General features: G+C 41.3%; 17 protein-coding genes and 2 long non-coding RNA genes across 29 annotated transcripts; 9 read left to right on the top strand and 10 right to left on the bottom strand.

Annotated features, from left to right (window-relative positions):
* Positions 1-5415: 5415 nt before the first annotated feature.
* Positions 5416-10467, bottom strand: LOC105010681 (urokinase-type plasminogen activator). 4 transcript variants are annotated; one of them, XM_010870187.5, is made up of 12 exons: positions 10418-10467; positions 10205-10339; positions 9148-9263; positions 8914-8974; positions 8655-8796; positions 7944-8041; positions 7795-7863; positions 7422-7599; positions 7185-7339; positions 6780-6920; positions 6520-6668; positions 5416-6192 (listed from the first exon to the last, which is right to left on the bottom strand). In XM_010870187.5, exons 3-12 carry the CDS (start codon positions 9202-9204, stop codon positions 5998-6000), a joined length of 1245 nt encoding a protein of 414 aa, XP_010868489.2. In that variant the 5' UTR covers positions 9205-9263; positions 10205-10339; positions 10418-10467; the 3' UTR covers positions 5416-5997. The 4 variants fall into 4 exon arrangements, with proteins under 4 accessions (XP_010868489.2, XP_010868487.2, XP_010868488.2 ...); XM_010870185.5 differs by having other exon boundaries at positions 10205-10457; XM_010870186.5 differs by having other exon boundaries at positions 9148-9286; positions 10205-10457.
* Positions 10468-36810: 26343 nt separating this feature from the next.
* On the top strand, positions 36811-53539 carry LOC105010696 (inhibitor of nuclear factor kappa-B kinase subunit alpha). Of its 3 annotated transcripts, none has more exons than XM_010870206.3 (22): positions 36811-37764; positions 38004-38179; positions 38316-38410; positions 38944-39061; positions 39277-39346; positions 39589-39677; positions 39774-39863; positions 39937-40061; positions 40151-40258; positions 41033-41168; positions 41517-41711; positions 41959-42061; positions 42496-42619; positions 42703-42854; positions 43094-43155; positions 44348-44457; positions 44633-44682; positions 44782-44890; positions 45227-45374; positions 45805-45893; positions 51765-51864; positions 51940-53539. In XM_010870206.3, the coding sequence occupies exons 2-22, from the start codon at positions 38033-38035 to the stop codon at positions 51997-51999; spliced, it is 2280 nt and encodes a 759-aa protein (XP_010868508.1). In that variant the 5' UTR covers positions 36811-37764; positions 38004-38032; the 3' UTR covers positions 52000-53539. The 3 variants fall into 3 exon arrangements, with proteins under 3 accessions (XP_010868508.1, XP_010868509.1, XP_019902976.1); XM_010870207.3 differs by having other exon boundaries at positions 38007-38179; XM_020047417.3 differs by having other exon boundaries at positions 38024-38179.
* A 433-nt stretch (positions 53540-53972) lies between these two features.
* erlin1 (ER lipid raft associated 1) lies at positions 53973-63813 on the top strand. The gene is made up of 12 exons (XM_010870204.5): positions 53973-54108; positions 57425-57553; positions 58402-58483; positions 58741-58787; positions 59344-59405; positions 59804-59929; positions 60013-60086; positions 60284-60342; positions 60525-60616; positions 60709-60798; positions 61539-61618; positions 61704-63813. Exons 2-12 carry the CDS (start codon positions 57441-57443, stop codon positions 61869-61871), a joined length of 993 nt encoding a protein of 330 aa, XP_010868506.1. The 5' UTR covers positions 53973-54108; positions 57425-57440; the 3' UTR covers positions 61872-63813.
* Positions 63814-67536: 3723 nt separating this feature from the next.
* LOC117594593 (translation initiation factor IF-2-like) lies at positions 67537-68208 on the top strand. The gene has a single exon (XM_034292833.1). The coding sequence runs from the start codon at positions 67537-67539 to the stop codon at positions 68206-68208; it is 672 nt and encodes a 223-aa protein (XP_034148724.1).
* A 7535-nt stretch (positions 68209-75743) lies between these two features.
* On the bottom strand, positions 75744-80815 carry spef1 (sperm flagellar 1). Of its 3 annotated transcripts, XR_002196854.2 has the most exons (8): positions 80626-80815; positions 80250-80361; positions 79897-80047; positions 79574-79602; positions 79208-79253; positions 78624-78746; positions 78367-78491; positions 78112-78174 (listed from the first exon to the last, which is right to left on the bottom strand). XR_002196854.2 is itself a non-coding variant. In XM_010870203.3 (7 exons), exons 1-7 carry the CDS (start codon positions 80732-80734, stop codon positions 76705-76707), a joined length of 714 nt encoding a protein of 237 aa, XP_010868505.1. In that variant the 5' UTR covers positions 80735-80815; the 3' UTR covers positions 75744-76704. The 3 variants fall into 3 exon arrangements, 2 of the variants coding, with proteins under 2 accessions (XP_010868505.1, XP_034148764.1); XM_010870203.3 differs by lacking the exons at positions 78367-78491; positions 78624-78746; positions 79574-79602 and adding exons at positions 75744-76818; positions 77303-77393 and having other exon boundaries at positions 78084-78174; XM_034292873.1 differs by lacking the exons at positions 78367-78491; positions 78624-78746; positions 79574-79602 and adding an exon at positions 76828-77393 and having other exon boundaries at positions 78084-78174.
* A 159-nt stretch (positions 80816-80974) lies between these two features.
* adam8a (ADAM metallopeptidase domain 8a) lies at positions 80975-93329 on the bottom strand. The gene is made up of 23 exons (XM_010870201.3): positions 93254-93329; positions 92629-92732; positions 92227-92300; positions 90698-90776; positions 90280-90356; positions 88772-88958; positions 88545-88619; positions 88355-88423; positions 87827-87996; positions 87131-87212; positions 86868-87013; positions 86575-86752; positions 86356-86445; positions 86090-86285; positions 85922-85997; positions 85519-85696; positions 85277-85354; positions 84807-84888; positions 84302-84422; positions 83878-84097; positions 82981-83037; positions 82801-82851; positions 80975-81952 (listed from the first exon to the last, which is right to left on the bottom strand). Exons 1-23 carry the CDS (start codon positions 93303-93305, stop codon positions 81905-81907), a joined length of 2490 nt encoding a protein of 829 aa, XP_010868503.2. The 5' UTR covers positions 93306-93329; the 3' UTR covers positions 80975-81904.
* Positions 93330-95464: 2135 nt separating this feature from the next.
* Positions 95465-99758, top strand: znf511 (zinc finger protein 511). The gene is made up of 6 exons (XM_010870200.4): positions 95465-95826; positions 96077-96150; positions 96709-96910; positions 98282-98415; positions 98555-98803; positions 99222-99758. The coding sequence occupies exons 1-6, from the start codon at positions 95617-95619 to the stop codon at positions 99289-99291; spliced, it is 939 nt and encodes a 312-aa protein (XP_010868502.1). The 5' UTR covers positions 95465-95616; the 3' UTR covers positions 99292-99758.
* Positions 99759-99897: 139 nt separating this feature from the next.
* msx3 (muscle segment homeobox 3) lies at positions 99898-103786 on the bottom strand. The gene is made up of 2 exons (XM_010870208.3): positions 103011-103786; positions 99898-102486 (listed from the first exon to the last, which is right to left on the bottom strand). The coding sequence occupies exons 1-2, from the start codon at positions 103411-103413 to the stop codon at positions 102077-102079; spliced, it is 813 nt and encodes a 270-aa protein (XP_010868510.2). The 5' UTR covers positions 103414-103786; the 3' UTR covers positions 99898-102076.
* Positions 103787-112577: 8791 nt separating this feature from the next.
* On the top strand, positions 112578-115251 carry si:ch211-217g15.3 (uncharacterized protein LOC368914 homolog). Its single transcript, XM_010870197.5, has 4 exons — positions 112578-113175; positions 113465-113531; positions 114227-114264; positions 114431-115251. The coding sequence occupies exons 1-4, from the start codon at positions 113168-113170 to the stop codon at positions 114999-115001; spliced, it is 684 nt and encodes a 227-aa protein (XP_010868499.1). The 5' UTR covers positions 112578-113167; the 3' UTR covers positions 115002-115251.
* On the bottom strand, positions 115197-116792 carry fuom (fucose mutarotase). The gene is given in 6 exon segments (NM_001303636.1): positions 115197-115475; positions 115581-115654; positions 115745-115843; positions 115967-116037; positions 116214-116282; positions 116643-116792. Coding segments are annotated over 6 exon segments (465 nt in total). The 5' UTR covers positions 116728-116792; the 3' UTR covers positions 115197-115408.
* Positions 116793-123464: 6672 nt separating this feature from the next.
* On the bottom strand, positions 123465-127022 carry echs1 (enoyl CoA hydratase, short chain, 1, mitochondrial). 2 transcript variants are annotated; one of them, XM_020046978.3, is made up of 9 exons: positions 126760-127022; positions 125977-126174; positions 125635-125762; positions 125199-125298; positions 125009-125113; positions 124549-124668; positions 124286-124353; positions 124049-124151; positions 123465-123948 (listed from the first exon to the last, which is right to left on the bottom strand). In XM_020046978.3, exons 1-8 carry the CDS (start codon positions 126848-126850, stop codon positions 124086-124088), a joined length of 876 nt encoding a protein of 291 aa, XP_019902537.1. In that variant the 5' UTR covers positions 126851-127022; the 3' UTR covers positions 123465-123948; positions 124049-124085.
* A 6276-nt stretch (positions 127023-133298) lies between these two features.
* Positions 133299-137163, bottom strand: mtg1 (mitochondrial ribosome-associated GTPase 1). The gene is made up of 11 exons (XM_010870195.4): positions 136963-137163; positions 136334-136398; positions 136142-136246; positions 135804-135890; positions 135649-135705; positions 135349-135439; positions 135162-135223; positions 134967-135063; positions 134468-134549; positions 134225-134337; positions 133299-133851 (listed from the first exon to the last, which is right to left on the bottom strand). Exons 1-11 carry the CDS (start codon positions 137063-137065, stop codon positions 133754-133756), a joined length of 960 nt encoding a protein of 319 aa, XP_010868497.1. The 5' UTR covers positions 137066-137163; the 3' UTR covers positions 133299-133753.
* Positions 137164-137666: 503 nt separating this feature from the next.
* On the bottom strand, positions 137667-143190 carry si:dkey-275b16.2 (peroxisomal N(1)-acetyl-spermine/spermidine oxidase). Its single transcript, XM_010870194.5, has 10 exons — positions 142746-143190; positions 141920-142096; positions 141416-141546; positions 141153-141340; positions 140847-141037; positions 139977-140146; positions 138677-138762; positions 138466-138578; positions 138167-138315; positions 137667-138086 (listed from the first exon to the last, which is right to left on the bottom strand). The coding sequence occupies exons 1-10, from the start codon at positions 142903-142905 to the stop codon at positions 137934-137936; spliced, it is 1518 nt and encodes a 505-aa protein (XP_010868496.2). The 5' UTR covers positions 142906-143190; the 3' UTR covers positions 137667-137933.
* Positions 143191-144866: 1676 nt separating this feature from the next.
* Positions 144867-183746, bottom strand: rassf4a (Ras association domain family member 4a). 3 transcript variants are annotated; one of them, XM_034292685.1, is made up of 12 exons: positions 183630-183731; positions 167998-168100; positions 166304-166367; positions 166014-166089; positions 151218-151333; positions 149982-150064; positions 149356-149525; positions 148981-149082; positions 148822-148873; positions 148583-148704; positions 146722-146819; positions 144867-145458 (listed from the first exon to the last, which is right to left on the bottom strand). In XM_034292685.1, exons 3-12 carry the CDS (start codon positions 166345-166347, stop codon positions 145395-145397), a joined length of 927 nt encoding a protein of 308 aa, XP_034148576.1. In that variant the 5' UTR covers positions 166348-166367; positions 167998-168100; positions 183630-183731; the 3' UTR covers positions 144867-145394. The 3 variants fall into 3 exon arrangements, with proteins under 3 accessions (XP_034148576.1, XP_012989679.1, XP_012989680.1); XM_013134225.4 differs by lacking the exon at positions 167998-168100 and having other exon boundaries at positions 183630-183745; XM_013134226.3 differs by lacking the exons at positions 144867-145458; positions 146722-146819; positions 167998-168100 and adding an exon at positions 146826-148433 and having other exon boundaries at positions 183630-183746.
* On the top strand, positions 152787-154156 carry LOC117594580. The gene is made up of 2 exons (XR_004575804.1): positions 152787-152934; positions 153373-154156. It is a non-coding gene; the product is annotated as an uncharacterized LOC117594580 (long non-coding RNA).
* LOC109615871 lies at positions 161539-164991 on the top strand. Its single transcript, XR_003781879.2, has 2 exons — positions 161539-162228; positions 162765-164991. It is a non-coding gene; the product is annotated as an uncharacterized LOC109615871 (long non-coding RNA).
* On the top strand, positions 167586-169768 carry LOC105010684 (eotaxin). The gene is made up of 4 exons (XM_010870193.3): positions 167586-167683; positions 168365-168494; positions 168806-168886; positions 169204-169768. Exons 1-4 carry the CDS (start codon positions 167617-167619, stop codon positions 169349-169351), a joined length of 426 nt encoding a protein of 141 aa, XP_010868495.1. The 5' UTR covers positions 167586-167616; the 3' UTR covers positions 169352-169768.
* Positions 183747-188197: 4451 nt separating the features above from the next.
* tmem72 (transmembrane protein 72) lies at positions 188198-194832 on the bottom strand. The gene is made up of 5 exons (XM_010899234.5): positions 194489-194832; positions 191075-191141; positions 189756-189827; positions 189418-189557; positions 188198-189104 (listed from the first exon to the last, which is right to left on the bottom strand). Exons 1-5 carry the CDS (start codon positions 194562-194564, stop codon positions 188686-188688), a joined length of 774 nt encoding a protein of 257 aa, XP_010897536.1. The 5' UTR covers positions 194565-194832; the 3' UTR covers positions 188198-188685.
* A 45693-nt stretch (positions 194833-240525) lies between these two features.
* On the top strand, positions 240526-250114 carry cxcl12a (chemokine (C-X-C motif) ligand 12a (stromal cell-derived factor 1)). The gene is made up of 4 exons (XM_010899233.5): positions 240526-240690; positions 243365-243482; positions 247215-247298; positions 250007-250114. Exons 1-4 carry the CDS (start codon positions 240624-240626, stop codon positions 250032-250034), a joined length of 297 nt encoding a protein of 98 aa, XP_010897535.1. The 5' UTR covers positions 240526-240623; the 3' UTR covers positions 250035-250114.
* Positions 250115-287119: the final 37005 nt, after the last annotated feature.

Consider the following 287119-nt stretch of genomic DNA (forward strand, 5'->3'; position numbering starts at 1 on the left):
GGACAACCAGTAGTACTTGTGGTTAAAATCCCTAACCTTTCAATCACAGTCTAGACAACCGAGCCACCAGTTGAAAGGTTAGGGTTGTTAAATCCTCCTTGTCGAAATCAACCTTGGTTGAGTCATACTTTATATTGGAACAGATGCCTCTCTGCTTGGCGCTCAGCATTAAGGAAATTAACTAGCAACCTGCCCATGGATTTTGTACATCAAGCTTTCTCATGCTACATAAAAGGAAGCTACACAGTAAAGAAACCACAAATAAACACTATAGACTATACATCTATAAATCCATCATAGATACACGCTACAGAATCAGTAAGTACTCACTACAGAACATATGAACACTATAGATAAAAGTTATAGAAACCAAAGAGTTAAGATATATGCTACAAGAATAAACTAGAGATGAACAATTTAGATATACAGTACTGAAACAGAACATTCAGGCTATAGAAACATTCCAGCTCTGTCATGTCTGATATCCATGCTGGTTTTTCTCTCTATCCTTACAAAGCTTAGACACAGAGCTCAACCCTCAGAGACTCTCAGAGCCCTATAAGGCTAGTGCTCTCAAAGATGCTAACATAAACCAGATCATCGACTCATGTAAACTGCAATGGCTACTGTAAACCATATTACTCTGTTATTAGTGGTGTCCTTCTGAAAGTTGCCAGCCTCTGTCTCTTCAGTATTGAGATCTACGTGTGCATATTGAGATCTATGTGTGTGTGGTATGTATGTTTGACACCTACAGCATTTCTTACATTTTTGGAAAGGTTTGACGCAACGATGTCTGTTTTTGATGGTGAGGTTACAGCTGGGAGTGTATGGGTGTGGTTCTGGTGGGGGTAGCGATGGGGGGTGGGGTGTGGGGGGGTGAAGTAGTGTGAGTGTGTGAGGAATAAGGGTTATTAGTAATATGGGGCATTGGACAAGGAGGTGAGAGGGACATTATAACAGAAATAGCCACACACACACGGCCAGGAAAAAACATCATGTGTAGCTCTGCAACAAACGATCTGCTTCTTTTTCGATGAGTGACATTTAGTTTCACAGCTTTTGTTGCCAAATAGTAATTTGCTTCTAGAAGGCCTGTATTCCAATAGTTGGTCAATAGTTTTTTCTTTTGATGTGGGTTTGAGCCTGTCAGATAAACAAGTCTTGCATAGGACCCTCCCACTGCCAGCGCAGCTCAGCCAAACACAGCTAGTGTTTGAAAGGAAATAATATGTCTACTACACAGATACAGAGGATATAAAAAGTCTACACACCCCTATTAAAATGCCAAGTTCTTGTGATGTAAAAGAATGAGACAAAAAGAAATCATGTCAGAACTTTTTCCGCCTTTAATGTGACTTATAACGTGACCAATTCAGTTGAAAAACAAACAGAAATCTTTGAGCGAAAAAAAAAAACTCACAATAACCTGTTTGCATAAGTGTGCACACCATTAAACTAATACTTTGTTGAAGCACATTTTGATTTTATTACAGCACTCAGTCTTTTTGGATAGGAGTCTATTAGCATGGCACATCTTAACATATATTTGTCAAGTCAGATTGCGAGGACATCTCCTGTGCACACCCCTCTTCAGATCACCCCACAGATGTTCAATTTAATTCAGGTCTGGGCTCTGGTTGGGCCATTCAAAAACGTTAATCTTCTTCTGGTGAAGCCATGCTTTTGTGGATTTGGATGTGTGCTTTGGGTCGTTGTCGTGCTGAAAGATGAACTTCCTCTTCATCTTCAGCTTTCTAACGCACGCCTGAAGGTTTGGTGCCAAAATTGCCTGGTATTTGGAACTGTTCATAATACCCTCCACCCTGACTAAGGCCCCAGTTTCAGCTGAAGAAAAACAACCCCAAACCATGATGCTGCCACCACCATGCTTTACCGTGGGTATGGTGTTCTTTGAGTGATGTGCAGTGTTGTTTTTGCGCCAAACATACCTTTTTGAATTATGGCAAAAAACTTCAACCTTGGTTTCATCAGACCGTAACACATTTTCAAACGTGCTTTTGGGAGACTTGATGTTTGTTTTTGCAAACTTCAGCCGGGCATGGATGTTTTTCTTTGTAAGAAAAAGCTTCCGTCTTGCCACCCTACCCCATAGCCCATTCATATGAAGAATACGGGAGATTGTTGTCACATGTAGCACACAGCCTGTACTTACCAGACATTTCTGCAGTTCCTTTAATGTTGCTGTAGGCCTCTTGGAAGCCTCCCTGACCAGTTTTCTTCTCGTCTTTTCATCAGTTTTGGAGGGACATCCAGTTCTTGGTAATGTCTCTCTTGTGCAATATTTTCTCCACTTGATGAAGACTGTCTTCACTGTGGTCCATGGTATTTCTAATGCTTTGGAAATTATTTTGTACCCTTCCCCGGACTGATATCTTTCAACAATGTGATCCCTCTGATGCTGTGGAAGCTCATTGCGGACCATGGCTTTTGCTCTGAGATGCAACTAAATAAATATCAGGAAAATCCTACTAGAACAGCTGAATTTTATTTGTGATTAATCAGAGTCACTTTAAATGATGGTAGGTGTTACGACTTCTATTTAACATGAGTTTGAATGTGATTGGTTAATTATGAACACAGACACATCCCTAGTTATAAGAGGATGTGCACTCTTATGCAACCAGGTTATTGTAAGGTTTTCATTTTTCCCCCTAGAAGATTTCAGTTTGTTTTTCAATTGAATTGTTCACATTATAGGTCACATTAAAAGTGGAAAAAGTTCTAATATCATTTATCTTTGTCTCATTCTTTTACCTGGCATTTTAACAGGGGTGTGTAGACTTTTTATATCCACTGTATGTGCACTGCCTTGAACTATGGATTGATGCAGGGTCAAATGAAAAGGGTTTGATTGGGTGGTGGTTTATAAAGAGAGAGTGAGACAGTGAATACCCCATAAACCTCTCCTCTGCTATTTGCACTTGCTTTGATTGCCCTCCACGGTCCTGTTTTCTTTTCTTCACGAAACTCAGAGGGTAACTTCTGAAGAGGGGCGAGGAAATCAATAAATCTGTCAACTTCGGGACACACCCGTGACGTAACGTGGTGCTGCTGAAAATTGTGCACAGCCACTGCAGGTCATGTATAGGCTGATATGTATTCCATGTCAGCAAAACTACCGCTTTCAGTCTTGGAATGTCTTGGCTAACTGAGGTATGATATGTAAATAACTTAACATCCAGGCCAAAATGGGAGATTTCAATAATGATTCGTTATTCGCAAATGTGGTTTTAAAAGAAACAAACCACAAGAACTAAATGTTTAATTTGACAGGTATTTTTTTTAGTGTCCAGTCTCAAAATCAGATAAACAAGTGTAAGAGGGTATGTATATGTAAGAGTGTGGTGTTTGTGTGTGTGCTTTTTTGGGTGTGTGCATGAATGTGAAGGAGTGAATGAATCTGTTTTGCCACTCTATTAAAACATATGCTGGATCTGATTCTGTTTATGTCCTAGAATGGAGGGACTGTTAGAAGTCCTTTCTCCGTCATAGATACCATCAGACCCCTGCTTTACACATGGAGCTACAGTGTTTTTCTGTGTGTAAGAGGGCGTGTGTTCATGTTTTTTAGATGTTTGTTTTTGGGGGATTTACATAAGCCATAGTAACCCTTAGTCATACTGAGGTCTGATGTAGTGGACAAGAAATTAGAGGCAAAAAAAAAGTTACTATTTATCTATGTTTAATGAAAACATTTACATGCAGAAGTGTGTGTGTTTGTTTGTGTGCGTTGTTGGTGGTGTCTGTCTTCGTACCATGAGTAACAGGAGAGTGGTCCCACTCCACTGTGGTTTGCCTTGTATCTTGTACAAATAACCAATTAAATGATTATCTTAAAACTAGATCTTCTACTATACAGCAGTTTCTATCAATTTATTTTTACTGTGAAGTAATTTAGCAGAGTGACTTAAAGTGTATTCCTCTTAATTTAATTATGTGGGACAACCACACAAGCCAGTAGTAGCAATTGCATTTACTCAACATAGGAACTATCAGCAAAATCATTACTATGAAGAAACAATATATGTAACTGAGAAACAATAATTGCAATAAAAATGAAAAGCATCATATCACAAAAGCATTAGATTAGATTCAACTTTTTTGTAATTGAACAATACAAGTACTGCACAACGAAATGCCGTTACCAACTAACCAGAAGTGCAAATAGAAGAGGGCAGAACATTTACAAGTATTTACATATAAGTATTACATGTATACTATAAGTGGAATGTATAGATGTACAATGAAGGCAAATGCAGTACTAAATGTGTAATGAAGAAAAATACTGGAGGGCAGAAATTGTGCAAGTATTAAGTATTGTGTATGTTACAAGTGGGATAATAGTTGTGTGGGTAGAAATGGCATTCTAGATGTGCAATCCAGACAAATTGACAGAATAAGGAAGCATGTGCAACCAGGATGCAGATATAGCAGCAATGAGGTCCCTGAGGTAGACATGTAACAACTGTAAAAATTCAAGTACAATGCCAATTGTAGATGTGCAAAGAGGCAAATTGAATGTGCAAGGTGCATGTGCAACTGAGATGCAGGGATAGAAGCAGTGAGGTTCCTGAGGTAGACACCTACATGTAACAACTGAAAACCACCATGATCAGACTTTGCAAGGCTGTGTCAGAGTAGTACAAAAGGAGTAATGTAACAAGGCAACAAAGGAATTGGTTCACAAAAGGCAATGGGAGGGGGGGGGGGGTGTCTGTGAAGTCCTTTTAGATACTCTTTGAGTATGTTCAAGGGTTTTGTTGTCTTAGCTTCGAGGGAAAAGCAATCTCCACCGCTGGGATGCCAGGACAGAACAGTTCTGACGGAGCTGAGTGGGAGCTGCAGCCTGCAGGGTCTGGATGGCCAAGAGACCAGAGGTAGCAGAACAAAGAACTTAGGTAGGAATGAAGGGTTTGAATGTTGGTAGGGGCAGTTTCCCTTCAGCAATCAGCCATCTTGAAGTTGGACAGTTATCTAGCACCACCTGCTGGTTCAAGCCAGTGCTCATGGTGAATTGGTTGAATAGAGAACTTCTTTATCGGAGCAGAAGGGCAAACGGTTTGAAGAGTGCGAGCATCCAAGGCAGTGGAGGACCGGTTCTTCTGGATGACAACAATGATGTAACCCCATTTCACTGTGTTCTCTTTCATGTCCGGTTGCTGAAAAATTATATTCTGGGTGTGAATTGATCTCAAATAAGATTCAGAATTTATGCATTTTAAATTGAAGTTTTACCTCCCCCTCAGGAAGAAATGTCCCAAAGGCATTATGCTACCTTCATGCTATCCGGTTCTAGAAGCCTGAAGGTAGCATTATAAAATTTAGTACAACCCAGCTGTTCATTGCTATGCATGATGAAAACATGGTGGCTAACATGCATCAGAATACAATATTCAAGCTACAGAAACATTTTTTGTGGGAATTTGAGTTTATTAAGAATAAATAATCATAATTGAACACGAGTGATGGTACAGGAGAGCCTGCTCCCAGAACAACACTCAATCGTACATAAGAAAATGTTGCTGCATTTCCTTTTCTGTGCCAACAAAGAAATAGCTCCTATAAATATAAAATGTATAAAGTACAAAAATAAATCTTACAGTTGGAAAAAAAATAATTTAAAAACACTTCCCCAAAATATATAAAATAAATACATTTGAAATTGTAAAAAGTAACTTGTGCAGGTCAGCAGCATCTTAGTAGCAAAAACAGTGTGACATCAAAACTGAAGAATCTCTAAAAATTTAGTTCCACCTCTTCCTGATCAATCTTTTGGAGTTCGACATTATATCTGTTAAATAGACATATGTACATTTACGCATGTCTTGCTTAGCTTAGAATGTAGCTGAATGTGCCAGAAGCAGAGTTAGTGCCCTCGGCCCTCCTGAATGCCTGCACAACTCATTACTTTTCAGAAAGAGGTATTACGCCAAGTCCCTGCATTGTAGGGTCAGTGATTATAAGGTTAATGGGTTATTTCTGGGGGTACATAAGCCCTGCAGTATAGGCAGGAAGCCTTGTTTTCTGTGAGATCCAGGTGTTGTAGTTGGTGAGGCGGGTGTAAACCCCTGGTTTTTTGTTGCGAGCACAACCGTCTCCCCAGCTCACCACGCCAAAGACAAAGGCACGCCCCCCGACCTCACACACAAGAGGGCCGCCAGAGTCACCCTGTAGAGAGAAGAGAACTCTTTTAGACAGTGCGCGTGCACACAAATTTGTACAGCTACCCTCATGGGGACCAGAAAATAGAAATTGCATGCTCCCTTGCCCCCATCTTAACCCTAAACCTAACCTCAATAAAGTAACATTTATGCCTAAACTTTACCTAGATGTAACGCATAACCTTAAAGAAACCCCAATTCAACTATAAAATCAATTGTAAGTTTGACCCTAAACCCTGAGCTGGAAATTCACTTTTGCATCACGGGGACCGGCAAGGTTTTATTATACTCATTGGGACATTTGGTCCTCATGAACAAATACACACACACACACCTGGCAGGAGTCTGTTTTCCAGTCAGGACTCCCGGCACAGAACATGTTTTTTGTGATGAGCTTTCCATAGTATTCCCGGTCCTCACAAACACTCTGGGACAGCAGTGCCACCTTGGCTTGGCGGAGGTCATTTGAGTACTGCCACGCTCCTAAACACAAAACAGGCGTTTGACATTACGAAGGTCAGACGGGAGCTACAGGCTGATCCCGTCACACTCAATGCTCCCCCCCCCCCCCCATTTGATTGGCCAAGCTTGTACCTTGGCTCGTCTTGCCGTATCCTGCCACACTACAGATGGCCCCCGGGGGCAGCATGATGTGCGGAGGGGGCATACACACCGTCCGCACAGAGGGGCTTTGCAACGCACACACGCCGTGCTTGGCCCGAAGCTTCAGAAGGCCTGTAACCCACACAGACAGAATTACACATCCATCCATTACTGAGCCTTACAGGGAACTCTTTACTGTGGTCTTAATGGGGGGGGGGGGCATACAAACCATTATAGCAAAATAAGATATTTATTCAGTTTAAGAGGAAATGTTTATATCGTCCACATAATTGGATGACCAGCAGGAGCAAGAGTATTATAATAATAATCTCAACGTACATGTTATGCCTGAGCACCCTGATGGTGTGGAACACTGGTCTAAGCAGAGACCCGTACCTATATCGTTTTTGTAGTTCCCTTCATTATTACTGTAGTCCGGGTGTACAAAAAGCTGTTCCACTGAGAATTTCTGCTCTCTGATGCTGTCGTTCTTAACGATGCTGCTTCGCCCAAGGTACACGGTCATGAGTTGTGCTGACATCACTTCATCACTGCAAAGAAAAACAGAAAGTACATTATGTTAAGACAGCCCGAGACAGAGTCAGAAAGCCAGAGACAGAAAGCCCAACTTACTCATCCCCGATGAGACAGTGAGTCGCTGTGAGGACCCAGCAGGGGGCGATGAGACTGCCACCACACTGGTAACGATTGTCAATGAAAATTGCTGCCATCCATGGCTGCGCCTCTATGGACACCACATTGCCGCCCACCACCTTGAACCGCCTCTCCTCTTTCTCGCCACATGTGAACTCTACACCGACACACACAGACTCAGAATGCTGCCAAAAGGAGTTGATCCTCAATTCATTTTTCAGCAGTGCCAAACTACAAGATCCATCAGTTCATAGTTCACTTAATTTCAAATGTATATGTAATGTATAATACAAACTATGTATAGGGTCAGAGGTCAGGGTTTAAGTGTTAGGGGAAGGGCAAGAGAACTGACCTGTGTCCATCTGCGGGGGGAGAGGAGCTCTAGAAATTGAGGTGCCACCAGGGAGAACAGTAGGAGAACCTGGTTGAACAGTTCAACCATTGAGTACCACAGAACATGAAACCTACTAATTTGTGGGACAGCGCACAAATGTCTCTTACCAGTCTCTGGATCACATTCAGGAATGTCACATAGCTCTCTGACAATCCTTGTTCTTCGCTTCACTCTGCACCATGGCCGCAAACTCTTGTCAGGGTTCCTATGAATCCATCAAATGATATTCATGTTAGGAGGCTACTCAATCATCCTTTATTCATAACCAATAAACTTTTAAAATTGAAATCTACATTTTGGAAAAGACCCTATAAATAATCGTTTTACTCTCATGGGACTTGAGTAACGGGCTAATCAAGGTTAAGACCAGTTTTTCCGGGGCAACTGACAGCACAACAGAGCATGTAGAGATGGGTTTCAGGTTAGATCCTGTATCACTTCTCAGTTCAGACAATGATTGGAACTCAAAAGAAATCTCCCAATTGCAACACAGATGAACATGCACAATCACATCATGTGACTCAGGCTGAACAGCTGCAGTGGGACCAAAAAACATTTATAATAAAAAAAAAAATGGACAAAGCATATCACATTACAGTGAAGTTGGCTTGTTTGGGAACAGTAGATGGCAGATGGGCATAAAATGTAGACTCTGGTTTGAATGGTGGCCTGTTCAACCCTAGTCCATGTAACAATGCCTCAACTTAACCACATAACAGACATGCATGCCAATTGTGAAAGTATCAGAGACTGAAGAGAATCAAAATGGCTGAAGTGGATGAGATATCTTTCTGGCTTACAAGTATGCGTGTGTTTACCTGCAGTAGTTATGTTCTCCCAGTCCCAGAACGTCAGCTCCGATCATCTGGAAACGAGTCCACGGGAGACACCGGTGACCCCTTGCTGAGACCGCCTTCAAGCCCCTATAACTTTCCCCAGCTCCGACTAGACACTCTCTCTCTGAGTTCACGGCAGACCATAAGATAAAACAGGAGGGAAAATAGGATTTATTAAGAATATGATTCCATGGTCTTTGGCAAAAGGGATGGTTTTAATAGAAAAAAAAATAGTAACCACCTTTGTATGTTTCATCTGCAAGCTGGGACAGTTTTTCCCGGTGCCAACGCTTTGCTAACACCTGGACAGAGGCACACAAAGTAACTTGAAACCTGATCACCGCTTTCTGTGTTTAAGTGCAACTTATACTGAAGATTCTTTGTTGGCATGCTGGCAGGAACTAAACCCTACACACACCCATCTGCCAATCTGACCATACAATGAACACAGCAACACAAGGAAGGTCCCATTTACCGTTTCAGTGCAGGAGAGGACCGTTGCCACTAACGACAGGATGAGTGACAGGTTCATATTTGCTTCCTCTTATCCTTAATGTGCCGTTTCTCCTTTTATAGGCAGTGTTGGGTGATCTGTTTAAAATAATTTTGCAGAACTGTGTAAATAAACCACAGTGACAAAAACAAAAAAACATTAGTTCCTCAATTAGAAGATTTTGACTCAGCTTCCTCATTGTATCACTCTTTAACCATTACTAATCCCAACCACATGTGGTTCATGTTGTCAGTGGTATTGTTTACGTCACCCACATGTGTAGCCTGTCTGTGAAACATGAGCTGAATAAAAAAAGGAAACACAGCGGTCTCAACTGACAGTCAAGACCCAGGCCAAAGAAAAACACCTGTTGTTTCAAACCCGTGACAAGACTATGACCATCTCAGGGATCTCAAGACCATTGGGGAAAAGGCCCACTGCATTGAGAAAGTACATAATTACAATAAACACATTTACACTGTGAGAACACAACTTTCTGCCAGTCCATGAAACCACTGTATCACCAAAAAGTCCCAAAACATCTTATCAGTGTTTGTGGGAAAGTAGCTACTGTATCAAAAGAACAGTATCTAGTGTTCCTGTGAAAAGGACATTATTACTGACTGACTCTTCAACATGTCAAGAAACTATAATCCATAAACCATTATCAAATTAAGAGTAGGCAATTCCAGTCCTGGAGGTCAGAAACACTTCTGGTTTTCATCTTCTCCCAATCAAAGACTGAGACCAGTGACATCAGGTGAATGCAATTAACAGGTTGAAACAACGCTGCCAACAATCATAACTCCTTTCAGCAAATATGCTAACTAATTTACAGATAGGGCATAAAAAACCTTTTCCAGTTCCATTTGCAACAACACAGGTATATTGTTAATCTGACATTACTCAACTGGATCCAGGATTCACTAGCACCATTTAAAAAATATATTTCTTACACTAAACCCAAAGTACTCACTCTGCAAACCTCCTTTAGAGAACCCCAACATACACACGCAAAACAAGTAGATCTGGTCATTACCTTCAGAATGTTGTCTTATATATTATCTTTGTTGGCTCCCGTCAGTGCTGTCTAACCTCAGGATTTGGTTCTGTCTGCTCTTCTCAAGTCTCCCTTCTTTAAACACCAAGTGGGCGTGGCTGTGGTGTAGCTGGGCTGGGATATTCATGTGTTTTGATATAGGTAGTTGTTTCTTTAAATTATGGGAATAATGACTGTGAACCAGTGACTCACCCTGGCTGACTGCACTCAGACCGTCTTTTCACAGCTGTGGTTCCACAAGACAGGAAGTGGTCCTAATATAGCTATCGCCTCTTCAACTCTGAAATAATGAGGCCATGTACAGCTGTTTCTGAGAAAAACAGAACACAACTGCAGTGTAACACTTGGAGAAATCAAACAGTTGCGAATGTTGTACAAAATAACCTAAAGTGTTCACCCCTGACCCTTAGCAGAATAGAATATATAGAATAGAATATAACTTTATCAATCATCCAGGATGGACATTTTTCTTTGGCATCACCATACATTAAAGTCACAAACATGTACCATACATTCTTACACATTCCAACCATCAGTTCATCAGACAACCCAATCATACCATTCAGTTAAAACATGAAGGATATTAATATATTAATTTACGTCAGAACCATCAATTCATCAGACAAAACAATCAAACCATTCAGTTAAAAAAGGAAGGAAATAAATATGCATTGATCAAGAGTAAGTCAATAAACAGCAGCTCAGAGTGTTAATTTAAAAACATAAGATGCGTTTAGCAGCCCAACATGGCTGTTTAGTATTGCCTAAATGCTGTAAAACACCAACTAAAGCAACTTTAAACAGTGAATGTGTGGATGTGCCTGTGTGTGGGTGTTTATTTGTCCCAGGGGCATATGTGAAGACCAAAAACAGTATTATAATGATTCATCTAGATTCGAAGAATTAGCAACAATGGACAACAGAAAAGGTGGTTCCAGTACTCCTAGAACATAAAAGGATGTGATGTACCTGAGTGTGGTATGCCAGTTATCTAGAAATAGCCTAGGGATAATTGTAAGGCCATCCACTGCAATAGGATTGTATGTTTGCGCAACTTTTGGGCACCCATTTGTATTTTTTAAATGTTAGATGTTAGTTCCCTGGGGGGAGGGGGGGCTACCACACAGCCTGGTAAAAGTAAGCACATTATACTCAATAAGGTAGCTATGAGCGACGTTTGTGCTAGAAGAAAAAAAAAATAACAATAATAATTGCAAGCATTAGCTAACAAAGGCTAGCTTCATTGCAATAGCCCTTTCTTTGAGAGCCTAGTAACACCCTAACAAAGTGGTCAGAAACTCCTTGTTTACAGAACAATCTATCCTACAAGTCACATTATGTTGTGCAATTTCTATTGAAAGCCAACCATAGTAGTAAAGTTTATTTGTTGAGATAACCTAAATCATATAAACTGGAACAGCTACCTCAAACCTCAATAAAGGATGCAACTGCTAGCAGATTGGATTCATTTATCAAAAATATTCAGGCCTACAACAAAACAATGTATAAACAAAAACACAGGTTTTGGAAAAAAACATAATGAAAACCAACAGGAAATAAAGTGCAAAAATATGACAATGATGGATGTGGTTGTAATTTAACCGTTTTTCAACAAACTTGTTAAAATTCAGCATACCTTTTGAAGAAGCCAACATTAACACACTGGCTCAATATTTTGTCATATTGGATATCTTGCATCATGTTTTGCATAAGCATTTGATGTGGAGGGTGGTTTTTTTCATTACCATGTAAAGTGACATATTTCTCATTTACTAATAATTCACTGTTTGCTCTAAGACATTAAGCAACCATGTTCACGTTGACTTCGGGGAACATTGCAGTGAGTATACAGCGTGTTTAACCACAGGGGATTTATACAAAAAAAAATGGTGACATAATTATTTACACGTGTGATATCATCATGTTCAGAGTTTACCACTTCCTATGCTTTAATCTAGGGGTGGGGGAGTCCAGAGTTGCTGCAGCACCACCTTACATGCAGTAGCGCATGTAAGTGGGCACGGGGACAGGAGGCCATGGCCACCCTGATACCATCGCTGCCCCCCCCCCACAGTCCCCCCCTCGCATGTCGCATATGCATACTATGCTTCTATCTGATATTTAATAATAGGTATTATAGGTTTCAATCAATAATTTATATTTTTCACAGTAGTTAATTTGAGAGAAAATAATAAATGCATAGTCTATTTGAGGAAAAATGAATCCCCCTAACACGTACAGTTGTGCACAAAAGTTTGCATAACCTTGGAGAATTGGTAATATATGTACCATTTGCAAAGACAACATGAGTGAGCAGGCAAAACACATGTCTTTTATTTCTTGTGGGATTCACATTCAACTGTAACAGAATGGCACAATCATAAAACAAAACATCAATCAATCAAATGTATTTATAAAGCCTTTTTTACATCAGCAGTTGTCAAAAAGTGCTTTTACAAAACACACAGCCTTAAACCCCAGGGAGCAAACAACAGTACTGTTGAATTTCAGAGGCTAGGAAAAACTCCCTAAGAAGGCAGACATTTTGGAAGAAACCTAGAGAGGAACCAGGCTCAGAGGGGTGACTAGTGCTCTTCTGGCTGTGCCGGGTGAACATATTAAGACTACTAATTGTAATAAGTAATAAATGCATGTGGGCTTAGTCCAGAGTCTATTTAAACTCTAGACTACAGTACAGGTCGGAAGCATGACCAGATGGACAAGGACAGGGACAACCCTGGGGGGGTCAGCACAGTGGCAGCTGAAATCGTCAGGTATCGTCTTGATCTTCAACACAACTAGGAGGACTTTGGACAGGGACAGCAACAGGTCTTTCAAGCCTGATACTCCTCAGGTGTGGGCCAAGACCTCATGTCCTCCTAAGTTTAAAACGGCAGGAGACAGGGAACATTTTGAAAATGCATTGCTTAGATCTACAAGGATTTATGGAGAAGGAGAACTGACCCTACTCCCCCAGCACAATAATATAGCAGCGTAAGACCTTGGGGCTGAGACGGGGGGTCCGGTGACACTGTGGCCCTATCCGGGGGAAGCCCAGGAACAGGGCCCAACAGGCAGGAAATCAATCCACCCACATTGCCAAGCATCAACCAAAGGGACACCCACCAACCGCCACCACCCTGAATGAGGGCCGGGTATTGCCAGCAGAGTACAGATCAATAGCACAAGTGCGCAACAGAGAGACAACAACAACCCAGTAACTCTGCCCCCGAATGGCAGTGGAGGGAGGGGATCCCAGTGGTCGATGAGAGCCCACCTGGCAAGAGAGCAAGGGTGGCCAGTATCAAGCCTTTCTGGTCACCTTCACGCCCCCGGGTCAGACTACACTTAATCATAGACCATGCTGTAGAGATGACAATTGAAAGTTTGCACTGAGTTTGCATTTCTAACCTTAATTGGCAAATCATTCCACAGTAGTCGAGCTCTATGAGAGAAGGCCCTGCCTCTGGCTGTTTGTTTAGAAATTCTACGTAAAATTAAAAGGCCTGCATCTTGCGATCTAAGGTTACATGTAGCTATGTATGGCTGGATCATTTCAGCGAGGTAAGTAGGAACAAGTCCATGTGTTGATTTGTGGGTTAACAATAAAACCTTAAAATCAGCCCCAACCCTAACAGGCATCCAGTGTAAAGAGGCTAGTACTGGAGTAATGTCTTCACATTTGTTAGTTCTAGTTAGGATTCTAGCAGCCGTGTGCAGCACTAAATGAAGTTTATTTATCCGAAAGAAGAGCATTGCAGTAATCTAATCTAGAAGTGTCAAGGATGGATACGTTTTTCTGCATCAGATTTTTATAGAAAGTTTCAGATTTTTGCAATGTTTCGAAGATAAAAATAAGCATCTCTTTAGACATATTTGATATGTTCTTCAAAGAAGAGGTCAGGGTCAAGGGTAACGCTGTTTCTTACAGTGTTTTGGTATACGACCATGCAGCGTCGAGGTTCACAGTGAGATCTGCCACAGTGAGATCTGTTTCTTGGGTCCTAAAACAAGCATTTCTGTTTTTCTTGAGTTTAAAAATAAAAAGTTCTCTGTCATCCACTTACTAGTATCTGAAACGCATACTTCCAAAATGGCAAATTTTGGGGCTTCTCCATGCTTCATTTAAATATATAACTGTGTGTCATCAGCATAAAAGTGAAAATTGACATTGTGATTCTGAATTACATCCCCCAGAGGCAGCATATATGGTGAGAAAAATAATGGGCCCAGAACCGAGCCTTGAGGAACACCAAAACATACCTTTGATTTGTAAGAGGATATACCATCCATACATATGAACTGATATCTTTCAGATAAATAAGATTTAAACCAGGCTAGAACATGTCCACGTAACCCAATATGGGTTTCCAGTCTCTCTAAGAAAAGTGAGTGATCAATAGTGTCAAAAGCTGCACTAAGATCAAGAAGCAACAGGACGGATGCGGAACCTTTGTCTGAGGCCATTAGAAGGTAATTTGTTACCTTCACGAGTGCAGTCTCAGTACTATGATGGGATCTGAAACCGGACTAGAGCATTTCATAAATGTTATTTGTCTTTTTTCTCAGGACTACTGAGATTTTGGGGACTATAACTATTTGAGGAGTCAGTTATTTCTTTTCTAATGGTGATGATCTTTTCGTCAAAGAAGTTCATGTATTTATTACAGCTAAAGTGAAGAGCCACTTCACCATACCTTTTGAAGAAGCAAACATTAACACATTGGCTCAATATTTTGTCATATTGGATATCTTGCATCATGTTTTGCATAAGCATTTGATGTGGTGTTTTTTTTTTTTCATTACCATGTAAAGTGACATATTTCTCATTTACTAATAATTCACTGTTTGCTCTAAGACATTAAGCAACCATGTTCACGTTGACTTCGGGGAACATTGCAGTGAGTATACAGCGTGTTTAACCACAGGGGATTTATACAAAAAAAAATGGTGACATAATTATTTACACGTGTGATATCATCATGTTCAGAGTTTACCACTTCCTATGCTTTAATCTAGGGGTGGGGGAGTCCAGAGTTGCTGCAGCACCACCTTACATGCAGTAGCGCATGTAAGTGGGCACGGGGACAGGAGGCCATGGCCACCCTGATACCATCGCTGCCCCCCCCCACAGTCCCCCCCTCGCATGTCGCATATGCATACTATGCTTCTATCTGATATTTAATAATAGGTATTATAGGTTTCAATCAATAATTTATATTTTTCACAGTAGTTAATTTGAGAGAAAATAATAAATGCATAGTCTATTTGAGGAAAAATGAATCCCCCTAACACGTACAGTTGTGCACAAAAGTTTGCATAACCTTGGAGAATTGGTAATATATGTACCATTTGCAAAGACAACATGAGTGAGCAGGCAAAACACATGTCTTTTATTTCTTGTGGGATTCACATTCAACTGTAACAGAATGGCACAATCATAAAACAAAACATCAATCAATCAAATGTATTTATAAAGCCTTTTTTACATCAGCAGTTGTCAAAAGTGCTTTTACAAAACACACAGCCTTAAACCCCAGGGAGCAAACAACAGTACTGTTGAATTTCAGAGGCTAGGAAAAACTCCCTAAGAAGGCAGACATTTTGGAAGAAACCTAGAGAGGAACCAGGCTCAGAGGGGTGACTAGTGCTCTTCTGGCTGTGCCGGGTGAACATATTAAGACTACTAATTGTAATAAGTAATAAATGCATGTGGGCTTAGTCCAGAGTCTATTTAAACTCTAGACTACAGTACAGGTCGGAAGCATGACCAGATGGACAAGGACAGGGACAACCCTGGGGGGGGTCAGCACAGTGGCAGCTGAAATCGTCAGGTATCGTCTTGATCTTCAACACAACTAGGAGGACTTTGGACAGGGACAGCAACAGGTCTTTCAAGCCTGATACTCCTCAGGTGTGGGCCAAGACCTCATGTCCTCCTAAGTTTAAAACGGCAGGAGACAGGGAACATTTTGAAAATGCATTGCTTAGATCTACAAGGATTTATGGAGAAGGAGAACTGACCCTACTCCCCCAGCACAATAATATAGCAGCGTAAGACCTTGGGGCTGAGACGGGGGGTCCGGTGACACTGTGGCCCTATCCGGGGGAAGCCCAGGAACAGGGCCCAACAGGCAGGAAATCAATCCACCCACATTGCCAAGCATCAACCAAAGGGACACCCACCAACCGCCACCACCCTGAATGAGGGCCGGGTATTGCCAGCAGAGTACAGATCAATAGCACAAGTGCGCAACAGAGAGACAACAACAACCCAGTAACTCTGCCCCCGAATGGCAGTGGAGGGAGGGGATCCCAGTGGTCGATGAGAGCCCACCTGGCAAGAGAGCAAGGGTGGCCAGTATCAAGCCTTTCTGGTCACCTTCACGCCCCCGGGTCAGACTACACTTAATCATAGACCATGCTGTAGAGATGACAATTGAAAGTTTGCACTGAGTTTGCATTTCTAACCTTAATTGGCAAATCATTCCACAGTAGTCGAGCTCTATGAGAGAAGGCCCTGCCTCTGGCTGTTTGTTTAGAAATTCTACGTAAAATTAAAAGGCCTGCATCTTGCGATCTAAGGTTACATGTAGCTATGTATGGCTGGATCATTTCAGCGAGGTAAGTAGGAACAAGTCCATGTGTTGATTTGTGGGTTAACAATAAAACCTTAAAATCAGCCCCAACCCTAACAGGCATCCAGTGTAAAGAGGCTAGTACTGGAGTAATGTCTTCACATTTGTTAGTTCTAGTTAGGATTCTAGCAGCCGTGTGCAGCACTAAATGAAGTTTATTTATCCGAAAGAAGAGCATTGCAGTAATCTAATCTAGAAGTGTCAAGGATGGATACGTTTTTCTGCATCAGATTTTTATAGAAAGTTTCAGATTTTTGCAATGTTTCGAAGATAAAAATAAGCATCTCTTTAGACATATTTGATATGTTCTTCAAAGAAGAGGTCAGGGTCAAGGGTAACGCTGTTTCTTACAGTGTTTTGGTATACGACCATGCAGCGTCGAGGTTCACAGTGAGATCTGCCACAGTGAGATCTGTTTCTTGGGTCCTAAAACAAGCATTTCTGTTTTTCTTGAGTTTAAAAATAAAAAGTTCTCTGTCATCCACTTACTAGTATCTGAAACGCATACTTCCAAAATGGCAAATTTTGGGGCTTCTCCATGCTTCATTTAAATATATAACTGTGTGTCATCAGCATAAAAGTGAAAATTGACATTGTGATTCTGAATTACATCCCCCAGAGGCAGCATATATGGTGAGAAAAATAATGGGCCCAGAACCGAGCCTTGAGGAACACCAAAACATACCTTTGATTTGTAAGAGGATATACCATCCATACATATGAACTGATATCTTTCAGATAAATAAGATTTAAACCAGGCTAGAACATGTCCACGTAACCCAATATGGGTTTCCAGTCTCTCTAAGAAAAGTGAGTGATCAATAGTGTCAAAAGCTGCACTAAGATCAAGAAGCAACAGGACGGATGCGGAACCTTTGTCTGAGGCCATTAGAAGGTAATTTGTTACCTTCACGAGTGCAGTCTCAGTACTATGATGGGATCTGAAACCGGACTAGAGCATTTCATAAATGTTATTTGTCTTTTTTCTCAGGACTACTGAGATTTTGGGGACTATAACTATTTGAGGAGTCAGTTATTTCTTTTCTAATGGTGATGATCTTTTCGTCAAAGAAGTTCATGTATTTATTACAGCTAAAGTGAAGAGCCACTTCACCATACCTTTTGAAGAAGCAAACATTAACACATTGGCTCAATATTTTGTCATATTGGATATCTTGCATCATGTTTTGCATAAGCATTTGATGTGGTGTTTTTTTTTTTTCATTACCATGTAAAGTGACATATTTCTCATTTACTAATAATTCACTGTTTGCTCTAAGACATTAAGCAACCATGTTCACGTTGACTTCGGGGAACATTGCAGTGAGTATACAGCGTGTTTAACCACAGGGGATTTATACAAAAAAAAATGGTGACATAATTATTTACACGTGTGATATCATCATGTTCAGAGTTTACCACTTCCTATGCTTTAATCTAGGGGTGGGGGAGTCCAGAGTTGCTGCAGCACCACCTTACATGCAGTAGTGCATGTAAGTGGGCACGGGGACAGGAGGCCATGGCCACCCTGATACCATCGCTGCCCCCCCCCACAGTCCCCCCCTCGCATGTCGCATATGCATACTATGCTTCTATCTGATATTTAATAATAGGTATTATAGGTTTCAATCAATAATTTATATTTTTCACAGTAGTTAATTTGAGAGAAAATAATAAATGCATAGTCTATTTGAGGAAAAATGAATCCCCCTAACACGTACAGTTGTGCACAAAAGTTTGCATAACCTTGGAGAATTGGTAATATATGCACCATTTGCAAAGACAACATGAGTGAGCAGGCAAAACACATGTCTTTTATTTCTTATGGGATTCACATTCAACTGTAACAGAATGGCACAATCATAAAACAAAACATCAATCAATTTAATGTATTTATAAAGCCCTTTTTACATCAGCAGTTATCACAAAGTGCTTTTACAAAACACCCGCCCTTAAACCCCAGGGAGCAAACAACAGTACTGTTGAATTTCAGAGGCTAGGAAAAACTCCCTAAGAAGGCAGACATTTTGGAAGAAACCTAGAGAGGAACCAGGCTCAGAGGGGTGACTAGTGCTCTTCTGGCTGTGCCGGGTGAACATATTAAGACTACAAATTGTAATAAGTAATAAATGCATGTGGGCTTAGTCCAGAGTCTATTTAAACTCTGGACTACAGTACAGGTCGGAAGCATGACCAGATGGACAAGGACAGGGACAACCCTGGGGGGAGTCAGCACAGTGGCAGCTGGAATCATCAGGTATCGTCTTGATCTTCAACACAACTAGGAGGACTTTGGACAGGGACTGCAACAGGTCTTTCAAGCCTGATACTCCTCAGGTGTGGGCCAAGACATCATGTCCTCCTAAGTTTAAAACGGCAGGAGACGGAAAATTTTGAAAATGCATTCCTTAGATCTACAAGGATTTATAGTGGAGAAGGAGAACTGACCCTACTCCCCCAGCACAATAATATAGCAGCGTAAGACCTTGGGGCTGAGACGGGGGGTCCGGTGACACTGTGGCCCTATCCGGGGGAGGCCCAGGAACAGGGCCCAACAGGCAGGAAAACAATCCACCCACATTGCCAAGCATCAACCAAAGGGACACCCACCAACCGCAACCACCCTGAATGAGGGCCGGGTATTGCCAGCAGAGTACAGATCAATAGCACAAGTGCGCAACAGAGAGTCAACAACAACCCAGTAACTCTGCCCCCGAATGGCAGTGGAGGGAGGGGATCCCAGTGGTCGATGAGAGCCCACCTGGCAAGACAGCAAGGGTGGACAGTATCAAGCCTTTCTGGTCACCTTCACGCCCCCGGGCCAGACTACACTTAATCATAGACCATGCTGTAGAGATGACAATTGAAAGTTTGCACTGAGTTTGCATTTCTAACCTTAATTGGCAAATCATTCCACAGTAGTCGAGCTCTATGAGAGAAGGCCCTGCCTCCGGCTATTTGTTTAGAAATTCTACGTAAAATTAAAAGGCCTGCATCTTGCGATCTAAGGTTACATGTAGCTATGTATGGCTGGATCATTTCAGCGAGGTAAGTAGGAACAAGTCCATGTGTTGATTTATGGGTTAACAATAAAACCTTAAAATCAGCCCCAACCCTAACAGGCATCCAGTGTAAAGAGGCTAGTACTGGAGTAATGTCTTCACATTTGTTAGTTCTAGTTAGGATTCTAGCAGCCGTGTGCAGCACTAAATTAAGTTTATTTATCCGAAAGAAGAGCATTGCAGTAATCTAATCTAGAAGTAACAAGGATAGATTCATTTTTCTGCATCAGATTTTTATAGAAAGTTTCAGATTTTTGCAATGTTTCGAAGATGAAAATAAGCATCTCTTTAGACATATTTGATATGTTCTTCAAAGAAAAGGTCAGGGTCAAGGGTAACGCTGTTTCTTACAGTTTTTTGGTATACGACCATGCAGCGTCGAGGTTCACAGTGAGATCTGCCACAGTGAGATCTGTTTCTTGGGTCCTTAAAACGAGCATTTCTGTTTTTCTTGAGTTTAAAAATAAAAAGTTCTCTGTCATCCACTTACTAGTATCTGAAACGCATACTTCCAAAGTGGCTAATTTTGGGGCTTCTCCATGCTTCATTGAAATATATAACTGTGTGTCATCAGCATAAAAGTGAAAATTGACATTGTGATTCTGGATTACATCCCCCAGAGGCAGCATATATGGTGAGAAAAATAATGGGCCCAGAACCGAGCCTTGAAGAACACCAAAACATACCTTTGATTTGTAAGAGGATATACCATCCACGCATATGAACTGATATCTTTCAGATAAATAAGATTTAAACCAGGCTAGAACATGTCCCCGTAACCCAATATGGGTTTCCAGTCTCTCTAAGTGAGTGATCAATAGTGTCAAAAGCTGCACTAAGATCAAGAAGAAACAGGACGGATGCGGAACCTTTGTCTGAGGCCATTAGAAGGTAATTTGTTACCTTCACGAGTGCAGTCTCAGTACTATGATGGGATCTGAAACCGGACTAGAGCATTTCATAAATGTTATTTGGCCCGGTGAGTCTGTAAATAGTAGCTATGTAAAACGATCTATCAGCTTGGTTAACTTTCATGAGTAAAACTTCAAAATAATGAAAATCAGTCATGTGTTTAAGAGTACATTTATATTTACTGTCATAAATATTAGCAACACCCCCTCCTTTTCGGGATGCACAGGGATATGATCACTAGTATAACCAGGGGGAGAGGCCTCATTTAGGGCAGTAAATTCATCAGGCTTTAGTTTCACACAGGCCAATAACATCTAGTTTATGATCAGAGATTAATTAATTTACTGCAACTGCCTTTGGAGCAAGGGATCTAACATTTAGGAGTCCCATTTTGAGATGCGTGGTGATACAGTCATTTTTATTTGGGACTTAGGTGGAGGAAGGCTTTATCTTAATAAGGTTGCTATTGTTAGCACTACCTTGTTTAACTTTTCTCAGGCTGGAACAAGTCACAGTTGCAATAAGGAAAACTGTACTAACTACTCTGGCTATGCTATCGACAGACTCCAGTATGCTAGCAGGCTGGCTAACAGCCTGCGCCCTGACCTGAACCCTATCTCATGGTGAGGCTATAGGAGTGAGACTCCTATCAATGTTCCTAGATAAAAGAAGAGCACCACTCCAGCTAGGATAGAGTCCGTTGCTCTTCAGCAGATCAGGCCTGGCCCTATTTCTGGGAGAGCCTGTTATCTACAAACTCTACCTCCTGCGATGGGCAGAACTCAGTTTTCAGCCAGCGATTGAGTTGCGCAAGTGGATACCATTCCCTCTCGTCTTTTAAAATGTTTTTGATACGGTTTGGCCCAGTATTCTTATTCTGATTAATACTTGCCTTATTTCTGGGTGTGTTCCAGCTGCTTTTAAACATGCTGTAGTACAACCTCTTATTAAAAAGATAAACCTGGATCCTAATGTTCTTTCAAATTTTAGGCCTAAAGTGCTAGAGAGAGTAGTTCTTAACCAATTGATCATATTTTAAGAAAATTAAGTTTCAGTCTGGCTTCAAGCTAAGTCATAGTACTAAAACAGCACTCTTAAGAGTTTTTAATGATCTCCTTGAAACTGTTGACTCAGGAAGCCCCGCTATTCTGGTGCTTCTGGACCTGTCTGCAGCCTTTGACACGGTGGATCATAGGATTCTCTTGAAACGCCTTGAACAGTCCATTGGCATCAAAGGAACTGTACTGAAATGGTTCGAGTCATACCTGACTGATAGGAGTTTTTCGGTCCACCTAGCCAAATTTTCATCAACCACAGCACCTCTCACTTGTGGGGTCCCCCAAGGCTCCATTTTAGGCCCCAACCTTTTTTCACTATATATGTTGCCCTTGGGCTCCATTTTTAAGAAATACAATGTCTCCTTTCATTGCTTTGCCGATGATGTACACATTTACATGCCGATAAAAACAACATCTAAAGACTCTGTACAGCCTATCTTAGACTGCTTAAAGGACATCAAAATATGGTTGGCCCTAAACTTTCTTAATTTAAATGAAAGTAAGACAGAGATTTTTATGTGTGGACGAGGTAACTTGCTGGGTGATCCTCTTGGTACCCTAGGCCCTCTAGCCTCTTAAAGTAGACCTTTTGTTAAGAATCTCGGTTTTATCTTTGACAGCTCCTTCAAACCCGATAAGGAAATTTGCTAGTAGTGAAATATAGCTTATTTCAGGTAAGACTTTTGGCAAAGGTTAAGGTCTATCTTCCTCCGAGGGATTTTGAGAAAGTTATCCATGCATTTATTATGTTTCCGCTGGATTACTGTAATTCCTTGTACCTGGGGGTAGATCAGAGAAACATAAATTGGTTCCAGTTAGTAAAAAATGCTGCCATTTGACTTTTAACCAGTAAAAGAAAACGGTAGCACATAACACCAATTTTGGCCTCCCACCATTGGCTTCCTGTTCGTTTCAGGATTGATTTAAAGATTTTAATGCTTGTCTTTAAGGTTTTAAATGGATTGGCCCCTTAATATCTGTCTGAACTTTTACATCGTCATTCTCCAGCCGAGCACTGAGGTCAGCTAACCAGTTACTTCTATTTGTCCCAAAAGCCAGGCTAAAAACTAGAGGGGATCGAGCTTTCGTGGTGGGTGGTCCCATCCTCTGGAATAACCTACCACTGCATATTTCAAATGACCAGACTATACACACTTTTAAGTCATTGCTTTTTTACTCTGGCTTTTAATCTTAGCTGAGTTGGCATTAAATGTCTGTGCTGCTATTTTGTCTGTGTCTTATGTGTATCTACGTAATTCCTTACCTGTAAATTTCATATATTTTTTATACTTTGATATTTTGTCCTGTACAGCACTTTGAACAACGACAGTTGTTATAAATGTGCTTTATAAATTAAGTTGACATAGACATTGGCAAGCTTGGAGGGGGCCAGAGACAATTACTCCATGCCAACACATCTTTCTAGCTAGTTTACACGTTGATGCTATGTTCTGCTTCGTAACCTCTGACTGTTTCATCCTAAAGTCGTTGGTGCCAACGTGAATAACAATATTTCTGTACTCTCTATGCATGCCAGTTTTTGACTTCACTAGCACCAACCCCAGATTTGCAGCTACGTTGGTTGCTCTGCCCCCCGGTAAACAGTGGACGATTGCTGGCCGATTCTTTAGTCAAATACTGCAGGTAATGGAATCGCTGATGACTAAAGTTTTCGGTTTTTCCAGGCCATCGGTAGAAAATGCCTGCCGATCATTCCCCTCCGAACATGGCAACAAAGAAAAAAATGAACTGACCCCTGTTCAAAATTCTGCATACCCTTAGTACTTAATACTGTGTGTTGCTCACTTTAGCATCAATGATTCAGTCTTTTGTAATAGTTGTCTATGAGGCCCTGAATTCTTGCAGGTGGTATAGCTGCCCATTCGTCTTGTCAAAATGCCTCCAGGTCATGCAAAGTCTTTGGTCATCTTGCATGAACCGTAAATTTGAGATCTCCACAGAGTGGCTCGATGATATTAAGGTCAGGAGACTGTGATTGGCCACTCCAGAGCCTTCCCCTTTTTCTGCTGTAACCACTGGAGGGTCAACTTGGCCTTGTACTTAGGGTCATTGTCGTGCTGGAAAGTCCAAGGGTGTCCCAAGTGCAGCTTTCGTGCAGAACAATGCAAATTGTCTTCCAGTATATTCTGATAACATGCTGCATTCATCTTGTCATCAGTTTTGACAAGATTCCCCGCGCCTTTAGAACTCACACACCCCCAAATCCTCAGAGAGCCACCACCATGCTTCACAGTGGGGATGGTATTCTGTTCACTGTAGGCCTTGTTGACCCCTCTCCAAACATAGCGCGTATGTTTGTGACCATAAAGCTCTATTTTGATCTCGTCACTCCAAATTACAGTGTGCCAAGAGCTGTGAAGTGTGTAAATTCACCTTTAATTGCAATTTTCACCTGTGTGTCACCTTGTGTGACAAACATTCAAGGGTATGTAAACTTTTGATCAGGGCCATTAGGTTGATTTTTGTTATCATTATGATTTAAAAAGGAGCCAAACAACTATGTGGTAATAAATGGCTTCATATGATCACTATCCTTAAATGAAAAACAGTTTTTCTCACAATTTCTGCCAGGGTATGCAAACTTATGAGCACAACTGTATATACAGATACCTAACTCAAAATGTTATATGTAGCGAAATTAGTCTATGAACATCAGATAATTAGTAACATTAACTGTAAAATAAGAAACTGAAGTACATCAGTATTCATTAAATGTTATATTGACAGTTTTCAACTAGCCTATAGACAACAACAGCATAATAGTATTCCTGAAATTCAGTTATTGCGTTTAGTTTTGGTGTGGCACCTCAAGATTTTCTGTGGCCCCATCTGGCCACACCTATGAAAAATGTCTGTGGGTGCCACTGCTAACATGCAGATTAACATGCAAACTACAGCACGTCTAGATTATGTAATTATTGTAGTACTATGTAATTGAATTACTGTATCTAAACTGCTCTTGCGTGTCAGATGTTGCCAGGCAAGCCCATATGGTGGTTCAACCATTTCCATCAAACCTTCAACTCAAACCCTCATCAAACCTTCATCAAACCTTCAACATTTGAGGTTCATCATCCTTTCTCTCCCTTTTCACAGTCAATATATGAGGCTCACAGCGTCCTATCCAGGACGTTAAAAGGCCTGGAAGCTTAGAAACGCCTTGTGCCTGATAGTGAGAGGTACAAAGATTACAGGCAACACACTGTCTGCATATGAACATACGTCAGTGGAGCAGTGTATCAAACTCCTGTATCAAACTGCAGTATGACCATATCTATCTACATACATTCTTCCAAAAGCACACAAAAACACTGACCTGGCTCCACATAGTGTTTCAAAGGGATATTAAAACTCAATGACAACGCTGATGTAATTGATGGTTCATAACAAGTTCGTTTTGTAATGTAGACTGTGAGGTACTTTTGACACCACAATCCTGTTGATTTGGAATTAGGCATGTTACCTCTGTAGAATCACAATGACATTTGCTGTACATTCTGCTATAGTGACTTTGAGGCAGAGGTTGTTGTACCCAGGTTAGCTATTGTTTAGTTCAAAGTGTGATTTACCTTTACCATTCACACACACACACACACACACACACACACACACACACACACCCAAATACAGATATCACAAGCTTGTCTTTCACTACGTATAGTCATGTGAAAACACACCCCAGCAAATATGTATATTTTTTTTACATATTTAGACAGGGATATATAATTGTCACTTCAACACTATTGACAGATCAAGGTAACCTAATTTAGCAAATTACACTGAAAGATCATCATTCATTTATTATCAGCAAAATCAACAAAAATGCTATTTCATATAAAACCCTGTTTTCAAAGAAGTTGGAACACTACGTAAAATGTAAATATAAACAGAATGCAATGATATGCAAATCATTTAAACCCCATATTCAATAGAAAAAGCAAAAAAAGACAACATATCAAATGTAGAAACTGAGACGTTTTGTATTGTTTCATGAAAAATGTATGCCCGCATTGAATTTCATGCCAGCAACATTTTTCAAAAAAGTTGGGACAGAGGCAACAAAAGACTGGAAAAGATGTGTAATGCTAAAAAACTAAACCTGGTGGAATATCACACAACTAATTAGGTCAAATGGCAACAGGTCAGTAACATGATTGGGTATAAAATACAATTCCAGAGAGAAAGAGTCTTTCAGGAGTAAAGATGGAGAGGGGTTCACCACTCTGTGAAAGACTGTGCGGGCAAATAGTGCAACAATTTATGAATAACATTTCTCAATATAAAATTGCAAAGAGTTTGGGGATGTCATCATCTATGGTACATAATATCATTTAAAGATTCAGAGAATCTGGAGAAATCTTGGTATGCAAGGGACAAGACTGAACATCAATATTGGATGGCCGTTATCTTCGGTCCCTCGGGCATGCACTCCATCTGTGGTGGAAATCATTTCAAGGAGTCAGGAACACTTCTGAAAACCACTGTTTGTGAACACATTTAGTTGCTGCATCCACAAAAAATCCACAAGTTAAAGCTCTACTATGCAGAGAAGAAACCATATATAAACAAGATCCAGAACCGCCGTCGCCTTCTCTGGGCCTGAGCTCATTTAAGATGGACTGAGGCAAAGTGGAAAACTGTCCTGTGGTCTGTCAAATCAAACATTTTCAGGGAAGGCCTTGCTTATTTCAGCAAGGCAGTGTAAAACCACATTCTGCACGTATTACAACAGCATGGCGCTGTAGTAAAAGTCTGTGTGCTAAACTGGCCTGCCTGAAATCCAGACCTGTCACCCATTGAAAACATTTGGCGCATTATGAAACGAAAAATATGACAAAGGAGAACCCGAATTGTTGAGCATCTGCAATCCTATATCAACCAAGAATGGGAATACATTTCAGTTTCAAAACTATTGCAATTGGTCTATTAAGTTCCCAAATGCTTACAGAGTTTTGTTAAAAGGAGAGGTGATGCAACACGGTGCTAAACATGCCCCTGTCCCAACTTTTTTGAACTATCGTTGCACTCTATTTTTATTTGCATTTTATTTGCATTTTGGAAACAGAGTGGCCGTTCAGAAAAATTATATCTTTCAATGTAGCTAATTACATCAGCTACTTCATGTAACTGTTTCCTGTCACTTTCCATCTGTTTCTTCCATGAACTGGGAGGAATTCTTGCTAACTAGTTACTCATGCACTTCAACGTTGATTATGGTAAGAGAGGCCTGTAGGTCCAGTGATGTATCCCTGGGATCCTTAGAGACTTCTATGAACATCTGTCGGTCTGCTTGGGCAGAATTTGGTGGGATGACCTATACTGTGTGGATTGCCAGTGGTCTCGAATTTTTTGAATTCGTAGATGTTCTGACTGACATTTAAAAAGGCTTTGCAACTCGTCCCAGACTTTTCTTCTGAGGGCATCGCATAGGTCTTTCGATCCTGCTTGATGTGTTACCACGTATCCATATGGTTAAGACCAAACCAGACCATGCTGTTAATATTTATGGAAGGCTAGACCCTTCCAGGTTTACTCTGTAATGCTATTGTAATAACTTGCACCTGTGTTGGTGTGTCTGATTCTAAATGTAGAAATGTTATGTGATGGTAACGATAACCTTAACTCCAACCCTATAAACAAAACCCTTAGCCCTAAACCAATGCCTAAAATTGCTTTATGTATAAATGGTAAGGACCGGCCAAATTGTCATCACCATGATCACTGTTTCTTGGTTTTCTGTTGCTGTGAGGACAGAAGTTCTGTGATGTAAGTTGTAATGAGGAAGGAAGTCATAAAGGTAGCAAATGCATTTATGGTTCTTACTAATAGATTGTGTCAGAGGATTTAAAAGGAACAGCAATTTATGGTTGTCTGTTGTCATGTGACACACCTTTGACTAGTTTGTGGTTAATTGTAATGAGGAAGGAAGTCAGAGAGCTATCTGCTGAAGATCAGGTTCAAATGTTTGGTTGAGATTATGTGGGGGGTGGGGTCTACGCTGACTGGGGTGGGTGAGGCGTTCATTTGTGGTGATTCAATAACCAGAGAAGTGTCGGTTTACTCACCTAGAGTAAATGAACAACAATTTATCACTGTCATTGCAAGCAAAAAATTTTTTTACCAAGAATGTTGTTTAGTTTCAAGTGGGTTCTTGTCACATGTATTTTTATCATATACTGTATGACACTTTTCAAATGTCTCTTGTATTTTATTTTGATACATTTTTAGGGAAGATAGTCATTATATTTTGTAATGGTCAGTAGTAATTCCTGACGGGCAGACCCCAGGTGGTGCGGATGGGCAACACCACCTCCTCCTCATTGACTCTCAGTACTGGTTCCCCCCAGGGCTGTGTTGAGTCCACTCCTGTACTCTCTCTTCACCCACGACTGCATGGCAACCCACGTCTCCAACACTATCGCTAAGTTTGCTGACGACACCACCATCATAGGCCTGATCTCTGACAACGACAAGTCAGCCTATAGAGATGAGGTAAGGTCACTGACTTTGTGGTGTCAGGAAAACAACCTCCAGCTCAATATCAATCAATCAATCAATCAATCAAATTTTATTTGTAAAGCGCCTTACAACAGCCAAAAGGTGCACAAGGCACTTTCCATTAAAAGCTTCAGTAGACAACAGAATATAAAAAATATTAAAACATATAAAAATATAAGATAAATAAAGAAAAATGTATATGTACATATATATACACATACACCCGCATACGCATATACACACACATACACACACATACACATACATACACATAAAATATATAAAATGAGCAGTCGAGTCAGAGATTACGTGTTAAAAGCCTGTCTGAACAGATGTGTTTTCAACTGCGCTTTAAAAACACTGAACACGGTAATGTTACGCAGGGATGGTGGTAAAGCGTTCCACAGAGTTGGGCCCTAAACTGCAAATGATCGGCCTCCAAACTTTTTGTATTTGAATTTGGGAACGACCAGAGAGGTGTGTTCAGAGGAGCGGAGAGCTCTAGCAGGTTGGTAGACCGTTACTAATTCGGCGAGGTAGGCCGGGGCCAGACCATTGATGGCCTTGAATACAAACAGCAGGACCTTGTACTCCACCCTAAACCGCACCGGAAGCCAATGGAGCGAGCAGAGGACTGGGGTGATGTGTGAGCGTTTGGAGGTGTTTGAGAGGAGACGTGCTGCTGCATTTTGTACCAGTTGAAGCCGATTGAGGAGTGATTTATTAAGTCCAGTGTAGAGGGCATTACAGTAGTCAATCCTCGAGCTGATGAAGGCATGAATGGCTTTTTCAAGGTCAGCTTGGGACAAGAATGTTTTGACCTTACTAAGAAGCCTTAGCTGGTAAAAGCTCGCCTTAACAACCGCACTAATCTGTTTATCAAATTGCATACTTTTGTCAAAAATAACACCCAGGTTACGCACAGTGGGTGCAAACTGGGGTGTGAGAGGGCCAAAACTTGGAGAACTGCAGGGTGAATCCGGGCTAAACAGAATGTATTCAGTCTTACCTTCATTCAAGTGAAGGCAATTCTGAGAAAGCCACAGTTTAATGTCCTGAATTGAGTTATGGAGAGGGTCCAGCGCAGAACGATTGTTCAGAACCACAGGAAGGTAGATCTGAACGTTATGATTGGAGATGAGTTGACCAAGAGGCAGCATATAGAGTGAGAACAGAATAGGACAGAGAATGGAACCCTGAGGCACACCGGATGACAAAGGGGCAGCTGAGGAGGAAAAATCATTTAGCATAACTGAAAAAGTTCTATCAATAAGATATGAAGAGAACCAATTGAGCACTGCGCCCTGCAGACCGACAACATGTTGAAGACGGGAGATGAGGATGGCATGATCCACGGTGTCAAATGCAGCGGTAAGGTCCAGTAACACCAAAACCAAAAATAACAGCAAAACAAAGGAGATGATTGTGGATTACAAGAAGCAGCGGCGGGGAGACCACGCCCCCATACACATCAATGGGTCTGTAGAAGAGAGAGTTCACAACATCAGGTTCCTTGGTGTCAACATCAGTGATGACTTGACCTGGTCTCATCACTCTAACATCTTGGTGTAGGAAGCCAGGAAACGGCTCTTCTTCCTACGCCGATTAAGGAGATTAGGCATAGATTCCAGGAAAAGCTCCAACTTCTACAGATGCACTATTGAGAGTATCCTGTTCGGCTGTGTCACCGCCTGGTATGGCAGCTGCGCCACCCTCAACCGTAAAGCACTTCAGGATCTCTACACAAAGAGGTGGAGGAAATTAATCATTACAGATCCCAGCCACCCATGCCACGGACCAAGCTGCCGTGGCGTAGGAGTATTCCTCTTTCCTCAGGCTGTAAGGCTGCTCAATTCAGGAACCCTTCCTCCATTCCATCCATAGTTCCATGCAAACCTTTCACTTTATATCACGCTCATCTGCCAATCATATCATGCACACCTGTCACTTTTACATTGCACTACGGTTGTACAGCTGTATAGTTATTATTATTGATGCATGTTTTTTGTATAGTGTTATTTATCTTCTTATAGTTTGTGTAATATTCTTATTTTTATATTACAATTACTGTTACTTTTTTAACTTTTAACTGCACTGTCGGGTGTAGGAAAACCAAGCATTTCATTGCCATAACTTATTATTTCAAATGACAAATAAACCTTTTGAATTTTGAATTTGTGTCCATCTCTGGCTAAACAGGCTATTGGTTGACGGAACGGTACATCGTGGTTATGAAGCTGTTATCCAGACGGACTACTGGCACTTTTGGCACTGGCTCCCTGAGGAAATAAAACTCACAACCCAGGGACTACAAGTGCCATGCTCTTACCAACAACAGACATTTTCTCAACCTGGCCACCCTTAATTCAGATGCAAGTAAAATATTTACAGCAGTAAGCCTGTTTGTTCTTTATTTAAGATTGATATGTAGAAGAGAAACCTGATACTTATTTTAACTACATTTTAATATCTTTTGTTATTCTCATATTCTTTTAATATGATTTCACACCTAAAAGGGGAGCTTGAGTACTCCACAGTTGGAGTGATGGGAGAAAACTTGATCCACCGAATTGTACTAACATTAATTATTTAAATAAAAGTGAAAATAATACAAATGTATAGAATAAAAGGCAGTAAAGTAAATCAGTTAAAAAAACACGCATTAACAACATGCACCTTTCTGGCCTAATTCCAAATTCTTGTTGGGAATAAACGCTTTACTGACGAAATGCCTCATTTTCAGGCATGACGGTGGCTGCATCATGTGTACACTTGACATCAGCAAAGACTGGGGAGTTTTTTCAGAAATAGAGGAAGCAGATGAGCACAGGAAAAACGTAGAGGTGACAATGTTTAATAATACATTTCCATCACTTTGACTACCATAAATGTACTGGACATAAAAGATGAGAACACAGTGGCAAATGAATGACGTCTACATATAGTTTGACATGATGTCTTTGCTGTATATTAGCATGCTCACTATTGTTATTGATGGTTTTTACACTGTCATACTGTAATTTACCCTATATAGTCATATGTATATGGTCATGTACAGTGGGGAGAACAAGTATTTGATACAATGCCGATTTTGCAGGTTTTCCTACTTACAAAGCATGTAGAAGTCTGTAATTTTGATCATAGGTGAACTTCAACTGTGAGAGACGGAATCCAGAAAATCACATTGTATGATTTTTTAATAATTCATTTGCATTCTGTTGCATGACATAAGTATTTGATCATCTACCAACCAGTAAGAATTCTGGCTCTCACAGATCTGTTTTTCTTTAAGAAGCCCTCCTGTTCTCCACGCATTACCTGTATTAACTGCACCTGTTTGAACTCGTTACCTGTATAAAAGACACCTGTCCACACATTCAATCAAACAGACTCCAACCTCTCCACAATGGCCAAGACCAGAGAGCTGTGTAAGGACATCAGGGATAAAATTGTAGACCTGCACAAGGCTGGGATGGGCTACAGGACAATAGACAAGAAGCTTGGTGAGAAGGCAACAACTGTTGGCGCAATTATTAGAAAATGGAACAAGTTCAAGATGACGGTCAATCTCCCTCGGTCTGGGGCTCCATGCAAGATCTCACCTCGTGGGGCATCAATGATCATTTGGAAGGTGAGGGATCAGCCCAGAACTACACGGCAGGACCTGGTCAATGACCTGAAGAGAGCTGGGACCACAGTCGCAAAGAAAACCATTATTAACACACTACGCCGTCATGGATTAGAATCCTGCAGCGCACGCAAGGTCCCCCTGCTCAAGCCAGCGCATGTCCAGGCCCGTCTGAAGTTTGCCAATGACAATCTGGATGATCCAGAGGAAGAACGGGAGAAGATCATGTGGTCTGATGAGACAAAAATAGAACTTTTTGGTCTAAACTCCACTCGCCATGTTTGGAGGAAGAAGAAGGATGAGTACAACCCCAAGAAAACCACCCCAACCGTGAAGCATGGAGGTGGAAACATAATTCTTTGGGGACGCTTTTTCCAAAGGGGACAGGACGACTGCACCATATGGATAGGAGGATGGATAGGGCCATGTATCGCGAGATCTTGGCCAACAACCTCCTTCCCTCAGTAAGAGCATTGAAGATGTGTCGTGGCTGGGTCTTCCAGCATGACAACGACCCGAAACACACAGCCAGGGCAACTAAGGAGTGGCTCCGTAAGAAGCATCTCAAGGTCCTGGAGTGGCCTAGCCAGTCTCCAGACCTGAACCCAATAGAAAATCTTTGGAGGGAGCCCAGCCACAGCCCCGAAACCTGAAGGATCTGGAGAAGGTCGGTATGGAGGAGTGGGCCAAAATCCCTGCTGCAGTGTGTGAAAACCTGGTCAAGAACTAGAGGAAACATATGTTCTCTTTAATTGCAAACAAAGGTTTTTGTACCAAATATTAAGTTCTGCTTTTCTGATGTATCAAATACTTATGTCATGCAATAAAATGCATATTAATTACTTAAAAATTATACAATGTGATTTTCTTCATTTTTATTTTAGATTCCGTCACTCACAGTTGAAGAGTACCTATGATGAAAAATTATAGACTTCTACATACTTTGTAAGTGGGAAAACCTGAAAAATCGGCAGTGTATCAAATACTTGTTCTCCCCACTGTATATCACAGTTTTTGTTCATTTCCTCCACTGGTATCTAAATTAGATGTCTTAAAAAAAGTGGTAAGAAGTGTCAAGCAAAACATATGATTATGCCAATCACAGTAAATTGAAGCTTCTGGTTTTCAGAGAAACAGTAAAGATTGTACAGACGCCTTCATTTAGCTTCCATTTCCCCCTGAAATATGAATGCTGGATCTCCACCAAGGCATTTCTTTCACACCTGCTACAGTAGGTTACATTTATGGCAATATGAACAAAGTATCTCCTATTCATTCCATGGCAAAACCCAAGGCCAAACAGATGCACGTTTTTTTCCGAAAGCCTCCCTTCCCATACTGCCTTGCAACAGTGACTCAGGCCTTAATAAAACTATTTTCTTCTATGTTCAATCTTTCTGTTGTCACCAATGTTGTCTTAAGCAGGTCCCACTTATAATACTACTGGACACTCAGTTTTTGCACCAGGCAGAGAGACAAGACATTAGAAAATATCACCCAAGCACATATAATTGTGCCACTGTATATGCAGTGGCGCATTAATATGGAAAAAATTGTTGGGGCACAAACCATTTCAAAATATAGGATACATACCAGTAAAGTTACAAAACTCCCTCTTGCTACTGATGTGTTTATTTAACACATCAACAAACAGCGGGGCTCCACAAAACACTCAACGACAGAGTGGCTTGCTTCTACCAGGTGTTGTAGTACAAATACCGGAGAGAGAGAGACCTTCTTGTGTAATTGCTCTCCTTCTCTCTCACACCCAAATTACCACTGTCACATTTACAAACCTAAATTAGGAATGCAACCAAGCTCAAAACCAATGTGCCTACAGGGCCATACACGAACAGCAATGAGCTCCACACCATTGAAGGCCACAACGAAGCGGAAAGATAACTTTTTAGGGATATAGATCCATTCTATGACAACAACCTTAATAGATAAGCATGGACACACTGACACTCACCATCTATATCAATCGATCCAGCATAAAAATATGACCAATGCACGGACCAGCACCACAAAGGCAGGATGACAAAATATGCTATCACTCACAAAGGCTGAGGGCTCACTTCAAGAGAAAGGTGGCAAGGCGGTTCTTCCTCTTGGAAAAATTTTCGATGACTTTGGGAATCAAGTCATGTTACTACTGAATCAGCTGGCTTTCGATGGACAACATGGCCAATGCGTTGAGTCACGGCTGTCCCATGATATTGCAAGTGAAGGTTTTACGCTCTTCAAGGTGGAAGTGACAGTCTCAGCAAAAGCGTCCTCTGAGTTGTTCTCATGGATGGATCTTAACAGAGACAGGGCCGTCTTACCAGTGTGAAGCTCAGAGTGGTCAGCTCAGTCTTCAACTTTTCCTCGTTTCCATAGTTTCACCGCACAGTCAAGCTCAGATGTAGGGAATGACAGGACAAATTGTGGGAAGAGCGAGCTGTCAACCAGTTTGGCAGCGATCAGGTGGTCACTTTGTGAAAACCTCTGCTCCACCTGGGAGATGACTGTGTCGCATGCCTCCATCACCGGCGCTGTTGGTTACTCGTCGGCCTGGCTTCTCTGTTCTATCGTGGACAGTGGCAGCCCATTCATCAGTTTGCTTCCACATATTCTGGACATTCTCCTTGAAACGGGTGAGCGCACTGCTAACCCGGTTGCATCGATGCTCCTATTTTGCAGAGTGTTGTATAAAACATCAAGTTCTGGCATAAGTAAGAAAAAAAAATCCAGCAGCTGCAGAAAGGCTTGGTCCCGCGTTTTTTTTGACAGGCCGTATGCCTCACTTATGGTGGCCTCATCCCATCCTGGTTGTTATGCTGCTCAGTGGAGCGCCTGTATGCACTGTGAACTTGGGCTGGGACATTTACCCTTCCAAGTAATCCCAATTTCACAGCATTGTCCAGATGACTCCCGCTGCTCTCATGTTTTGCAATCCTCTCAGAAAGATGTTTAAAATATTTGTAACCTGTCCTGACCAAGTACCATCTCCACCAAATAGCAGACATGGAAAACAGAAGAGTGCATTATTTTGTGTGCGAACCGTTAGCCACTTTTTCTACAAAAACCACTCCACGTTAAACCCGCAGTTACTTTTACCAGCAGTTTGAGTGATGACAGTATCCCGTGGATGATGGGCACCAAGACGCTTCACTTCAAGTTTCTCCTCCAAATTAAAGGGTTTCAAACCGGTGCTTGAGTATGAAATCCACTTTATTCATTTTCTCAAGTTTTCTGGCATTTGTGAAGCTAACAAGCTAGCTAAGACAATCTACCCTCCTCGCTCTTCTTGCCAACAAATGTTGGCGCCAGACAGACAGACAGCCAATCAGGTCTGAAATACGAAATTATGCTGTAGTGGGGCTACCGGGTGTCAGCCCCACTTGGCATCAAATTTGTGTGATCTACATTGATGACACTAACATTCTGAGCATGTGTATTAATATTTTCACACATTGTACATTGCATTGTGAGAGAGGGGCTAGCCCCACATTCACGTTTAGCCTATGGTCTACTACTACGAACTTAAATCGGCAGAATGCAGTCTGAAGCAGCAAGGCAGGGACCAATGAACATGAAATAAAATCCTAACACAAATTATATTCAATTCAGGAAGATGCTATATTCATAGATAAATTATAGGAAGTAATATTTGAGAAATAAAAATAACAATTTTGTTGCAGTTCTTTTTGTTGACAACAGGTGGGGCTGTGCCTGCCCCTAATGACCAGTCGCCCCTGTGTATATGTATAACCCTTTATTAGGCAACAGTCACTGGGGACATTTCTGCTTTTGTTTTTATTGTGTGTAATTTTTTACACAATTCCATCTCTGTGAAAGAAGGCAATCATAACTCTTTTTCCTAAAAAATCATCTCCCAAAGAAAACAACCTATTCCAAACAAGGACTGTTGTTGTGAACTCCAGGAACACCATCAATGTTGCTGTGAACTCAACTGTAAGAAAGTGTCTTGAAGATACTGGTTTCTAAGCATCAGTCAGATTAAATGCACTTTCCGACTTGTAATCGTTTGTTTATCAATACAACCATTACAATGATGAAGCAGTATTTTCAACGTCATCCTGTAACATGCATATGTAGAACCCAGAGGCCTATGCTCAAGTGTTGTATTTGAATTACAATTCAGTGTTGGATAACTTGCCTCACATCCTCTTAAATGCAGATGTCAGTGAGATACAGACACAGAGATGTATGCAGTAATGTGATGACCACATCACAATATAAAGAAAGCTGTTTTTTGAACCATCACCTGTTGGTGACCACTCCATAATGTGAACTAGTCACTGAGAGATGTGTCTAGTATGTGCTGTACAACTGTTCTGAGAAAGGAAAAGTTACAGAGAGAGATGTGACCAGTAGGTTGTGTAGTACTATTTTAATAAAGGACTGTTTCCACTTTCCAAGGTACAAGACTGTGTACCTTTCAAAGAGTGAGTATGAGAATTAGCTACTTATCCCATCAAATATTGCGTTCTGTGGTGTCCAATCACCAACTAAATACAAGTCACATGGCCTGTCTAGCTTTTTGCGCTACCAATGTGCTTTATTCACGTCGATTTGTCAACCAGATCCATGACTCTCGCGCGCCCCAGTGTGTTCCAGGACCACCTAATGTACGAATTATATAAATGGTTTTGTTCCAGGTTGTAATCATCGCTAGGGAGTAATTGCAAATAGTTTTACTGGTTTCCCAACAATGAAGCTAAGAAGCACCGGTGGATCAGACTGATAAAGTAGTTAGGTACCTAACTAAATGTACAGTAACGTTATACTTCCGCGCTAGCTTTGACAATAGCTACGTACCTAACGTCAACTACTAGGCTACTAGCTGCTTGTAGCTGGCCATCCTCAACACCACCGGAAGAAATTAGTTAAATTAGCTACCACTTTGGTTAGCTCTGAAGATAATTAATAGCTAGGGCAGTGCCGCTAAGACTTAGTGTAGTTTTTGGGCTCTTAGAAAAACGTAAATGAAAGTTAAACACACATTTCTCATCACGGAGGTTGAAACATTTACAACCGATTGTCACTATATGGATTTGACTTCCGGAACCTCACTTTCAAGTCTGTAGCGCTTAAAAGTCGCATGCGCAGATTACACCTCTCCTCTCGTCACGAAATGTATCGGATTGCACACGTACAAAATAAACAAAAAGTCGATTTTAATTTATTTAGGATTAGGGGTGTAGGCATGAAGTTTACAGCTGGGTTAGGGTTTACTTTAAGTTTATTAATTATAAATTCAGATTTTAAGACGACATATTGTAGAAAGGTGTTTATGAGTTTGGGTACTATGTAAAGCTAGTGACGACCTACTTGCCTGATATGTCTGTTTTTTTTATAGCTACATTTGCTTTCACTTTAGCGAACCTTTCAAACTGTAATTCATCAATAATGACAAACTATCAACGGTGTGGAATGTTTACGCTATTACGTTTAGATCGATTGTTTATTTGTTGCATGCAGCGTTCGTTGCTTTTGAAATAGTTTTGATAGGACTATACAAACTAGCTAGCTATCTAGCTAGCTAAGTAACGCATTATTTATTTAAGTTTTGCTTTGCAAACTTCACGTGGGTAACTAGTTAAAGCACGGTGGAACTACTGTACCAAAATCATTAAAGATATGGTGGTCTTGCCATCATAACTGTGGGCAACTGTGGGCACAATTACATTGTTCTGACAACCTTTCTGCCGAGGTAAGTTCCAAATTATACCTTTTCATGTAGAGACAAATGACTTGACTTTACTCAACTAAAAGTCCAATACTGTTCTATTATTCTGACACTATTGCACCTGATTAAATGAATAAACTACAATAATAATTTATTTAGTTAGTTACCTCTGGTGTGGTTGTACATGACTTAGAATATGTTCTCACACAGCTGGCTATCCAATCCTGGCTTAAATTCTGTCACGTTTGATTTATGTCTACAAGTAGAAAGTTACTCTCCACAGCTGAGAGGGATGGAACGGGAGGGAGAGAAGGAGGTAGAGCGAGACAAGGGGGTGGAGAGAGTCCTGGTCAAGCAGAACCAGGTTTGTGGCCTGTGGGAGCTGAAGGAGCGGTTGGGGACCGGAGGCTTTGGACATGTTTTCCTGTACCAGCACCTGGTTAGTCCTGTTGACATCACCACACACCAGTGGTCTTAAAGCCACCCAGAGGGGTTTTTAACATTTTAAGAACCACTTTGGGAATGCAGCCTTAATACCCTCGTGTTATTACAAGTGTGTGCACATGTCTATGAAGGAGACATCAGAGAAGATTGCAGTGAAAATGTGTCGCTTGGAGCTGAACTCAAAGAACCGAGAACGCTGGAGTCGAGAGATACAGATCATGAAGAAGTGAGTGTCACACAGGGCCCATCTGGTAGATAACCTGGTCTTTGAACTGTTTGGTACGGTACTGAAAGGTTGCTGGTTTTGAATCCCTGATCTGACTAGGTGAAAAATCTCACCTATAACAAACCACTTAACCCTAATTGTTCACATAAGTCCCTCTGATTTAGCGGATCTCTATGTTTCTTCTTAGGTTCTTACACCACAAGGGAGTTTTTCCTAGCCACAATGCATTATTTAAGGTTGCTTGCTGTTCTGGTTTTTGGGTGCATTGGATTGTGCTGAAATTCATAGTGAAAACAAATACAGTATAGTTGTGTCACTGTCCAAAAACCCGAATGGAATACACTGTAAACTGTTACATTTGCCGGAAAGAAAAAAACACAGGTCAGATAACTAACTACACACACTAACTGTAGAAGCATAGGCCTAATGACACACTGTACCTGATCGCCAGCTACATCTGTCCTTTTGTCAGGTCTCCTATTTCCTTGTGTTGTTGTATGCTCTTCTTAATATCTATCCTATTTCCTCCTCAGGCTGAGCCATGATAATGTGGTGAGAGCCAGGGACGTCCCAGAGGAGATTAGTCTTATAGCTCTGAATGACCTGCCTCTGCTGGCAATGGAGTATTGCTGTAGAGGGGACCTACGCAAGGTGCACACATCTACACACAAATGTGACCTGACCTTAAACTCACCATAAACATAATTCTAGTCCTAATTGTAACATTCACCCTAAACTTTACTTAGCCAAGAAATTGACACATTGTCCTTAGGTAACCACCCATTATGTTCATTAATTGAACTTGAACGCACACAAACACACATGCACTGTGCTACTGCGTGTATGTGACCGTGTTGTTTCTACAGCTGCTGAATGAACCAGAAAACTGCTGTGGCCTGAAAGAGAGTCAAGTCCTGTCTCTACTCAGCCATGTTGGTAAGGTAGCCTGATACAGTGAAATACACCAGTACACATAGTTTGCCCGCCAGGGGTATTTGTTACACAAACAATGAAGCGGGTCGGTTTTGCAAGGTAAACGTTTTGCTATAAAGCTTGCATTTATCATCGAGCATTTAAGTCCCCTCCTGGCTTCCACTTTGCTTGTCTTGGTACTTGGCAAGCTAAGCTTGTGTGACGTTCTTCTCCTGTCTGGTAATGGTACAGTATTGAACACACAGGGTCTGGTATCCAGTATCTTCATGAGAATAAGATCATCCACAGAGACCTGAAGCCGGAGAACATCGTACTTCAGGAAATCAGTGGCAAGGTCAGAAAACACTGGCGCGCACATACATTCACACAGACAGACGGACGTTTGGCAGCTAAGCAGAACGATGATCTCCATTTCTCCACTCTTTATCAGTTGATCCATAAGATCATCGACCTGGGTTACGCCAAGGACTTGGACCAAGGCAGTCTCTGCACCTCCTTCGTTGGAACTCTGCAGTACCTGGTGAGACCAGCGTGTAAATACATTGACATAGAGGGTCTGCAGTGGAGCATGTTACTGATGGTGTGTGTCTTAGGCTCCAGAACTGTTTGAGAACAAGCCTTACACCGTGTCCGTGGACTACTGGAGTTTCGGCACCATGGTCTTTGAGTGTACCTGCGGCTTCCGGCCCTTCCTGCACAACATGCAGCCAGTTCAGTGGTAAGCTGTGTTGTGTCTGTCAAAATACGGACCACTGCAAACGTTCTTGATGACCGAGTCAGCTTTGTTGTGGTTGTGTTTGTGTTTAGGACCAGTAAGGTGCGTAATAAAGGTCCGAAGGACATCATGGCGTTGGAGGATATGAACGGTGAAGTGAGGTTTTCTACACGCCTACCATACCCCAACAATCTAAGCAGGTACACACAGAATTCACAGATCGTAGGTTTTAAGTAGCTCATTTGTTTGCTCTAACTTATTTTAGAGTTAGAATTGGGGTTTCTTTAAGGTCCAGGTGTTGTTGGTTAAGTTTAGGGTTAAGGTTAGGCATTACATCTATGTAAAATGTGGGCATAAATGTTACTTTATTGAGGTTAAAGTTATGGTTATAGTTAGGTTTAGGGTTAAGATTAGGGCAAGGGAGCATGCAATTTCTATTTTCTGTTCCCCATGAGGGTACCTGTACAAACGTGTGTGTGTGTGGGTGTGTGGGTGTGTGTGTGTGTGTGTGTGTGTGTGTGTGGGTGTGTGGGTGTGTGGGTGTGTGTGTGTGTGTGGGTGTGTGGGTGTGTGGGTGGGTGGGTGGGTGGGTGGGTTAGGTCTTACTGAACAAATGGGGACCAAATGTCCCCATGAGTATAGTAAAACCAGAAAAAATTGACCTCATTGGGACCTTTTGCCGGTCCCGTGAGGCAAAAGTCATTTTCCGGCTCAGGGTTTAGGGTCAAACTTACAATTTATTTTATAGTTAGAATTGGGGTTTCTTTAAGGTCCAAGCGTTGTTGGTTAAGTTTAGGGTTAAGGTTAGGCATTACATCTAGGTAAAGTTTAGGCATAAATGTTACTTTATTGAGGTTAAGGTTAGGTTTAGGGTTAGGTTAAGGTTAGGGTTAAGGTTAGGGCAAGGGAGCATGCAATTTCTATTTTTTGGTCCCCATGAGGGTAGCTGTACAAACTTGTGTGTGTGTGTGTAGGCCCCTGTTGGAGCCTGTGGAGTCTCTACTACAGATGTTGTTGCTTTGGGATCCTGCGGCACGAGGAGGGTGGATGGACCCTGAAACCCAAACACCACGCTGCTACACCGCCCTGCAGAACATACTCAACATGAAGGTACACACAGACGGGCCAGTTCAGATTTAGGGACGGTTTCGCAAACACACAGATTAAGCCTAGTCTAGGGCTAAATAAACAAGCTCATTGGAGTTTTCTATTGAACTTCATGTTTTTGTCCTAGACTAGGCTTAATCAGTGTCTGTGAAACCAACCTGTAGTTTATAGGATTAAATGCATAGAAATATAGAGAATAGAACGGATGTGTCATTGACTTGAATTGGAACTCCTGTTATGCCAAATCATCAGGTAGATAACGTTTGAATAAACTTTGTACGAGTGTGAAGAGAACCCTCGGGGTGATTTTTGTATTGTACAGAATTCTTCCTGTGCCCATGTTCATCCCAGGTATTGCATGTTCTGGACATGACGTCTGCCCAGCTCCACTCCCTGGTTCTGGGCAGTGAGGAGGGGCTTCACTCGTTGCAGCAGCGTGTGGAGGTGCAGACACACATCCCTCCCCTCAGCCAGGAGATGCTCCTGGAAACCGGAGTTTCCCTGGACCCACGCAGACCACCAGCACACTGCCTCCCGGAAGGACCGGTACGCTCAGAAAAAAAACACACCCACATGCCAACATTCAGCCACCCAGACACACGCTCATACACATGCCAGTGTTTTGTGTCTCTATTTCTGGTGAGCGTGCACACACACACACAACCCACCCACATACATCTGTCATGCACTAACCAGCACTCATACACACTCATCTCAATGAACACACATGGAACACGGACACACAGGTCACCTCTGTCCAACACAACCCCACTGACGTGTAGTCTCTCTCTAGCGTGGCTGGGACAGCTCCATCATCTACCTGTTTGATAAAAGTTTGACTAAATACTCCGGCCCCTTCACTGCCCGACCCCTGCCTGACAGCGTCAACTTCATAGGTAGGCAAGGCAACTACACAACTTCTTAAGCAGCCGTAATACTATGCGACCTAAAACGATATAACTTCATATGTTGCCGGAATGCCATACGAGTTCATATGCAGTGTTAACCTATACTATTTCATCTGTTACCATGGTAACTGACAGCTGGATATGTAGCCATGAAAATGAGACAACCTACTGTAGTCTGTCAATGCTATTACCATTTTCACTTTCCAATGTATGTATTCCTGAAAGCAAGGTAAAGATTAGGATTGGGTAATGGCTAGTCTGGAGATTTTGTTGTTTATGTAGTTTTCAGGTAATTGTGTGGGATGAAGGATACAATTCCATTCAAGTTGCAGCTGGGACTCACTTTGTTATACACAGTATAAAGTCCTATTCCTATAGTCTCGATTTGAACTGTTTTGTGTCTGTGTGTGTCTCTGTGTCAGTGAGGGAGACTAAGACCCAACTGCCACTTTCTGCTCTGAGGAAGGTTTGGGGAGAGGCCCTCAGCTACATCTGTGGCCTGAGAGAAGACTACAGCAGACTGTACCAGGGACAGAGAGCTGCCATGTAGGAGAACACGCACCTTCCTGCCATCTCTTTCTCTATCACAGTCTCTCTCACAGTCTCTCTGTCTTTCTGTTTGTGTTCAGGTTGAGTCTGCTGCGCTACAACACCAACCTGACACGCTTTAAGAACATGTTGTTCAGCCAGTCACAGCAGCTCAGAGCCAAACTGGCCTTTTTCTCAGCCAGCATACAGCAAGATCTCCAACACTACCAACAACAGAGTCAAAATGGAATATGTACGCTTTCTCTGTGTGTTTCAGGTTATGTTAAATATACAGGGACAGAAACATCTACAAACTGTGGAAAAATTATATTCCTTGGCATTAGTCTGGCATCTGTTGTGTGTGTGTGTGTGTGTGTGTGTGTGTGTGTGTGTGTGTGTGTGTGTGTGTGTGTGTGTGTGTGTGTGTGTGTGTGTGTGTGTGTGTGTGTGTGTTACTAACTGTAATGTCATCTGAACTCTGACCTATTTCAGCCTCTGAGAAGATGCTGAAGGCCTGGCAGGACAATGAACATAAAGCTGCCTCATTTACACAGGTGATGTGCTCCACCATTCTGTATTATAATCTACTCTATTCTACTATACTTTCATCTATTGTACTCTACTGTCATTTACTAGACAATTTTGTTATCTACTGTACTCTACCACACTACTATAATCTACTCTATTTTACTCTACTTTGATCTATTGTAATATACTATACTATAATCTACTACACAAGTCTGTAATCAGTACTATACTACAGTGTGGTTTACAGTACACTACCATTATTTATTGTAATCTACTGTTCTCCACTACCATACTGAACTCTGTAGTACTCTGTACTGTACTCTATTGTCATCGACACTACTGTACTGTACAATACGGCCCTGTGCTGCAGGGGTTTCAGCCGATGTGTCTCTCAGGTGTACCGTGAAACTTTTTCTACACATTCTGATATATTTCTCTGTATATTTTTAGGCATTTTTAAGATTTAATTTGATAGAAACGGTGGGGCCAGATTCAAACCCACACTACCACAGTGCATGTGCACCGAAGGCATCAGCTTAGAGCGCTGGAGCACCATTGGGCATAGAACATTTCCTCAATGTTGATACACTCTTCAGAACCATCCTATCGATGGCCTGTGGGATTCACATGGAATTTTTACAGAGACTCTCTGTCTTACTAGTTGTATCTCCAAACATTGTTGGCAGCCCTCCTTTCCTGTTTGTTGGATAAAATTGTTGTTTCAAGGCTAACATGCCTGCCTCAGGTTTTGGTCAGATTCATATCATTTGAGGGATGCGCACCACAAGCAAATTATTTTGTATCCTTTTACTTTGCATTTGAGGAGGAAAAGCACTGGCTAATCTGATGGGGCTTCACTTTACCAGAACGTGTGATCTAGAAACAGGGTGGCTTTGTGTTTGAGGTTATGTCATTACAGTTTATATGATGTATTATTTCTGGTGCAGAATCGCAGAACCCATGCAGTGGGGTACACACAAAACAAAAGAATCAATGTGGACATTTTAGGTGGGCTGCAAAATTTTACGGATTGAAATGTGTAAGTGTTCATGTTATGTTAGGTATGCCAGTTTAAACATTTTGGGAACAACTGTTCTGAACTATACTGTGACAACAGGGAGTGGGTGGTGTGTAATCTGTATACCACAGCCAAGGCACCACCCCCTCCCCCCTGGTGGCAACAGTCAGAAGCATTTACTGGCATAATGTGTTTCTTAGGTATCAGACGTGGGCTATTTGGATGAGGAGATTGTTTGTCTACACACTGAAATTGTTGAGTTGCAGAGGAGTCCGTTTGCCAGGAAACAAGCTGACGTCATGGAACAATTGTAGGTGTTTGAGGTGATTCCCTAGCTTCTAAACAATAACATTTCCATGAAAATGAACAAATGACTGGAAAGTGTGCACGTGTGTGTGTGTGTGTGTGTGTGTGTGTGTGTGTGTGTGTGTGTGTGTGTGTGTGTGTGCGCGTGCGCCCGTGCTTGCATGTGTGGTTGATTTCAGGGAGAAGAAAGCAATTGAACTATACAAGCAGCTGAAGGCCAAATGCAAAAGTAGGTAGAAACTGCACTTTGTGTCTTTTGTGTGTGCATTCTGATTGCATAATGCTTATTTGTGTTGGTAAGCATGTCTGAATTTGAGTGTGTACGTAGGTCCCGACCCTCCGCATGGTTACAGTGACAGTTCAGAGATGGTCAAGACTATCCTGCAGACGGTCCAGAATCAAGACCGGATTCTAAGAGATCTGTACACACACCTCAGGTACACACAGCTATGTCACCACTTACCGACTGAAATATAACATTTATCATTCAGAAAATGGAATTACCGCATTACAAACTTTTGCTCAGTATGGAAAATCATTGAAAATCTGTTGCATTATTTTCTTTTTGTTTTTTGTAATGTTTTGGAAAGTTAGCTAAAGAGCAGGGAAGGAATTCTGCCAATAATGGGTCCCATTCGCCTTGATGGTGGAATAGTGGGTCGACTGCTGAAACCCGGAAAAGCTGGCTTGCTAGGAACAAATCGCGTAAAATATTCCTAAAACATACAGACACCTGTACACCCTGGATCTTTTCTCCCTATTCCCTTCTCTAGTAAAATCTTGGAGTGCAAGCGTCGCATCGTGGCGTTGTTTCCTAAGCTGGAGGGCGCAGTAGAAAACATCAAGGGTGCAGAGTCCGCTATCATGGCCATGCAGATGAAGAGACAGAGAGAGTTCTGGCACCTCCTCAAGATTGCATGTGTGAGTAAGACACGCACACGTCGTGCCGAGATTCCACATGTCGTACCAGTATTTCCTCTGGAAAATGTTCTTGCTGTGGGGGGGAATGTTGTAGAGCAGGGGTGACAATTCTTCTATGTTGTTTGGAAGGATATTTGCAGTAGTTCAGCTCATTGATGGGGGGCAGTTGAGGGAGAGGCACATGCTGGTTGCTGGATGTCATCCTCCTTTTGCTCCATCTCTTCTTCCCTTTCTTCCTTTCATCTTCCTATCCCCTCCTCTCAATCTCTCCTTTACTTTTTCCCTCTCTCTTTCTATTTTTAACTATATTCTCTGCATGGCGGGACACCATGGTAAAATGAATGCAATGGAATCACATAGTCATACAGAGATTCTACACAAGTTTATTCTACTGTATGTTGCATTAACTGTTGTGTGTCTATGTGCGCAGGCCCAGAACAGCAGTCGCAGTACTCTGACTCCCAGCTTAGAAACCTCTAGCCCACCTCCCACTGAAGGTCCACCAGGACACACACACAGGTGTGAACCCTCCCCACTATTTATACAGACTAACAAATGACCAGATGCCCCATTTACTCTGTTTATGTTTCTGAGATCTGTGTTTACATGCTTCTATGGTGCAAATGTCCAAGTCAAGAGAAACAATACTCCAAATACAATATGTAATGTACAACCCCATTTCAAAAAAAGATGGGATGCTGCTTAAATGCAAATAAAAATATTTTTTAAAATTGAAAATACTACGAAGACAACATATCAAATGTTTAAACTGAGAAATGTTATTGTTTTTGGAAAAAGACATCCCCATTTTGAATTTGATGCAAGCAACACATGTTGGGACAGGGGCATGTTTACCACTGAGTTGCATCACCCCTTTCAACAATGCTCTGTTTGGGAACTGATGAGACCAGTTGCTGTACTTTTGAAAGTAAAATGTTTTCCCATTCTTGTTTGATATAGGATTTCAGCTGCTCAACTATTCGGGGTCTCCTTTGTTGTATTTTTCATTTCATAATGCGCCAAATGTTTTCAGTGGGTGACAGGTCTGGACTGCAGGCAGGCCAGTTTAGAACCTAGACTATTTTTCTATGGAGCCATGCTGTTGTAAATTGTGCAGAATGTGGTTTGGCTTTGTCTTGCTGAAATAAGCAAGGCCTTCCCTGAAAAAGATGTTGTCTGGATGGCAGCACCTGTATTGTTCAGCATTAATGGTGCCTTCACAGATATGCAAGTCATGCCATGTGCACTAATCCACCCCCATACCATCACGGATGCTGTCTTTTGAACTGTGCGTTGATAAGTCGGATGGTCCCTCTCCTCTTTAGTCTGGAGGACACAGTGTCCATGATTCCCAGAAATTCTCTCTAGGTTTCTTTCTTAATTTCTGTGCCTTTTAGGGAGTTTTTCTTAGCTACTGTGCATCAACACTGTCGTTGCTAGATCCTTGGGGTTTCAGGCTGGATGTTTTGTAAAAGCACTTTCTGGGAACTGCTGATGTAAAAAGCGTTTTATAAATACTTTTTGATTGATTGATTTGTCAGACCACAGGACAGTTTTCCACTTCACCTCAGTCCATCTTAAATGAGCTCTGTCCCAGAGGAGGCGGCAGCATTTCTGGATCTTGTTTGTATGTGGTTTCGTCTTTGCATGGTAGAGATTTACTGTGGTCACAGAAAATGGTTTTCGGAAGTGTTCCTGAGCCCATGCAGTGCTTTCCATTACAGAATTCTGTTTTTAATGCAGTGCCATCTGAGGGCCAAAACATCACGGCCATCCAGTACTGGTTTTCGGCCTTGTCCTTTGAATAGATATTTCTCCAGATTCTCTGAATCTTTTAATGATATTGGCCCTCATTTATCAAAAGTGCGTACACCAAATTTCCAGCGTACACCTGGCGTACACCCAAAACCACGGTGACTTTGAGATTTATCAATATGGACGTTGGCGTACGGCACTCTCAAATCCTACGCCAGCTCAGGAGGTGGTGTACGCACGTTTTGAGTTAGTGCGGAAATGTGCAGGAACAAAAATCCTAACACACTGACAAACTAAAAGATATGATATATTATGACCCACTGTAAAAAAAAATAACAACATAATAATTACAAACTTCAGTGTTTATTTTTGTGCAACATGGACTTCAATGTTTAATTTGTGTGACTTTACCAAAGCATTTGATTTATATGTATTCCTTCAGATGCGAGCCTGTGCGCTTTACATGACGTTTCAGGGTTAGGCCCGGCAGTTGCGCACGGACTGGGTTCAGTAATAAAAGGCTTTTGATGACCAAAATATAATTCAGACTGACAAAATAATAAAAATGACATTATTCTTCTTGTAAATAATAATAATAGAAATAATAATAATGACATTCTTCTTCTAAATAACAATAAATGTCATTAATAATAAATATCATAAAATAATAAGACGAATATTACAAATTGTCATGCAATTATTAATGTGAATGAATGGTACTCCACATCACATCATCATCTTTTATTCTGCTTTTTAAACTGCCAAATAAAACAATTTTATTTATTTCTACCTCCCTGGTGATCGTCTCAATCTCCACGTCAGAGAAGTTTCTCTTTTTTGCCGTCTTCCGTGTGTCCATGGCGTAAAATGAGGGCATGGGGGAAGCGGAGACTTGAATATATAGGGGCGTGTTATTCTAATGACGATCGTTTTCAGCCGCGGCATTTATCAAGGGCAGGTATTGTGTACACCTGGATTTTAAAGGTACGCACAGCTTCATAAATCAGGCGGTGAGAGGAGTGTAAGCAAAATCTTACGCCAAAATATACGCCCGTTTCTACGCAAGAATGATAAATGAGGGCGACTATGTACTGTAAGATGATGAGATCCTTAAACTATTTGCAATTTTACATTGAGAAACATTATTCTTAGATTGTTGCATTATTTGCCTGTGCAGTCTTTCACAGAGTGGTAATCCCCTAGCCATCTTTACTTGAAAGACTCATCTTCCCCTGGAATGCTCTTTTTTATACCCAATCATGGTCCTGACCTGTTGCCAATTAACCTGGTGGAACCAAAACGAATTAGTTTCTTTTTTAGCAACTTTTCCTGCCTTTTGTCGCCCCTGTCCCAGCTTTTATGAAACATGTTGCCGGCATGAAATTCAAAGAAACAATAACATTTCTCAGTGTCTACATTTGATATGTTGTCTTTCTACTATTTTCTATTGAATAAGGTTTAAATGATTTGCACATCATTGCATTCTGTTTGACCATAAGGGGCCGGTGCGAAGAGGATCGGGCGGCAGTCGAAGGCAGGGGCCTAGACAACCCGATCTCTGGACACGGAAACTGGCTCTAGGGACGTGGAATGTCACCTCGCTGGCGGGGAAGGAGCCTGAGTTGGTGCGTGAGGTTGAGAGGTTCCGATTAGAGGTAATCGGGATCACCTCTACACACGGCTTGGGCTCTGGAACCACACTCCTTGAGAGAGGATGGACTCTTCACCACTCTGGAGTTGCCCATGGTGAGAGGCGGCGGGCTGGTGTGGGTTTGCTCATAGCTCCCCAGCTCTGCCGCCATGTGTTGGAGTTTACCCCGGTGAACGAGAGGGTCGTTTCCCTGCGCCTACGGGTCGGGGATAGGTCTCTCACTGTTGTTTGTGCCTACGGGCCGAACGGCAGTGCAGAGTACCCGACCTTCTTGGAGTCTCTGGGAGGGGTGCTGGAAAGTGCTCCGACTGGGGACTCTATTGTTCTACTGGGGGACTTCAACGCCCACGTGGGCAACGACAGTGACACCTGGAGGGGCGTGATTGGGAGGAACGGCCCCCCGGATCTGAACCCGAGTGGTGTTCAATTATTGGACTTCTGTGCTAGTCACAGTTTGTCCATAACGAACACCATGTTCAAGCATAAGGGTGTCCATCAGTGCACGTGGCACCAGGACACCCTAGGCCGCAGGTCGATGATCGACTTTGTTGTCGTCTCATCTGACCTGCGGCCGTATGTCTTGGACACTCGGGTGAAGAGAGGGGCGGAGCTGTCAACTGATCACCACCTGGTGGTGAGTTGGATCCGATGGCGGGGGAGGAAGCTGGACAGACTCGGCAGGCCCAAGCGTACTGTAAGGGTCTGCTGGGAACGTCTGGCCGAGTCTCCTGTCAGAGAGATCTTTAACTCCCACCTCCGGCAGAGTTTCGACTGGATCCCGAGGGAGGTTGGAGATATTGAGTCCGAGTGGACCATGTTCTCCACCGCCATTGTCGAAGCGGCCGCTCGGAGCTGTGGCCGTAAGGTCTCCGGTGCCTGTCGAGGCGGCAATCCCCGAACCCGGTGGTGGACACCGGAAGTAAGGGATGCCGTCAAGCTGAAGAAGGAGTCCTATCAGGCCTGGTTGGCTTGTGGGACTCCTGAGGCAGCTGACGGGTACCGACAGGCCAAGCGGGCTGCAGCCCGGGTGGTTGTGGAGGCAAAAACTCGGGCCTGGGAGGAGTTCGGTGAGGCCATGGAGAAGGACTATCGGCTGGCCTCGAAGATATTCTGGCAAACCATCCGGCGCCTCAGGAGAGGGAAACAGTGCCCTACCAACGCTGTTTACAGTAGAGGTGGACAGCTGTTGACCTCAACTGAGGATGTCGTCGGGCGGTGGAAGGAGTACTTCGAGGATCTCCTCAATCCCGCTGACACGTCTTCCATTGAGGAAGCAGAGGATGAGGGCTCAGAGGTGGACTCGTCCATCACCCGGGCTGAAGTCACTGAGGTGGTCAAGAAACTCCTCGGTGGCAAGGCACCGGGGGTGGATGAGATCCGCCCTGAGTACCTCAAGTCTCTGGATGTTGTGGGGCTGTCTTGGTTGACACGCCTGTGCAACATCGCGTGGCGGTCGGGGACAGTGCCTCTTGGATGGCAGACCGGGGTGGTGGTCCCTCTTTTTAAGAAGGGGGACCGGAGGGTGTGTTCCAACTATAGGGGGATCACACTTCTCAGCCTCCCCGGGAAAGTCTATGCCAGGGTTCTGGAGAGGAGAATACGGCCGATAGTAGAACCTCGGATTCAGGAGGAACAGTGTGGTTTTCGTCCGGGCCGTGGAACACTGGACCAGCTCTATACCCTCTACGGGGTGTTGGAGGGTTCATGGGAGTTTGCCCAACCAATCCACATGTGTTTTGTGGATTTGGAGAAAGCATTCGACTGTGTCCCTCGCGGCATCTTGTGGAGGGTGCTTGGGGAATATGGGGTCCTGGGTCCTTTGCTAAGGGCTGTCAGGTCCCTGTACAACCGAAGCAGGAGCTTGGTCCGCATTGCCGGCAGTAAGTCAGACTTGTTCCCAGTGCATGTTGGACTCCGGCAGGGCTGCCCTTTGTCACCGGTTCTGTTCGTAATTTTTATGGACAGAATTTCTAGGCGCAGCCAGGGGCCGGAGGGTGTCAGGTTTGGGGACCACACAATTTCGTCTCTGCTCTTTGCAGATGATGTTGTCGTGTTGGCCCCTTCTAACCAGGACCTTCAGCATGCACTGGGACGGTTTGCAGCCGAGTGTGAAGCGGTGGGGATGAAAATCAGTACCTCCAAATCTGAGGCCATGGTCCTCAGTCGGAAAAGGGTGGCTTGCCCACTTCAGGTTGGTGGAGAGTGCCTGCCTCAAGTGGAGGAGTTTAAGTATCTAGGGGTCTTGTTCACGAGTGAGGGAAGGATGGAACGGGAGATTGACAGACGGATCGGTGCAGCTTCTGCAGTAATGCAGTCGATGTATCGGTCTGTCGTGGTGAAGAAAGAGCTGAGCCGCAAGGCGAAGCTCTCGATTTACCAGTCAATCTACGTTCCTACTCTCACCTATGGTCATGAGCTTTGGGTCATGACCGAAAGGACAAGATCCCGGATACAGGCGGCTGAAATGAGCTTTCTCCGCAGGGTGGCCGGGCGATCCCTTAGAGATAGGGTGAGAAGCTCGGTCACCCGGGAGGAGCTCAGAGTAGAGCCGCTGCTCCTCCACATCGAGAGGGGTCAGCTGAGGTGGCTTGGGCATCTTTTTCGGATGCCTCCGGAACGCCTTCCTGGGAAGGTGTTCCGGTCCCGTCCCACCGGGAAGAGACCCCGGGGAAGACCTAGGACACGCTGGAGGGACTATGTCTCCCGGCTGGCCTGGGAACGCCTCGGTGTCCCCCCGGAAGAGCTAGAGGAAGTGTCTGGGGAGAGGGAAGTCTGGGCATCCCTGCTTAGACTGCTGCCCCCGCGACCCGGCCCCGGATAAGCGGGAGAAGATGGATGGATGGATGCATTCTGTTTCATTTTTTAAACATTTTACACAGTAACACAACTGTTTTGGAATAGAGTTGTATATATTAAATCCAGGAATTCATATTTCAATTTTGGTATGCACACGGAGTGCTTTTTTTGCTTCTTTGTCTCAACAGTGAGTCAGTACGCCAACTACTGGATGAGAACCAGCGCTACCTGGGCCAGCTGACCTCTCTGCTGCAAGAGACTTCACAGGACAGTCAATTCAGTGTCATGGTGCGTCCAAGTTGTTTTGGGGTGGAGGCATCTTTCATTACATTCAGATTTAACCTTTGACTGTCTCTTCCATAGGACCAAGATTGGAGCTGGACCCAGTATGGATTTTTGCAAAAACAATTTCAGAAACTGTAGAGAGAGAGTGGGAGACACTCACGCCCCTCCTACACACCTATATGTGCCATCAGTAACTATTGGGAGAGTGAGCTTTTTCTTTTGGCTGTATACTCCCAAGACATTGAAATCAAACAACTACTGTGAGGTGTACTGATTGCTTTCACCTTTTTCAAATGACAAAACTTTATGTACCTATTTCAGGGATGTCTAAATGAAGCTATTATGTTTAGTATTTGGTGACATCCTTTGCCTGCAATAACTGCCTGAAGTCTGCAACCCATTGAAATGACTAGATGCTGGGTAACGTCTCTGATGCTCTGACAGAGCTGTACTGCAGCCATCTTCTGTTGTTTTTTTTTTTTAAGATCTAAATTTTTATCTGAAGTCACATCTTTTGCAAATGGAAGATTCAGTTGGATTTAAATCTAGACATTGAGTTGGTCAGCAAAGAACATTTCAGTTTTTAGCTCTGAATCACCGTAGTTGCAATGGCAGTACAAATGAGGTCATTGTCTTGCTGTCCAACAGGTTTGGAGGCATTTGCTTGTACTTTAGCAGATTGTTTCAGTGCACTTCATTGTGCTGCTTTTGTCAGCAGGTATATCTTTAATGAAGACAAGTATGTATGCCAGTTCCAGATGAGGTGGTTTTCTGCGGATATTGGGCAGTTCCTATTTTGTCCACAATTTCCTCATGCTGGTACATTTGCATCTTTGTCTGTTCGGTACACAGCTCTGCTTGTGGTGTTTTTGCACCTTGCAGTGTGGCCTATGGTTCTGCTGGTGATGTCTGTGGATGGTAACACACCTACCTCCTCGAGAGTCTTCCTGATCTGTCAGACGGTTATTTTTCTTGTCATATGCCAACAGGTCTGTCTTTGTCTCCAGAAAGTTAGAAAGCTATGTTTTTGTGCTATATAACAGCATTCTGCTATGACTACCAGAATGCTATTCTTTTCCTGTCACCTTTTTGGTCCTCATGTTGATAGACATCAATAGCAGACTTAGGAAAATGCAAAGCCTAGAACCAAGACAATGACAGTTCTTCAATGAATGTGCAAATCATGTGAGAGAATACACCTGACTACAATCTGAGCATCTGTTCTTTAACCTCATTGTTTGATTCCAAATTCAAAGAGTTTAAAGCCAAAGGAACATTCTTGCTCTGTCAATAACTACAGAGGACACTGTATATCTCTTCCATGGGCTGGTGTTTGTTTCTTGGAATTAGTCTGCCAAAGAATGTATAAACATTAAAAAAAAGTAACAATGTTAAGTAACTAGACTCCAAAGAATGTGTAACCCTGACAAACAAAAGAACAGTGTTTACTGGAATGCAAGCCTGGAGCACTGGTCATTTACCAGATCAAGTATTAATGTTGTTAATAGTATATACTTTAATATATTTGATATACATCCAATGTAAACATGCTTATAAACAGTCTTGTGTGACTGAGTGTTTTTTTCCAGAGTTGAGAAAATATACCTGAATGTAAAAAGAATGTCTCTGATAGTTGAATATAATATTTTGGCTATAAATGAATTGTAAATTTAACATTGATACGATTCAGCTCCTTTTGTTTTTATTTGCTTAACTACAAAGCATAAACTATGCTATGCATTGTGAATACTGACACAATTACTGTAGTCATATGTAACAAGTTAGCTTTTTTGTATTTCTGCTTTCATTATTATTTTTCTGTATGTTGCCAACATAGACTGTATAAATAAGGGTTGCCAAAGATCTTAGAAACGTTACCAGAGGTATGTTCAATTCACTTTAACGTTCACTACATCCAGAACAGTGCACTCAAGGATACGTTTCGGAACAGACTTGGTTGGTGTGATGAGACTTGAAAAATTGGCTGTTTGAGTGGACCCACAATTTCGTTTGCACATTTTGACTGATTGATCCTTGTCGTAATTTATGATGAAATTTGATTTGTAGATCTGTCGCCTCAAGTCGATGGGAGTGTCCCACTGCTAACCCGGAAGCGAAGCTGCGCAGTGAGTCAGTTAGAACATTATTAGCATTTAGGCTAGCAAGTGAACGCGTTGCTGGGTGGTGTGAGTGTGATGGGTGGTGTCAACTGGATAATAAGGAAAGATCTGTTTGTTCATTAAACTGGTAAGGTTGTCTTAGACTGGGTCTGAGTAGCTCATCTTGAACGAATAGCTAGCCGAACACGGGTTCTGTATTATATCAAGGCACTACGTGCTATGATAGCCAACTGGCCTAATGCCAGAAAGATCTGATGTAGCTTTCCTTTTTGGTAAACCAGCGTTGCTTGATAAAACTAATTACTTTTATTGTACTATTTCTTAACCCGTCAGCTTGCCTATGCTATTTATTACAGTGCTGATTTTCTGTTGGTGACTATATTGCAAGCAATGCAAAAAACGTTTCCCATACCAAAGAACTTGAGTAGACTTGTTAGCTGGGGAGCTAATACTAGTAGTACAGAGAGGCTGTCTGGCTTTAGCGAACGTTGACCGCAGTAGTTAGCTACTCTAGCTCGTCAGGTCGTTCAGAGCAGTTCAGTCTAGTTTGGATCTCTGTAACGTGGGTGTTGTACATGTGTGCTATATGACAAATTAAGTGTCTGCTGTGTGTGAATTGGAGGTGCTTTCATGCATACCCCATTTCTCCTGCTTCGTACCCTTGTCGTCCACGGTCGTTCAATTTAAATTCCCTTTGCCCAATGCAAATAATCAAAACGGTTTGTAACTTACCTATATATTTTCGCAGATACAACCACCCTAAACATTGTAACAGTGGTAATGTACTTTACAATTGTATTTACCTTTTCAGAGGTTCTTCCTGTGCATAATATTAACGGTAATGATGCTCTACGAAACATGATATTGCTAGGGCGAATGTATTTATAGTTCAACTAGGGAAAACAGAACCAAGCAACCAGCGTAGCAGCTCACGCATAGTTCCGGTAGAAATTGGCAGTGTTGAGCACAACGCGAGGTACATCGTCTTCACGTAAATCTCGTTCCGCTACTGGTTGCACGTTAATCATATGCAGCGCCTGTAGGAAAGCCCGAATGATACATTTTCGGAGACTGCAAATTGGCCTTAGCATTCAACATGCATGATATTGTTTCACAACTACTTAAATCAAACAAGCCTGGAAAGAAGCAATACTACTAACTTCCGGTTAAGTTGAGTCAGTACTTGGCGCAGTGGTTCCCAATACCGGCCTCGAGTACCCCCGACAGCACATGTTGTAGCACTGGATAAAGATACCTGATTCAAGTCAGTGAAGGCCAGATAATTACATAACAAATAGAATCAGCTGTGTTAGGCTGGGGCTAAAATTAAAATATGTACTGTTAGCGGTACTCGAGGGCTGGAGAACCACTGCAGCTATGGGGCCTTCCATTTCTAATCGGTTGTGGATGGTCTTCTCGGAAATGAATGACATCCGGCGCAACTTGGAGTGAAGAACTTAAGCCTTGTTCACATTTAATTTGTACAGTTTGTTAGTAGTTTGTATAAAATACACCTAAGCTGTACAAAAGTACCCTTTAAATCAGGACTGCCCAAGCCTGTTCCAGTAGGTCTACTGCCCTGAAGGTTTTCTCTTCAACCCCATTTTTGACTAGCCTGATTTAGCGTTTCGTCCAGCTGATTATTAGAATCAGGTGTGCTAAATTAGAGAGAGAACATACAGTACAGAACAGTAGATCTCCAGGAACAGGGTTGGGCAGCCCTGCTATAAATGTATGAAGGGTTGAGTATGCCCTGACCACGTGAAGTGAGTGGTATTGGAGCAATATAGAGCTTCAGCCTTCTGGCATGCTCAGATACCAGTCCATGCTCCAGTCAAATTGTGCCCTCTCAGCCTACTTACTTTGGCAGTTGGATACTATTTGGCATCACTCCATTTAAAGACGCCTTCTTATTTATTGCCACTTTTTGATGAAGTGGTGCTGTTGTGCTAAAGCTTGTCTTGAAAATGTGAATGTTTCAAAACAGTCCAGACCACATGTTTTATTACAGCAGGTAGGGTGTCTTAAAAAAATACACATTTGTTCTAAAATCGATAGGTCAAATGAACAGTCTTCCAGAGATAGGCTTAGTATTTTACATTACTCTTAAATGAAGACAAGTTACATTACATTAATGTTTGGTTGAGCAACAACTAAACCTCTTGACCGTGCTGCATATTTTATATATTCAGTTGCGGCCACATTATTAACTTTTTAGCCCTTTGCATTAATTGAGCATGTGTACCTAAAAGTGCCTGGTGAGTGTATATTGTATGCAACCACTCGTATCCCATCGTATTTTATGCTTGTGTAACACGTTCTACTCAGACTAGATCCCGGGTTCTCAGGATGGGAGTCGGGCGCTCTAGCTAGGAGGCTAAAACCCATGGGCTCTAGCGTCTCTCTCTAGAGTGCCTTCTAAGGCGTCAGGGCGTGAGGTTTTTCACACATTGTACAGCACTGTTCTGGCCCACCACCCAATTATATACACCCACTGTATATAATTTTTGGGGTATTCTGTGCCTATAGGTTGTTTACTACTAATAGCAATATTAAACCAAGTACAAGTCTGTGTAGGCTGAATTGGTAAATAAGGGCTGTTTTACACTATCAAGAGTACAACAACAAACATTTCTGATTTTACATAATTTACAAAGGGGTTGGGTCATGACCGAAAGGACAAGATTCCGGATACAGGCGGCCGAAATGAGCTTTCTCTGCAGGGTGGCTGGGCGATCCCTTAGGGTGAGAAGCTCGGTCACCCGGGAGGAGCTCAGGAGCCAGGAGCTCCTCCACATCGAGAGGGGTCAGCTGAGGTGGCTTGGGCATCTGTTTCGGATGCCTCCGGAACGCCTTCCTGGGAAGGTGTTCCGGTCCCATCCCACCGGGAGGAGACCCCGGGGAAGACCTAGGACACGCTGGAGGGACTATGTCTCCTGGCTGGCCTGGGAACCCCTCGGTGTCCCCCCGGAAGAGCTGGAGGAAGTGTCTAGGGAGAGGGAAGTCTGGGAATCTCTGCTTAGACTGCTGCCCCCACGACCCGGCCCCGGATAAGCGGAAGATGATGATGATGGTTCAAGTTACATTTCACAATCTGCAGTTAAAGTATATTAGTTTGGGGAGCCAAATTGATATTTGATCTGAGAAGCATTTTAGAGATGTTTGATTCACTTGAACTAACATTTTAAAATCCATAAAAAGTATTAGATTGCGCTATCCTGGAAGGTGGCAACTCAAACAAGATTTTTCACATGTTTAATCTACAAACTAACCTAGCGGCTTGAGTATTCGTTTTGAGTAGTCATGTCAGAGAACATATTTTGGGATAAATAGGCCCCTAACGTAATTCAATTTCTGTCTTACCCCAGGCAATCCCCAATCAGATTACACAATGTCATTAATAAGTTCCGATGAAGATTTGTCTTTTATTCCCTGTGTCATAGGTGAGTCCTGGTGAGGATGACAATGACTCATGTGGGGGCAGTAGTTGGCGCAGTAACAGCAGTGATGGCAATCCTGCTGCACGCCTCCATTCACAAGATAGAGGAAGGACACCTGGCGGTTTACTACAGGTAGAACCTCTGACTCTCTGCAAGTCTATGTCCTCCATTCACCATTCGTTCCACCAAATAAAGGTTTTAGTTGTTGTTTTGTCCGTTTCTATTAGAGAAATGTTGATTCCTTTGGGGGAAAACTCAGTTTTATGCCTGTGTGAATAAACAGTTACTCTGGAATATTGAACTCTCTGGTGTTTTTTTTTCACTACAGTTCCATCCCAGTTTTGTTCATTCTTCTGAATTTCTGTCTTCCGCCAAATAAAACATTTTCATTACAAAATCCACGAATGCCCCTGTCTGTTCCATCCTGTTCGACAAAACCTTTATTCTGGCTAAGATGTTGTTTGGCAGAGTGAATAAACCACAACCCATGTTTGTATTTTATTTAGTGGATTGGGTTGAAAAACATTTGGTGTATTGTAATCTCTCAGAAAGACTTTGTGAACATAAGCAACTCTAGTTCCGTCATGAAACAATAGTATTTTTTTGAGGAAATGAGGAGCATTAAATTGGGCCCTTTGAACAAATCCCAAAGTTACAGGTGTTAGCATCTTTCACATTTTGAAAAGGGGTGGGCCATTTGGTCTTTAAGACTAGCTGGTAAATGTCTAAGACAGTTTAGAAAGTTATCTTTTTTTATTTTATTTTTTCAAATCTGGACAAAACTGAATTGAGCATCTAATCAATTACACCACACATTTCCTTCTAAGATTAGGTCTGTTGCAAAATCTTTTGCACCTGAAACGGTTTACTCTTGGAACCAACTGGAATGGGAAAAAAAGCTAACAAAACTTTAATCTGTACATTTTCCACCGAACACAAACAAATACACCCAGTTAATTTGACTGTTGTCTGTGTTTTAGAGGAGGAGCTTTGCTAACCACTCCCAATGGCCCTGGATACCACATAATGCTGCCATTTATTACCACCTTTAGATCGGTACAGGTAATACCAATCTCATTGCTTAAACCATCTAAAACAGGCTAGAAACGATTTGGAAATTATAATGTATTTAAGGTAACTACCTTCCTAATTGACATAAAAATCTCTTTTAATCATATCTTCTAAATATCTGGCCCTCATGCCAAAAACTGTGCCCACCGTTGCTTTAACTAACATTTAATCTCTGATCCTGAATACCAAATCATGCTGTCCATTGTTGTACCTAATTATACAAACTCCAATCATTTACTATGTTCCAGACCACTCTTCAAACCGATGAGGTGAAGAATGTGCCCTGTGGAACCAGGTAAATCCAGAACGCTTACATTTTAAAGAGAATTTCCAATTTGTGTTAGATAGTTCCTCACTCCAGAAGTAGTCTCCAGGCCAAGTCTCTATGGGTCATCTTTTTTTCAACAGCCATTCAAACGTTAACCAAACAACTGTAGTAGGTAGGGGGAGGTGTGAACACAATAAAGGCCAAGTTGCTTTTAAGTAACATCAAATATAGACTCCCCTGTAGACTGCCAACAAGAGACTAGTTTCAGAGTCAGGAACCATTCTGTTCACATAGGCAGCTCTGTGCTTTTCTCAAACTGGACTTGTGACCGATCACATCAGATAATGTAACAGCAGCACATTTTCCACACATTGTTTCAGTAAAAAGGCCAGTTGGTGGGAAAAGGATGCAGATTGGACTACCTGTCTAAAGGCTGCCATAGTGATTCTAAACTGTATGTAAATAAGGCTGGGTGTATGTGGCACAGGGGGAGTAGTTCATGCTGTGTGTGTGTGTGTGTGTGTGTGTGTGTGTGTGTGTGCGTGCGCGTGCGTGCGTGTGCGTGTGTGTGTTCTCTCTACAGTGGAGGAGTGATGATCTACTTTGACCGTATAGAGGTGGTCAACATGCTGGTACCATCAGCTGGTAAGAACATCACCACATCGTGGACACCTCTGTTGTACTTTCTTCTGTCAGCCTCTTTGTCTCTCAATCACACACACACACACACACACACAATTGCCATGAGAAATATTTTTTTTACATTGCCAAAATATGAAATTACAAAAGGTCAATCAGAAATTCTTAATCAACATTAGTCACGTTTCTTTCTCCTTGTCTATTTTATGTCACTTCTTTTTCTCTTTCTCTTGGTTTCTCTCTCGGTTTGCCGAAACACCTGTTTATCTTACCTAAACATCTAAAGTAAACATTACACATACACATACACAAGGAAACCTTTCAAATGCATGAACACAAGTCCAGTGCTATATTAGCAGCTATCTACAGTCTTTTAAAGATTCTGTCTCACCCTCTCTCCACAGTGGTGGATACAGTGAAGAACTATACAGCAGATTATGACAAAACTCTAATTTTCAACAAGATTCACCATGAACTCAACCAATTCTGCAGCGTGCACACACTACAAGAGGTCTACATCGAACTGTTTGGTAAGCACAAGCACACCCGTGTCATTGTTCAGCAGTGTAGGAGCCGATTGTAACCCCAGTGTCTCATGGGTGTGGGCTGCCAGACATCATTGATGAGAACCTGAAGATCGCTCTGCAGAAAGACCTCAACGCCATGGCACCTGGACTAACGATACAGGTATACACACATCATACTTGGGGTACATTTTAAACACAACCCCTGATTAGTGACAAGCGCGTTCAGCAGGACACAATGTTCTCGATTGTTCAGATTCAATAAATGCTATGTAGAAATATCTCCTTGTCGACCCTTATAGACGACGTTTGACTGTTGAACATGACCATGGTTTGTGGACTTCATCTCTTACGTTCCAGGCTGTCCGTGTCACAAAGCCCAAAATCCCAGAAGCCATCAGGAGAAATTTTGAGCTCATGTAAGTGTTCTGTTTTTATCTCACTTTTGTTCCGTCATCCTCCTTATATCTTTTTTCCTGTCATACTCTCTTGTTTTCTTCTGTAATTCTCCCTGCATATCTCTTATCGTGTCTCTTTCTTGGTTCTGTCATTCTCTTTAGTTATCATTGTCTTTCCTCACATTCTCTGTGTGTCCTTGTAGGGAGGCTGAGAAGACTCGTCTGATGATAACAGTTCAAACTCAGAAGGTTGTGGAAAAAGAAGCAGAGACTGAGAGGAAGAAAGCCATCATCGGTAATCTCTTCTTTCTCTCTTTCTCTGTCTCTCTCTCTCTCTGTTTCATGTATCATCTTAACACCATCCTCTCTGTCTCTCCTTTCTGTCAGAGGCTCAGAAGGTAGCTGAGGTAGCACAGATTCATTTCCAGCAGAAGGTGATGGAAAAGGAGACTGACAAGAAGATCTCTGAGATAGAGGGTGAGTTAATGTGTGTAGCACAAATCAATTTAGAGTAAACCTCTCCGATATTAAAGGGGCCATATTTAAGATTTCCACTGTACTACTAACATAAATACAAACACAAATGATCAGAAGACATCTGCTGTTAAATTTCTGTTAATGTTGGAAATGTTTTTTCTACGAAATTGTTCAGAGTGGCATAGATATTCCGTATTTAAACTTTCTCGCTGATCTATGTTTCAGTTCGCATTAACCGGCATTATTTTCATATTGAGCTTTAGACACAGTACAGTTCCCTTTGTATAGTATTGTACTTTTGATTTCGTTTTGTGGAGTCTGTAAAGTCTATAGTACATGACTTGTGCACTTGTACAAGGCACAGTCGCAGTGACTACCAAAGCAATGTGCAGTGTTGCAGTAGTCAGTTCACATTACTACATGGTTGAAAACACTGGTCAAGAGAGAGCATTTCTGGTAGCACAGCTCTTTGTCAATGGTTAGATTTGACTTTCAGATTGTGTGTTAGTTAAACAGTACTTGATTTCCCCTCACAGTGTATCACTATGTCAACAGTAGCCAGCTTGGTGTAGTGTAATCACGTGGTCGAGGCACTACGCTGAATTACTAGTCAAAAGATCCTTCAAGGTCGACATGTCTACACGCAGAAGCTTGAGCCACAAGATGCCTTTCCTCTCAATTCACAGGTGAAACTGTATTTGTAGCTACTCAGATTGATAGTGGGCATGCTTCTCTTTCAGATACGGCGTTCCTTGCTAAAATGAAGGCTAGGGCTGATGCGGAGTATTACACAGCCGCTAAGATGGCAGAAGCTAACAGGGTAAGACACTTCTGTATGTATGTATGTGTATACATGTGTACACACACACAAACACACTGACATCATCTCTGCTCTCCCATTTCAGTTGAAGTTAACCCCCGAGTACCTCGAGTTGATGAAGTACCAGGCAATTGCAGCCAACAGTAAGATCTACTTCGGCCAGGACATCCCCAATATGTTTGTTGAGGGACACAACCCTTCCTCCGGCCAGGACCCAGAGACCCTGAAGGTCTCCCAGAAGGCCGGACACTAAGAATCCTAGACGTTCAGTTAAGGGGTTGGAGTGACAAGAAGGTGTATAATGCTTTAGTCTTAATTCTATACGTTGGGGGGAGGGGGCATTATTGGAGTGGTGTGGGGAGTGCTCCAGCGATGGATCTGGGCAGTGATGCCAATATATGGACTGGGTTGAGCGCTGGGCAGGTGGCTTTGTCTCCTTGCTCTGCGTGTGAAGCTTTGCATCATATACAACTCTTAGCTATGCTTGTTTGGAAATGTGTGTTTTGTGAGAAAAAAAAATCTGCTTTATGCAAGGTTGAGCATTAATTTGGGCCTTACTGTCTGGGAATTGTTTTTTGCTTAACTGGAATGTGAAGAAGGCGACACTAATTGTTGTGAACTAAATGGGTTTGATATGATAAAAAAAAAAGGGGGGGGGGTAGGTTCACTTGTATTTGGTCTCTTTCTAGTCATCCTGTGTGCATGCGTATGTACGTTAGCCAGGTTAGAGACACTACAAACACTCAGCATGTTGGGTTCTAATAAAACCTGTGAGGTTCTATTAGAACATCAGTAGAAATCAAGACAGAAATAAGGTAATGGTTCTGGAGTAGAACTAAGGGCTTTCAGAAGGCTGTCGTGTATCAGCACTCTTCGCTATACCCAGGGCTGCTGGGTAGCGTAGTCAGTGGAGTAGTTGTAGTTAGATGGGTTGTTGCTTAGTTTGATGCTGCAATCAAAAAAGTTACTTGGAATAATTTAGAACTGTATTATACAGTTTGGTTGGGCTTCATTTATTCTCCAGGATCTGCTTCAACTGGATGGCAGAAAGACACTATTTGTCTTTTTATGCCTCCAGGATAGAAAGCAGGACTACTAATCTAAGGGGCTGTTGTTAGCATGATAATCCAAACACTGCACCAGTTTTTCCCAACTATGGGTATTGGACCCCTGGGGGTATTTGGGCTACCCTCAGGGGGTACTTGAAAAGACAGGGGTAAATGTGAGAACTACAGAGCAAAATCCTGTAGTAGACTGAAAAAAGGTTGGGAACCACTACTTTGTAAGTCCTCCTCATGACTGGGTATCAATGTTGAGCGTAGTGCTAGTTGAACCCAGTGCTAGACCCCATCGATACATGTCAAGAGGAAGGCCAACCCCCCCCCCCCCCCCCCCCCCAACCGATATTTTCATATTTTCAACAGTTTCAGCATGGTTTCTGGCTCAGCAGCGATGTAAAACCAGCTTAGCTCCGCGTGGTTTGACAGTTTTAGCTCGGTAGTGTTAAAAGCCCTGGTGTTGGTAGGAATAGTTTTTTGAAGAGAGGTAACGTTAGCTTTAGTGTTAACTCTCAGGAAAGCTTCAGGTGACTACTAACTTAACAATACAGAGCCATACTGTAACTCATTTGTTTGTGTTTATATATATCAACCTCAACACAGGCTTACCGAGATACAGACTTCAGTTAAGCTACTAGGGCTTTTCAATAATTAACCACCAACAGTGAAACTACTCTGAAGGATTTCACAGAAGCGGGTTTACTGTGTTAGCCAGCAAACTTTTGATTAACGTTCAGGGTGTAGGCTAGTTAATAATTTTCGGCAATGTTCTGGAAAGTTCAGTAAGACGGTCATGTGCCAATCTTAAGTGTATACATTTGTGAACGTTATATCCATATTATTGGTAAGGTTAGCTGACTAACTCCTTGATTCCTGCCTTGTGACATCACGCTACCGTGCTGCTGTTTACTTGATCTCACCAATCATCTTTCTCTTACGGCATTGGTGGTGGGTTTAGAAAATGCAGGAAAGGGTGGAATAGAATTTGTCATGGAAATAATTAACAAGTTTGTGTTACTTTTGTACAATCTTTATAATTTCAACTGAATTATTGTAAACGATTTATATGCAAAAAGTTTTCATGACGTTTTGACAATGTTCGATTTAATATGTAAAATAAAACCTATTTTGATACCACAGTGTGTGAAACTATTGTTTCAAAAGCTTTTGTTTAAAGGACCCAAAACCCGAAGTGAAGAAGGTACAGTGACTTCCCATGTAGCAAGAGGCTCAATTATCTTGTCAACTTTGACTTGAATGATGCATTTAACGTTTTGCTTTGAAACAGTAAAAGAAGCAAGACATTCAAATAAACATCCCTCCTGTTGTTTTAGAATAGACCCCAATTAATCATTAAGGCCCAGTTTGGCTGACAACCCTAGGCCTGGAATAAAAGTATCAAGCAAGTCTTTTTTAGTGCAGAACTAGGCTTAATCTGTGAATGCGGTACTGGTTTTTAAAGTATAGTTCAAACAAAAAAGGTACATCAGTGTCCTAACCATTAGCAGTCTATTGACTAAGTACGTCAGGAATAGTTCCTTGGTTTTAGTTTCCTATTGGAGTCATTTTCTAAATTGGTAGCATTTTAGGCAAAAATCCCATCCAAGCCTAAAGTCCATATTATTATTTTTTTACACATCATATCCTAATTGTTCAAGTTATTGGAATGTTTTGTGAAGCTCAGCAAAGGCCCATAGAGATGACTACGATATGTATGTCATGGTACCATGATAACATGGCATTTGAGGGAAAAATATGCCATTCAAGTAATGGTAATATAAATGCATATTTTTCACTTCAATCTACACAAAAAGATCATATTCACAAAAGTACTCCAATCACTTCAGTCAGTCCTTTATTGAAGAACCTTTGGCAGAGATTACAGCCTTGTGCCTTCTTGGATATGATAATACAAGCTTAGCACATGTATTTGATTTTTTTCTCAGGTTGGATAATGTCGCTACACAGCCATTTTCAGGTCTCTTGCCCTTCCTCAGTCTAATGGTTTGAAGAGCACAGTTAATGTCTTTGCTAACTATAGCAATGTTTGTATTGTTAAATACAGTACATCATTAATTTCCAGTCAGAGATATAAAACTATTTTATGTCCCTTTTATTTGGCAATTTAAACATCCAGAGATTTTTATATTACAACACAATGCCACAGATCTTACGTTTATCGTGTGTAATTGGCATGCTGACTGCAAGACTATGGCTGTTGCCTGATAATAATGTGATTGACTTTGACAGTATGTACATCTGGCCTCAACCATAGACCAGGTGTTTCAGGCTAATATGTGATCAATATATTCACAATTACTGGAAGCTGAAAACATCCCAGTCGTTCCATTGTTCTTAAATGAACTGGTACTCAATACAATCTTTTAAATTGTTGCATTAGGGAGTGTGTGTGAGCCGTCCTTGTGTTGTGTATGCCAGAAGAGGAGTCCAATGAGGAAAAGGTCTTCATCCAGCAGCCTTTATATAAGTCATTGTACTTCATGCATGTTACAAAATGTAACATCTCTTGCCTTATATCATAAATTCACCACACCTACAAGAACAGAGGTAGAATGATTAAAATTAGTATGCTTTATTTACAATACCCCTTAAGACAACAAATGATACAGGTGAAGTGGTATTGGAACAGTTGGAAATGTGCCTTAAAGCAATCAAGTGTGCTCTAAAATTGTCATACCACAAAGTTTACAATGAACAATTGCAAATAACCCCCAAAAAATCTGACTACCGTTTGTTTCATGAGTTCCTCTATCAGATGATCTTCTGTAACATCTGTGATTTGGGAGTCTGCATTCTGGTTATGGACCTTGTATTGTGCCTAATCCAAGGAGCCCAGTGATGGTATGATGGTGGAACCTTATATGGATTGTGCCGAATGCCTTGGGAAATGCATTATGTCGTCAAATTAGGAATAAACAATTATAATTCAAATAAGAACAAGATTACTGTCATCTTAGTCACTATAGTGGGAAAAACAAAAAAACAAGATGAATTATTAAAAGAATAAAGCACAGAAATGGGGTATTGAATCCATGCTTACTTGATATTAAACCACGGCCAATCATCTCCATGGACACTGTGTCCCAAAACTCTTCAATGCCCATCAGTCCTTCGAAATCCTTTGGTGGCTCTTCAATTTCATTCACTGCAAGACATACAGAATTACATTGTTTTAGCTGGGCAATTGTGCGCACCAAATCTGACTGACTTTTTGTTAACATCTTGGTTACCATCCATTGACAATACTCCTTTTCTGTGTAGATCCATAATCACAATAGGTGGATGGCTTCCACATGAAGCACAAGAGAAGTTGTGTGCATTGTCACAAAGGGCCTCGAAGTGAAGGTAAGCACTGAGACATGTGTCTGAGGAGGGATACTTCACATTGTTCCGATTTTCCAGACTTTCCATTACTCTGCTTACTGCAGAATGGGTCTAAATGACAGTAGATTAAGAAATTATAGTATGAGTAGGAAGTCACTGAATAAACATACAGCCATTTTAAGAAGTAAATTCTTCATGTCAACATGTATTGACTGTTCAAATAAAAACACTACCTGAAGTGAACTCCTCAAGAAGAGACACAAATTGAGACTAAGCAGAACATGATCATTGAAGTTGTGTAGTTGATCTTTAAATTCTTGGTAGCGATAGATAAAGCCACACCTGCTACACTTCTTGAAGAATGTTGATACACCTGAAAAATACAGTTGATATTTAAGTCACTTTTCTGAAGACTAGCTACAACAAGGATTTTGTACAACAAAGAGATGGAAGTGGGGCAGACATGAGAGAAATACAAACCTTCTACGATGCCATTCATAGTAAGAAGTTTTGCTTTTGAAGTGATAAGAACTGGGTTAGTAAGTGGAGTTTTGTCTGGGCAGAATGCACAGAACATCTCATCTGGAATTATTATTTTGGGGAATGACTTTTCATGCACTTGATAGCTAAAATCGATTGGGAGAATGGCTGGTATCTTCTTGTGCTGATATAGATATGATATCATGCTTTTCAGCATTTTTCCTTCTGGGGGGTAATGTGCACCACTACCATGTAGAGCTTCGGCGTTGTCTGGGGCCATCTGGCCCAAATCAATGGAGATTTTTCTTGTCTTCCAGCTTTGAAAAAATTCAGGGTATTTTTGGAATAGGTGCCACTTGGCAATGTACTTGTGCGAGCAGGAATGTCTTGAATGGATACATTGGCAATGCCAAGAGTTTGTTTTAACGTTATACACCACCATCACTCTGTTTAAGGGAGAATAATGTGACACGGTTGGTTCAAACACAGAAACACAATGTTTGAAGTTAGGCACGCCAACTGTGGTCTCAACAGTCAAAGGGACAGATTGAGCTATGGCCTGACTTTGGAGATGCAGGCACTCCGACTTCTTGTTTCTTCTCAACAATTTTTGTTCAACCATCTCAGACAAAACATCTTCCCTCAGGGTATCACCTTCCGCTGTAGATGTACAATATTCGACTGACTTTACATGTATGCATGGAAAGGAAACAAGACTTGAGCATGGTGCCAGTTCGTAGATGGACCGGCATTGAGGTGATTCGCAGTACACTTGATGAATGTCACCCCAGACCTTCTTTTGTATGTGAACTGGCACACTTAAAGTATGCATCGTTTTGACCACAGCAAATACTCCATTCACTGGATCCAAGCACTGGCTGGGCAGGTTTGATGTTGAGGTGACTTCCCCATTATGAATACCTGAGTGCCTCCTTAACATGTGCATGGATAGATTTTTCTTGTTCATAGTCATGTTGCATCTGGGACATACTACGGTTTGCCGGTTTCGACTTTTTAAATGAAACACAGTAGGTGATGTTCCAGCCTCTTCCCCGGAGCTCGAGGTCCCGGCCTCTTCCCCGGAGCGCGTGGTCCCGGCCCCTTCCCCGGAGCGCGAGGTCCCGGCCCCTTCCCCGGAGCGCGAGGTCCCGGCCCCTTCCCCGGAGCGCGAGGTCCCGGCCCCTTCCCCGGAGCGCGAGGTCCCGGCCCCTTCCCCGGAGCGCGAGGTCCCGGCCCCTTCCCCGGAGCGCGATGTCCCGGCCCCTTCCCCGGAGCGCGAGGTCCCGGCCCCTTCCCCGGAACGCAATGTTCCGGCCCCTTCCCCAGAACGCAATGTTCCGGCCCCTTTCCCAGAGCGCGAGGTCCCGGCCCCTTCCCCGGAGCGCGAGGTCCCGGCCCCTTCCCCGGAGCGCAGGGTCCCGGCCCCTTCCCCGGAGCGCAGGGTCCCGGCCTCTTCCCCGGAGCGCAGGGTCCCGGCCTCTTCCCCAGAGCGCGGGGTTCCGGCCCCTTCACCGGAGCGCGGGGTTCCGGCCCCTTCACCGGAGCGCGGGGTTCCGGCCTCGTCACCGGAGCACGGGGTTCCGGCTCCTTCACCGGAGCGCAGGGTTCCGGCCCCTTCACCGGAGCGCGGGGTTCCGGCCTCATCACCGGAGCAGGGGGTTCCGGCCTCGTCACCGGAGCAGGGGGATCCGGCCTCTTCTCCAATAGGTGATGTCCCATGGCTTTTATTCAAATGACGGAGGAACTGATTCTTGTTCAAAAACATAGACTTGCAAAAACAATGAAAGTGAGCCTGCACCCTGCAGCCAAGGTTGCACTTGTAAATGCAATAGCCTGTGGAAATAAACACAAAACACATTAACTGAAAATCTAAATAAATGGAACAAATCTGTTAATCATAAAAAATGTACACACCTTTATATTTTATGGCTCTGCCAAAATGCGCCTTTAAATGCATGTTTAATTTGCTTCTGGAAGTGGGCTTAAAGATTGCAGAGGGGCACAGTGGACAATGATAGAGTTTGCAGCACTGCGTGCATCTCTGCACTGGGGGTGGCTGCATCCCATCCCGCACACTAATGTGATTTGACTTAAAGAAAATGGGTACAGGAAAAATTGGTCAGGTGTTAGCTATAGCAACACAAATATGAAACCGTACAGTACACTTTCAAAGGACTAAATGGCCATAATGGGGTCTGCAGTAAAAACGTCAGTACATTTCCAAGTGAGGAATGTGAACTGAATATGACCCTAATAAAATTTACTGATAAGATTTACAGTGGGGAGAACAAGTATTTGATACACTGCCGATTTAGCAGGTTTTCCCACTTACTTGCATGTAGAAGTCTGTAATTTTTATCATAGCTACTCTTCAACTGTGAGTGACGGAATCGAAAACAAAAATCCGGAAAAACACATTGTAAGATTTTTAAGTAATTAATTGGCATATTTTTGCATGACATAAGTATTTGATACATCAGAAAAGCAGAACTTAGTATTTGGTACAGAAACCTTTGTTTGCATTTACAGAGATCATACGTTTCCTGTAGTTCTTGACCAGGTTTGCGCACACTGCAGCAGGGATTTTGGCACACTCCATACAGACCTTCTAATGGTTTTCTTTGAGACTGTGGTCCCAGCTCTCTTCAGGTCATTGACCAGTGCCTGCCGTGTAGTTCTGGGCTGATCCCTCACCTTCCTCATGATCATTGATGCTCCACAAGGTGAGATCTTGCATGGAGCCCCAGACTGAGGGAGATTGACCGTCATCTTGAACTTCTTCCATTTTCTAAAAATTGCACCAACAGTTGTTGCCTTCTCATCAAGCTGCTTGCCTATTGTCCTGTAGCCCATCCCAGCCTTGTGCAGGTCTACAATTTTATCTCTGATGTCCTTACACAGCTCTCTGGTCTTGGCCATTGTGGAGAGTTTGGAGTCTGTTTGATTGAGTGTGTGGACAGGTGTCTTTTATATAGGTAACGAGTTCAAACAGGTACAGTTAATACAGGTAATGTGTGAAGAACAGGAGGGCTTCTTAAAGAAAAACTAACAGGTCTGTGAGAGCCGGAATTCTTACTGGTTGGTAGGTGATCAAATACTTATATCATGCAATAAAATGCTAATTAATTATTTAAAAATCATACAATATGATTTTCTGGATTTTTTTTTTGATTCCATCTCTCACAGTTGAAGTGTACCTATGATAAAAATGACAGACCTCTACATGCCTTGTAAGTAGGAAAACCTGCAAAATCGGCAGTGTATCAAATACTTGTTATCCTCACAGTACATGGGGGTGGACAAAATAATGGAAACATCCAATCTAATGCTCAAGTTCTAACTTTATTTATCAAATGCACCGAATAACAGTGTCATTCTGAACAACAAAATTATTGTGACACCACTTAAACAATACAGTAGCCACATAGCTTAATGTAGTGCAATAACATGAACGATGTCAAGCAAATAACTTTTCCTAATACAACCATGTTTCCAAAAATTTCGGAACACTGCGTAAAATGCAAATATAAAGAGAATGCAATGATGTGCAAATCATTTATCCATATATTTAATTGAAAATAGTACATACACAACATATCAAATGTTGAAAATGAGAAATTGATTGTATTGTTTTGGGGAAATACATGTCCATTTTGAATTTGATACCAGCAACACGTTTAAGAAAAGTTGGCATTGGGGCATGTTTACCACTGTGTTGCATCACCTTTTCTTTTAACAACACTCTGTGAGTGTCTGGGAACTGAGGAGACCAACTGCTGTAGTTCTGAAAGTGAAATGTATTCCTACTCTTGCTTGATATTGGATTTCAGCTGTTCAACAGTTCAGGGTCTCTTTTGCATAATGCGCCAAACATTTTCATTGCTTGACAGGTCTGGACTGCAGGCAGGCCAGTTGATCACTCAGACTCTTTTACTAAAGAGCCATGCTGTTGTAATACGTGCAGAATGTGGTTTGTCAAGTCCTCAAAAAACAAAAATATGTTGTCTGGAAGGCAGCATATGTTGCTCCAAAACCTTAATATTTTGTTCATCATTTATGGTGCATTCACAGATGCGCAGGTCACCCATGCCAAGCGCACTAATCCATACAATCACGGATGCTGGCTTCTAAACTGTGTGCTGATAAGTTGCCGGATGGTCCCTCTCTTAAGTCAGCAGGACCCAGCATCCATGATTCCCCAAAATAAAAAATTCATTTGTCAGAGCACAGGATGGTTTTCCACTTTGCCTCAGTCCGTCTTAAATGAGCTTGGGCCCAGAGAAGGCGGCAGCATTTCTGGTTCTTGTTTATATTTGGTTTCTCCTTTACATGGTAAGGTTTTAATTTGCATCTCTGGATGTAGCGACAAAGTGTTCACTGACAATATTTTCAGAATTCCTGAAATAATTTCCTGAGCCCATGCAGTGATGTCCACTACAGAAGTGTGTCGGTTTGTAATGCAGTGCTGTATGAGGGCACAAAGATCCCAGCCATTCAATACTGGTTTCCAGCCTTGTCCCTTGCATACAGAGATTTCTCCGGATTCCCTGAATCATTTAATAATATGTACAGTAGATAATGAGATTCCCAAACTCTTTGCAATTTCACGTTAAGAAACATTATTCTTAAATTGTTGCACTATTTGCCTGCACAGCCTATCACATAGTGGTAAACCCCACCCCAAATTTACTTCTGAAAGACTCATCCTTTCTGGGATGCTCTTGTTATACCCAATCATATACTGACCTGCTACCAATTAACATAATTAGTTGTGAGATGTTCCACCAGGTTTTTTTTTTTTTAGCATTAAACAACTTTTCCAGTCTTTTTTTGCCCCTGTCCCAGCTTTTTCGAAACACATTGCTGGCATCAAATTCAAAGTGGGCTTATATTTTTCAAGTAACAATAACACTTCTCAGCTTTATCATTTGATATGTTGTCTTTGTACTATTTTCTATTGAAAATATGATTTACACGTCATTGCATTCTGTTTTTCTTTACTTTTTACACAACATCCCAACTTTTTTGGAAACAGGGTTGTAAATGTATAATTATAAATGTATTTATTAAAGTATATAAATTATCTTTATGTAATGTGCATAATGCTATGTCTGGTTATAAATGCAGTCAAAAGGTGGTAGACTTCATCAATGTTTTCTAAAAAAAGTTGTTCTTGCTTGGTAATTATGGTGTATTGTGTGTAGAATGATGAGGAAAAAACTAATCAATTTTAGATTTGGCTGTCACGTAACACAGCCTTAATACTTTCTGAAGGCACTGTACATGACGTAGTACTCAAGTATCGGGGACCCGTAATGGTTCTACTGTGCCACTTTTACAATTAGAGGACAATCATACATGAATGCACATTTTAATGTGTATTTGACGTTAATTTTGACATGTAAAAACTCCAATCGGCCTGGATACATTAGTATGGATAACAACACTATGCTAAACGCACTGCACAACACCAATGGTTTTGCTTTCAACAGTTGGCTATGCAGCTAGTTTTGTTCGAAACGGAAGTATGAGTTTTAGCCAGCCGGTAGCGAGAAGGTAGTTTTAGCGAGAAGGTAGTCGAAGGCGCTGCAGCTGGATGACTCTCGGTTAACGTGATAAAACGTGTAGCTAATTAGATAACTAAAGCTAACAGTGGGCAGATTCAGACCTGACAGGCAACTAGATACTTTGAGAACTAAGTAGCCATAGCCATCTTGAAAGCTGGAAATTATTATCAATTCGAATGCATACATAATAAATCAACAAAAAGCTTAACGCTTCCCAAAAAAAAACTTACCATTGACATCTCCTTTACTTCCAAATAATATGTATAATGCTTGCGCGCTCAAAAACAAGAAGAGAATTACGTCATTCAGTATACTTTTTGCGCCGCTTTGCGCAGCCAAAAATAAGAAGGAAATGACGAAACGGAAGTATGATTTAGCTTGTGGCAAGGATTTTTCTACCTCGATATCCCAGTGATTTAGTCCGCGGTCAGTTTTAGTGAGCGTAGGGGCTGCAGCTGGATTCCTCTTAATGGAATCTCGCTGGATGCCTCTACTATTCAAAACGGCCAAAATGGACACAACACGACATTTGAAATGTGTAATACTCAACACAGCCAGGAGGGGCTGCTATGTCACCATAGTAAGCAAAATATATGTGTGGCAGATAGATTGGGACTGCGTGAATCACTTAATGTGGGATAACATTTAGATTTCTTATGCATTCTTTCACATACTCTATGTTCTGGTCCACATATGTGTCTGTCTGTGTCTGATGTGAATTATCAATGCTATTAAGAGTGTCTGAATCAGGCCGTTGCTGACGCGGTGAAAGGTTGATATGATCAGTGGGGCCCATGGCTTGGCTGGGGCCCATTACTGTTTTTACATGTCAGTAATATTTATTTGTCACTTGAATAAATATTTTAAACAAAAAATAATGCAGTTGCTGATAAATATTGAATTCACTTTCTCTAAATGTTGTGGTTAGATACCTATCCGGGCCCCCTCCAGCCCGCCCTAATACATTTTCTGCTCCAACTTTAGGTTCCCACCTGAAAAAAAAACATTGACATTGCAAACGAGTGCGACTCAATTTGACTGGAAGACAGGACAGGGGTTGAGTCAGTAACGGGAAGAGGGCAACATGTTGCACACTAAGTGTATATCTGCTGACCAGAAAATAATAAAAGGCTTGAGAAAACGAACAAAATGTTTGCAAACTACGGTTAACACGGTCACCACTAAATCCAAGGATTTGAAAGGTTAGCAGCACTGGCCTAGCATGGTGACGCTGTGCCAGCTGCAGGCCCCTCAGCGGTATGTACGCATGTAAAGCCGATCCTTCTGTAGATAAACCTACCTGCTGACATCTGACTGTATAACAGCATAGAAACACACAATATACAATAAACATACAATAATAATTTTATGATAAAGGCCAAGCACGGACCTGCCGGTCACCGTACCTCCTGCACCCGATAGCTACGCCAGTGATGAGCAGCAGCAGTACTGTAGCTATTATTATGTAGTGGCAAGGGCGTCCAATAGCAAGAACTACCGACATTAGCTGTAAGTCATAGCTAGTTATATGACCTCGCCTGTGTTGAAAACCATTTTTGAAAGTTTGCTAAACAATGTCTGACTTATGGGTAATTTATTGGTTGAAAATATTTAAATTATGTCCACAATATGTAGTAATTTGAAACATTGATTTATGGAATTGCATAATATGATAATAAGTGTGTTAAAGTTGTATTATGTATGTTTTATTTATTTTATAAACAACAGACATTTCCAATGAACAAAAATGCAACAATTTTAATGACTTTTCCTGAGTTACCATTCAGATAAAGACATTTGCGTTATGAAATACTTTCATGGATCCTAGTCTATACATTTCTTATTACTGGATATACAGATATACGTTATGAAACAGGGGGCCTACACTGTACCTGTTGTGTTCATTATAACTCAAGAAAATCTTAAAGTAGTTTTTTTTCAGTATAGTTGTGGATGAAAAAGCTTGGCATTGGTATTAAGTAACGGTTAGAGGGAGCTCTATAACACAATAGCACGCCAAAATCAGCACACTGATCATGGCAGACAATAACACGTTCTGATTTTGTACTAGTTTGAATGCCGTCTGTACTTGGAGGACAGGGGCCCAGGCATATATTTTCTCACTGGGGCCCAGGATTCTGGGCAACGGCCCTGGTCTGAATGCCAGAAACGGCAGAATATTAACACTGTGGGGATAAAAAAAATATCTGTCTTGAATTATCTGACTACACAAACACCAACCACGACCTTTGCAGTTAGGCCATCAGCAATTAAGTGAGGAAGGAAGAATGCGGGTTAGGGTAGGGTTAGGGTGTGTGTGGGTGTTAAACACACAGCCAACCACTGCACTTTCTTCTCTTGCGATAGCAGCACCAGCAAAATTCTGAGTGCCAGGGGGAGTAATGTGGATCATCACATTAGAGACACATATTTCCCACAGATCATACGCAAAAAAAATCTGAAAAGAAATCAAACATAGATAAACTCCCATATCTGTTAGTGAAAATACCACAGTGTTCAACAGTATGACCGAAGCAAGATTTGTGACCTGTTTCCAAGATTAAATGGCAAGCACAAAAATCACTGTAAATATAGCTAATAAATACATCCCTATTCATATTCTGTTCATACTTTTAACTATTAGCACATAATTTCAGCAATCTACATAGTTAATCATATAAAATGTAATGTGCCTTTATTCATTTTCATATTGCTTACTTATTGAGCATTTATTCCCACTTCTGCTTATTTTTTATTTCATCTTTTGTTCCACTTGCTTTAGCAATCTTAATGTTCACCATGCCAATATTGCACCTACAAAGTGAAATTAAAAAATGTGTTTAGGTTTTAATAATTCCAGTGATTGCAATATTTGAACAGTGTTAGTTTACTATATTCAACTTGTGCCAAGAGACACCACATTTTAGAGAATGAATAGAGTGAGGGTCGTTATTGTAGGTTTTTATTCAGCAGCCAATACCAATAAGATTATTTGTTTCAAATATGTGTTAATTAACACAACTAAATGGTCAATATACACACATAAGTGTTTTTTTTGTTATTTCTATCAAAGTATAATATAAGGCGTTAAAAAGGGTTGTTTATTTGAAATTTACCTGGTCTGTTACCTGGTTAAATACTGGTGAAAATCAAACTCAGAATGTCACAATGTTCTCTTACGCAGAGTTTTATTTCGGTTCCTCACACATTCCATTCCTGTGAGTGGTCAGCAAGGACTGAGATGTTCAACTCCCCTTATCACACACTCAGACCAGAGCATTTTTTCTGGAAGATGTAACCTCTCTGAAGTCTCACTTCCTAGCCTCCCCCTTCATAAGCTTTCAGTGGGTACCTTGATAACAGCCTACTGGCCCCCACTCCCCAGCCATGCAGTCTGTATCCCTCCCCCACCCAGCATGCCACTGTCAGATCCTACATTGTGTTCAAGAGACAGCCCTTGTCGGTGCTTTATCTGCAGACATGATGGGCACATCAACAACAGGGAAAAAACAACAGTGACAGACCCCGACATTAATACCACTGAGCAAATTACAGTTGCAATTTGTGTATGGCTGGGGTTACGGCTGAATCTGGTTAGAGATTTGCTAATTCTTGCGATGATTAAAGTTTTGTAAATCAACTTTAGGTTTCAAGTTTTTTAATGGTAGTATGCAAAGGATACAAAAGTGAACCACAAAATTGCTACTTGCTAGTTCCTGCTCAACAGTGCTATTGTGTTTAGAATGAGAAGTCAGTGACAACAATTTCTAGTCAATCATGCTGTTGTTTATCTCAAACTCAAGTGGCATTACAGAACAATCAATGATGGATCACAATACATCAGGGATACCTAGCCATAACAGCACTGGGTTCTGGAAGCTTCATAAGAGAGCTAGCACACCACCGGGAACCATTACTGAGGTAAAAGGTGGCTGTGCCGATATGGCTGCTAACTTGGAGAGGTGAGGACCCGTATGACATGATTTTCCTAGTGGAGGTGGGGTCCTGAACGTAGAACCAGTCCGAGGGACCAATGTTAGGGGCTTAGCCCTTGATTGTTTGAATGAGATATAAGGAGCAGAATTGGTGTCCTGCAGGTATTGTTTCAGATTGAAGAGTTTCCATCATAGAACTTAGTTCATCATCAATTGAATCCAATCTGATCCAGAGTGTGATCATTTTATGAGACATTTGGATGTGTGTCATACGACTGACATCATATCTATCCTTTTTTTTATTTTGCCTTTTCCTAGACAACTCACCCAACAGACAGCAGTGAAAAACAGAGGACCAACGTAGTGTCAGTGTTTTATTAAGACAGCTTCAGAGGTCAGAGGTTGCATGGGTTTTATATAAAGGCACACCAATAGGCACACACACACACACACACACACACAACAAAACTTATAGGAAAACCTTAGTCTAGTTACCACTCCACTACCACTCTTTTTGGAGGAATGTTCTTAGTTATAACATGGCATGAACCTATTATGAGAAACAGGTTCTTCAGCTTCAACTGTAGAATACATATCAGACCTTACTTGTTCATGTGTGTGTATGTCCTTTTACTATACTTGTAGGGACCCACAAAGATTTCAAAACCTTAAACGCATGTGTGTGTGTGTGTGTGTGTGTGTCAAGGCACATTGGCCCTAGTCTTGTATGTCTCCAGGTGACGTGTTAGATCTTCTATCCTCATGTCCTTGAGCTGAACCAGGTGCTCCAATCTGTTCACTTTGATCTGCAAGATCTTCACACGAACACACACACAGTCAGATCAATTCACAGGCAAACTTAATCACATCCTTGATTACCAAACGTTCATGCTTAAACCCAACCCATAAGCATTGTGAAATGTCTTTTTTATACCTGAAACAGGGAAACGGGTAGAGACACACAGACATGCCAATGCAAATAACAAAGTGTATGACTACCCACACAAATTGGACATCGAGCTTGGTCATCTATCTCCGATCAAAGAAGCCATGCGTGACACGGCGCTGAGAAGTATGTGGTGACAAGAAGACATGAGCGGAAAACCTCAGCTGACTCACTGCTTACATTACACACACACACACACACAGGAAGCATATTTGCTGACGGAGAGTGACACACTACCTCTTCCTGTCCGCTTGCGAGGATGTGTCACTCAAGAGGCCAGCTAACACCTGTAACCCTGCCGCAGAGAGCGTGCGCGTGTGTGTGTGTGTGTGTGTGGGTGTTTGTGTGTGTACCTCAACAGTCCCCTGCAGGGCCAGTAGAGCTTGCTCCTTCTCCTCCAGTATCAGACAAATGGTTGGGTCCACCTGATGGCCTAAAACAGTGCTACACACATGCGCACAAACACAAACGTAAAGTAATTTGAAGAAACTTGCGGCATTCTTGATTGCGTAATTTTTGCTGCGGTCATGTTACTTAAACACCAAAACGCAGGAGGCGGTTTGGTAGATAGAAATAAGGCACTGTATGATAATGAGATGAGGATTTCTGGAATATGTTGTTAGTCAAAACACAATGCAGAGTGCCTGGATACAGCATTTTGCTGGGAAATATTGGCAATATACCACAAACCCTTATTTCATAATTATACAGTGCCTTGTTTCTATTATGAACCAGTTACTAAAGCAACTTGAACAGTGCTGTTTTGTTATAACCACGGTTTCATATACCACGGTTTCATATACCACGGTTTCATATACCACGGTTTCATATACCACGGTTTCATATACCACGGTTTCATATACCACGGTTTCATATACCACGGTTTCATATACCACGGTTTCATATACCACGGTTTCATATACCACGGTTTCATATACCACGGTTTCATATACCACGGTTTCATATACCACGGTTTCTGGATAATCCGCATTCAGGTTTTGACCCACCTAGTGTCTTAACTTTCTATAAGTTCTATAAAAAAAAGAATATGGCTCCTCCGTGACATTTGATTGTTTGTGCAGCATGTCATTGGACAAGCATCCACGCCATTTAGAGACTGTGTAGTAGCAGTACCTAGTCTTCTCTGATTGTCTTTGTTTGTGTGACGGCTCCTCTTTCTTCACTCCCAATCCGGGTTTCATTTTGCCATTGCTGGGACGAGGCTCTGGGGGACACAGAAGGAGAGACCCTGAAAACTGAATGCCCCGACCGTTGGTCTGTCAGTACGCGTGTCTGTCCGTTCCTCATACATCAGCTCTGGCTCACGCTTCGCCTTGCAATCAGGCAATCATCATATTGTATACGTATCAAATCTTCCCGCTATACCAGAAACCCACTGAAATAGATTTATTTTCACCCTAAGTATTTCCATTCAGAAGACAGGATGAATGTGGGTTTCAGCCATTGAGGATCAAAATACTAGAAACGTCAAGCTCTTGGCAGAGAGGACAGCCTAGACATCCTATGGACAGAGGGAGGGCTCTGGGGTGGGGGAGGGTTAGAGGTTAGCTTACAGAAAAACAGAAAGAGTTACATGGATTCTTCAAATGGAGACTGTGATGTTGTTATTGGAAGCTCCCATACATTCTCAGCCGTTTAATGGACATTACTGACCATGTATGGCTCCAGGCCCACTTCTGTCTTTGTCCCTCTGTCTGCCTGACTGTCCTCAGCTTGACCATGCCCTGACTCAGTAGTCTCCCATAAATCAGACCTAACTAAAGGTGCTGCATACATCTGAATCAGCAGAGAAGTCAGGCTAGACAACTGTCTGTTAGTTTTCACTGCAGGGAGAGAAACATCAGCTCTTCCCCATGCTTGAGTTGGAGTTATATCAGGGGTTTGGTCAAAGATGGTTTAGTATGAATAATGAATTTGCTGCTCCAATATAAATCCCATATCACACTTGTGGGTGATGTTATGGCAACCCTAGCTAGCTAAACCCATGGTATCCAATCAAAGGCATTACTTCAATAAGAAGCTGTTTTTGCGGAACTTTCTTTTTTTAGGTTATCTCTTTCACATGGTTATATTACTGATAGTTTAATCTTGCTTTTAATCTAGGTTTTGCATTTAAATTTAACATTGTCTTGTGAAGCCCAAACCACATTCTGGTTTGTCGAGTCTGCTTAGCAAGCATTCAGAAAAGTCTTGATATGTTGCACCTCTAGGTCTAAAAACCTCTGTGGTTTAGGTACCTGTGGGAGGATTCTCTTGGTTCTTGGTGTTGTAGTAGCCCAGATCCTACAAGGCAAACCAACAGTTAGTGGGTTTAATTTTACAACTCATTTGGATGCTCCACAAAGGAACTGGATGTATGTGACAATGGAACGATTGATAATTAAAGACAGTTTGGAACACTTTGGTTATGGCATATTTGGAAACAGTTTGGTTATGTCATAGTTGTAAGGGTACACTATGGCTTTTGAAATGCCGGCATGAAACCTTCTCAGGAGATGGTTTCAAACAGCCACTTTTATTTCCTCAGTCTGAGAAGAAATACTGTGTCCTAGGTGACCAAAACTGTCAATCAAATAATTTGGAACTGCATTAGTGCAGCCTACCTGTCTGCCGCCTGGGTGCAGACCACACTCTATAAAAAAAGTACATTACGTTTTTTACAACATGACTTTACAAGATATTTAGTAGAAATAAAATGTATGCCACCATATTAACCAAATGGAGTAAAAACAATATGTAGCACATCAATCCGCAACAATGACCATTCTATCAAAGCAGAATTATCTAGTCTGAAATGGCCGCTTCTGATGCACCACTTTGTTTAATTGCCTAAGAAGTTATCAGTTGCTGCTGTCGACACTGTAGCACTGTCGTATGCAGTGTAATACTTCTGTGAAAGGTATTAGATAGTCACACACACACACACCAGTAATGCGTCTTCATTGCGTTGCCTTCTCTTCTCATCAATCCTTTCTCTGAGAGAACAGAGGACAGGTTCTACTGCCCCCGCTGTGCTCGTCACTATCCTCTTCACTGTCTCCTCTGGGACGTGGAGGTTCAGCTTGGTAAACACTTTCCTGTCAACATGAAAACACGCTGATTTTGAGTCCGCTTAAACATTTTATTCCCTGATGTTGACGGTTGGATTAGGGGAGGAAGAAATTGTACCTAGATCAGTGCCTTGGGAAAACTTTACTATAAAGCGAGAGTAGAATACATCTTATTAATGTATGCAAGTGTGTCTTATATGACAACTGTAGTCCAAACACAAACACTTGCCTATTGAGAGTGCCCCAATTGTTGAGTTTTTGCACTGTGGAGTTGGCTGGGCTGAAGTTATGAAGCTCCACCAGTTTGGGAAAGAAATACTTCACGACCTCAGCAGCCATCACTGGAACAAGAGCAGATATAAACAAAACTGCTAAGACGTGTTTCTGACCTGTTTAGTAAACTTTGTTAAGTTGAATACAGGAATACAACTGACAACAGAAAGATAGGAAATGACAAGAATTCAATATTTTTGTAAATTATAAAGACTAGCTGGATATATTCATAATGTATCCATGATTAGGCCAAAATGTGTCTACAATACAGTAGCTAATTTAGCCCAAAGGCGTCTAGGCCTAACTTGCCGCACTCGTCTCCCACTTCCTACCTCCATCACTGAAATCTCTTGCTATATTTCTCTTAGGTCTGGACAGGGGTATTTTGTCTAGCCAAGCAAACAAGTCTTGCAATATTTCTTCGTTTAATTCTTTGTCCATTTTATGGACAACGGAGAACTTAACACTTCGGTTTATAGCTACGAATCGTTAGCTTGCCAGCTAGCTTCCACTACAGGTTGTTGATCTCGTTGCTAGGTAACCAAGGAAGCACGTACAGGACGAGTGAGACCACAACATGTAGAATGATCGAGGGAGAAACAAGAACACGTTGAAAAGTATTAACATTTTATTTATTCTTACATAGCATGTCCATCTTTGTCAAGTTTTTATCAGGTAGAAAAATGTGCAAGGCAGAAAAGGCCAAAAATACAAAAAACATTTTAAAAACCAGAACGTTTCACAAAGACAAAAAAGTTCTCATCATTAATATCAACATCATCAAACCAACAATAATCATACACCAAGATTAAAATATCTTCTGAAATTACAGTAATGCCAAGATGAGCCACAGTGTACAAACTGCCCTCTGGAAGTCAATTCAAAACAACCTCAGGTAGTCCAAGTGAGAACATTTCATTTTATAAATATGACTTTGTTTTAGCGCTAGGCTATATTTCTTCTTAGCTCTTACTCTTGCCCATGAATTTCATCTATCAAATAGGAATAAATGGATAGAAATATAATTCATAGAACACAATGTACATTAAAGTAAATTATCCTTTAATTGGATTTCTATGCATTCAAATTCACTGTAACTGTCACAAGGTGTAAACTGATTGATCCAGTTAGATCATTTAAAAAAGTTTGGCACAGTATATCTAAAAGCCAGTATTATGGTGACATTCCCACACAACCAATCAGAAGGCAAGATTAAGCTATTAACATAACACAATAACAATATCTGGTCCTTTAAAATCTGCAGTAGGGCTGGGCATGAGTCCCTAGAGGTCGATTTGAGTTTAGTGACTCATACAACGGTTGAACCGCATCCATGTTTCAGTCCAGGTCACAAGGCAGCAGTGTGTCCTGGCTGTTGCCTGATTATAAAAACAGACAGCGTTGCTTTGTTTTAGCCACACCAAACAATGCAGTAATATGAGAATATAACATTTAACTGATGGAAAATGTTGGAGACAGTGCAAGTGCTTAAGGCAAAATTTCTCCTTGTCTCTCCAGAAGAGACATGACAAGGAGATTCAATTAGTCAATGATTCCTCTCCCATTCGGTAGAATGTAATCTCCTTGGAGTAGACGGTTATATCCTCGTCATCAGGGTCTGCTGGGGGCCTTCAGGGCAATATTCGGTCCCCTTGGTATCTACAGGGTAAATATAATAATATAAGTGTTAATCCACATACACGTGCACACATGCACCAGGAATCTTCTCCCACTCTCTCCTTTTCCACCTCTCTCTTTCTCCCTATTTCTCTCCTCCCGTCCTCACTCTTTCCTCCCTCTCCTCTCTTTCTCATCCCTCTCCCATTCTCCCTCTCCCTTTTCTCCCACTCTCCCTCTCCGTCTCCCCCCCCTCCCTCTTTCTCTTTACTCAGTCTCGCTGTCAAGCTGTTGTTGATGAGGAGTACAATGGTTGTTACTGGGTACTATGCCCTGACTTATTTACATCTCTCTTATTTATGTCTCCTAGAGCCACTCAATGCTTGTATCATCATTCATGAATAACTATCAGGTCATTATCCAGCAAGAAAGTATACAGGATTTATACATGTCTGGAACAATGGCAGGTTGGTCTAAATGTCATGGCTGTATGTAGTGCTTTTATATTAGGTGGCGGGTCGGCCTCTTACGGACACCAACAATGTGCTGGTAATATCACTGATCATTTTTCAAATCAGGAACATGTGATTGTTACCAGGGTTACCCACCAGCAGTGGCTGTTTCTATGAATCAATCATCAATAAAATGTATTTATAAAGCCCTTTTTACATCAGCAGATGTCACAAAGTGCTTTTACAAAACACTCAGCCTCAAACCCCAACGAGCCAACAACAGTAGTGTTGAATTTCAGAGTGGGCTATGTGGGCAGAACTTGGGAATTCACCTTGGCCACCTGACAACCCAATCACAGAAGAATAACATTATTAAAATAGCATCAACAAATGTGTGTGCGTGGTTGTTAAGGCGCCTATGGAAGGGTCCTGATGTACCTGTTTGTTGCTGAGAGGTGGTAAGGGTCTGGATGGAGGTTGTGGTTTAGCCTGAAGAAACAAGACAGCTTTAAATAAAGTCTACTTCTGTATAAAATATTGTGTAGTGGGCATAATACAGTAAGCATAATTTACTGTCTGAATAATTTTCTGAAAAACCACGAAGGTACCAATTCTCACCATTAAATGTGCTGCCTTGCTTGGGGCGACAGGTGGTGGCATGGGTGGCTTGACAATCTGGAGAGAAACATATACATTAAGTCATGTTAGATATGTAACAAATGCAAGACAAACAACAGCAAAGGGATTTGCTGCTTGTAGAAATTGGTAGGTTTTCTGTTTTGTGATTGGCTGAGGTAAAGCAGTGAGTATAGTCATTGGAGGCTGCAGGGAGGAGGAGAGACATGAAGGTCATAGCTAGAATCCTCAGTTGAAACAAAAACAATGTGGTCAACCAGCCTTTGTTTTTTGAAAGCCTGAGAGATAGGTCTGGAGAAATCGAACCTCTCTCAAATTCTATGCAACGGCTAACCATCCACAATAAACAAATTATAGTTTTAACGTTTTGAGGCTATTGAGTGTTTGTTTACATTTACGTAAATTGTTTAGAAGAAAGTTAGGAGTAAAATGAGCTTAAGTAAAATATTACTATGCCCATGAATTATTTAGAAGTCAGAAGACTAAAGAATGAACTGCTATATATATAATTCAAGTCCAGGAATTCACAAATTAACAATTCCATCTTAATAATTAGCATATGACACAGGGGTGACTTCCTTCTAACGAAACTCTTCCTATTTTAGTACTGTGACTCATTACCCATTTTCTCCTTCCAAAATTGTGAAGAGCAAGTAGTGGATTAACTGTCTGATGGTTAAGGCTTGAACTGGGGCACGGTAAACTGATCTTAGATCTTATGGTTAATTCAATTGTATATAATGGTTATGGTTTTTAAGAATGAGAGAGGTTGCTCCTTCTTGGTGCTTTTTCTGTAAATTAGTATTGAATAGTTCAGGTTATTAGGAATTAGAGGGATAATTGGTGAGGGACCTGTGTGGCTGATTGAGGGAAACTCACCCGAGGAGCTGATCTGTTAGGCAGCAAAGAGACATTGAGAGGCTGGAAGTCCTGGCTGGCAGTATGTGAGAGGGGCTGGGGGAGGGGTTTGCACTGTTGTGTTGCTGTCGACTCCATAAACGTGGGCAGGCTGATGTGTATGGGTCCAGATCGAGGGCTGCCCTGAACACTGCTTGACTGAAAGAGTGGGTTGGACTGGCCCGAAGTAGAGCCGAGGGGCCTTCAACAAACATATTATGCACAGCTGCAATCAATGTCATGGAAGCATCAACGTTCTATCTTAAAATGCTCTATTGACTAATGCCATTTAAGAAAAGGAAGGGAGTGAGATGGTAGAGCACGGCGCTTACAATGCCAAGGTTATGGGTTTGATTAACATGGAGAACCAGTATGAAAAAGTAAGAAGTGGTTGTGTTGTTCTTACACTTTAGACAGACTGTTCCTCTGCCTGTGCTTCCTGCTGTACAGAAGACGTCCAATGAACAGGCTGGTCAGCAGCAATGACACCACTACTAAAGACGCAGTGATGATGACACCATTTCTGCCTGCTCACAGACATGCACATACACGTGCGCGCACACACACACACACACACATTATGGGTTGATTAATGATCACTGCTAGCTGTTAAGCAATAATATCACAGCATCAACAGGAAACAGCTTTTCAGTCACAGCAGCTATATCGGTACAGTGTAAAAACTGACAACAGTGTACAGACTTACTACAGTGTACAGACTTGCTACATTGTACAGACTGACTATAGTGTACAGACTGACTATAGTGTACAGACTGACTACAGTGTACAGACTTTTTTCACCTGTTTAGATTACAGCAACGGACCACAACTGGCAATGATATCAACACTCTACCACTTGAGACTACAGTCACACACACACACAGTACAGAGCACACACACAGACACAGTACCTGCACGCTCCATCAGTTTGGTGTCACAATAGGGTGGTGCCCAGCCAGGGTCACAGTGGCACTGCCTCTCATGGTTACAGACCTATCATAGACCAGCTACTGTCAGCTACTGACCAATGACATACAACACTTAAATAGAAAAACACTAAACAGTGACTAAATACAACAACAGTGAGTAAAGAATATTGCCTCAATACAACATTTAGTAAAGAATATTACTTCAGTTAAAAAATCTGTATTTGACTGGCTCATCTTTGCCTCTTGATAAACCCCTCTGGGGGAATTTGTTCAAGGCTTGAAACATCCAATATGCGCAACTCAGTCTGGTAACTAATAATGTATTCCAGACCTAGTCTACTTTCAGGTATTTAGATACTAGTCTCATTTTTATAAACACATGTTCCTTAGATATAGTTATAATTCAGATTAAAGCCAGACTGTAAATTGAACAAAAAGATTTTTGGTCTCACTCCACGGTTGTTGCACTTGGCAGCGCAGTCTTGTGGTCCGTACACCTTGATGTCTTGGCAACGCTGCTCATAGCACACCTGAGGGGGTAAGGTCACAGGTGAGAGGTCGCAGGTGAGGGGTGATAGGTGATATGACAGGTAGCGTAATGGGTAAGGTCCTGGCTAAACAATGAATGAACACATCCAGATTGGTTGTTTATTTCATTGATTGGTTGATCAGTTGATTGACAGATTAATCTTACCATGTTGTTGCCACACTTGGTTCCACTAGGCACGTTTCCCAGGTCCTCCGATTGGGCCTTGGGGTCCATAGTCGCTACGTTACAAGTGACACCTTGTGACAAGGTGATGACAGACTTCCTCTGAGTGACAGGAAACTCCCGCCCTCCCAAGCAGAACAGCTTTCCACACATCATATCCCTGAGACATAACATCACAGCTCAGAATTTACAGCATAATAATTATTATATATAATGGTATACAAAATGATTTACAGCTTCAGAGTCAAATTGACCTTGCACTGTGATGCAGGATACCAATCTTTTATTGGGGTGGATACATTTCAAGTTTATTTCTATACCCAAAACCTCTCAATATTTAATATTTATAAGAATGCAAAATGTATGTTTATTTTTGTTGACCTACTGTGATGAACAGGTCATACCACACTGTCCGTCACGAAAGTTCTGGTAGAAACAGGAGTTGGCAGCCACCTCAGCATCTAAACACAACACACAGAGGATGTTTTGAGTGTTTGTGAGAGTTAATATCTTGGCGTGTGTGTGTGTGTGTGCTGGCGTTTGTTTGTTTTACCTGGTCCCCAAAGTCTTTTGCAGTGTTGTCTGTGTGAAGGACACTGGCCGTTGTAGCAGTACCCTTCTCCATTGTCACACGGCTGTCCGTTGAGCGTGTGAGCATCCGGGGGGCAGGCGGGGGACAGGCCAGAGCAGTGTTCGGTCAGGTCACAGTCTCCAGTGCTGGGCCTACACACAGCACCTACCTGTCTCAACTGTAGGGGGGAGGGCAAGGGTAAAACAACCATGTCTGTGTGTGTGCGTGTGTGTGTGTGTGTGTGTTACCTGGCAGTTGTGGCAGCAGTCTCCTTGTGCACACTGAGCCCCCATGTTCAGTCTACAGGTGCTGGCGTTACAGCAGGGGTTACTGCATTCCTGACAAACAAAGCAGACAGGCCAGATTTCCACTCAGTTTCTGGTAGGTTCCTAACTTACAGTTTTCCCCTAAAATGTTTCTATCCAGGGTTTTCTCGACTGGATTTCTATTATTATATTTTTTTTTACCTCTACCGTTCCACAATCGCACTCCTCTCCTGGCTCCAGGAAGGCGTTCCCACAATGCGGTCCGCCATAAATACGGTCAACCAGAGGCGTGTCCAACAGACAGGATGGGTTGACGTCTTCCAAAAATCTGCTGAGCTGCTCAACACTACAACTGCTGAACATACTGGGGTAGAGCCGGCTGGACCCAGAGAGGTGAGATAGAGAGTCAGGTTTTGCTAGTAAATCTTCAGTGCCATTTGTGTTGTTGTCGCTGTTGTTGTTGTTGTATTCCTAACGAGGGGTTTCAGACTGACCCAATGCTCTCAGCCATGACGCAGCTCCGGGCGGATGCCCTCGTTGAGCAGCTGCAGAGTGATGCGTCGTCGTGGGCCATTCCCAGGTTGTGTCCCATCTCGTGGGCGATGGTGGAGGCCACGCCCAGTGGGTGGGCACTGTGGTCCTGAGGGGAGGGGTGAGCAGAAGAGATTGGTAACTTGTCCCTGAAGGAGGGAACTTTAAGTCCACTCATTGTTATGGCATTCAGACATCATGTACAATAGAGAAATGTAACCCCCACCTGATTGACACCCCCAGATTTAGGAGTACACATAGCAGAGGAGGTTGCCAAGCCGACCGTCGTACCCACAAAGTCCACAGCCCTAGGTAGAGTGGAGGATGTAGCACAACATTACAATGTAAGCGTTGTAGCCACGACAATGCACTGAGTTTTATCTGAGTGAAGAGTAGAGTGGCAGGGCCTGGGTGTGGTTCCATGTGGCTAAAATGGGAAAGCCTAGCGCGTGGCCATGGATGGTTCAACCACCTAAGCTGCTGCCTCCAGCACCTATACAAACTGCAGCGTGGGTTTGAATCTGGCCCACTGCTCTTTCAGCCAAAAGCCTCCTACTCTATCTCTCCACGCCTTCTCGTCAATTATGCCTGAAAATATATAATGTAATTGTCTTTAGAAAAGCAAGACACTAGTAACTTCAGGGTTGTGGATTTTAACCCTATTGGGAACTAATAGGAAGGAAATACGTATGCTGTCACTCCTGTCACTCAGAGAACATCTGTTACATGAATAAAGAGTCGACAAGGCAGGGCAATCACAAACAAGGCCAAAGAAGATCTGATTATTAACACTTCCAGCAACTAAAAGCTCATCTCAAACTGCAAGCAGTTTAGCCCCTAACACATCTGGCTTAGCATACTGAATTGTTAGGGCTGATTCTCCAGCCAACAGTGCACCTGACTAGGCAGGTGTTTGTCTTACGTGACGAGCTGGGCGTTGTCATGAGCTGTTCTACGTAGCAAGTTGTCCTGCCGCCACTGGAGGAAGCTTGTGAGCGTGTCATCAGGTGAATCCCTAACGATGATCTGATCTCTATAAGACCACAACTCCAGCCCGACCAACATCACACGAATGCCGAGAGGCCGGTACACCTGAAATACACACAGGCAACATTATTGCCATACACACACGTTTACTTAGCTCTCTAAATGGGGAGAGCCAAAAAAAATCCTGCTTAAACTCATCCTAAAACTTCCCCTAACAACAATAACCTACAATTCATGCCTAAATTTAAACTAACTCTAATACTTAACCCTAAAACGAACCGTTAATGCGTAATTCTAATTCTAACCCTAACTAACCCTAATTGTAACTTTTGCCCTAAACCTAACACTGAATAAATAGTTTTGATCAAAATGGGGATAGAAAATGTTTTATATATATATATATTTCTGTTCCTGGTACATTGTCAGAAACACACATAGTTACGTCACGTAAACAAAAGCATACCTTATCCACATGGTTGGCCACTTCAAGCATCCTTGCTTCTACCAACTTTTTACTGCCAAACTTCTTATACTGAAACGCAGGATTTTATCTGATTTTATTGTTGAGTAATTGATTGCTTGGATATTTTCTAGAAATAGCCTACTACTAGAAAGCAGATTCTCAATCAATCAACATGCTGAAGGTGTCTTACCTCGGAGTTGTCTACCACCAAGACCATCTCCACAACTCTCTGTATGCCTGGCTGTCTTCTCTGACTCTGCCTCTTCTGAATACAGCAAAGTTGGGATGTTAGATGTTAATTTTTACAGAAGCAATGGTCAACATTCTGACCACTTTACCATTCCATCCACTTAACTGTCATCCCAAATACGCGTGTGTGTGTGTGAGACCCTACATGTGTTTGCAGTGACACTTTACCAGGCTGCTGTGTTGGAACAATCCGGAGGGGCCGTGGTCATAAACAGTGTCATTGCCACTGGAGCAGGAACTCCTTTTTCTCCTCAAATGCTCCTGTCTGTACACGGCAACAAGCCCCTCCTCCTCTATCCCAGTGACCTCTAACGGCTCGATTAGGAACACTTTCTCTTCTACTCGCAGAAAGCCCCTATGGAAAAGGGACAATTCAATCTAAGTAAACACTTACGTATTACACTGTATATTGGACACATGGAGTCTATGGGATGTAGAAACTTCCAAGTCATCTTTTGTGTTCTGGTGCAACTGGTGGGCTAATTAGCTCCTTATAGCCAATTAAAACTACACTGGGACCTACTGCTGGTAATGCATGAGAATATACTGATGATGCATAGAAAATATGTTGATAAATATTGAACAAATATACTAATAATGTAATCTACTGACACTGTTGTCAGTTTAGGCTGAATAGCCGAGAAACTCTGTATAAACAGTTTCAATCTTTCAAAGCCAGGGGAATTAGCCTGTCTGTCACAGTCTGCCCTATTCAAATGATTTGAGCATTTTCAATCATGATTTGAAACAATACAATAGGATTCTTAATTGCTATGACAATCCTGAGGGATGTGAAGTAGGAATCTTAAAGGTTCCTATAAAAACTATATCAGAAAGCTTCAAGAATCCTATTGGATGGTTCCATCAAAATTACTTTTTGAACAGGGACCTCTCTTGCACTGAGAGTGTTGTGGGTCATGTTAGCCAGGCTAATAATAGATAATAGTGGCTAATGGATCTAGAATGGACTTAATGGTCTGGTTATGCAGGTGATTTACCTGTTATCCACTGATCAGTGGAGTTTTACTCTGACAGAACCGTCACTCTGACTAAAAATGAAGCTGGGAGTGGATACTGTGTAAGATAAAAGCACTCTCCAGAGCTGGCTATGGTTCTACCATAATAACCAGAAGAAAAGCTCTCTCTTGATGGCTACACATGCAACATTGTTAAATGTCACACAGGGTTAGCTCCAGGGCTCTGTGTTGGGCCATCTGCTTTTCATTAACCAAAATGACATATCACACGACTCTTCAGTTTTTAAAGTGGTTCTTATGAGCCGAAACTGGTCCATTAATATTTAACATATTTGTTCTACTTAAAGATGTAGTCCACAACTGTTTGGGCAGTGGTTATAAAAGTGGCTTTGTCGAGCTAAAAAGTGCCTCTAAAAATGGGGTACTATGTTATTTATGTGCCGATTTGTGCCCCATGTCCTCAAAACCACTCAATTCAAACTTGGAATTTCATGGCTGAGGTATGATAGTAATTCTACTCATAGATTATGCGAATAAAAACAGCATATTATACATCCTGTCAGAAGGGGAGCTTTAAAAAATGATATCCACAAGTCCTAGACTGCATCTTTAAGATCCTGCAGTGCATCTTTCGCCAAAAGTATTTTTAGAACTTTGAGTTCACACTGAATAAACTGGTCAATTCCAATTAGTGCTGACCTCATCCCAGAGCACAGAGACAGGCTGACTGAAGAGTCCTCCACGTCCTCAATATGGCCATGGTAGTAGCAGTGGTCCTGTAAACGCGCAATAACACGACAGTAGAACCTGAACTTTAACATGACAACAACATTACATGGATATAGTCTGGCCAAGTAAAGCAAATACGTTGCGTCAAATATTGCTATCCCATACAGCTCAGTCTTGTGTGGCACAGTTGTTAGAGCACAGTTTTGTATGTGGCCAATAGGAAAATTGATGCTCTTAAGGCTGTAATTTGCTCTGCATAAGAGTGTCAGATGAATTACAAAATAGACTAAGTAGCATGTAGAACTTTAAAACACATGCTAATTCCAGCTGGAGCACCATCCTATCTAAGCATTGCAGAAAAGAACTGTTGCGTAATTCATGAATGTACCTCATGATGTGTCGGGGATGTTGTTGTCACTCCATCCTTATTGTAATCAGTCAGGGTGTAATGTTTCCCTATCAGATGCCTAGAGGACAACATATTAAGGTTCATTTAATTGGTAAGTCATTTTCCCCCCAAAGATATTCATATTTAGCTTATCATTAATAACACCAAGTTACTTGCTAGTAGTCGATATTAGGGCTGCACGATATATCGTTTCAGCATTGACATTGCAAAGTACGCATCCGCAATAGTCACATGTGATTGTGATTTAGTAAGGTAAACATATATCAGTCCACAATATATTTTGTTTTTTCAAATGGAAAACCAGCATTATATCTGTCTTAAGCTAATTTACTCAGATTTATAGGTTATTGGATACACAGTTTATTATTATTATTTTAAACACGGTTTGTTGACCGGCTCTGCTTGTGTGTGACGAAATGATGAGCGAGGAACAGGCAAAAAAGACCGAAATGGAGGAATTTTGTTGCAAAAAGAAATGCATTGTCAATTACATGGAAATATTTTGGCTACAGACAGGATGATGTTGACCAAACACAGGTACTTTGTCGAGAGTGCCTTGCAATCTTTGCCACTACATGAGGCAACACGACCAATTTGTTCGATCATTTAAGGCGGCACCACAAATCTTTGTATGATGAGTGCAAAGCATGTCAATGCTGTCCAAGCGGTATGTAATGGCATCACGCAACTATTTTTCTCAAGTTGCCATCCCAGAGCTGTATGAGAAATGCAAGGCACAAGTTGAAAAAAAGCTGTCACAAGTGGAATATTATGAGGACTTCCACCTAAAATGTCGCTGTTTGCAAACTGCATTTTCCCAGAGGATCATACAAGTTAGAACATCGCAACAGCGATGAGAGAAGCTTTAGCTGATTGGGGCCTAGATGAGAGTCGTCTACTCTGTATAACAACAGACAATGCCGCGAACATGGTGAAGGCTGCACCTGAACAACAAGTGGACCAGATTGCAGTGCTTTGGCCACAGACTGCATATGCATCTTATAAGTTACGCCTAAATGCGCATTCTATTTTACTACTGTTGCTATTGCTATACTATTACTGTTACATATTATTACCTAGCAACCTGTTCTGGAATATAAACATTTTCATGAGTTTCATACATTTTAATTGTGGAGGATGGGGCTGGGGAAGAACGAAGGATACATACTGTCAGGTTGATAGCCAAAGCTCTTTCTGAAGACATCCTGCATTTTTTCATATCGCAATACATATCGCAGAAAAACAAAATATCGCAATGTCAGTTATTTCCAATATCGTGCAACCCTAGTCGATATAGTCTCCATATATTTTGGCTACGTCCTCTGTCTGACACATTGCAACGCAGCAGATAATGATCTTTCTAAGACACAGCAGGATTTACAGCTTCAAGTCCCTATCTGGCTGGCCCCAGTATCGTTACTTGAGGTACAATTCAAGTGTGTTTTATCAGGTTATTGAAGGGTTACTGTATGTATGTATCTGTGTGCATTTGACTGATGTAGTCTGACCTATTCCTCTCCAGATGAAGAGTGTAGTTTTGTCCTTCGATCATCAGAGAATATTGGACCTCTTCAGGGTAGGACTGAACACACACAGGCAGAAGGGGTGGGGGGGGGGTGGGGGGGGGTTGCGGAGACTATTCAATTATAGGGTATCCTGTATAATGTTATACAGATGGCAAATTACACAAAAAATTATGCTGACAGCAAACCACTGACTCAAACTGTTAAACGGGCCTGCTATACTGCGTTTCAGAATGCTAAGTTCAATAGGGTAAAGAACATAAGCAGCCAAGTTAGCACAATGTGTATTTAAAAAGGAATGCGTATAATGCAAACAGTCCTTGCTGCAACACAGGCTATGGCACAACAAAGGCGACTTCGAAATATTAATGATGAGATTTTTGGTACCTTTATTGAGGAGAAGCTCCTAAATTGAGCATCCAGTTTCTGAGGTCTGATGGCCTTATAGCTCATCACATGAGGCAGCGTCCTAGAACTGCCCACAAACATTCCTGAAAATAATTGAACTATTATTAAGCATGACATTACACAGTCTTGTTTTTTTTTCAGTAATTCAATAACTTCAAACCATGGTTAAAAATGTGACGTTGCTCTTTATGCTCTAAAATGTTTTATTGAGACCTAACACAGAAAACGCACATCTTGGACTATTATTGGCAATTGTCATGGGATGTACTGCATATCCTACATTTGGCCCAATCTTTACCCCAGGCTATGTGCTTGTCATCTCATGTGCTCACCACTTAATATTGTACATGTATGTCAACTTACTCAGATTTTGTGTATTTTGTCAATATAAAGTATTTTTTCTGACTAGCTATACCATTACGGGTGTGAAATGTTGAGTATGTGTAAATACATTTAGCAAATAAGGCGATTCTAAATCAGATTACGCTATTATTTTAGAAGAGAACGACAAGTATTAATTCCAATACTGTATAACAAAACTAAAGTAATACCGTATCCCTGATACTAAAGAAATGACAAAGAAAAAATCGTGGGAAACACTTACCCCATGAGACGCAGAAACAAAGCGACATAAAACATCCAGTATAATTGTGCATGATGCCGCCTCCAGTTGAATCCCACTCGAACCGACTGTCAGCGTTCAACACAGAAAACTATATAGCCTACCCACTCCGTGTAATATCCTGTATCAATTTGCCCTTCCCCCGATCACGGCAATGTTAAAGACAGTCATTGTGAGAAAATACAGAACAGCCCATTTTCAGTTTACCAGACAACTTAATTCAACACTTCATCTTGTTACTTTTTTATTTTGCGTCATGTCCAACTGAGGTCTGCAGCAGCCCAACTCTGAGTGTACTTTTTTGGACGAAAGTTAAGACAAATTTACAGCAGACATTTACCCTCAAGTAAGCTACTCCAAATGTATAGGTTTTGAGTATAGTTGGGATGTGCATGAGGTTAGGAAAACTAAGGATGTGAAAGCGGTTTGCCAAAATGCTTTACATAACCAATATTCATCACTGTAAAAAAAGAAAAGGCACATAGCCAAATGTTTAGCTGTTAAGATAGTATTAAAAAAGCAGTTGTCTTTAACCAAATTGCAAAGCATGTCATACTACAAAAACCTCAAGATAATTGCGGGTCGACTGAGACATTTTTTAATATATATGTCAATATCATTCCTAAATAAAAACGTTTATCCAAAATGAGAGGATTATGTGTTAATTAAGTGTTGGCAGGCTGTGGCATTGAATGGAAAGATTACGGATTTCTCCTGAGCGCATGTGACGGGTCTCCTCGAATGTGTGGTGTGGCCTGGATCGCCCTCCCGTGGTGAAGAAATAAACATGGGATGTTAAGCCTTGACAGAATGGTTTAGTCAAAATGTCTAACCTTTGACACAACAGGTAGTGGAGACATAGCAAGTTCACATTTGGCTCGGCTTTTCTGTGGATTACAGTGTATATGGAGATTTTGTTAGTATATCTTTACAAATGCATTTATATCAGACATGTTTCTTGACAGCCAGGGACATTTCTCCAGTTTCATTTTTAATTTCTAGACAATTATTCCTGGGCAGTTTGGGGTCTGTCTGAGGAATACAGAGATTATGCATGGTGAGTAATATGCACCACTTTTGTATAGTGTGAACATGAGACACATGCAAAGATTTTCATTAAAGTGTTTGAATGTACATTTTATTGTCACATTTTTTAGAATAACCAATGGGTTCAATGGTCGTATCACCTTCACCCCTCCCCTGTTCTCTGCCTCTTTCTTTTCCCCTTTCTCTCAAACTTAAGGAATAAGAAGGAAGGGGCTTGCTTTTTATTCTTCTTTAGATAATATTATAATTTGTTTGTGTTATTATTTAATGGTTTATTCTCATTTTAAATTAGAGTAAAAGTAGATTTTGGTACTATAATGATTGCATATTGGATGCCATGGGTAGTAAATCAGCCATAAGCCATAAGCTTGAACTGTAAATGTAAAAGGAAAGCATGTTTCCTTTATAGCTACAGTGTGAGATTATGATTAACTAGTGAATATCATTACAACATATTCAATGTATCACAGCAACTACACTACTAGCGGGTTTCATTAAATTGGAATGATCACAGATTACAGTACGTATCAATATTGGTATTGGCATTTTGGTATACTTTGTGTTATTTGTATGTCTACTTTGGGCTTTCACTTCACTTCTAGAGGGCACTGGGGTTAGGGGTCAGATGATGGGTCAGGTGTATAAGGTAAAACAGGTAGCACACGTAAAGGCATGAATATGGAGATTCATTTTATTTATTACAAAATTATGAATATTTGCAATGCCATTGTAATTTCCACAAAATTACCAAAATGTACCACAAAAAAAACCTGCCTATGATCAAGTGTAGATGTCTCCTGAATTTGATCAATATTGTAACATAAAATTAAGTGACTGGCACCAAAGTAAAAGAAACAATTAGAAAGAAAGTTCCATGTACACGTGTTTTTGGAAATTGTTTTATTCGATTGATGTTTAATACTGTTCATTCCTAATTATACAAACTATTTCACATTTTTCACTGGAATTCCATAATACGAGGGTGTTACACCACCTTTGACAGCCTTGGGTTCACATTTAGTGATGTTAAGACGTAGACAGAAGCTTTGAAAAATTATTTCATAAGACTGAGTGAGATAGGGAAAAGGGTATTTCAGGAAAAGGGTAGGATCATCAGCCAGTCGGCTTACAGCGTTAGGACCTTAGCGGTGCCTTCGCTGCGGCCATGACGTCGAAAATGTGCGACAGTTATCAAAACGCACTGGTAGTGTGGTTTGTAGTGGTTAGAGAAGCCAGAAGCCTCTACTTTGTTAGTGTTTTATTTTCTACTTTGATAACAATCTCGGAAAGTAGCTAAAATGTTACAACCTGAATTGATACAGCTTTTGACTGTGAATGATTTGGTTGACACAAGCATCGACACGATTCCCAAATTGCCTGTGGGGTTCAGTCCGAAGGGAAGTTTATTCTGTTCGTTCACATCACATAATACTGAAGAAGGTGAGAAGATACCTTTTACATTTACTCCACATCAGATACTACTCCATAAGGACCACGAGTTTTTCGAGGTAAAATCTGTTAGCTACTACTGCTAAGCATTCTGTAACTGCTGAGAAACTGCTATCTAGGCCTATGTGGTTTGTTTTAGCATTTTAATGTTTGTAGAAAACGAAATAATTGTTTTGACCATATGTTTTGTTTGTTGTGTTGGTCACTTTCAGACCAATGTAAGCACCACAAACTGGAGAAACAAATAGAGAGAAGCTACGGCACAGCTATTGATTTGCGTGTGTGTGTTCGTGTGCATTTCTTTGTAAGGATGGTGATATTCAAAGACACCTGTACCTCCAGAACCTCTCTACCTACTCTGCTGATGACTTACCCAATGCCAGGTAACAATTGTAATTATTACCATGATCATTAACAGCGGGTTTTATAGTATAATATATTTACATGGTCATGGTTAAGGGGAGCCATGGATATTGAACAGGACAGTCTAGTGTTGGGTGATGTTGAGCAGTTTTCCTCCGATGAACATAGAACCATGTTACAGTCATCAGCAACCGAACTATGCCAAAACATGATTCAGCATATTATAATCCACCATAATAAACAGGTAACGTAACTATCTAGCTATTGTATAGCTGATAAACAAGATTGTGTTGTCTTTTAGAAACATTTAAGATTAACTTACATTTTGCCAAGAAGCAGAGTGCTAACACAAGTCATACTGGTTAATCTCAAAACTGTGTGTGTCGGGGTACCATTTTTGTAAAAATAAAATAAAATATTATTGGGATTCATTATACTGCGGCTACAACTTTCAGTGTTCCACAAAATAGAAGAAACAAGAAAAACACTTGACCTAAAACATCAAACTTGTTAAGCTGGGTGTTCAGAGTAAATTGAAGTAATTGGAATAACTCTCATGATGACTTCTCTCTCTGCAGGCCGTGTGAGTTCAGGTGTCATATATCTGGCTGCAGCCAGGTGTTCAATTGCGTAGAAGGTTATGAACACCACTATAACACACTCCACAGACATGTGTGTTCTTCCTGTCAGAAGTCACTGCCTTCCACGCGGCTCCTTGACATCCACATCCAGGAGTGGCACGACTCGCTCTTCAGCATCCTGGCTGAGAGGCAGGACATGGTAACTAACACACATTTGGAGATGACCTGCGCACACATTGTCCGTCTTTCTGTCTCTCTCACACTCCTCCGTCTCAAACTTTCTCACACACTTTTTTTTTGTTAGTCTTTGTCCACCTGTGTCATACAATCTCTGTCTCTCTCTGTGTCATACAATCTCTGTCTCTCTCTGTGTCATACCATCTCTGTCTCTCTCTGTCATACCATCTCTGCCTCTCTCTGTGTCATACCATCTCTGTCTCTCTCTGTGTCATACCATCTCTGTCTCTCTCTGTGTCATACCATCTCTGCCTCTCTCTGTGTCATACCATCTCTGCCTCTCTCTGTGTCATACCATCTCTGCCTCTCTCTGTGTCATACCATCTCTGCCTCTCTCTGTGTCATACCGTCTCTGCCTCTCTCTGTGTCATACCATCTCTGCCTCTCTCTGTGTCATACCATCTCTGCCTCTCTCTGTGTCATACCATCTCTGCCTCTCTCTGTGTCATACCATCTCTGCCTCTCTCTGTGTCATACCGTCTCTGTCTCTCTCTGTGTCATACCGTCTCTGTCTCTCTCTGTGTCATACCGTCTCTGTCTCTCTCTGTGTCATACCGTCTCTCTCTCTCTGTGTCATACCGTCTCTGTCGCTCTCTGTTTCATACCGTCTCTGTCTCTCTGTGTCATACCGTCTCTGCCTCTCTCTGTGTCATACCGTCTCTGCCTCTCTCTGTGTCATACCGTCTCTGCCTCTCTCTGTGTCACACCGTCTCTGCCTCTCTCTGTGTCACACCGTCTCTGCCTCTCTCTGTGTCACACCGTCTCTGCCCCTCTCTGTGTCATACCGTCTCTGCCTCTCTCTGTGTCATACCGTCTCTGCCTCTCTCTGTGTCATACCGTCTCTGCCTCTCTCTGTGTCATACCGTCTCTGCCTCTCTCTGTGTCATACCGTCTCTGCCTCTCTCTGTGTCATACCGTCTCTGCCTCTCTCTGTGTCATACCGTCTCTGCCTCTCTCTGTGTCATACCGTCTCTGCCTATCTCTGTGTCATACCGTCTCTGCCTATCTCTGTGTCATACCGTCTCTGCCTCTCTCTCTCTATTTCTTTATCTGTTTGGCTTTCTCTCACACACACTTTCTCTGTCACACACACCTTCTCTCCTACACACACACTTTTTCTTTCTAAAACACACACTTTTGTCTCTCTCACACACACATCTATGTCTCTCACACACACACTTTCTCTCACACACACACTTTCTCTCTTACACACACACACACACACACACACACACACACACACACACACACACACATTCACGCAGACACACACTTTCTCTTTGTAACAAAACACTCACTCTTGGTCACTTTTTCTGTGTCTGTCTTTCTATAGTACCAGTGTCTACTGGAGGGGTGTGGTTTAAAGTTCAGAACAAGAGAACAAAGGAAGGACCATATGATCAACATCCATAAGTACCCTTCTGACTTCAGGTTCGACAAGGCAATGAGGACCAAGAAGAACAAAACGTAAGCACCAAAAATTCTCTGAGGTTTTACTGTGTAGGTGACTGAAGCGTGCCAGAATGGTACGGCTCTGTAGAATCTGAAAGAAGCATGTGCAAGTGTGTGATTCTAGTGAGGATGAAATTCTGCATTTATGTTATAGAGCAAGGAAGAATCTGCTGCAGAAAGGTACTGGTATGGAGGAATCCATAAGCAAACCTGAGGGTTCGTCATACCGACCAGAAGAAGAGGAATCTATGGAGCTCCAACCGGCCCTGGACCCTGCAGCATACCCAGCTGATGCAGTAGAGATGTCCACAGAAATACCCTCTGCACCACCCCTCTCTGTCCCAATCCCGCTTACCACAAACCAACCGAGATCTCAGCACAACCGAGGGATGCAGTCCCACAGGTTGGTATTTACTTGGAAACAACTTTTTGTTTACCTTTATTTAATCTGAAATGTCCCTGAATGCATACCTGAATATGCAGCCAGGAACATTCAGGGATCAAATAGGACTGAGGTACTGAGATGCCTTTACATGGTTATATGCACTGAAAGGGACATTACACCTTCCATTAAAATGTTTCATATGTTTTGAGGATTTTTAAGTGAATCATAGGTTCCAAAAAAAACTACCCATGAGATTTTGGTATAACTTCAGCTATATGCCTCCACCACAAATAGAAAGGATTAAGACATCTTGTTAATATATTAGCCTGGCCTTTGGGGCATTTAAATTGATCTTTACAGTCATAGAGTACAGTCATGGGACTGCACTTCAGGTGTGGATTTTGTGTGTTAAGCAGACTTTGTTGTGTTCTTCTAGGGTTCCTAGGACAGTGTGTTTTGGCCAAGGTTCTGTCCAAGGGTTCAGAGGTCGTGGCAGGAGGATTTAGAGATTGGTGCTTTCCTACGGAGCAGAAAAGGGAACATCCCCTCTCTACCTTCTGGCTATGCTCAACCTTACATCTTTAGCCTAGTTCGTTGCTCTGCATTCTCTGGTTTTGGCTGTCCCAGCCCTATGGGCGGTTAGCTCCCGCTAAGCCCAGTCAAAGCTGTTCGCTGTTCTGAAAGCTGTGGAACCAGCTTCTTAAAACTAGAAGGTGGAGTCCCCGCACATATTTGTGAAATATGCTGACACCCTACTGTTTTGAAAAGTATGAAGATGAATCCACAAACTGTGGGTTTTTGCGGATAAGGGCTAAAAAACTACAATGTAAAATATAGAGAATCTTAAAACAATATGATTCTCAGAATGTGGTGAATGCACATAAATCTCAATGTTATTTAGTTTTTTTAATGTTTACAATATAAAATGTCAAATTCAGTATACGATATTTTTTTCTTTCATTGATTTTGCCTTGAGCTATATTGAAAAAAATCCATAAATGTTCTGAATTTTTACTATTAATTTATTTTTTACAATAAATAATGTCAATAAAGCCAAAAGAAATTGTCAAATATTCTGAGTAAGATATTTTTTTATTTCATTGATTTTGCCTTTATCTATATTGAAGAAAATCCAAATATTTTCTGAATTATTACTTGTTGTATTCTTGAACCAAGCTTAGTGAGTTCTCTAGGTGATGCACTAGTGTCTGCCAAATGATTAATGTGTTAAAAAAAAAAAAAGTACAGCTTTTCCTTGAAATAGCGGACAACTGTTGGGTTATATTAAGCCCATTTCACCGTTCTTCCACGTGGAGGCGCTGAGCAGCAAACTTTGACAACTTAATGGCTGTGTTGAAGAGGCACAAATCGACTGCAGGTTCACTGGTCTGAAATCAACTATTGTATAACTACTCACTATTTCTGTATCTATAGTTTCAATTTACCCCTTGTGGCATTGATCCTCTGAACAATGCCAATATCAATAGCAACCATAAACATGTAAAGAGGACTATCTGTGTACATCCATACGTGGGCAGCCAATAAGCCCATCTCCATGTAGAAGTAGGCAATTTTAGAATTATTAATGATCTGGATCCTCATGGGGACTCACGACTCAAAATGTTAATCAATAGGTACATGATAGGATTCCAATGAAAATGGAAACCTTTCAAACTATCTACATTTTACTTTCAATTTAGTCCACTAATCATATGTCAGCCAATGTCCGAGATGCATTGTCTGTCGATAAGCTTAAAATATTCCCAGCAAAACGAGAACACCAGGTCATGCTACAATGTCAGTCCGAATTTGCAATCCAAATAAAGAATACGTTTTATTCCTGCTAGATCTGCATATTAGGAGTTATTTTCATTACTTCATGTGAAGTTAAACTATAATAACAATGTAGTTTAAAATGTATTTAATTATCCAAATATCACTGACATTAGGCTAAATACACAACGAGGTAAACCTCTTACCGGTATTATTACTAAGGCTAAATAGGCATCTGGAATTCTATAATAAAATAAAATCAACGAGTAATTCTTAGGAGTTTAACAAGTGTTATGTATATATAAAAATGCTATTTAAAACGTTAATTGGTAATTGGATTTTGGTTAAAACGTTTAAAATTGCGAAATTTGGCTAATGATTATGGGATATAGAAATAATTTCGATAGACTCTTGACGATTAAGCCACCCCACCAGATATTTTCGTTAAAAAGTGTTTCATGTTTTACAGAATAGTTTTTCTAATTCATCGTACAAATGTGCTATACTCTTCGCCAAAACTATAAACCTATAAGGTAATACAATACAATACCAGCCAATTCTACTTGTTAGGTGGTTGCACTAGGTAATAAGATACGTTTTAATGTCAATAATTTCTATCTTAAACAGAATACATAAAAATGCAGTCGAATATAAAATTAATAACATGAAATGTCCACGAAGTTTTCCAGGTCTGAATAGCTCCTGCATAGTATATGTAAAAACAATGTTTGATCTTAAACTAACAAAAATTCTGCTGGATGGAAAATTGCTGAAAGCTGAAAAGAAAGTTTGCTGACACTACCAATGGTCTAAAGGCATAATAAGTAGGTTTATTTTTCCTCATGGATTACAGTTTTTGCGGTTAAAGCCTTTTTAGTTATTTATAGGACTAAGTAGGCTCATTATACTATTCACCACTCGTTCTCCTATTATTCACATTGTGCATGTAATCAAGGTAGTCCAATATTCCTAAGTGCAACAATTGCTTCCAAAACCCTAGAGTAATGTATTGCTATTGTGTGTATAAGCTATTGTTGTGTGGTTTGTTGTTGTAGCATAATTGCCAAGGGCCCCTACCCGCCCTTTATCATGTGACGTCGGCTATTTGTTAGGCCCAGGGACGTTCATTGGATTTGACAGACGATTTGTTGCTGTATATAAGTTGCTTCAGTAAATTAATTGTAAAAGTGGCCTACAGCACATATAGAGTAATTCTAAAATAAAAATTCTAATAGGGACAAATATCACCGAATACGTTATTGGACCCTTTAGGCAAGGCTTGGGCAATACAGTCCTATTTAAAATAAGTAAACCTTGCCTTGAATATATTAGAGAAAGTTTGAGTTGTAAGCTCGGTCTATAGGCCGGTCCCAACCATAATTTTCAAGCAGGAAATCAAGCAATATTGGTTATTATTGGACCTACTGGGGTTTGTTTCATACGTTTTAATTAAAAGTGTGTAACGAAATTAATGGATGGCATTCCCAGAGTTTCTCAACTATGATTTTCATGTGATCGTTAGGATATGTAGTACATCCCATAGGCGACCGGTCCGCTGAACAGTCCAGGTGGAAGCATCTGATCTGTCCTGGTGAAAGATCCGTTAACAGCTCCGTATATAGCCGCGGAGCCCAGGGGAAATGGGAAGGTTAGGGTTGGTAACAGAGACTTTGTGGACAGCTTGAATTTCTCCAGCTCGGCCTCCTGCAGCCGTTTGGCCTTTGCCCTGCGGTTCTGGAACCATATCTTGACTTGGGTCTCTGAAAGGAGGAGGGAGGTGGAGAACTCGGCTCGCTCCGCTATTGACAGATACTGCTTCTCACGGAACTTTCGCTCGAGAGAGAGCAACTGGGCAGTGGTGAAGGGCGTTCGTGGCTTTCTGTTGTTCTTGTGTTTCCTCAGGGCGCAGGACGGAGGGCTACGCGGCCCTGCGGATAAGAAAATTAAAACATGCTTAGTGTATCGTAGGCTAATATTATGCTGTAGTTCGTGGGAAAGACTTTGAATTAGAGGTGGACACTAATTCGTACTTAATTTGGAATAGCTACTTGTTGGACATGCAACTGATGTTTTAAGTGTAATTTTCTGATTTAGGCCTAACTATTAGGCCTAGGCTAATATCCAGAGGAGACAATATTTAAAATTCCAGCCAAGCAAAGATCAGCTTGGAAACGTTCCAAATGACCACGATTATTTACGATAGGATAGTTCCACTATCACGTAGGATAAGGTCGCCGTCTAAACAATGATGGAGTGTAACGATGACAAGTTAATAGGCAAGTGTTGACAAGGCCAGGCATAACGTTGAAAGGTTGTGTGACTAATACATACAATTTATATACAAAGTTAAATTTTTGATTATAGTCTTTATGCTATATTGGACTTGATTTGGATACAGTTTCTGTGTTGGTTAATAATAAGAGAGATGGCCTAATAGGCCTATGCCACTCACTTGGTGGAGAGCTGTAAACTGAAGTTTTATACCATCCATGCTCCTCATCCTTCTCTTTTAGCTCTGTCTCTTGCTGACTGCTGTCAGCCTGCTCCGTCACACCGCCCAGAGAAAGCCTTCTCTCAGCGTAAAAGTCCATAGACCCGTAGGCAGGCACATCTGAAGCCGGTTTGATGTGACTTAACACCGGTTCGGAGAAGCAATAAATTCGGTTAGTTGTCCGCTCTGAGATCAGAGCCTCGACACTGAATGGTAGAAGGCTGGACGTTTTTTTAAAACATCCTTTAATCTGCGTGGCTTCGCTCGAATCAACGTCCTCTGTCTCTGAGTCCTCGCGCTCTTCCGGGAGGTTTTCCTTTGGAGCGAGTTTGGGAACAGATGGCATCCCTTTCACGCGATTCATCACGTCCCCTTATTGCGGGGCCATACGACTCCGGCCTGACTGCCTCTCTACTCTAAGCGACCGCAGCTCTCCACATTGCGCTGTAGGTCTTATCCATAGGCATATTACGGAGCGCTCTACACTCGTTTCCAAACCGTTAGATTAACGCACAAGCTGCCTCTCTTTCCCGATTATTTAGTTTTCGCCTATCGCTCTTTTCTCAGCACTTTACGCACAGTACGCCCCTGTCCTCTCTTTTCTTCACTTCTCAACCTCCTTTTACCCGAATACCTCCCCTTCAAACTTATACGCACATCAAATGTTTGCCTTTCCGCTGTGAAAGTTCCTTAAAGTTCTCTCTTTTCATGCCACTGGCGGAACAGAGCGTTGTGTGACCAACCACATGACTCACTTGGTCGTGTTCTGTGATTGGTCCTCTGGCAAAGTGGTATTTTTCCCGTCTGTGTGGATTGGGGAGAATGGACAGGTTCGAGATCAGTGACTACGGGGTTTTGTGATTGCAAGTTATCCTGTATACTTTAAAACAAAATCTGTTTAATGAGAGTTTAATCGGTGAAGAAATGCTGGAAAATATAGCAGCTTGAATTGGAGCAGAGCGTATACAGATCACATTAACTAGCTCGGGACCAGGACATTACTGCGCCTTCGTTGCGGAGGACTTCTGGCGCGGCAATGGATTTTCAGTGTTAGGTCTACAAACGTATTCAGCATATGAACATTTATGTTTTTTTAAATAGCATTTGGAACAGTTTTTTGTATCCAGCTTGTTTCAAATTGCATCCTTTTATCGATTTTTGACGTGATTTCATCACGACTCATGAGATTATCACACCGTATGACCATTGTTCATTGCGCACTTATTTTAGCTCCATATATTCTTGAACATAGCAAATAATAACATTAAAACTCTTAAAGGATATTCGGAAATGAGGTAATTGTCAGTCACGGTACATTACAGCAATTTAAAGCTTGTCCCAAGGCCTTTAAAGACTGCACAACCTTCTATTGAAGAGCTGCTAGTGATCTGTCAACGTCACACACATACACACAGACACTACCCTATTTAATACAGACAGTTATTGTCGTGACGGCGCCAGACGCGGTATTATCAAAGCCGGACAGTAGCCTATACCTCGCGAAAAGAGGATAGTTAATTTTACTTTAAACAAGTGTCCTCTGTTTAATGTGTATATAGTTGCGAGGTGACCTTTTCCCACAGCCAACTGACTGCCTCGCCACGTCAACTGCGGCACGGCTAAAGTTTCTCACAAAAGCATTTGGGATCATTTGTCTTAGGAAGGGCTTTCATGAAAGTTTGTGAGCGTGCGTGTACACATGGTTTTGAATATAGTTAATTTAAGGTGACAAATCACAGTTGATAGAAACAGTGAAAGCATCATCACAACAATATTAAACATTTTCTAATATCGCTATAATTGCATAATTTGCACATGGCAATCTTAATGTGACTTATTTTCTTTTAGGTGAAATAGGGATTCGAATAGGGATTATACATGATACATTATTCCCAGCCTGTGATAGGCTTAGTATTATTTCTCTCAAATAAGCTACACACCAAGGTGGATTACTGCATTTAATACAATAATATCAGTCATTTTATTCATATGATATGCATGGCATACATTTCTCTATCAGTACAGACTTTTTGTCGCAGCCCAATAATTCCACCATAGTAATATGATAAAAACATGCTTTTGAATCTCCAGAATTGGAGCACCATATAGTAATCTATTTACCCAGTTAGGCTATAACTACGTATAACAGTGTACACATATGTAGAATGTGCTTATTTACAGTCAAAACCACTCATAAAAGTTTGTCTGTGGTATGAATATATGGCATAAGTGTAATAAATAAACCAGCTATAATGGTAGGCCTCTTTGAAAGATAAGCTATTTGGTGGAGTCATGTAAGCTAGCCTTACCTGAGGTGGGAGAGGCCTGCATCTCCCAGGATGTAGTTCTAGGGTTCTTTCTGATTTTCTGAATAACTTTATGCATTGCTGATGGGGAGAGTTTGCCACTACTAGGAAGATTGTTAACTGTCCCAAATGTTCTCCATTTGGACAATATGGCTCTGACTGAGGTTTGGTGAAACCCCAGAGCCTTAGAATCAGTTGTAACCCTTTTCAGACTGTTATGCATAAACAACATTTTTCTGCTATTCTGTGAGGCAATAACTCATCCTTTGGGAGCCCTGCATTGTTATACTCTAACTGCTGCAACAGAAACAAACTTAAAAAACAACAACTTATTGCCCGGATCATGCATAAAAAAGCAATTTTCACAAATGTAATATCAAATTGACCATAATCGCACATTTACTATCACAAAATGTTAAAACAGTAGGCCTACATTATTCTATTATCCCAGTTCAAATTTTCACCTTTCAGTCAATATTTTTGGTAAATAATTACACTTTACACCTACATTTTTAAGGAGTCCAATCATGTGTGTAGGCTAAGTAGGCTATATGGCGAATATAGTTTGAAATAAGTGACACCATATTAACACACTTAAGAATCCTTCTTACAATCCTCTCTCCTTTCTTTCTGTCTGTCTGTATCCCTCCTATTGGTCCATATGACTGTCTCTCTCTTTCCTTTTCTATTCTTTCTGTCTGTCTCTTTGTCTTTCTAAATGTTGTCTTTGTTCCACTTCCCTTGGCTCATAACCTTTAATATTGAATAATGGATTTCTCCTGTTGCTCTTTTTGAGGTTTAGTGTAATTGGCTGATGAGTCAACACCGACTTAGCTTTGAGAATTCCTCTGGAGCCAACTTTGGCTTTGCTAGCGGATGAAATTCTGTTTAGCCAGACTGTTTGCTTTAAAACTGTGTGTGAGAGACATTTCTGTATGTTGGTCTCCCTGTGTGTGTCTGTTTCTTACAGATCAGTATTTTTATGATCTAAGTAGATCTGGGACTGGAATGTGAGTTTGTGTCAGCGGGGGATCCTTCCACACTGCATGGGGGCCGTGTCTGTGAGTGTGTGTGTGTGTGCACGACGACGTGTGTGTGTGTGCCTGTGGATCTCTGTCGCTCCATACTTGAAGTTTGTGTTAGAAGGTAATTGTGCTTGGTCTTTCTGAAGAGAGAATGTTTTTTTGTTTTTTTTCTCAAAGTTGGCTGCAGACAGTTTTTTTGAGTAAACTCTGGGCAGGAGCTGAGACTGTGGGATAAACATGTATTAAATGCACTTCAGTGCTTTAGGGCTTCTTGTGGCGAGTCTTATCATAGGGTAGAAGACCACTGGATGGTAACAGATGGAGTATGAGAAAGAGAACCAAATGCTATACATTTACAGTCATATTTGGGAATATAGTCCCTTACACAATAACTGGTTATGCAACTACAGAGTCAATGACTGCAACCGAACATATCCTGTAGATGATCCATCTCACATTTGACTTTGAAGGAATTTTGTCCCATTCTTTCACGTAGAACTGTGTTAATGGTAACTACTGCTCTGTCTCACATCAAGAATTCAGATCTGTGGATTCAGGAGAGTTGCAGATTGTGGGAAGCCTTATGTATATTCACAACACGTATGAAGGCACACTTACTCATCTGATGGCCTGTTAGCTTTACATGCACCCATGCCACCCGAGAGGGTTGCTAGAGTGAAATAAGACCAGTAAATCCCTACTGGGTATGCTTGGCTCCACTTTGGGCTATGCTGGCCAATTTACGTTGCCCATGGCACTTCCAAACTACAGGAATTTTTCTTTAGCAAAAACGTTTATTTTCACATCCTGCAAAAACATGGTGATTAGTTTTAAGTCTGAACATCAACCAATATGCTATTCACAAACTTTACATCAGTTGCTTTTTAGCCATTTTGATGCTTGCTAACTAAAACCAGTACTAGGGGTTTGTTTCTTCTTTTAGCTGATTTTCTTAACAGTTTGAAAAGGAGAATTGGTTCTTGGTGAGATCCAAATATTTATGTATACAACCCTGTTTCCAACAAGTTGGGATGCTGCGTAAAATGCAAATAAAAACAGACTGCAATGATGTGCAAATAATTTCTCCCTGTATTTAATTGAAATTATTACAAAGACAACATATCAAATGTTGAAACTGAGAAATGTTATTGTTTTTGGAAAAATACATGCCCATTTTGAATTTGATGCCAGCAACACATTTAAAAAAGTTGGGACAAGGGGCACGTTTACCAATGTTTTACATCACCTCTTCTTTTAACAATACTCTGTAAGGGATCTCCTTTGTAGTATTTTCAGTTTCATAATGCGTTTCCGTTTTTTATGGATGACAGGTCTGGACTGCAGGCAGGCCAGTTTAGCGCCCAGACTCTCTTATTACGGAGCCGTACTTTTGAAATACGTGCAGAATGTGGTTTGGCTTTGTTTTGTTGAAATAAGCAAGGCCTTCCCTGAAAAATATGTTGTCTGGATGGCCGCCTATGTTGCTTCAAAACCTGTATATATTGTTTAGCATTAATAGTACCTTCACAGATGTGCAAGTCACCCATGCCATGTGCACTAATGCACCCCCATACCGTCACAGATGCTGGCTTTTGCCTTAAGTTCCCTCTCTTCTTTAGCCCAGAGCACACAACATCCATGACACCCAAAAATAATTGTACATTTTGATTCGTCAGATCACAGGACAGTTTTCCACTTTGTGTCTGTCCATTTAAATGAGCTTGGGCCCAGAGAAGGTAATGGCATTTCTGGATCTTGTTTCTTCTTTGCATGATAAAGATTTAACTTGCATTTGTGGATGCAGTGAAAACTGTTTTCATAGACAATAGCATTTGGAAGTGTTCAGTTGCGCATACAGTGATTTCCACTACAGAATCATATCTGTTTTAATGCAGTGCTGCCTGAGGGCCTGAAGATTGCGGCCATCCAATATATTTTTTTTTGTCTTATCCCTTGCATACAGAGATTTCTCTGGATTCTCTGAATCTTTTAAGGATATTATGTATTGTAGATGATGAGATCCCCAAACTGCAATTTTACATTGACAAATGTTATTCTTAAATTGTTGCACTATTTGCCTGCACAGTCTTTCACAGAGTGGTGAACCTCACCACATCTTTATTTCTGGAAGACATCCTCTCTGGAATGATCTTTTTATACCCACTCATGTTACTGACCTGTTGCCAATTAAAGTTGTGAGATGTACCATCAGGTTTTTTTTAGCATTACACAACTTTTTTTGTTGCCCCTGTTCCAGCTTTTTTTAAACATATTGCTGGCATCAAATTCCAAGTAGGCATATATTTTTCAAGGAACAATAACTTTTCTCAGTTTCAGCGTTTGATACAGCTCCAGAAAAAATAAAGAGACCACTGCACCTTTTTCATTCTTTTCCAAAAAAGTTGAAAAGGAAGGTTTTGATTGAGGAACAGAAGGGTTCAAATTAAGAGACCACTGCAAATTGAACGCTACTGTTCCTCACTCAAAACTTTCCTTTTCAACTTTTTGGAAAGGAAAGAAAAAGATACAGTGGTCTCTTAACTTTTTCTGGAGCTGTATGTTGTTTTTGTACTATTTTCTTTTGAATATAGGGTTTCAATGATTTGCATATAATTTCATTCTGTTTTTCTTCACATTTTACACAGCGTCCCACCTTTTTTTGAAAACGGTGTTGTATTATTATTTATTTTGTGTATCTTTTTGGGGGACTGTGTCACTGTATAAAAAGCTTGTAATTTCGCATGGTAAAGTAAGAGTATGGGGTGGGGTTGAGGAATTCTCCCAAATGGTGGAGAACTTCTGCAGGATGACTTTTTACCTTGGCATTTCAAATCCGTGGCACATGGCTTCTGTTACTAAGTGGCGTTGTATTGAAAGGCTCAACGGACGCTATTCTCCCTCCCCCAGGGTGCCAGTCCTTTTGCCCTCCCAGCTGCTGGGTAGTGGAATTGAGGCATAGTTTCCCCTCTGCAGGACAGCTCCCCGGCCAAAGCAGGGCCCCTTAATGGACCTTTCAGGGCCTCGATGGGAAACTGATTCTGTTTAAGCTGCGAGCAAAGAGAAGCCGGCACACAATGGCTGAAGAAGAAGAAGACGATCATCATTGTGGGGGTCGGTAAGGTAGATACTCATACTAAACCAACAAAGAAGTCTTGGATTGTGACCAGGAGACCCTCAGATGGTTCTAGATACTCTGATAGCAGCAAGCTAAGGCCCATACATTCTTGGATAAAAGGGTTATTTGGATTCCATTGCAACCCTCTACGAAAAAGGTTCAACCTTGAATTAAAATGGTTCTACAAGGAGCCCCAAAAGAGTTATTGAAAGGGTTATCCCACAGGAACAGCCAAATAACCCTTTTTGGAAATAATTATGTAATGGAGATGGTTTGTTGAATCACCCTGCAATAATGAACATTGCATGACTTGCATTCAGTCAATAGGCTAACAGAGTCTTGATCCTCATAGGTCAAAGGTCAGGTGTTCTGGCAGCTGACAGGTAGGGCTACAGATGCCAGAGCAGGGGGAGGTGTATGTATGTGAAAATGCAACTTAGAAAAAGACGATTGCACCTTCACTAGCTGAGAGCCCAGTCACAATAAGTGAATTTGAATGCCAAAATGTCAATAATGTGTAGATACTCTTCTAACATTTGTTATATGAAAGCAATGGGCCAACAGAGCTTGGCAATAGGTGCACCACCTGCATACTCAGCGCCTTGACCTTGACAAAACTCTGATCTGGGACCAGAATATTTTCTCCATTGGTGGACCAGGTCCGTAAACTTTTGTTTGACATGATCAAAAAACAAACAGCATGGCATACAATTTTACATAAAGCTACAGCGTTTTGTGCACCAGTAAGCAACATTTTGGAGTTTAATCAAAAACGACCATGATTTGTCCACCACATTAGCTGGCTAGGGAACTATAACTTCATTCAATGCATACACGCTGCATTTTTAGTTTATTCAATGTTTAGGAAAAATTGCTTACTATTTGTTACCATGGATGTTTGTTCATTTTCTATGTGTCATCTATACTGCTGTAAAGTACCCCCCTACACAGATCACGTGTTGTCACTATAAGGCTATGGTCAAAACAAAAGTACTGTGAAGGGAAAGTGGTGATATTTGGGACTCAACCCCAGGTAACATCCCCACTAGAAAGTATATCAGGTTTAGAGATTTATCCTGGAGCCTGTCTGGCTGCTGTAATGCTGTGAAAGAGTGTGGCCTATTGTAATTATATACTGTTTAATGATCTATTGTGTAAGCCTAATTACATTGTTCAATTTCTTGCTTTTACCACCACAGCAACCTGATAAAACTGCTGTGTTAATTCTAGAACAAACACACAGGCATATTAAGAACATTCCTGAAGTTTATGAAACTGCAATAATAATCTGCTGTTGGCTTTTGCTGTCGGCTCTGGGACAGCGCCAGTGGAGTAATAGTTATATGAAATACCAATAAAGAAAATATGAAACATTGATGCGAAACAAATTATAACTGTCACGGTTCCTGTTATCGCTTCTATCAAGTTGACTATCAAAACATTGTGTTAGCACACGCTGACTTTCACATACAGCTTCTCAACCTTAGAAGAAAATACATTGACAAACTTTGTGAAAACACACAGTGAATTCTTGCTTTATTAGAAACCAGAAAGTGACATGCAGAACATGAAAAATATATACAAACCAGCACATATAAATGAAATAATCTGGATGACATAAACAGGCTGCTAGATTCTTTAACCCCACTGAATTGGAGCAAGCTGCAGCCCTTGGAGTTTGTTTCACACACACATACACACAAACACTGAGTCGTCTCCATTCATATTACCACCATAAATCACAGTGTAAAGCTGGGTTTACATGCTTACCGCCAACTTCTATTTGGCTCTCAAAGCTGAAGTGTTATTGGGACGGTTTCTTGCCAATAGTTGCTACTTGCCGACAGCTCGCAATCATTCCATTCCTTATTGTTTCTAACTGTTTGCCACTCATATGAACACGTGCCAAACACATACACACCAGGTGTGGGGGAATTTCCTAAAATGATGAGGTGCAAGGGGAGAGAGACTCGGACTTTGGCAGTAGATCTCCCCCCTCGGACTGGCCCTCTTGACCTAACTATGGCTGAAGGTTGAAGACAAACTCTCCCTCCGACACAATTCACTCCCATAATCTCCATAAGTCCCAGAGGAAAAGTCTCTCTCCAAAACGAAGTGTATAATGTCACATGAATCAAGTTCAGTCTCCTCCCCCCACCCACCCCCTTCCACCTCCCCCAGGCGGGTAAGAGACCCCTGGTGCCCCAGAACAGTGACAGGGATACCTCTCTGTGGTGAACAAGTAGGAATGGAGGTTCAATGGTCCCTTCTTTACACCACGGCATCTCTTACCCAGTTTGTTACCATGAAAGAGAATCCATTCTTAGTCAATGTCCCTGGTGGAACCAATGTTTAGAGAACATGAACAGTAATTGCATAAGTGGCTGAAGTCAAGGTGTTAGCTGTGTTGCTACTGACCAAATGTCTGTAAACCCATAAACCTGAGTGTGACCTATTAGAGAGGTCATGCGTTGTACTAAAATGATGGAGAGTCTAAGAATGGATGTATGGAGAGAGTGAAGATGTTGGAGGGATGTTAACCTCTACTCTCAGAAGCCTCTAGATGGCATAATCTAATCTAACATATGGAAAACAACTGCATTATACCAGAAAAAACTAACATTTAAACATAAACCAGATAAAAATGACATTGGCTGTCTGATTCAAGCCTACTGTCACTGACTGTCACTTCCCAGAATGTCATGTAGGGGGCAGTATAGTTCTCAGACAGGATTGGGACTGAGCAAAAAGTAATGCAGAAATGCAGACCAACAGGGTTGAGACACTAGTCTTGTTAAAATCTGCTTGAATCCTTCATTCTGGTCTTGTGCTAATGTCCACCTGATTTGGTCTATTTACACTTTTACTATCTGCCTAGACCAAAATGCTGTTTAAAGAAAACCAAACCAATTTTCTTTGGCCTAACATTGTGTTGTAAAACTACTGCTTTAATTGGGATTTATAGTATTTATTGCTATGATACTGTTTTTACAGAATTTCCCCAACAGAATGAAGGATGTGGCAGCTGTTGGAAGCAGATATACACATTGTTAAAAGCAGAAACAATTAGCCTTAGAAGGTTAGGTAGTTGTAACATTAGATAAGTTAATAATTGACCCTATTATGTCTTTATACACTGTCACAGTATCTGGACTGGCTTGCCCTATGTGTCAGACAGAAAGGATAGCCATAAAACATGGTTATTTATCCTTGTGTATATTACATTTCTGTCATTTAGCGGATGCTATTATCCAGAGTGACTTACAGTAGCATGAACATACACGTTCATACATTTCTTCCTGGTCCCACATCAAATCCACATGCCAAATGTTGCAAGGACCATAACTTTACCGACTGAGCCACATACAACCACATTCAACCTCAGCAACAATGCGTCACACTTAAAATGTCAGACTAACATGTCACTGATGACTCCACATTTACCCCATAACAACAAGTGCTTGATACACAAAAAACACCTCAACCAACTACACAGCTATCCCAGACAAACATCACAGAGATGACGGACAAGCTTCCTGAATCACTGGGAGAGTTCTAAGGTTGCAATCAGTTTATTGTAGAACCTTTGTTCAGTTGTGTGTCAGGACAGGTGTGTGCATGTAATCTGTGTTATCTCAGCTGGGAAACACAAGGGCACTTCGCAGAGAAATCATGTTCAGGTAAGAACCTACTTCTATTCTTGTCAGGGGAAAACCATTACCATTTATAATGAATTAGTGAGAGTATAAATCTAGTAAAACAGTGAGTTACATACCAGTGATTGAGATATTTTGAGTTATTCTCAGTTAATCAGCTGTGATTCATTCTGACCTGACCAAGTAGTACCTAAGCAGTGTTTATATTTTCATGATTCATTTGTATTTATTTATTTCACCCTTATTTAATCAAATAAGCCGATTGAGAACCAATTATAATTTATAATGATGACATGTTTTCTCTTCCTTTCAGAATTTCAGTTTGGATCTGTCTCTCTCTATTGGTTAATGGCTACTCAGCCAAGCCATTCAAGTCCTGGGTACGTACCATAATGTAGAAAGCATGTATGTTACATTTTCAACCAGGTGGTTCCAAACCTCAATTGTGATAGGTAGAAAGCTGAGACGGGGCTGTAGCCAGGCACTCTGCGTCGGGGCTGTATCCAGGCACTCTGCGTTGGGGCTGTATCCAGGCACTCTTACATCGGGGCTGTAGCCAGGCACTCTTACATCGGGGCTGTAGCCAGGCACTCTTACGTCGGGGCTGTAGCCAGGCTCTCTTACGTCGGGGCTGTAGCCAGGCTCTCTGCGTTGTGTCATGCATAAGCACCTTTTCTCCTTGTGCCTTATTGCTAAAACAGAACTACTACTACTATATCCATCATCTTCCGCTTATCCGGGGCCGGGTCGCTGGGGCAGCAGTCTAAGCAGAGATTCCCAGACTTCCCTCTCCCCAGACACTTCCTCCAGCTCTTCCGGGGGGACACCGAGGCGTTCCCAGGCCAGCCGGGAGACATAGTCCCTCCAGCGTGTCCTAGGTCTTCCCCGGGGTCTCCTCTACTACTACTACTATAATGTAGACTAAAATGTAGTCAGATTAGTAGGTACTCCCAAAGATTACTATAAACAGGGTGTAGTAACTAATAAACTGACCACTGAGTGTACTGACTCTCTTTAGTGTCCGTTGCCTAGTTCCCTTAGGTATTCAATCATCAGTCTTCTCTCTCTCCTGTAGGGTAAAGCATCTGAGACTGCAGTCCAGGAGACACTGATGTGAGTCCTCTCTATCGATCTCTCTATCGAGTTCTAATTCTGTTTATGACAGAATGCAGAGAAAATGTATCAGAAACTCAACCTAAAGCCGAAATTAAATCTGTTATTGGCAATGCACTAGTTAAAAGGAAATGTTCCCACTAATGCTTTAAGGTTCCCTCCCCAGGTCAGATGAGATGGAGGAAAAGCAGCTGTCTGATCTGGGGCTGAAACAGGTGGAGGCCCCAGAAGACATGGACCGTACCGACTACATCGACTCAGCCATCTGGAAGAACATCATAGAGGAGAAGGGAGACGAGGAGGAAGAGGTTGAGAAGGGAGAACTTGAGGAAGGCCAGGGTCGATATCTCACAGCCGAGGAGGACACGGACCATATCAACCACCCATCAATGGACTCTGAACTGACCGGATCCCAACCTCAGCTGCAGGACACCTTCGTCGGAGTGCTCGATACACAGCAGCCTGAACAGGACAGGCTCTACCATCCAGAAATAAAGCAGGACGACTGGCTTTACCAAGCCAGTGAGCCTCACAAGTTGGTGCTCTCTGCTCTGGGGGCAGAGTTCAGGGGTCATCGTGAGCCTGAAGAGGACAGGGACCACATCTACCATGGTGACCTGCCTGGACCTATTCAGGGGGGCCGGATGGACCAGGAGAGGCAGCTGCCGGCTGATCGGCCCTCTCAGAGGATCCACAGCCAACCGGAGGAAGACCTTGATGACCTCTATCATCCTTAATAAACAGCTACTGACTGACCGCTAACAATGCCTCACAGCTAACGCTAACCGTCAACTGTAAATCTTTACATGCATGCTTAATGGGTTAAATGCACTTCAGGGTTATTCTGCACAGATATATCGCTTGCTTTATGTATTAGTCAGTGCTGTGATGTGAGTATAAATCATCAAAGAAACTTTTGACCACAATTTTAACTGATTCTTCCATTTACTGAACAACTGTTCACACTGAATAAAATAGCAAAATGACTATGCTATGTTTGTTTTACAATTATAATAAGTTTGAATACACCACTAACATTTTGCATACACTACTTATTGCAATGTTAATGTCAACATTAATTATAATATGCAATCTACATACATTTTCGAACTGTAAGGTGTGTCTGTTAGGTAATGTGTGTCTGTCAATCTAGTTGGTATTCTGGAATGATTCCCTTCTTCAGGATCAGGCACCCATAGAGTGCGGTCTCCCTGTGGATACAGAGAGCGAACCAGTAAATACTAACGCATGTGGTGTGTATACACACACACAATAATCTATGCATGTCTTAATACACACAGAATAATATATCTTACCCAGTTGCTACCACAGCAAAGGCTTTCTTAGCTCGTTCATAGAAAGCAAATCTTTCCACCTTCTCCAGGGGAGCCTGGTCACAGAACACAGAATAACTACATTATACACAAAACAATTATGATGTCTGCTCAATTACTTAAATGTAAATAAATCATCAACTCACTTGTACTCCGGCTCGTGTCAGGTTCTGTCTGAAGATTTCCCATACAGGTGTTGCAAGTCCATTCTTTTTGTCACTGTCCACCAAGTCCATTACGGCAGCCTACACACACACACACACACACACACACACACACACACACACACACACACACACACACACACACACACTCTCTCTGTAATTCTTCTGATGTGGCAATGTCATATTTCGTTCCTGGAGACCTACCGGACTGGGGACATAGGTATCCAGGGGAAGTAGCTTCAAAATGGCCCCCAGAAGCTCTGGTGCCCGTAGACCTGCAAGTCATTCAAAGGGAATGACCAACTATGAGATGCAATATAGTACCACAAATGTTATATTTAACCTGAATTTATTTAAATATTACCACCAAGACATTCATTAATTATACTACAAAATCCAAGCACTCACTGAATTTCCCTGCTCTTTTTGTTAAGGCTAACATAACACTTACCATCAGCTCGAATCTCAATGGGACCGCAGGAGCAGATGGAAGAAGTTGGGAAGTTTGTATCTGCTAGAACTGTAACAAGACATAATGTTTGAATAGATCAATGTATATCTTTATTGTTGAGTTAGGGACTCAAATTAGCAGTCAGGAGTTAAACAAAATTAGTGGTCTGTGTATAGTTCACTTTCAAATAATAGTTGCCACAACTAAAGTGTTCCATATTTACTAGTGCATTTCACCATGCCTGTTTAATATAAACCTACAGCCTAGGTTTGAGAGACAAAATAAAGCCAATAACAATCGGTTAATCTGGATTCCTAGACCTGCTCTGACAACCAGAACCACAGAGATGACGTTCAAAGCTCACAAGACGTCTCCTGAAGCAACACATTTGTTTTTGCTTTAACAACTGTTGCTAGCTAATTAGATTACCCAGTTCGTCTCCGTGGCCCATCTTGGCCAGGGCAAACAGCAGCTCTGGTGATAAAATGGACGGAATTCCTTTTAAAATAACCATAATAAACAAAAAATCAGCAAGATTGACAACACAGGCACTTCGCACACATACGACAAACAGGAAGTAAGTGCTCGTCTTCGATTGGTCTATCCAGGGAGTTGCAAGAGGCACACCATACAACTCCCTCCATAAAAATCACGTTAAACATTCCTCAATAACTTTAAAAAGTCAAATGCATAATTTCATTACATTATAGTAAAGTAACAACAGTCATGTTTAATAGAATATTATCTGCAAAATAAAAGTGAAGGGTTGTCAAGTCCCAAATGGAGTTGTTCATTCGACTTCCAAATTAAATTCCCAGACTTCATTACCAAGAAAAAGTATGCATCAAAATAGAAAGAATTAGTTCCTATACAAACGTTATGAGAGTAAATACTATATTAAAGTTCTCCTAAGACTAATGGGATTTTCCAAACATTGGTGGACTTGCATTTTATTGGCATGTTTTTAAGATACGTTTGGTTTCATAGAAAAATACAATATTCTGGATATGTGCCACAGGATAACCATGCTGCTCTTTCTCCCTTCTAGTGAAAACACCGGGCGTCGGTCCGTGGTTCTGTAAGTGTCAAATTGCGGAAAGTTTGGTTTAGATGGATGTGGAGGGAAAAAAACTAACCTTATGGCAAAATGCAAACAATGGCTGGACATTAGCTTTAATATTGCAATTGCAACCATAACAAGGCTTTTTCTTGAGGGGTCAGTTCTGTTATTATTTTTGTGACTACCTCTTTCTTGTCAGGAAGTAGGAAGTAAAAGCCTATGGAGCAATACAGTTTTTAACCTTATAAACCACTTAAAGCATGCAAACCGGGTACATATCATATCTTTATTTTTCTATATAAAAGGTCAAATAGACAAACTGTTGCATGTCTTTATTCAGATCGGACTCTGCAATTAAATAACATGAATAATACAGAATAATCTGAAACATACGAGGCACTAAAACTACAACAAACATGGCCAAAGATTGGCTTTATTCCAAAGCTTTATGTTTAGGACAAATCATACTGTACAGTGCAGTCTATAAGTATTAGGACAGTTTCACAAGTGTAATTGTTTTGGTCTTACACACTAGCACATTGGATTTGGGAATCAAACAATGATTAAAAGGTTAAAGTTCACCCTCCACCATATCTCCACATTTTCCCCTTTCCATCACTCTGGCATGTTAATATTTGTATCATCTGTCGACAGTGCCTACTTCCAGAACTCTGCAAGCTACTTTATGTATTTATTACGCTAAATACTGCTTCTGCTCTTTGCAGTGCAGGATCTGTAGTTTGGCCGTGTGGTGTTAAGAGGTCTTTATGTGAGATATCAGATTTTCAAGTCAATATCTGATGAAAAGATACATAGCCAGAAATATATAGCCTCAAAAATCCCTTTGAATTTGAACTTTAACAAGAAAGTTTTATCTGAAATCCGATCCAATTTTATTCAAACAAAATCCTTTAAGCTTTAACAATGTTGCTACTTCTCCATAGGATGTAGTGAATTTGTCGTTTGTTAGTGATTGTGCAATTGCTTTGACAAAGAGAAAGATACATAGTCTCTAAAGGTTAGAGACAAATCAGACCCACACAATTACAGTATTTGCATATAAAGCACTTATTAAAGGGGATATCCCTAATTTACTCCACATTGTAGATGTTAGCTGCATTATAGCAACAGTGCATGAAAACCATCACTCCCTTTCATTTTTATTTGATTAGTTTACAAAGGCTGTAAAAACAATCATTCCACTACTACTACATATTATGGATATTTTTTTATATTACACTGCACTACGTTATTGGGAAAGAAGATCAGAGATGTAAAAATGTTGATGCTCAATATCTCAGAACAATTCATTGCGTAGATAGATACTTCTAGTCTAAAGGTCAAGTATAGTGGGACCTGTTTGCGGTCAATTCCATGGGGCCCTAAATGCTTTAGTCCAGGTCTGCTTAGGCAAGTAAATGGAGAGCTACTGTATCACTGCACGTCTACCTTGTCAGAATCATTGATGCAGGCCCCTCTCCACCCTCTTGTGGTATAACTTGTTTATGAGTCTCAGAAGGAGCCTAGGTTTAAACACTAGATTTAAAAGCCTAGATTTATCAAATGACTGTAGGAAGAATTTGGTTATTTTGGCTTGGGGTTAAAATAACCTTAAAGGACTCTGGGATATGATAAAAACCTAGAAAATACCCCAGTTATTCGCTTGAAGGTTTAACTTGTTTCATCATAAAACAGATCCTCCATCATCAACTCAAACGTATCCATCATCTACTGACATGAAACTAAATGTAATATTTTATCTTCTTACAAATAATCTCTCCCTCTCACGAGGTTTCAAAACAGTGAATTTTGATTGTTTAACAAACACAGGCAGTGTTGCCACAGGGCAGATTGAATGAAAACATGAGTTAAAATCATCCCCCCATAACGAATGTTGAATCTGGGGCTACCGACTGGATCGATACAGATACATCATCCATGGATGAAATAAGCTAAGTAAAGAAATCTCAGGCCCCGGTTAAGCATTACAGAGAGGACGTGCAGCTGCTGCTAATCAAAGACAGAATGTACTTTTTTTTTTCATTCCCTCCAGGTTGTAGTTTAGGAAACTTCTATTAGCACTGTGTGAATGGAGTGTAAAGACTACAGCTGGGCTGCAGAGAAGCAGAAGAGAGACGGAGACTGATGGGCAGAATAAAAGACCTTCGGAGGAGCCAGTCCTGTCTGGAGGTTGAAAGCTCTTTTCTCTCTCTGTGGCCTCATGCTGCTCACGCTTTGGTTCGGCTTCTTTAAATGAGTTTATCACGCAGTGAGGGGGCTATGAGCGTTCTGCCAAGGCCTGCGTTGCCAAAATGTAACGTTTTGCCCCCTTTGTCCGCACCGAGAGCCTCAATTGGGTCTACATTTATTATTTTGACCTTTTTGGCCGAAGAAACAGACTTCAAAGCTGCGCCCCTGTTTAACTCTCTGGGAAGAACCTTTGTGATGCAGAGACAATTTTTTTGGTCTCCTTTTAGATGTTTAGTTCCCTGGGTTGAGGAGAATGGTGCGCCTCAGAGTGAATATTGAATGAAAATAAAAATCAATTAGGCTACGGGCTTTAAGAGAGGTGGGGGCCACAGTGTGAAGGAGAGATGAGAAGAAAGACAGAATGAAAGAAAAAAGAGAGGTGCCTTCAGATGGCTGCAGACAGAACAGAAAGCGCCTCTATAATCAAATCTGTTCTGCTGTTCTCCTCGCTTCTGAAGTGGAATGCTTTCTCTTTTTGTTCTTGAGTTTTGTTCATTTTAACGAGCCAATGTTGTTACTTCAAATCATCATACTTGAGCAACATTGAAGCTATTTAAAATCTGTTCATGTATTAAAGCACTACATATTATCGTCATATTTATTCAGATATAAACATACTTACATTACTTTTTATGATTAGTATTCCAGAATTGTCCAAGAAATCTCGAAGGCATCTAAAACACAATAAATTTGATTTCTTGTGACAGAGAAATGACCTTGCCTGGCTAGCCAAACTGCCTTTTCCTACCAAATGCTATGGTACACCACACCCACAGACTTCGCCACTAGGAGTCTGGATCGGAGTACCTCCAACAAAATGTCTAGATCACCAAAAATATCCAAACATTTTGATTGGTAGCAGAAACTGATGGGTTCCATCTCATTGTGATCCTGAACACATTTAGATAATCAATTGTTGCATTTTATAACTTTGTACTGATTTGTAATTTACAATATTTTTCTCCACTTCCAAGTTTGTGATGTCCAGTCATAGCAGCCATTATGGCTTATGTCCTTTAATCATTTAAACTCAACTGCAGGGGAGTTGAAGTTTTGACTTCTATCCTCTGGTATACAGTGAAGGAATCTTTTTTTGGATCCCCTTCTGATTTTGTATGTTTGCCCACTGACAAAGAAATTATCAGTCTGTAATTTTAATGGTAGGTTTATTTGAACAGTGAGAGACAGAATAACAACAAAACAATCCAGAAAAACGCATGTCTAAAATGTTATGAATTGATAAGCATTTTAATGAATGAAATAAGTATTCGAGCCCTCTCAATCAGAAAGATTTCTGTCTCCCAGGTGTCTTATATACAGGTAATTAGGAGCACACTCTTAAAGGGAGTGCTCCCAATCTTAGCTTGTTACCTGTATAAAAGACACCTGTCCACAGAAGCTATCCATCAATCAGATTCCAAACTCTCTACCATGGCCAAGACCAAAAAGCTGTCTCAGGGACAAGATTGTAGACCTACACAAGACTGGAATGAACTACAAGACCGTCGCGGTTGGCCAAGCAGCTTGGTGAGAAGGTGACAACAATTGGTGCCATTATTTGCAAATTGAAGAAACACAAAAGAACTGTCAATCTCCCTCGGTCTGGGGCTCCATGCAAGATCTCACCTTGTGGAGTTGCAATCATCATGAGAACAGTGAGGAATCAGCCCAGAACTACACAGGAGGATCTTATCAATGATCTCAAGGCAGCTGGGACCATAGTCAACAAGAAAAAAATTGGTAACACATTACGCCATGAAGGACTGAAATCCTGCAGCGCCCACAAGGTCCTCCTGCTCAGAAAGCACATGTACCGTCTGAAGTTTGCCAATGAACATCTGAATGAGTCAGAGGAGAACTGAGTGAAAGTGTTGTGGTCAAATGAGACCAAAATCGAGCTCTTTGGCATCAACTGAACTCGCTGTGTTTGGAGGAGGAGGAATGCTGCCTATAACCCCAAGAACACCATCCCCACCATCAAACATGGAGGTGGAAACATTATGCTTTGGGGGTGTTTTTCTGCTAAGGGGACAGGACAACTTCACCGCATCAAAGGGACGATGGACGGGGCCATGTACCATCAAATCTTGGGAGATAACCTCCTTCCCTCAGCCAGGGCATTGAAAATGGATCGTGGATGGGTATTCCAGGATAACAATGACCCAAAACACACGGCCAAGGCAACAAAGGAGTGGCTCAAGAAGAAGCACACTAAGGTCCTGGAGTGGCCTAGCCAGTAATCCCATAGAGAATCTGTGGAGGGAGCTGAAGGTTTGAGTTGCCAAACATCAGCCTCGAAACCTTAATGACTTGGAGAAGATCTGCAAAGAGGGGTGGGACAAAATCCAACTACAAGAAACGTCTGACCTCAGTGATTGCCAACAAGAGTTTTGCCACCAAGTACTGTCATGTTTTTCAGAGGGTTTCGAATACTTATACTCACTCATTAAAATGCAATCAATTTATAACACTTGACATGCTTTTTTATTCTCTCTCAATGTTCAAATTAACCTACCATTAAAATTATAGACTGATAATTTCTTTGTCAGTGGGCAAACATACAAAATCACCAGGGGATAAAATATTTTTTCCCCTCACTGTAAATCTAGTCAAGCCACTGTACGTTCAATCAGAAAAGTGCACTGGCACACGCACCAGAGGAGAATACATTCCCAGGCCAACAACCACAATGTGCATGTACAGTTAAATTAGTATACTATTACTATGATTTATGGATCTACAGCAACACATTTAGTTTTTGATTTTCTAATATGACCTAAAAAACTTTTTGCATATGCATCATTTTGTGACTCAATTCGGTAGTCATGTTGAAACTGGTTTTGTGAAAAACACAATGGTGGTCAACTTAAAAAGGCTTTACAAATGTTTTCATGCTATTTCTCTGGGCATAACTGAAAGCAGACATAATTAGATAGAATCAACATCTGACCCAACAGGCTGGATAGGGAACTTGTGCCATCTAGTGTTGTATTAATGTAAGTTTCAATATAACTCTTGATTAAAGATGTCTTAGGACCTAAAGCATAAAATACTTAAGTATTTATTCGACTAAAAGAGCAGGTCAGATTTGAAACCACATTTCAGCATGGATACAAGCCACAAACATTTCCTTTTTAAGTTTCCCAACCTTTTCCTACCCCAACCTAGACTTTTTACTCTTTTAATTTTAACCCAAAGCTAGCACCCCCGACAGAATTAATAATCTAATCAATAAACCTCTGACTTATTAAAACTGAGGTGCCAGTTAAAATGCGCCAAAGGAGAGTAGGGAAAACCTGATTTACATGATCACATAATGCAGTCTTCAGTCACTTCACTAGAAAGAAAACACCCTACAAAAAAACAAATGCTTCATGCCATGTTGTCAATTGATTGTCTTTAGAGTGTTATTTCCCAACAGACATTCAAACAGCCCTCTACCACCTGTGATGGCAATTCAGTCCAATAGAACCCTTTAGGAAGTAGAGGCAAAATTCTCTTGGTATGATTCCCATAACACACCAAAAACAGACAATATTGTCCATGTATAAATCCTGATTAGAGCTACATTTAATCGGTCATCCAGTTTTGGTGTGTCATTGCTGACTACGTCCTGCTGTATGATGGCCACCTCTCACAGGACAATGCGTTTGTTTGTGTGCACAAAATGTGACCTCATTAGGACAGGACAATTAGTGCTGATTATCAGTGGTATCAGGTGTGTTCTGGTGTTATACTGATGACTGAGAGGGGAGACGCTGAAAAAAGAAGACATTACACTAATAACTTTAATGATATCGACATTCTCCTAAACACAGGGCCATCAAACTTTTTCTTTTCAGCCACACTGACAGCCAACACTAGAAAATCTGCTATGTGTCTTTTAGTCAGAAATGTAGGCTTTGTTTATGCTTACTATGACAGACTTAATAACTCAAAAGAACAGATACATCAAAGTTTATTTTCAAAATGTACATAGGAAAAATATATTTGTCATTTAGACAGTGAAAAGGCTGTGTTAGTGTTTATCTGATTGATATCTCTTGTTCTATACCATTCAAAAACAAGATATTTGTTTTTGCTATGGCTGATCATCACCTAAAACATATTACAGACAAAAACACTACTGTACTGAACACTGCGTTCAGGGTATAAAATGGTGATAAGGCATGATAGTGTCTTGATGTCATTCAGGGCCGAATTCTAACTTAAAGACAGCATGTCAAATTCAGAGCTTCACACTACTGTCCAGTTGAGAAGACTGGTCAAATCCCCAATCAGTTTTGAACAAAGACATCTAATGCAGATGTAGTCTTCGGGAACTCCTAGATCTGAGACTCTCTTCCTGGAGCCAGTTTTCCAAAAGCACATTATGGGTCTGCTCATCGTTAGAACAAACTGCAAGTCTCTGGATTAGTGTGTCCGCTAAATGCATAAAATGTAAATGTAGAATTAACCATGAAATCATAACGATTATTTGTATAGTTCTGACGATCAACTAAGCCTGATAATAAATTTAGCTAACCCAGCTCTGGTTTGATGGATTCTGCATTTGCACCACTCTACTGGTCCTTGAAATCAGCCTTTCTCTTCTCTACAAACGCTGTCATGCCCTCCTTTCGATCTTCCTGTGGAAGGAAACACAATGGCAGTGAGTATGCGCAGAACACACACACACAAGATCTGGTTGCATGTACGACCAGGTTTTGCCAAAAATGGAGTTTCATAAGACAGTTAATGTAAAGATCAGCAGTGGACTAACCGTGGCAAAGGTAGCGTGAAATAACCTCTTCTCCAGTCGATTCCCCTCAGCCAGTGTCAGCTCATACGCTACACACAGACAGGCATGTTAGAGTCACACAACTAAAGTCAACCAGAGAACAAGAACATTCAATTATTTTTAAAATGTCAATAAGTTTTATCGAGGTTGCAAACCACAACCACAGCAAACTGATCATACAGGTCCATGAGAGATCTAAAAAAAAAATTTATAAAAAAAAGAAGAAATTGATTTAACTTTCCAACCTGCATTGACAGCCTCTTTAGCCATGGCAGACACAATCTTGGAGTTAGCTGCAATCTTCTCCCCGCATTTAATGGCTTCTGACACCAACTGGTCTACAGGATAGACCTTACTCACCAAACCTGGAAGAGAGCAGGGCTTGTATAAGGTGAGGTGTTTGTGAATTTATTGTACCATACATTAAGCCAGTTTCACAGACACAGATAAAGCCCAGTCCAGAACTAAAATAAATCAAAGTCAATGGAGTTCCATTGAGCCAGATCGTTTTAGTCCAAGATTAGGCTTAACCTGTGTCCGCAAAATTGGTGCATTGTGTTTTACCTTCATGTTCAGCGTCCTGTGTGTATAACGGGTGGGGGGGGGGGGGGGGCTGGTCAAATATGTTGAGAATAAATTAAGGAAATACACGTGTGTGGAGTGGGTGCGTCAAACCCCATGCGTGTAGGGGTGTGTTTGTGTTACCTGACTGCTTAGCCTCCTGTGCTGTGATCCGGTCTCCAGTAAGAACCAACTCCATAGCCAGAGATTTCCCCACAGCCCGGGTTAGTCTCTGAGTGCCACCGGCCCCTACACACAGAGCACAGTTCAGCTACGCACAGCCCATCGCAGACTGCCCTTCAGTCATTCCATGTAGATCGGAGGTCCACTGTACCTGGGATGGTGCCCAGAAGGATCTCTGGCTGTCCAAACTGAGCCTTCTCTCCTGCATAGATAATGTCACACATCATAGCCAGTTCACAGCCACCGCCCAACTAGAAGTGATGCGAAGAAAGAACAGGAATGACACACAGAAAGAACGTGAAACTCACACATGCCTATGTGTAGCATTAATCTTAACCTAACCTCAAGTGTTGAACAGTGAGGACTGGCAACAGACCTTTACTTTGCCTGATTGGTTCCTATACTTTTGGTTCTCAGAAGGATAGGAATACAAGAATAGTAAAGCACAAGCATGTGTGCAGCCGTCTTAACAGACCCTTTTCTTAGAATGCTCCAGCCAGTCTGATCTGCACTCCAACAACCTTTCAAAACATCCACAGGCAGCCTAAAATGATTTTTTACTAATAGGGGAGTGTGCCCGCTCTCACAGCAAACCCATTGACAGCAGCGATGACTGGTTTCCTGACGGTAGAGACACGGTTCCAATGAGCCAGGAAGTTACCAGAATAACACTCCTGGAAGGTGCGATTCTGCATCTCCTTGATGTCAGCGCCAGCTGAAACAAACATACATTTTAGTCATCTTAATCCTTGTGAGGAAACAAAAAGTATTCCTACTCAAAATGCAAATCTCCCAAACCCTAAACCTTACCGTAAACCCAAACCGTGTTTTTCATGGTTGGGTCTCCACTGTATTTAATGTGAACAAATTTTTTTATGGTGAAAGACACAAGATGCTTCTACACACAAACACACACACACATTCTTCACCTGCAAAGGCCCTGTCACCGCCAGTTAGAACAATGGCACCAACTGTTCCGTCGGCCTCAAATGCATCCAGAGCTTTTCCTAGCTCGATCATCAGTCCATCACACAGAGCGTTCAGAGCTTTGGGGCGGTTCAACTGGATGAAGCCCACATCCAGTTTCTGTCCACGCTTCTCCACAATGATGTACTCATACTGGCCACCTACACACACTGTAAATTAGTACTAGGACTGGTCGTTCAATGTGGTGGTCCAGGACAACATCACTGTAGCAGTCCTTCAATCAGGAATGACCAATTACATCTTACAGTGTCATTAATAATGATGTTGGACACCAGATCGCTATAGGTTATGAAGAAATTAAAGTGAGAAACGAATTATTGCCCATCAAAATAGAAAGCAGTCAATCCGTCTTAGTATTGTGACTGGCGGTGATGATATCGCTTTTTGAGAATCGTCAATTTTGGTGGAGCTTCGCTATTTGAATGGGTTGATGATGTGACTGTTGTTTACCCTAAACACTTCGGCAGCCATTATGAAAACAGACAGTAAACATTAATTTATGCCAGTAAGGAAACACGATTCTATTTAGACTGCAACCCAAACCCATAGGTGCATTGCAATAAATAATAATTGGGTGGTTTGTTTTGTTGACTGTGTGCTAGCCATCTATACACCTGCAACCAAACTGATATCTGAAACACTGCGTCGCATATATATGACGTACATAGCTTCATGACATTGTGACAGGGGTAATGCAAAAAAATGTACGAGCAGTACCTTCTTACCTGCGCTGTAATGACGAACGACTTTGAGAGTGGAGGGCAGAGTCCGTGTCGGCTTCAAAAGCAGGGCTGCGGTTTTGAATAACAAGGCCATTTCACACACGAGAAGTGGGGTGCTGCTAGCCAATAGCCCGAGAAGTCACAACTACACAAGCTCACGCTACAAACCACAAATCCACGCGATACTTCTTAACCAATGGAAAAGGGAGTGAGAAAAGCGAAACGTAGAATGAGTTCCAACCTTCTAACAGTATAGTGCCCTTCTCCTTCTCCTTCTCCTTCTCCTTCTCACCTCTTCTACTAGTAGAAAAGGCCTAGAACTATGGAAGTACACTCACCTAAAGGATTATTAGGAACGCCTGTTCAATTTCTCATTAATGTAATAATCTAATCAACCAATCACATGACAGTTGCTTCAATGCATTCAGGGGTGTGGTCCTGGTCAAGACAATCTCCTGAACTCCAAACTGAATGTCAGAATGGGAAAGAAAGGTGATTTAAGCTATTTTGAGCGTGGCATGGTTGTTGGTGCCAGACGGGCCGGTCTGAGTATTTCACAATCTGCTCAGTTACTGGGATTTTCACGCACAACCATTTCTAGGGTTTACAAAGAATGGTCTGAAAGGGAAAAACATCCAGTATGCGGCAGTCCTGTGGGCGAAAATGCCTTGTTGATGCTAGAGGTCAGAGGAGAATGGGCCGACTGATTCAAGCTGATAGAAGAGCAACTTTGACTGAAATAACCACTCGTTACAACCGAGGTATGCAGCAAAGCATTTGTGAAGCCACAACACACACAACCTTGAGGCGGATGGGCTACAACAGCAGAAGACCCCACTGGGTACCACTCATCTCCTTAGGGAGTTTTTCCTAGCCACTGAAATTCAACACTACTGTTGTTTGCTGCTTGGGGTTTAAGGCCGGGTGTCTCTGTAAAGCCCTTTGTGACAACTGCTGTTGTAAAAAGCGCTTTATAAATACATTTTGATTGATTGATTGATTGATCTCCACTACAAATAGGAAAAAGAGGCTACAATTTGCACGAGCTCACCAAAATTGGACAGTTGAAGACTGGAAGAATGTTGCCTGGTCTGATGAGTCTCGATTTCTGTTGAGACATTCAGATGGTAGAGTCAGAATTTGGCGTAAACAGAATAAGAACATGGATCCATCATGCCTTGTTACCACTGTGCAGGCTGGTGGTGGTGGTGTAATGGTGTGGGGGATGTTTTCTTGGCACACTTTAGGCCCCTAAGTGCCAATTGGGCATTGTTAAAAATGCCACGGCCTACCTGAGCATTGTTTCTGACCATGTCCATCCCTTTATGACCACCTTGTACCCATCCTCTGATGGCTACTTCCAGCAGGATAATGCACCATGTCACAAAGCTCGAATCATTTCAAATTGGTTTCTTGAACATGACAATGAGTTCACTGTACTGAAATGGCCCCCACAGTCACCAGACCAATAGAGCATCTTTGGGATGTGGTGGAACGGGAGCTTCGTGCCCTGGATGTGCATCCCACAAATCTCCATCAACTGCAAGATGCTATCCTATCAATATGGGCCAACATTTCTAAAGAATGCTTTCAGCACCTTGTTGAATCAATGCCACGTAGAATTAAGGCAGTTCTGAAGGCGAAAGGGGGTCAAACACAGTATTAGTATGGTGTTCCTAATAATCCTTTAGGTGAATGTATGTAAACAACTTCATTCACCATGTGGTTACAGCACCCACACACGCTAGAGTACACTGCAGAGGAATGACTCATTGGGAACAAATAGGAGGGATTTGTAAATCACTTACAGTGCCCTCAATAATTATTGAAACCCTTCCGTAGGTCAGCAAAAATGGCTGTAAAGATGTTCATTGTGGTTTTCAGCTTGGTCCTACACACCAATAATCATATGAATCTAACATTGAATGAAAACTGTTCAAGACATTATATTGTGACAACCCTGCACATTTTGGAGTGGCCTTTTATTATCCACAGCACTTGTGTAATGATCATAGTGTTTAATTCCATTCTTGATATGCTACACCTGCCAGGTTAATGGGTAATTTTGGCAAAGAATAAATGTTCGCTAAGAGGTATTTTTCAGATTAGTATTTGTACATTTTCTTTTCATATGGACAAACATTCATGGAATTTTCTGTTTCGGCTTATGAAAAACTTTACATTTTGCATTTTTCATTTCATTTTACAGCCATAATTATAATAAAATCCAATAAGGGGTGGTATTCCAGAAATAGATTTAACCTAGTCCAGGAGTAAAAATACATTTCCACTGAGATTTCTCATTGAGATTGTTTTCGAGCCCAGGACTAGTCTTAATCTGTGACTGGGAAACTGTGTAAAATCTGGAGAAAAAACTCATGCTAGCAGCCTCAGGGTAGTTGTTAAAGGATCCAGGGTAAATCCTAATCTGCCCACAGAAACACACTTGTAAAACTTCACATATAAATTCATAGAAAGCAAAAGTGAAATAATTACAGTTAAAGGGTATAAAAGAAGGCAGGGTTTTCAGTTCAAATCAAAGTCTATTCATGTTTGATGGAAGACTGCAAGATTTGGAAGCTTTTAATCTTTTTGAAAGATTGTTGTACTTTGGATAATTTTCTAGATGGACTATGTAACATATACTTATTGATAAAATTCTGCAATTTCTATATATTTTCTGTTAGACCCATTGTTCTGGAATAACCTGAGTCTTGAAGTGGAAGATATTGAGATTAATTTATTGATGTTATTGAGCTAGTTATATTGTTACTGAGGTTTCTCATAAAATTGTATTAGAGAAACACCTTGTGCATAGGGTAAGCTATATTGAGTTTTACAAAAGCACTGAGGCCATCTTAAGGTACAATTTGGTTTAATGCTTGCACATCACTAGGACAGTAACTGCGGCTGGCCTGTTCCAGCATGCCAATTTCCACTGGATTGAGCCATAGTCCTGTCTGATCACAAGGTTGACCAGCCTCTGGATTGCCAGTAGTTCAATTTATGCTTTACCCAGTCTACCTCTTTGAGCCATGAGCACCCAACACTCCCAATGATTAACCTACCACACTTTACTCAGGCCTATACAGCTCTGATCCATACAAACACACTACTATGTGAGTTGGTTCAAGGCTTCCCTCCCATCATGGTATTGATCGACTAATACAATGTCTGCTGCGTTCTAACGACTCCTGATTGGTTGCTGGAGTTGAATATGTGCTTTTACAGATTCTGATATGAATGTCCACTGATCCATGGATTTTAGTTAAACAATTGTAACTTTGTGTTATTCACTTTATTTTGCTACTGAATAAAAATACATATCTTTGAATAAATTGTTGCATTCCAGACTACAGTAATTGAGCAGACTTCCCGTCATTGAGTTGTCCTTATGTTTTAGGTTTCGGTTAATTGAAAGTTACATGGATACTGGCATATAAACATATTTTTCATCATCACCACCATAGCCTGCATTTCTTCCACAGATGAGCGCATCACCTCGCAATCTTTTTTAAGATAAAGAGTAGTGATAGGCCTACCACAGCCAGCAGGAGTGACTGAGTTTTATCATCTGAAGAGATACGATCGCGAACCAGGTTATTAAATCAGGTTTTAACGGAGTTATTTCCAAATAGAAATTATAGGCTACGTGGAGGAAAACATTTAAGAGCACAAAGAAATTTCGACGGGCGCTGTTGGGTAAGACTAATACCGTTTTTGTATAGCTTATAATTCGGCTATTATGAGAAACATCTTGACCTCATAATAATCTTAATCACAAGGAATTAACCAACTGTAGGTTTATTCCTGAAAATCGGTGTGCAATGTAAAACTGTCTAAGCAGGAAAAATAAATGGCTATACACGCTACTCCTTGATCATTTAGCACTTACGAACGGAATCGTAGTCTAATCGTTACATCTTTCTAAACCAATCGTGAAGGTTTTTTCCAGTATTTCTCCCGCTACAGCCATATCCAAACTCTTTTCTATATCTATGGAAACAGGTCGATATTTTGTCTTACAATGTATTTGCTGGCTACACCTGACACAAAATGTGTTTCATAGAATAAAGCATATTTATCGGGAATTACATACAAAAAGCCACATATAGAGGGGAAGTAGTACAGAACACAGAAAGGCATCTTCTGAGAGCCAGTCAGGCAGCATCATCTGGGTGGATGCCTGTTCTTTTTATATCTGACCTACTTCAACCCGGAGACGTCCTAAATGGCATCCTATTCCCTTAGATAATAGGGTGCAATTATTTCCTTGCTAGTGAGTAGGGTGTCATTTGGAACGTAAGCCTGTTTTCTCTGTCTCCTTGGTTCAACATCTCAGCATCCATCCCCATGTATTTTGCATGAGAGGAGAGTTGCATTCATTTTTATGATGTATATAGCTGGGAACTGGTCTCTTTTTTATACCTGTTGGTTATAACATGAATAAATACAGGCATACATGTTTAAGAAATACATGCCCTAAAATTAGGCCTACGTATTAGAAAGACGCGGCGAGATCTGAAGGCTTGCTAAAAATGCTGCATCTAAAAAAATCTCTAGGGGTTGGCTTTTCGTGCCCCCATACTTTCTACTGTGCTGATGTACAAGATCAAGGGGTGGATAGTTAGTAATCGTGGTCTAATTTGTAAAGATAGTAGAGGAGGAAGCCAAAGCAGACTAGAATGACTCAGTGGCTGGAACTTAGAACAGTGTGTTGGATCGGTTCACACTTGGGACCCGTATGAAAATGTATTCACTCTACTGAAAAATAGAAGTGAGGAAACCACTGACTACAAATCTGATGACTTTTGACATGGAGATGATGTACATGTCCTGTTGGTTGTTTTCAGACAGACAGGTGATGGTGATGGAGCAGCGGTTGATAGCTATGTGCTGGCTCTGTCTACTTCTCTGTGCCTTCCTGTGTGAGCCTGTACTCTGCAAGGGCGGCCGCGGCGGAAGCAGGGGTTCCTCTCGGGGCTCGTCTCGTAGCAGTGGCCGTTTCCGATCAAGGACCCATTCAACAAAGGCCTGGTTCAAGACCATGCCCGGGCGCTCGTCCCCGGTGCGTGTGGCAAGCGCTGCGGCAGCTGGTGCGGCGGTTGCATTGACCGCTGATAGATTGCAACGTTCAGCCTACCGGTGCAGTCACGTTAATTCGGATTACGAGGGGGAAGATTATAACCGGACAGTTTGCTACCTGACCAGTGTATCAGGCTCCAGTAAGAACCAACTATCACTCTCACAGATCTTCACTGTCATCACCTTCACCACGCTGTTTCCTAGACATTTTCACATTTCAGAGGGTATATTTTAGATTTAAGTTTTATTTTTTTAATTTTTTTTATTTAAACTTAATTTAAAATGTTCAACAGTAACGAAGAGGAGCCTCGTTCAAAACGTCTGTATTCCTGAAACGGGGAGTCAAAGCTGGTTAGCCTTAATGCCAAGATGGCTCTGGCCAGACAAAACATTTCTGAATGAAAGAAGTGTTGAAGTCAGCATCACAGGATTTTTGGGGAAACAAGTAGCTGCACTAGTGTTCCAGATTTGTATTATGTATGGCCTAAAAAAAAACATTTTTTAAACAACTTGGTGTGGGCATATATTGGTTATTATAAACTGGGTGCTTTGAATCCTAAATGCTAATTGATGTTGATTGGCTGATAACCATGGTACAAGACCATATACCACATGTATGACATCATCATTTGTACTGCTCTAATTGTGTGCTAAATGCATTATTATAGCAATAAGGCATCTCTGGCGTTTATGGTATATTGTGAATATACCACAGCTAGCGCTATGTCCAGTCTACAACATGATGTGCGTAAGAAAAGCTAAAAAGGCTGCGTCTCAATCTCAAGGGGTTAGCTTTTCGTGCCTCCATAATTTAAACTGTGCTGATGTAAAACAACAGCGTGTGAGGTTCAAAAATCTTCTTCCAGGCAGATTCATCACAGCCTCAGTTGTGTTATGTTTCTTAATATTGCCCTAATAGGAGAGATGGGTATTTTCAGGCGTGTCACTATAATTTTACAACCATTGCCCGATTTGTGAAAGTCAACAAACATATCGGTTTTAATTTGTGTCCCCTTTGGCCCTTCCCATGTTAATGTATGACCAAGGGAGTGTAGTATGTGTCACCTCATATTTATACCCCAGTGAAACAGGATGTCATGGGTGACCACATAAGACTCAGATGACTTTAAATCATAGTCTTAATCAGAATATATATCATTTTTTATTTACTTTCTAAGATTTTCTGGAGGTGCCAATAATGTCAACTCTGTGTTTGTTTTGTAAAATTGATGACAATCCCCTGTAAGATAATTAAAACCTATACATTGATGTAGCATTGTTTTAACATTTGATTGAACTACAAATTCTGGATGTTTTTATATGTGTTACCTTCTGACACTTGTACATTCAACGGACACTTAAGATCTCTTTTGGTAACTCAAATTTTGTGGATGAGGTTAGGATGATTCTAGTGACTTTCCGAAGTAACTGAATTGTACATATGAATTACAGGTGACTGCTAGTGCGGGAATTCTTTCCCATTAGTTTTTTAATGAGGAAAGAAACAAATCAACTGAGTTGTAATTGACCCTGGAATGCCACAAACAGCCAATATCCTGCCTGATTACAAATCAACCATTCCTACCCCTAGCATGCTACACCTTTCTCCTAGCCACACACTATTCCATCATACATTCACAAATGTTGTGCAATCAAGACACTGTACATAACATACCTTAACTATTATTTACACTGTAAATAAAAATATACTTTCTGTACCCACAGACGGCGTCGTAGTTTTGTGTTGGGTTAGACTACAGATCAAAGACTAGAAGAAAAAGACTAAAAAAATAGTCACTCTTAAATTCCCAATAAGGTCTCTTTCAGGTATATTATGTTGAGAGAATCAGCACCTAGGAACGGCATCTGCCAGACTACTTGTCTGTCCGGTCTGTTCTGGTAGTGGTTGAGGTCAGTCCAGGATGACCTGTCCCAGCTCGCCCTTACGGAAAGCTCTAATGAAGTCATAGGCAGCTGCTGGGTAGTTAGGCACAGTGATTGTGATGTTACCTAAGGAACACAGACATTGGGTACACATTATTAGTAAACAGCAGATAAAGTAGCAGAAATAATCCATCCAGTACCCAAAAGGTTGCTGGATCAAATCCCGGAACTAGCGAGGTAAAAAAAATTGTAATTTCGTTCTTGAGCGAAAAAGTAAACCCACATGGCTTCTGTAGGTAACCCTAAATAATAGCTTCAACTAAATGACAAAAATGCAAATGTTAATATGTTTTTAAATGGGGCAATAGTTTGGTCACAATGCTAAAACCTAATTCTGTAAAGGTTGTAAGAACTTTCCTATTACCACATCAATAAGTAAATACTATTTATTGTTTATTGTTTTAATATTTATATTTCAAAAGATGTGGTTCAGTCTTACCCACTCCAGTGATGGCTTTGACTCGTTGAGTCTTTCCCAGTTTGACAGCAATATGCTTCAACACCTGCTGGATGTCATCTGTAGGCTCCCCAAGACCATATCTTTCCACGTAACTACACAAACACACACAAAATATAAATCATTGCTTAGTGCAAACAACGGGTCGAAAAAAAACAAATGATCAGTGAAGAACTGTTGAAATCAGCCTTACTTGATGCTGACATGAACACTGAAAAGTCTCACCTATACTTCTCCAGTCTGTTGAGGGAGAACAAAAGGTAGTCCGCTATGACGTCTTCACCTACTAGGTGGTCCAGGATGGTTCCTGACAGTAACATCGGGTGTGGGTTAATATTTTATCTAGGCTATATGTTGTGAGAGACCCATAAGAGCTTGGCTGTTATTCTAGCACAACCCATTGGTTGACTACACAGAATGGCTACGGTCTTTGTTGGAACTTGACGTCTGTTAACCCACGACTTTAGACTCACATAAATGGTCAGCTGCTCAGTGAAGTTTGGGTTCCATACATATTTAAAGAAGAGATGCTAGAAAAAGAAGTAAAAAGGAGCCCCAACCTTTCTTTTCCAATTCCAAAGCTTCTAATAGCTGCAATATGGCCATTATCCAAATAACATGCTCGTTTCCCCACACGCCCCGTTCCTTTCCAACTGACTTTATGGTACCCCTGATATTTAGTAGGTATGTCCAAAGATTAGCCAGAGTTAGTTTTTAGACGCACCACATAGAGCAAGCTTCATGCCAGTCTCCAGACTCGGAATCTTTGGGGGAAGAACGCCGGGTGTGTCTAGAAGATGGATGATGGGTCTCTCACACACCTGATGAGAAGATCACGCACACACAAGCACAGTGTAACGGATGAACCCACAAAAATGGATAAGTGAACGAAGCACAAACAGGTGAAAAGATCGCTCACCTGTATCCTAGTCAACACTGCTTTGGTTATGCCTGGTTCACCTCCTACTTTCGAAGCCCGACCTATAAGGAAGAACAAGATGTGCCAATTCTTTGACCATGGTTCAGGGAAATACACAAGACAAAACCACTAAGACCACTAGAAACTGTCCACATTTCCAAGACATCAAAGCATAATGTTGCTTTACCTTTCTTCAGGTTGGTTCTTCTCAGAGCATTGATGAGAGATGACTTTCCAACATTGGGCACCCCGATCACCATCAGGCAGAAGTTTGTGTCCTGAACATTACATTGACACGCACACTTGACATTCAGGTCCAAAAAGTGACTTTTCAACAACTTCTACTGTGTCAAAAATAAGGTGCAGTCCTAAAGTTTTCAGAATCATAAGGAACGGCAAATGTTATCCTTTATGTCTGAACAAAGCTCTAAACTGCACATTTGCCTTTTCCATACACAAAAACAAAATGAATTGGGTGTGACATCACCTCCTCTCGGTGGAACCGCGGATTGCTCTGGATCAGGTCTATCACCATGGGAACCAGCTGTAACACAACAGCACAGAAAGCTGTAAAAAAAAACAACAACACTGTTGCAAAGGATATCTCCAGTCATGCTTCTAGTTTTGATGTCTGTCTCTCACCTTTTTGACGTTTTCATCTCTCTGACTGAGGCAGTCTGTGAAAAGGATGTTCTTCACTCCGTCTCGTTGGAGTTGTTTTAAAATCCTCTGCAGTGCAAAAACATAGACCCTCATCAGGACTTCATACATAACTCAACTGGGCTGTCTGTCGGAAGTCATTAAACAAAGGCAATTCTGATTAATCTAGTGTGGGGTTGGCCTTACATAGATTTGAAAAACACAAAACAACCATTCTAAATGCCAATTAGAACCATTAATTTGATACTTTTACACATGAACAGAAACAAAGACCCCTCAGCCCAAAATAAATAAATCAATGATCTTCTTCTGTAGCCTACATTCTTGGCCGAGAGGTCAGCCAAATCCATCTTGTTCAGCACCAGGAGATGAGGTCTGACATCCAAGCTCTCCTGGAACAGAGGGTTTCTACCTGAGACAGGGATGTTCTAATGTCAAAGAAATCTGTACAAGATTGTTGGATCATGGTAGGGCAGGCAAGGTACGTCACTTTAGAACTACTTAAAGGATATTCTAGCATCGTGGACTTCCAGGATGCAGTCAACATTCTTCACAGTAGCTCTCATCTGTTTCAGACCTGAGGGAACATCAGAGGAGGATTCATTCATCAATGTTCACTCGCTAACCCCTTCAGTTGTTTAAATAAAATCCCCATACACTCACCAAACATTTGAAGAAAAAGTATGTACATTAGACACAGACATATAGTTAAAAAAAATAAAGACACATACACCATATCTGAAAAAGTTAATATCGAGTTTGATATTTTTCACTAATTTGTCTTTACGGACCAAAAAAACTGTTTTAGTACATAAGATTTTTGTTCATTACGAAATTGGGCCAACACTCTACATGCGAATGTTTTTTTGTAAAGTGTGCCGACGTGATTACATATGTGCCAAAATGACTTCATGCCGAAACAGTTTTGTACTGTACCTAGCAATAATTACTGACGGTGGCCTTAACATATTATGAAGAGAGTAGATTTACAAACATAGTTAACATACTTGTTTCAGTTACATTACATTTGTTAATTGATGTTTTTTAACCCCAAATATAGACTGAGACTACGAAATCTGAACTCCAACCGGCAGTAACGTTAGCTGGGTGCGCACAAACACCCTAACATTTGTAAACAAACCTTTGGCCATATGACCAGGGAACCAATGTGCAACCTCTCTGTCGCCAAAGTCAAATACCGTCCTGAAGGTCGCTGTATTACGGAGCATCTGATGAAGTCTCATATTTGTTGTTTCAGTTTCTTTAAAGGCTGAAGAATTGTCATTGAGAGTATTTTTCTTGAGACATGACCAAGTGCTTCACTGTGTAAATTCCGCCTGGCAAAACGGTCACAACGATTTAGTTCCGACTTTGTCACAGTACAAATCATGTTCAACAATACGCTAACAAAATACATATTATCAACGTTTATTGTTGTTTATTTGTACAAAACAGCATTTCATTCATATTAACATGAATTTTTAGAATGGCAGATTTATAGCGTGATATTAAACAAAATATGAAATGTTCTGTGAAAGTGCAATTAAAGTAAAAGTTGTGAAATCAACACTTGTTACATTTAGACACTTGTTACTTATAACAGTAAAATCAGCAAACAAAGGCCATATCCTTCAGTTTAATTTGATTTAAGTAACTCAAAACCATTTAATTCTTCAAAAACTTCCTAAAACAACAGTTTGGTGAAGATTACACTCATCCAAAGATTCGGCTGCCACAAACTTTTGGAACACACGTTGGGCAGAGTTAAACACGTTGCCCTTTGGAGTTGGATGAAGTCAGTTTTGCGCTTCTCACATAATGACTAATATTAGGACTTGTGGATGGTTAGCTTATCTCAGATCAGGGCAGTACAATCCGGTTCCTGAGAAGCTACCATCCTTTATGTTCTTTCAAATCCTAATTTAGCACACCTGGTTCTTATAATGACCTGGATTAAAAGTCATATTAGTCACAACTGGGGTTGGTGAGAAAGACCTACATGGATGGTAGATCTCCATGGACAAGATTGTGTAGTCCAGGCCTAAATCTATACATAAGCAACGTCAAACCAAAACTATTAACACTGTTTCAGGAAAAAGTCAGTTGATCTCCTCATAGCTTCGATTTGGTTGGTTGGGAGGTGCCGGGGGCCGAGTAGTGCGATATGAGCCTATCAGCTTCCCTCCAGCCAGTAAGCAGCGCTCCGTGGACAGTGGAGAAAAAGGAAGGGTGGGTGGCTTCTCCTGCAAACAATACCTGGAGAGGCTGAAGAGAAAGAATGACAGTAACGAAAAGAAGGGTAATGAGAGGACTTGATACTCCACATGAACCGTGAGTGTGTGTACCTTCTCCCCCCACAGCGGAAGTGGTTCAGCCAAGTTGTGGATATCCTGCCGTGAGGTTCCGGTACCAGTGTGGGTGTAAGAACCACAGGTCCATGGGTCATGGAACCACTGAGACCTCAAGACACGCCGCGGGGTGATGATTGGGTTCCCTAACAACACACATTTTTGATGCCCATCGGGTTATTCGAAATTGGAAACAATATTTACACACACACACACACACACCATAAAACGCTGAAGAACAAAGGGTTAACCTCCATATGAGATGTGATGGAGGGGTCAGAGGTTGGAGGCTTTACCTGTGAACCTGCGTATCAGATTTGTAATGGCATGCGTGACGTCCTGTTCTGACAGAGTCTCCATGAACTCAGACTCATGGCCAGCTATCCAGCCACACAGCACGTGGCCATACCTGGCAGGGGAGAGGGACAGTGGCACAATCACAGGCATGAGGATTTGGAGGAACTGTCAGACGGACAGATTTAAATGTTTTTACAATTTCCGTCTTACCTCTTCGTGGGTTTGAGGACAGTGAAGCCAAACAGTTTCTTAATCCAGAGTCTCTCCACATCAGATACCTGGTCCACCAAGTCTGTCTAAAGAAAGACAGTACAGGCACAGTTAGGTCCGGAAATAACTGGACACTGACACAAGTTTTGTTATTTTGACTGTTCACCAAAATATATTCAGGTTACAGTTAAAAAACGAATGTGGGCTTAAAGAGCAGTCTCTCAGCTTTAATTTGAGGGTATTCACATCCAAATTGGAGGAAGGGTTACAGCTCTTTAATAAAAAATAAGAAACTAAGATCAACCTGTATCAGAATTATGGGAAGTACTGGAGGCTTGGAACACCTCATGATCCAAACCATACCACATCACCTGTAAAACACGGTGGAGGCAGTGTGATGGCATGGACATTCATGGCTTCCAATGGCACTGGGTCACTAGTGTTTATTGATGATGTGACAGAAGCAGCCGGATTAATTCTGAAGTGTATAGAGATATACTGTTTGCTCAGATTCCGCTAAATACACCAAAGTTGATTGGACGGCACTTCACTTTACAGATGGACAATGATCCAAAACATACTGCGAAAGCAACCCAGGTGATTTTTTAGGCTAAGAAGTGGAATATTCTGCAATGGCCGAGTCAATCCCCTGATCTCAACCCGATCAAGCATGCATTTCACTTGCTAAAGACAAAACATAAGGCAGAAAGACCCACGAACAAACAACTGAAGACAGCTGCAGTAAAAGCCTGGCAAAGCATCACAGCGTTTGGTCATATCCGTGCATTCCAGACCTAAAACAGTCATTGCCTGCAAAGGATTCTCGACAAAGTATTAAAAATGAACATTTTATTTATGATTGTGTTAATTTGTCAAATTAAATTTGAGCCTCTGAAATATGGGGACTGTGTATGAAAATGGTTGCAATTCCTAAAGGTTTCATACAATATTTTTGTTCAACCCTTTGAATTAAAGCGGAAAGACTGCACCTCAATCGCATCCCAGTTGTATCATTTTAAATCCATTGTGGTTGCGCACAGAGGCAAAATTATGAAAACTGTCAGTGTCCAAATATTTCCAGACCTAATTGTATGTTTTTGTTTTACTAACCTAGTGGGGGGGAAATAAAACACCACAAGGAGAGTCATTAGGTAAAATACAATATTAAATGAAAATAAATGTTGTCCCCGGGGCTATGTTTTGGGCCCACTACTCTAAAATGATGTGCATGTCTTAATTAACGACCGGGGGCCGGTTCAGCTTTAACGCAACACTTTCAGTGAGGAGTGTGTTCATATACCTCATCTTCCCAGACCAGGTATATAACCTCACAGTCTTCATCCCACCAGGGGTTATCAAACTCCACAAAGATCTTATTGTTGGTTCCAAATCCCATCCTCTGGACAGAGTGGAGCTTGTGAAGGGGAAGAGGGGGAGAGAAAAGGGTCCCATGATGCTTCTTCAGATACCCTAATAAAATAATGGTAGATATCAATATGTATATGAGAGGAGAGGAAAAGAAGGCATAGAGCCTTTTTAGTAATGCCTGGCAGAAACAAAACACTGTCTTCCAGGCCAATGAGAAGTGACGTTGTAAAGGTTCATGTTTAGAGAATTAACTGTAAAAACAGATGTCATAAAATAGTGTTTAAACAGTACTGACCTACAACAGCAAAAGGGCAATAATTGCTCATGGAACTATGGTGTTTTTATAATATTCAGGCCAGAAAAGTAGTAGGTGGATCCCTGAAGATGTGCTTATATGTTGTCTTATGAGATAAGCTGTTATTCATGTTGACTCTGAGATGACCTTGACCATAAACAGTAGTCACTGCTTTCTTTCTTGGTATAGCCCCTATAATGTATATATACACTTTTACCCAATTTTAATTTTAATTTTGTGATGTCCACGACATCACCACAGCAGGTGGGAACGCTCAAACATATCCCGCCAAGCCAGTCTGATACCTAAAACACCGCCTGCTCAACCAGGACACGCTTGGCTGGTACATGTACTTGAAGGCACCCAACCTTAACACAAGAGGAGACAGGATCTGGTATTCAAATGGATCAAAAAAAATCTCATCTCGGACCAAATGCTCTTACTGCTCCTTTGCTTAGTAGAACTGAGTGGTAATTGTGTGTGTGTGTGTGTGTGTGTGTGTCCTACCCAGAGGCACTGTGACGATGACATGGTCCGCAGGGATCCTCTCTCCATCCTCACACTCCACCGTTACAGGACGCTCTGTCTCTCCCTTTCCGGGCTCCCTCTGCCAGTGAACGCGGCTGACTGGCCGGCGGTAGGCGACCATCCCCGGACGAAGCTCTTTCATCAGGCTGTCGATTAACCCTTCGTATCCCCTGAGAGAGCCGGGACAACAGTTAGGTGAAACGCGCCCGACGGCACTCCCACGTTTTAAAAATGAGCACGTCGTAAACGACGCCTACGCGCGCTCACGAACACTCCCACACTGACCGGGGGAAGGTGCAGTCCAGTCCTGGCAGGGTTTTGTACAGTCCGAAGGCGCCTAGGCCCAGCGCGTCCAGAGTGTGTGTCCCGTTCACACAACACTCCACCTTCAGCAGGGTGCTGAGCAGAGACATGCGGATGGAGTGACAGGACGCACTGTCGCCTCGCCATCGCTCTGCCGCACGCTGCCGCACCTGCACACACACACACACACACATTTAGACAGACAGGCAGACAGACCCAAGTGTGTCGGTTTCTGCGTGACATACCTCGGCCCTTAGAAACTCCCCCACACTGCTGTACGGTTCACTTCCCTTATCGCTGAACTGGCTACACTCCTCCAACAGCTCACCAAACAGCTCTACGGCAGGACCCATCTGCTCTGCGGTCAGCTTTCGACCTGGCAGAACCATTAAAGCACACCGTTAACTAACAATGGACTAGGACTTTGTAGCCATCAAAAACAAATGAACAAATGGGTTTTCTATAAGCTTCCTACCGTTTATTCGGTAACTTGTAAGAATGCAACTTGGTCAGCATTGCGTAGGAAAAGCAGGCTGTCAACTATTATGGACAGTGACACAATATTCAAGTAGCTCAGTTTGTATAGTATGGCATTAACAACACCATGATAATAGGTGCGACTCCCAGGGCCAACAAGTAAAACATTTACACCCATAACTAAATTGCTTTGGATAAATGCCCGGAAAAGTGGCACATGTTATCGTCATTATAATCATCTGTGTCTCTCTCTGGCCTCTGCCTGTTTATACCTGAGCTGGAGAACCAGCTGGGTACCCAAGGGGGATGACCGCCGATATCTAGGTTCTGGTTCTCAGGAGTCAGGCTCTCTGGGTCCAGCAGGCCATACTGTCTAGACAGACAGAACACTGGGTTGGCCTCAGACGGACCATGGATCCAGTTTGCACCAATCTCTATGATATTATTTCCTGGAGGAGGTGGGTGGGTGGGTGGGGACAAATACAAAATAAAACAGAAACATTTAACTGTAGAATCAGACTAGGGCACAAGATTACAAAGCAGCATACATTGAGAATGCATTTAAATTAATCCTGACTTGATATTGTATACTTTAGGAATAATCCATGCTTTGTTTACCAGACGACTAGATGATTTTTTGCGCCTTGCACGTTTCTACCAGATATTATTTTTTTAATTATTAATGCAATTACCGATGGCCCACTCGTAATGCCATTTGAGCTGTGTTCAAGTTCTGTTAACATAAAACACAATATACCATACCAAAGCAAGTTAGGACATTATATGGGGTCCAATAATGCAGACATTTACAGCTGAGTGCAGGGTACAAACTCACTTTAAAATAGGCGTTTCCTAACAGGCGTTTGCCAATTTTGACCAACAGGATGGCATCAAGCTCTGGCTTAGCTCAACCCATCTCCTTACATAGATTGTGCCAACACCGATAACGACAACTTCCAGTGAGCTTATCTTGGTTTCGTTATGCACGTCTGTTAGTTCAGCGTCTTCATTCTTTCCTATTGACATGTTAGGTTAAAAATGAAATATATGGTTGAAATTAGTTGACATGAGAACTTTCTCTTCCGCTTTTTTACCTACCCATTTTCCCTGTCTTGATCCTTCCTCCAGTCCGTCCTGTTGCTTCCAGGATCCTCACATTGCGGAAACCATGCTTCGTTAACTTCAGAGCTGCTCCAATACCAGATATTCCACAACCAACTATTACTATATGTGAATCTAGACCGTGCGATAAAACCATGCTGAGGTTTTGTTGGTAGTCCCACTCTCTTCGAGCTAGCAGGTAAACTCAAACACTAACGTCAGAGAGCGTGATCACTAGAAGAAACAGCCACGCAAGAAGTCATGAGGTCCGCCTATCGTCCAATCAGACAAGGGAGAATGATGAAGTCGGAAAACACACGTACTCTAGTGAACTAGTTCACATTCAAATGTATCATTAGTTCTAAAAGGCCTTAACGTATTTAAATATATTTGTCTGCTCATCCCACTGAACAGGCAACGGCTATATGTTAGAGTATTCACATTGTACTATGCATCCCACTTCTGGCTTGCCTCTGAAGCTAAAGTAAGCAGGGTTAGGGCTGGCCAGTTTCCTACAACATGGGAGACAGCCAGGGTGTTTCTGGAAGTGGTATTGGATGGCCAGCAGAGGGCAATCTTCCCTCTGGATGAAAGATCCAATCCCAGAGCAGGGCAGGGGCTTCTCTTGTAGAGTGAACTGTTGGTTGGAATGTCATACTATTATGACCACTTAATAATCCTCTTCCAGTTGACTCATTGGTCCTCTCTCCTCGCCCATAAACTGAAAGACATTGTAGAGTACCAAATGTAAACAATTTGACTCTCACAAGCTTTGTAGGACACATTAAAATAGACTATGGAAATATAGCAAAAAAATATATATTGCCTGTCATTTAAACCATAAACCAAAATCCTTCAGATTTCAGAAAAGTATTCAGGCGGGCCTCAGTGGAAAAAAGTCCTGCTTCGCTTTTCTCTGGCACTAAAATGTTTTGCAACTGTACCAGTCACATGAGGCAGTATGAAACCTCTCTCTGGGAAATAGAAGGTCAGGTTGCCTGGTCAGACTCCTATTGAGTCAGACTTCAGTCATCCCTATTAGTCCAATTATGGTGCATGTGAGCACATAGACGATGCCATTGACAATCACTACTGGAAGGTAGGCTAGTGTTCTTCACTGGAATAATAAAACTGATCCCTTCTGATTGATTTGGAGTTATGTGATCCTTTCTTAACCCATTGTGAGGCCCACCTAGTTGTTCTTCATAAAGGTGGGGGCCCTAAGTGGTGGTCTGTCCATGTTAAATCATCCAAGTCTAGTCCCCTCCCTGTAGGTGAGGTCAGGCTGGTTGAACAATGGTACTGATCAGCTATACTATACTGTACAGTTACTGTATATACTATTGTATAATAGTATGAATACTTTTTTGATATTTGTTGTTTCTGATTAAACTTGCATTGATATTTTGATAATTCAACTACTTTGCTTTATGGGATGCATCTTCTTGTTATGAAAGGTGTATGTAAAAAATACTATTTCATACTCTGTAGCCGCCGTCAACTGATGCTGTTATAGGTCCGTGTAAAAAATTAAAGAAAGAACAGACCCTAACCTTCCTCAAGATGTCTCTGGTTGTATAACCCTACTGGCCCATTCAATATACACACAAAATCTCTTTTTCTCCTATTTCTCTCTCTCTCTCTCTCTCTCTCTCACTCACATACACACACACAACCAGCCCTGAAGAGCTCATGGGAACAGTCGGGTGGAGAGGGTCACTTACTCTCAGAACAATACTAACACTGCTTCCTTACTCTGGAAACACAGGAAATAATAAAGTCTGCTTCTGGCTGGAGGAGAACAATATGAGGTTTGTGTGTATCTTTGTATGGGAAAATGTAGTATGCACGGATGAATTCTGCCTTTCCGGCAGAAAGTTTTAGCACAGTTATTGGAACTATCTGCAAAAAGTTTAGAATGACATTTGGGTCAGGGTTCCCAACTCTAGTCAGAGACTTAATGCAGGACTAGAACAAAAGCGTGCACAACCTACTGTATATCTATAATATATAAATTTAATGTATTATCTAACCCACTCTCCTGGCTTTGAAATACAGAATATCACTCTCCTATAGTCTGTTAAAGTGACTAAAGTAATAATGGCTTCAAGACAAAGACATACTCAAAGGTTTTATTTATTTATAAAAGCAAACATTTCAGAAAACTCAGTTTTATAAAGCTTGACCTCTATAAGTCACTACACACTTCAGGCAAACCATGTGAACACAGAGGGAGTCCTATTTACGTTTGTGAGACAACTTTTTCCAAACAAACCATTGTTCATTGGTCTGTTTGCATTAAGTGTGTAGTAAGCCGTAATACACAGAATCAAAGATTTACCAAATATGTACAACAAATGTCTTTCCTCATAAAACAATACAGTAGTAGAAAAATGACACATTCTATAAAGACAAATATTGGTGCAAGATACAGCCTTATTGAGGCTTATTGTTGTTTAAATAACAGTCACTACTTTTAACATGTCTGTATTTTTACTAGGTACAGATACAGAAGGGCTAGCACAGTATTAGTACAAGTAGACATGTCTCAGTGCTCAAGCAATCATCTTGGCTTCTGCTTACTGCAACAGTGTAATTGTTCTCAGAAGACACTCTCGCACATGCAGACACCCACGTACACGCCCTTCAATCAGTTGCATCACTGACGCCCTCCAACTGCTGTAGTATCATGGATTTAAGTGCCCTGTACCTAAGGACAGATAGACACACTCTGGTGAATGGCAGTGGCCTTATTTATTCATTTATGTTTGACTAAAATGAATATCCTGATAATGTTATCTGAAGAGACATTCGGGACAAGGAGGGAGTGTGTGTGTAATTTAGTTTTTATAGACTCCTCAAGGCACAAGGTCAACACAGAACAGCACATAATGGAACACGTTGCTGTCACTTGTTTGGGGTGAAAGTCAAACAGTTTATAGCAATAAGGCAGATCTTCCTCTTGTCAAAACAACTGTATTGTTTTAAATACAGTGCCTTTGGAAAGTATTCAGGACCCTTCACTTTCTTCACATTACGTTGTGTTATAGACTTTAATGTTATTTTTGCCATCCGTCTACACACAACGCCCATAACAACAATGCAAAAACACGTTTTTAGAAATGTGGGTAAATGTATTGAAAATAAAAAAACGGAAACATCTGATACATAAGTGTTCAGACCCTTTATTCAGTGCTTTGCCCGTGATCACATCTAGCTATTTTACTATAAAGGCCTGATTGAAGGCGTGGTTGTCCTTCTGGCAGGTTTTCCCATCTCTGCAGAGAAACTCTGGAGCTCTGTTAAAGAGGCAATCGGGTTCTTGGTTACCTCCACTTAGCTTGGCCAGACAGCCAGCCCTAGGAACAGTTTAAGCGGTTCCTAAGTTCTTCCATTTTACAACAACTGTGCACCCGGGAATTTTCAGTGCTTTAGCATTTTTTATAACCTTCCCCAGATCTATTTGTTAGCACAATTCTGTTGCTATGGTCAACTGAGAGTTCCTTGAACTTTACGGCCTGGTTTTTGCTCTGATAGGCACTGTGAGGTGTAGGACCTAATTTCGAACCAATCAAATTTGTTCAAGAGACACATGATGCATTAGAGCTTTTAATTTGGAGTGACATGGCATGTACTGTACATGAGATCTGTTTTTCATTTTCAATAAATTGGCACAAAAGTGTTTTCACTTCATCATTATGGGGTATTGTGGGTAGGTTAATGGCAAAAAATACATGTATTGAATTATAACTTTGGTCTATAACACCATAACATTTTGAGAAAGTGAAGGGTTCTAAATACTTGAATACAGCGTAGAGGAGACAGCATGTTAGTACTCACTGGTTAGTGAAGCTATCAGTTACGTCATATTCTGCATGGTTTGTTCACAGCATTTCTTAGAAAATGTACATTAGTTTTTCCACCGATTCAGGGTGTTTAAAAGAAAACATGTGAAAGAACTCAGCAGTCTTACTTTCTGGTCAGTTTAGAAATCTCTCTTTCCTCTTCCTCTTTCAGTTTTTCCACAAAGCTATCCAGGACTGGCATTTCAAATTTTATATACTGGGCCACCTGTGGGCAAAATGACGATACAACTATAGGAAAACACAATACAGTATATATTTTATGAGAGTTGTGTGTCTTAATATAATCATCCTGTTGTGGTAAGAATCACAAACTTCAAGCAGCACATTCAAAGTTTACAAAAGCTTCCAAAAAAGTATTCAGAGCCAAATAAACAAGTTTGGTTTTATAATCCAAAAACGCAAATGTCCTGTAGCTTCAGTATTGTTCTCATGCTGCTAGAAGCTAAGTTTAAAAATCCCTGACAATGTTACTGAAATACAAGTGGTAAATTGAAATTTTGTTCTGTTTGATTTTTATTAAACACTAAAACCCGAAATCAACAATTGTAAGGTTACATTGATTACATGTTGGGAAATACTTGTAAGACAAATAAACTGAAATATTTTGCTCACGTAAGTATTCAACATGTGCTATGGTAGCACTCGCCAGAACAACACTGACACTATTACCTTACCATTGGCCTCTGCATGTGAACTGTTTTAGTTGCATCACATTTTCTGGACAAAAAGCCCACTGTTGAAAGATCATTGGCCAGGCTGTGAATCTGAAGGAAAATGTCCACAGAGCATTCTGAAGAATTTACAGATAATATGATACAAATACATAAGATTTAAGACTTAAATCTTTTGGTATTTTTATTGCAGCGAAAGATGCCTCCACCAACAGGTAATGTGTGGGGGTTAAATACTTATGCAAGCTACATATTTCAGTTTTTTCCCTAACATGAAACCAATGTCACTAAGCAATATTAAATTTTGAGTATCAGTGTTTTAAAATAAAACATGAAACAGAACGAAATGTTAACATATCCTTTGTAAGTCAATAACATTGGAGAACAGGTCATTAGCTAATTACTTGATAAGAATGCAACTGCTACTAAGCTGGGTGGTTATTTTACCTAGCTCTCTTAAAAGATATGCACTTACTGTCAGTCGCCCTGGATTAAAGTCTGCTAAATTACTACAATGTAAATATTTTCGACAGAAACCAGGCATCCAACTACATTCATACCATTGCACTTTTCATAAATATTTCCATGAGATAAAACATTTTGCTGAACACTGCCCTGGCAGTTTGAACTGGACTGAGTGCAAGGAGTCCAGATGTTAATCCCTTCTGAAAACATTGTTTGGTGCCAGACAGCCCTCAAATGCTGAACAATTGTAACAATTTTCCTAAAAACCTGTCCAAAGCGATAGGTGAAAAGGGGCAGAGAGAACTCAAACTGTTACCCGTTGTAACACATCCATTTGCCAGTCTGTGCAATGTAGCAGCTTCCTGATGTAAATGAAATGTAACCACATCATGATGTCTTAGCTGTACTGTACTGGAACAGCAACAAGTGATACTGCTATCAGTATGTACCTCTGGACATGACATTGTGCTGAGCAGAATGATATGTTCACAGGCAACAATGTGGCTGCTACAATAACAGTTTCTGCAGTTATACACTTACTAGACTAACCCAATTGTTTACATGGTCCTAACAGGAAAGACTTCTATTATTAAACCAGATACCGCTCATTATGTCACTGGAACATTGTTATGGGTCTACATTTGGAGGGCAGGACACCTCCACCACATCATGGAAGTCCACACCTTAGGATAAAATCAGGAGAAAATAGAGAGTGGAAGGAGAGAGGGAGAGAGAACCAGGAAGAGAAAGGGAGGGGAGAGAGTAATTGAGAGGGAGTGGGAGAGAGAGCGAGAGAAAAACAGTGTGAGGGAGCGAGACATAGAAGACTCACATCATGTGTGACCTCCTCCCCAAGATCTGTCTCCATAATAAAGATCTTGGCGATCTTCTCACATGGTCCATAAAGAACACGGTACACCAGAGGATACCCGCTGTCCTTCAGTGGGGTTCTTTCTGCAACACAAACATACTCTTCCTTACCCGGGTACTGACACACACACACACACGCACACACACGCACGCACACGCACGCATGCACGACAGAACAGTTTATGAAATGTGGTCACTTACCACCAGACTCATGGACCATGTATAAAACAAACTCATCTGCTTTATTCTCCACCTGGAGACACAGATAGGAACATGATAATCATATCTGATAAACTAGTGTGTGTGTGTGTGTGTCAATACCCGGATAAGGAAGAGTACATTTGTGTTTGTATGACTCACTCTGAACTTGCATAGCAGCAGGTTAAGGACTTGCAGTGTTGTCATTGAGCTGTTGACTCTGACGTTTGTGACAGAACCAAATGCTGGAGTAAACACCGACGTCTGGGAAGAACAAAATACACAAACAAACACACACACACAAACTGTGAAATTAGTTGGGGACCCAGTGCAAGTACAGTATATTTAAATTGTTGTCATTTAGCAGAAGTTCTTATCTGGAGAGACTTTTATAGTTAGTCATCCAAACTTATCCTGGTAAAACAACCACACAGCCTCGTAGGTTAAACATATCCCTTATAAATGCGATTTCTGTAAAGTCAGTGGTAACAGGGACATTGTTTGTTTATTTGTTTGGCTAGAGTATGTGTGTATTACCTTGTGGTTATAGAAGTGCCCATTGATGGAGAATCTGTGTGTGCGTAAGCGTTGCAGGTCTGAGTGTGTGTGCGTCTTTGACCTTCTAGTCACCCCCATGAAGGAGGCATCACTCCTGGTCCGGAGCAGCTGGGGCACCTCCTCATCCTGTGCCTCCTCCTGTAGACTCCCTATGGAAGAGAATATAGACAAGTAGAACTTCCTTCTCCTATTTCTCGTCCTCCACTACCTATCTTTCTTTCTTTATTATTTGTAGTATATTATAATTTTTTCTGAAATGTTGGCAATTATTCATCAAAATTTGGACCAGTCATAACTTGTGCTGGGCACGCATGGCAACGTTCATCAATAGAACAGTTATTATTTATGGTGCTGAATTCCATGTGTGTGTTTCTATTTCCAGCTAGTGACATGTGGCATCCTATCAATAGCCTCAGTTTCCTCTCAGGTGTCTTGTGTCTGCTGCACATGTGCTGTGGCAGGCTGCTATATCCTGTTGATTAAATTACAATATAGAGTAATCTGCCAGGTGACAGGAAGACAGGGTTATAAAGCAGGATTACACGTGTTTGTGTGGGTGTGCGAGTGTGTGTGTGCGCGCGTGTGTTTTGTGTCTGTGTACTTACTGGTCAAGTAAGGGTCAGCTGTACTGTTGTTGATGTTGTTGTTAGATTCTGTCTGCTGTGAAAGAACCTGGGATTTGTCATTTCTACAAACAGAAATATTTCAAATTAGCAATTGGCACTCACAAATATGAGTGGCTTTAAGAAATGCAAAGTTTATTCATTAGATGGGAGTAACTTAAATCCTCAAGAACAAAGGCAACAAAATCAATTTGCCCTAGATTGTAATCTTGTGTCCGTTTTGAATTTTCCCACTAATTTAAGGTTGTGGGAGGTGAAGATCAGTGGGATAACTAGGGAAAACTTTACCCCAGAGCTACCATTAAGATTTCAAGTTACTGTACAGTTTAATATGCTCAGACTATTGTGTATCATTTCATGTCAGTGCCGATTTGTGTCCCATTTCATCAGTAACACTGACTTTTAAACATGGAATGCATTGCTAACTGTGGTATTCTGTACATATAAAGAACATTACAGATCCAGTCCAAAATGGGAGGTTTAAAAAGGTTTTATGATTTGACTGAAAAGTCTGAGACTGCATCTAAGGCTCAGTTTGGTAAAAAAATAAACCCCCTGTTTTCTAGAAGAAACTTCCAATACTATATAGTTATAACACTCTGGAATGGGGAAAATTATTGTTATTCTCATTTCCTGTTATAACCATTTGCAGAGAATATTGGATTTTAACTTGGTGGGATGGACAAAATTTCATTTTAGAAACCTAATATGGTTGGTGGATTTATTTTAGTTTTTATACATTTGGAGCAATCGGGCGTTTGTTCATAGTCTTTCTTTTAGTGTTTAAATGTGTTGGAGCAATCGGGCGTGTGTTCATAGTCTTTCTTTTAGTGTTTAAATGTGTTGGAGCAATCGGGCGTGTGTTCATAGTCTTTCTTTTAGTGTTTAAATGTGTTGGAGCAATCGGCCTTGTGTTCATAGTCTTTCTTTTAGTGTTTAAATGTGTTGGAGCAATCGGGCGTGTGTTCATAGTCTTTCTTTTAGTGTTTAAATGTGTTGGAGCAATCGGTCGTGTGTTCATAGTCTTTCTTTTAGTGTTTAAATGTGTTGGAGCAATCGGGCGTGTGTTCATAGTCTTTCTTTTAGTGTTTAAATGTGTTGGAGCAATCGGGCGTGTGTTCATAGTCTTTCTTTTAGTGTTTAAATGTGTTGGAGCAATCGGGCGTGTGTTCATAGTCTTTCTCAGTGTCTCCTTCATGTGTATGTTGGTGTATATACCTGGTAACTCCCATGTAGTGGAATCTGGCATTGTCGTCGTGCATCTGCAGTCTGATTGGCCGCCGCAGACCCCAGTGTATGTTCAACAGGCCTTCGATGACCAGCACCCCCTCCTCCTAAACACACAAACACCACACACGCACACACACACACACACACACAATAATGATAGGTCAGCAGTGTAATAACAGTCCTGGTCATTCTTGTCCCATAGAGGATTTCCTGCTGGACGTTGGCCATGTTGGCTTACGAGTCAGTTGTACGTGCGGTCCCCTGCACGGCCACAGGGAAACCGGGAATGTCTGACCACCCTACTGGACAATAACTGAGGTCACGCCTGAGGTCAGGCCTGGGAGAGCCTGTAAGATGAGTCAGACCAGTCGTACGCGGCCGTACGACACGTACACACTGAGAGACGTGTTTTTATGGCACGTGTGCACATGCCAGACGGCTGGACGTCTCCCGATTCCATTTGGTTAGGTGGAGGCGGGTCGTGCCGCAGTCAGCCGGACAGGGTGGAATGATATGGTTTGGAACTCGCTGGGGTCTGATTCATTACAGCACACATTGGCAAGGTGTCAAGCAACTGAAAATGACTTGCCTTTTTCAGTGAACCCGGCCCAGGTTTATTAAATTAGGATCAGCTTTTCTAAGCCCCTCCTGACATTAACCGCTGTGGGGAGAGAACGGAACGGACTCCGGGTGAGGGTCTTGGTGGAGGGACTGGATGGGGTTTGAAGAGGTAAGTGATAATGACACCAGAGATGCTTCATCATGTCATTCTCCAAACAAAGTAGAAGTTAATAAGAGTTCCACATGTTGTGACAGAATTACCAACCCCCTGAACTTTAACCCTGATAGAGTAACAGGCCGCTGCAGATGCTGATGAGGCTGTTAGAGAAACTGATAAGTTGCTAGATCAAATCCCTGAGCCCCCCAAATGAAAAATCTGCTGTTTGGACATATTATCATAATTGCACTTATAAGTCACTCTGGCTAAGGGCATATGCTAAATAAGTAAAATGCACAAATGATTGTGTTGTCAAGAAAATAATAATAAGGTTTTCTGGAAATCAAGCTGATAAGCTTTGGATTCTAGTCTGGCTGGCACCAGTTCTAATTGGTATTATAGTCACGTGTTTTGTATCAGTCAGGCTTTCAGCATTCATGTTCCATATTAAAATGAAAGGTATCTAACTTGTCAGGGTTCAAAAATGGAATGGGATATTTATGTATTTAATTCAATCCTATTGCCAGAATAATACAACTATTAAAAGGGAAAACAGGTCCAGAAATGGAAAAAAGATCCCCAGTTGGTTTTTAGGGTAGGTATGTATGTGTGCGTGCATGCACACGTACAACCATAGCCTTACCTTGGTCAACTGCAAAGCCCTCCCTTCCCACACTCACAAACACTGATCCATCACGTTTTCCTCACACGCGCACACACACACACACACACACACATGCACACACCCACGGTAAGATGTGAGGTCAGTGTCTAAATTTGTACATCTCAGCCTTGGCTAGCTCCTCCCCCTCCACTGTGTCTACAGTATATAAGCCTTTGGCACTGTTCATACTCTAACTCACACAAACCCGCTCTGCGGACCAGCTACAGCTCATTGAGAGTGGATAAATGCTCGCACTGAAGTAAGCAGCGATCCACAGGGATCTGTATTTTCTCTGTCAGGCTAAAAACTACGAATCATCACAGGTGAGCTAATCTCCTATATCACTCCTTTTCTTTTCCAAGGTCTGCAATTTGAGGATGTGATACTTTAAATTGTATTTTGTTTAGACAGGAAAAGTAGCTGGTTTTATGTATTGTGTGATGTATTTGCTCATCATTCATATGAGTACATTTGTTTTTTTATCTTCACACTAGGAGGATATCAACCAAGTAGTGTGAAGACAAAATATAGCTTTTTGAAATCCACAGAAAACGTGGAATCAATGGACGCATTCATACACGTATATTTCCTTTCAATAGCAAACATATAGGTGAAACATATGGAAATGGACAGGGTTAAGGAAGCATTTGCACGTGTGACACGTGACTTGTTTATGCTATTCTCTTATCCTCTTTGTATCATCTTAATCCAGTAATTGGCTTACATAATCTCTAACTATCCTGTCTCCCTCTCCTCTGTAGTATGAAGCATAGACGGTTGCTTTGCCTTCAGCCTCTCCTGCCCACCATCACAGAGACCTTGGAAGACTCCACTACAGCCCACCCGGTACACACAGCCCAGTCCCAGCCTCTAACTCAGGGCTCCCAGTCCCTAGAGGAGTACATGGCCAGTATCCAGGCTCTGGCCAGACCAGTGTTACCTCCTAGCTGTGGCCCTGTGAGACTCCAGAGAGCGGCCAGGCCAAGGCTTATCTCCAAGGCCCAGATGAAGCACTCTGTGTCAGCCACGCTGCCCCGAGACTCCTGCCGGGCCAACTGGAATAGAACCACCAGCCCCATCACCAGTAAAAGCCAAAGCCCTGAGCACCTATCGGGCACGCTGATAATGGAGAAGGAATGTGCGGGGAGAGACCCCATGGAATGGCTGTATGGACAAAGACACACACAAACTGAGACAAGAACACACACACCGAGCAGGACACGGACGCGGACACATGCCCGTTTAAGGGAGAATGTTCCAGCAGCTCTGTGGGTGTTCTAAAACTAAATACAACACATCAGGGAACACTTCAGCTGGCTTTGACCCATGATGTGTGGCTATGTCCACCAAATAGCCCACTGATGGGTTCTAAAATTGACGTGATTGAGTTGGTCTGGCTGTGAATAGATGATGCAATACTAATTTTGAAACGCTACAGTGGATATTTATTTACTGGGAATAACGTTTTACAGGATTAATGTTTACAATACATGGAGTGTAATTTAAGAGATTATTTTATTTTGTAATAAAGTACTTTTGTAAGGATATTGTTTATATTTGCAATTTGTAGCTGATTTCTGAACACCTGAACACCTAAATAATGAATACTGTCTACTGCTGGAGTATCAACACACCTAAATATTAGTTATGATATCTAATTCTCAATCACAAGTGTGTTTCTACATCTCCAGAATTGTATTTGGTATAAAGATGTTGCTGGAGGTAGATAACATGACAGAATACACAACAGGCCCAAACTACAATATATTTAAAACTGGTCAAAAATTGGTTACGAGTATTGCTGTTCAAAGATCTTACAATACATCCTCTCAGCTTGAATGACACTGCTCCAAATGAGAACATTTCTTGAGACCATTTTATACATTTTTATTAATACATGTCCTGGTCTGTTACTCTGAAGGTCTGCGTTTTACTTTATTTTAATTAGCAGTTAACAGTTAGGATGTGTCTTGATAGAGCTTGGCTTGTCTTTATGGGACAAATGGCTGGTTATCCTGATTAACCTGTACTGGCTGTAGGGGAAATTTTAGGTGAAGTGGATGACCATGTGGTAGCATTCAGGGATGACTATAAATGGTAAAAATATGTGTAATGGCATCTATTTTTTTTACTTTTTGTGTATCCCCTTCACTCGTCTTAGGCATACAGTAAATCCCATAAGCTCAATTCTTCCCTCTGGTGGTGGTCAATGAAAACTGCAGTACTGCAGTATATTTCTCAGTAGCCACCAGCAGGGGGAGCTACAACCACAGGCTTGAGCCTGATGGAGCTCACCCCTGACTAAAACTTCAGCGTGAAAAAACTCTAATGACTAACAAGAGACAGGGAATAACCCAGCCAACTAAAACACACGCCCACGTATACGCCCAAAAAGAGGAATGCCCCAGGGCAAGATACCTCTGAAACAGAAAAACTGTGAGTTGTGTTGCACTAGGACCTCACACCTCTAGTCTACCCAGCAACCAGCAGGCAAAACTTAGCATGAGAAGCTATAATGACTGAAGAAGCTTTACCACTAAATAATGTCACAAAATGACTGAGCTACTGAATTACTTCCATAGCTTTACAATGTGCCAGGCAGCAGGCAGTTAGTCAGCTTAGCAGAGTCTGCCGCGGGCATAGTCAATGTAGTCAGCATAGTTTGCTCCATATACTGTCCGGAAATAATTGGACGCTGACACAAGTTTTATTATTTTGGCTGTTTACCAAAATATATTCAAGTTACAGTTAAATAATGAATATGGGCTGTAAGTGTCTCTTAGTCTGTCAGCTTTAATTTGAGGTATTCACATCCAAATTGGAGGAAGGGTTTAGGAATTACAGCTCTTTAATATGTAGCCTCCTCTTTTTCAAGGGACCAAAAGTAATTGCACAATTGACTCGAAAGCTGTTTCATGGTCAGGTGTGGGCTATTCCTTTGTTATTTCTTCATCAATTAAGCAGGTAAAAGGTCTGGAGTTGATTCCAGGTGTGGCATTTGCATTTGGAAGCTTGCTGTGAACCCACAACATGAGGTCAAAGGAGCTCTCAATGCAAGTGAAACAGGCTGCAAAAACAAAATCTAATTGTGTCAGTGTCCAAACATTTCTGGACCTAACTGTAAACTGTGACCGACTCAATCTACGTAGTTTGAGCTCACCATAGCAATCTTACTAGAATAATGTCCTCTCCCATTTCTCTTTTGAATAAAAAGACTGTGATAAAACACCCCACCTCAAAATGGGACTAGTTGATGTTAGATCCTTTGCTGCAAACAAAATCCCAGTCAATTAATTATTAACTGATCATAAAGGCCTCGGTTACACTAATGACCATATCCCCGTGCTATCATTTATGACACCAGATGTCAATTGATACCCAGAAGAATGGTTTTAGTCATGAAATCTTGAAGAAACGTTTTTTGGGGCCTTTTGGGGCTTTATAGGGCTGGATAGGTACAATAGGAAAAATGACATTTGAGTCTTTAGCTTAAAGAGTAGGGGGCTGGATTCAAACCCATGTTGTAGTAGTAAAGTACAAAGGAGGTAGTGGCTTAGACCACCCTTTCCCCATAGTTTAGAGGCCTCCTGGGCCCTATGCAGCATCTCTACTGATGTCCCTTCATTCCTATCAGATCTCATGGTCATGGCTGTTAATAATTACATATTTTATCATTTCACAAATACACTGACTAAATATTTTTACTCCTATATCCTCGAAACCACCATCTTATTTTGTTTATTGTTGCAAATACAAATTCACGTGAACCCCAAACAAGGACTATAAAAAGCTATATTATAAATTCTCTCTCCACCTACTCAAGGACAGATTAAATAAAACGTAAAACATTTTTTTTAAATAACTGAGGATTCAAACATAATGCTGGATAATTCAATAGAAGCAGTAAGACAGCTAAAACTAGCTGCCAGAATATTGTAAGGGAGGCATCAAATTGTAAGTAGATTGACAGGCCTGGAAGCTAGTATACCATTTTAAAAGTATTCACTACTGATCAGTCAGCCTACTTTTCCAAATATTGCAATATTCCACACATGAAGACCCCTATTTACAGAAACAAATAGGGACCTATGTGCAAACTTCTTGGATGAAAGGATCATTGCAGAATAAATGAAGACTTCCCCAGACCATCCATATCTTTCTAAGACTGCTCAGAAATCCCAGGACCTCAAGTCATTGTGAGTTATTTAACCCTGTATCTGTTGACCCATTCACTTAAATAGTAATTGCCTTGAAACCTTCCAGCTGTCTACTGGACACTATTCCAACTAAACTACTGAAGGACGAACTTTCTGTCCTTGACCCTCTGGTATTTAACATTGATAAATGTCTTTCAGTCCTCTAGATTATCCTCTAGATTCCAGGAAGTGGCAGAATAAGAGCGTCTATTTAGGAAACACTCAAAATGTAAAAGAGTTTAGCCTGCAGTACATCAAATCTCCCTATCCACTCACATAATTTTGAAAAAACTGTCTGCCAACATCTTATCACATTCCTGAAGACAAATAATATGTACAAAACCGTTGGTTTTACACTCATCATGGTACTGTGACCAAAATTGTGAAGAGGGAAAATTCCCTTTTTAATAGCAGCAGACCAAGGCTCTGCATATGTCTTCATTCCTCTTGACCTTAGTGCTGCCTTAAACAACATTGTTTACCACATACTTTTGAAGAGATTAAAAACCCAAATGGGACAACAACGACATGTTCTGGCCTGGCATAGGTGCAGCATCTCTAAAAGATATCAGTTCATATCTGTGGGTGATCTGTCTTATGACAAAGCAAATCACTGTCTCAGACAAACGGAAGTGGCTGGCTGGCATGTTTTTCCCACGTGTGCTATTTCTAGTTCCCCATAAACCACGAAATCTTAGAATCTTAAAATCTTCATGGTTGTATAGTAAAATCTCCAACGGACCTTTCAAAGGTCTTAATTACATTACGAAAGAGGGCCATAAATTTGCCGTACGCTTCCTGAGAAGGAGGTAACTCAAGCTATCTATAATCTGCCAGATTACACTAGTAGTGTGAGCAAAGTCAGCGCTGCTTAGCGGTAGGGAAGGATAGGAAGACATTGCAGGGAGGAGATAAGATAAGAAAGCATCAATATTGAGCTTTACCTACAGGGCCTTGCAAATCTATTCTGACCCCAAGTCCCTTATTTCACTCAATTAGAAATGGGAGCCTAATTATTGTAGGCTCACCTTGGTTTTATGTTAGGATATATATGAAACAAAAAACTGGAATACACTATGTGGGTTATATAAGCATTTAACCCCACTGCTGTGGACGCTTCCATTTAACACAGATGAAAGAAATTGCAAGGACACAAACACATACAATTTATCTTTAACTGTTAAAGTTAAAGCGCTCAAACAAGGATAAGCCACAGAGGCCATCAATCACCATGAAGGAGCTACAGAGTTCAGTGGCTGAGTGGAATAATGGTGCACCACTCAACCTTATCAAGAGCTCTGCATAACCTTGCTCAAAAAGTACCATCTGAAGGCATTGATGGTGAACCAGGTGAATATCCTAAAATGATCTATTCAAAGACCTGATGTCAATACAACTCAGATCAACCACAATACCTTAAAGTAGGTATGAACTGCTTTTTCACACATGCATTCACATTTTTACATCCAAACAGTTTCTGGATGTCTTTGGTCACAAAGCTACATTTTCATTTAAGAAGGCAAGAGCCAATGCCGTAAAAAAAGAAAAACAAAGAGCTGCTCAAAATGCAATCGGAGTCAAATGAAGGACTCTTTCATTGGCAGGATTTGGTTTCCCAGGCTCACCAAAATTCTTCTTGATTTATCCCACATTTTTAGACACACAATTTTTTTTTGTTGACAAACTCAAAGTGTTTTCACGGTCTGAAACCACAGTATGCAGTTTTTTTTTTAACCCAAACCATAGCCTAGTTTTGTTAGACGAAAGCATCGTTTTGGGGGCTTATTTTGTAGCATAATGTAGGATAAACATTCTAAGGATTAAATTACTGTTATTTTGTTCAACTTTCTTAAAGTTTGTGAGATAATGCGATTGAAAATGTAGTTTTCAATCATCAAATGATAACTGCTGAATACATTTGAAGATATTACGCAGGGCACATGATATTGCCACTTTACATTTTGTTCTAAATGTGTCAAGGGGTGCGGGAGTAAGGAACCAGGCGCAGGCAGAAGGTCGTCGGTGTTGACCTTTTTTAATTAAACAAACACCAAGCACTAACAAACAACGAAAGAAAAAGGTCTGACTTAAGCAGCAAAATGAATCTCATCGGTTATATCTGAAACTCACACCTAACGGCAGCACACACGACGACATCAAACAACAACAATGATCCACAAATGTGGGGAGCAGAGGGGAAACATGGGCGGGGCAGCGCAGGACCCCCACCGGCACAAACCGCCCGAGGGGTCGGAACAGCCGAGGTGAACCAAGGCGCCTTGGTGGCCGGGACAGGAGAGGGAGGCGGCGGCCAGACCTCGGTGGACGGTGGTGGCGACCAGACCCCGGCAAGCTCAGGCGGTGCAGGCCACTCCTCCTCGGGCTCAGGCGGCTCAGGCCACTCCTCCTCGGGCCCAGGCAGCTCAGGCCACTCCCCCTCAGGTTCAGGAGGCACAGGCTGCCGCTTCTGGCAGGTAGGAGGCACGGGACGTAGAGGGGGTGCTATCACGACCCCCCTCGGGCACCCACTCAGCCCCCCTCCTAAACATTTTCTGGGAAGTCCTCGGTTCTGGGGAGAACCGCGGACCAGGCGTTGGGCACCTTTGCCCTATACTGCGGTGCTGCCCCCTTCGGCTGGGCCTTCCTGGTCGATGGGAAGATGTCCTTCCCCAACCGAAACGGACACCGGGCCAGAAGCTCCTTGGTCCCGGTGATCGCTCGATGTTCACATGCCTCCACGATCGCTTGCTCGACGCGCTCCTTTGCATTCGAGGAGGCGGCCATTCCATTTCTCGTCTTCCTCCCATACTGCCTGTTGGTTCCGTTTTGTTTGGTGGATCATTTCTGTCAATGGGTGCGGGATTAAGGAACCAGGCGCAGGCAGAAGGTCGTTGGTGTTGACCTTTTTTAATTAAACAAACACAGAGCACAAACAAACAACGAAAGAAAAAGGGCTGACTTAAGCAGCAAAACGAATCTCATCGGTTATATCTGAAACTCACACCTAACGGCAGCACACACGACGACATCAGACAACAACAATGATCCACAATGTGGGGAGCAGAGGGGAAACATTTAAACACATACTAACGAGCAGATAGGGACCTGGTGTGAATGATGAAAGACGTGACATGAAACAAGTCCGGGATGCGTTCATATGTGATATGTGGCTCTGCTGTTCACCGAACCGTGACAAAATGTGTATTGCTGTGTAGTCGTATGAAAAGGTTTGGGCACCCCTGACAATTTCCATGATGAAATGATTGGGTGTTTGGATCAGCAATTTCATTTTGATCTATCAATAAACTGATGGACACGAAATTAGGTTTCTAGATGAACAGAAAATGTGCATAAATTTGGGCATCCCAACTAAAAAAATCACATCGATATTTAGTAGAGCCTCCTTTTGCAAAAATAACAGCCTCTAGACGCTTCCTATAGCCTCCAGTGTTTGGATTCCGGATGAAGGTATTTTGGACCATTCCTCCTTACAAAACATCTCTAGTTCAGTTAGGTTTGATGGTTGCCGAGCATGGACAGCCCGCTTCAAATCATCCCACAGATTCTCCATGATATTCAGGTCTGGGGACTGGGATGGCCATTCCAGAACATTGTACTTGTTCCTCTGCATAAATGCCCGGGTAGATTTTAAACAGTGTTTTGGGTCGTTGTCTTGTTTAAATATCCAGCCCCGGTGTAACTTCAACTTTGTGACTGTTTCTTCAACATTATTCTCAAGAATCTGTTGATATTGAATGGAATCCATGCAACCCTCAACTTTAACAAGATTCCCAGTACCAGCACTGGCTACAGCAGTACCAGCACCCCACAGCATGATGGAACCTCCACCAAGTTTTACTGTGGATAGCAAGTGTTTTTCTTGGAACGCTGTGTTCTTTTGCCGCCATGCATAACGCCCCTTGTTATGACCAAATAACTAAATCTTTGTTTCATCAGTCCACAGCACCGTATTCCAAAATGAAGCTGGCGTGTGTGCAGGAAAAATGCTTCTTCCGCATCACTCTACCGTACAGCTTCTCCTTGTGCAAAGTGCGCTGAATTGTTGAACGATGCACAGGGACACAATCTGCAGCAAGTTGATGTTGTAGGTCTTTGGAGGTGGTCTGTGGGCTGTTTTTGACCATTCTCACCATCCTTCGCCTTTGCCTCTCCGATATTTTACTTGACCTTCCACTTCTGGCCTTAACAAGAACTGTGCCTGTGGTCTTCCATTTCCACACTATGTTCCTCACAGTGGACACTGACAGCTTACATCCCCTCAACCATAATGTTGAATAATCTTTGTTTTCAGGTCATTTGAGAGTTGGTTTGAGGCCCCCATGTTGCCACGCTTCAGAGGAGAGTCAAAGAGAACAAAGCATGTGTTGGAATCCCGCCCACTGCAGTTCATGTAAAAATGAAATTTTCCCCCTCTGTCTCTATCTAATAAAGCAGATGTATCCCTGAAAATAATACATCTTAATGTCATTTTCTATGGAACACACTGTGATGATACATAGGCACACTAGGACCAAAAAAAGCCTAGTATGTTTTAAGAGTTTCAAGTTTGATTTGTCACTACACAGTAACAGCGTTCCTGGCAATGAAATGATTGGATTCTGAAACTGTGTAGGCATAACAGAAGAGCAAAAAGTTGAAGATAAGTTACAATTAAATATCTAATTTATAATTAAATATTAAATGCAGTATATAGTAAAATAAATAGGAAATGTATCATTTTAAATGTAATAAATACGTACACCACTAAAATCTGTGAAATAATCTGAATCTCTACATACACGTGTAATAATGTCAACCAGAATCTCAACAACAAAGTGAAACGGGTGCTAAACCGGCTAGGAGGAGTGACAGGTGATAGGCCAACGGGTGCTAAACCGGCTAGGAGGAGTGACAGGTGATAGGCCAACGGGTGGTAAACCGGCTAGGAGGAGTGACAGGTGATAGGCCAACGGGTGCTAAACCGGCTAGGAGGAGTGACAGGTGATAGGCCAACGGGTGCTAAACCGGCTAGGAGGAGTGACCTGTGATAGGCCAACGGGTGCTAAACCGGCTAGGAGGAGTGACAGGTGATAGGCCAACGGGTGCTAAACCGGCTAGGAGGAGTGACAGGTGATAGGCCAACGGGTGCTAAACCGGCTAGGAGGAGTGACCTGTGATAGGCCAACGGGTGCTAAACCGGCTAGGAGGAGTGACAGGTGATAGGCCAACGGGTGCTAAACCGGCTAGGAGGAGTGACCTGTGATAGGCCAACGGGTGGTAAACCGGCTAGGAGGAGTGACCTGTGATAGGCCCTGGGAATGGAGGGTGCTAAAGAGTTCAACAGCCTTACGGCCTGGGGGAAGAAGCGGTCTTGAGACCTGTTTGTTGTGGACCAGACACTCCTGTATCTTCTGTCAGACGGTAACAGGATAATATTACTAACTGTGTGTCTTGGTACCAAATATTGAACAAATCTTTATTTAGATAGTCAATGTATTTGTGAAAATGTGTAAATTCATTGTGGGAAATCATTGCGTCCAGGTGTTTTTATTGTCACGGGAAATGTGAACACATAGTGGCAAGCAGCTGGTTAATCTACTTTCTAGGCAAAGTTTGCAAAAGTCAACCAGGGGTTAATGGAGACCAAGGTGTGGACTCATACACTTGACAATATATCTATATAGCCCAAGCACATTGTCTTTCACCTTTTGTTTTCTCTCTCCCTCTACTTATGTATGTTTATTACACTTTGTAGAGAAGAGGTTTTATAGTAAGCAATTCGCTGTAATTCGATGGCTGTTGTCAAATAATGAAGTTAAACATTAATAGTACTGCCTGGTGATTAACTTGACTGCAAGGACTGCTCGAGTATAAAAGGGATAGTGCTTAAACAATAGGCTCTACATACTCTATAAATGGAAACCAGGACCCACCCAGCATGTACCTAACCTTTTCAGGTGGTAAAGATGACATCACCTCCTAAACCCATCGCACACCTGAAAGAACTGGATAGCCACATAAACCTGCAACACTGGGAAAGTATTATTTTACTATTATTACAAGCTAATGGGCGAAAACAACTTGCTTGGCTAAATTGATCATCATTCGCAAACTGAACTGATTCAAAATGGATGTGGAAATTCCCCTGTCCAGTTGTGGGTATATCGATATTTGAAAGAAAATATAGAAAATGTGGAATTCATTGAAAAATGTTGTTTGTATAGCTAACATAGAATTATTGCAACCAACCAATGAGATAGGGAGCGGGCAGTGCCTTTTGAGTCCTGCTTAGTGTGCTCTAGAATTATTTTGTAGATGTGCTTAAACTACAACTTACAGAAATGCATAAACGTAATCCTTAAACAGGCAAAGACCTGATTTTCCAGGTCTGCACCAATTTAAGGATTAGGGTTAGCATTTCTGTAAGGGAAATGGTCATTCCCAATTACTTCTGCTGGCTGGATTCAGGAGGAGCACATTTATTAAGATTGAATTTGAACTAAGACAGCTTCCAACAGGCTTGCAGTATATCTACTGTAAGACTATGGATATGAATTCTACAGGGATGGGGATTTACAAAAGAAGTTCATCTGCATGTAAGGTAACAATGAGTTATGTCTTTCCTTGATATTCCCATAATCCCCTCATCTGCTAGTACTGCGCACACAGCAGGAGGCCTCAAGCTCTTTTTTTAGCAAAACATAAATAGTTGGTTAAAAATCTTTCTTTCAAAGTTGAAATGTCGTGGCTAACTGAGGTATGATATTGATTGTGTTACACATTCAGCTCAAAATGGGAGGTTTAGGAAATAATTGTCGCATTGCAAATGTCAGAGACTGCATCTATAATTGGAGAGAAAGAATGCAAGGACTTCAAGACATAGAATGAGCATATAATCAGCTTGGCTTGACAGGATAGTTCATCCCTTTCAAATTCCAACTAATCCATCATCTAGAGCTTGGGGCATGTGAATTAGGCATGGTTAGAGTACAAAAACATGTAAGGTAAGTTAATATGACCCAAATACTAAAACATTAGCTAAGAAACACAAAATAAACACAAGCAGACCTATGATGGCCCTCACCTACCTCACCTTGACTAAACCAGAACACTACTGGAGAAATAATACTCACTGCAGAAGTAGTTCATGAAACATGATTAGGGTATAATAAAAGCAAAAACACTGTTCCTCCCTGGGATTATCCCCGTCCAACAAAAGGTCCTGAAATATAGTAGAAAACATACATGAAAACAATGTAAAGAAAAAGAACCAAAAGAAACATCTTTATCTTTTCCTTGGACACTTGGCCTGGGATGCTTACAAAGCCAACCTGTTTCAGCTAGCTACCATTGCAGTGTTCCCTTTGGTTGGAGCACATTTTTAAAGGGTTCTCCTAACAAGAAAGCCAAATAACTTTTATGTTGTTAATGGACACTTTTCTTTTAATGACTACAGGCTTCTCTTTGTTAGATGCTATTTGCACAGGATGTTTTCACTGGCTGTCCCTTTCAAGAGGTCAGAGGCTATTGGATGTTGTGCTCTGTTCTAATAAAGCCTGGGACTTTAACAAGACCCCTGCCAATCACTGTGTGATTGTGTGTGTGTGGTGTGTGGTTTGTGGGGCAGTCCCAGTGGACCAAAGTCATGGGGAATGCCCCAGAGTGACCATGATGGCATCCGCATTCCTCAAGCATGTGGATACACACGGACAATGGAAAACCCCCAACCATGAACACACAAACCAAACATTTAACCACAGCACATAATTCCCAAGTCTAACAGTATTACTGTATCAGCTTTGTACAATTCAAAGGCACAAACATTTACAGTGAAACGGTTTCATCACATACCTTATTGAACAAAAGGGAATGCAAAAAATAGACAACACAAAACAATGAGGCGTTTTGGCCTGAAACCAGGAGGAAGCCATATGCTTTCATTTCAACTCTATTATTTCTCAAACGCTGTCATGCCAGCCTCCTGGGAAATGGCAGCGCCAACCTCTCGACTACGCTCCTCCTCGTTTGTGTACTAACCACCAGCGTGGGAACGATGGCACCAACACCCCTGGTTGCCTTGTTTTTCTTTCACCCCTCGTGGGTTATTGTGCTATGTGTATTGTGCTTAGCCATGTAGTGTGCTGTTTGTCTACTGATACTATAAACGGCCTTGTTGTTACCTTATTCTGTGCCTGGTGCTTTGTCTCCTGTCCTATGCACATCACACACAAAACATTTGATTTAGGAGTATGATTTTTTGCCAGAAATTGTATTGATGCCTTTCACCTGTCCCTGTTTACCTGGGGTATAAATATGAGGTTACAGTCCTGTAAAATCCCTTTGTCATCCATCACCATGGGTAAAACCACAGAGCTGTCAGCTGAAAGGAGACAGGTGGTTGTTGACACACACAGATCAGGTAAAGAATATAAAAAATACATAAACAGTTAAAAATAACACTAAGCACAGTCGAGGCAATAATCTAAACATTTCAGAAGTCTGGAACAGTTGCAAATTTTACTGCATATGTTCCCCAAGCACAGCGCAGAAGATGATGAGGGAGGCAAAGAAGAATCCAAGGGTGACAGTTACAGAACAGCACAGTCTAGTGGAATGCTGGGGTTTTCGAGACTCAAAATCAAGTGTTAGATGCCACCTCCATGTTAACAAGCTCTTTGGTAGGGGTGCAAGAAAGAATCCCTTAATTAGCAAAACCCCCAAATTGCAGCACCAAGTGTATTGGAACTCCAACTGGAAGAAGTCAGAGACAGAAGAAAACAAACTGGACTTTTTGGCCATACACACCATTGGTATGTTCGGTGACAAAAGGGGACTGCATAAAAGTCACGCACATAATAACCATGGTAACGTATAAGGGTCAGTCATTGATGCTTTGGGGCTGTCTTGTGACTAGTGGTGCAGGGGCTGTTGTCAAGACTGATGTTGGCTCAGGACCGGTTGGGTTGTCCATTTCTCTCATTCACATTTGATAACTTTGATAAAAGGGTGCCAATACTTCTTCAGTTGACTCTATGTCATTTTTGTAACAACGACCCTTCGTTCATGTGTACCGCAAACTTAAAATATGTGACACACATACATCCCTCACATCGCTTTAAACCGGGCTTAAGTTAGATTACACTGCAGGACAGTTTGTAACACTCCTGTCCCGGACCTGGCCAGGTTCTGCCGGTCTCCTCGCTCACCTCTTTGTGTCGGAGTTGGAAGCTCTTCCCCTCATGGTAACAGTTGTAGGTCCTCAGGAGAGACAAGATGTCAGACCTAAATATCAAGGTAAAACCAGACAGGTAGGGTTAATGTATAAAGCCATCCATTCCTTGCATATCTCAGAAACTTGATATGTCACTCTTCCTTTTCAAAATATTTGCCAAACTTTCTCCAGATTTGTTGATGTCGTGGATCAATTGAATCAGGTTCCAACTGTTATGCAATCGGCTTATATGGTCTAATGCAGAACAGACACAGCAGGACTCACTTTGGGATGAACTTCTCATTATCCAGCTTCACATAGTCAGCCATTCTGAGATGACCTCACACAGCTAGGGGAGAGAAAGAAAGATTCTTTTTTGGAGGGGGTGGGTATAACCATGTATAGAGAGGCTGTAGATGGAAGTGATAGACACACTATAACAATATGACTGTAACAACTGTACATATTAATCCAGATCTTCTCTAATTATAGCAATAGCATGAATACACTAATCAATTAAATATGAAGGATCTCAAGAATCCAGAATGATTTTGCACCAAGGAATGAACAGTGTTCTCTAATCATCACTTTTTAAACCAGTGTGACTTTGGAGGAGCTTGACAATTTCAAATGGGTGATTGTGTTGGAAGAGGGATCCTTTAATTAAGCACCATATCTTCTGGGTGTTGAAATCGGAAAATTAGCATGTAGCAACTATCTTGTTTTTTTGCTCTTTATTTTGAAGAGTGCAACTCATTTTGGAGGTGACTGTACACCAATTCTGTATAATCCAAAAGTTTATTACAGGTGCCTGGAATTGTCCCAAAAAAAACTACACACATTCCCCACAGTGTGCTCCATTGTTTTGTGCAAAATCATGGAAAGAAACATTTCCCAGGGAAGTACCAAGCCAACCATGCAAAGACATGAGGAATGAACATGTTGAAATAGTTAAATGAGAAGTCATGGGACTTGGCTTGGACAGAGCCAGGTAATACCTAGTACATGTAAATGCCTGTCTGGTATAAAGTAAACATGTGTGTGTGTGTGTGTGTGTGTGTGAAGAACCGAAAGAGCAACAGAGGTTACGGTTAAAAACAGTACGCAATGGACGTTATCTTTGTGTAAACAACCATCGGTCCCTAAATGATCCCTTTGTTGTCTAGATAAGAGACAATTGTCTTTCTGATGAAGAAGAGAGGGTTTTGACATGCACCATTTTAGACTGTTCCAAAATGGATTCAGCAGTACTAAATATACAAGATAATCAAAATGATCTTGTTGAAATATGAACTAAATGTTAAACATGTAACGTTGCTAATTGCACCTGAAATTGTTAGTTTTTATTATTCCAGCCTGCTATGTGCTTCCTATTCCTTCGTCACGGAATAATGAATGAAACTCCTAAAACACAGTATCCTTTGGAAATCCCGCAGAATCCTGAAATCCTGCAGAATCCTTGACTTTCACTATGTGAAAGGGGGAATCCCAGGAAGCATGAAACGGTTTGGTATGCTCATTGGTGTGGGTTAGGGGGTGGGGTCTTTGTGAGGTATTTAAAGCTGCTCCACGACTCAGTCCAATTCACAGCCACAATTATGGAGTTCTCTATCCATTTTCTCTGCCTGCTGGCCAGCCTTTCACTCTACTGCGTGCTGCTATCAGGTAAGATCCACAACAGACACCCACCCACACACGTTTAGGTTACTGTTTACAGTATGTTAGTGTCTGTCTGTTTTTATTGTAAGGCAATACATTTGTTATATATGTATTTTTTGCCCATATGGTGGTGGATAGTAAAACTGTGTGACCTGATGACATGATACCTGTCGCTTGAATCACTCCTGACTTTCAGGAAGAGTGATGATTAATAAGTCACTTTGTACCTTACATAATGTCATTTATGCATGATATCCAGAAAAGTATACAATATAGAAACAATCATATTGATTTTAAGTGAACCACGTAAATCCTCTGACCTCAGTGTGTTTAAAGGAATATAGAACATGTTTAAGTTGATGTGTTGAATAGCACATTCCATATCTTCATTTGAGCCAGTTTCGCGGATGAGAAAAGAGAATCCTGCAGAAACAGGAATTCAATTGTTAATTATAAATTGTCATTATAATGAATGGACATGTTTTGTAGGCGTTGATACACTGTCAGAGCAAAGTCTGTTAACTTTGAAATTTAAAGGCAGATGCACTTATCTATTTTTCTGTGCAGTAAAACTGCTGCATCAACAGGACGATCAAATGAAGATACTGTCCAATGCGCGACGCGATCAGTGTACAACACTTACTACTTCAATAAGTAATTACATCGGTTTTGTGTTTGTCTCTACAGTGCAGGTCAGTGAAGGTCAATTTGTCCCCGGGAGGTGTGAGTGTTACAACACAAATAAGAGGGTCACGGGTCAGTTGTCTGACCTCAGAGTCATACCCCAAAGCCACACCTGCACCACTGACCAGATCATGTAAGTAACAGACCAAACATGCCCATACAGCCTCAAATCCAGACCTACAAGCACACACATATATTAACCTATACGCACACACATATATGCACCTATACGCACACACATATATGAACCTATACGCACACACATATATCAGCATACACATAAACAAGCTATTGTCAAACATAATGCCCCTTGGTGTTATATATTAATGTAGCAAATAGTTTGTGTGTAGTTATTAGGTGCCACTCTCATGTTGCAAAGCGTGTGATGATTAGACACTCCTGAGTTGGAGTGTGTGGATGATAACCACTAGTCTCTGTGTGTAGAGTGGTGATGAAGACGAACAAGTCAGTGTGTGTGGACCCAACAGGGAAACTGGGAAAACAGCTGCTCCGCTGCTGGAGGAAGTAAGATATATTTAAACATGTAGTCCATTTTTATAAATTGTACTTTCCGTCAACCGGCCAGCTGATTCTACTTTACTTATGAAATGGCCGATATACCAGAGTTGTGGGCTGTTATTTGGCAGTGTTTTTGAACAAAAAGTGGGTGTTTGATTTCAGTTCAAAGTATTGAATGTGCATGACTCAGAGTTACTGCTGCCAAGATGGTTTGAACAAACATAGTCATTAGTTTGTAATTTGTCATGCAAAAAACATTTTGAAGCTAAAATCTTTGTCACTGTAACCTCTGTATTCACTCTCTCTGACTCCCTGTCTTTCAGTGCCAAAGACAAAGGTGTGGACGTGAAGAGATGTCTAAATAGGAAAAAGAAAGACCAAAGCAACCAAGGACAGAACCCACAGAAAAAGACAAAACCCATGAGACAACCTAAACTGAATAGAAGAAGGGCAACACCAATCCCTGCCTAAGAAGGACCTCCAGTACTTGTCTCTTCACTTGAACGAGTGTATGGAAGTTTAGCTGGCCTAAACTGTAACCAAAAACTAACGACAAAAACGCTAATCCAAACACCAGGTGGATGACAGACATCTGGGGGACTACAGACTCCAGGTGGACTGCAGAGCATTAGATCTTAGAACATACACTGTATAACTCAGTCCTATAAACCAGAGTACCTTTCCCTCATCCCGTTTAGCCTGTAAAATTGTTCTATTTGGATGTGGGGTGGGAGAGCTATGCACATGGCTGTAATTTAGAGGTCTGGGATGCAAACTGTGCTATTCCATACATTGTTGTTACTTTTTGTAAATGTCACTGTTATTTATAATGAAATGTTTTTATTGTTAGAGTTGTTTTACTTCATTAAATACTTTTTTTATAATGAATATTCAAAATAATGCGGTGACTGACTGTTTTTTTTTAATGTATAATTATATATTATATATAAATTCTAAGGTTAGCAAAATACCAGTTATTTTCCCAACACACTTGAGAATGGGAGAATTAAAGAATCATAATGAATCTGGCATAATACAAATATCCTTTTATAGGCCTGCTCCGACTAAACAATTGCTAAAGTAAAGTGCCATATAAGTGCCATAAGCCATACCGCACACAAAGTAGATCCAATGAAATGATTTGCATAGTTTTAATTACATTTTTCTTTATACTGCTGCTTTAGAGCCCCTATCTAACACTGTGGTATCAGAATGTTCATATTCTGTCACTGAAAGAGTTAACAAAGGCAGAATTGAAAAAGTTAAAATGGATGAGCATGGAAAATCACAGGAGACAAGGTTTTGGGTGTGTGCGTGTGTGTGTGGAGTCTGTTCTCATCAGATGATGGTTATTATTAGACGTTTGTCCAGGTGGGGAAAACATAAAGTATCTCCCACCTCCTATTTTTTCACATAGTCCTTTGAGCTTGGCTTGACAACCACTGTATTTAGGCCTTAGTGAAACAGGTCTGATAATGATTCTCCTGTGCCAATTTCATTATGTCAATTCTGAAATGGTGGCCTTTTTCTAGTTGTGAAAACTCTACAGCAATTTTATGCCACACTCTGATGAACACCCAGTTGCTGTAGGTACACTAAATGACATGTTACATCAATTAAGTATTCACCCCAATTGCCAATATCTTGTAGATTCTGCTCATTTAGCAGCAATTGTAGCCATGAGTCTATTTTTGATCCAAAGCAACTTTGAACAACTGATCAAAGCAATTCTTGCCATTTATTTTTGGCATAATTGCTCGAGCTCCATCAAGTTGTATGGGGATCTTTGGTGAACAACAATTTCAGCTCCTTCCACACATTCTCAATTGGATTGAGGTCAGGGCTTTAACCAGCCCACTCAACAACCCTACAGCAATTGTCTGCCACTCTCTGATGAACACCCAGTTTCTGTAAGTTTACTAAATTACATCAATTAACTAAGTAGCTACTCAATTAACATATAAATTTTTTTTTTACAATTAAATACATTTAATGCAATATTGAGATGGCTTATCTGTGCTGTGTGCTCTGCTGTGCAACTTTCTTTTTGGTTAATAAAGGGTGAGGTTGATGGACTCTTCCACCAGACCTGCGAATTTGAGCAGAAATGTCTGGGAAGATTAACATGACCTGAAACTCTTTTAGCAGTGCTGGGAGAGCACTGGCCACACCTCAAAGTCTGGCTCCCCTCTAGGTTTCATCCTAAGTGGATAAGCATCTCTGTGAAAACCATCTGCGTGGAGCTGTAATTGGACAACTATAGAGTCGTGTCCACCACACATTTACAAGTGTGGACATACTGAGCTTCAGCGGGTAGCACAATGTCTGCTTCAAGTGTAACCAAGTGACCAGACCTAGAGATCACCGAAGCCTCTACTGCCCCCAAGCCAAAGAGAAAGAGAGCAGAAAAGAACCAGCAATCAGCAATTTCTTAAATGATTTGAACCATTCCCAGTTAACACCTAACCATAACCTTATTCCTCAACCTTTCCCGTAATACATAACCCTAACCATCCATGGGTACTCTTTCCTGTATCGTTTATTTCTTCACTTCACCAATAGATGTTCACCTCTGTCCCTGAACAGATGTTGATTACTGACAAGAGACTGTGAGATCATGTTGCAGTGTGTGTGTGTGTGTGTGTGTGTGTGTGCGCATTAATAGCCACACAAACACTAGCGCACAGTGTTGCAGTAGTTCTCATGGTCCCTTTCATTTACTGGAAATCACGTGACTGGATCTTACAACATAAGGGCATTCCGGAAACACAGCATGAAAGGGGGACATGCACATGCAGCCTTGTATTTCTATCCCTGAAGGGAACAGTACAACCATGTCCTGTAACCTTATCCCTAATCCTATCCTTAACCTAACCCTAACCTCAACAACCTAATGTTTACGCCCAAACTTAACCTGGCCTTCTAAATCTGACCCTAAACCTAACTCCTAAACCAGAAACTGACTTTGTCCAAATAAGGGGCGATTTTTTTACCATCCTAGCGAGGAATTCTAATCCTAATTTGATTTGTGAAACAAAAACACACAAACACTAGTCTAAACTGTCTGTGTGTGTAATATCTTAAGTGTGTGCTGGTGTTTCTGTAAATGTGTAAGTGTGTGTTTGTGTGTGTAACATGGGTGAGCATAGGTCCCTCTTATCCCTTGATTTCTGCATGCCTTTACCTAATCAACTTCCAGTCACATGGCTTCCAGAATATCACAGGACCCATTAGAACTGACACTGTGTGTTTGTGTGTGTGCGTGTGTGTGCATGACACTATATCACCTTTCTCCAGGTTAAGCAGGTTTTGCATAAAGCATGTAACGACCTGTATTTTCCACCCAGTTTGGGGCAATGTGACCATGACAATCCTGGTCGATTCATGGTCCACATCGGAAAAGGTATTTGGCTTCATTCAAATGTTCATATGATGACCTTGTTAATTTGTCCAGGACATCGTCACAAAACATGCAGTAACATGTAAGGGCAACTTTATCAAAAAATATGGTCTGTTAATAATTACTTTTGCACATCCTGTCGCACCCAACTGTCTGAAGGATTGTGCAACATACTCTGAAGAGACACAGCTTTGAAACTGCTGACACTGAACTATGCATTTGAGACCATAACACTGATTTAGATTGAACACTTTCAGATGAACATGATATTTGCTGTTTGTGTATTTGCTTTGAAGAGTGATTTATGATGGGACAGTAGGAAGAAAAGTACAAGAGAAAGGCTTCCATAAGAGTTATTTGGCTGATGCTGTAGGAAAACCCTTTTCATTCCAGATAGCTTTGCTATAAACAAAGGGTTTTCCTATTTGGACGGATAGAGAACTCTATTGGGATAAAAATAAATTGTGGAAGCAGGTGTGTAGAACTTCGCATAAGTATTCACCCCAATTGCCAATATCTTGTAGAGGCTCCTTTAGCAGCAACTGCAGCCATGTCTATTTGGACTTTAAGCAACTTTGAACAATCGATCAAAGCAATTTCTGCCCATTATCCTTTGCTAAATTGCTCAAGCTCCATCAAGTTGGATGCCGACATTTGGTGAACAGCAATTTCAGCTCCTTCCAATAAGTCTCAATTGGATTGAGGTCAGGGTTTTAACCAGCCCACTCAAGGATGTTCACAGACTTGTCCCGAAACCACTTGAGCGCTGACTTGGCTGTATGCTTTGGGTTGTTGTCTTGCTGAAAGACGTACCACCTGTTCTTTCTAACAACGTCTTTCTTTCTGCCACTCTCCCATTAAGCACACTTTTCTACCCCGATTGGTGACTTTGAAGAGCATTATTCCAGATTCTCCTTGAATCAATCAATCAAATTTATTTATAAAGCCCTTTTTACAACAGCAGTTGTCACAATGTGCTTCACAGAGACACCCGGCCTTAAACCCCAAGGAGCAAACAACAGTAGTGTTGGATTTCAGTGGCTAGGAAAAACTCCCTAAGAAGGCCACATTTTAGGAAGAAACCTAGAGAGGACCCAGGCTCAGAGGGGTGACCAGTCCTCTTCTGGCTGTGCCGGGTGAGATATTAAGAGTCCAATTGGAATAATAAATACATTTCTCTGGGCTAAATCCAGAGTCTATTTGATTCTAGACTAGGTCAAAAGTATGACCAGATGGACAAGGACAGGGACAGCAACGGGCCCCCCAAACCAGGTAATCCGCAGGTGTGGACCAGGACCTCATCTCCTAAAATGTAAAACTGGAGGAGACTGAGAAAAGTTAGAAGTGCATTCCTCATATCCCCCAGCACAATAATATAGCAGCGTATCACCTTGGAACTGAGACGGGGGGTCCGGCGACACTGTGGCCCTACCCGGGGGAGGCCCCGGACAGGGCCCAACAGGCAGGAAATCAATCCACCCACATTGCCAGGCATCAACCAAAGGGACACCCACCAACCGCAACCCCCCTGAATGAGGGCAGAGTATTGCCAGCAGCTTACAGCCCAATTGCACAAGTGCGCAACAGAGAGTAAACAACAAGCCAGTGACTCTTCCCCCGAAAGGCATTGGAGGGAGGGCATCCCAGTGGTGACGAGAGCCCACCTGGCAAGACAGCAAGGGTGGACAGTATCAAGCCTACTGGTCACCTTCACGCCCCCCGGGCCAGGCTACAACTAATTATAAACTGTGCTGTAGAGATGAGTTTTTAGTAGACACTTGAAAGTTTGCACTGAGTTTGCATTTCTAACCTTAATTGGCAGATCATTCCACAGGAGTGGAGCTCGATGAGAAAAGGCCAGCTGTTTGTTTAGAAATTCTAGGTACAGTTAAAAGGCCTGCATCTTGCGATCTAAGGTTATGTGTAGGTATGTATGGCTGGATCATTTCAGCAAGGTAAGTAGGAGCAAGTCCATGTATTGATTTATTGGTTAAGAGTAAAACCTTAAAATCAGCCCTAACCCTAACAGGCAGCCAGTGTAAGGACCCTAGGACAGGAGTAATGTGTTCAAATTTTTTTGTTCTAGTTAGGATTCTAGCAGCCGTGTGCAGCACTAATTGAAGTTTATTTATTAATTTGTCTGGATAACCAGAGAGAAGAGCATTGCAGTAATCTAGTCTAGAAGTAACGAAAGCATGGATACATTTTTCTGCATCAGTTTTTGATAGAAAGCTTCAATTTTTGCAATGTTTTGAAGATGAAAATAAGCAACTCTTGAGACATATTTTATATGTTCTTCAAAGGAGAGGTCAGGGTCAAGGGTAACGCCAAGGTTTTTTACAGTTTTTTGGGATACGACCATGCAGCCATTGAGGTTCACAGTGAGATCTGCTAACAATGCTCTTTGTTTCTTGGGTCCTAAAACAAGCATTTCTGTTTTCCTTGAGTTTAAGAGCAAGAAATTCTCTGTCATCCACTTACTAGTATCTGAAACGCATACTTCCAAAGTAGCTAATTTAGGGGCTTCTCCATGCTTCATTGAAATATATAACTGTGTGTCATCAGCGTAACAGTGAAAGTTTACATTGTGATTTCAGATTACATCGCCCAGAGGGAGCATATATAGTGAGAACAATAATGGGCCCAGAACCGAACCTTGAGGAACACCAAAGCATACCTTTGAGTGTTCCTTCGTCTCCATGATGTTGTTTTTGTTAGGAATTGTAAAACCCAACTGGTCTATTTAACAGGTGTTAATCTCTGATCATAAACTAGATGTTATTGGTTTATGTGAAACGTGGCTAAAGCCTAATGAATTCATTGCCTTAAATGAGGCCTCTCCTCCTGGTTATACTGGTGATCATATCCCTCGTGCGTCCCGAAAAGGAGGGGGTGTTGCTAATATTTATTTTAAAATTTCCTGAACCTCCCTTACCAGGTGTCAATGGGGACACTTGAATTTTTTGATACCGTATCGCTCGACACATTTACAAAATTTGTAATGAGTTCTAAACCCACAAACTCTCAGCTAGACCTGATTCCAACAAAATTACTTAAGAAGCGATTTCCTGTGCTAGGTCAGCCTATGCTGAACATAATAAAATGCTCCCTTTCCTCCGGATGCACATGGCACCAGGACACCCTAGGCCACAGGTCGATGATCGACTTTGTTGTCGTTTCATCTGACCTGCAGCCGTATGTCTCGGACACTCGGGTGAAGAGAGGGGCGGAGCTGTCAACTGATCACCACCTGGTGGTGAGTTGGATCCGATGGCGGGGGAGGAAGCGGGACAGTCTCCTGTCAGAGAGATCTTTAACTCCCACCTCCGGCAGAGCTTCGACTGGATCCCGAGGAGGCTGGAGATATTGAGTCCGAGTGGACCATGTCCTCCACCGCCATTGTCGAAGCGGCCGTTCGGAGCTGTGGCCGTAAGGTCTCCGGTGCCTGTCGAGGCAGCAATCCCCAAACCCGGTGGTGGACACCGGAAGAAAGGGATGCCATCAAGCTGAAGAAGGAGTCCTATCAGGCCTGGTTGGCTTGTGGGACTCCTGAGGCAGCTGACGGGTACCGACAGGCCAAGCAGACTGCAGCCCGGGTGGTTGTGGAGGCAAAAACTCGGGCCTGGGAGGAGTTCGGTGAGGCCATGGAGAAGGACTATCGGCTGGCCTCGAAGAGATTCTGGCAAACCGTCCGGCGCCTCAGGAGAGGGAAACAGTGCCCTACCAACGCTGTTTACAGTAGAGGTGGGCAGCTGTTGACCTCAACTGGGGATGTCGTCGGGCGGTGGAAGGAGTGCTTCACCTCGGATTCAGGAGGAACAGTGTGGTTTTCTTCCGGGCCGTGGAACACTGGACCAGCTCTATACCCTCTACAGGATGTTGGAGGGTTCATGGGAGTTTGCCCAACCAATCCACATGTGTTTTGTGGATTTGGAGAAGGCATTCGACTGTGTCCCTAGCGGCATCCTGTGGAGAGTGCTTCGGGAATATGGGGTCCTGGGTCCTTTGCTAAGGGCTGTCAGGTCCCTGTACGACCGAAGCAGGAGTTTGGTCCGCATTGCCGGCAGTAAGTCAGACTTGTTCCCAGTGCATGTTGGACTCCGGCAGGGCTGCCCTTTGTCGCCGGTTCTGTTCATCATTTTTATGGACAGAATTTCTAGGCGCAGCCAGGGGCCGGAAGGTGTCAGGTTTGGGGACCACACGATTTCGTCTCCGCTCTTTGCGGATGATGTTGTCGTGTTGGCCCCTTCAAACCAGGACCTTCAGCATGCACTGGGACAGTTTGCAGCCGAGTGTGAAGCGGTGGGGATGAGAATCAGTACCTCCAAATCCGAGGCCATGGTCCTCAGTTGGAAAAGGGTGGCTTGCCCACTTCAGGTTGGTGGACAGTGCCTGCCTCAAGTGGAGGAGTTTAAGTATCTAGGGGTCTTGTTCATGAGTGAGGGAAGGATGGAACGGGAGATTGACAGACGGATCGGTGCAGCTTCTGCAGTAATGCGGTCGATGTATCGGTCTGTCGTGGTGAAGAAAGAGCTGAGCCGCAAGGCGAAGCTCTCGATTTACCAGTCAATCTACGTTCCTACTCTCACCTATGGTCATGAGCTTTGGGTCATGACCAAAAGGACAAGATCCCGGATACAGGCGGCCGAAATGAGCTTTCTCCGCAGGGTGGCTGGGCGATCCCTTAGAGATCGGTCACCCGGGAGGAGCTCAGAGTAGAGCCGCTGCTCCTCCACATCGAGAGGGGTCAGCTGAGGTGGCTTGGGCATCTGTTTCGGATGACTCCGGAGCACCTTCCTGGGAAGGTGTTCCGGTCCCGTCCCACCGGGAGGAGACCCCGGGGAAGACCTAGGACACGCTGGAGGGACTATGTCTCCCGGCTGGCCTGGCAACGCCTCAGTGTCCCACCGGAAGAGCTGGAGGAAGTGTCTAGGGAGAGGGATGTCTGGGCATCTCTGCTTAGACTGCTGCCCCCGCGACCCGGCCCCGGATGAAGCAGAAGAAGATGTATGTATGTATGATCACTCCCTTCTCTTAGAGAGAATGGAAACCCATATTGGGCTATGTGGACATGTTCTAGCCTGGTTTAAATCGTATTTATCTGAAAGATATCAGTTTGTTAGTATGGATGGCATATCCTCTGACAAGTCAAAGGTATGCTTTGGTGTTCCTCAAGGCTCGGTTCTGGGCCCATTATTGTTCTCACTATATATGCTCCCTCTGGGCGATGTAATCTGAAATTACAATATTAACTTTCACTGTTATGCTGATGACACACAGTTATATATTTCAATGAAGCATGGAGAAGCCCCTAAATTAGCTACTTTGGAAGCATGCATTTCAGATATTAGGAAGGGGATGGCAGAGGATTTCTTGCTCTTAAACTCAAAGAAAACAGAAATGCTCATTTTAGGACCCAAAAAACAAAGAGCATTGTTAGCAGATCTCACTGTGAATGGCTGCATGGTCGTATCCCAAAAAACTGTAAAAAACCTTGGCGTTACCCTTGACCCTGACCTCTCCTTTGAAGAACATATAAAATATGTCTCAAGAGTTGCTTATTTTCATCTTCAAAACATTGCAAAAATTTAAGCTTTCTATCAAAAACTGATGCAGAAAAATGTATCCATGCTTTCGTTACTTCTAGACTAGATTACTGCAATGCTCTTCTCTCTGGTTATCCAGACAAATTAATAAATAAACTTCAATTAGTGCTGCACACGGCTGCTAGAATCCTAACTAGAACAAAAAAAATTGAACACATTACTCCTGTCCTAGCGTCCTTACACTGGCTGCCTGTTAGGGTTAGGGCTGATTTTAAGGTTTTACTCTTAACCTATAAATCAATACATGGACTTGCTCCTACTTACCTTGCTGAAATGATCCAGCCATACATACCTACACGTAACCTTGGATCGCAAGATGCAGGCTTTTTAATTGTACCTAGAATTTCTATGAGAAAAGGCCCTGCCGCCAGCTGGAGGAAGTGTCTAGGGAGAGGGAAGTCTGGGCATCCCTGCTTAGACTGCTGCCCCCGCGACCCGGCCCCGGATAAGCAGAAGATGATGGTATGGTATGGTATGGTATGGCTGCACCACAGCTCATTCAGGTGTATCATAGCATAGGGGGTGAATAGTGGACTTATGCAATCAATTAATTTCTGTTTATATTTGTGATTAGTTTACCGCAATTAGCACATTTATTTTCAACTTTAACATAATTATCTTTCTGTTGATCAATGGAAAAAACCCGTAACAAATACATTTTTATTTCATGTTGTAACACAATAATATTTTGAAAAGCAAACAAGGGGGTGAATAATTTTGAGAGGCATTGTATGCCTTGATGAACCCTTTTTTGGTGAAAGGGAGAACACTTTTTGGTATTCCAGGTATAATTATTTTGGGTTCCAACCAAACACGAACTAAAAACAGTTATAACTGGAACAAAAAAATAGAGTTGCACTGAAATAAGTACAATCCCCAGCATATTGTTCTATCTATTTCCTTTTGTGAAGGTGCTACATATTAATTTCAAAAATGGACCGTACTTGCATGCGTTTTGGATAACGATAAAGCCATCAAAAAACACTACAGTATGCTGGCTTTCAAGTAATGAGTAATTACTATTGGAACCCAGCCATGCATGCATTTGTGAATGACTACCAAGTTAAGGAAAACTGTCTTCTGAGGATACCTCAGTCATGCAATTTGGAACAACAATCTCAATGACAGGTGAATCACATCCTTCTACTAAAATATTATTTCATTAAACTTGTATCAACAAAACAACACAGACACCAAAAAATATAAAGATTTTCTCTCCTGAAAATCAACAAGCCTGGAAATAACATCCTTGGATGTAAAACACTTCTGCCCTTCCAGAAAATTGAATACCTTTCATTAAGAAATGGTTCTTAAGGTTCTCGTGGATTAGTGCAGGGGTCCTCAAGATGGTGCTTCAATTATCCTGCACCGTCTGGGTTTTGGGGGATTAGCTACCAAATATGTCTGTCTCGCCTATTTGTGTTGACTTTTTGTGACAGATAAGGCGCCCTTAAGCTCAATCAAGGTAGAAGGATCCCATGAAGTCTGTGTCATGTAAGAATTCTGGTTGATATGAACCAGAACAGAATAGGAACTGTCTTAGAAAAACATCTCTTACATTGACTGTCCTGAGCCTGTTGGGAGTTTGCTTATGAAGCAGGGCCTTAATCCAGTGACGTCACCAGACTTACAACAGCCTCCAGGTAGACCAGTGTGGGCGACCGAGCAGAAATGTATCAAAGCTTGCAAAACAAGCAGACATTTTCACAGACTTAAGCACGCGGTTATATAAACTCATCAGAACAAATTAAATTAGAAAAATATTTTTGGATCAAAAGACCCAGGGCTACTCCAAAAAGGTCTTGGGATTAAAAAAACTGCCTCAGTCATGAATTGGATATCACAAAATTGGGAATGGGGGATATTGTGATACTCCTAAGGTAAATGGAAAACAACAAAGAATTTTGTGGAGGCTGGTCCCTCCAACTCCACCATACAACAGATATGTAATATTAGGGAGGGAACACTGATCTCAGCCTACTTAAGACAGAGTGTACTGTAGATGGAACTCAAAACTCTTCATCCGTGAATAAATGAAGAAACTAGCATTAAAATGATTCCATTAACTTGAAAATGGTCTGTACAGTTGTTACATGTTTCCTCCGTTTTTTTCTCGAGCTCCTCGGCTCCATCTTCTATTGAAGTTCTCTATTGTATTCATTATTCTTTTATTCTTAGAAACTTTTTACATGTTCTATGTCTAAGTAACTTTTCTGCTTCTCTGTTTGCAAATGTATAACCTGATGATAAAGTATCTTTATACTAGATATTTGGAAGTAAATAAATAAACATGTATTTACTTTACTGATCATGTGACATGTAAATGGGCCTTGAACAGGGGCTCGGTGTGTTTACAATATGTTGGCTCTGAAGATTGTCTGATTGTGGTCCAAATGTTTGTACTTTACTTTTTGTCTGCAATAAAAAATAAATAATGTATTGCTTTTGAGCCTCCATTTTGGACTTTGTGCTCCTTTTGTTAATGTTTGGGTGTCTATTCTCAGAAGTGTTACAAATGACCATATAACACACTGGTTCATTGCACTGTACCATGCTTATGTTGATTTGTCTTCAACTATTTCAAATCTGGGATAGAGTGAGTACACTCCCACCTAGTGGTTCTTTAAGTGCACTGGAGCAAATGATGAGGTTGTCAGGCTATGTCATTTCTAACTGAAATAGAGAACACATTATATAGCTGAATTTATCCATTTGCACATTTAATAAACAAGTGACTATCCTATTTGTATCAAAAATAAAATTCCTGCCTCAATGTATTGTGACAGTGTCTAGAGGATCTTAGAGGACTTATCCCACTGGAGTTTTGTTGATCACAGGTTATTTCAACCTGGGGGAAAGTTAGGCCGAGACTTTTGAGAGACTTATAGGTCAGTGACATTTTTCTTCATATCCAATTGTCCAGAAGGAGTGTGGGAATGGGATTTGCCTGCTAAACAACACACTTTTTTATATCCAAATGTGTATTGGAGGACTAATCAGACATGTTTTATTTTATTTTGCAAAGCCTCAAAGTAATACTAACCGCGCTACATTTCCATTTATGTGTACACACCATTGTATTTGATGGACAGAGCCACTGGAAGCCTTCAGTGAAGTATTAGCAGATCATTTTATAAATGTGCAACGTGACAATATTTTTCTCTTTCTAAAAGACTACAACTCTGGGGAGATGGTACTTCTCCCCCTGCCCTCGGTGAGTTTTCTGAACATCATGCTGGTAGACTGACTGGGCATTTCTAACAAGCTAGCTAACAAACTGGAAATTACACAATTTGATGAAAGTTATCTTACATGGTGATTTTGAAATTTACATGTGAATGTTTTTGTGACGATATCCTGATGAAAAGCAATCAAATACATATTGAAGAATTTGTTCAATAATTGTATTGGGACCACAAAAAGGTCCAAATACAATTACTCTATTTCGACCAAGAAAGCAAGTAACTAATGTAATTTTATAAATGTCTGCCTTGCTTTATGCTAAATAAACAGTGTGTGTGGGATTTGATGTACTGCTCATTTGGCTACTGTAAGTTTAGAAGCTATAGTAACTATTGAGATCTGTAGTTAGCAATCATTATGTAACACAGTTACTCTGTTTAGATATGACTATTATTAAACCTGCAATTTAACAGCAACTTTGGAGCCTAACCATGCTTGATGGTAATCTGTCTGCATGGATTAAATTATTCAGGCAATTTGGTATATGAAGCAGAAAAATGTTCCCGCTGTTCATAGATCAACCAAATTTAGTTGAGAAAGCATGAATTAGCTAGTCATAATGAAATTATCATTGGAAAAAATGATTTCTACGGGAGAATCTGTGTTAATGTTCGTGTTTCTGACAACTGTAGTGGGATAACCGTGAAGGTAAAACCCCATCGACATGTACAAAATAACAATGCTTACAATACAGTTCCATGTTCCATTATTGTTGATATATTCAGCATTGTGTGTCTGTATGTGTCTGTGCGTGTGTGTGTCTGTCTGTGTCTGTGTGTGTGTGTCTGTGTGTGTGCGTTAGTGTGTGTGTGTGTGTGTGTGTCTGTGTGCGTTCATGCACTGAGGGTCCAGGTGTTCCTGATTCACAGTCAGAGGATAGATCCTCCAGGATGGTCATTCTATCATGCATAGTCATAAACATTAATGGATATATAAATATTCCAATATTTGAAAGCATTGTGTCTGTCACCATTTGCACGAATTATTTAAAGCCACAGGCAGACTGGATATGTGATTCTTACTCTTTCAACTTCATATTATTGTAATAAACACTAGGGAAGGGAAGCAATCCCCAAACTTTCCTCGACCACAAATACAGTGGCATTTCTATCTAATCTGTATTTGCAAAATGTTCCATAGCCTGACTGAAAGATTAATTACATCCAAACTTGATAGAGAATATGTTTCTCGTCAACAAAAGCATGTGTTTTATCTCATTGGATTTAGTTTATTCTCAGCGAGTCTCCTACAATAGTTTCTCAACCGGAAGGTCCATGATGTCATCTGCACTCACTGAGTTTGTTTATACAGTAGGCTATGTTAAACATTTTATTGAGTCAACAATGTAGGCCTATATTGATGAATACTATAATAAGGTTTAATTAATTTATGGTAGATTGGATGGTAAATACACTCCATAGAGATAACACATGCCTTATACATGCGACAAATGTGTTTTACCAAACCCAGATGAGTTTCTTTGTAATTTTGTTTTTTAAAACGTAACTTTGTTCAGCAAACGAAGGCGAGATTACTAGCATCTCATTGCAGTGGTTTTTAAAAAGCAGCCCTCTTTCTAAAATTCTAGGGGAAAATTACATTAAACCGCTCATGATTGTGCTCTGTGCTTTGAGAAAGGTGATTACCCACAAGATGCATTTTAAAACTTCAGCAAGATATTGCCGTGCAAATGTAAATACATAGGCCTAATAATGAATTAACATAAGACAAAGGAATAATTAATTATATATTTAAACCTTTTTTAATAGAAATGCAAACAAAGAAAAAATGCACTACCTTCTCCATATCCTAAAAAACTACAAAGATTTTCCTGTATCGAAATGCAGGCCCAGCGCGTCTTTGAGAGTATCTCCGTGGATACAGGGTTCCTTTTTGAATTGCAGAGCAACCGCTACTAATTGATAACATTTATATCTTTCTATAAAAATTGTATGCTAGCCAAGCTGAAAAGACAGTAAAAATACATAACGTGTGCTTATTGAACAATTACTGACCAAAAACCCAAACAAAAAAGTTGAAACATATGCCTGTTTTAGCATACTTGGGTTGACAGAAAGTCACTACCTGCCATCCTCAATCCCAGGGTATTGTCAAGTTTTTGATAGTTGAATATACTTTTTTAAAACAGATATAACTGGAACTCAAAGACTTCCCATGGCATACTGCTATTCTACCCACAGGTATCGTTTATGCATTACGTTTTTATACAGTTAATGACTCGAAGAGTGGTCCCATGGCAATGATATACTGGTATTTTATACACATATAACAATCTCATAAGATATCGTCAAGCCTTGCACTTTTTACTTCGCTTTTCTTCTTTCATTTGCCGACTGACATTGACAGACACAGCAATAGACACCGAGACAATTGCTCAATACTCACAGAAATTAGGAAGCAACAAACACAAATGTAACAAAGAATGAGGAATTGTGACAATAATAAGCCTCCACGCTAAAAATAACCGCCGGTCTCTTACCATCACAGTGATAAAGAAGGACTGGCTTTTTTATTTTAAAAAACCTTCAATCCTCTGGTATTCGCTGTATCCCATATCTCGTATCTCTTCAAACCTCATTGACCCTGTGCTATCCTGGCAGAAGCACAGGATTGAAAGCGGGTGGCAAAGATTGACAGGAGGATTATCCAAATAATGAGATGATTGATAAGACAGGACCAATCACATTCATCTGTGGGCGGGTTTATATTGCATGTGGAACCAGCGCTGCATACCTATTCCTCATTACACATCACAAAGCAGCATAAAAACTAGCATGAACTGATTGACTATACGAAATATATTTTGTAGTTAGCAGGCAAATAATTTCCTTTTGCACTGATGTGATCGACTGCTAGGCATGTTTAAAGCAGGGTTCCTTCCAGGGTGCCTCTGTCTCACTTTTTACATATCCTTTATTTTCAGATTAAAGGAAAGTAGGAGATAGTAGAGGAAAGATAACAGAAAAAGAAGGTGGAAATCCTGTAGACTTCAGATGCAGCCTCACATCCTGTTTTTTGAAGGGAGATGACATCTAGGAAACAAAAACAGGGCAGCTAATATAACCGAATATGAGGAAATGTGTCTGTGTGTGCTCCAAAGAGGAAGCCAGTTATTCCAGCAAGCAAGACACTTCCCCTAGGGGAAATAGTTTATTTCAGAGGATGTGATTATGACAATTCATCCCAAATAAGGTAGGTGTTTTGGAGTGTTTTTAAAGGATGAGGAAGTTTTGAGGAAGCAGACTGGAAATATTGAGGCAGGGTGCTAAAACATATTTCCTGACTAACTGTTCTCAGTCTCTCTCTAAACATCTCTTTTGGTTACTCAGGCAACAATCGCAAGTTTAACTGATTATCTGGATGGTCTTATTATTTTTTGATGTAATGTTTCTTTTCCACAAAGTTGTTTCTTTTGTTGATGTTCTTTACTCTGTAATTTGTTTTACGTTTCATATGTGGACTCCAGAAAGAGCTGCTGCTTGTGCAAACACTAATGGGGAACCTCATTAACTCTCCTCAGCTCCCCAGCACACATATCTGAAGGTGGGGCAGATTGCTCTCAAACCCCTTTTCAATGGGACATGTTTTCTGAGCAGGGTCAGAAAACATTCAGCTTCCTCCGGACAAAGAGCCCTTTTACCTCATCCCGATAGCCCCTGGACAATACTCAGGGAGACCCTGTAGAGAAGTCATTGTTGTATACTGAAGTCCAAGCGCTGAGGAGTGAAGTCTGCTTGCATGGAAAATCAAGAGGAATAGGTGCAACAACATCCCAACACCACAGAGCTCTAGCTCAGAAGATTGTAAGTTCGACCCCATTACTCTACAGTCATTAGAACTGTTTAATTTCAACCTCGCCCCCTACATTTGTCCAGAGCTTAACCAGTCAATGCCAACACTTAAACAAATGGACAAATGTTAAATATTTAAGTCAGACTGTTTGTGTGAGCATGCTTCTGTGTATTTGTATTGATTATGTGTATGTACAAATACAGTTTAAACATGTTTATTAACAGAAAAAGTTGTAAAATGTGGATTATTATTATTTGAGTTTAACGTATTAAAAATGCAGTCCAGGACTTTTTGGAATAACAAACGATGTTTTTAGGCCTCTGATTTTGGACTGGATGTGTAATATATTGTGTATATGTGCATAATATACATGTAAGTAGAATCACTATCATGCCTCAGTTACCTATTAAATAAAAGTTTGAAAGTAAGTGGTTTGGAAGACATATTTGCAGTCTTCCAAACCACTTACAGTACAATGACATTGAACCCAATTTTCAGGGACAAGGACAAGTGGTCAAAAATCCCAGAATGCATCTTTAGTAGCATGCGCCTACTGACTAGATCAGTTTGATATATTTTTTTAAATAGACTTTTGGGCAGTGATCCTGAAGTAAAGTTATAATATATTTCCTTCCAGGGACTTATTATAGGTGTACTTGTAGATAATTTGTTTTTGACACTACTCCATCAGTTCCATCCCAATGAGCAAAGGACATTGAATAGATGTTGAAAAGATGTATTTTAAATTATTTTGCTCAGTGTGATAGATCCAGGCAAGCTCCGTCAAGCACAGCTAATTTATTTAGAAAACAAATGTGATTTGAACCCAGGTCTGTTGTCTAAGGCTATTGAGTATTCAGGAGTTGTGTATGGAATGAATTTGAGATTGTCAAACTTGTGCACTTTTTCAGTGGAACAGCGTACGGAGGTGTTTTAATGGGGCTGCCTCCAGTGTTTGCGGGGCAGAAGACACAGCATTGCATCTTGAGTACCAGCTAGGGAGAACAGAAGCTGAACTGTTGCATGTATTTGGAAAATGTGGGCTAGATAAGGTCTGGAGCAAAACCTACCCTTCCTGTGGCTGTGATGAGACTTCTCTTACTCCTCCTGATAAACTCCCTATGGGTGAGTCAGGCATGGGACTGTTGCTATGACAATCCGGGCGTAACCTCCTCCTGTGCTTCATCACCATGGTTTAACCACCTAGGTGTTCTATTACATTCATCATATGTGTGCGCGCACACGCACGCACAGGCACGCGCGTGCCTTACATGAATAATTCATGCCCACCAATCCTAAGTGGATTGGATATTCAGATGTTTAGGTGTGTTTGTCCTCTGCCTCTACACACAGGCACCCATGCTGACCCTTAATGCTTCCACCGCCACAACCCCCATTCTTCTCCGGATGTAAATCATCCACAGCGCCAGGCACCAAGCACCATAACCCATCACGTCACCTGCTTTGCTACCATTGGCCTGGGGAACGTGTGAGCCGCAGAATACTTCCTGGTTGAGTGTAAAGCGTCGTACGATGCGGAACAGATGGGCAGAACATGAATGGGAGGTGGGGGTTATTGTTCGTGCCTTGGATTTCGGGTTTGTGTCTTTGTTTTGTTTTCTGTTTTGCCAAATTAAAAGTAATGGATTTGAACCAGCACTCTTGCGCCTGTGTGCTGCCTCCCAAACCCTGACTCTCCTGTGAGAACTGGCCATCAGACAACTGAAGGAAAACAGACATGGATGATGAAACAAATGAAAAATCATGATAGATATACAAAACAATATTTGCATTTCCTTCATACGCATAATAGATTAACAATTGTCCATGAGTTATTTCAGACAGTATATAGTACACCAAAGTCTATTTCCAAAGTTGAAGATAATGACTCTCTTAATCAGACCTTTATTTTAAAGCACCATCACTATCATTACCTTCGTCCGCATTACCATAAAAATCATTATAATCCGCATCAAGATCAACATTACTTTGATCAGCAGTTATTGACTGTTCGTGTTTCTACCAATATCAATTTCTTCCCTGATTCCTGGTTGTAGCTGTCACGGTTCAGGGAAGGCAGGACACAAGGCGCAGAGCTGTAGAACATCCTTTTAATGTATTTAGTGAAAGAAAACAAAAGGAGAGGCTAACCGCAAACTGAACCCGGGTTGCCCATTTGCTGGCTGTCAGTATAGCCTCTTGTCTATACTGACACCCGGCATCTGTATATCCTGAACAAATCCTCTTTTGCCCCTCTGGCTGTTTTAATAGTTAATTGGCCATTCGTGAATGACATTGATACAGTTAAACTGGCTTTCTTACTAACGTTTCTTACTAAGTTTACCGCCACCACAAATAGCGTCTATGTATGCCGTTTGCCACTGGCCGTTTTAACAGTGTATTAGCCAGTAATAAGCTTTGCCGGTATCTACTAACTTACTGGAATAGTCATAAAAATTAAGCAATTGCTAGTCTGCCAAAGCTATTTCATTTCATGGCATGAGAACGTTTTTTTTTCTTTCATGGCAAAACAACATACTTTTTCTTTCATTTGTGAATTACATTTATATAGTAACTATCAACAAAGGGGACGATAACTAACTTTTTCATCAAGTGAAAAGATGAGAAAATCTTGTAATCTACCAGAAATAATTAATAAATATTGTTGCTCTCGATAGATTCGAACTTAGGTCTTCCACATGAGAGGCACCGTCTTTAACCACTATATGCCACAGCATTACATGTTTCAGCCGTCGCTCCATTGAGGATTGTGTTAAACTGACTAGCGTTTCTTATTAAGTTTACCTCCACCATAGTGTATGAACTGTATTGCTTTTGCTACTGGCAGTTTTAACAGCTTAGTATCTACTAACTTCCTAGGAATGATCATAAGAATTGAGCAATTTCTAGCAGTTAAGGCTTACTATAACGTAACTACTGTGTGTTAAACCAGCAAATGTGTTCGTCTATCCTGACCCAAAACGCACGCACGGATGTGTAATTCCAAAATCCACCAGAAACAGTCGCAATATAACTGTTTGATTTCAGGCTTACTATAATGCAGATACTGACGTTTTAGCCAGCGAAGTTTTCATCTATACGGAATCATTCATAATGCACGCTTCGCCTGCGAGGAGATACGACCTCTGGACCTATAATTCACAAGTCCACTTCTCTAACCACAATGCTATTTAACAAGGGGGAGTCAGGCCGTCAGTCACTCAGTAAGAGACATTCACTCATCTTAGCCGGCTTCGCTTACACGGTCCGGCAAAAACCAGAAATTGCTAGTTAAACATTTTCAACTACAGTACATACATGTTGGTTCCTGCAATTAACGTGTTCAAACATAGAAGTGGCTAAGCACGTTATTCTATTCTTAATGGGCTATTACACAGTATATAGAAAACTGATAGTACTGAGTAAGTGACTGATGACTGTCTGTAGTCACCACCTCTACACTTTGCCATCAACTGCAAGGTTCCTAGTTCAAACTTTTCTCCAACCATCATTCTCCAGTTCCACAGTACCTGGTGCTCATTGATAGTTGTGGTGGTCCCTGGTTTAGGTTGTCCCCCTACATTCCTTCTGTAGGGATATAATCTGTGATCATGTGTGAGGAAGTCCTTGGTTCAAGCACGACTCAATTTCAACCCTCATCTGCATCGTCCCCCCACCTCTAAATCACTCCCACCAACCACCATTTTGTCCTCGGCGAACAATGAATACCAGCAGTTACATGGTCAGTTGGTGATCATTGGAGCGGTGTCCGAGGTGATCTCTGGTTCGTCATGGTACTCCTCCATTTCGGTTTCCTCTGTAGCACCATTCTGTAAATTCACATGTGTTTTCTTTTTCATCCTTTCTCCTCCATTCATCACCCGCTTCAGCCCTGACCCTGGCAGCTCTACCTCCAGCATAGCCCGGCTGCACTCTCCTCTCTCCCCGACTCCCAGGCCACTCTCCCTGGGTACATGAGCCAGTCCTGGCCCTCCTCGGCCCATGGCCATGTGGAGGAAGGAGAAGGTGTGTTTTGTTCCTCCTCCCTCAGACACGCACACAGACGTTGTTCCCACGTTGTGGTCCAGGTCTTTAGGCGACACTGTTTGGGTATTTTTGCTCAGGATGAAGTTGAAGAAGGCTGTTACCAGGAGCATGGTACCTGGAATGAGAAGTGCCGTGTAACTAGTTAGACAATGATTTTGAACATCAGAAGTTTTGAAATTAAACAATCCAAAATACTGTGTTAATATCAATGTCTGTGAATGAATTTAACCTTGATACATGTAATGCTAATGTAGTAAGAATGGCTAGAAAAGATTAAGAAGAGACCTAGTGGTTGGAGCAGTAACCAAAGTGCTAAACATTAAATCTGGGACTGGCCAAGTGAAAAACCAGTGGTTTGGTCCTTAAGCGAGACACTTCATGGTAATTGATTGGAGCGTCTGCTAAATGTAGACATAAGGAGGTGTCACCTGGTATTACAGCATGCCACACTAACACAGGGTGAAGGAAGCACACCACTGACATCATGGTGTAGTAGAGAAACTTCTGGAAGCCTCCGAGATGAGCCAGCTTTCCCCACAACACAAACACACGCCACCCTGGGGGGCAGCTAGAGTGAGGAAGGAGGAGGAGGAGGAGCAGGTTTGAGTCAAGAGATGGACAGAGAATTTTTCAGCTTTTTCTTTTGTGGGTGAGGGGGTTCACAAATGTCATACTTTTCCCTTTTACTGCAATGTGGCTTTCCTGCTCCCAGTTTGTAAAGAATGGAGAATTTTGGATTTCGAATTGGGATTTTGCGTGTACTTACAGCAGACACATCTGCAGGAGGGTATCGAGGAAGTAGGCCACCTCAAACAGCATCATACCTGTCCCAGAAACCCTGCAGGAACCGACATACACACACACACACACACCCACACACATATACACATGCACACAGGCACACACACACATACACACTGTAAGCCTCAATATTTTCTGCTTTTCTGGACTCCTCAGGGGACATATTCTGCTGCGCTGCTCAATGGGTGTTTCTCAATGGGTGTTTCTCCATGGGAGTTTTGCCAGGGGCCACAGAGAAAGACAATGTAGGACAGTGAACTGTGTCCCTTGCTTTTCCTTCTGCTTGCCCTGGGCTTCCTTATTCATTAAACCTCCCAGAACACCCCTCGGTCCTCCAACCTCCCCGCCTTTTTTCCACTGTGAGTGCAGATTGACCTGAAACAAACATTCCTCCCTTTATTAAAGTAGTGGGGGGTCTAAATGGACTTCTGTGGGACTTAAAGCGATGGCCCAGTGTTTCCTGACTGCCTATGAGAAATGACCGACCTCTACATATTAACAATATGAGTAACACTGGTTTTCTTTGCAGATATTTGAAAATGATATAAAATAGCTTTATGTGTTGGAAGGGGGTGGGCATACCCTAGATGACAGAATTATGTGGGAATATACTGGTTATCCAATAGTGAGCCAAAGTCCTATGCCATCTGAGATGCTTTTAAAGCTATACTGTACGTTAGGACGGTAAAGTTTTATTTGCTCTAATAACACAATATAGCATTAATAGCCATCGTTCAGGAAATGTTATCTTTCAACAGCATAATGACCCCAAACACCCGACAAAGACAATGTAGACCTACTTGGAGAGGAGTCTTGTCTAACAGAACACTCACAGTATTTGATTGGCTCAGAGACTACTTAATGTAGTCTCTTCTGCTTTCTGGGGGAAAATATGTTACTTTCATTGTAAAATACATGTAAATACACACTGCTCAGACCAATGGTTTGAAACTGTTTTCTCAGGTGGTCTAAGACGCTTTCACAGTACTGTGTAAATGTACATGTGATTAGGCCACTGATTGACCAACCTAGACCTCCCAAACCTTTAGTGCTATTTTCCAACCCATATCAGTGCTGACTTTAGATAATTATTTATAATTTTTCAAGATCAACTAGCTGGGTTGACCAAGTCAGCTGACATTTAGTAATATATATATATTTTTTTATAGTTGACAGAAATGACATTCGAGTGATAGAGAGCAGTTGAATGGGAACCAATGGGATACACTGGTGTAGCCTAATAGAGTGAAACAGGAATTCTGTCCGTCCAATGGCAGTACTCACAGCAAGTAGATGGCCAGACTGTGAAACTCCGCTCGTCGTAAAGTCTCCACTCCCACAGCGCACAGCACTGGAAACAGCAGAGGTAGGTTAACACACACAACACACACACACACAAATGCACACATGTCACGTTTTGCAAATACAGTTTTTCTCGATTGCTTACAAGCATCGAACAATCCAGAAGTTACAGTAACAAAACTCTTCACACGGTCAGCAAAACGGAAGTGTTTGTGAATCAAACTGTGAATCACTTCTCATCGCCTTCACACAAAATGCATTCAATGAACACATCCCCCAAAATCCATGAACTCTTTTCTCATTCATACTCCACCACCCCCAAAACAATATATTCACAGCACATGTTTTCTCAAATGCTTACACACTGTTCTCAGAGCTGTTAAAAACACATTCAAAACAGGATGATGGCAACTGTTGTGCATGTCTACAGCAACCAGATTGAAATATAAAGAAAATGTTTGATATTTGTTAGAACATGTTAATTATGTTAGAATATTTAGTCATTCCAAACACAGTTGATTGCAGTTTCAACTGAAAACCGACCCAAGTGTTGTACACTGTGCCCTTTGAGAGAAACGGTGAATGTGTGAAAGAACTCCGGGATCAATATATCCTGGTAAGATGTCTGTTCAATAACCAAACAGGGTATTTACACATTTACACATAATGTAAAGTACTGTAAAACTATGGATTTACTGTTTTTTTTAGAGAGTAATGGAGATGGAAGCCAGTCAAACTGCACATAAATTAATCTTTGTGGATGAAGCTGGATTCAACCTGGTAAAAACACACCGCAGGGGAAGAAATGTGATTGGATAGAGAGCCACCGTGGATGTCCCAGGCCAGAGAGGAGCGAACATCACAATGTGTGCAGCACTGTCCAACGATGGTTTGCTGTTACACAAACCACTCATTGGCACCTACAATACAGAGAGGCTAGTGATTATTCTATACTTGTTGATGTTTGTTTGTTATTATTGCTTCCCTGGAATTTGGGTACATTTGTGTTTTTTGTTTTTCAAAAGTATAATTTACTATATGCAAAGATATAGAAAATAATAAAGGATATTCCTTCAAATTGCTGCATTTGTGATTCATTCTTGTTCCATATACATTAGTACAGTCAATACAGTAAAGTGAGTTGTTTTTCTTATTCTATGATCAAATACTGATTTATGTGATTTTTTTTTAGAAATCGTACAAGATAAAAGTTAGTCATTTATTTAATACTCCCTGTTGTTACTGTTTTTTTTCTGTGTTTATTTTTTGTTGAACAAGCTTGTTTTGGTGGTTTTAGTGAGTTTTGGGGTGATTAACTGTTTTGCAATGATGCATGTTGGTAATGCACAGTGTGTGAATAGTTTTGTTACTGTGGTTTCAGTATTGACCGATGCTTGTAAGCAATCGAGAGAAACTGTAAATCAAATGGTGTTCCATACTGACTGTAAGCCTGTTGTCCAACAGATTGTTGGTACATGTATTGACCACTAGATGTCAGCATTACCACAAGTAAAATCACAAGTATTACCAGAAGCTAAAAGACAGTGTTTCTCAACCCTGCTCCTGGACGCCCCCCTGCCCTGCATGTTTTAGATCTCTCCCTGCTCTGTCATACCTGATTCAAATCATATCAGCTCATTATCAAGTCCTTCATCAACTACATCAGGTATGTTAGGGAAGAGATCTAAAACATGCATGGCAGGAGGGGGTGTCCAGGAGCAGGATTGAGAAACACTGCTATAAGGTCAACATTTTCCCTGTGTGACTGATATCACTGAATTGCCCATACTTCAATACTGTAATATTAGTTTTGTCAGACAGCAGTAATAATGAAGTCTAGTGTCAACACAGGTCTGAATTCAGTCCACTGCCTTTTTATTCAACCTCTCATTAGTAGTCAATGTCTTTCTACTCCTGTACTATATCTTAATGGATGCCATTAAGCTCTTTCATGTGAAGAAATCTACAGTGGGCATACTACTGGCACTTGGGTGGCCCATGGAAAACAACCCGCAATCCAAATTCCATGCTCTGCCAACTGATCCACAGAGTAAACAGTAAACAGCCCAATAAAGTGTGTAATATAAAAGGGAATAAATGCAAATAAATAAATGTATAACTGCTGTATGGTACTGACGCATCTCTAAAAGACATATAAAAAAGAAAAGTTGTACAAAATGTATTGGTTGAAGTCAGCATAGACCTTTAAATGTTGCAGATAGGCTGAACAAATTTAATGGGTTTGAAAAAGGGTGTGGGTAACTTTAACAAGTTTAAAAATGGGTGCGTGTTTATATGTGGGTGCCCGTGCAGGTCCGCGCGTGTTCGTGTGACGTGCACGCACGGCCATGCAATCTCGTGCACCTTCATGTGTGTGGTAGTAGAGTTGAAACGGTGATCCCCATGTGGAAGCTATCCGTCGGAGCTATTTACCAGAAATGCAGTATTCTGCAACCAGGGTCTGAGGCCGACCGGTTGGTATGACTTTATAGAGTGTTAGGAGAATTAATTTAGCCTATAAAGTAGACCCAGAGTAAAAAAACATTTCGATCTGTAGATCTAAAAGGTGTATGGGTGTGTATGTGACAGCCTGTGTGGCTTGCTGTGCATAAAAAAAAAAATACAACTCAAACAGGAAATAAATGCTTTTTAAGATATGAGATTAGACACTTTCCACAAAGGTCAAATGAATAAAAAGCAACAAGACATGAGGGACTATGGTATAAGGCCAATATAACACCAAGAGCTGTTCTTATGTACGACACAATGCTGCCTGCCTAGATACAGCCCTCGGATGTGATACATTATCCATGTAACTCCCATGAAAGGCTCCTTGTTGCTGTTATAAACATGTTATCAAAACAAACATGTCATATCTGTGATATAAGAATAACAGCTTTAAGCCAATCATTATTCAGGGTTGGAACCACCCGGTTTACATTGTTCTGTAACTAACGGACCGTTAACAAACATTACAAAAGTGTGTACGGTTGCTGAAACTATCCAGTATGGGATATTATGCTAGGTTGTAGTAGAAACGCAGCAATGCGTATTTTCTGTGACCGAGTGATCTTTGTGTCTTTAGGAGATGGCAAATGTGGTATATATGATAAAGCACGTGATACAGTAAATGTTTTACCCAGATAGTTCACACCACAGTCGAAAGAACCTCAGAGCTCAACATCAGATCCTAACGTTCCCATTACTCTGGTAAATGAAAATATTGCCAGGCTGTCCCACGGTGGACTATTCAAATCCAGGCTTCTAACACCAAGTAACATTAAGAGTATGTGTTCAGTTCCTCAGCAATTGAAGGTATGTCTGACAAAGCGTTGCTCCAGCATGCCAGCGTGAGAGTGTGCCTGTCTATTCAGGTACACTGAGGAGATCTCCTACCTGCCGCTGTAGAAACACCCAGAACCCTGCAGACCACCTCCACCGTGACCCACCAGGCTGTCACCGCGCTGCCCATCGCTCAAACACTCTCTTCTCCACCTCTCCCCTGAACGAACGTCGACGCGCGGGTTCCCCGGGAATCTTGTATTAATGTAGCGTTCCGCAGAAAGCGACAGGCACTGTTCATCGGCTGTTTACCATCAGCTCCAGACATAACAGGGGTAACACAAGCAGGATCCAGAGGACTCCATGGTGTTCAGTCTCTCTGTGGCTCTCAATGACTGGCTGCACTAATCAGCCTAAAGCAGCATTGAAGCACACACACACACACACACACACACAGATAGACAGCATTCCAAACACACTCACTAGGTGAGTTGGAATGATGTGACCAAGGTTGTGTGTGTAATGACAGCAGGTTGGTGAAGGGCGTTTGTAGGATAGTGTTTCATTCTGATTGCTGGTTAAAGTTTACCTATCGGAAACTATGCTGGAGGGTATCATAAACTCTCTTCCTGGTTGAGTACATTAATAAGTGAAGTCGAACAGCCTTGTTTGACTGCAGTAAGGTCTACGACCTTCATAAAAACACATTCCCTTTCACTAGCAGCACAGCGCCCTGCGTCTCTTGCTTGTTCCTCTCTAAAGCCAAGCAGTGTGCATGGCAGATCAGGCTGATGGAAAGGATGTTACAGGGCCACTAGGGGGCACTTGTTTAGATTTGGTTGAACGAGAAGGTACACAGCCCTGCGTATGATGCTGTGTTTCAGATGGGATGTTGAACAAGTGACCCGACTCTCCATGGGGAAAATGACGACGGCACACTAGATTGGGCTAAATTCACAACCGAGTACATCCTAATCACCAAATCCTTCTCCCGATTCCAAACTTGCGCATCTCCACCACGAAAGCGTATGTGTCGTGACGACCTTCCACAAAATGGTTCTGTGATACACACTAGTTGTTGGAATAGGGGATTTCCAGATTAAAACCAGTCGTAGATTGGCCTTTACATTCTAATCACACACACTCTGTAAACACATGACTGCAGACACAACACAGTGAATCACGGTCTCCCAGAACACCATGATAACTGGCGAGTCTTTGGATCTGGCAGAAGAACATCAGACGCCAACACTATCGATAGATAGTAGAACCGCCCATAACATTCAAGACAATCATTCGAGTCAACCTTGAATAAAAATAAAATAAATAAAATAAAATGGGATTATGGAGCTGTCTATACAACTTAACAGTGAGTAGGTCAGGGACTAGAACAATATCCAGAGTGAATGTGTTTTCAACCACAAAGAGTTGAAACAAACATCCTTTGGGATGCTGGTAGATGGGAGGGGGGTCACCAACCAGGAGAGAGAGGGGGCCTGCCTGTTGGTTGGAGCCAGGTCACTTTCCACTTGAGACAGCTCCATGGTCCACTGCCACAAGCTGCACCTGATTGGAACATCTCCGTAGCTGTGGACTCGGTCAACTCCGAGATGACGTCTGTCGGGAGGTTCTTACAAAATGATCATCACATGTATTCAGATGCCACACACACACACTTCACAAATTTCACAAGATTCTCCCCAGCTATTCACTGCTACCCCTAATATATGCACATATACATAAATTACTCCTACCCCTGCACACCAACTGGTACTACCACACTGACTGTTATTTTTATCATCCTGTATATACTGTATATACCTATAGTTTATTTTTATCATTGTGTATATACTGTATACACATATTATTAATTTGTATCATCCTGTATATACTGTATATACCTATAGTTCATTTTTTAAATGTATTTGCATCAAGAGTTTTGGAAAATGGCCTATAAGTAAGCCTAGGTGTTTAAGCCCAGTGGAACTTTAAGATGCTGTGAAGAAAACACACTGCCAGCGCCAACAAAGACCCTTTGACCAGCGTTTGAGAGACGCACACAGACAGACGGGAACCTACATACACGCCTGCATTAGTCATATTGGCAGGAACACAGACAGACCTGAAGTTCAATACACATTGACTCCTGTTGGGGGATCAACTCTATAAATCTCCTTATTCACTTACACACAAACACACACACACACACATACTCAAGCAAGCACACATGAAACAATGCACAACTACAATAATAATGATGCCTTTGTTTTCCACTCTAGTTCCACTCGTTTTCAGCTTACCGGCCAGGATATTTTGTGGTGTGCCTGTGTGCGTATCCTGTCGTTATGCAAGCTTCAAGCGATTATTAGCTGTGCTAATCCCAATAAAAACACATGAAACGGAGAAACTACTGTGATGTCTAACTCCTTCTATAGAGACCAAGTTTGTCCAGGAATATTTATCAGAAACATCAAATGTGAAGGATCATCAAGGACTGTCAAAGAAAGCAGTTTCACAGCTTCCAAGCTTAAATTGGCCACTGCACTAGCAATAGTTTAAATATTTCAAACACACCTTTGATCTCCTTCAGATCCAGTATTCCATGGTTTGCCACATGTTGTTATTCATAATTAAACTTTCAACAACTATGCAAGGCCTTTTGTAGCTCAGTATGAGTTGTGTCAAGTACAAAATGAAATAGTCTAGTAGTGGTGGTTGGAAACTGTACTCTCCAACTAGAGCAAATCTTCGCCCTACTGTAGCCTCCAAAATCACCTTATCATATTAGTTTGGGCTTCTCAGGAGAAAGCGTGTGTTCAATCAACTGCATCCCTGCTCCCCAGTGACTAAGGCATCGCCCCCGTGGATTTCCATGCCACTCCTCAGCCAGTTGCACAGATTCCCAGGGTTATTTAACAATGCCTCAGGCTGCAGTGGCCTGGGATACCCTTACATTTATTACAGCCGTGTTACAAACACCAATTCTGGGCTGTATAGGTCTGGACATGATGATGAGATACCTCCTGTCGCTCGTCTGCTCCCTCAGATTAGTCACGTTTACATCTAAATGTTGAGAAATGTACAGGAGAACTCAGAAAAAAAGCAAGACCACCCACTGAATGTCCACACTTGAATGAGTAGGCTGTACTGCCTGCTGGATACAACATAACAAGATTATCTATTTAACTTTTCACATATGAGACAGAATAACAACTGCCTAGTGGGATTACTGTGTATTTCTTTGTTCTGTCAGTCACCAATCTCTTCTAAAAGATGACTTGGCATACATAAGGAAACAAAAAAATGGGTCAAATTAAAAGTCAACAGCCTGACTAAAATGGGATGTTTCAACTTTTTAAGGATCCGATGCATTTCAGCAGTTCAGCAAGTCACACAACTAAATTCTTACTTACAGAATCCTGCTCTTCAATTCTGGAATAATAAACTGTGATCATATGAATAACAATGTTTATAGTGTGTTTGTGTATATATGCTTGTGTGGACAATTGGTCGCATTAGAGCATGGTTGCCCGGAATCTCTGTTTCTATCATTCTTGATAGACATTTGCTGCTTTAACCCATGCACTGAGGGCTGTGCTATTTCAGCTTTAGAAATCTTAAAGGTCAAATTTGAAGTAACATTGGGAAATGTTGAGCACACCTGTCACATACTTCAGGATGGAGACAATTTGCATGATATTCCTTTCTAATGTTATTCATGACATTCCAAGGCTTTGTAATGCTCCAATGAACGCCCAGCTATACCGATTGGCAGACTGTCTTTGAGGTGGAAGAGTTACTGTAAGAACACAGTGTTACATTACAGTGTGGTGCCAGTTGTGGCACAGACAAACTATGCAATGTCACATTGTCTCCTCTACCCTCAATACCAAATGAGACGAAGACAGAAGGGCTGTCAGAATAGGTTTCCCTACACACACGCTCTCTGGGAGTTGAGCAGATGATGCTCACAGAGGTTGTGTGTGTGGGTAAAGGATAACATAAAGGGCAATTTCATCCTGGTGGACCCATAGGTTTATATCATGTTTGCGAGATTTCTAGGTCAGTGGGACTTCGAAATCTAAACGATACACTTCATTACATCAGAATTTGTATTTAAGGGCGTGATCAACTAGTTTTTTCCCCCCAAATCACTCCAGTTCTAGATTGGTGTTAGCTCCGTAGATTATTTGTCTAAGGCCATGTATATCAGGGGAAGTGAGCATCTAAGTTCGCTGTGAATGCTTGACTTTGTGATATATTACGAACAGACAAAAGAAAGAGGAAGTCGATACTTCCAGATTGTCCCAGTACAATTTTGCTTGTTCTAGACTGTTGATGAGATGTTGAATTTTTCAAGCTGCTAAATTTCCAGTGAAAGTGGGATGCTAGTAGTTATGTAGTTATAAATGGAAAAATATGTTTGGTTATGATGCCACCTGCTGGCCATTTTGTAATTACTGCAATATAATTGGATTTCAGGGATTATGGGTAGGCAACGTCTTGATTAAGGAGACTGGCTGATAAGGAAGATGGCAGTAGATTTTTTTGGTTGTAGTTCTGCTTTCATTAAACATGAATCAAAATTAAATAAAAATAGCTGATTGAATCACTTTCCAGTGTGTGTTTTGCTAAATGGGGTTGTTATAGTGATAGTGGAGAGCTACGGGCGTTCTCAATAAACTTACAGTAATAAACTTACTGTGACAAGAAAAAGAAAGACTCTTGAAGAATGATTCCCGTCAGAACGACTCAGTAAGGGGTTGAACTTCTCCACACCAGTTTAAAACCAATGACTGAACCACATTTTTGTGTACGCTCATCTTGCAACACTCACAAGCACAATGTCTAGCTTACATGTTACTCAGGGAACAGGGCTTTAACAGGTCTTCTACAATGTGTTTTTTAAAAGCAACAGAGCAGGTCAACTTGAGTTCTGTATTCCCAGCCAGGAGCAGACTATGAGTGAAAGACATCATACCCCCAGTCAACTGATGAACACTCAAAAGCGGCTTACTTTGTGCCAAAACGAAGAGCCTGTTTGAAGACAGAAAAAGTTGATCCTGAACCCAAAACAACTGAGCAGGACATTGAGAGCTCTAATATAATACTTTTGAATATGCTCTGCCCTCATTTGCCTTAGAAACAGTAAAATCATTGACTTGCCCAACAAGACAGTCTTCTCAGGTTACTGGTGTGCTCTAATGGAAGGTAATTTACTGCCATAAAGAGGCTAAAGAGTTGGCTCAGGGCCAACTTGAAGAATGTGAAGCTTATTGGATTTGCCAAGATGCAGGTTGAAAGACTGTGTCAGTGGGTCCTGAGAGGGCTGGTGGAATGGTTCTGGAATATTCTGTGGGCCCACAAGGTAATTATTTACAAGTACGTAATGTAGCAGACTCTCCTAGCCAGAACAATTTACAGTAGGGATTCCATACATTCTCATACTTTCCCCCCCTACTAGACCCCACTGGGAACCCACAACCTATACCAAGTAAGCTACACAATATATAATACATATATTACACTGTTAATTATTATAAGTGAAATAATAAATAAAGGTTATGCAGTCATTTCAACAAGTACAATTTACAAGGGCTAAAATCGTTTTTGTGATCATAACCAATTTGTGTATCTGTCTTACCCTGACCCTGTTATTTTAGCCCAGATGTGGAGGGAAGAACATGGGAAATAAGTGCTGGCGGGCAGCTGGTGTGTGCATTTGTGTGTGTGTGTGTGTGTGTGTCTGTAATACTATATGAGTAAGTCTTATTAGTCTTAGTTAGAATTCCAGTTCATGTTTTCTTTTGTGCCTATGTCTGAAGTCAGTTAAGGTTAATATCAGACATCAAAACGGTCAAAGCCAGAGTTGACTCCTTTTTCTCTGTTTTTGTTGTTGTTTAACTTTTTGATAACAATTCAGAAAATCCTTCTCTATGTATTTAATTTTAGATTTTAACAACAGTGCAAAGTATATACAGTGGGGAGAACAAGTATTTGATACACTGCTGATTTTGCAGGTTTTCCTACTTACAAAGCATGTAGAGGTCTGTCATTTTTATCATAGGTACACTTCAACTGTGCGAGACGGAATCTAAAACAAAAATCCAGAAAATCACCTTGTATTGCCAAGACCAGGACGCTGTGTAAGGACATCAGGGATAGAATTGTAGACCTGCACAAGGTTGGGATGGGCTACAGGACAATAGGCAAGCAGCTTGGTGAAAAGGCAACAACTGTTGGCGCTATTATAAGAAAATGGAAGAAGTTCAAAACGACGGTCAATCTCCCTTGGTCTAGGGCTCCATGCAAGATCTCACCTTGTGGGGCATCAATGATCATGAGGAAGGTGAGGGATCAGCGCAGAACTACACCGCAGAACCTGGTCAATGACCTGAAGAGAGCTGGGACCACAGGCTCAAAGAAAACCATTAGTAACACATTACGCTGTCATGGATTAAAATCCTGTAGAGCACGCAAGGTCCCCCTGCTCAAGCCAGCGCATGTCCAGGCCCGTCTGAAGTTTGCCAATGACCATCTGGATCAGGGGTGGGCAATATTTTTCACTGGGGGGACACACTGAAAATGCCAGAGAGCATCGTGGGCCAGATTACTTTTTTAACCAACATGCTTAAAAAACACACAACATAGCTAACTCTGTTAACTTGCATATTATATTTATGCATATTCATTTTCCATGCAACACCGTTTTCAAAATTGAACTTAATTTACTTTAACAATGTTTTTTTTTATTTATTTTTTTAACAACTGTATGGCAGGCAAAGGCCTAAAAAAATAATTTTTCAGGGATATTACTCAACAGAAAAAACTTAACTTTCAACTCAACAGAGTAAGCTACATTACATAAGGTAAAGTGTATAACAGTTATATAGGTATAATCGTTATTAGGGCAGACATAAGTCTATGAAATCACTTCTGAAGTTTTTCACTCAAAGCAAATGTTGGTATAATTGTCGTCATCTAACTTCATAAAGTATATCCTTTGTACTATACGTGTTTTAATGACAGCAATTCCAGCAGCCCAGAGCCAAGAAATCAACTTTTAGGGCTACTCACTCAATATGAACAGGAGAGCCTTGTATGGGCGTTGACAAGTGAGGTGAAGTCAGGAGTCATTTCTGTTGAAGCAGGGTGCGGTACTGTTGAAGCAGTGTGCGGTACTGGTGAAGCAGTGTGCGGTTCTGTGGAAGCAGTGTGCGGTACTGCTGCAAGATGTTCATCAGGCAGGCTGCATTTGCGCTTGGACTTGTTGAATTGTAGCATCAGGTGACAGTTTTTGTATTTCCCTGCATGCTTGATCTGGAAGTGCCTCTGCAAATTGTAGTCTTTAAAAACTGTGACATTAGCTTAACATATTAAGCAAGTTGCTTTACCTTCGACATCTGCAAATAAATATTTTCCTGTCAATAGTTTATTAAATACCCATGCTTTCGTTATCAACTTTTCTTAGGCTCATTTCCAGAAATCGCTAGCCATCAATTGTGTATAGTACGTACAAATGATAACTTCCGTGCGTGGATTGAGGTGCTGGTCCTTATGTATCATAGCAACGCAAATACCTTGTTTCAACTTAAAGGTATTTTAAACAGACAGTATGATACTGCTATACTTATTACTGGGAGTGCCACGGGAGTTTTAATTTGAAAATAAATAAATATGCAACAGTAAATAAAGTAACGTAATCTGCGGACCTGGTCAGGTATTATATTTTTTTAATTAATTTACAAGTTTTGGATGTATCGCGGGCCGGATAGAATGACTCAACAGGCCGAATCCGGCCCGGGGGCCTTATCTTGCCCAGGTCTGATCTGGATGATCCAGAGGAGGAATGGGAGAAGGTCATGTGGTCTGATGAGACAAAAATAAAGCTTTTTGGTCTAAACTCCACTCGCCGTGTTTGGAGGACGAAAAAGGATGAGTACAACCCCAAGAACACCCTCCCAACCGTGAAGCATGGAGGTGGAAACATCATTCTTTGGGGATGCTTTTCTGCAAAGGGGACAGGACGACTGCACCGTATTGAGGGGAGGATGGATGGGGCCATGTATCAGGAGATCTTGGCCAACAACCTCCTTCCCTCAGTAAGAGCATGAAGATGGGTCGTGGCTGTGTCTTCCAGCATGACAACGACCCGAAACACACAGCCAGGGCAACTAAGGAGTGGTTCCGTAAGAAGCATCTCAAGGTCCTGGAGTGGCCAAGCCAGTCTCCAGACCTGAACCCAATAGAAAATCTTTGGAGGGAGCTGAAAGTCCGTATTGCCCAGCGACAGCCCCGAAACCTGAAGCATCTGGAGAAGGTCTGTATGGAGGAGTGGGCCAAAATCCCTGCTGCAGTGTGTGCAAACCTGGTCAAGAACTACAGGAAACGTATGATCTCTGTAATTGGAAACAAAGGTTTCTGTACCAAATATTAAGTTCTGCTTCTCTGAGGTATCAAATACTTATGTCATGCAATAAAAGGCAAATTAATTACTTAAAAATCATCACATCATACAATGTGATTTTCTGGATTTTTGTTTTAGATTCCGTCACTCACAGTTGAAGTGTACCTATGATAAAAATTACAGACATTCCTGCTTTGTAAGTAGGAAAACCTGCAAAATCGGCAGTGTATCAAATACTTGTTCTCCCCACTGTAGCTGATATTTCCATGGCTAGTTGGTTATACTTAATTAATTCTTATTAATTCATATTTCTTAATGATAGGTCAGATTTTTCCAAAATTGTATTGAAAGCGAGGCACGTTTATGTTCTGACAAACTCCCCTGGTAAAAAGCTACTATTGTCTAAGAATGGGAAAAGACTAAGTTCAAGCAGAGTGAGAGTATTCTTTGCTCTAGAGTGCCACATTGTGGTAATAATACATAATTACAAAATATTGCAGTAACACTATACAGTAAGGCACTATTTAACCAAAACTACAGAAAACTGTTAAAGCATAGTCAGAGTGAAATGACTAGGGGAGGGGAACCATGAACCAAGAACAATTGTACTTCATTTCCTGTCTGTCTCCAAACCTGTCTGCTTTCTTTGTCACATTGATTGATGTTAAACATGACACAAGGAGGACACTGAACAAGAATATTAGACAGCAGACATTTTCCTGTCTTGAGTTGTTCTAATTTTCTCAACAGTCAACAGGCACTCAAAAAAATTACCTGGAACATTACACAGAGAAAAACGTTTAGATCATGGTCGACTTCTGGAAATACCCCCTACTTCTCCCTTTTGAGACTGAAGGCTGTGCTGCTGGCTAAATCATTAACATTCCTAGGGATCATATAATCCTCCACAACCTCAAGTGATTGAAAGACATCACAGGAGCAACACCTGAAAAATAAACAAAAACCATTTTCAGTAAAATAGGTTCCGCCGTTAAGCATCAATCACCCAAACACCCCTTTTCCAATAATATCTGGTAGGTGGACACATTACAGTTCCATCATGACCAAACAAAATCCCACTACCTGAACAGTTTAAACACCCATCTATGTTCCATAGAAACGAATAAGACATCACTTCAAGCCACCTCCAAAATGACTACACTGATTACCGATACTGTAAACCTTTACATGAACTGTATATTATATTTCTGCTGCTCATATGTCACCAAATTGTCTTTAATGCCCAGTACACATTTGTTTATACTGTAATTGTGTTTAAACCTTAGATTTCTAAATCACTAGCAGCAGTTTAGCAGTTCTTAGCGATTCTGATTCGCTTGAGGATGGAAGAATGGAATTGGACAACAAATGTCAAACCAAACTTCTCCAAAGGCAAGAGAATCAATAATACCATTCATTGCAGGAAACACTCAAAACTTTAATAGTACAACTCATTTTCCAACTTTTAAAATAGAAACAAGCATGAAACCTTAAAGGGGCATTCACATGGCAACCACAAGAATCGCATTGCCTGAAACAAACCCATTAATTTCAATGAAGGAAATAGCTACACTCTCCAGCAATGTGGAGGGGATATGTATTGCTGTTATTTCTAAATGGTTCATCTGATATTGATGAAAATACCCTAAATCAAATTTCAAATTCAAATTCAAAGCGCCTGATAACAAAGCCAAAACAACTGACACCTTTTGGTGTAGCACTGTGCACTTCAAAATAACTTAGTGCCTTTTGGGATTCCACTTCGCTCACTATGGTTGGCTCATTGCTGAATGGGAGAGTCTAATTAGCCCCTACACCCCTCAAACATTCATTCCCTCTGGTTTGGGACAGTTTGCAAATGGTGTAAGCGCACATGAACGCTGAAGAATGAAGGGCTTAGGGCCAAGGGAATGGGGATCATCTGGGATTTAGCCTACCATAAGTCATGTCTGTGTAGTGTTAAAGGGTCCCACAAGAGAGTAAGAGCAAGGGAGCAAAAGGGGAAAGAAGAGGAATGAGAAAGTATGAGAAAAAGGAAACATATAGCTAGTGTCAACCCCTGACACACTGAAAATGTTTCATTGTTATGCAACATAAAAAAATATAGCAATATACAATGAACGCCCTGCGTAGAGATGGGGAATGTCACGCCAAGCCATTTCTTAGTCCAATGCAGTTGATTGCTGAAGGTGGCACAAAACATGTAGTGAGGACGACAATCATTCAAGTCTTTGCAGTGGCGTTTCTAGAACATTTTACATGGGGTGGCAGAAGGGTGGCAGAAGGGTGGCAAGTTGAAATTCAAGGATGACATATCTTTCTATTGTTGGTTATGTCCGCTTTATTTATACAAATCCAACTACGGAAAATGGACTGTGTAATGTCTAGCTAATTAATATCATACATGTTCTACACTTGCATGTGTATGTGTTCAAAATTTGGTACAAGTCTTTCGAGTGTGCAAAATCTCTATGAGTGTTAGGAGTTTTTTTAATATTATTCTGCCAAGCGTAGAAGCACAAATCAATGTATCCTGAAAATGAATGCCTTATATTGCTTGAAATAATACACACACACTTAACATTGGCTACTGAGGTTATAGAGTAGTAGTTTAATATACTAACAAAATTTTTATTACAACTGTTAATCACATATGATCACACATCACATTTTGTTGATGTCCAGAGATGTTGAATTTAGAATTGTTGTAGATAAACATTAACTTACTCCACAGATTCATAGCAAGCTACATCAACATTGTTCAATGCCCCTTTGCTGGCTAACAGGACAACCCAAGCGTGCCGCACAAGCCCTGAAAAGTGAAGCCAAAACGTCTCGATCGCCCCCTGGTGAGTGGTCCCAGTATAGGTCATAAACCCCGCCCTCCCTATGTTATTCAATGGGACGCGAGACCAACTAAACAATTAAATTACCCTTCAAATATATTTTTTCCGAAGCTGGTTTCAGTCATTTACTGTAGTTTGTATCACGCTAATGTAAATTCAAGAGTTTTTAAAATAAGTTGGTTTTTAGTTAGTTATTTAATGCTCTAAAAACGGTGGTGTGACGTCGTGATTCACAGCTGTGATTGACAGCTATCTGAGCCGAGGAGCCACTGAATCTTCGGAGGACTGAGGAGATTGGAACTTTACATTTAATCTCTAAATTTCTATAATTGATATAATTTCACACGGACATAATGGGTTGTTCTGCAGTACATTGTGCTAACCGATCTGGCATTTCCAATCGATCTTTGAATTTTTTTCGGTAAGTTAAATTTATAAGATATTTAATTAGTAAATAAATGTAATGGGCTAGCTAACGTTAGCTAAAAGACAACAAGCCTCGTTAATAGCCATGTTAATAGCTAGCAGGTGATCGTTAGCTAGAAGTTACCAATTATTTTTGTATTAGGCCTATTCTAAATTAAGGTTAAACATGATGTAAGTTAGGCTATAACATATCGTCTAGGTTTAACAGGCAAAGGTTGTACTGTACTTGGACTTGCGATTGATTACGGTATGCGCATTCTGCGAGGGAGAGTGAGGGCGGGGCACAGGGGTGGGGCCGTTGATTTCGCGGCTTTACGGCTTTACTTCCTTCTCGCTACTGCGCATAACTACTGCGCAGAACTGGTCCCAAGATCGCTATCTGCGCAGACGCAAGTCCAAGATGTCAGCGCCGTATCAGGACACTGGTGGCTTCATTTTTCACCAATGGAAAAGAGGGAAAGGGCGTTGTCCATTTTATATACAGTCTATGGGACAACCATTACATGGCAATGATGGCAAGCTACATCATCTGCAAACATTTGCTAGCCCGCAAACTATACCAATAATATTGACAACTGCATTACACTATAATAAATGGCTGCTGCTAATGAAAGATTATAAGATTACTTATTGTATTGTATATTTAGTAAACAAGGGCAGCAGTACCTTCTTTCATTACTGCTAAGCTAGTGTGGTGCGATCCTGTCTGCTCAGTTGCATAAAGTACCACCGACCGACGCCAAGTGTTTTTGGAACAAGTTACCATAGAGATTAACAACGAAAGTAGAAAAAATATAATACTACTCAATTAAATAAAATATAAATATATTAAAGCGTACACACCTGACAACTCGGGTAGTAAGATTCTTTTTTTGTAGACTCGATCTTGCGGTCCTCTGCTTGGTAACATACGTGAACGCCTTTACGACAACCTTCCAATATATTATGCAAATACAAAATGGTACCTTAGATGGAACATCTGTCATCCAAGGGTACCTTTTGTATAGCTCGTTGTCAGCCTGTTGCTGTTTAACAGTTATGCTTCCTCCGCTTCCGGTCCGTTCCCATGGTGGGGCGCACACTGGACGCGAACCCACGGCCTTCTGCTTCGCAACACGTTATTGCCCATGACACTGTTCCAACCTTTTGAGCTATACAAAAGGTGCAATTGTTTAACAAATCGGCTACATTTAGAGCTAACATTCTGTTCATACAGTATTCCATATAAGGTAAACAGATTCTAAGTGACGTCACACACCATTGCTGAGGCTAGGACCTTGTTTAGCCATTTGGCTAATGGCTGAAACTACAAAAAAAAAATATGATCAATCTGTAAACAATCTTAACATTATTGGATAAGAAACTGCATCGTTTTGACATTTTACAGGTAGTTGGCGATCTGTACCAATAATATTGACTATTGCATTACATTAGCTAGTAGACGATATCAGACATATTTTAACTATAATAAATGGCTGCTGCTAATGCAAGATGCATTTACAAGATTACATTTTGTATTGTATATTTAGTTAAACTGTGCAGCAGTATCTTAATTCATTACTGCTAAGCTAGTCTAGTGAGATCCTGACTGTTCAGTTGCCAAGAGTATAATGACTCTATAATGTTTTCACAGGAAGGGACCGGGAGCAGCACCGTGACAGGAGCAGCCGGACTCCGGGACTCAACCATTTTGAGGGGAACAGGGGACTCAAAGATAATAGAACGGGTTACCATAGAGATTAACAACGAAAGTATAAAAAATATAATACCTTTCAATAAAACAATAATGAATATATTGTACCAGATACTCCTGACAACTGGGATGGCGAGTGGGGTGGCACGTCATTTTTGAAGGGTGGCAGCTGCTACCCCTTGCCACCCCGGTGGTTTCGCCAGTGATAAATGTGCGACAAGGGTATCATTACTCTGTTTGGCTAATGGTCTGGCTACTACGGATGAGGCGATGACTGACTTATAAAATTATAGAATATACAACTCTAATATGTAACTATTATATTTTAAAATATTGCAAATGAATTATGGTTGACAATCTCTTCAGTAACAGACACAACCACCCACACCAAAAATGGTAATAAAAAAGCATAATGGTAAGAGGTGAACATAACTTTATGTTACACCCTTTGACAAGTGACCTAAACGACTCCCTCTTTTTTATCAAAAACAACATCATATTGTGTTAAACCTGTAGTAAAACTTTCCAGTTTGTCATCCCTCGGATACTGGTATAATTACACAAGATCATAAAACCTGAAATTATTCTTTGAATGCCGGTAAGTCTGTAATTACCATCCAATAACTGCCAAGAAAAGGCAGTAGCTTGAAACTTGGCACTCAAACAGGAAATTGACCTTCCATCAGGACAACCCCAAGGCAAAAACGTCATTGCAGTGGCTCAAAGACAAAAAGTTAAATGTCCTGTCGAGGCCCAGTCAAAGTCAATGTGATATTTCAGATTTGTTTTTTTCAATTTTAGAATAACGCTGTAACATAACAACACATGGAAAACTGTAGGGGTCTGAATACTTTCACAATGGACGGGGTACTTTGATGTTTTTGTTGAGGATGCTGTAATTGCTTAATTTTACATGTGTGTAGAAGTATTTCTCAAGGGAAAGCTTGTTGTGGAAACTAATCTTCTCTTTTTGAATAACAACAACAAAAACAGAATCCCACCCATAGTTCCCACTAGGAGTAGTACTGTTTACAAATCATTATCACTGACGAAGCCTAAGCAATGAAATCTCACAGGAGGTTGTTCATGTCTTTGTCTGAAACCAGTCCTGCCTATACATGAAGTCTAAATACACATTAAGGATCCTGTTCTTGCAGCAAAATACAAGAGAAAGAGGGCTCAGCTGAACAAATGGGTTTAGTCAAATCTAGATTATGATCCAGTACGTTCCCTTGAAAAATAAATGTACTTCATCATGCCTTAGAATAGTGCAGTATTTCACTGTACAGGGCTGTGAAACATTATTTCTTTGTGTCAATATATGAGCTACATAATGTACAGTATGTAGTGTTTCCACAATGTGAGTGTGGGTTCATGTATCCACAGTGGAATTGAGAAAGGCTTTTACAGTAATCTGGTTCATGACTGAGTCCACAGAGACTGAGAGTTTTATTAACCAGATACTCCCTTTTCAACAGAGAGACAGGAGTATAGAGAAAGAGATACAGAGAAAGAGGGATATGCTTACAATCAGTTATGAAGTCATTGCCCTGCTCTGTTGCGAAGGAGTGGCATATCAATGGTAAGATGAATGTAGGGGGTGGGTAGCAAACAGCACTCCCAATCAACAAGAGAGGAGAGGACTTGTTTCTTTCCTCGGGATACGCTGCTGTTTATCATAAACTGTCTGCTCTTGTGAGTGAAAAAGGGAAAGTAAAGGGACAGTAAACGGAATTTAGCAATTTCTGGGATTTTCTCAGTGGGATAAAAATGCAAACCTGTCTTTGTGGAAAGGTTTTGCGTACCAATAAAAATGCTCAATTGGTCATAAAATTCTGCTTCTAATGCAAATGATATCCTCATGATGCAAATGCATTTGACACATTTAGCATAGAACTAGCATAGCATTCAACTTCCCATAAAACAGGATTCAGGCAGTAAGGGATTACGTTTGTAGAGAGACATGACAAGAAACTAAATACAAAGGATGTTACAGCAAGGGCCTGAGTGTGGAGCGACCCATTTCTATGGACAGTTTTACACATTTCCACCAGGTAGCCATTGGATTAGTCAAATTTAACTTAGTGGTTTAAACTGCTGCATCTCTCCGTCTAACTAACTTGGCAGCAGAATCCATTGCTCAGCAAAACCTGATCGCACATAAGTAGTTTGAGGTAATCTAAAAACTAGTTCAATATATTTCTTTGTCTTTTTGCATCGCTGACTAACTGCAAACATACATTCAGTTTGCTAAGCACTAGCTAGTTACTTGTTGTGCACTGCACGTGCATTCACTGTGCTGTCGGAAATGTCTGTGCTGTAGTAAATGTCAGTTGCCAGGTGTGATTGTGTGACATTTGTCACGTCCTGGCTGTGCCCCTAGCCATCTCTGCGCTGGGCTCGGGGCATAGCCAGGACAGGACAGGAGGTGGCCTTTAGCCACCTCTACTCCTTTTTTTGGTTTCCCCAATTGGAGGCAGGTGTTAGTTATTGCCTCCAATTGGGGACCCTATTTAAGTTTAGTTTGTAGGCCCCAAGGCGTGGTTCATTTTGGTTTTGTGTATCCTGTGTAAGGAAGACCCAAGTCACTGGTTGCTGCCTTTTTGTTTGTTGGAGTCCTTCTTTCTTTTGTTTGATTAAACATGGATTACCTTCCCTACCTCTACTCTGCGCCTGTGTCCTTTCCATCCCACGACCGTGACAGAATAAACCACCACCAAGAGACACAGCAGAAATGGACGGTAGGGGAACTCCTCGGTTGGCCGGACAGCGACACCGAGGAGGAGGAGAACCCCTACTGTCCTCTGCGGCAAACCGGGCCTCCACAGCATCCACCCCGGAGGAGACGTCGACGGAGGCGACGTAAGCAAACCTCCGTGTGTCCGCCCCAAGAATTTCTTGGCGGGGTGCTGTGGGGGCAGGCGGAGTGGAAGGACGCGGCCGTGCCACCCGTGCTCACGTGTGGGGTAGTCCAGGTGCCCCAGCCCTGCCCGGTGCCAGCTCCTAGGCGTCGGGCAACAACGCCGGTGGGGCCTATGAGGGCTTTCCCTGATGTAGGGAGATGTGAGGACTGGTGGGGCTATCGGGACCCGCCGTACCGGTTCTCGCAGCCAGCGCCCCCCGCTGCCCGGGAGCCGCAGCCAGCGCCGCCAGCGCCCCCCGCTGCCCAGGAGCCGCAGCCAGCGCCCCCCGCTGCCCGGGAGCCGCAGCCAGCGCCCCCCGCTGCATGGGAGCCGCAGCCAGCGCCGCTAGCACCCCCTGCTGCTTGGGAGCCGCAGCCAGCGCCCCCCGCTGCCTGGGAGCCGCAGCCAGCGCCGCCAGCGCCCCCCGCTGCCTGGGAGCCGCAGCCAGCGCACCCCGCTGCCTGGGAGCCGCAGCCAGCGCCCCCCGCTGCATGGGAGCCGCAGCCAGCGCCGCTAGCACCCCCTGCTGCTTGGGAGCCACAGCCAGCGCCCCCCGCTGCCTGGGAGCCGCAGCCAGCGCCGCCAGCGCCCCCCGCTGCCTGGGAGCCGCAGCCAGCGCACCCCGCTGCCTGGGAGCCGCAGCCAGCGCCCCCCGCTGCATGGGAGCCGCAGCCAGCACCGCCAGCACCCCCTGCTGCTTGGGAGCCGCAGCCAGCGCCCCCCGCTGCCTGGGAGCCGCCGCCAGCGCTGCAGCCAGCGCCACCAGCGCCCCCCGCTGCCCGGGAGCCGCAGCCAGCACCCCCCGCTGCCCAGTGGCCGCAGCCGCCAGCTCCTCCCGCTGCCCAGTGGCCGCAGCCGCCAGCTCCTCCCGCTGCCCAGTGGCCTCAGCCGCCAGCTCCTCCCGCTGCCCAGTGGCCTCAGCCGCCAGCTCCTCCCGCTGCCCAGTGGCCTCAGCCGCCAGCTCCTCCCGCTGCCCAGTGGCCGCAGCCGCCAGCTCCTCCCGCTGCCCAGTGGCCTCAGCCGCCAGCTCCTCCCGCTGCCCAGTGGCCGCAGCCGCCAGCTCCTCCCGCTGCCCAGTGGCCGCAGCCGCCAGCTCCTCCCGCTGCCCAGTGGCCTCAGCCGCCAGCTCCTCCCGCTGCCCAGTGGCCTCAGCCGCCAGCTCCTCCCGCTGCCCAGTGGCCGCAGCCGCCAGCTCCTCCCGCTGCCCAGTGGCCGCAGCCGCCAGCTCCTCCCGCTGCCCAGTGGCCGCAGCCGCCAGCTCCTCCCGCTGCCCAGTGGCCTCAGCCGCCAGCTCCACCCGCTGCCCAGTGGCCTCAGCCGCCAGCTCCTCCCGCTGCCCAGTGGCCGCAGCCGCCAGCTCCTCCCGCCGTTAGCCACCTCTACTCCTTTTTTTGGTTTCCCCAATTGGAGGCAGGTGTTAGTTATTGCCTCCAATTGGGGACCCTATTTAAGTTTAGTTTGTAGGCCCCAAGGCGTGGTTCATTTTGGTTTTGTGTATCCTGTGTAAGGAAGACCCAAGTCACTGGTTGCTGCCTTTTTGTTTGTTGGAGTCCTTCTTTCTTTTGTTTGATTAAACATGGATTACCTTCCCTACCTCTACTCTGCGCCTGTGTCCTTTCCATCCCACGACCGTGACAACATTGAAGTGTAATGCATACTAATAGGGATAATGTGCACACCCGTGGCATTGACTGAGCAGTCTGAAGGGGCCATTCAGCTAAAAAGATTTTGCATTGTCTTATAGTTATTGGCCTGTTATTGGGGTTCATATCTTCGTGGGTGATTAAGATGATATTAACTGACATATGAATAATCCTAAGATTTGGTGTTAACTTTACTTTCATAGTCAAATTAAAACTGTACGTTTTATAAAGCCATGATGAATGCTTTGGAACAGCAATTTCAATTTTAATTTGCAATTCTCCAACATAATTTAAATCCCCAGTGGTGAAAAGCTGGGCAATGACCAATCTCTGGGTTTGGTGTAGGGGTCCTGCTGGAATGTCCTTTATTCTGAGACAATAAGAGACTTCCATTGTCAATGTGTGCCCATCCATAACCAGCTGCTGTAAAGCAATGGAGAAGAAATGGGTCATTCTGTTGGGGCTCCCTGTGCAATCATATTAGCAATGTGACCCATGGGGACGGTTTTGGATTCACACATTCTGAATGAGAGCATAACCACACAGTGTTTTTGTACACTAAGAACAAAGCTTCTTCTGGAGTGCATTCATCCTAACAACGTCTACACAAGACGTGTGTCAGAAACCTGACGGTGCTACCATGACAATGACATATGCCATGAAACGTAACTGTCCGAAACCAACTGTCCGGGAGCTCTGCAGTTTGCAAAGATGATCCAGATGTAGGTATCAGGCCCTTGATACAAGCTATATTGCACAGATGCTCAGTCACAAGACTCTGGTAACCGTCGTTTAGACTTCTTACTGTCCCTTCCTATTGTGGAGCTCTGCCCCATTAGAGGCAATTTGCTCCAGTTGGTTTACCCAGCAGCCTAGGCAGCCAATATCTGACAAGAAATGTATGCAAAGGGCAGCTAATGGGAATACAGTGACCCCTACACAATAGAGTTGTCATAAAATAATGTCAATCAGGAAGCAGATTCAAGGAAACAAAACATGTAATGATGGTTAAGTCTCAAGGTCAAGGGTGTACAAATAGGCAAAGGTTGGAAAGACCAAGGTACAGAGCACACGTGATATAAAGGCCATAACTAGAGCCACAAATTATTAGCGTGAGTCACTGAACCTCAGAACACACAACTACTTGACAGTAAGTGACAAAGACAGTGGGAACGGGAGGTACATATACACGATCATTTGGGGAATGGAAACCAGGTGTGAGAAATTAGGAGGACAAGACAGTCCGGGTTGGAGGATGAATAGGGCGTTGGGTTTGATGACCAGGGGAGTGCCGGAAAGGGGCATTTGCGTCAGTGGCAGCAAGAAGACCGCCAGGGATGAACACCGAAGCGGGGGTGGGCGAGGCCGGTGTGACAAGAGTGTCCTCTATTTCAGCTTTCCTCCCATAGTCTCATCATAAATTGACTTTTAGAAATAGTTTTTAGCATACTATTTATCATGGATGCCCGTTGGTAACAGTTAGCTGAATGAGCAGCTATTGAGGTGGACTTGCATAGTTAGCTGGCTATAGACGAACAATCCAAAAAATATAATTCTGGTTAACTAACACTAGACATGTTGCAGACACAGCTAGATGGAATATAAAACAAATGACAAAATGGAAAACAGTTATATAGCTAACAAGCCAACTTAACGTTACAGAACAGTAAAACATGCATGGTCATGCTCATTTCCTAGAACACATGTTCAGGTCATTTCAAACTACACTGACGGTAAACAGCTTGCTTAAATTATAACTTACAGTAGCTAAGATATTTAGCCTAATCAATATTAGCTACTGTTAATAATACTTTTATCTAGAGCAAATTTTGAAGTGCAACTTATTGGCAAGCACATGACAGGTTTGGCATACACTCGACCGATAGCATCCTGATTCTTCTGGATCGCGACATTCTACTGCTACCTGGGGGACTGCCCTAAACTGGTTCCCTTCCTACCTTTCTACCTGAAGCAGTATGATACCGTTGTGGAGGCAAGATCAGAGGAGTTCACGTTAACCTTTGGTGTCCAACAAGGCTCAGTGCTAGGACCTATTTTCTTTCTGCTCTATAGGCTCCCACTTGAGCGTGCCTTTTCCTCCCATGTGCCCCGCCTTTGGAACTCCCTTTCTGAGAGCCTCAGGACTGTTCACTGTTGTGGATTAAAAAGCAGGCCTTAAGACATCCGTTTCAGCTGGCCTGCCATTGGCTTTAATAACTATATATACAGACTATTGTTAAATAGTTATTAAAGCCATTGCCTTTAATAACTATTTACTATATATACAGACTATTGTTATTGTTGCTGTATATACAGTACCAGTCAAAAGTTTGGACACCCTTACCCATTCAATTGAATATATAGATATGGATATATTTATTTTATTATTTTATTTTTATTTATTTGTTACGCACTTTGAGAATATTCTTAAATGATGCTTTACAAATGCAATACATTTATTTTATCATCTGCTTCCGTAGCTGTTACGAGTCGATGTTTAAAGGCAAACATCAGGCTTGAACAGACACGTCCTTCCATCAAACCTTTGCAGAGAGTATGGGGATGTCTTTAGTCAGCTTGTAATTAGCCAGATTTATAACTTCCTTCATCTGCATCAGTTTAAGTATCACCCTCTCTTCATCCTTCTGATTACCTAGAGGTGTGCTGTTCTCCCCTCGTTTTAGGATCGCTGATGTCATTCTCAGCTCGACTTTCCTTTTCTGTCCGGACGTTCATCTGTCACTCAATGATCCCACACTGGCTGCCTGATACAACATGTCTGCCCTGGAATGTTACCAATGGTTGTAGAAACTAAATGAAGGGGTATAAATAGTGTAATATGATGGTACCATCATTGCTGCTGTACTATCCGGTGCTTATTCTTTTTAATGTTTTTCTACTTAATGTAACTGTATTACAGATTTTATTGAAGGGTATGCACAGAACAATCTAAGGCAGGTGTTTTTCATTCTCATAACCAAAGTAGGAAAAATCGTTGTTATTGCTACAGTATCTCACACCCCTCACATTCTTGTTGATATTTGATTATAGCTTTTCATGTAACAACACTAAAGAAATTGTACTTTGCTACAATGTAAAGTAGTGAGTGTACAGCTTGTATAACAGTGTAAATTTGCTGTCCCCTCAAAATAACACAATCCACAGCCATTAATGTCTAAACTGCGGGCAACAAAAGTGAGTACACCCCTAAGTGAAAATTTACTCACTTTTGAAAATAATATTTAACCTTTTCACGCGTGAGTTTCAAATATTCCTTACCGACCCCCCAGCGTGAGTTTTTTTGCACGTGACTTCGGTACTCTGCAGCATTTGAACTCACGCCAGCCTTTGAACAGTCACCTTGCTAGGTAAGGAACACTACATGCATTGCATTGCAAGCTTCTCTCGTTGACTCGAATTCTAAGAGCTACAAAAGTTGGTTGATTTTTTACTGTAGCTAGCTAGAAAACGTCAGCTAACCGCTAGCAAACGTCAGCTGCCTGCTAGCTAACAAATCGTGACCAGTTATTCAATGCAGTGAAAATGAATAAACTATATAAAATGCATACAACGGGGAACGTAACTTCTAGAAAGTTTTTGCAATGGTTTTGATCGGTAGTAGTCGCTAATATAATTCGTTTTTGTGCATTAGTGTTGGCTGTCTGTTGGTACGTAACTAACACTTCTTGTCCCGATTTGAATGCTTTCTACCTGGTTAATATCATAGTATGGTCTTGAAACAATTACAATCAGGAAATATAGTTATAAACACTGTTTGAGCTAAATGTGAGTAAATAATAGCGCGGTTTTACCAGCCATTGTTACGTTACTTGTAGCTAGGTATGCTAATGGTGCGTTCTAAACATGACGTTCTAATCACACCAGTGTGATCGTACGCTCCAGGGACCACTCTAGATTGATCACACTGGTGTGATCGTACGCGCCAAAGGGTTAATACGGCAAGCAAAACATACAAAAATTACAATATAAAATATTTTGTGGATTTCAGTGTTTCAGGTGTGGTGTCACGTCCTGCTGTGCCCCTAGCCATCTCTGCGCTGGGCTCGGGGCATAGCCAGGACAGGACAGGAGGTGGCCTCTAGCCACCTCTAATCCTCTTTGGTCTCCCCAATTGGAGGCAGGTGTTGATCATTGCCTCCAATTGGGGACCCTATTTAAGTTCATGGTGTTGGCCAAGCCAACGTGGTTCATTTTGGTTTTGTCCTGCTTTTTGTTTGTTTGAATCTTTCTTTATTAAAACATGGATTACTTAAGTTACCGCTACTCTGCGCCTGTGTCCTTCTCCCACCACAACCGTGACATGTGGTTCTAAAATAACTTACATTATGATCAGTGTAAACTGCATTGAGTTTGGCCAAGGAGTGAACTGAAGACGTGTTTATTGGCAAATTACAGGAAAGGCGTTAGCCTTGTTTGCGTCATCTACCGATTGAGATGCCCAATCCATCTGGAGGAGAATACAGTTCAACGGATACATTTCTGCAGCAAATGAATCAAACAAGCCAAGGAATTGTGTTTTCTCCATATACAATTCACCTCAGGAAGAAACCCAGGAACCACCTGGCATTGTCTTTAAGACAAGACAAAAATCATAAATTATGCTCTATTGTAGTCTGAACTACAGATGAACCATAATGTGGTATCACCATCGTTATGGGAAAGCTAACTGAATATCCATATGTGTACAAGCAGGCACAGAGTGGTCATTTATAGCAATATCTATAGTGGCAGAAATAAATGCTAAGGAAGGTATGCTAAAGAAAATAGTTCGCCAGCTTCTCAAGTAAATCCAGAGAAGCTGGCTAGTTTAACCGATAACATTATTTGCATCAACACTATCTTGCGTCACGACTGATTTACATTGTCCAGAGTCTTTATAACCTATGTCAACCTTCAACAGTTATCAGAATCAGAAAGAGTTTAACTGCCAAATAAGTTTCACAACTAACTAGGAATTTGTTCTGGTCTGTGGGTGCAGCAATTTTGTGTAAAATAAATAAAAGGTGGACATAAAAACAGTAGACTGAGCATTAATAAATTACAAAAAATATACTAAACAATTACATATTTTTTAGTATTACAAAAAAATATGTAAGGTGAAAGAAGAGTCCTGTTGAGTTTTTTTTTTATGTATGTGGGGAGGGGTCATAGATTTTTCCAGTTGAGGGTAGTGTGTGTGTGTATGTGGGCAGCAAGCTATAGTGAGTTTAGCTCCGGGGACATGTTCATAAGGCCTTCTACTGCAGGAAAGAAACTGTTCTTGTGGCAAGAGGTTTTGGTCCTGACAGACTTCAACTATTATGATCAAAATAGCAAAAAAAAATATGTTGCCTACAATTTCTGATGTTACAGGATTTGAAAAAGTCATGGTTCCTGGGGTGGAGCTCACCTTTCATTCCCATGTGTGGAAGACATAGTCTGGGACCCCCTACCCTTGACTCCATGTTGCTTCATGTAATGCATTAGCTCTCATCAGTTCATAGACCTGGTTTGATGGATCCCTACAAAAAATGATGAACCATCTAGACTCTCATAGTGAGGAAAAACACAATTCTTATTATAAATGAATGCATTACTCTGAATATCCTAGGAGCTTAAGATCAAATTCCTGAACTATTATTTTCTCTCTGTCTTGACTTGAACACCTGGCTTCTCTTGTCATTTCCTCATGTTCCTTAGATAATGGCAACACTAGGCATGTATTACACCTTCAGAATATTGGTTAAACCAGAGAAGAAATGGTATGGAAATCACCAATCAGTAGAATCAGGGACCTGTTTGTATATGTCCTGCATCATTTGATCATTTTAGTTGTGTTTATTTTTATGCTGGGGTGTGCTTTGTTTCATGAAGCCAGAACTCTTACATTATTTGGCAACAAAATACATTCACACTGCAGTGATTATGGAGGAGATCACTTTCAGAATGCGTTCACATGTCTTTAGAGACAAACTATACAAAAACAGTGCCCCCAGTGTCCTCGTTGACAGGTTTTATTATAAATGTTTAATAAAGGTCTTTTGGCTTTGAGAACAGATTGCTGTAAGATATCTGCTTCACTTTTTTGGCTACAGTTTGACAAGATGTTGGGTAATCACTAGAGGGGACTATTGACCCACTAAGCATTTCTGAATAGTCAACACAGGGTACAGAAAACAGTGTCATTTAGCCAATTGCAGTAACAGGACAGTTGCCAATGCTAATCGTGCAAAAAATCTTGTTTATCTCAACAAAACTCTCATGCAGTGAACAGGCCCTTCGACTCACGAATGTGCATACGTAATTGTACTTTTTTTTATCCCACACGTATATCTAGCATTCTACATTTGCGCAAAAATGTTTTGTATTCCCAAACAGCACTGTTGCTTTCGATTTGTATACTAATGAAGACACTCTCCCACTGTGCTGTCCCTCCCCAACATCTATGCACACATGCACACGCTTGCACCAATCTACCCGCCCCCCCACACACGACTGGACAAGTCCTTGGTGTTACACTAACACTCTCTGGCCTTAAAGACCGTCCCCCTCACCCTCTAAAATGTTTCTTCCTTCTCACTTCTCATAACCATGGAGAAGGGTCATTGATGTAAAGCTTTGGATTTTTACATACATATTTGAACAATTTGTCTGATGCTCGTATCCAGAGAGACTTTACATAGATTTTGAACCTAAAGTACTTAACAAAATAGTTTTTTGTTACGGGGAGGAGAGGGGATGATGAGCCAACTGGATGCTGAGGATGAGGTGGCGATGATGACATAAGTGCTTGATTGAAAATGTAGCCAGGACACCAGTGTTCACGCCACTTTTCTGGCATGGGATCTATAGTGACCACAGTTAGGATGGCTATTTAACAGCCCATCCTAAAGAAGGCCCCCTTCACTGCCCCTTGTCTTTAGGAGTGAGGGAAATGTTCCACTACCTGCCCTCCAGCACAACTTTCTACAGCATTTGGTCTCCTATCCAGGAACAACCAGGACAGACCCAGCTTAAGTTCAGAGCTAAGCCAGCTGTATTCAAAGTGCTTCTAAATATCTCTGAAGAGGCCCGTATGAGCTAACTAAAATCTTTAGTTTAAACTTGATAGATCTGTGACCTCAGGTGGGCCTGTGAAATAAAGCATAAAAGTGTCTGTCAAAAAAGAAGCATCCAAGTAGGCCTGTCTGCTTCAAGGCAGTCTTGGTATAACTTTAAACTCCTCTAGCATGTAGAATGCATGATTTGTAGCAGAGTGAAGGCAGATGGATTGGATGATTGGGTTCAAGAGCCAGGTTAAGAGAAAGCAATTTAGTTGTATTAGAGAAACACACTAGACAACAACAGATGCGCACACACTCACACAAGATGAGCACACACACCCAACGCCTGGAATGACCCAGAGAATCACTGTAGATATACTGTAAACCATGTCATTAGCCAGGTATCTTTATCTGTAGCCAATCATCATCTAAATCCATCTCACATGGCAAGCTTTAAGGCTGGTAATTGTTCAGGGATATGGTTGAGCTGGTCTCCAGCAGTATGACAGTAATGACAGTTGTTAACCAGTTAGAAAGGTCACTCCTCGTTCCAGGTGCATCCTCTCTCCTCCCAGACCGTGCCTGGAAACAATATACCAGCGGTAATAATACAATATACTAACATAGTATATACCAGTATTATATACTACATAATATAATATACTATATACCTGTAGGTCCACTGGAATCACTCATTCTTACCTTGTATAAATTACTGAGCGTGTTTATTGAGTGTTAGAAAAGGACAGTGTGAGAGTTTGGGACTAGAGGGTTTTATATGGCGCTGGACGATTCTGAGGTAATTGGTTATAAAGTTCAGCAACCTTCAAACCAGTGGTGTCAGCAACGTTTGAACGCAACAACATGATGGATGTGGTTGTCGCTTGTGTCACAGTGGTAGCTGCTCCATGTGTGCCTCAAAGCGTTCGTTAAATGGATCGATCTGCCGCCTGGCCACTCGGTCCCACTCTGTCACCCTCACCTCTGACCTGTAACTCTTGAGCCTCTGACCTCGCCCTGACCACACAGAAGCACAAAGTCAGCAGGTCCACGGCTGAACTCTAACCTCCGACCACCTCTCTCCTCTCTCTCCTTGAAGCCTAATATTCAACAATTTCCCTCGGACCTTTAATCAGAGGTCGCGCTCACAGGTCCGCGTTTCCACGACCACTGGTGTTTAGGAACAGGGCCCCCTTAGTAGGGGGCTAGAATAACGAGGAAAGTGTAGAGTGACTGGACATATTATGGGAATAGGCCAGAAGTTGAACAGGTCAAAAGGTGCGTTTTGGCGGTTAATATAGCATAGTGTGGATGAGGTATGTGGAGCAGAGCTCTCATCGTGAGGTTTTAGTAGGGGAGGGAGGAAATAGTTTCTGTGAGGTGACAGGTCCCCAAAGCCTAGTCTCACCCCGGCCATATGTGACTAAACCACGTCTGAAGAAATGAAAACTCACCACGGTGATTAGTCGTCACACGCCCAATGCTCTTGGCAGGTCCTACCAATGCTGTATCCAGCGGTTAAAACCACTGTTCCCCAGGCGCAGACACGGACATGGCAAGTACATGTGGTGGGGTATGATGTTAAGACAGCCGTAACAACGGCACTGTTGATAAAACCTTCAACATTCAGAATAAAAATGATTTGTGAATGCTGCTGTCTCTGTGTTTGTCAGCTTTGTTAAAGCCGTATATATACATTGGCAGAGTGCCACAATAACCCTATGTGGTTGGAAGGAATTGGTAAACTCAGTAGATTGTTTGTCAAGAGAATTACTATGATATAAATATTCCCGATGCATTCCTCCATTTGGTTCTGTTTTAAATTCGTTTCTTGAAAAATAACAAGACAATTTCCTCTTGAGAGGCAACATACACCGAATCATGATTTATCGCGCAGTTTCTCTTCACCACCGAATTCATCCCCGGTTTTCTGATGCTGGGACTCCACCTGTGTCGTGTCTGCAGAAACATTTAACACTTTCACCTTTCAGTCCAAGAAGTAATCAGGTTATCCGTTCCCCGCTGCAAAGCCTCCGGGTGACTACGTTGTCTCCTCACCCCCGCCGGCCCTCTCCCGTAGGGTGGTGTCACCGTGGGCTCCAACAGGGAACCCCACCTCTCAGGGCCAAGAGTAATAAATAGAGAACCGTTACGTGCAACTAAAGGCATATGGTGCTACTTCTACAGCGCTGGATCACCAGCGGCATTACAGCCCACCTCTCAGCTGCTTTAAGTACCCCGGGGAGAGCCCGCCGGATCAGGGCGCCTGTCACCGCTTTGGTAGGTCATGTGTTCGCGCACAGATGGAAAGCAATGTCTTTTTTTTTCTCAAGCCGGTTCTTGAAATGGGTATTGTGAAACAAGCCTCAGACAAAAGTCAAAAGTTGACTTTGGTCCCATGTATTCGTATGCATAAAATCACTGCATGACACGTGTGATTCAGTCCACACACTGGGTGGGTGCCTTGGCAGATGGCTTTGGTTATGTTTTGTTTCCGAAATAACTGAGCGGTGAAGGAGGTCTGCTGTTTTAAAAAAATACGATGTTTAAATGCTGCCGCATATATTATGAGGCACATACATTTTAGTGTTGTAGTCTGTGTACATTTCTCACTCATCATCATTCCTTAAGGATTGTAATTTTTTCAGGATTATATTGGTAGTAAAATTGTGCCCATTCACCATTCACCTACTATATGGCAAAACTTAAACCATTAAACTCTGATGGAGTCATTGCATGTTAGGAATATTGGACCCAGTACAAACTTTTGACTAAAATGCTTACTAAAAATTATATTCCTAAATGGTGAAAGCAACATGTATGCAAAAAACCTTTCTGTTATTCTCTCCTATGAAACATTAGATCACATATTCCAAATCCTGAGGTAGTTAAATTGCATCTTCACTTTCCAAAATATGGTATTTTATTTAATGTCAGTATGTCTAATAGCCTTGATTTGTACTTCACAGACACACAGATGTATTCTCTCTCTCACACACACACACACACACACACACACACATTCAAGTACTTATACAAAGACAGACATACAAACACACAGTATCTGGAGTGAGTATTGGTCGAAGCTACAGCTTACCCAGATTGTGTTCTCTGTCTGTAACTGGGGTATCCTTTCAGACATGTCATTGGGCTCCTGACCTCTGACCACGTGACCCTTGGAGGTCTGTGAGGAACAATCCCAGAAGGATGTGAGGTCATGGCCCACAGGAAGTGAGTCATTATCGTAACCCGTTTTATACCCCCCACTGTCCAGACTCAAGCATACTTTGTCTCAATCGTTTTTTTCGCTCACTCATGCCTTTGTACTTAACAAGTTGAAACGAACATTATGCACATACATGAACACGTACTCCAGCTAATCTTTATGATAATAAATGGATTTGAGAACTGATTGCAATCAGTGAGCCTATATGGTTTCTGGTGTAGGTCCCCTGAGTGTCTGTGTGTGTATGTGTGTCTTTGTATAAGTACTTGAATGTGTGCGTGTGTGTGTGTGTGTGTGTGTGTCCATTCACAGTAAGGTAATCATGAGATGTGAAAACGTATGCATCGCTTGTGTGTGTGTGTGTGTCTATTTAGAGTGAGGTAAGCATGAGATATGAAAACATATGCATTGCTTGTGTGTGTGTGTGGGTGTGTTTGTGTGTGCCCTTCAAAGTAGAGTGGAGTGACCATTGTGGCAAATGGCTTAATCAACATGTTATGTTTAGAAATGCGGAACAGGTCATGCCCCTGCATTTGGTACATGTATCACACACACACACACACAGAACACACACACACACCTCGGTTCTGAAAGAGGCAAGTTACAATCATTCATGTATACTGGGAGTCGTTAACGTATATCATGGCTGTGATAAATTAACACTTATAGTTCCCAACATCCCAGTGTTCAACACATTATGCTGTGGTTAGCAGAAATGCGGTTGAGTTCTCTCTGGTGATTTCCCACTTGATGGGTATGGATATTTCACCTGGGTGTTCTTGTTCATTGCGACACAGAGCAGAAAATGCTTTGCCACAAAATGAAGTCCAGGAATTCCCCTTTATTTCAGTCCGTTTGTACCATGCATGAATGAGCAGACTGATGAACCTTGAGTTTGGCTTATATTCAATTCTAAGGTACATAGCACTCTCTGTGTTGATGAGACTTTTGGTACTGTGACCGTCAGTCTAAACAATCTTCCGATAAAAGGCAGTGGCATTGAATGGACTTCTCAGAAATCACGTTGTTCGGGCAGACAATCAAACTAAATTGGCTGTAATTAAAACAAATAAAGTGAGGTACAAACAAGTGAAACATCACAGCAGAGAGTCTGGTCCCTTACACGACTGGCTGTGACTTTCACTTGCTTAATGAGGTCAGATTTCATTACAAGGATGTCCTCCTGAATTAGTTTGACAAAACCAGCTGTTGCGACCAAACCACTTGGGTGACTAACAGAACAATTCTTGCCGGATTCCTATGAACACAAAGGTGTTGGAATGATGTGCAGAAGCTTCAGGGGAACTGTTTGATGGTAGGCACGTCCACTTGACATTATAACTCTTGGCATAGTGTTTTACATCAACTTTAATAGCAAAGAGAACTTTATTGGCCTGTCTTGTCGATCTCTCTACTGTTCACAGAAAATACTTTTGCACATTTTCTGTCTTTGCTGTATAATACTGTAATACAACTCAGACAGGAAATGAGAGTTGTAGTTTGTAATTGGATGATTGAGAGGTTTGAGGTCACATGTTTAGGAAGTAAAAGTTAGCAGAGAAACTCTGACCAAGACTTAAACAAAGGTAAACATACTACACACTTACTTTTTAAAGTTCATTACCCAGACCTTCGCAGGGATCGGATTCCCTGTAAATGCTGTCGGCTCAAGGACAAATGGCTTTGACCACAGTGCAAGTCATTTACCTGCATTTGTTTCACTGCTGGCCCATATTCTTCCATACATTAGAGGACTCTAACCTTCCCGTCAGCTACACCAATCAGCTACAGAGTTCGCGTAATCCAAAGTCCCTGTGTAACATTATTGCAATGTTAGCAGTTTGCTCACAAAAGCACTTCAAGGTAGCAGAGGATATGTTTATCAGCAAATGTTGGATTAGGGCTGAGAGATGTGTGGACTCTGTAAGAAGTGTGTTTATGTCTGAGTGGGTGTGTGTAAGCGCACAGGAAACCAGCCAATCCACCAGGATCAGCTATTAACAGCCAGACAAATTCAATTAAGGGAATAAATAATTACCAGTGGTCCAATAATAACACGCTTGGGTGACATACCAACACACATTGTTACCGTCCGAGACATTCAACCACTCACCACATTAAACATGAATCAAAATACTTTACATTCAATTAGCAAATAAATCAAGGATGGAATAGTGTTTCACATACTCTCCCTGAGTTCAGAGTTTCCAGCGATTACAGAAATATAATCCATTAGGGAAAACACGCTTCAGGCTGGTTCAGGCTGATCAGGATTTCACAGCTCTGATCCTGAGGAAAACACTTCCCTTTGGAAAACAAGGGCCTCGCTGAGAGCTTGTTAAGTGCATTGAACTTGTTAAACGTTCGGCATGTTGTCCACGAACTGAACTAGTGTTTAATGTTAATACATTTCAAATGAAGCTTGTTTAGTTGTCCAAATATGTGTAGCATGTTTCACTATGGACTGTCCAGCTGGGTAAATAGGAGTGGATGGACGCACGGGGAGTATAGATTTCATTTCATCCACAGGCATGAGGCAGCCATCACCTATAGTTCAAGCCACCTCATCTGCTGGGAGTTTCAGTTTGCTTGAGTGGGAGCGTCTGTGTGTCTAGACCACTGGTTCCCAAACTTTTCTAAACCATGGCATCCTTTTATAGTGTTTTTTTTTTTAGGCACCTGACCCTAAAAAATGAAACAAAATGGTTAGCACAACACCTAATTTATATCGATATAGACCTACTGTACAGAATGTGCCTATTTTCTTCGGATCTTCATTGAAAAGGACACAGATGTTTAATTTAGAAAGAAGTCAAATTGAACACATTTTATTAACAAACTGACAATGAATTGCTGTAATGAGCTGACATTCCGCATCATGTTGTAATGGTACCCCAGCATGTCGTGCCACCCACTGTGGTAACCACAGGTCTAGACCCAAAAGGGTATTCTTAGACAGAAATGTGAGAGATAGAATATTGCAATGGGTGATTCCATCTAATTGCATACCTCAAAGGGCAATACGGTCTACTATATATTTACTCTACTACTAGAACAAATACATGAAAAAAATCACCAGTAGACATCTGCAGTTAATGTTTTAAGTTTTAAAATAATATATTTCTGCAAAATAGATTTGAGTACCTGAGATATTCCTTAATATACACTATAACCTTCCCCCCCGGTCTGATCAGTTTGCATTAATGTTATCTCCTTATACTCGCTTTAGACAATCACAGTACTATCTTGTCCATTAAAAATCACCCTGGACTAGCTAATACTATCCAGGTGTAGTTTGGTAAGGGAAGACACGAAGAAAAGTCGTGTTATTATTTAGTGGCAGGATTCTACACAGTGACCAGAATTATTCATTATTATCCAAAGTCCCTATAGTCTGCTTGGTCCCTGTAACCAAAAATAAACTCAACCCTAATTTTCTCCCAGGGTCACCGTCAACAAAGGCTGATCTCTTGCGGTGAGCCAACTCTTCAAACTTATTTTAAGGGGAGTTGAGTTATGCCAAAAGCATGTTTATACAACACCATTGTACAGCACTGGAAGAAAGCGGCCCGTATTTGTCCTTTTGATTATGCCTCTAGTGTCCTATCTATTTCTCAACACTATCTTCAATTGACAACTGCAGCCATCCAAAGACAACAGGCCTATTTCCATGTTTTTCATAAATCCCATTTAGGCTTAGAGCACACAGACTTGTGGGAAGAGAGACCACGTAACCATGTTATGACTTGGCCCACTTCTGCTATTTGAATGCCCTACAGTTAACAGTATCACATTCCTCAAATTTACTTTAAATGATACAGCCTGGTCAGCTGTTTTACTCACACAGTCTGGCTGTAGATTCCAGCCCAGATGGCACAGCCCTTTAAGAAGCTGGCTATAAAAGTGCACTACGAGAAGCATATGATTCATTATAAGAAATAATTGTTTTAAATACTGAGAAGATTGTATTTGAGATTTGCACCAAGTCATTTGAATTATTATTTTAAAGTGCTGAAATTTGGCATACATGCATGGGGGTCAGGCAGAGTGCAGGGCAAATTGTCTCAGCACTGTCCAGGGTGAATGGGTGGGATGTCAGACAAGGCTGTCTTGGTTCCATACCTTTTTCAGTAACTGTTCCACCAATAGAATCTTGCTCTGATCGGAGTGCTCCGAGGAAAGGTACCACCTAATGACTTCTGGACATTGTGACACAATTGGGTAACGGATGTAAAAACAATATTTCTAATGTTGTCCGTGGTTTTTAGTATGGCTGTTGAGTCCTCATAGACTGGTGTATACATACGTGTTGAACCAAAGAGGATAGACATCCATTTCCTTTCTGTTGCTTTTCCTAGACTCTGTTTTGCCTTCCCCCTATCTCCACCTCTGTAATCAGGTTTTATCAGGCTTAGATTCTTGCTTATCTCCAGTCTCTTTAGGGATTTGGTACTGTTAACACCATGTAGTTGTAAAACCACTCACAGCGTGTTGTCTGTTCAGCGTCCGCAGACCTAAAATTCAGGCTCTGGCCACTCTCTAGCCCCAGGGGCCGAAAGGCTGTTGTTCTCCTCAAAAGGTCTGGGAAGCGTCTGGAGATAAGGCCTTGCTGGTGATGAGAGGGAAGATTATAAGACGTTTTAACTTGTTGATGTGTTTTATAGGAAAGGAGAATAAAAAATAATTGAGCTGTGATACTGAAATACTTTTTTAATGTATACATTTTAGGCATTTAATTCTTTTTTTTTTTGATTGAGGAAATACAGACAGAGTGTGTTGGTAAATTGTAGTGGGCTGGATTCAAAACCATAATGCAACAGTTGTACCCATGGCTGTGGATTAGACCTCTAGACCAACCTTGGCCATCTGTAATACTTCATTCTTCTGGTCGGGGTCAAATTCATTTCAATGCAATCAAAATGTCAGTAAGGTTCCTGAAATGAAATTGACCCCGACATCTGCGGGCCAAAATAGCAGCACACAAAGTCTCCAGACATGTTTACGGCACAAGCACAACTAGATGGGTATTGCATGGGCACACGCTCACGTGCACAAACTTGGAGCCTGAAACTTAGATGGTTTCACCCTGGTCGGGTTCTCATTATAAAACCCTCTCTATCATCACTGTCTGACACACACACACATACACACACACACCAAGGTTATTAAAATGACATCTACCATAAAATCCAGTCCTCTATTATGAATCTGTGTGCGTTCTTTAGCTTTTAACAAACACCACATGCTACAGCAGCTATTATAAAGGGAGAAACAGTTCCTAATCTACAGCAGATTGAGGATCATTGTTACGTGTGGGCCATTGAGTGTTGTAGCAGTTAACAATTACTGAGGCCAGGGATTTGGTACTGCCAGACCAGTAACTGTTCAATCAATAGGATTCTATACAGTGTAATGGCCACACACACACACACACCCACATTAACAACAGATGATTCTGTGAACAGGTACTTAACCGTTGTACACTTTCATTGTACTGGCTGGCTGGCGTCTAGCAAGGCATCTGGTGAAGGGCTGTATAGAATAGAAATGAGGTAGTGAATGACATTGTGGAAGAAGACAAAAAGGAACCTTATTTAACATTCAACCCCAGCACCCCGAAAGACACATGCTCCCTCCACGCCCCTCCGCTCCGTGCCACACGCACACACTCTGCTTGCCAACCGGGAACCATAATCCTTTGCAGGCGGTGTGCAGACAAGATGGGAGAAGTAACTTGTGAAGAAGAGAGTAAAGGATTTTGCTGTATGTGTGTTCGCGTTTAGTTCTCTCAGCCTAGTTGGTGGCAGCAGTGAAAGACCATTCAGTGGTCTTGCAGAGGCTCAAACATATGACACGCTCAACCGAGAGTGAAAAAGGTTTCTACAAAGGTTCTACGTTGGCTCTGAGGATTTCAGAAACCATTAAAAGCTAAAGAACCTATCAGGTAAACAAACGGTTCTTGAGGAGACAGCAATGGTTCTTTAGTTGGTTAAGCCTATCCTCACTCATTGAGGCACTCAAACATGAACAGTCACATAGATGATTTCATATACTATGTACAATCACAATTCAGAAGTCATGTAACAGACTGGGGTTCAGTTCCCGCTGAGTGCCTGCAGTTGTTGTGCACCCTCTCATTTCTCTTGTGTCCTGTTGCATTTTTGTAGGACTTGTCCCTGTCTAAGAGTTCTGCCTAAAGACTTTGACCACAGCCCACCTGCATTTATTTTATATCCTTATATATCCTCCAAAAATGGGTTCTTGAAAATTAGTTCCCTCATGGCATCGCTCTGAAGAACCGGAATTGTTTCCAACTTGCACTGATTTTTAAGAGTGATAAAGAGATGGAAACTGAACACGACATGGAAATAGTCATTGGCTAGAAAGTTAGAAACAATATTTTATTTGAACATTGTACTTTTGAGATGTGAAATAACTGGTATCCTATGACAATAATCATTAACAGATGTTCTAAAGCAAAAGGGGTAGTTTGTAGTCTTTTCAATATGCAGCAGAAACCATCTATGTTACCGTAAAAAGCTGAGGTATGGGATGTAAGTCGTAGATCGAGCTGTGGATGCAATGTGAGAAAGCGGTTTGGGTGGCGGGGGTGATGTGTGTGTAACCCACAGTGCGTTTGGAGTGGAAAGGTTGAACAGGTTGACCTATGTGGCTTTATCTGGGCCTGTGTGTTTGTGTGTGAGGAAAGGTCCACTTATTTATGACCTCTCTCCTGCGCCTGATGTGGCTTCTTCAAAGAGAATGTGTGTGAGGAGTGGAGGGCTCCTGTGGTGAAGCTCTCTACATCGTGGTGAGATTACCTTGGAGAGAATGGAGAAGACACATTTCACACAGCAGGAAAATTATCCTGCAAAAAACTGTTAATACATTTTCTTTTTTTTAAATTAACAAATATGTACTGTATATATATGGTCAATTTGTATAGGGGTTTATTTTACAGAGGACTTTACAAACACAAGTCTTTATAAAGTTTAAAGGGGCTCTGTGTAAAATCATGCAGTTTACAAGACAGCATTTAGACAATACAATTAGATTACATGTCAATAGAAACTAAGACAGACTATGCAAAAAGGTTTCAATGGGGAATATCTAAAGCATTTTGAACACTTTTGTAGAAAATTTATATTAGAAACATTAATTTAAAACATTAACTGCAGATGTCTACTGATCATATTTGCTTACATTTATGCTAGCAGTGCCAATGGCCCCTTTAAGTACCCTACTCATTTGTATTTCATGCTACGCTGGATTATCAAATGAATCAACATGTAATACAACATATTCGGAAATGCGCAAGTAGTTGGCTTCAATTCAAACAGGAAAGTCTTGTTTCATGTTTCATGTAACGAAGCATTAACAATATTACTGTTTTCTCCCTTAAGTCCACCCTCATCACTAAGTGAAATTGATGTTGAGGTATGTGAGCGGAAAATGACCAACAGTGAGATTATCACCACCCAGGAAATGCCAAACATCCACCTCAGGGAGTAACAAAGACTGGTGGGTGGCTATGTATAAGTTGTACCACACATCACTCCAACCGCGCCTGGAGGGTTTTATGTGTGACCCCAAGAGTTAACTAATAACAGAGCGTGGTTGTGGTCGCTAATGAAAAGCAGCTCTGGAAACAGACTTTTCAGCTGGACACGGATGCGCCAAAGAGGTCTGTGAAACTCGATCAAAACAATGGGAACGCCATGGAAACGCATGGGGGGAAGACACCGTATAGTGTCATTGCCCCCCTCCCATCAAATTAGCATACATTAATAATGTTTGCATGATGCTTGTCTGGATGTCAGCTGCACATTTGTTGTCCTGAAATGTTTGAAAAGTGTCCTTTCTAAACTGTGAAAATAACACGTACACAAATACCCTACAATAAAAGCTCAGAATTTAGTAACAGTTTAATGTTGTAGTAACTGTCGGATTTCTAATTCAAACAATTGGAGTATCAAACCAAATGAAGAAGAAAATGATGCCTACTGTCCCAATCATTCCAGAGGGCACTGTATGTCCATGTCATATTCACCCATCCATCATAATGTGTGATTACCAACACTGATTTCTACATAGCTGCTATTCTACCAACTAATTAGCTGTCACTTTAAAACCTGAAAAGGACAACCTCTAATTACTGTGCAGCAAATGAAGCCACATAAACCTAAATCGGATTTAGTAAGCACGTTGTGGGCCCGTTACAATAATTCAATCACAATTTCATCTGATATGACAAATATCCATCTTATTATATCAGATTTTGGGACTTTGCGACAATGGCCTCCCTAAACTGTAGCTCAATCTCCCTTGCTCTCTTTTTTCTCTCACTGTTCTTTTCCTAGTCATTACATGTTTCCTGAGAAATCGAAGCAAGGAAGAGGTACAGTATGAAGAAAACACACATGAACGGTAGGAGCAGTAAGTGGGTGTATGAATCAAGCGGCTCATTCAGACCAACTGAAGCATAGCCGTAGACTCCAGTGGAGCCATCTCTGCTCCCATAATTCACCCTGCTCGCACTATGAAGAAACACTCAAACTGAGACTTTCTGATCAGCATGCAAGGCCTTTACCTGGTTTAGAAATGAAAGACTAGCATTCTTCGATGAACAGCACTCAATTTCTCCCTTTTATAATGGATCCTCTGTTGTGTCTGATCCATGAAGAATCCCCTTTGGTCGTCCAACAAAGAAAACATACATAACTTCAAAGCAATCTAAGCAATATAAGTTAATATGAACGAGGACAAGATACTCTGTCTTAACCTCTGTTCGGAGATTGTGTTCCCTCTGTGATTAAGAACACATTTGATTACAACTAGTGTTGTAATATTCCACGGAATTCTGTGGATTTCCAGAAATCCTCATGAGAGTTTTAGAGATTTTCTTTCTTACATTCAGATGCTGGGAATGGTCAAACCGGGATTTCAGAATTTTGCAACCTTGAAATTGATAAACTGTCAATCACACGAAACTACAAATGTGCCTCTTCAATCCCGTCCCTAAAAGCAAAGGGAATTTCTAACAGCTGCTGTCCAGAGTGTGAAGCACTTAAAGTGATTACTTGGGACTTGAACACTGACAAGCATTAATACATTGGCAGGTATTATTGCTGTATCCCTACAGGTATTATTGCTGTATCCATACAGGTATTATTTTTGTAACCCTACAGGTATTATTGCTGTATCCCTACAGGTATTATTGTTGTAACCCTACAGGTATTATTGCTGTATCCATACAGGTATTATTTTTGTAACCCTACAGGTATTATTGCTGTATCCCTACAGGTATTATTGTTGTAACCCTACAGGTATTATTGCTGTATCCCTACAGGTATTATTGTTGTAACCCTAAAGGTATTATTGCTGTATCCCTACAGGTATTATTGTTGTAAACCTACGGTTATTATTGCTGTAGTTAAGAGCTGAGAATAAGAGAGTGCCCCTAAGGCTGTGACAAGTATAGTAAATACAAAATAGGCAATGTTTATTATTACCTTTCAAATATTAGCAGCTACAAAAACATGACACAAATGTAGATTAAAATGTGTTAAGAAAACCCAAGTCATGACCCAATTGTTTACAATTGTATGCAGTCAGGTTTAAAACAAGACTGCATACAACGAGAGTCCATAAGGTGACCATATACTAAAGAATCTCTGGGTTATCAAGTGGCAGGACCAATTTAGTTGCTCTGCAATGACACAGCTGCTGCACTGAGTGCAATACATTTGTGTGCTCAAAGCGTCCAACATCCAGGGCAGCTAGCTTCTGTAAGGTTTGGCAGGCCGGGTCTCAAACCCATTCATTATTTTACAGGTTTTGGTTAACTTTTATAGTTAGTTTTTTTTTAGTTTTTGTTTTTTTAAAGAAAACAATGGATATGTAACGTTATATACGTGAAAGTCTCATAGTGTCCTTTGCTGGCTTAAAAGTATTTTTATACCAATCATCCAATGACATTTATTTTATAAGGTCCTTTTTACGTCGGCAGCAGTCAAACGTAATTTTACAGATACCCAGCCTGAAACCCTAAAGAGCAACAACAGTTGCTAGGAAAAACTACCGAATAGGGTCCAAACCTAGAGAGGAACCAGACTCTGAGGGGGGGTCAGTCCTCTTCTGGCTGTGCCGGTGGAAGATCACACCTCTGGGTTTAAATGAAGCATGTATTATGACACAGAAAGAGGAACAATATGTACTGCACGTAATCAACCTGTTCATACAGCTTCAATGCTAGAGCCGATTTTCAACTTTCCGCTGTCTAGGAATGTCAACAAGCTAGGCTGTGAAACTCTGTGATTGGTTCAGCTCATTGGGCATATGAGCTCAAAGCCACGGAACGTTGAGCGTAATGTGTAAACAACGTGACAGCATCACTGCTCCATTTATACCAAGCCGAAGTCCATAGAATTCGGTTAAAACCAATAGGTCTGTTGCAGCAAAGAAATGTACTGGTTGGTTGCTGTGATTCCCTTCGCATACCTTTCATACATAGAAAAAAGACTACACACAGTAGAATTCACGGCATGGTCAAATTGCCGGTGTTTAGGTTTATGGGATATTATGCAGTCTCTTCTCAAGCCCTGTCAAAAGAACCTGTCTACCGTTAATGTTCTTTCAAATGATTAACACTGAATTCAGGAAGTGACCAAGGTTTTCATTTGAAATGCATATCTTCAAATTTTTTGGTAAACCACAATGTATGGCATTATTTCCAGTACAGAATGGATTTTATTTCAGAATTGACAGAAGTGACCCCTAACATTTGTTTATATCTATGGTCAAAACGTTTGAAATGTGGATCCTTCACATTCAGATGTACAATGGTTACAGTTTATCAATGTTATGCCTGATTGTTCTCAGTCTGTCTGGGTTGTTGGTTGTTTATAAATGTTTGGCAGTCGATAGATTTGGACTTCCAGTAATGGCCTGGCAATGAGCTTTAGTACTGTTCTACTCTGGGAATCCAACGTGGGGGAGAGTTTTGTTCATCATGATTCTTTGCATCTGGTTGACAAGAGAGGTTTATGGTGAGGTCTTACACACACACACACACACACACACACACATGAGCACACACACTAAATGATCCCGCTCTAGCATGAACAAACAACACACTGCAATACTGACTGAGATTATTATTTTCTCACAGAAACCTGAAACCTCAATACCAACAAAAACCATCATCCCTCTCTGTCTTCCACATTTTCTGTCTCTTGTTTACTCCCCACAATCCCTCCATATCTCTCCCTCACACCTTTTCTCACCCTTTCGCTCTTACTCTAGAACCCTCCCTCAGATCAGAGCTAAAGGACAGAATGTAATGGGAATGGTCTGAGATCCATGGCAACCATCTCCATCCTTGATCCTTTCCATGATTTGGAAAGTACCCAACAAACAGATTTAAGATAATTCCAATTGGCTGTGTGGGTATTGCAGATATAATATTGATATAAGATGGCGTGTGCTGTAATATAGTAAATTAATAAGGCTAGCCAATGAATGATTAATTGTTTAACTCAATATTTTTTATGATTCTTACTTCCACATGCTTTGTTATTTTCAGACATGCCAGATATTTGGGAGTTTTCAACAACATTTTGAAATGTACATAACGCAATGACTGACAAAGGGCTATCAGAAGAGGGCAAACTAAATAGGGAGCCAACGATGACAAACAAGACACAGGTCCAAAGGACAGGCTACGGAAAAAAACACAAGCAAAAACAAAACATAACAGAGCTGTATATTTATCTACACTGCTCAAAAATGTTAAGCGAATCATCACAGTATGTCAATTAAACATCAGAGATATTAAACTGTCCAGTTAAGACAAATAAGCGATTGTGAATCAATGTCACCTGTTTTGGTGCAAATGAAAGTGACAACAGATCAGAGGTGTAAAAAGTACAAAGTAAAAGTACTCAACTGGGTTCGGCTGTGTTCACCACTTTTGGGAAGTATCTAATTAAGATCTAAATAACCAGGTAAAGGGAGTTCAAAACTAACTAGTGATCAATTAAATAAAAAGGAAGAGTGTAAATTATCAATTAAGGACACTGATGAGTTATGAACTCTGTTTACATGGTCATTTAACCCTTCTTTAGGAACTTCCCAAAACTGGTGAACACAGCTGAGTACTTCTACTTTGTACTTTTTACACCCCTGCAACAGATGCACTGGAGTAGCAACAGCAAGACAACCCTCAAAAAAGGAATGGTTTTGCAGGTGGTGGCCACAGACAATTGCCCTCTCCTTATCCTTCCTGACTAATTATTTTCAGCTTCAAAATTTTCTGAGTGTCCTTGTCACTTCTGGTAACATTAGGCAGTACCTGCAGCCCAATCATGTTGCAGAGGCAGTCCAGCTCATCCATACGTACTGATGGCACATCTATACGTGCTGTCGCAAGAAGGTTTGCTGAGTCTCCCAGTACAGTCTCAAGAGCATGCAGGAGATACCAGGAGATGGGCCGTTACACAAGAAGAGCTGGACAGGGCCGTAGAAGGGCATCAGCTCAGGAGCAGGACTGGAATCTGCTCCTTTGTGCAAGTAGTGCCATAGACTGGCCAAGAGCTCACTGATGTACTGATCCAGGTCTGGGAGGAGATCCCCCAGGACACCATGCGCCATCTCGTCAGGAGCATGCCCAGACATTGTCGAGAGTGCATACAGGCACGTGGGGGGCAACACACACCACTGAGTCACATTAGTTGCTGTGATTAAATTCATGTGAGTAAGAACAACAAGTTCTCTCATACAGTATATATCCTGTATATATACATTTTAAGATTACCAGAAAATTATGTACCATGCAAATTGTTTTGGTTATGGGGCGTTGATTTTGGCATATTGATGCTTCCATATCACATACTACATCATGAGTTAGGATGAGTTATTAGTGTGGATAACAGAGAAAGGATTGGAGCACAAGCTGCTCAGTGGAAGGGTCTCTTTTAGAAATAAAAACTCTCAGCCAATAAAGAGCACCCACGGTGAAAACGCTCTATAACCAAACAGCTGGCTACCTTTCTATCCCTGTCAATTAGCTACCATTAGCTTGCATTCAGCTGACTGGCTTTAAAGTACTTTAGTGACCTTGGTAATGCCACTGCTTGCCCCTCATGCCCAGATTATATTAGTAGTTCTTAAGCTTGTAGTTCTTAAATGAATGCTTTTAGTAAGTCAATTAAAGTTAGTCCCTACGAGCCCCAACATACCTGAATGGATTGTGGCAAATTCACCTCTCTGATTTCGCATCTGCCATGATGTCTGTATAAAACACTCATGTTGTTAACATTGGAGTAAACATTTCTGTGTATAAACAATGACCATAAAACAGTATCGAAACCTATCTGAAAGGGATGCTGTCGTAAAACTACAGTCTGCGTGATTAAATGTGGTTGGTTGTCTTCCCCGGGATCATCTGAGCAATAGCTAATAGGCACAGGGTAGTTTTCCCGTGCCACATAAAACAGCAGAATGCCAGGAGCCGGTCAAACCACTGCAACCCTTATTGAGCATTAACAATGCCTCTGACTACTGTTGTGGTGGTCCATATGCTGGTGTGTGTGTGTCTCTATGTGTGTGTGCGTAGGTTTCTCTGTCTTTAAGGTTAGGGAGCATGAGGAGGTAGAAAGGATGAGAGACAAAGGCACAGCTAGCCGGCACACAAGGCAGCAGAGCCACTATGGAGCCCTGTAAAGCCCCCACTGAGCCAGTTGCCTGAGTGCTCCCTAACACAGCACTGCTCTATGGAAACTGGCCTTCCTGCTATAATGCGTGCAGTCATCCATATCTCAGCCACCTGAATCGCATGGGCCCTTTCATGAAGAAAAGACCAAAAGGAATTGTTTGGAATGGGTGGGAATGAGGCATTCTCTTATCATTTGTCCGGAAATCCTTCATGTTTTGACGTGATTCTCCAGAAGGATGCTTCAAATATTTAGAGAAGCAATCATTTCTCAGATAAAAAAAAAGCAATCCAAATGTAACAGAAGGCAGGAATACTTTGCATGTGTGTGTGTCTGCCTGAATGTATCCATGTGCGTCTGTACGTATGTGTGTAGCTCAATTTGTAGAGCACGGCGCATACACCAGAGGTTGTGGGTTCAATTCCCATGGGGGACCAAGTCAGAGATGTATGCACTCTCTACTGTAAGTTCCTCTGGATCAGGGTGTCAGTTAAATGACTAATATATGTTGTATGTGTCTGTATGTCTTCTGAGTTACAGTTTAGCCTACAGAAATGACAGATGTGCTCATTCCCCGCTTGTCAAACATACACAGATTCACTGCCCTCTGACAGTTCAAACAGTCTGGACAGCATACAGAGGATATCACAAACACACACTCACAGGGGATGTGGCTGTCATGTAATATGAAAGCCCTGGAACTAACAACTCATACTGAGAGGATGAGTTGGACCCCTGGAGTGAGAAATACCACCCAACACACACACGCTGACCAGGACACCCAACGATGAACACACACAAACACACACACAGATCTCAAGACAGCGAGACGGGTGCAGAATGCTAAAAGTCTTCTGCTCAGAGTTAAGTGCAACTTATGGTATGTATACACTCCCACACAAACACACACACACACACACATACACGCACCTTGCAAATATAAACACCTGTTCTCTCAAGCAATAAAACAAATCTGAAAAAATATTCCTGTCTAAAGTTTATGGGCTCTTAAACTATTCCAGCTTTCATCACTCTCTCTCCCATCCTATCCTTCATCTACCTTCACCTGTTCATCATCCGTCTCTTCTACCACTTTTTGGGAAAAACCTGTTTGAGTAACCTGGCTTACCATCAGAGAAAAAGCACCGACTGCTGAACTCATCTTGTGTCAACGTGTGTATGTTTGAAAGCATCCTCTGCCAACCTCCATAAACATTCCCACAGTTTGAGCAAGACACCGCACATTCAGACAAATACATTAGGCTGTGTTTGAGTGTGTTCATGTTTGTGTGGCGATGGTGGCACTTTGTGAAAAAGCTGTACGGTTTCTTGGCATTGGATAAAGTAGACAGTGTGTTCTTTTGGGAAGTGTATTAACCTCAACTTGATAGAACACAGAAAAGTATTTTGAACAACTGAAGTTAAGAATTTCTTTCTATCCAAAATATGTTTGGACAGAAGTCCATTCACCTCTAGGTTGGAAGTGAACTGCAATTGCTGAAAGATGTTGAAGGATTTAGCCTTCAGCCTGTTTTCTCTACATAATTGAAGGGTTTAATGTGTCAAAGTTTTAGAGTTCAGAACCATCTGAGTGAGTTGGGTTTCAGCTCCTTAGATTCTGTGTGTAGTCATTATATTCTTAATACAGTCACTCCACAGACACAACAGCCTATTTGCTAAGGACATGTAATGGCTGGCCCCTATCTGACACATCACATAAGTGTTCAGATCTAGCTTTTTGCTGTTCCTCTAAAGACAGTTTTGCCAATAGCCAGACATGAAAAGCCAAAAACTGGGAAAGACAAAGACATTACAAATGGTTTCTGCATTTGTCATTGCTTACTTTTAACCACAAACACGTTCAAGGGCACACACACACACACACACACACAGTGTGCCTACTCAGCTTTTACACCACATAATTACAATTTAATCATTATTCATTGTCCACAGGACCTTGGAAGAAGCCGTCAATACCTTCCACTAGAGGCAGTGTGCCTGATGAGGTATTGTGGATGTCCTGTTTTAACCTTATCCAAACTCTAAACTCCTAACGAAACCAGTCGGCATGTTTCCAGATCTAATCTTAAAATGTAAACTTAATCTGCACTCTTCACAATCTGCTCTGAGACAGATGATTGCCTTTTTAAAACACATCCCAAATTGTTAACCCTTGTCTTAATCAGTCAGAGGTAATGCCTTGACCATATTTTGTTTTTATTGCTTAACCAATCCATCTGCTAGACTAATCTCTCATTGTCAGATTCTGTGTGGTAATAGCATTGAAGTTTAGGATTATGAGAAATCCCAGCTTCTGGGTTTCTGACATTGATTATTTGGACGAATCAGGACTGAGCGTACAGTGGTTATTGTACCCCCTGGAATACAGTATGCACATGAACAATATGAATCGTTTTTCATACAGTTCTATTTTCATAAAATGATTGCTCAGCAGCGACCAGGTAAATCAAAACCTTTGCCAAAACCCCCATCCAAAGTGCTGGACATTGGGCGCCTGCAATGCTGAGATCAAAAGGTCAGTGAAGGTGCTCTAGGATGCCTTGACCAGTGTGACATCCTGGTTGAAAGACCACTGTGGAAAACAGCAGAATGGCTTGGCAGGGATGCCTATGAGGAAGGCTTGTTGTGCTCATTCATTGTATTGAATCCTTTGGGAGTTGTTGCCATGAAACACAGTCGTATATACTGCTGGATACCATGTAGAAAAAAGGAGGTATAAAGAAATATATTACAAAAAATAATGAAAAAATGCATATACTTTTTCTTTCAGTCATTGTTGTGCTTTATTTGATCGGGAAGTGTGGAAAAATAGAGAGCGATTTTTTGCTGAAAGAACAGTGAGCAGCAGCATACATGCTTAGTGGAGGCAGCAGATTAGAAACCTGGAAAAACTGGGGTCTGGAACACAAAAAAGTATTCACTTTTCTATTTCACCTTACAGTGCAGTTGGCAGACGGTTCCCCTTTACAAGGGAAGAGACTTAATTGGCTTCATTCGCACACTGTTGAGGCTGTGAGATCTCCTTGTTCACACAAATATCACAGTCCACCTTCCTCACCTCTTCTTTTATTCGGTGCCAAAAACTTGCTTACAAGACAAAACGAAACAGACTCTGTTGACCTCTTTCTCACTTACTCACTGTCAATCTGTGTGAGATAAATCAACATGTATTCTTGTCTTTGTTCAGATCTCAGAATGCCCAGCGTTCATCTGACTCATTAGTCAATTCGATTTTTCTGTCCACAAACATCCCCAATCACACACACACGCACTCACTCCCAACACATACGTAGTGTGATCTCCATGGTACCACAGACGGTTCTGGCATACAGATCCATGAACACGCTCTGGTGGGCTCTGGCCAAATGTCTGGAAGTGGACTTCACATCTGTATCCTGTTAAGCTGACTAATAATGCTCCTCCAAACACAACACTGGGAGGGGACACACACACACACATACACACTAGCCACTAACTCCCCAACCACACTAACTCCCCCAACCCATGTTGAAAAGTTCCAGCCCGAGGTAAAGACAATTGTTTAGGGATTCACTTAAACTAAATAGCCCTGATATTTCCTTCCTAACCACTTTCTAACAGGCCCATATGATACACCTCTAGTTACTGTATGACCTCCACTGTATTTATGATGGTGTTGTAATATAAGTCAGGAGCTCGGTTGCTATTTTACTGTAATGTCATCTCCATGTTTTGGCTGTTGGTTAATTTGGGAGGGATGCAGGCTTCCAGGAGAAGTTAACACACCATGACTAAATATAAATGTGTACACATGTACCCTGCCATTGCTTTAAATGCAGCATTAAACCCAAGTGACTGTATACAAGTCAGACCAGAATGCATATTTATGAGTGTGTACATACATCTCTCTGTATGTACCCCACTGTAACAGAATGAACTGTCCCACTGCTAGTTCTACCCCACTGTAACAGAATGAACTGTCCCACTGCTAGTTCTCAAATGAAATATATAGGCCTATGTGCCATTATGCAAGGGATGTTTGCATACATTTTCGAACCACTTTCGTTCAGGTTCAGAGATGTTTGATAGAGGGAACGCGCTTTGTCAAGCGGTAATAAATCAAATCCACACTCCAACCTTTTCACAATCTGTGTTAGGGCGCGTGCGTGTTCATGAGTGCAGGGGGTGGGGGTGGGCTAATTTGTTCATGCTTGGACACTCCCACTTTCCCTTTCTTCCCTTCACAGCTTGTCCTGTATCGCGGTGCATAACTTCAACACTCCAACACCTACTGTCACATTGCGCTCTGGACTCTACACTGAAAAGATTGCCAGACCCTTAACGTACATCATGGATTTGAAACTATTGGCGGTAATGGCTGTGCTCGCGGTGGCGACGTACACTCCTGTCTCACAAGGTAGGCTACTGCGGACGAGCATAGCTATATATGTTATTGATCTTGCAAAGCATTTGTGTGACTGTGTGAAGGTTGTTCTATACCCCAGCGGGTGGGTTATGTTTGTGCCGGACGCGCTGCACGACTGGCTGTTGCGATGTGCGGCTCATGACACCTGGATTTCTATGCCTATTATTAATCCCATTATTAGGTAAATTAGTCAATATTAACAACGTGTTGCTCATTCGGTCTGCTTAGTTTAGCCTACGTCGTTCTTGAGTTAAATCAACCACAAACATAGATATTTACAGTAGGCTAAGATCCAGAGCGACTTAAAAAATATTCGAAAGAATACCCTAAGCAATATTTTCATAATGTAATGATACTCCCCGTGAGCAGCAATAACACGCAGTCTGACTGTACGTGCATCTATATCGTATTTATACCCAGCCACTCGTGCGCAAAGGCAACTCCAGAAACCAACTGTAGCGGTGTGAGCTGAGCATTTTATGTATGTGACCTGGATAGCGCAGTAGACCTCTGTCGGATTGCTGATTAATGTCGGTATTTGTCTCCCTTTTGTTTCCATTTAATTCCTGTCAAATTAGCCTCCAACACAAAGCCAGACCGATAGTGGAGCTGGCGACATCAGTCATCCTGGTAGAGGGCTATAATACAACGGCCCCTTTCTCATGGTAATACGGCTGGTTCAGGTGCCGCGTCATTACCATAACCTCAGAGTAGGCCTAACATCCTCTGTAGTGTACTGAGAGAGTAAATCCAGGTAAATATCACTGAACATAGGGCCGGCATTTAATAATGATCCATCTGGATTACGGTGATCTGGTAACTGTTGAAAAATACATTATAGGAGGCTCAAATGCAGTACATTTTAATCCGTTCTATAAATTATATTTCTATAACTACACCCATCCGAAACGCAAAATAGACTACTGGTAGGGACAGTAAATTTTCAAAGATGATGACTTTTAGGCACCTGGGCTAAGAGAGATTTTTCTTGCGTTATTAAAGCATTTTGCTTTTAACCTACTCATTATTCGTACAGATTAGTGCAAAAAATCCAGCGAACATAGGAGAAATTAAAACAAAAATGCATGAAATTCTTGACTACCAATTTAGCGTTTAATGTGTGAAATTGCATTAGGCTTTCTCTCATCAAATTACACTAACTGCATTTCCCACTGCAAATATATTAAACATTTCTCACATTAGGGTGTTTAGTTAATTAAACAGCCTAATGTATTTCTGATGACTAACGTGCATTCCCTTGTTGTTAGAAGTGTATGATTAACCACAGATCAGAAGCTAATATCTGATCACGTGTCTTCGTTGGAAGATTTCAACCACCCGTTGCATCACTGCAAACTGTAGCATTGCAATCCAAACCATTTTCTCCCACACACTTTAACCCATTCACTGCAAAATGTACAGTATATAGCCTACATATTGTGAATGATGGAAAACATTTACTACAGTAACATTGTTAGATTGTTTTGATAGGCTACATCATATCGTTTTGACAACATTGCAACATAGGCTATTGTTTTTCGCTGGTTGGCTGTACCTGCAGCAAAACTCCAAGATTCGTCTTATATTTGTTATCAGAACTTTTATTTCTAAGTCTGATGTAATGCGCATATTCATTTAGTTGTATTTGTGTCATGACGGTCAGCGTTTTTAGCATGGAATTTGTTGGGATATGTGCAGTAAACCGGAGTAGATATTTTGAGGAAATAATCATGTACTGAACGAGGAATGTCGAAGTACACAGTTTACATTTCTTTCAAGACTTCTTAGGAATTTGCTTCAGTAGAATAATATTAACATTCACTCTTCTATTTGACGGTGGGGTGGGGGTTGGTGTTGGCTTACTCATAGCCTTAGTTCCTCTCCAAGGACGATGTGTATGACTAGGCATCATGTTCTCTCCTGATTACTGAAACAATCAAACATGGGGATGGTACTTGTAAACAAAAAAGACTATGTTTACCTGACGGACATTCTGAGTCCATTATTTTACAGTTTGTTTCAGATATAGGCTACATACCTGTTTAATACACCTAGGGAGGTAACTGACAAAAGGCTGGGGTGTTGTTAAGCCATGGGGGCTGTTTGCATTTCAAATTAGGGAGGTTTTATACAATGCAAGGGCTAATTAATTTACCTACAAAACTTACTGTATATGTTACTGTATACACAGTTTCAACAAGGTCTTGCCCCTCTTTCTGCTGTTATGTTGAAGCTGCTGATAAAGTGGGTTAACTGCATGTTCTGTACTCTTTACATTCACGCATTTTAAACATGCTACAGGGAAACCTGAGCTTGGCATGTGGGTAATGGAATATCTTTTACGGCGCCAAGCTGCTGTTTGGTGAGGTACTGAATTTTTCCGATCAGCTGTTTCTGTGATGTCAGCAATGCTTAGGCTCACGGTTAGTGCCGTTTTGGGGGGGGGGGGTCTTTGAAATCAGGAACAGCCTGTAAAAAAGCTTTTATAACCGAGGGGCACTATATCAGTGTACAACATGTTTTGCAATATTTTAATAATATCTAGGTTGCACAATAATATAATATCTAATATTACATTTCTCCACTGGTAACCAGGATTTCGAATCCATTCCTGGAACCCTTCATTGAAGCTCTGTTCATGTTCTCTGTTCTGTCCCTTCTTCAGCTAAGCCCATCAGTCTGGTTGAGAGGTGTTGGTGTCGTTCTACAGTGAACACCGTCTCCCAGCGCAACATCCGAGAACTGAAATTTCTACACACACCTAACTGCCCATTCCAAGTGATGTGAGTACCTTACCAACACACACACCTGCACACAGAGGGATGCAAGTGTTCACACACACCCAACACACACACAAACGGACCAAAGTCCTCCTGTCTTTGAAAGGGATGACAGGTCTGTCCTTCTGCTCTGACATTTCACCCCATCAATCTCGGAGCCGACGGACAGTGAAAGGAGGACCTGAGCTGTGCATGCGCATACACACACACACAAACACACACACACACTCTCTGCTGATCTCTTTTCAGTGTTCATTCACTGGGCCATGCACACATAATCAGACCCTTCCACTGGACGCATATTGGGAGAAAAAGTGAATGGTTGTTAGCAGAGGGTGGGAATTGGATGCAGTTTTGTTTTCAACAGGAAAACAATAAGGACACAATACTTGGCCTGTGTTCTCACGCACTGTGGCTTTCCTCTAAATCTTAACTCACAGGTTCTGGTTCTCATCCACATAATGAGATGTGTGTGTGTGTGGGTCTCTGTACTAAGTAATAATACTGAAGAGCTTGGCATGCTTCCTTTTTATTACAGCTTTTATACAGACATCAATACAAAACTTTAATTAGCACTTTATACCAACGAACTAGCGAACATGTTCACTGTATATACCACAGAACCAAACCTTCAAGAACCAAATCCAACATGGAGACATTATCTCACCCATGATCCGTCCGCAAATATGATTAGGGTTATTTTGGACACAGAAAATAACCACTGCAGGTTATTCTAAATACTGCCAATAGCTATCAAGGGTAATTCTGTGAAAAGGCAAGCAGGATTAGATCATGAATCCACATGAATCCACCTACCAATCCCTAACCGTTTTAAAACCAATATAGCCAAATACCTAATCCTCTGCAGATAATCTGTGACACCTCTAAATCTCTGATTCTCTCATGTGTGTATCTAAAGATAATCAGTGAATGCCCCCCAAGAGGACTATTGAACGTAGGAAAAAGGGCTTGGGATGGGGAATTAACTAGTTGACAGTTTTATAAGTGACAGATTGACTGGATCAATGCCCAATGCACAGTTGTCACTCTATCTACCAGGGAATGTTGTGGTAATTTAATCTGCGTTGCCTAGAGCATGATAATGAGGTGATAACAACACAATAATACTGAGAGAATAGAGGTTATAATAGTGTGTATAAGAGGCGATGCACAAGTGGTAAGGAAATGGACACCCTCTTAAACAGACTTATGCATTTGCTGTAAATTGGAATACAGAGGAATAGAATAGCTTATATAGATAGACATTTCTTGAGGATCTCTAAAGAACTTTATCTTACAAGAATGTTTAGAGGACCATATCTGGGGTAACCAAAACAAAATGTTTGTACACATAGCTGTTTGTTTCTTCATGGCAGTCCATACATTTTTTTAATTTATGGAACTTTTTAAAAATGTGTCCTTTACAGACCCTGCTTTTGCTCTTAAAAGAACCAAAATAAATGTATTAATTTCCCTCCAGTTGAAAAACATCCCCACAACATAATGCTGCCACCACCATGCTTCATCGTTGGGATGGTGTTGCCCAGTTGATGAGCCGTGTGATGAGAGGTGCCTGGTGTCCTCCTGATGTGACGCTTAGCAACCAGGAGATTTGTTTTTTATGGTCTAAGAGTTCTTTAGGTGCCTTTTGGAAAACTCCAAGCAGGTTTTCATTTGCCTTTTCCAAAGGAATGGCTTCTGTCTGGCCACTCTACCATACATGCCAGATTGGTGGTGCTGCAGAGATGGTTGTCTCCTGGAAGGTTCACCACACAGGAACTCTGGAGCTCTGTCATAGTGGTCAATGGGATCTTGGTCACCTCCTTGATCAGGGCACTCCTACTCAAAATGCTCAGTTTGGATGGACGGCCAGCTCTGGGAAGAGTGTTTGTCGTTCCAAACTTCCTCCATTTAAGAATGATGGAGGTCACTGGATGGAGGACAACTCCTTCAACCTCATGGCTTGGTTTTTGCTCTGACACACACTGTCAGCTGTGGGACCTTATATAGACAGGTTTGTGGCTCTCCTAATTATGTCCAGTCAATTGACTCCAATCATGTTGTAGATACATCAAGGATGATCAACGAAAACAGAACCTGAGGTCAATTTCGACTGTCATGGCAAAGGATCTGAATTTTTATATGCATCTGATATTTTTTTGTAATAAATATGTAAACTTTTCGAATAACTCTTTTTTGCTTTGTTATTATAGAGTATTGTGTGTACATTTATGGGGAACATTTTTAAATGAAGCTATAAACTAACATAATGTGAAAAAATTGATCTGAATACTTTTTGAATGCACTGCATATGTGCATTAACCAATAAATCACTGTAACCAATAAATTAAACAAATGTATTTTATGATTTTTTTTATAACTGCAGTGGTGACATTGTTTATACAAACACTGTCCAAAAAAGGAATTAAAACATAGTGTCTTTGCCAGGCTAGTACACTCGTGGCCAAACGTTTTGAGACTGACACATTAGTTTTCATAAAGTCTGCTGGTTCAGTGGTTTTAGATATTTTTGTCAGATGTTACTATGGTATACTGAAGTATAATTACAAGCATTTGATAAGTGTCAAATGCTTTTATTGACAATTACATTAGGTTTATGCAAAGATTCAATATTTGCAGTGTTGACCCTTCTTTTTCAAGACCTCTACAATCCGGCATGCTGTCAATTAACTTCTTGGCCACATCCTGACTGATTGCAGCCAGTTCTTGCATAATCAATGCTTGGAGTTTGTCAGATTATTATTATTAATTTTTTTCACCTGCCTTTGAGGATTGACCACAAGTTCTCAATGGGATTAAGGTCTGGGGAGTTTCCTGGCCATGGACCCACATTTTCGATGTTCTGTTCCCTGAGCCACTTAGTTATGACTTTTCCTTATGGCAAGGTGCTCCATCATGCTGGAAAAGGCATTATTCATCAGGTCAATAGTGTTTAAAGTGATTGCAGACACCAAAGCACCAAATATGTTGGTGTTCATATGGTCATGGCTACTCTTATTTTAATACACTTAGCTAGATGATGTACTCTGAAGAACAACATTTGTAAAACGTGTCCGGATCATTAGAAGTAGACAATCTGAAGCACATAACACAAACAGTGAACCACCACCTAAGGAAACCACGGGCAACTTATAGGGTCCCCAATTAGAGGCAACATGCGGCAGCTGCCTCTAATTGGGGACAATGAAAACAGCAGCGCAGAGATGCCTAGAGGCACATCTGCGGTCAGGTCCTGACTGTAGCTCCCAGGCGCATAGAGATGCCTAGAGGCCCGTAGCCAGGACCTAACAGTATGCGGGGTGCCCTTTTGCCATACTGGCAAATTAATGTAATAATATATAACCCTATATATACATATATATATGTGTATGTGTGTGTGTATGTGTGTGTGTGTGTGTGTGTGTGTGTGTGTGTGTGTGTGTGTGTTAATAGTTTTACTTGGAACCCTGAAAGCCCAAGGACTTTTGTAGAACAACCTTTTTGAACAGCCTTTGTGAAGAACCAGTGTGCTAAACTGTTTAGAGTTTCCTCTGTGCTGTTGTTAGAGGATTAACTCAAACTCTAAAAGAGCACAGTTTAACCAATAAGTAAGTATAGTTATTTAATTACTACTGCAAACAAGTGGGGATTTGGTAAAAATCAGGCCACCTATGCTGAATTGCAACAGGCTACCAGAAACGACCAGTCTCACCCCTGTCATTTCCCTCTCCTCAGTGCCAAACTGAAGAATCAGAAGGAGGTGTGTATCAACCCTGAGACCAAGTGGCTGCAGCAGTACCTGAAGAACGCCCTCAACAAGTAAGGGACCACTTAGGAGAACATAACATGCGATCTAGCTCATGTCTTCATGGAAACATACTGAGTAGAGCACTCTAAATGAAATCTTCATGTGTCTGATACTCCAATTTACATTTGTGTGCCAGTGACATTCACAGGCCAGGATTAAGGGGAAAGTCAGAGTTTTGCGTGCAGGAAATAAATTATTAAGATTGGGCTCTTAGCCCGATTTTGCTACAGAAACTTTAACGTGTTTATATGAACCTCTCTGATGAATAACTTTAAGAGATCTGGACCATGTAATGGTTCTGGACTGGTTCCTAACTGACATTTCTTTGTGTAGCATGCTCTGAGAATGGGCCAACTTCAATTGCTTTGCACTGCCTGAAAGGGGTGGGTTTTGGCGGCACATGCGGAAGGCAGTCTACCCGTCACATTAAAATAAAATACAGTCAGACGAAATGAGAGAAATGCTTCTCCAAATCATGATCAAATTTGTAGACGATCTCATGGCGACGTTATCCAAAAGCAACTTATTTCTCACAGCTCTGGGACTATCCAGACAATGTGAGTTTCATAGCCATGCACTGAAGAGTGTATGTGAGCCATAAGTCTAGTTCACACACCCATAGCAGTTTCATTCACGACGTTACATTTGAGTGCATACGTTAGAATTTTTTATTTTAAAGTTGTATTTGTGCGATCACTAAATAGGATAATATTTCTTTATTCTTCCACTGTCGTCAGTGCCTGATTTCCACTGACCTTCAGTCTGTTTGCAGTCACTCACACACCCAGCATTCTTGTAAAACGTTAGCTAGCTGATATCTAAACAGTTAAATGGCCATGTCGCGGGGACGCGCCTGCCCGTCTAGGGACTCACTGATAGCCCTGTACTCACTGATAGCCCTGTATTTACAGTCTGGTGTACAGGATTAGTGTGGTGTTTTTGTTTTACTAGACTTGTGGAATCCCATTTAAAAACTTGGTTAGACGTAGGGTTAGAAGTTGGGATTAGGTATGGGATTTAGGTGTTGGGTTAAGGTTTGGGTCAATGGAAAATTTTAAATGAATGGTAAAGTGTCTTGTAAAACGTTGATGTGAGTGTATGGTGCTGGTTAATAAATTGTATACCAGTAAAAAATAATTGGACAAACAGAAAAAAAATGTACTTGCGCTTTCACTAGGCTTTCTCGAGATCTAGGAGTAGGGGATTAGGGCTTGTTTACGTAACGCTACGTTTTCCGAGACGTAATGGAAGAGACACTAGATTATTTTGTTGTGTAAACCTGCAGACATCCAGTGCTCGAGACGCCACCTTCCGAGGTAGCGTGCCATTTTTCATAGAGCCCAGTAGAGTTTCGCGAGTGGAGTGCCCAATATCGCTCGATTTTCCTGCGAGTGACGGACACAGTCCTGCATGGTGCGTCTGGAAAATGCCGGTGTAAATTCAAATTAAATGGAAATGATTATGCGAACCATTCTCTCTCTGGTTAATGTAAACAAGCCCTTAGTGTTTTTGTGATTTGTGTGGTTTGGGGGGGGGGGGGTTTGTAAGTGACTGGAGGTCAAGCTCCGCCTCGCAGACAGCAGGCCTCGCCCCTCTAGACAGGCATGTATGCTGCGTCCTGGGTCCGCCTCAAAGGTGTAAACAGTCTCTCTGCACAACAAAAACAGGTCCATCAGTGAATGCACAATGGCTCTCGTCGATGAATAGGGTCCATACTGGGAAGATACACTCTTCCCATTAGCCTACTCAAAGGGCTTTATATTGTCAGAAGGGAGGCATGATGGAGACTAAGATTATCCAGTAACAAGTATTTTTAGCTGCCAGACTTACAGCAGCAATTATGGTTTAGAAACAGCAACCACTGAAACCACTACACAAGCAAACATTATAACATTAGGCATATGACCGTTTAATATTGGTTGTGATCGGTTTACCTACTTTAAGTCAAATTTAGCATGAGTGAGTGTACAATATTACTACATTGAATGTTGGATAATTGTAACAAAGCCAAAATCACTCTTGATGGATCTGCCAGCTGGTTAACAAGATGTTCTGGTTAAGAATAAAGCCACCACATGTATAAAGTTACGCCTTGATCTATTGCATTGTTACGGTTAATCGGTTTTATTGTCTGAAAATGGTAAAAGAAATAATTGCCAACCGATGTTGTGTAATAACGTGACCGAGATAATATTAGAGCTACATACATGTCTCCGCCAACAGGGGGTTTTGTGCCCAATGGGCAGTCAGCCACTGTACATGCCACCATTTCAGGCTGTGTCTAATGTATCTGTCATCATTCAGTAGGGTTGTTTACAGAGAGAGATTAATATATAATAAGGTCCTAAGCGAAGGACATAGAGAGATAATAATTTGTGTCGAAGCACTCCTGTTACTAACAGCTGCAACTGTCTTTAATGAGTACTGAAAGTATAAAACATGTTCACAAACACTGGAGGAGTGTTTGCCTGACGACCCCAATAGCAGCAGTTATCACGGGACGTTTGGCAGAGAGAGGCTCTACTTTCCTGGTTCTTCTCAGTGTAACTAAGAGACAGAGGCTCAAAGTGAAAACAACAGCAATTAATCTAAATACAGTGTTTAATCTAAGTCCACTTTATGTTGGCCCAATAGTGAAGTGGCTGACCCGAACACAGAGAGGAAACCAGGACGAATCCATATGCCTCGGTTGACGGTCGTGTGCATTTCTCTGTTTCAGGTTGAAGAGGTCCAAGCATATTAAATAGACAACGGGCAGGAAGACCTGTCAACAGATATGAAACGTGAGATGCGTTACGCGAACATGTAGTCTTCTGACGCACATGCTGAACAGCACTTATCCTGTCCATCATGGAGCAACCCAACCCATGGCTTACCAAAACTGGCAAAACCACCACCACGGTTATGATCGCCACACGCACCCTTGTATAGACTTCACCCCTTTTTGCGCAAAGTGCAATTATATTTGTGTGTGTGTGTGTATGCTTTGATTTATGATGTGTATATACGTTTTTTTGTTGTTGTTGTATTACTCTACATCATAAGTGAGTAGCTATTTTTGAAGCTGTTTGGGCAGTTAGATTGTTCTGGATGTGGTGGAGAGGAAGAGATAGGAACATAGGATTCATGACAGGATTCACACTTTACAATCCAAGTAGATATGCTGTGGAAAGTACAAGCTTAAACATGGAATTCTGGGAAATATTGATGGAGGAGTGCTGTTGTTTCCACTTGCGTGGTGGTGGGGGTGTTTAAAGCCACTAGAACACAAAGGAGTGAATGGACATCCCTGTCTAGTACCTAATGAAACGTTGTATATTTATACATATATATATATATATATACACATGTATATGTGTGTGTATATATATATATATAATATTTCCAGCTATCCTGCATGTTAAAATACAATATTTTGCATAAAAAGTGTCTTTGATGATATTCTCTGAGCAGCTTTAGTATGAAGAGACAGATTGAAACAGTTTGGCATAGTTTGTTGGAGATTTATTATTGTAGTCAGTGCTACAGTAATGACTCTTTCGTCTAGTTAGAATGCTAATTATATTGCCATTGTGGTTTCTACCGTTTGTAGAATTCTGATTCTGGTAGTGAGCCCTTGTTTGACCCTGGCGCTCTCTTTTAAAAAATGTGATCTGCGTGTATGTGTGTGCATTTGTATGTATATGTAAGTTGTTAGGGGAACACCGTCAATGAAATAGAACGGGGAATGTTATGTTGCTGTATTCTCTCTTAGAACTCCAGAACATCTGGAGTCAGAACACTGATAATTGAGGAACAAACAAGAAAGTTCTGGTCCATAGCCCTGTCACGGTTCAGAAACTGTTACAGGAGCAGTAAATTCCATCCAGATTATGTAAAAGGAACAGTAGGTCCAGATTACATTAATGGTATAGTTATATGTTCAGGTTTATCTTTAAAGATGCACTCAAGTGTTTTTGTATCATTTCAGCCAGTAGTTTTGAAAATGGTGCTCAAGAGCCAAAACGGGTCCCAGTTTTTGGATCCTGTGTGTACAGTCATCCATATCATATGATTTGTTACAGCCTACAAGATAATACAATTAAATAATTATTATATACTGTCTTTTGGGCTATTTGTATATGATACACATCCAATATTCTGCAATGTCAAACATTTATTGTTCTTCCTGGAGTGTATTCTGGCCACAGTTCTTTGCTGTATGAACAAAAACCCCACTCAATGTATTGGATGTCATATTCATTAAGTATCATATTTAGCAAGCCACACTATAAAAAGCTGTGTTATAGGATGTAGTACAGAACAAGTCAAATCATCATTTTGTGTGCTAGTGTTAGCAGTAGTCCTGGTGGAAGTTTTATTGGTAGACTTGGTAGAATATATTGGCTTGATTATCATACTAATGTTATATACTTTATGTTATTTTGGAGACAATTGCACTTTACATCCAATACATTCCATCATCTACAATACCTAATTATCGAGAGAACAAGAGTAGCATACATTTTGTTCAATTGTCTTACAATTTGTCAACTGTTGTTTTTGTTTTGTCTTTTGTGATTTAATTCTTTACTTTCACATTTTCATATGACAAGTATGAGATACATCACCTTATAATTTTTAACCTCTCCTCTTTAACCTTCCATGGGTTGAAAAAATATACAAATATTTTTATTTTTGTACTCTTTTATATGTCAAATACACATAATTAATATGAAGGAACTAGAATGTATGTTTCTAGATATTTCCACATGAGCCATTTCCTGTGATGTAACTTCATTATTTTTTTTAACTGTATATTGTTGAATAAAATGTAATCTTTTAACCATTAATAAAAATAGTATTACTATGCTTGCATCCTTTTTCCAATGTTTCACTTTGATAAAGTACGGCCTCCATGGCATACTGAATTTGGAGCTGTGTCTAATGAATGAAGATCAGACCCCAACAGGAAACAAATGTAGTGTGGGCATTTTTTTATATGTGACAAAAAACATACACACAGGCACACTGCACCCTCCCTGAGGCACTACAGCACGGAAACAGAGGTTCTGTCTCAGAGCGGCTGACGGGCAGTATAATAATGTCTACATACAGACCCCTGCAGCCACACAACATGGGTCTTGTGAGACAGAACACAGACAAGCTCAGATCCATGCAGGTCTATTTAGACCAATGAATTTGCTGTTCGTTGTGAGTGTGCGAGGATAATTGTTCTGCAGAATATGCACGTAGCCACACACGCGCACATGCGTTTAACTCCGAAACAGACTTACACAGAGATGAAAGGAGAGGAAAATGGTCATAGTTTCTCAACCATTAACACTGGTCATTAGGAACACATTACATTAAACAGGTTTGACCTTTGAACAGTGCTGTGTGGCGGAACTGATGGAGAGCTATAGAGTCTCTTTGATCAGAGGGATAGTGCAGTTTAATACAGGGTTATCAGCAGATTAAGGGCTATCTGGTGCTGTTCAATTCACTTTCTCTATCTTCAACTCATTAGTTTAGTAGGTCCATTCACAGGTAATAAACACAAGCTTTTTACAACTTTTGATGACAGGCTGCAGAGCCTACATACATGCATGCACCACACACACACACACACACATCCAGACACACAGACACAGACCAAGAAACACACACTGTTTTTTTAGGCTGTCTGCCAACTACAACTATTTAACTATTCAGGTGAGTTAGGTTGTGCCCAGGGGCTAGGGATAAACAGTAAACTATGGTTGTAAAATATGTAGATCATATAACTCTATACTTTTACATGCACATTCAATTTTCCTGTCCATGGGAAATTGAACATTCTGGGAAATAACATTCGGTATCAGCCTAGCCAAAAACAATGCAAGGAAAGTATGGTCATTTTGTGTTAAGCTTAGAAAACACCAAGGAGGTAAGGTTTGAGGAGCAAACAGTCAGTTCAATTTCATAAAACTGTCACTACCAATTACACGTCCCTACTCAACACAGGTGCCAGATTATATTAAAACAACGACTCACAGCCTTGTATTGTAACTGTTGACTGATGAAGTAATACAATAACATGCAGTATATGGCGCAATGGTGAATTTTTTATCATCCATTCAGTACCAATACAAATACAGAGTTCAGCGGAAGCCCTAAAAATAACATTTCTATCAAAGCCAGAGTGGAACTAGTTCAACAACATTAAACCACTTTCTAAAAATCCAAAATTAATTCACATCAATAGTTGTCGCAGTGCTTTAACTTCAGGGCTGTTATGCTTTAGTCGTGGGGGGGCCAAAACACATTTGGTATATTACTATTTCTGATAAAGAACTGGTTCAGACCTGGGACACCAGGTGAGTACAATTAAGTACCAGGTAAAAGCAAAAAAATGAAGTGTGAGGGCCCTCCAGGAACAGCCCGGTTTTACAGCAATCTGACCTACAGCCCAAACAGCAAGCTACTATTTGATAAGAAACAGAAGAACTAAACCTTTTCGGTATCTTCATCTTACCAGGCAAGTTGAATGGGAACACAGACTCATGATTTTAAACCCAATATTCTGCTCTATAAAAACAAGAATTGTTTCACATTGAGATCTTACGTAATGTTGGAAACTTGTTGGCATCACGACAGAAGTAGACAGTTTCTAAATGAAGGATTAGGACTTTTGAAAAGAGTCGGCTGTTTCAGATATTCAGTTATGAATAGCTATCTGGAATACAGTGAATTAATTCCATTTAATAGTAAAGCAGTATGGCCCGGGAGAACAGTGCATTGTAACATTAAGCATATTTGGAGCTCTACAGGAAACTCTTATAGTTTGGCGTTCAGATAGACACCAAAACAATTGACCAGCTGGACAACATTAAGCATTGTGTTAAATTGACTAACAATTGTATGTATACGTATATTTTTTATGATGGGTTCATTTCCACTGCAAATAGCATCCATGTATGACTTTTGCCACTGACCAGTTGAATAGCTTGCTAATCAGTAATAATAATATCTTGCTACCATGGAATGGTACCTGGAATTGAGCCCATTCTAGACTACATGCTAGTAACTTTCTACAGGAAGCTAGATAACATTGACATCAGCACAAAATGGATTACCCTTACAATAGCTAATTATGTTAATCTATAGTGCTAAATTTCATTGCACAACCGTGTTTGTTTTTCTTTCATATGTGAATTACTTTGATACTTTGATGCAATAACTATCAAAGTAGGTTACAATAACAGAGTTATTGGTCAAGTGAAAAGACGGGAGAATTGTTGCAAAGCCCTTTGCAATTGCACAAGGGGTAGTATTCTGAGTACCCAACAAAGCATGCTCGCTGGCACACTACAAAAATCTTCCAAAAGTAGTAGACAACCCGTGCACTTGAGGCATACTATTTCCAATTAACTATGGTTTCAGACAAATCATTAGTCTTAATCTTTCATACTATGTAGTATTGTTAGCACGTGAATTGAGACTACCAAAGGAGACATAGACAACCAAAGGAGACAGGAAGAAGAAGAAGGGATTTGTCATGTGAAATGAGGAGAGGAATGGAGGCCAAATAAAGCATATGCACTCGTTTAACTGGCCTGGTCCCTCTATCACCGGTTGTGAAGGTTTCCAGATGCCTAAAAGCACACAGACTTACTCAGTACCAGACGGGTTCTTTATTATGACTTTGATATCAAAAAGTTTTCTCAGTGTGTGTGTGTGTGGGTGTGTGTTTCTGCGTGCATTTTGAAATCTCCAGCTTCATTGTACTAGAGACCCGTAAGCCGTTGATTATTGCCTATATTAAAAATAACACATAATAAACTAGTTTTGCAGAAATGACAGAATCAGAGGGAACGATCAGCATTTACCCAGAGACTGGAAGATGAAAAACACAGATATAAAGCCCTTATGGACAATCAACTCTTTAATCAGGGTTAATAGTTGTAAAAGCTAGCAGAGGTCACTTCACACATCTGCTCCAACTGTATGTATGTTTGGTGTGTATGTCATGTATGTGTCGTGTATGTGTCATGTATGTCATGTTGAAGGGGCCATTTATGCTGGCATAAATACAGGTATGAATGACCAGAAGACACCTAAAGTTAACCAGTAGTTTTTGTTTGTGAGTATGTGTGTTGAGGGCTATTGCTTTTCTTCACTTAGAGTACACTGTCCTTGTGAGGTTACATAAAGAACCCTGCAATTATTAACATGCCTCTGCCCAGAGGCCCCGTGTCACCACAATCACTGTCCCCAGGGAAATATTACCAGAGACAAGGTTCCCCCTTTCAGATGACCCGTAGTTCATTACTCAAAACACACGTTCTCTTAAACAAGTGGAATCATTCTGTAAATGACCCACATTGATTGTACAAAGTTGAGAGGGCTGTCAAGTGTCTATAATTGCATTTTCAGTGAGTGTGTTTGTAAGTGTGTGCACGCAGACTTGTTCCATAGTAGCTCTAATTGCCTTCGCATAGCCAGTGACCCACTTGCACATCAATCACATTTATGACTAAGTATTTTAGCAGAATATCTCTGAAGACTTTGTTCTAGTGACACATATGAAGACTGCATCACATTTTAATTCTGTTGGAAGAGGGTTAAATCACATACCCAAAGGAACAGAGTTTGTTTTGCCCTTGTCGGCTTGTGGATTTGAACAGGTGCATATGTGTTTTTTTGTTGTCGGGGTGGAGGGCAGTTGAAAGTGAATGGAAATCTAAGTGAGGGGCCTCCTAACCAGGGGAGAAATAGCCCCCATGCAGCCTGTCCACTTGTCATTTGTTAATGCTAATGATACAGGGTTATGAGACCTCACGCCATCCAAGCAAACACAGAAAGATTTGGTTAATAAGATAAACTCACACACAGTATGTACACACAGTCTCAACACACACACACATGTGAGTGTATATGATGACACCAGAGGGTCTGGTGTTCGGACAAAGGCGTTGTGGAGTCCCAGATTCCTATGGTGTGATTCAAATGGCTGATTCACAGATCTATTCGCTGGACTGGGATTGGAGCAGATGGATGAAGTCGGGACAAAGGCTGTTTTTAGGTGACTCAGTGACCAGTGGGAGGCCTTTTTCTGTGAGGCCCGCTGGAACCAAAGTATCCCTTTACTTTACATCTTTAGTCCCTGAAAATGACCACTAGTACATCTGGAGATTGGGTTTGATAATTTACGGGATTGAAGCCTTAGCTTAAATTAAATCCTTTCCCATGGAATTAAGTCCTGTCTGAGACTCACCGTGAATCATGCACAAATGATTCACAGTCCATTAGATGCATTTTGTCAAATTTGCCCTGTCATTTTCAAATATTTCCAATTTTATACAATCTTACTCAGGAACAGTTCCTGCATAATGGATAGACATTTTCTGTGTGGTTTGATCTGTTTTTGGTCACATTTTTAACATAGGAACATAGGGCTAAGAGATAAGTAGGCTAAGAAAACATAGGACTGAGAGAGAACATGGAGCTGAGCGAACAATAGGACTTGGAGAACAAAGGGCCGAGAGAACCGAGGACTGAGGGAAAATAATGCACATAGGTCTGATGGAACATAGACACGGTCCCCTCAAATTAACCAAAGTTAATAGTTGTTTTTCCCAACACCACACATAATATTTAAAGCTTTCTTATGACCACCTCATGGTATTTAAAAGTATCAGTAGAACAGTGAATCTTCTGCCTGAAAAGCCTTATAGCCAATATATGCTATTTATAACAATTTTAAGTGATATTCTCATGATTTACCTGACAAGGATCTGTTTATTATCAAACAACACACTATTTCCCAACTTGCAGGAGAAAACTAAAACCCCCCAAACTGCACCCCAAATATATGATTTTATTATTTTATTGTACGTGGTCCAAATGAAGGCCACGCATTACGCAATGTCTGAGAAACATTTGGGACTTTTTCAGTAAATCATGATTTAGCATGCTGTTAGGATCAGAGCTTGTACAGGAAATCCCCAATGGATTCCTGGAAGTTATATTAGCTTTCTTTTTCAGTGTTAGCAATACTAACGGGCAAATGTTACTTTCAAAATGCCTAAGCTGCAGTAAAATAGTTATGTAAAAAGAATAACATATAGTTGTAGCCAAAAGGGTTTGTCACACTTCTTCAAATAACTTGCTTTGTCTCTCAAAATAAGTTGATGTAGACCAAAGATTTAGGTCTCCACAATAAATGGTTGCTCAGCTTCAGGCCTAAGAATCTCAAATCAAGCTTTTCCTATAGCCGCACTTCTGTACTGAGAGTTAAGCTCACTCTTCTTGCGCAAACTGCTTCAGGGTGCCTCCTCCAAACTGCTTTTTTCAAATTGGAATTGAAGTTTTCTATATGATTTAAAGCTGGCCACTTCAGCACAGTACATATTCTTGAATAATTCCTGGGTGCTTTTTTAGGTGAGTTTGGGGTCAATGACCTGCTGGAAGACTCATGATCTTTGATAGCGACCCAACTATCTGACACTGGGTTCGACAATGCATTGGAACATGCCTTGGTACCCTCTTGATTTCACACTTTCAAGGCACCCACTGCATTAGGTAGGAAAACAACCCCAAAACATCACAGAACCTCCTCTATGTTTTACTGTGGGGAGTTTTTTTTAAGGTATTTTATTTAAACATAGAGATGGACTTCTCTTGGCGATGGATGGTGTGAGTGGAAATTGTCTGATCTTATGTCTGAGGGTCAATTTGAATCTGTGTGGCAGTTGCTTGAGGTGCTATCACCAACATTCAGACAATTTTGATTTGTTCAACTGGATACCAAAAAGATACCTCTGGACACCAAAATATATAACAGTTTTATAGAACAAATTACAACTGTATGTACTCAGTAGAGGAGGTCACTCAGGACAGCAAAGGATGCTAAATGACTTGAATGTGGGTTATATATTTCAACAAATGTTTCTATACATAATATTACTTTGTTTTTTAAATTGTTAACAGCACAATTTTACCAAGTTCAGTTACTACGTATGCAGTGAAAAACTGTGATTCTGATTAGTAGGGAAACACTTTAATGCACTGAATTATAAATGTTATTTCATGATTTACTGTTAATGAATATTTAAGGTTTTGTCTTTAGAATATCCCTGTCACGCACTGAGCAGGTCTGCCTGCACAAGATTATTTATACCCCATCCAACAAAAATGACACCTACCAGCTTCTCAGTCTCTGAGTCAGAAACAAGGTATTGTATCATTATTGGATAGTCACTCTGGTCTACTTAGGAATATTTACAGGAAAACGTGACTTTAACTCCACACTACATACTATTGACGTTGTCTCCAAGTTCTATAGTTAAGTGAACGTTAAAATAAAATCCAAGAAATGACACTGTATATGTCTTTCTATGTCAGTAATAGGTTATTTGATGTGTAAATTACTTAAAAGGATAGTGAAATATAAAAAAAGTGTTTAATAATGTCCTTTTCTACTATTAGCCAACAAAACACAATTCCAGCAGCTCACTTTTACTATTTTCGCCGGCCTAGCACAGTTTAATAATATATCTAATACCTTTCTTCCTCATGCGATATTTCCCATTTTCCTCATATAAGATATATTATTTTCCTCGCCTCAGTATTCCGATCGATGTTCTGATATTGTCTTTAGACTTCCTCTATTTCCTCAGCTAAAATGGGTGTGTCGGTTACAATTTGGGTGTACAGTATGACCCCATTATGGCTAACAATCACAATAAGGCCACACTTAAAAGTCTAATTATACAGCTAGCTATCTAGCTAACTATAGCTAGCTATCTAGCTAACTATAGCTAGATCAAAAAGTAATCTCACTGACATCTACTGGCTGACTATGGTAGTATTAGTCCCAACGGACTGTACTGTAATAGTCGACAATTTGTTGTGCACAATGATTAGCCAATGGTGTATCAGATGCTGCCCAGGTAGTTCAGACACACATTTCTCATTCTAATATGAGACAAAGAAAATTGAAAATCTTACATATGGGAAATGTCACATGAGGAAAATAGGAAATATACAAATGATAAAACAGTTCTAGGCCTGAGAAAATTGTAAAAGTAAGGTGTTGAAAAATATAAATGGTGAGTAAATAATAAAATGGAAGAGTAAAAACAATATTTTAAATTAATTTTGTTGGCTAATAGTGGTAAAAAGGAAATTAGTAAACACTTCTTTATATTTCACTATCCTTTTAAATAATTTACTAATCAAATGACCTTTTACTCAAATTTGTCATTCCTGGGATTCCATATCTTTCTTTCATTAAATGTTTGACATACTCATTATATATGAAAATCCGATACTTCATAAACATGGATGCTATTTGACAACATAAATCCAGTATGTGTATATAGCAATAGATTGATTGGCTCCGCTGCCTATTCTAACAGGTCGTGACAGATGTTTTCAATCTGTATGAAGAATTATTATTGCATTTTTAAAGCCATTCATGACAGCCCTGATATCCTGGAACTGTTCTGGTTTGTATTACTGTGATAGCAGAGTAAGATTGTCTTCTATCCATCAGTTCCAAGTCTTCTCTCTACTGATGGAACAGAAGAGGGTAGTTGGGGTATTAATAATGTGTGGAAGACAACATTCATTTATGAGGATGTGATAAACCTTGCACTCACAAAGCATTTCACTGTTGGTCAGAAGAAGAGCAAATTCCCAGCAGCTTAGATTATAAAAACACTTGAAAGCAAGGTCTTTGTAAAATGACTCCATCATGACATGACTTTATCTTTCAAATATGTCTTAGCTGTTTAACTGCCTGCATTACATCTCACAAAATGATTTTGTTATATAATGTATCCCCATAAAACTGAGATTTTACTGTGGAAGGGATAGTTCACAGAAAATGTATATTGGGTTAAATTACCCTCAGTTTGAATCATGACAAAAGGCCCATAGTGAGAAAATTCACAACAATCCATATTTTAATTCATAGATATTATGGCTGGAAACAGACCGATGTTAGTAAAGTTACACCACTTGCTGGAACAACCTCAAAAACACTTCAAACTAGGTGGTTGGTGGAGTAAGTATTAGGTGGTTGGTGGAGTAAGTATTCAGTGGTTGGTGGAGTAAGTATTCGGTGGTTGGTGGAGTAACTACTAGGTGGTTGGTGGAGTAACTACTAGGTGGTTGGTGGAGTAGGTATTCAGTGGTTGGTGGAGTAAGTATTAGGTGGTTGGTGGAGTAAGTATTCAGTGGTTGGTGGAGTAAGTATTCGGTGGTTGGTGGAGTAAGTATTCGGTGGTTGGTGGAGTAACTACTAGGTGGTTGGTGGAGTAGGTATTCAGTGGTTGGTGGAGTAAGTATTCGGTGGTTGGTGGAGTAAGTATTAGGTGGTTGGTGGAGTAGGTATTCAGTGGTTGGTGGAGTAAGTATTAGGTGGTTGGTGGAGTAAGTATTCAGTGGTTGGTGGAGTAAGTATTCAGTGGTTGGTGGAGTAAGTATTAGGTGGTTGGTGGAGTAACTACTAGGTGGTTGGAGGAGTAGGTATTCAGTGGTTGGTGGAGTAAGTATTCGGTGATTGGTGGAGTAAGTATTATGTGGTTGGTGAAGTAAGCCGGTAATTTTCTATCTTGGAACTGGATTTTTTTTTGTATGTAACCACAGCACACAGGAGTGTTATTCATCTTTCAGTGATGATGTTCCACAGTTATTGTTTTTCAGATGTGAAAGTCACTAATAAACATAGAAAGTATCCAAAAAATTGGCAATCATAATTTTTTGGCAAGAAATCACTTTCTCTGTGGAGAGAAAACTGGTTCGCCATGTATATCAACACTACCACAGTTTTAAAAAAAATATATAAGGAGGTTTAGGTTTGAGAGGCAGCTATGCTAACATAACCAGAAGTAAATAATCATCTAGTGTGTATTCTGTCACCATGGATTCTAATTTGGATCATTTGACTGAAATTGAATTACCATTAACAATCCCTTGATGTTTAAGCATTCAGATCCAGGATTAAACCCTTGATCCTTCGAGCCAAACTGGCAGCCTGCACCCTAAAAGAAATCGATGCGTTGTAATCAACCTGGTCACAGAGGGCCATAGTTTTTATGCTTTATTAATCCAAACATTGGATAAGCTTAAAATTAAATTAAAACATTTTCAGAGGCAACATCATGCAAGATCTTGGCCCTGTATATGTGTGTTACATTCAGGTCTTTGCATTTACTGCCTTATTTGACGTCTCCACCCTAGAAACCAGTGTTTTTAGTAGATACCGATACCACCCTTCAACACTATGCACTATAACAATGCCTGCCTCAGTTCTGTACTAGAACACCTTGCAATAGCCCTGTACTATCCTGCTTAGTACCGTTCCCACCAGTGAAGGTTTCAACATCAGCCCGGAGGGGTGTTTAATATGACGAGGCCCAGAGCTTCTCAACTAATTCCGGAAACCAGAGAACACACACTCCGCAGGAACTAACTCTTGTTAGAGGAACAAGAGCTTAACTCCTGACACACAAGTCTGCAAACACACACACGTAATGTGAGGTTTTCTCCTGGGAGACAAGGGAGATGAGGGTTAACAGAACACATTCCTGATGCTTAGAACTGTTCAGTAATGGTCTCTGGAAATGTATTGGCTCGGAGACAGAGCGTACCTTCTGTCACTACCAGGGTTCTGGATCAAAGAGGATGTTTCCTTTTATGTGTGTGAGCGACTGCAGATACTGTATATGTGTGTAAACCTGAAGATGACCCATAATTCTGATGTCCTTGAAAAGCTCCAGAGAGAGTGAGTGGGATGGAGATAGGGAAAGACAGTGGAGCTGTACAACAAATACCGGACACATCTGTACACTGTTTTAACATCCAACCCCTCCAATCAGCCAGTGTTTGACCTTATGGGAGCATTCCTGCACACACAACTATAATCATATCTGATGTTACCAATTATATGCCATCTCCATATGACTCCTCACACTTTGTTGGCTCTACATAGACTGAACCGCCTTAGGGAGACGGTGGATGATGATATTACTGCCAACATGAATAAAGAGTTTCCACAAATGTCTAGTTGAAGTTATCATGTCCTCAACGCTCTACCCGAGGAGGGGATAGAAAAGGATTGTGTTGGATAGAACATATTGTTTTTACAGAGCTTCTCCGTGCAGATTGAATGGTGGCATTATGTTTGCATTCACTGCGTAACAACTTACAAATCTGAACTATGTCCGCTGTTACGCTATGTTAGTTTTACTGAAATGAAGCCGAAACACATGCGTTGGCCCTGCTTTGGCCAGACCACTGACCTGGAAGTCATATCAACTCACTGACAATGTTGTTTACCTGGTTAACAAACATGGCACTGATGCTAGTGCTGAAGCTAGTGATTGAATTATTTTTTTTGGCGCAAATGTGTGATGTTTTTTTCTTGCTTCCCGAGGAAGTATCTGTCTGGAAAGTGCCCCACGTAACCGTGGGAAGGTAGCATGCCACAACTAAGACTTTCACCAGTTTACACCATAAAAAAATTATCCTGATGCAAATCTTGTCAAAAACTTTATTCATCTAGATAAAACTGAAGCAGTGTAATGCGGCTGTATGACATGTAAATACACAGCATAAAACACACAACTGTAAACCATGATTACTAGGTGTTTTTCCCAATCCCACTCATAATATTTTAAGCTTTCTTATGACCGTCTCATGGCATTTAAAAGTATCACGTAGGAGTGAATCTACCTGCTGAAACCTCAACCCCTAACCATTCAGAATCTGTCGCCATTCGTGCACAGAATTGGAGCTCAATCATTATGCATTTCTAAGGAGCCCTATTGGACCTGGTTGAAATAACGCAATGAAGAAGGCGGGGGTTGCTGTCTGAAGTCCCTAAGAAAATGTCAGGATGGGTGGGAAAAAGTAGGAGACATTTAAGAATAAGAGGAGTGCTCTCTGTCAGGAGAAGGGGGGAAGGGTGGACCTGGTGGAGGAGAGAAAGCGGCCTCGCAGGGATTGTCAGAGGGAGGGATGAGGGGGAGAGAGAGGTGAAGGACAGAGAGCAGAAAATGAAGACAGGAGAAGGGAAATAAGACTCAGTAATGGAGTGGTTTGAGACAGAACGTAGAAGACAGACAAGAGAAATGAGATGACATCAACAACTTTAGCTCAAATGTGAAACCGATTACAGACCCTGTGTGTGTGTGTGTGTGTGTGTGTGTGTGTGTGTGTGTGTGTGTGTGTGTGTGTATGTGCACATGTGTGCATGTGTTTACTAACCCCAGATAGATTGTAAAAGGGATATGTGCACAGTTCCTACTTCAACTGACCTCTCTGACACATTTTGTCCACATGAGTCCAAAATTAGTTGCTATGTTCTGAATGAATTATCTCCAAATAATATCCATATGCTTCTTTAAGATAATTTATAAAAACATGAATTTTGAGGGGTAATGTTGTTTTAACTTGCAACTTTCTTGGCATAAAGAAAAGGAAAACAAATATTCTGTAAATGTTCCCAGAACATTTCATTAAAAGGCCGGTGATTTTCTTTTAATGCTAATTCAACACCGAGTTACAAATAGCACGCTGATATTTTTGTGCCCTTTTTCTGTAACGCTCTTGATATACTAGATAAACCTTAGAACCTTACAGACTCAGCCTCCCTCAAGACTGCAAAAAAGTATGCAAGAAAGTTCAGTAGTGCTCGATATGAACAGCCATTGTCAACCAATCCAATAGCGTCTCAAAGCTATGCTAAGCTTTAATACTTCACTTTGTATTTGCATAAAGCTAAACTTTCATCTTGCCATCTCATTCTGCCATTGGTCCTCCGCCCAACCTAGTTCCCTTTTATTGAAAATGAATAGAAGGCGCTGTTATCCCACACGGGGCGGCTTTCTAGTGTATCAGGGACAGAAGAAGGCCTCCTTTAACAGTCACAAAATCACAATATTGGCATGATCAGTGGTGGCTCAGGGAAAAAATATATATTTTTATTAAATTTGCACACCCAGTTTGGATTACAACTAGCAGCACAAACACTGAACTCAGACTGTGGAAAAGATGCAATAAGAATTCCCTGCAAATAAATGAATTGCTCCTGTGCTGACAACATATACGTGTTTATGAGTAATTCTGCTGATGTTGTAAGACTTTTCACAGAACAAACTGTCAGGTCCTGGCTTTGAGGTGCCTCTTGGCATCTATGTGCCTGGGGGTGACAGTCAGGGCCTGACCGCAGAGGTGCCTCTTGATATCTCAGCACTTCCCTTTTGGTTGTCCCCAATTAGAGGCAGCTGCCCCATGTTACCTCTAATTAGTTGTTTCTCCACGTTTCGTGGATTATTGTTTGTGCTATGTCCCTCAGTTCCTGGCTGTGCCACTTCTTTTGTTTTGATTTGTTGTCCGTATGACTTAATAAAAGCAATGTTTTCTTACTCCTGCTCTGTGCCTTATGTCAGGTGCAGAGCATGACACAAACTTTCTATTTTCTCTATAAATGTGCCAAAAACATTCTGTTAGGTTCGGGGAACAGTGTACAATTATGTTCTTCTCATTTGAAATGTTATATTAATTACTTTACAATACTTTCTCCCCTCCCAATTTGGTGGATGCATGTATTTGTTGCCTGTGTGTTGTCCTGACCAACAACCGTGACTGAACTTGCAACAAACCGTCTTACTACAAGGAGTCGCTCAATCGCAATGAAACATGGCAACACTGTCTGACATTCACCCATCATTCCAGACGATGCAGAGCCAGTACACATCACTCCTTGCCAGCAAGTCCGATTATAATGTGACCAGGATTCAGTTTCCAAAGGTTTGAATTCAGTGAGTTGGAAAAACATGATCAGGGGGTTTTCTTAATCTTATTGGGTTGACTGTGATTTTTAAATGACTGGAAGCTAATGGCCCACACTGTACATTGAAGCAGATGGGGCTGTATGGACATGCCTGGTACACAAATTACGATGTCCGAGGTAATTCATTCAGTTACTCTAATAAACCCAGTTATCTTAACGCTCCAGAAAGAGCAACAGAAGGTTTTACAGAGACAATCACATGGTTACTGATACTACCACAAGTGTAACATCAAAATCTCTAGTAGCCTGCTATCCTAAGTCAAGTAAAACAACATTGACGGAACAAATTGGGCAAGTAACGAACATGTAATATATCTGGTGAAGCCATTAGGCTGTGCACAGTGGGAATCGACAGTCAGTCAGAAGGACTTCCATACAACACTGCTGTGACCAACGGAAAATGAACTACAAACATGGTGAAACTTCAAAAAAGAGATGAGCAACATCTAAACAAAGTTGAGCTAGCTAAACACCTTCACATTATTATAAAATACTACTACTCATTGTTTCATAGGTCTGACATTATGTTCTAACTATTAGTCCCTCAGAAGATATAGGGAACCTCTAGGCCCTCTAGGGAACCATTCTAAAAAAGGAAGTATATCTTTTCAGGAAGCGTATCTCCATCCCACACATTCCTAGAGAGAAAATTAGGTGAGAGAAAAGAATCAGACTGTTCTGCTTTCAGAATATAAGACTGCTCTTCCAACGTTGAATTAAAATGGAGGAAATACAGAAGTGAAGGATTGCTCCTCTGAGTTGAATGAACTGCATGAATAGGGAATTAGAGGGATCAAATCCTAGGTTATTCAAAGGGCATTTATACAAGCTTCAAGACACTCCAGAGAAGTAAAAGCTACCAAAAAGGGATGAAAAATAGGAGGAATGAAAAGCTGTTTATACAATGAATGCCAAAAGTATTTTGACAGTGACAAATGTTTAGTTTTTTGGCTTTATTGTAGTCCTTTAGATTATGGGGTTACATTGCAGACTGTGAGATAAAATATGAAAGTATTTTCATCCAGGTGAAATTGACCATTTGTCTTTAGCTTGAGAAAGGAATGCTCAGTTAAATTAAAATCCAGAGTAGACAGATATTGTTTAAATGTGTGATACAACGATATTACGATTCCCTGATTTTTATGGTAAGTACCGCTGCTAGGGGCAGTATTACACACATCTAGCTTAAAATTAATTCAAGTTTTGCTATGTAGTTGTGGTCAGGGATGGAGCCCGGGTTAAAACGCCACCGACATTGGACATGTTTTAACATACCTAATGTTTTGGCAATGTCAAGTCATTCTGATTCATCTGCCTCATGATTGCCAGCTTGGTTTGCACTTCTTTGGTGCTCATTTTTCAAATACCATCGTTGGACAAACATTTTTGAAAGGCAAATACTAAGACTAGGATCGAGACTATACATGAATGAACTAACAATGAAAAAATAAAACACCAGCCAATTGTGAAGCCAACTGTCAAAAAACGTCAGCTAATTTCCTGTAATTTCTAAATTGTTTATCCAATATTAATTTAAACATTAAAGCAATCAGTCTGCATGTTAACCCTACATAGTCAATATGTCGTGGGAGTACAAAGTGAAAAAAACATCTGGCACCGTCCACATTGTTCACTGTATTTATAATGTACTGGAATTTGGTGAAAATATCACTTTGTTTTATTTGTCAGGGAACCGTGTAAAAATTCGGAGACCACGCCCCCAGCCCCTCATCCCACTGCCCCAAACACATGCACAAACAGCGGCCAGGATCATACATCAGCGATATGATAATGACCTGTCCTACATCAATTGATGGCAACCCACTGTAACCCGCTTTAACCAATTAGATTGACATTACAACCCTACAGTATCCATGTGTTTCCCATTTGGAGAGACTCCCCATGCAGTCCTTATCCCAGAGAGTCTTCTCTACCAGCACAGTTGGTACACCAGCCAGTGGACATCTGACAACATACAAAAAAAGGATATGCTTTAAAATGTATCTACCATAACGACCACGTATCCCATGCATGTTGCTGATGCTGCGCAGTAAGACATCTTTACAAGACAAATGTAAAGTTTGAAATTAAATGTTAAATTGTTCATCCGAATATGATTCACGTTTATTCTCTACATTTGCACATACTCCGAATTTTACTTGGTAATTGGCCAGTTGATGGCTTTAACAATCAATCTCGCTTAAAGGTTCAGATTTTAGTTCACCATTAGACTATAATCTTCTTATTACCCTTTTGTGAAGGTAGGTTTTCAGGCATTTTATGTTTTATTGAGAGAGTATTTCTGATTGAGCTGTGGGATGGATTCAAACATATGCTGCAGCAAGACATGTGCACAAGAGATAGCTTTGTCCGCTTTAACACCCTAGGCCACAACATCCTATTATTTCTGATAGAGTTAATAAAACATTTTGTAGCAGTGACATCACTAATCCCACCCAATCTCCTAAGGTTCAGGTTTTGATTTGACTTTGTGCCATCCCGTGGTCAAATGTTAGCTGGCTTCCAGCAACCCTTTTGAGGTGTTGTGTGTAGATCTATAATTTTGTCTTTAAATTGTAGACCTTTGCTTTGCTGGACTAAAATATGTTACATTTATTTCATTAAATATTAATTCAATCAACAGAAAAGCCTGATTAGTTATAACTGTTACAGTACTGTATTCACTGGAATGTTGCCTTGAGGGAGGAATTGTTTTCTTGCATGGTGACCTGATTGCATTCATACAATGAGTACCAGTGTACCTTTTTAGTGTGTCTGAACTTTCTGGAGTGTCTGAAATTTCTGGTGTGTGGTATTAACAACTGTAATGGCTAGTTCTGTTGGATATTGCCCCAAACAACTTTCTGGTGAGAGGGTTTCCATCAAAATGCTTTTTGTGATGAGTTAAGCATCAGCATTACATTTTAGTCATATAGTAGACTTATCCACAGCAATTTACAGTTAGTTAAGCAGTAATAAGAACACCTTTATATGTTTATAAGAACACCTTTCGTTAAATAGCAGAAAATGAATAATTCCATTGATTTAAGTTACCGTTTTAGACATAAAATCTCCATTCAGTCTTCACTGTTTTAAATACATTGGAAACAGTTTGTCATTGTGTATATCATTATTTCATTGAGGTCAATAGTTTCAGCACACAATGCTGCTGTCTGTAGCAGGACAAAGTCTGGTCCTCTTTGAAGTCCTGGAGATATATTGCCTACCTTCTGTTCATAAAGCTGCCCTGCATTAACTGCCCCATACTTCACTTCTCTGTGGATATAAAGAGGTACATAATACTGTATATCAGATAAGGTCCATGGGATTGCTAACTCTAAAGATACATTAGTTGAACCAACTTGTTATGGTATCTCACATTTACAATGATTTCCATGGTACTTTTACATTCCCCTCCAAAACCCACCAAATGAGAAAGACAGACGTCCCTCCCCTCTAACCCTATCCACCAATAGGACGCAAGTATTAGGATGTCCAGTAGCCTATACAATTATAAAATAATGATAGAAATCAGAATAATTTGTTTATTTAGTCAGTTCAAAGACGTAGCATGTCTACTTAACTAAAGCATGTTTCATAGCCTATGCTAAACATTTATGTACACCTTTGATCAAGATCTCCAACAAAAACCTTCTCATGACTACAATACATATGGGCAAGGGATGTATTTATACTGCAGTGACCAGTAGAGTGAAAAGGCCTTCAAACTTAGCTGTGTGCATCAAAGTGATGTATGATTACAATTTAGTGTCACAATTTTGCACCAATATAAATACAAATCAGAAGTTCCTCATAGAGCTTGTACAGGTTTTATACATGCAGATAGCAATAATGGCCTTGCCTCATCGCAACAACTCCCCAGAAGAGTTAAAGCTCAAAACATGTCCACCACAGCACACCTTCTTATCCAACACTTGCTTTAGCCAGGAATTACGCACCTGGCAACTCACTCAAAGAGACCAATAACCACGACTGAGCTTGCAGGCGCCCAACCTACCAAAGAGTTCACTAGAGCATGATGACAAAAGGCAACACTGTCCAAAATGCATCCCAAAACCCCAAATGATGCGGAACCAATTGGGAACACCCTGTGCGAGACGGTAACCTGTACACGAACTCTGGTTTCCAAATCAGTGACGTGCTAACAAATCGGGCTGATGCAAGTGTTTGTGTGAACAAGGTGAAGAGAGGAGGTGAATAGTCATTATCGACCAACATAACAAAACCTGTGGATGTGATCAATCATAACAAGCAGCTTTTACCCAGGAATAACAAGGTGTCCTTTCAAGTCACAAAACCATAACCAAGAAGCAACGTGAGTAACATTATACTGAACAGGAATGGCCTCACAGCTGAAACATCAATATAACATCTTGCTTTATTGAAAATCCAACCCAAGTCTGCCCAAGGGTGGTCTGGCTTTCTAAGTCGCTGCCTCAAGGTGCTCATGTACTACTGCAGCACTGGCTTCAATCCAGCCCAGTGCTCTTTCAGCAAAAAAAATATTTTCCCCCTTTCCTGTCCAATGAAGGGAAAATAGAGAATAGAAACAATGTAAACCTATAGCCCATGAGAAAGTAATATGGGGCAGATCTTTTCATTATTTCAGCTCAACTATGTTCAACTTTATAACTTCCTTTAATGAGGGCAATGATTTAGTCAGATGTGTCATTGATGATTGCAGTATCTTCAGTGTGGTTAAGGTAACATTGTTCCTCAGCTGTCTGACTCTTATCCATTTGAATGAGGTATTCCATGACTAATTATTACTAATTGTTTGTATTAACTAACTGCATTATTAACAATAATACACAGCAGAAGAAATCGAAAGTTATTAAAACCATACACACTTAAGGACAGATTGTGAGTGCCTGGAAACAGGGAGGATGTTTAAACACCATGCCCAGACCCCCCCTAAACCCCTGGGGGGCCATCGGTCGAACAGGACCCCTGAGGCAGCCTGACCCCTGAACCCTAGCCTCACAGAGAGGGGTTCTAATAACATGGACAGTGGGATTTCACACTCAGAAAGAGAGATGGAGAGGGGAGAGAGGAGAGAGAGTGAGGGAGGGAGGAGGGGAGAGAGGAGAGAGAGTGAGGGAGGACAGGCGGTTCGAATGTTATCATTGGATTGAATGGGCGTTATCAGTGGTTATCTACCTCATAGATATGGGTCAGAAGGGGCCTGCTACGCCTACTGGTAGGCTCAGAAGGCTGTTATCATCCATTCGCATGGTTAATTTAGTATTTAGATAATTTAGTATGGACAAAATGATCACAGGACTAACCCTAACCCATTTTAATGGTCTTACCTGTAGCAGCGACCTGAATTAATCTGGGATTGGATCTGGAGTCTTCTCATGTATTTATCTGTGATTAACCATGCGAATGCATGATAACAGCCTTCTGAGGCGTAGCAGGCCCCTTCTGACCCATATCTATGAGGCTGATAACCACTGATAACGCCCATTCAATCCAATGATAACATTCAAACCGGGTGGGGAGGAGGGGTGAGAGGAGGGAGAGTGAGGGAGGTGGGGAGAGAGGAGGGAGAGTGAGGGAGGTGGGGAGAGAGGAGGGAGAGTGAGGGAGGAGGGGTGAGAGGAGGGAGAGTGAGGGAGGTGGGGAGAGAGGAGGGAGAGTGAGGGAGGTGGGGAGAGAGGAGAGAGAGTGAGGGAGGTGGGGAGAGAGGAGGGAGAGTGAGGGAGGAGGGGTGAGAGGAGGGAGAGTGAGGGAGGTGGGGAGAGAGGAGGGAGAGTGAGGGAGGTGGGGAGAGAGGAGGGAGAGTGAGGGAGGAGGGGTGAGAGGAGGGAGAGTGAGGGAGGTGGGGAGAGAGGAGGGAGAGTGAGGGAGGTGGGGAGAGAGGAGGGAGAGTGAGGGAGGAGGGGTGAGAGGAGGGAGAGTGAGGGAGGTGGGGAGAGAGGAGGGAGAGTGAGGGAGGTGGGGAGAGAGGAGGGAGAGTGAGGGAGAGGAAGTGAAAGGGGATAGATAGAAACAGAAAGAAGTTGGTTGAAAGGAGAGAGTGATTCAGGGAAGAAATATCCAGGACAGAGATACAGGACAGAGAGAAATATAGGACAGATATAGGAGAGACAGATGAAGGAGAGACAGATACAGAAGACAGATACTGGTGAGACAGATACTGGTGAGACAGATACAGGAGAGACAGATACAGAAGATACAGGAGGGACAGTTTGAGGAGACAGATCCAGGAAAGACAGATATAGGAGAGACAGATACAGGAAGGACAGATATACAAGAGACAGATACAAGAGATTGATTGAGGAGAGATAGAGGATAGAGAATACAAAATAATTACAAGAAAGAAAGAGTCAAGTGATACAGGACAGGGGGTTGTTTTCAATACGGTTTTAGTGATAAAAAAGATGGATTTTTAAAAGGGATGTCGCTGGGAACAGCAAGACAAATTACATTCTTCCTTGAACAGAAACAATATACCAATCCAATCCCAGCCCACACACACACACACACACACACACACAAACACTGGGGACAGATAGGATAGACACCTAGGGAGAAAAGAGGGAGAGGTGGGAGGTGGGAGGTGGTTTATTTATCTATGAACAGAAAGGTTGGTTCTGTTTGCTGCTCCTGAATGTGATCTTTATTTTACTTAGTAACAACAACATGTCGGTCTACCCCTCTGTTAAATTACTTGTTTAAAACTAGTTATGTATTCTTTATAACTACTCAATTGGCAATGGCCCTGTTTCACAGACCATGTCAAATGTATTCAGCTTTAACACAATGAACAACATTTTCCAAGTCTAATATAATAAATGTATGCATGGAGTTTTGTTGGTTTTCTGTTAACAGTAGCAAAGTGAGCACATTTAATTTTACCATGCCAACCCCCCAAAAAAAATCCAGAATTCATTGATTATTTTGTTTTCTACTCATGTAAAAACAACACGTTATGGTTGAACTGCAACCCCTTTTAACCTTCCTACCATGATCGATGCACTACCCAGACACAACCGTTCAATGTTTTATGTCCCAAAAGAAATGACTTACAACAGAGGCTGTGAGAGGCATCTTGATGGAAACAGCATGTTCAACTGACGTGTTGCTATAAATAAGAGTGAGCTGCTATATATTTCTGTAATGTGTTGCTATATATTTCTTTCAGACAAATTATGTGTCCATTTTATCTTTAGTGCTGGGAGTAGCTGTGATGGTGGACTGTGTGAAGGCTTATCAGATGGAGGTGATGAGTTCAGGGTTTCAAGAGGTTTACACTAAAGGGGTCCACACACATGTGCACACACACACATATACATGCACACACAGACAAATACATACATTTGGCTTCATTCCAACTTAAATCTGTAACCAACTATATAACGGTGAACCTTGAAAATTTTAGTTGTTAGTTGTTAGATATGTGACATGGGTAAGGACGGAGAAACAGAGCGGCTGGAATTGACTTACATTTATAAATGTGACACAATTACAAACAGTATCAAAAGTAGTTGTGTCTTAAAGAGTTATGTCAGCAAAATTAGCACATTATACTCTTGCTAATTCGCCAGCAGATATCAACAGGAAAGCAAAAAGAGAAGAAAACATTAGAACACACAGGAAAAACTTAAATACTGAATACACATCTGTGCTCCCTCTCTCCGCACGCAGAGTTGTCAGTCCAACATTTAAATATTTACACTCAGAAAATATTCCCTACCCCACTTCTAACAATATATACTTCCAGTTAAATCTGGTGTAACTGCTGTTGGTGACTCAGATTGAGACAGTAAACCCAAAATGACGTAAGCATCTGAGTTGCTGAGCAGGTGGGACTGCAAACTGAGAGACATTCACTTATCTAGATTATGGTTTTTAAGGGAAATTACTATCTTAAAAATTGCTAAATTACTGCAACTTAAAAACAAATAATTAGTTTTCCAATAGATTTTTATCATCAAGGATCACATTGACAACCAGTGTTTTAATTAATACTGTAGTGTTTCCCACTGGGAGTATTGCATGTATGCTAGTATAATGTATCATCCCCAAATAAAAAGACAATTCAAAGACCTCAACCGACAAAAACTGTGAGGGTCTAGGGCCTTCTAACAACGGTCTCATTTATGTTGTCAGGGCTGTACCAGTTAACTGTAAAGACACCTATTCAACTGTAAGCAGGAAAGCAGTTCAGCTTTGAGAAAGATGATCCACTATCTGCCTCATACCACACAGTCACATTTAGGGGCAAGATCCCTCCAGATATACATAGCTGCAGGAAGATCAGTAACAATGATGCATACTTTTGTAAAACTCAGTTGGTCCTGAGTTTGCAGAGAACTGTCAGGCCTCTGACAGGCCTCAGAGAACTGTCAGACCTCTGATCAATGCGGACACTTGAGTTTGTTAATCCTGTACCCCTTGAACCAATTCACTACAGTAATGACCTTGAAACCTTCCAGCTGTCTACTGGACCCTATTAAAAGTAAACTACTGAAGGAGTTACTTCCTGTGCTTTGCCCTCCTATGTTGAGGCTAATAAATGGCTCTGTAGCCTCCAGATGAGGAACAAACTGTGTAAAATTGGCAGTAAAAGGCCTCCCTTAAAAAAAAGCTTGACCTGGAAAATGTAAATGCTCCAGCCTAGTTTCAGACCTGTTGTAGTACTAGGACCGCACTGTAAATGCTCCAGTCTAGTTTCAGACCTGTTGTAGTACTAGGACCACACTGTAAAGGCTCCAGTCTAGTTTCAGAGCTGTTGTAGTACTAGGACCGCACTTTAAACGCTCCAGTCTAGTTTCAGACCTGTTGTAGTACTAGGACCGCACTTTAAACGCTCCAGTCTAGTTTCAGACCTGTTGTAGTACTAGGACCGCACTGTAAACACTCCAGTCTACTTTCAGACCTGTTGTAATACTAGGGCCACACTTGCAAAGGTGGTAAATTATCTCTTAAAGCCGTAAGACCAAGGCTCAGCACCTTTCCTTGTGCTTCTTTACCTTAGCCCTGTGCGTTCAGCCATTTCCTTCCCCTAAAATTTTGTGATATTCAATTAGTAATTAAGGCCCTACCTCCTCAAAGCAACTCCCAGCAGACGGAGACCTTCGAAGCACTGTTCTGGTTCTCGTCATGCAGCAGGCGCTACCAGTAAGCTCTAGACAGAGTCCTTACATGCTGAAGGGAACACATCATGCAGTCTTCTATCTTGATTGACATCACATCTTCCCCAGCCAGCCACAAAGAGCAGACAGAGACAGAGGAGAAACTAAACGGACATTTAGGAGTTCAGAAGATATGTTTGGGGATGTCTGGAATCACAACATCAGTTTTCACTGCTGCGCAGATGACAAACAGCTGTACATTTGGATGAAACATGGCAAAGTAAAAAAAACAGGCTATCCTGGAAGACTACATTTCAGACATCACTGGATGTCAGACTTTTTTTTCTTTTAATCTTGGACAAAACACAGATATTAGTTTTAGTTCTCAAGAAGACGACTGGCTATCCCTCAGAGCCCGGCTTCTCTCCAGGTTTTTTTCCTAGCTTACAAGCTTTATGGAGTGTTTCCTACCCACCATGCTTCATCATATTTGTCATTGCTTTTCAGAGTTTTATCCAGGTTTTTGTGCAAGCACAGTGTGACAACTGCGTATGTACAAAGGGCATTATAAAATACATTTGATTGAGTGACTGACTGATGGTTACAAGTAGGGATGGCTGACGGGTGGTTGGCAGGCTAACAATAAAATACATTCTTTCTTCTAATGTGATGACTAGCCTAAATACTGGGTAGAATCTGATGATACTAGTTACTGCAACGCCCCCAGAAATGTGGTACTTAAATGTGGTACCAAAAGAAATGTCTGCCTATTAAACATAGCGTTTCTAACTGATGGGATACACAATGAAAACTGTATACAAGCTACAGTCTTTGCCAAATAAAGATAGCTTTATCACATATTCAAAACATAGGGTTTGACTAAAGTTGAGAAATATGTGATCCAACCAGAAGATGCAGATTTGGCATAGTAGACGTGTCTTGTCTTTATCAAAACAATATTTTCCTATTTCTTTCAGTGTGGCACCTGTGATTCGTTAAAATAAAATAGCATTTGTATAAGCTCTGAAGCTATAAAAGCTATGAAACTGCTAAATGAATGCTAAATAATATGCTAAATAAAGAGGTTTCAAAAGTATTATTTTTGGTAAATGTCCCTTTTTTAAACTAAATTAACAATTAACATTTAATAAAAAATCATAGCATAAGAGCAGGTGTAAAATTCCTTTAAGTAAAATATTTTTTGCACTCAGTTGCCACACAACAAGCTTTGATTTGCCCAGAACAGATCTGCCTGATTTAAGAGGAAATTGTCAATCCTGTTACAACCTACCTTGTTACGGTCAACCGTGTAAACCCCCCCCCCCCCCCCCCCCCCCCAAATTGTATTCTCCTTATGTTACCTCTAAACACAGCAATAATTATTTTTATGAAGTTGAAAATGTTCTTTGACTGTGTGTTAACACACTGTAAGTACAGTGCTGTGGAAAAGTTTTAGGCCACCTGAGAAAATTACTTAAAGCTTTTTATCTGGGCACTAAGTGTTTATTTGCTTGTAAATATTATAACATTACAATGAATACAATCAAAATAAACGTTATGTCCAAAACTTAACTTAAGTCTTGTAAGATGGCCAGAAAAGTAATTTCCACCGCTGAGCTAGCAAACAATGTGCATTCTGCAACAATGCAGGTGCTTCACTAAAGTGGCCTTTTTGGGAGATTGGCAAAAAGACAGTCATTGCTGAAAACAACTCAGATTAAATATTGGCTAGAGTTTGCCTAAAGACATTCTAAAACAATATGGAAGAAGACTCTATAGGCCCACCTTAAGTCCTGCCTCCCCTCAACACTGGATCACTACCAGTTTGCCTACCGGTCGAACAGGTCTACAGAGGACGCCATCTCCATGGCTCTACACTCTGCCCTGACCCACCTAGACAAAATCAACACCTATGTGAGAATGCTGTTCATAGAATTCAGCTCAGCATTCAACACTGTCATCTCCTCTCCATGACCTGGAGATCAGCCACTCTCTCCTTAACTGGGCTTTGTACTTCCTAACCAACAGAACCCAGTCTGTCAGGTTAGACAACCTCACCTCCTTCACCCTGATCCTGAACACTGGTGTTCCACAAGGCTGTGTGCTGAGCCCCCTCCTGTACTCCCTCTTCACTCAGTGCAGACCTCCAGCATGGCACGCAGGATCATCAGGGACTCTTCACACCAATGCCACCAACTTGTTGCTCTCCTACCATCAGGCATGCTGTACAGGTCTCTTCGGTCCCACACCAGCAGGCTCAGGAAAATTTTCTTCCCATCTACTTTAAACCTGCTGAACTCAGTGACCCATCACTTACCAAAATAGAGCTTTTTGGTCTCAACGGTAAGTGCTATGTTTGGCACAAGCCTTTTGTCATCCTGAGAACACCCTCCCTACCATGAAGCATGCTGATGGGAGAATAATTTGGCACTATTATTGGAATGCTACTTTGACCACTGAAATTTTTAAAGCACATTAAATGGCTTGTTAAGAACTGTTAATACAAACTGTACAATTTCATTCTAACAAATACTGCATGTTGCAATACATTCTACAAACCTCAAACCTCAACAGCTGTTTCAAGTTCACATTGGAACATCATCCAATCCTGGATAATGATGTGTCACCATTAACATTTTTAATTAAATTAAAGTAAACATAGTTTGTAAACTCACTTACGAACTTTGCATGATTCATAATGATGTGAGGGTTATTGTTTGCTTTACTTGTGACATATTTCCTCTGTCTCCATAAATCCATTTATCATCATGATTTCAGTGCACTGAACTTTCTATCTTGTCAAAACCTGGACCTATCTTAGATAATCCTTTCCAGCCTGCAGTCTCCTTCACGCAACATTGCTATTGCTAGTCCTTTCCTAATTTCTTACCATTTCAAAAATAGTTTTATTTGTACAACAGTATTTATGGTGTGGTAGTCACTAAGGTTACAGTATTTCCTGTCATAGAGTAGTCCAGGCTGATATATGGGGTGTATTGGAGCGATGAAGATTGTGTGTTTGTATCTTTTTCATTGTCTTATGTGGCCCACAAAGTAAAAAAACAGACACACTGTCCACTTTGAACTAATGCAGAGATGCAACTTCTATGGGAGGTTGTGACCTAACTAACAAAGCCAGGACAAATTTGAAAGGAGAGACATCCTCTTGATATGGGAAAGCTAGAGGGGTGAGGTGAAAAAGAAATGAGAAGTTTGGGGGGAGGTGAAGAAGGAAATTGAAGGTTGGATGGGGAAGTGAAGAAAAAGAGAGAAGGCTGGAAGAAGGAGGTGAAGAAAGAGAAAGAAGGCTGGAGGGGAGGAGTGAGAATAACATGCAACAGTGGTCGTTAAGTAAGAAGAGATTGCTGGTCAACGGGACAATTTTTGTTCTTCTCTTCAGATCTGTGATTTCTAATTTCTGATCGACACCCTGCTTCACACAACTCCTGGTGTCGAGAGATGTGTCTTCCAAATCACATCCGGTGCCATTTGGGTTCTTATCTGGCTGCACGCCAGAAGCAATGCACTCTCATGCCTTTTACCTTGACTGAGCTCAAGGTGCCCAAGCCGCCACAAGGAGTCACAAAATCGCAACAGGGCAACCGTAATATATAACCAAGCTTACGGTGCTGGACAATTCCAAAGCCTTCTGTGGACCCCTGGGAGTGAACCTCTGGTCTTGCAGTGACTTTTACTTGACTTGTATCTATCACTTCAGAATAGCATGGAGAATAGTAGAAGTAATAGACAGGTCTACATATAACTCAACGTAAGTGAAGGTTTCATAAGCATTCGCTAACCACTTTGTAGTTGCACATGCATTAATGTTACACAGTATTTTAATCTAATACTGGTGGATAGACCTGCAAACTGCTCTCCCTGTGGCTATGAAATGCCTTTTTTTAATTTTAAGAACAAGAAACATCTAGGTGGTTATAATAAAGTCGCTCTAGCCAAGTGTTAATTCTCCTGCTGATTGGTTATAAAAAGACAACAATGACATTGGGTACAGGAAATGTTTTTGTTCTATATTCAGCAACATCATCAGATTTTATACTGCAGAACCGAGAGTACTTTCCACCGGACATCACATCAATGTCATCAAGAGGTGTAGAAAAGGGAAACCATGGTTCCGCTGTGGAACACTGAGGAACATACCTCACCGAAGACATTGAAAGACAGACAGACATCAATCTTTTGATGCTTTCATCTTAACTTATTAATAGTAGGAGTTGGTCATCTCCCAGACACTTCTATAGGGACATACCAGGAATGGGATGGAAACAGAAATCAACTTGGGCATTCCTGACACACATTAGCTGAAAACAGTTTTGACAGGCCCAATAAGCTGAAGATGAGCCGACCAATAACAAACCACTGTCTTGCAGTACAGATGCGTCATTGCAGGCAGGAGTTTATAAACTGTTATTTTACAAAAGAACCTGCCAATGTGGAATGTGACAGAATTGGCGTTCACCCACTCAGTCTTTCTATGACCCATGAATCAGCGAGACGTACCACACTACAACCACCCTGGCCATCATAGTCATCAGCAAAACATGTCTATCATGCTACAATGGACGGTGCAAGTGAATCCCTCTTGCAGAGTAAGTGACCATGACTTGAACTTGAAGTTCCCTTCCTCCTCGTGCTAAACGCTTTAGCTTAACAGTCTCCATAGCTTTTTGGTAGGAAAGTGTTTTCTGCACTGTCTGTCGCCATAAGACAATTGTAGCCAGTTAATTCAGAAAGTCCATCATACAAAAACAGACTGTTCCAGGTCTCAAACCAGCACCACAACAGATCAACCACATACACAACCCTCACTGCTATTCCATGTGGAACATACAGAACTTTAGGAACATACTACATTCTATAGTTCTTAATGAAAGTTGACTTGGAGAAGAACCTTGGCTAAATGACAAATATGTAAAGAAATAACAAGGAAAATTGTCTTTTAATATTCTCTCAACACTCCAATTATGTTAATGCACATGAGATAGAACAATCAGATGAACAGATTAATAATAAATAGCAGAACCGTGAAACAAGATCCGGTCCTCCAAGTGACTCTCAGTGGAAAAGAAAATATTCTTTGTGACAAAAATTTCAGACACTCTTAGGTCAAGGCTGGTTTGTAGCTATGGGATACTGATACACAGAGACACAGAAAAATGTGGCATAAAGAAAGGAAGACATGTTCTCTAGATTCACTCTGGTATAAATCAACTGGCTGGCACAATGAGAGAGAGAAAGGGACAAAGGTTCCCTTGAGCCCTAGACCCTTTGAGGGGAACCAAGCTCGGCTAATTATCACCACTCTCTGTTCTGAGCTCTGTTCTGAAAGAGAGGTTTGGACGGAACACAGAAACACAAGGCTTTACACACAGATGGAGGCTAGACAGAAGGCGACATAGAGAGCACTGTGGCTGGTGAAGCCGGACGTTGAAAAAACTGGGCACTATATAAGAAGAACGGATAGACATGACCTCAACGTCCCACGTTGCATTTCCACTCGCCTCGTTGTCTCTCAGTCTGTCTACTTATCCCTTTACTAAGGATTCTACAAATGACCCTCTCAAGACAACTATATAGAAGATGTCAGGGGTCAATGTTCTGTTTAAGGTTGCATTCTCTCTCATTAAAGTGAATTACAGTACAGCATTAAAAAATGTTTTTGTGCTTTAAGGAAGTTGTTTTAATGTCCACGTCCTGAAGGATTAATGTCTATATCCCAAAGTACAGTAGCTTTCGTATTTGAGTTGCCAGTTTAGAACACTCCAATGACAGCATTATTTTTTTCAAGCAGGTTCAGGAGAGTTATTACTAACATGGGACCAGCTGAAAAACAACAACAACCTGCACTGGAGTCAGGGGTCTTAGAAGAGGTTTGACCTGCACTCTCAAGAAGTTCAGAAAGAAAAATAACAATGAGAAGTGTGGCTGAAATACTGATGACCTCCCTCCCTAAGCTTCTGGCCCATGCATGTCCAAGACAGGGAGGAAGAGAGGACGTTGGACTTTGGACTTGACCCCTGACCTCCTCACCTCCCACCACCTTAACCCCTGATTCCCCCAAACTCCTATTCCTGCCTGCTCCTGTGAACCTCTTACTCTCTGCCCCCAAACTTGTTCTTCCCCCAGTCTTGTGTAATCAACAGGAAATCAAGGCGGCTCCAAGGGGCCAGCTTTCAACATCTATTCCCAAGAAAATGAGCCTGGTCTTCGAAATGAATGTTCTCCCCCATAAGGATCAGTTCACTAAGTGGCACCCTGACAATTGTATGTGCGCACCAGGTTGCCTGGAAATCTACAGCTGTCTGTTTAGGAAGTCAGATGCTGAATCAGGGACCACACTGTTGCAGAAACGCACACAAACTCATAAGCACACACAGGGGGCACACAAATGCAGTCTTATTAGCTGAAATAACTTTGTACTCCTGTGGTGTGTGTGTTCTCTAAAACATATTATTTGTAATAGGGATAATTTTCTGCTCTTATGAAGGTCTGGACCAGCCTATAAACATAATGACCAAATCAATAACCTCTGTCTCTTAACCAGTTTCAAACACCTGGTTGTGATTACTATAAACCCAGAATAATCCCTGAAACCACGAAACACTTCTATTGTATTGTGTTCTAAACAGTCCAAATGGAGCAATGACATATCTAACAAATCTAAAACGCCACACAGCTTTAACATACCACATACATTTGGGATGCACTTTATGTGAAACAATGTATGTTAAAGCATATTTCAGCTTTGCTAGATACTGTTTGGGGTGCTTTGTCAGTCTCCCTACATCATTTTGAGTGATTAGAGACATCACAAAGTATTATGCACCTCAGCAGTGATTTTGAGAGATTGTGTATGCCGTTTGTTCTAAAAATGAATGGTGTCCGTTTTGAAGCATTTATTGTGGACAACCCTGATTGATTGATCCCACTAGTGCCATGTGTGGTTGTCCTTGTTCAATAGAGCAATTTGACTTGTCTCAACAATCTTCATATGGTCAAAACACTGCAGGATAGGCACTAATTTTCTCTGGCTTTGTTAAGACTACAGCCTGACTGGAGCCCTATTTCCTTTTCCAATTATCAGTGGGCATTTCAGAACCCGAGAAAATTACTGCTTCGGTGATGGCTCCCTTGAAGTCCAACCTCATTTAGTAACACAACTGAATTAACATCACAGCAATCTAATGACAATTTAATTGTTAGAGGGGCTGTCAGTGCATGCTTATGAATGTATGCATGCTTATGAAGTTATGCATGCTTATGAAGTCAAGTCAACATTATGATTGGTGCATTTACCCGCTCAACTCTGCATGTAAATGAGAATGAGTTCTCATTCAAATAACCTGATAAAATACAGGTAAATACATTTATTCTGGTCTGTCTCTCACTAAATATGTTTTGATGTTGATTGACAGAGCAAGCTGTCATGGCAAATGCCCTTGAACTGTAAAATATTCACAGGAGGAAATCTGTCAAACAAAGAAAACTGTCAAGTAAAATGTTCCAACCGGTCAAGAGACTAGTAATGTAGATGGTCCAGACAAAGCAATTTGCAGGAAACAGAGCATCTCTCTCACACACACAGGCATATGGACACAGGCATACACACACAGGCATACGGACACACACATACACACACACCGCTGTGATATTGTTGAATGTTGGTCTTCTGGGAAACCTCCCAGTCAATAATTGAATATGTGCGCAACCACAACAGCTTGGAACTGTCCCCAGATGACTCCTGGTCGGTTCGAAACATCAAAACCGCCCACTGAAGCCTTCGCCTGTCGTCGCGGTTCAAACCACTCCGCCTGCAGCAGACAAAATTTAAACCTTTCAAAAACCCAGCCTTTACTACCGACAGTTGATTATGTTGCTGTGAAAGCCCCTTATAAGCTTCCACTATTTAAAAGTAGTCAACTGAGCGAAAACTCCAGCTTCGTTGGCTGGTTCCTCCTGACGACCCAGAGGGAGCAATATGAATAATATATTCTTACTGGGTTCACAATGAGGGTCTCCAAGGTCATCAGGAAGAATCAGACAATGAAATACTCTTGTAAAGATGCAAAATGAAGATGACCTCGATGGCGCTGCCCATCCTCCCAGAGACGCCATGGCGAGGCAGTAATGTGATGTCCATTCAAGTCCGTGGTCAAAACATTACAGGGTTCACATTTCCACTTTGTCCACAGAAGAACACGGGGAAGACTGCCCCGTGCGCCCTAGGAAGTTTATTTTAGTGATTGCTCCTTTCCTCAGTCGTGACCCTCTCATCCTCTTACCAGTCTGTCCTGTCACCCCTAAACAAAGACCGCCTAAATATTTCCTAATGCAAAACGCACACACACACACACACACACACAGTTTCACACGGACACACACCATGTATTACACAGACACACCATTTCTCACAGACACACTCGTAAGAGTTTTCCACCGGAGGACAGAGAACTGGCGCTCCATGGAGGTGAGTTCAGGCCAGAAAGGAAAAGGTAACACACAATAGGAATGTTCAAGGACTCCAACAAGGGAGAACTTAGTCTTATTAACGTCCACACACAATGAAACATACAGGTGCGTTTGTGTCTACCAGTCACTTCCTAACATGAATGTTGGCTGCCGCTCTAATGAGTCTATAGTGTACTGGGTTGTCTGCCAGCTGGAAATGTCAACGGGTCCTGGGTACCTCCCAGTGCTTTGTAGCTTGGATGTTGCCTGCAAGTTAACCTAGATGACCAGAGCTGACTCACCTAAAGGAGATTACAAAAAAGGACGAACTCTTTGTACTCTTTGTATAGCTTCAATACTGTTGACATTCTAGTGTCAGGAGAAGGATAATGAGGATTCACCTCGTACCACAGACAGTTTAATACCACCTCATATTAACCCCCCGCACCTTCCTGCATCCAGCTATCCTTTAAATCCACTACTACGCCCCACACACACACAAACACTCACACACACAACCACCACCATCCTTGACACTCACGTCTGCAAAGTTTTCACACCGCCTGTCTCCCTTCAAAAGCAACACACACTCCCCCATAAATCCCCCCCCCCGGTCCCAGATCTTGGGCTGGCAATGTGTGTATGCACCTCAGACGACCTAGCAATGAGTTATGATCTGAGTTCTGACATTCTGCGTACCATTCAGCCTTCATCAACCACTCGGAGGCCCCTAATACACTCTAAATCTCTTAACAACCTAACAAACGCACACACACACACATCTATACACACACATGATCCCACACACCAAGACATACACACCTCCTCACCTTACGCACGTACCACTACGTCCCCCTTTCATTACCTTAATTCCACCTGTGGAACAGTGAGTTATGCGCGGTGTGTTGGAGAGGGGCTAGGCATTTGTCTGAAGTGTCAGTGGAGTGGGTAAGGGGCGTTTGGTAGAGGTGTTGGCAGGATGGACACAGACCCTACACAGATCCCCTCTAATATCAAGAAGGCTCAGGGATGGACAGAACATTACGGAGAGCTTTTTAAAACAAGCACATTACAGGAATTAAGATAAAAACATGGTTGAAATGTGTGGCATACTCTTCTGAACGTTTCAGGGAAATGTGATCCGTGATCTGACGTCTCTGGAGTCAGCATTGGACATTTGGGGGGGGGGGGGGGAGGGGAGATAAATGCCTGTAGATGAGGTAAAAACAAAAGTGTGCGAAGTGTAAGAGATAAATGTATGTGTGAAACCAAACTTCTACAGTGAACTCCAGAAGTATTTTGAGAGTGACACAGGGTTGTCCACCCTAGAATGGGAGGACTATGTACATAACATGCTGGGATTACTGAACGGTTCCTCATCCCCTCAAATGATAGCTGACAGACTGCACTTTAACCCCATAGAAAATGGATCATCCCTCTGTATTCCAACAATACCATAAATCCAGTGCGTTGGAATACAGTGAGAAAAAAAAATGCCAGTGTCAAAATGAGGGCAGTCATTTAATGGTTGCTAACATTCTACACAGTTCACTAAAGTTCTACTCAAGTGAGAAAACAAGCACTGATTAGTGTAGAGAATCACTGTTCAATTAAAATCAAAACATACAAAAAATACGTAGTTTATACTGTTTTCTGAGGCCAGTATAATGAGAAGTTTGTTTTTAGAATGGACATTTGGTAAATATTTGGTTACTCTTGTCAATGTCCATACTCCTGGAATACTTGGCTTAATAGCTATTGAGGAGAGAAACTGAATAAATACAGAATGTTGACTATCAAATACATTTTATATCGCTAGATTGGGGAGAGTTGGTTTCAACACAACTACAACTCACCTAGCTTCCCCATGTATAATAAATCATAAATACTGCTTTTTTTATGATAAGTTGAAAGGTTTTGGAAAAGACTGAAAAAAGATGCCATAACGTCATCTCTACACGAATAAAGTGGTTTATGGTCAAATCAGTGGCTTAGCTGTCAGTTCACTATTCCTGTCCACACAGCGCTAGTAAACCGCTAATCTGTTGAAATAACTTTAGTGTATTACATTTAATTCTCCTGACTGCACTGTACTGGGTTGTCCAACTTGTGAAAGATAGACACCCCCTGGCCTCAATATTGATAGCTACCACATGGCAAATCATGAATAACCTTGAAATAAAACTACACCTTTCCATTTTTCAATAAAGTAATCATGCATGTTTGTATTCATGCTAGAATATCTGGATACTTACATAATAATTCCAACATTTTGTAAATCTGATTTAAACACATCTTCAAATGCTGATACAGTGTCCCCTGGATTTTTTTGTCATTTGCACTGTGACAATCGAGTGGTGACAACCAATCCTATTGTGCCTTAACTATTTAAATATAGTTTAGAGAAAGTATAGCATAAACTTGACACATGAAACAACCACATTACCATGACCGTCACATGTGGTGATACGTGGCTGTCGGACAAAACCTATACCATCCGGGGAACACCACAGTTCAGGCTACTAGTTTAATCTAATGATTCCGTTTCATGTAAATTAACATCTGGTTTAATCGCACAGCCTTCCTCTGTACAGTAAACATTGTTCAGGCCACAGAACCAAGTATGCCATTTTTGGTTGAGGTGGGTAAGCTTACCGGGTTAAGAATTTGAGGTCAGGATGGTGGTGTGTATGTGACCCAGAGTGATCCACGTCACTGACTCAACAAACAACGACACCAGTATGTTCCCCCCAAAATTGAAAAGCGTCTGAATACAACAATATCCTAATAGTTCTGTATATTTAAACAAATCAATGTGTTTGGAAAGGCTATTCACCTTTGCACAGAGAAATGCAGAGAAGGTTTTTAATTAAGTCCTGTGTTTGTTTTCTTTTTAAAGATATTGTAAATACTTGTCCTTGGAGAAGCTACACAAGTTTACTTTAATTTGAAAGTCATGGAACATTCTGCCATTCCGGAAGAGAACCGTCTAAAGAGCGTTGGAACAGCGTTGAAACAAGGTAAGCTAGAATCTAACTAGGCAGAGGTGGACGCGTCTAATTATAGGTTATATTTGTCAGTTAGTTTATGCATAAAATGAACAAAAGAAACTAAAAGTACATTTCCATAAGATTATTTGTGTGCAACCTTTACGTTTAGGATTGTTTACATTCATGGTTGTGAAATATAGTTATTTAATAGCAGTGTTACTGTCTGTAGTAGTAATGGCATAGTTGAAAAAATGTGGATTGAAAGACTGATTCATCAATTTAAAATAGGTTCAAAATATGGTCCCAAGTCTCTAGAATGGTTCAAGAGTTGAGCCTTACTATATACTATACTTCATTATAGTATGCATTTGTTTTCCTTGCCTATAATGCCATCCAGTGGCCATAAAAATCAAATAGGAAGTAAGCCTACTTGCCCCTGTGTTCATTACTTCAGTAGACTTAACATACACTTAAATGTTATTATCATATATATTAGTTTAACTTAAATTACATTAAGTCAACTTAATGTAGAATTTGCAGAATTTGCATTTCTTTGTAGTTTAAATCACAAGTATCAAACGGGTACACTAATTTGCTAAAGTCACTGAAATAGCCTCAGTATAAATTTCTTCCAGACTGCTTAAAGGCTATGGTTAAATAACATCTGCCTGCCTGTCCTCACACTTTGAAACAACTTTGGCTCCAAATTGTAAAATACCCAGCTGCTACTGACTTGAATATCATTAACAATAAATAATGCTTCTCGAACCCTGAATGATGTGATCGTATGCAACAGGTATGACAACAAAATACTTGTGTACTTGTGTATTAACATGTATGTAATACAGAGATTAAGCTATTGATATGTTTTTATTTATAAACCATAATCAATTCCTATTCTACTTGTTTTCAAGCATTGTTCAAAAGACACACATATTGCCTGTGCTCCCGGAACTGTACAGCCTGAAGGTAGGTAAGGCCCATACCCAACTATAGGTTAAACAATTGTCCGGTACTCTGCTGTATCTGGAATTAGTTACAAAAAGGTCATAGACCTACTTCCCACATCTACTTCCCAGATCATTATTAGGAACTGTAGTTCTCTGTGTTTTATTTTGTTATGTACAAATATTTTCTTTCTTTCTAAATATGTTTGTTTTTTCTTTCTACTTCTGAATTTTTTTTGTAAATTGCATTAGGTATATTTCACATTTTGAAGTAGAAACAGAAAGACAGGACACAAAAAAATTGAAGGAAATAAATACATTTCATTATCACTACCTCCCCCCCAATCATTGAAGCGAGAAATATTTTTGTATTCTCAATGAGACACTGGGTAAATTAAGGGTTTTGAAAAAATCCCTTTCTGTCTATGCATTCATTCAGTAGTGAGACAAATGTCTGCAAAAATGCAGTTCGCTTTATCGTGTACCACAAGAGGCTGC

This window comes from Esox lucius, chromosome 6 (genome assembly GCF_011004845.1).
Source record: "Esox lucius isolate fEsoLuc1 chromosome 6, fEsoLuc1.pri, whole genome shotgun sequence".
NCBI classification, from domain to species: Eukaryota; Metazoa; Chordata; class Actinopteri; order Esociformes; family Esocidae; genus Esox; species Esox lucius.

Bases quoted from the DNA above. Each gene is read 5' to 3' on its own strand.
- LOC105010681 (XM_010870187.5), bottom strand. From the start codon at position 9,204: ATGAACCTGTCACTCATCCTGTCGTTAGTGGCAACGGTCCTCTCCTGC. The intron at 7,340-7,421 runs GTAAGTTGGGCT...TTTTCTTTGCAG, and splicing joins CACTGTCTCATCGGGGATGA to TGATGAAGTGATGTCAGCAC. The intron at 6,193-6,519 runs GTGTGTGTGTGT...TTCTCTCTACAG, and splicing joins GGAAAACAGACTCCTGCCAG to GGTGACTCTGGCGGCCCTCT.
- LOC105010696 (XM_010870206.3), top strand. From the start codon at position 38,033: ATGGAACGGGAGGGAGAGAAGGAGGTAGAGCGAGACAAGGGGGTGGAG. The intron at 38,180-38,315 runs GTTAGTCCTGTT...ATGTCTATGAAG, and splicing joins TTTTCCTGTACCAGCACCTG to GAGACATCAGAGAAGATTGC. The intron at 41,712-41,958 runs GTACGCTCAGAA...GTCTCTCTCTAG, and splicing joins ACTGCCTCCCGGAAGGACCG to CGTGGCTGGGACAGCTCCAT.
- erlin1 (XM_010870204.5), top strand. From the start codon at position 57,441: ATGACAATGACTCATGTGGGGGCAGTAGTTGGCGCAGTAACAGCAGTG. The intron at 58,484-58,740 runs GTAATACCAATC...ACTATGTTCCAG, and splicing joins CCACCTTTAGATCGGTACAG to ACCACTCTTCAAACCGATGA. The intron at 61,619-61,703 runs GTAAGACACTTC...CTCCCATTTCAG, and splicing joins AGATGGCAGAAGCTAACAGG to TTGAAGTTAACCCCCGAGTA.
- LOC117594593 (XM_034292833.1), top strand. From the start codon at position 67,537: ATGTTCCAGCCTCTTCCCCGGAGCTCGAGGTCCCGGCCTCTTCCCCGG.
- spef1 (XM_034292873.1), bottom strand. From the start codon at position 80,734: ATGGACAAAGAATTAAACGAAGAAATATTGCAAGACTTGTTTGCTTGG. The intron at 80,362-80,625 runs GTAGGAAGTGGG...CTCTTGTTCCAG, and splicing joins AAGAGATTTCAGTGATGGAG to TGATGGCTGCTGAGGTCGTG. The intron at 78,175-79,207 runs GTACCTAAACCA...TGTGTCCCCCAG, and splicing joins CCAAGAGAATCCTCCCACAG to AGCCTCGTCCCAGCAATGGC.
- adam8a (XM_010870201.3), bottom strand. From the start codon at position 93,305: ATGCACAATTATACTGGATGTTTTATGTCGCTTTGTTTCTGCGTCTCA. The intron at 88,620-88,771 runs GTAAAGTGTCAC...TGCTGTATTCAG, and splicing joins TGTTCCAACACAGCAGCCTG to AAGAGGCAGAGTCAGAGAAG. The intron at 84,098-84,301 runs GTAAGAACAACA...TGTTTGTTGAAG, and splicing joins AGGAACAGTCTGTCTAAAGT to GCCCCTCGGCTCTACTTCGG.
- znf511 (XM_010870200.4), top strand. From the start codon at position 95,617: ATGTTACAACCTGAATTGATACAGCTTTTGACTGTGAATGATTTGGTT. The intron at 96,151-96,708 runs GTAACAATTGTA...CTCTCTCTGCAG, and splicing joins GATGACTTACCCAATGCCAG to GCCGTGTGAGTTCAGGTGTC. The intron at 98,416-98,554 runs GTAAGCACCAAA...TTTATGTTATAG, and splicing joins AGGACCAAGAAGAACAAAAC to AGCAAGGAAGAATCTGCTGC.
- msx3 (XM_010870208.3), bottom strand. From the start codon at position 103,413: ATGAATCGCGTGAAAGGGATGCCATCTGTTCCCAAACTCGCTCCAAAG. The intron at 102,487-103,010 runs GTGAGTGGCATA...TCTTATCCGCAG, and splicing joins AGTTTACAGCTCTCCACCAA to GGCCGCGTAGCCCTCCGTCC.
- si:ch211-217g15.3 (XM_010870197.5), top strand. The intron at 113,532-114,226 runs GTACGTACCATA...TCTCTCCTGTAG, and splicing joins CCAAGCCATTCAAGTCCTGG to GGTAAAGCATCTGAGACTGC. The intron at 114,265-114,430 runs GTGAGTCCTCTC...TTCCCTCCCCAG, and splicing joins GCAGTCCAGGAGACACTGAT to GTCAGATGAGATGGAGGAAA.
- echs1 (XM_020046978.3), bottom strand. From the start codon at position 126,850: ATGGCCTTGTTATTCAAAACCGCAGCCCTGCTTTTGAAGCCGACACGG. The intron at 125,114-125,198 runs GTACAGTGGACC...CTCTGTGTGTAG, and splicing joins CCTTCTGGGCACCATCCCAG to GGGCCGGTGGCACTCAGAGA. The intron at 124,152-124,285 runs GTTAGTCCACTG...TTCCTTCCACAG, and splicing joins TTCACGCTACCTTTGCCACG to GAAGATCGAAAGGAGGGCAT.
- mtg1 (XM_010870195.4), bottom strand. From the start codon at position 137,065: ATGAGACTTCATCAGATGCTCCGTAATACAGCGACCTTCAGGACGGTA. The intron at 136,399-136,962 runs GTTTGTTTACAA...ATGTTCCCTCAG, and splicing joins CCCTGGTCATATGGCCAAAG to GTCTGAAACAGATGAGAGCT. The intron at 135,891-136,141 runs GTAGGCTACAGA...TTTGCACTGCAG, and splicing joins CTGACCTCTCGGCCAAGAAT to AGGATTTTAAAACAACTCCA.
- si:dkey-275b16.2 (XM_010870194.5), bottom strand. From the start codon at position 142,905: ATGGTTTTATCGCACGGTCTAGATTCACATATAGTAATAGTTGGTTGT. The intron at 141,547-141,919 runs GTATAAACAGGC...TGGTTCTGCCAG, and splicing joins CAGCTGGTTCTCCAGCTCAG to GTCGAAAGCTGACCGCAGAG. The intron at 141,341-141,415 runs GTATGTCACGCA...GTGTGTGTGCAG, and splicing joins GGGAGTTTCTAAGGGCCGAG to GTGCGGCAGCGTGCGGCAGA.
- rassf4a (XM_013134225.4), bottom strand. From the start codon at position 166,347: ATGGCTGACTATGTGAAGCTGGATAATGAGAAGTTCATCCCAAA. The intron at 150,065-151,217 runs GTATATACACCA...TTCTGTTTGTAG, and splicing joins CACTACATGGGAGTTACCAG to AAATGACAAATCCCAGGTTC. The intron at 149,526-149,981 runs GTAAGTACACAG...TCTCTTCCATAG, and splicing joins AGCTGACCCTTACTTGACCA to GGAGTCTACAGGAGGAGGCA.
- LOC105010684 (XM_010870193.3), top strand. From the start codon at position 167,617: ATGGAGTTCTCTATCCATTTTCTCTGCCTGCTGGCCAGCCTTTCACTC. The intron at 167,684-168,364 runs GTAAGATCCACA...TTGTCTCTACAG, and splicing joins CTACTGCGTGCTGCTATCAG to TGCAGGTCAGTGAAGGTCAA. The intron at 168,495-168,805 runs GTAAGTAACAGA...CTCTGTGTGTAG, and splicing joins TGCACCACTGACCAGATCAT to AGTGGTGATGAAGACGAACA.
- tmem72 (XM_010899234.5), bottom strand. From the start codon at position 194,564: ATGGGCAGCGCGGTGACAGCCTGGTGGGTCACGGTGGAGGTGGTCTGC. The intron at 189,828-191,074 runs GTGAGTACTGCC...CGGTTCCTGCAG, and splicing joins AGTCTGGCCATCTACTTGCT to GGTTTCTGGGACAGGTATGA. The intron at 189,558-189,755 runs GTAAGTACACGC...TCCTCACTCTAG, and splicing joins CTCCTGCAGATGTGTCTGCT to CTGCCCCCCAGGGTGGCGTG.
- cxcl12a (XM_010899233.5), top strand. From the start codon at position 240,624: ATGGATTTGAAACTATTGGCGGTAATGGCTGTGCTCGCGGTGGCGACG. The intron at 240,691-243,364 runs GTAGGCTACTGC...TCCCTTCTTCAG, and splicing joins GTACACTCCTGTCTCACAAG to CTAAGCCCATCAGTCTGGTT. The intron at 243,483-247,214 runs GTGAGTACCTTA...CCCTCTCCTCAG, and splicing joins AACTGCCCATTCCAAGTGAT to TGCCAAACTGAAGAATCAGA.